At 47.4% G+C, this 221,750-nt stretch overlaps 4 protein-coding genes, 3 long non-coding RNA genes, 1 other non-coding gene and 2 pseudogenes across 23 annotated transcripts, besides 22 other annotated features; 6 read left to right on the forward strand and 4 right to left on the reverse strand.

Moving 5' to 3' along the window:
• B4GALNT2P1 (B4GALNT2 pseudogene 1) lies at window positions 20,383–21,574 on the forward strand (annotated as a pseudogene).
• Window positions 21,508–22,033: an enhancer, noted in NCBI's record as "NANOG hESC enhancer chr17:47163998-47164523 (GRCh37/hg19 assembly coordinates)". NCBI's record gives its function as "activates a minimal SCP1, AML or CMV promoter by ChIP-STARR-seq in naive H9 embryonic stem cells {active_cell/tissue: H9 hESC(naive)}" and the evidence as "EXISTENCE:reporter gene assay evidence [ECO:0000049][PMID:30033119]".
• Window positions 55,216–111,712, forward strand: B4GALNT2 (beta-1,4-N-acetyl-galactosaminyltransferase 2 (SID blood group)). Of its 5 annotated transcripts, none has more exons than XM_017024173.2 (11): window positions 55,216–55,318; window positions 76,119–76,319; window positions 76,907–77,044; window positions 87,672–87,778; window positions 91,438–91,475; window positions 93,909–94,089; window positions 95,427–95,513; window positions 98,960–99,147; window positions 100,986–101,126; window positions 103,553–103,772; window positions 104,395–111,712. In XM_017024173.2, the coding sequence occupies exons 2-11, from the start codon at window positions 76,183–76,185 to the stop codon at window positions 104,598–104,600; spliced, it is 1,443 nt and encodes a 480-aa protein (XP_016879662.1). In that variant the 5' UTR covers window positions 55,216–55,318; window positions 76,119–76,182; the 3' UTR covers window positions 104,601–111,712. The 5 variants fall into 5 exon arrangements, with proteins under 5 accessions (XP_016879662.1, NP_001152860.1, NP_703147.2 ...); NM_001159388.2 differs by lacking the exon at window positions 55,216–55,318 and adding an exon at window positions 67,332–67,382; NM_153446.3 differs by lacking the exon at window positions 55,216–55,318 and adding an exon at window positions 67,641–68,091.
• On the reverse strand, window positions 56,777–58,751 carry LOC124904021 (uncharacterized). Its single transcript, XR_007065835.1, has 2 exons — window positions 58,650–58,751; window positions 56,777–57,334 (listed from the first exon to the last, which is right to left on the reverse strand). It is a non-coding gene; the product is annotated as an uncharacterized LOC124904021 (long non-coding RNA).
• Window positions 60,024–60,529: an enhancer, noted in NCBI's record as "H3K27ac hESC enhancer chr17:47202514-47203019 (GRCh37/hg19 assembly coordinates)". NCBI's record gives its function as "activates a minimal SCP1, AML or CMV promoter by ChIP-STARR-seq in primed H9 embryonic stem cells {active_cell/tissue: H9 hESC(primed)}" and the evidence as "EXISTENCE:reporter gene assay evidence [ECO:0000049][PMID:30033119]".
• On the reverse strand, window positions 83,188–83,646 carry RPS10P25 (ribosomal protein S10 pseudogene 25; annotated as a pseudogene).
• Window positions 83,908–84,898: an enhancer, noted in NCBI's record as "H3K27ac-H3K4me1 hESC enhancer chr17:47226398-47227388 (GRCh37/hg19 assembly coordinates)". NCBI's record gives its function as "activates a minimal SCP1, AML or CMV promoter by ChIP-STARR-seq in primed H9 embryonic stem cells {active_cell/tissue: H9 hESC(primed)}" and the evidence as "EXISTENCE:reporter gene assay evidence [ECO:0000049][PMID:30033119]".
• Window positions 84,899–85,889: an enhancer, noted in NCBI's record as "NANOG-H3K27ac-H3K4me1 hESC enhancer chr17:47227389-47228379 (GRCh37/hg19 assembly coordinates)". NCBI's record gives its function as "activates a minimal SCP1, AML or CMV promoter by ChIP-STARR-seq in naive H9 embryonic stem cells {active_cell/tissue: H9 hESC(naive)}" and the evidence as "EXISTENCE:reporter gene assay evidence [ECO:0000049][PMID:30033119]".
• Window positions 118,216–118,716: an enhancer, noted in NCBI's record as "H3K4me1 hESC enhancer chr17:47260706-47261206 (GRCh37/hg19 assembly coordinates)". NCBI's record gives its function as "activates a minimal SCP1, AML or CMV promoter by ChIP-STARR-seq in primed H9 embryonic stem cells {active_cell/tissue: H9 hESC(primed)}" and the evidence as "EXISTENCE:reporter gene assay evidence [ECO:0000049][PMID:30033119]".
• Window positions 127,147–127,196: an enhancer, noted in NCBI's record as "active region_12349". NCBI's record gives its function as "activates an Ori minimal core promoter by ATAC-STARR-seq in GM12878 lymphoblastoid cells {active_cell/tissue: GM12878}" and the evidence as "EXISTENCE:reporter gene assay evidence [ECO:0000049][PMID:35858748]".
• On the forward strand, window positions 127,400–127,471 carry TRQ-TTG1-1 (tRNA-Gln (anticodon TTG) 1-1). Its single transcript has one exon. It is a non-coding gene; the product is annotated as a tRNA-Gln (tRNA).
• Window positions 127,517–127,766: an enhancer, noted in NCBI's record as "active region_12350". NCBI's record gives its function as "activates an Ori minimal core promoter by ATAC-STARR-seq in GM12878 lymphoblastoid cells {active_cell/tissue: GM12878}" and the evidence as "EXISTENCE:reporter gene assay evidence [ECO:0000049][PMID:35858748]".
• Window positions 128,580–128,699: an enhancer, noted in NCBI's record as "active region_12351". NCBI's record gives its function as "activates an Ori minimal core promoter by ATAC-STARR-seq in GM12878 lymphoblastoid cells {active_cell/tissue: GM12878}" and the evidence as "EXISTENCE:reporter gene assay evidence [ECO:0000049][PMID:35858748]".
• Window positions 132,699–133,198: an enhancer, noted in NCBI's record as "H3K27ac hESC enhancer chr17:47275189-47275688 (GRCh37/hg19 assembly coordinates)". NCBI's record gives its function as "activates a minimal SCP1, AML or CMV promoter by ChIP-STARR-seq in naive H9 embryonic stem cells {active_cell/tissue: H9 hESC(naive)}" and the evidence as "EXISTENCE:reporter gene assay evidence [ECO:0000049][PMID:30033119]".
• Window positions 141,106–145,446, reverse strand: GNGT2 (G protein subunit gamma transducin 2). Of its 4 annotated transcripts, none has more exons than NM_001198756.1 (4): window positions 144,225–144,272; window positions 143,717–143,826; window positions 142,211–142,316; window positions 141,106–141,754 (listed from the first exon to the last, which is right to left on the reverse strand). In NM_001198756.1, the coding sequence occupies exons 3-4, from the start codon at window positions 142,292–142,294 to the stop codon at window positions 141,629–141,631; spliced, it is 210 nt and encodes a 69-aa protein (NP_001185685.1). In that variant the 5' UTR covers window positions 142,295–142,316; window positions 143,717–143,826; window positions 144,225–144,272; the 3' UTR covers window positions 141,106–141,628. The 4 variants fall into 4 exon arrangements, with proteins under 4 accessions (NP_001185685.1, NP_001185684.1, NP_113686.1 ...); NM_001198755.1 differs by having other exon boundaries at window positions 144,115–144,272; NM_031498.2 differs by having other exon boundaries at window positions 144,079–144,253.
• Window positions 144,711–144,800: an enhancer, noted in NCBI's record as "active region_12352". NCBI's record gives its function as "activates an Ori minimal core promoter by ATAC-STARR-seq in GM12878 lymphoblastoid cells {active_cell/tissue: GM12878}" and the evidence as "EXISTENCE:reporter gene assay evidence [ECO:0000049][PMID:35858748]".
• Window positions 144,811–144,920: an enhancer, noted in NCBI's record as "active region_12353". NCBI's record gives its function as "activates an Ori minimal core promoter by ATAC-STARR-seq in GM12878 lymphoblastoid cells {active_cell/tissue: GM12878}" and the evidence as "EXISTENCE:reporter gene assay evidence [ECO:0000049][PMID:35858748]".
• Window positions 144,811–145,498: a biological region, named in NCBI's record as "H3K27ac-H3K4me1 hESC enhancer GRCh37_chr17:47287312-47287988".
• Window positions 144,822–145,498: an enhancer, noted in NCBI's record as "H3K27ac-H3K4me1 hESC enhancer chr17:47287312-47287988 (GRCh37/hg19 assembly coordinates)". NCBI's record gives its function as "activates a minimal SCP1, AML or CMV promoter by ChIP-STARR-seq in naive H9 embryonic stem cells {active_cell/tissue: H9 hESC(naive)}" and the evidence as "EXISTENCE:reporter gene assay evidence [ECO:0000049][PMID:30033119]".
• Window positions 145,579–158,097, forward strand: ABI3 (ABI family member 3). Of its 5 annotated transcripts, none has more exons than XM_005257429.3 (8): window positions 145,579–145,713; window positions 151,403–151,570; window positions 152,611–152,787; window positions 154,412–154,497; window positions 154,730–154,825; window positions 155,041–155,198; window positions 156,942–157,097; window positions 157,424–158,097. In XM_005257429.3, the coding sequence occupies exons 1-8, from the start codon at window positions 145,597–145,599 to the stop codon at window positions 157,585–157,587; spliced, it is 1,122 nt and encodes a 373-aa protein (XP_005257486.1). In that variant the 5' UTR covers window positions 145,579–145,596; the 3' UTR covers window positions 157,588–158,097. The 5 variants fall into 5 exon arrangements, with proteins under 5 accessions (XP_005257486.1, NP_057512.2, XP_011523175.1 ...); NM_016428.3 differs by having other exon boundaries at window positions 156,963–157,097; XM_011524873.2 differs by having other exon boundaries at window positions 155,044–155,198.
• Window positions 145,591–145,760: an enhancer, noted in NCBI's record as "active region_12354". NCBI's record gives its function as "activates an Ori minimal core promoter by ATAC-STARR-seq in GM12878 lymphoblastoid cells {active_cell/tissue: GM12878}" and the evidence as "EXISTENCE:reporter gene assay evidence [ECO:0000049][PMID:35858748]".
• Window positions 148,705–148,774: an enhancer, noted in NCBI's record as "active region_12355". NCBI's record gives its function as "activates an Ori minimal core promoter by ATAC-STARR-seq in GM12878 lymphoblastoid cells {active_cell/tissue: GM12878}" and the evidence as "EXISTENCE:reporter gene assay evidence [ECO:0000049][PMID:35858748]".
• Window positions 148,795–148,894: an enhancer, noted in NCBI's record as "active region_12356". NCBI's record gives its function as "activates an Ori minimal core promoter by ATAC-STARR-seq in GM12878 lymphoblastoid cells {active_cell/tissue: GM12878}" and the evidence as "EXISTENCE:reporter gene assay evidence [ECO:0000049][PMID:35858748]".
• Window positions 148,915–149,074: an enhancer, noted in NCBI's record as "active region_12357". NCBI's record gives its function as "activates an Ori minimal core promoter by ATAC-STARR-seq in GM12878 lymphoblastoid cells {active_cell/tissue: GM12878}" and the evidence as "EXISTENCE:reporter gene assay evidence [ECO:0000049][PMID:35858748]".
• Window positions 158,146–159,054: an enhancer, noted in NCBI's record as "H3K27ac-H3K4me1 hESC enhancer chr17:47300636-47301544 (GRCh37/hg19 assembly coordinates)". NCBI's record gives its function as "activates a minimal SCP1, AML or CMV promoter by ChIP-STARR-seq in primed H9 embryonic stem cells {active_cell/tissue: H9 hESC(primed)}" and the evidence as "EXISTENCE:reporter gene assay evidence [ECO:0000049][PMID:30033119]".
• Window positions 158,238–165,659, reverse strand: PHOSPHO1 (phosphoethanolamine/phosphocholine phosphatase 1). 5 transcript variants are annotated; one of them, XM_047435505.1, is made up of 4 exons: window positions 165,449–165,659; window positions 161,519–161,630; window positions 160,528–160,649; window positions 158,238–160,003 (listed from the first exon to the last, which is right to left on the reverse strand). In XM_047435505.1, exons 2-4 carry the CDS (start codon window positions 161,561–161,563, stop codon window positions 159,118–159,120), a joined length of 1,053 nt encoding a protein of 350 aa, XP_047291461.1. In that variant the 5' UTR covers window positions 161,564–161,630; window positions 165,449–165,659; the 3' UTR covers window positions 158,238–159,117. The 5 variants fall into 5 exon arrangements, with proteins under 5 accessions (XP_047291461.1, XP_047291460.1, XP_047291462.1 ...); XM_047435504.1 differs by having other exon boundaries at window positions 165,340–165,659; XM_047435506.1 differs by lacking the exon at window positions 160,528–160,649 and having other exon boundaries at window positions 158,238–159,876.
• Window positions 158,551–158,620: an enhancer, noted in NCBI's record as "active region_12358". NCBI's record gives its function as "activates an Ori minimal core promoter by ATAC-STARR-seq in GM12878 lymphoblastoid cells {active_cell/tissue: GM12878}" and the evidence as "EXISTENCE:reporter gene assay evidence [ECO:0000049][PMID:35858748]".
• Window positions 159,055–159,962: an enhancer, noted in NCBI's record as "H3K27ac-H3K4me1 hESC enhancer chr17:47301545-47302452 (GRCh37/hg19 assembly coordinates)". NCBI's record gives its function as "activates a minimal SCP1, AML or CMV promoter by ChIP-STARR-seq in naive and primed H9 embryonic stem cells {active_cell/tissue: H9 hESC(naive and primed)}" and the evidence as "EXISTENCE:reporter gene assay evidence [ECO:0000049][PMID:30033119]".
• A 7,489-nt stretch (window positions 165,660–173,148) lies between the features above and the next one.
• On the forward strand, window positions 173,149–174,143 carry LOC124904022 (uncharacterized). The gene is made up of 2 exons (XR_007065836.1): window positions 173,149–173,186; window positions 173,922–174,143. It is a non-coding gene; the product is annotated as an uncharacterized LOC124904022 (long non-coding RNA).
• An 8,971-nt stretch (window positions 174,144–183,114) lies between these two features.
• FLJ40194 (uncharacterized) lies at window positions 183,115–193,537 on the forward strand. The gene is made up of 3 exons (NR_034161.1): window positions 183,115–183,174; window positions 187,118–187,546; window positions 193,305–193,537. It is a non-coding gene; the product is annotated as an uncharacterized FLJ40194 (long non-coding RNA).
• Window positions 195,094–195,493: a silencer, noted in NCBI's record as "silent region_8666". NCBI's record gives its function as "represses an Ori minimal core promoter by ATAC-STARR-seq in GM12878 lymphoblastoid cells {active_cell/tissue: GM12878}" and the evidence as "EXISTENCE:reporter gene assay evidence [ECO:0000049][PMID:35858748]".
• Window positions 195,652–196,464: an enhancer, noted in NCBI's record as "H3K27ac-H3K4me1 hESC enhancer chr17:47338142-47338954 (GRCh37/hg19 assembly coordinates)". NCBI's record gives its function as "activates a minimal SCP1, AML or CMV promoter by ChIP-STARR-seq in primed H9 embryonic stem cells {active_cell/tissue: H9 hESC(primed)}" and the evidence as "EXISTENCE:reporter gene assay evidence [ECO:0000049][PMID:30033119]".

A 221,750-nucleotide genomic window follows, 5' to 3' on the forward strand; every position in this document is an offset into this window, starting at 1 on the left:
TTTCTTGCCTTTTCAGATTTCTAGAGGCGGCTCACATTCCTTGGTGCCTGGTCCCCTTCTATCTCCAAAGCCAGCCGTGGTCAGTCCAGCCCTTCTTTTGTTTGTTTGTTTGTTTGTTTTGAGATGGAGTCTTGCTCTGACGCCTAGGCTAGAGTACAGTGGCATGATCTCGATCTCAGCTCACTGCAACCCTGCCCCCCAGGCTTCAGTGATTCTCCTGCCTCAGCCTCCCGAGTAGCTGGGATTACAGGTGCCCACCACCATGCCCAGCTAATTTTTATATTTTTAGTAGAGACAGGGTTTCGCCATTTGGCCAGGCTGGTCTCAAACTCCTGACCTCAAGTGATCTGCCCTCCTCAACCTCCCAAAGTGCTGGGATTACAGGCGTGAGCCACTGAGCCAGGCTGATCCAGCCTTTCTTCACTCTCTCCGATGCTGATTCTTCTGTCTCCTTCTTTCACTTATAAGAACCCTTGTGATCACATTGGGCCCAGCCAGGAAATCCAGGATAATTTCCTTGTCTCAAATTCAGCTGATTAGCAACCTTAACTACATCTATATCTCTAATGTCCCTTGCTATGTAACACAATATATTCACAGGTTCCAGGGTTTAGTACCTGGACACCTTTGGGGGTCCATTATTTTGCCTACTCTAGATATCTCTTCAGGATCTGACACTACCATATCCATCTGCACAGTAGATGAGTGCCATACTATGCAAGGACTCTTAGATGGACTGTGTTACATTTTTGATCCCTTGAACATAGCCAATCAAACAATGGTGTCATCAGAGCAAAAAGTACCCAGCAGTGAGCAGCACCTGGGACATTCACTGGACCTTTCAGGCCCCATATCGTCCCCAGGCAGCAGGTGCCATTAAAAGATGGTATGGATTCTTGAAAAAGGAAAAACTGGAATGGATGATTGGATAACCAAACTTCAGCTCCCAGCAGCACATACACTTAAGACCAACAGTTTAGGCCGGGTGTGGTGGCTCACACCTGTAATCCCAGCACTTTGGGAGGCCGAGGTGGGTGGATCACCTGAGGTCAGGAGTTCAAGACCAGCCTGGCCAACATGGTGCAACCCCATTTCTACTAAAAATACAAAAATTAGCCAGGTGTGGTGGTCCACACCTGTAATCCCAGCTACTCAGGAGGCTGAGGCAGGAGAATCGCTGGAACCTGGAAGGCAGAGATTGCAGTGAGCCGAGATTGCACCATTGCACTCCAGCCTGGGTGACAAGAGTGAAACTCCACCCCCCACCCCCCAAAAAAGACCCACAGTTTGTTTCTGAATGTGGCAGTTCCCAAAAAGATACCTCCTATCTAAATAAAATGTTGAGAAGGAGGGGACAAGGCCCAGAATGGCTGTAAGAGATTTGAAGCACACAATCCATTTTCACTCTACCTTTTCCCATCCACATCTACCCATGGGAGACTGGGCTCCTGGAATTTGCAAGTAACAAAGAAGATCTGGAGAGGGAGGTTGGCTACTCTAACCTCATGGTCCTTTTGTCGTACTCCCCTTCCCAGCTATGCTTCCTGGATTTGGGAAGCTATGAACATTGATGATAATAATCAATGAATACAAAGTGACAACTCCTAAGGTGGTCCTAGCATAGTCCTGTGTGACCAGGGTTCTCTTTCTCTATTCCCCAAGCACCCCCATGGTAGACTGAGCCACTCCCATCTTCCTCTGACTCCACTCAAATTTGATGTTGCATCCTGTCCTGGGCTGGACCAAACCTAATGGGATACAGTGGTCTAGCAATGGTATTTTCCTTTATGCAAAGCTAACTGATTTATATTAGATTAGGTTAAACCTAACAATCTTGGCCACCTGGGTGGTTCTCTGGATTCAATTAACTCAAAGGAATGCAGCCCTAATGAGGCTAAGCCAGGCAACTTGACAAAGCAGAGGGATTCAAGTGCTGTGGGCAGAGATTTGTGGGGCTAGATAGGCCTTCCTATTATTTCTAAACCCCACCAAGTGGGTCTTCTTCTGTTGCAACAAGGTATAAGGCCAGCCCCTGATAAAGTTGTAGAGAAGGCTCCCTTTGGGGTTCCCCTCGGTAAACCTAGCCCAGGGCTGAGTCATCACTCTCTTGGTAATGAGAGGCAAGGCCTCAGGTGTACAGATTTTACCACTAACCTTTCCACCTGGAAGCCTGACCCATGCTGGAATGCGAACTGATTCTAGGTTCTGCACTACTCATTCCAATTGGCTGAACCGTGTGTCTATCTTTTCCTGACCAAGGCACAGACTACGTCTGTCCCACCCCGAAGGGAGAATGCAGGATAAGAGGGGCTCCACAGCAGAGTCCTGGCATCTCAGCAGTGGCAGGGGCAGACACGGCAGGGGGGTTTGAACAGATGCTCTTGCAGGAGGCTGGGAAGAACCAGGAGGTCGCAAATTCCCAGCAGCGATAGTTACCAGGGCAGGGTAAATCTACCTATGCCATCAAGGGCAAAGTTGAGCCTCAGAAAGGAAAAAGAATGCAATACAGCAGATTTCAGGGGAGTTGGGGTTGAGAGACAAACAAGAAAACTGGTCAAAGCTGGAACCCAGAGCATTTTTTTTTGTTTTGTTTTTTTAGACAGAATTTTGCGTTTCACTCTTTCTGCCCAGGCCGGAGTGCAGTGACGCAATCTCGGCTCACTGCAACCTCCGCCTCTGGGTTCAAGTGATTCTCCTGCCTCAGCCTCCTGAGTAGCTGGGATTACAGGAGCGTACCACCAAGCGTAGCTAAGTTTATATTTTTAGTAGAGATGGGGTTTCACCATGTTGGCCAGGCTGGTCTCAAACTGCTGACCTCAAGTGATCCACCTCTCTTGGCCTCCCAAAGTGTTGGGATTAGAGGCTTAAGCCACTGCACCTGGCTGAGCTCTTTTTCCTAACCCAGAGAAGTCAGGAAAGAGAGGGGACTCAGAATGGCTTATTTATTTATTTTGAGACAGAGTTGTGTTATCTCGCCCGGGCTGGAGTACAGTGGTGCAATCCTAGGTCCTTGCAGCCTCGAACTCCTGGGCTCAGGCTATCCTACCATCTCAGCCTCCTGAGTAGCGGGGACTACAGGCTTGTGCCACCATGTCCGCTTACTTAAAAAAAATTGTTTGTAGAGATGGGTCTCACTATGTTGACCAGACTGCTCTTGAACTCCTGGGCTCAAGTGACCTTCCCGCTTCAGCCTCCCAAAGTGCTGGGATTACAGGCATGAGCCACCGTGCCTGGCCGTTGGAATGGCTTTAGATACTACTTTTACCCTCCAGGAATCATGGCCTTGCTCAGAGGATCCTTGTTTTCTGGATATCACCTGGGGGTGAAATTATACCTCCTTAAGCAAACACCTACTTATCTGCCTTTTCTTCCCCCGCCCCCCTTGCTCAGATGGCTTTTGTGGCTGGTTTGCTACTTGTCTGAAGCCAAAATTCTAACCCAGTTCCAAGCCATCACTTGAAATGAGGTTCCAGAAACTCTCCAAACAGCTGTCTGCTGTGCACTAAGGATGGGCTGGAGGGGGAAGCCTCTGACAAGAGCATTTAGTTAAATACTAAGCCCCCTAGCCTGTGAGAGCATCTGCAGGCTTCTCCTAAGCCAGAGCCCAGGCCATGCCCAAGGGGATAGGCCCCTCACGGGGAGGAGAGAAGTTTTCTGGTTGTAATGTTTCTTTTTCTTTTTGTTTTTTTTCTGAGACAGAGTCTCGCTCCGCTCTGTCGCCCAGGCTGGAGTGCAGTGGTGCGACCTCAGCTCCCTGCAAGCTCCACCTCCCGGGTTCACGCCATTCTCCTGCCTCAGCCTCCTGAGTAGCTGGGACTACAGGCGCCCGCCACCACGCCAGGCTAATTTTTTGTCACGCCACCGTGACTGGCTGGTTGTAATGTTTCAACAGAACAGAGTGAAACGTTCTGAGGGAGAATTGGCTGGTGGTGTTACCCCCAGGATGGGGGAGAACAGAGAAGGTCTATGATGACTCAGAATGGCTTATTTGTTTATTTTGAGAAAGGGTTTTGTTCTGTCACCAGGGCTGGAGTACAGTGGTGCAATCCTAGCTCACTGTGGCCTTGAACTCCTGGGCTCAAATTATTCTCCTGCTTCTGCCTCCCTAGTAGCTGGGACTACAGGTTTGTGCCACCATGCCCATCCAATTAAAAAAAAAAATTCACCGGGCATGGTGGATCATGCCTGTAATCCTAGCACCTTGGGAGGCTGAGGCGGGTGGATCACGAGGTCAGGAGTTCGAGACCAGCCTGGCCAACATAGTGAAACCCCCATCTCTACTAAAATTACAAAAAGTTAGCGGCATCTGTGGTGGGCATCTGTGGCAGGCATCTGTAATCCTAGCTACTTGGGATGCTGAGGCAGGAGAATAGCTTGAAATCGGAAGGCAGAGATTGTAATGAGCTGAGATCATGCCACTGCACTCCAGCCTGGGTGACAGTGTGAGACTCCGTCTCAAAAAAAAAAAAAAGAATTAATAGAGTTGGGGTCTCACTATGTTGACCAGGCTGGTCTTAAACTCCTGGGCCTCTCATGGGGAAGAGAGAAAAAGTTTTCTGGTTGTAATGTTCCAGTAGAACAGGGTGAAACCTTCTGAGGGAGAGTCAGAGCTGGTGATGTTGCCCTTAGGATGGGGGAAAACAGAGAAGGCCTATGATGACTCCATCCTTGACATTGGGGTTTGAGGGTTGAGAGTGGGTCCCATAACCAGCACCAGGCAGGTTCCTGGGGAACTACTGAGCTTAGATAATGATACTCTGTTTCCAGCTCCATTTTTCCCCTTTTCTGGTTCTGGATGAAATTGACAACTGTCTAATTCTCCTCCACTTGGATTCCTGGAGTCCAAAGCAGTTCTGTGAGACCCCTAGGTTTGGGCTTGATCTTGCTCCTTCATATTACAGCTGGCTTCCTGCCTAACTCTGCACTAACCTGGGTTTGCAATTACTCAGACTTTCCCTGGGCAGAATGTAGGAGTCATACAGGAAAATGGCTGTTCACTTTACAAGATACAGATATTAATACTGAAGTCCCAGAATTGTTTTGACAATTAGGAAAACAAACACCACTCACACCTGTAATCCCAGCACTTTGGGAGTCCAAGGCGGGTGGATCACCTGAGGTCAAGAGTTCGATACCAGCCTGGCCAACGTGGTGAAACCCCGTCTCTACAAAAATACACAAAAATTAGCTGGGCATGGTGGTGGATGCCTGTAATCCCAGCTACTCAGGAGGCTGAGGCAGGAGAATCGCTTGAACCCGGGAGGCAGAGGTTGCCTTGAGCCAAGATCACACCATTGCACTCCAGCCTGGGCAACAGAGCAAGACTCCGTCTCAAAAAAAAAAAAAAGAAAAAAAGAAAAGAGAAGAAAAAAGAAAACAAACAACCATACTTAATGCTAAGATGTCATCAATTGTAAGATGCAGCATGCAGCATTATTTTATACATCATCATGAAAGGAAAATGTTGTCCTCACTGATTCTCTCTCTCTCTCTCTTATCTTTTTTTTAGACAGCAAGTCTTGCTCTGTTGTCCAGGCTGGAATGCAGTGGTATGATCTTGGCTCACTGCAGCCTTGACCTTCTGGGCTCAAGCAATCCTCCCACCTCAGCCTCCTGAATAGGTGGGACTATAGGCATGCGACACCATGCCCAGGTAGTTTTTAAAATAAATTTTTTTTTTTTAGATGGAGTCTCACTCTGTCTCCCAGGCTGGGGTGCAGTGGCTCAATCTTGGCTCACCACAATCTGTGCATCCCAGGTTCAAGCGATTCTCCTGTCTCAGCCTCCCCAGTAGCTGGGATTACAGGTGTGTGCCACCACACCCAGTTAATTTTTTTTGTTGTTGTTGTATTTTTAGCAGAGACAAGGTTTCGCCATATTGGCCAGGCTGGTCTCCAACTCCTGACCTCAAGTGACCCACCCACCTTGGCCTCCAAAGTGCTGGGATTACAGGCATGAGCCATAGTGCCTGGACTAAAACACATTTTGTAGAGACAGAGTCCCACTATGTTGCCCAGGCTGGTCTTGAACCCCTGGGATCAAGTGATCCTCCTGCTTCAGCCTCTCAAAGAGCTGGGATTACAGGAGTGAGCCACCGTGCCCAGCTCATAGTTTTTATATATTCTGAGTTGAGCAACTATCACCAAGATCTAATTTTAGAACAGTTGCATTCTCCCCTCCTCAAAGAAATCCTATTAGTGGTCACTTCCTTTTCCTCCCTTCCCTTGATCCCTAGCAACAACTAACCTACTTTCTTTTTTTCCTTTCCTTTTCTTTTTTCTTTCTCTTCTGATACCCTTGGTAATTAATCTACTTTCTGTCTCTCTGTATAGATTTACCTATCTTGGACATTTCATATAAATGGAATCATAATGTAAGTGGCTTTTTATGACTAGCTTCTTTCATTTAGCATAATGTTTTCAAGGTTCATTCTTGTTATAGATATATCAGCTTCTCATTTCATTACCAAATAATATTTCATTGTATGGATATACCACATATTGTGTGTTCATTTATCAGTTGATGGATATTTTAGGGTTGTTTCCATTTGTTGGCTACTATAAATGATGCTGCTATAAACATTCCTGTACCAGTTTTTGCATGGACATATATTTTTGTTTCTGTGGGTATACACCTATGCATGGAATTGCTGGGTTATATGGTAGCTCTATGTTTAACTTTCTGAAGAACGGACAAAATGTTTTGCAAAGTAGTGGTACCATTTTACTTTCCTACCAGCAATGCGTGAGGTTTCAATTTCTGCACATTCTCATCAACACTTATTTACGTCTGTCTTTTTTTTTTTTTTTTTTTTTTTGAGACGGAGTCTCGCACTGTCACCCAGGCTGGAGTGCAGTGGCGTGAACTTGGCTCACTGCAAGCTCTGCCTCCTGGGTTCATGCCATTCTCCTGCCTCAGCCTCTCGATTAGCTGGGACTACAGGTGCCCCCCACCATGCCTGGCTAATTTTTTGTACTTTTAGTAGAGACGGGGTTTCACCGTGTTAGCCAGGATGGTCTCGATCTCCTGACCTCATGATCCACCTGCCTTGGCCTCCCAAAGTCCTGGGATTCCAGGCGTGAGCCACTGCACCCGGCCCTGTCTTTTTGATTGTAGCCATCCTAGTGAGTGTGGAGTGGTACCTCATTTTGCTTTGATTTGCATTTCTCTGATGGCTCATGATGGGGAGAATTTTGCCATTGCTTCCAGTCACTTAGACATTTTATTTTATTGAAAGAGCCTTTTTAGATTTATTTAGACATTGTTTTATCCGTTATATGTTACTCTTATGCATACGTAACAATGAAAATACATGCAACTTTTCACCTAATGCTTTTATTGATTGATTGATTGATTGAGACAGTTTCCCTCTGTCACCCAGGCTGGAGTGCAGTGACACCATCTCAGCTTACTGCAACCTCACCTCCTGGGTTCAAGTGATTCTCCTGCCTCAACCTCCCGAGTAACTGGGATTATAGGCACCTGCCACCATGCTTGGCTAATTTTTGTATTTGTAGTAGAGACAGGGTTTCACTATGTTGACCAGGCTGGTCTCAAACTCCTGACCTCAAGTGATCCGCCCACCTCAGCCTCTCAAAGTGCTGGGATTATGGGCGTGAACCACTGTGCCTGGCCTGTTTATTTATTTTAATTAAAACATTAAAAATTATTTTGTAGAGTCAGGGGTCTCCTTATGTTGGCCAAGTGGGTCTTGAATTCCTGGCCTCAAGCAATCCTCCTGCCTCAGCCTCCCAAAGTGCTGAGGTTACAGGCATTAGCCACCCTGTCCACTCATCAGTAGCTGCTTTTTTTTTTTCTTTTTTTTTTTTGAGGTGGAGTCTCACTCTTGTCACCCAGTCTGGAGTGCAGTGGTGCAATCTCGGCTCACTGCAACCTCTGCCTCCCAGGTTCAAGTGATTCTCCTGCCTCAGCCTCCCGAGTAACTGGGATTACAGGTGCCTGCCACCACACTTGGCTAATTTTTGTATTTTTATTAGAGATGGGGTTTCACCATGTTGGCCAGGCTAGTCTCAAACTCCTGATCTCAGGTGATCCTCCCACTTCAGCCTCCCAAAGTGCTGGGATTACAGGTGTGACGTAAGCCACCTCGCACGGCTAGCAGCTGCTTTTAATCACTGCCTAGATTCATTATTTCATTAGAGAATGCAATATTGTGATATTCTAATTCCACCATTCCTTCTTTATTTGTGGATGTATTTATTTATTTTTAGAGATGAGGTCTTACTATGTTGTCCAGGCTGGACTCAAACTCTTGGGTGCAGGGGATCCTTCCACCTCAGCCTCCTGAGTAGTTAGGACTACAGGTGTGCACCAGCATGTTTGGTTTCTTCTTTATTAGCGGGAATATTTTTTTTTCTTTTTTGTATTAGCAGAAGTATTTCTATAATAAAAACTTTTCCTGGCCGGGCACAGTGGCTCATGCCTGTAATCCTAGTGCTTTGGGAGGCCAAGGCAGGAGGATCACTTGGGGCCTGGAGTTTGAGAGCAGCCTGGGCAACACAGTAAGACCTTGTCTCTACAGAAAGCTTTTAAAAATTATCCACGTGTGGTGGCACATGCCTATAGTCCTAGCTACTTGGGAGGTGGAGAGGGGAGGATCCCTTGAGCCCAGGAGTTGGGGGGTGCAGTGAGCTATGACTGCACCGCTGCACTCCAGACTGGGTGACAGAGCAAAACCCTGTCTCTAAAACACACACACACACACACACATGCACATGCACACATGCACCCCTTTTCCTCACTGATAAATAGTTTGGATATACCCTTCAAATCTCATGTTGAAATGAAATCCTTACTGTTGCAGGTGGGGCTATTGGAAGGTGTTTGGATCATGGGGGCGTATCTCTCATGAATGGTTTAGCGCCATCCCATTGGTGCTCCTGAGTAGCTGGCATTACAGGTGTGCGCCACCACGCCCAGCTAATTTTTGTATTTTTAGTAGAGATGGGGTTTTGTCATATCGGCCAGGCTGGTCTCGAACTCCTGACCTCAGGTGATCCACCCACCTTGGCCTTCCAAAGTGCTGAGACTACAGGCATGAGCTGCCGTTCCCGGCCTGAATTAAGCTGAGTGTGTTAGCCATAATACTAAAAAAATCCTTTAAAATCTCTTATTGCCCAACTTTAGCCATACCAAATGGCCAATATTTCTGGCTTTTTGAACTTTACCAAAGGTAACCTCCCAGGTGCTCAGAGAAAAAAAAATTCAAGACAGTTTATGGAGGGGAAGAGAATCAACAAATGGTCAAGGTCGTGCAGATATTAAGCCAGAAAAGACTCATTCCTTAAGCCAGGAATTGAACCCCGGATGCCATTGTGAAAAGAGAAAGCTGTAGCTACTGAGCTACAGCACTGGGCAGTCTCCACTGCTCTTCCCACAAGGATCCTAGAGGCAGCCAATTTTGAGCTTGCAATGGCTTTTAAATGCTCAAGACAAGTTTTAGGGGTAACTGTGACATGAAACCCAAAATTCCTGTCTTCCGAATGGTGAAGACCAAGAGAAAGTATTGCCACATGGTTACAAGGTCAAGCTCCCAAAGACATAAAACAAGATGGAGTCCTCATCCAGTTTTTTGTTTTGTTTTTTAATTTCAGGGACCTGCAGCAAAGTTTGTTACTGGCCAGTTTGCTGGGCTGGCTTGGGGTACTAAGCCCATGTTCTATCCTAAAGTACTCCTCTTTATGACCGAATGATACAGAAAGATATATTTATAGCACAAAGTATACCAGATTTGCTATGGCTTAAGACCAGCCTCAAAAATCCTTTTTCCCATTAATTAAAACTTTACAGAGGAGATAAACAGTGATTTTGACCATTCATTCAACAAGTTTGCATAGCAAGAGAGAGACCAAAAGCCTGACTGGTAGGAAATTCTTACCCTTTGGGCACATGCCAGGCATCTGGGTTCCCTTTCCCTGAGCAGTTCCCTGCTCGCCACACCATAGCCCTGGAGGCCAAGCCACAACACAAAAGAAAATCATCTTTTTCTGTTTCATGGAACCATAGGCAAAATCCTCTCAATTTTGTAAGATGCTGCCCAAGAGATTACATGGGGTAACCAAATTAACATTTTCCATTCTGGACAGAGCAAAATGCATGTGATAAAACATAGATATTAGCCACTCCACTTAGCATGCGATATCGACCTGGCAAGTCTCAAACTTACCCCTGGTTGGGCCCTGTCAACTTTAATCCATTCAGGGTTGGGTGGAATGATCTTCTGACCAGGAGATTTAACATGTGGTCTCTGGGCAAGATAAAAAAGCAGAGAGCTGCCCTGAGTAACAGAAAAGATAGGAAAGAGAAAGGGAGAAAAACATTACCTGTGGCAGGGTGGTTGGCAGGGTGGGGAAGGCAAGGAGCTCAGGGAGGCCAGAGAAAGACCTACCCATTGCAGCCACACTGAATAAAAGTTCAGGCAGCTACTTGACAGTAGTGAAGGGATCTTTTCCAGCAGTCCCATCGGCTCTCAAGTTTCCCCCTTTAGGGAGAAAAAAGCTCTCCATGTCCAGTGATCCTGTACTTGCCTAATCCTGTCACTCATAGCCATTAGCAAACAGCGCAAGATAGAGTAATCCAAAGAGATTAATGGTTAACATTCCATAATGCCAAATCCTTTTTTTTTTTTTTTTTTTTTTGAGATGGAGTCTTGCTTTGTCACCAGTCTGGGGTGCAGTGGCGTGATATCGGCTCACTGCAACCTCTACCTTCCGGGTTCAAGCAATTCTCCTGCCTCAGCCTCCCGAGTAGCTGGGACTACAGGCGTGAGCCACCACATCCAGCTAATTTTTTGTATTTTTAGTAGAGACAGGGTTTCACCATGTTGGCCAGGATGATCTCGATCTCTTGACCTGGTGATCCACCTGCCTCAGCCTCCCAAACTGCTGGGATTACAGGTGTGAGCCACCGTGCCTGGCTGCCAAATCCATTTTTAACCAAGAGGGACTTTGCTGAAAGGGGCCTCTAACCCCCTAAATCTTAGGAAGGACTCTAACCTTCCTAAGTTGGGCTTCAAACCCAAGTTTGGTCAAGCATCCTTGCCTTATTATTAAGAGGGACCTTCACCCTCTCTGTTTTAGGAAGGACTCTAACCCAATACCATTCTTTACCTGGGTAAAATGTATCCCACCACTCACCCAAGGTCGGCCAATTGGTGCTGCAGTCTATTCCCTTTGGGTCGGGGGTCTCCTCATTATAGTGCCTTTGTGATTCCACAGGAAGATGTTATCGGAAAGGGATCCTGATCCAGACCCCAAGAGAGAGTTCTTGGATCTTGTGCAAGAAAGAATTTGGGGCAAGTCCATAGAGTAAAATGAAAGAAAGTTTATTAAGAAAGTAAAGGAATAGGCTGGTCTGCCTATGGAGTAGCCAGTCTTTATTCCTTTACTTTCTTAATAAACTTGCTTTCACTTAAAAAAAAAAAAAGCAAGTAAAGGAATAAAGAATAGCCACTCCATAGGCAGAGCAGCAGCTTGGGCTGCTTGACTGATAATACTTATAGTTACTTTTTGATTATATGCTAAACAAGGGGCAGATTATTCATGAGTTTTCCAGGAGAGAGGTGGACAGTTCCTGGAACTGAGGGTTCCTCCCTCTTTTAGACCATATAGGGTAACTTCCTGATGTTGCCATGGCATCTGTAAACTGTCATGGCACTGGTGGGAGTGTCTTTTAGCATGCTAATACATTATAATTAGTGTATAATGAGCAATGAAGACAACCAAAAGTCACTTTTGTTGCCATCTTGGTTTCGGCTGGCTTTTTTACTGCATCCTGTTTTATCAGCAATGTCTTCGTGACCTGTTCCTTGTGCTGACCTCCTACCTCATCCTGTGACTAAGAATGCCCTAACCTCCTGGGAATGCAACCCAGTCGGTCTCAGCCTTATTTTACCCAGCACTTATTCAAGATGGAGTCGCTCTGGTTCAAACAACTCTGACAGTTAGATGGAGGAAAGGATTCATGAGACTCCATGCAGTACACTTATGTTAGCAGTAATAATGCCAAAGGATGCAATATAGCAGCAGAAAGAGCCAAGGCAAACATCAAGGGAGTCCATGACATCCAGGCACGGCTTCCGCATCCTTTCTGAGTCACCAGATGTGTTTTCTTTTGGGATCAGAAACCACTAAGATATGTGCAAGATATCTTGGTTTTGCAGACAAACATGATGACAGTAAACTCCGACTGTGCTGTTCCAAGACAAAAAGGCCAGGGGATGCAGGGCAATGAAGACAAACTGAGACCTCAGCCTTTGGCTGGGCAAGAATAGTTCATTTAATTTCTTCATTCACTGAATGCCTACTATGTTCCAGGCCTGGTGTTGGTATGGGGGAAATAGAATGAACAAAATAAGTGAGATCTCTACTCTCATGATGCTTACATTCTTCAGGGAGTAGGAGGTGGTGATGATAGTGGCAGGAGGCAGGCAAATACCAAGCAGATAGAGGAGGGTCCCCAGTGAAACCCCACCTTCAAGCTGAAGACAGTTTAAAATCTAGCTATAAGTCTCAGGTAAATCCACGGACTAAATTGAGAACCTGTCTTCCCATTTGGTGCACTTTCCTCTGATTGATCCCCACACTTCACCAGTTTTACATATGCCAACCCTTTCCTAATTGGTTTTCTACACTGCCGTGCCCACCTCTGAGTGATGCCTTTGCTTTAGCTTTTCTTTACATACTCAGAAACCAATCAGCACACACTCCCCTATTCTGAGCCATAAAAGCCCCAAACTCAGCCACACTGACAGAAAGAAACTACCGCACTGCGAGAGTGGAAGACCACTCTCCACATCCCCTCTTCCCTGAGAGCTGTTCCATTGCTCAATAAAATTGTTCTCTGCCCATCCTCATCCTTCAATTGTCAGCATATCCTCATTCTTCCTGGATGCAGGACAAGAGCTCAAGAACCACCGAATGCGGGTACAAACTATAGCACAGGTGGGCTGAGTTGGTGAGGCACCTCCAGCGGCAGTCCTGGGACTGAGCGAGGCCTGGGCATGTGGGTGTCCCCAGCCACGGAGGACCCCTGTTGGCAAAGTGGCTGAGAAAAATCCTGCATCAGTGAGGCAACTGTAGGGGTCAAGAGAAACTTCCCATTGCCTTCTGAAGGTTTGCTGAAAAAGAAACTCACAAAAGGCAGATTAATGGGAGACAAAGGCATACAAATTTTATTAACACGTACATGGGGAGAACCACAGAGTGATTATCTACCCTGCAACGGGATTCAGAAGCTTATACACCATGCTGGCAAAACAGGTTAGGGGGTCAGGGGAGAGGAATTCTGTTGAGGGACAGTAAAGGATAGGGAGAATGAATGGGTTCGGGAACAGAGATTCACTTGTAAACAGTTCTCTTTGTCAGCGAAAGGATCTGTTCAGGTATGGTTACATTCTTGGTCTTACAGGGAGGGGAAATAAAAACAATTGTTCTTTTCGGTGGGTCTGGATCTTAGGCAGATAAACGAGATAGTGTCGGTGGGGAGAGATTGTCAGACAATGAGGCTTCTTCAGTTCAGTATGTCAAAGTACCATATTTTGGGGTATCAGCTTCTGAGCCTCAACAACCTGAAGTCAAACCACCTTTGCAAAATTATGACAGTGTGAGAAATCTGACGTGGCTGACTCCATCTTACCTCTAGCCTCCCAGGTTGGCTGTCTGCTCATTCCTGGGCGCGGGCCATGCTAACTTTGGGAGAAATTTAGTTTATAGTCTAAATGATAATAACCCTCCCCCAAAACTAAACTCTTCTTGTAAAACTAATGAAAGACAGGCTGGGCGCGGTGGCTCACGCCTTTAATCCCAGCACTTTGGGAGGCCGAGACAGGCGGATCATGAGGTCAGGAGATCGAGACCATACTGGCTAACACGGTGAAACCCCGTCTCTACTAAAAATACAGAAAAAAAAATTAGCCGGGCCTGTTGGCGGGCGTCTGTAGTCCCAGCTACTCAGGAGGCTGAGGCAGGAGAATGGCATGAACCCAGGAGGCAGAGCTTGCAGTGAGCGGAGATCCCACCACTGCACTCCAGCCTGTGCGACAGAGCAAGACTCCGTCTCAAAAAAAAAAAAAAAACTAATGAAAGGCCATCAAGTTAGGAGTGTAAGAGGGGCTTGAATTCAAAATAATTACCAGCCATGATTCCGGAGGTCATAAGATTTGCAACTTTCCCAATTACTCTTGCAGATAACCTTGCTATCGTAGAACCTAAGATTGGCCTCTTTTGAGATGTCTTTTCAGGTTTTTGCATTTCTGACAACTGGATGGCCCCATTTGGACCTGCCAACCAATCCTGTGGACCCCACCCAGGAACTGACTCAGCACGAGAAGACAGCTTCAATTCCTTATGATTTCATCTCTGACCCAATCAATCAGCATTTCCCCTACTGTAGCCCCCTGCCCATTAAACTATCTTTGTAAAACTCCTAAGCTCTAAGCCTTCAGGGAGATTGATTTGAGTAATAACTATCTCCAGTGTGGCATGGCTGGCCTTGGGTCAATTAAACTCTTTCTTTACTGCAATGCCATGGTCCCCATGAATTGATTTTGTTTGTACAGTGGGCAGGAGGAATCTGTCAGGTGGTTACAGAAGGATGTGGTGGAGTGGAAGCCAAAAGAAGAACTGGTTCCTAGAAGGAGGATGCGTTAGTCTGTTTTGTGTCACTATAGAGGAATACCTGAGGCTGGGTAATTTATAAAGAAAAGAGGTTTAATTGGCTCACGGTTCTGCAGGCCATAGAGGAAGCATGATGCTGGCATCTGCTCAGTCTCTGGTGAGGTCTCAGGGAGCTTTTACTCATGGCGAAAGGCAAAGCAGGAGCAAGCCTGTCACACGGCGAGACAGAAAGCAAGGGCAGGGTGGTCTATCCTTTCAAACAACCAGATGTCACGTGGACTCAGAGAACCCATTCATTACCGAGAGGAGGGTGCCAAGCCATTCATGAGGGATCCGCCCAATGACCCAAACACCTCCCACAAGGCCCCACCTCCACCACTGAGGATTACATTTCAACATGAGATTTGGAGGGAACAAAACATTCAAACCAAATCAGAGAGAGAAGTCAACTGTGCTAAAATCTTCCAAGAAAGCAAATAGTATGAACACAGAGAGGTGACTGAAGCCAGCCTCATAGGGGTAACAAGAATTCTGGACAGAAATATAATTATCATTAATCATTAAACAGGCTGCACTTTGGTCCCCTTCCTTGTAACTGAAAGTCATGTAGCAGCACTTGATACTGGCTGTTTGTATCCTCATGGTTCCTATAGATAGGATTTCTGATGTTGGAATCATAAGAGTTTGGGCCAGGCATGATGGCTCACACCTGTAATCCCAGCACTTTGGGAAGCCGAGGTGGGCAGATCACTTGAGCCCAGGAGTTCAAGACCAGCCTGGGATACATGGTGAAACCCAATCTCTACAAATAATACAAAACTTAGCTGGGCATGGTTGTGCATGCCTGTAGTCCCAGTTACTCGAGAGGCTGAGGTAAGAGTAGTCCCAGTTACTCGGGAGGCTTGAGCCTGGGAGGCTGAGGCTGCAGTGAGCCCCATTGTGCCACTGCACTCCCCTGGTGTGGCAACAGAATGAAACCATGTCTCAAAAAAAAAAAAAAAAAAAAAAAAATCAGAGGCCGGGCGAGGTGGCTCACACCTGTAATCCCAGCACTTTGGGAGGCTGAGGCGGGTGGATCACCTGAGGTTGGGAGTTCTAAACCAGCTTGGCCAACATGGTGAAACCCTGTCTCTACTAAAAATACAAAAATTAGCCAGGCTTGGTGGCAGGCGCCTATAATCCCAGCTACCCGGGAGGCTGAGGCAGGAGAATCACTTGAACCCAGGAGGCGGAGGTTGCAGTGAGCCGAGATCGCGCCATTGCACTCCAGCCTGGATGACAAGAGTGAAACTGTCTCAAAAAAAAAAAATGCATAAGGCTTTTAAGATAGATAGAGTCTCTGGTTTGGAATCATAAGGCTTTTGTTTAAAGATTGCTTAAGCAGATCCTGAATTCCAGTGAAACAGCTGATGCCAATCAGTTTGAAGCCCTCCCCAGTGGAATAGAATCAGCATGAGAATACAGTTTCTTTATCTCCCTGTCCCATAACTTCATCCTTCACTCTTTGACCAACCAATGATCATACTTCAGCCTGCTCCAAAACCCTTAAAACCCTAGTCCAAAATTCCTTGGGGAGACAGATTTGAGGTTTCCCCCTCTCTCCTCATTCAGCAGCCCTACGATTAAACCTCTTTCTCTGCTGTAGCCCAGTATCTTAGTCTATTGATTTGCTGTGTGCATCGGGAAACAAACCTATTACAGTTACATGAACATTGCATTTAGCAACACGAAGTTCTCAGTGGAGTATTTATCCCTGAGTGTTCTTCTTGTCACCTTCCTCGATATTCACAAAGTCCTTCCTTTTTCATCCTCCTCCTTGGGCACTGTGGAAGAGGACACTGGAACATGTGCCCTCTGTGTTGGCTGAGAAGCATTTTTAGCCTCTTTCTGTCCATAGAAAGTTGGGGACATAGAAATTATTTTACATCTTGTCTCCTTCAGTCTAAGTTGGGGGCACTTTGCCAAAATAGCTTTCTTGAACTGAGTATTTTCTTTTCTTTCTTTCTTTCTTTCTTTCTTTTCTTTTTTTTTTTTTTTGAGACGGAGTTTTGCTCTTGTTGCCCAGGCTGGAGTGCAATGGCACGATCTTGGCTTGACACAACCTCCGCCTCCCGGGTTCAAGCGATTCTTCTGCCTCAGCCTCCCAAGTGGCTGGGATTACAGGCATGCGCCACTATGACCGGCTAATTTTTGTATTTTTAGTAGAGATGGGGTTTCTCCATGTTGGTCAGGCTGATCTCAAACTCCCAATCTCAGATGATCCACCCACTTCGGCCTCCCAAAGTGCTGGAATTACAGGCGTGAGCCACCGCGCCTGGCTGAACTGAATATTTTCTGTGTATTTGATTTCAGACAACTTCATGGGCCAAAAGCCATGTCCACAATTCTCTCATGGTTTCCTCTCTAGACTTAATATCAGATACTAAATAATAGGCATATCAGGCTTCTGTGGGACCACACAGTTCATTCTAGGAACGCTTTTGTCTAGCTGAATGGCACCACCTTAATCCTTACATAGATCTTCAAAATGGGATGCAATAATCACACCCTGATTTAGTCTTTGCCTAAAGCCATGTGGTAGATTGCAAAAATGGCCACAAATTCCTCCAGTTGCTGTATGCACACCCCTTTGCATTGTGATTCTGCCAATCCTCACAATAACGGGTGGATTCGATTTCTCACGCTTTTAATCTGGGTTTAGCCAGGTGGCTTGCTCTACATGAGCAAAACAATGAAAGGAGAGACTTGAAAAAGCTTTGCCCTCGCTTGCTCATTTTAGAACCCTTCTGCCACTTGTGAAGGAGGCTTCTGGAAGATGACAGACCAGATGAAGCAGAGATCAGCAGTTCCAGCTGAGGCTTCTTTAGACTACTCAGTCTGCCAACAATCAGACACATGGGTGAGACTGTTTGATCATCCAGCCTCAGCCCAAGCCAAGCTGGTCTAGATGTGAAGAGTTGCCCAGTCAACCTGTATAGAATTGTGAGAAAAATGCATATTTTATGCCATTAGGATTTGGGGTAGTTTGTCATGTAGCAAAATCTAACGAATACAGGCTGTGTCTTAATGGCAGCATCTGGGTGTTTTTCTTTTCTTTTCTTTTCTTTTTTTTTGAGACAGAGTCTTGCTCTGTTGCCAGGCTGGAGTCTAGTGGCGCCGTCTCAGCTCACTGCAACCTCCACTTCCCGGGTTCAAGGGATTCTCCTGCCTCAGCCTCCTGAGTAGCTGGGACTACAGGCATGCACCACCACCCCCAACTAATTTTTGTATTTTTAGTAGAGATGGGGTTTCATCATGTTGGCCAGGATGATCTCGATCTCTTTACCTCGTGATCCACCCACCTCGGCCTCCCAAAATGCTGGGATTACAGGCTTGAGCCACCGAACCCAGCTGCATCTGGGTGTTTTTTGAGGCTATAGTTTGATGGCCATGCCTTTCATATGCTAGGAAACAGTTGTACTTTTAATTTAATTTCAATTTTAATTTCAAATTAAACAATTTTAATTTCTGCACTGTCCATATTTCCTCTTGATTGTTTGCAAACTGGCCAGTTATTTTATAAGCTCATCTCTTTCTTGAGATGTGAGTCTGCAATTTTACCAAAGGTTTTGCCAGGCAGCAGTTAGACCAAGTGTCTTGCTATATAGTAGTTCACCATTTTCCCACCACTCTCTATATCTTTGCTACTTATTGCCTGCTTGTTCTCAAGGGCATTATTGTGTATTTTAGGTTTTCATTTGTTGACCTAAAAGGAAGAAGCTCAGGTAAAATTAATATAAGTAGAGAGTGTATTTGGGCCAAGACTGAGGATTGCAACCTGGGAGCATAAATTCAAGTTGTCCTGAATATATATGCTCCATCTAGCAACAGTTACAAGTAGCGTTTTTTGGTTTGTTTGTTTGTTTGTTTGTTTGTTTGTTTTTTTTTTGAGAGGGGGTCTTGCTCTGTCACCCAGGCTGGAGTGCAATGGCATCATGATCTTGGCTCACTGCAGCCTCTGCCTCCCGGGTTCAAGCGATTCTCCTGCCTCAGCCTTCCGAGTAGTTGGGATTACAGGCACCCACCACCACATCTGGATTTTTGTATTTTTAGTAGAAATGGGGTTTCACCATATTGGTCAGGCTGGTCTTGAACTCCTGACCTCAGGTGATCCACTTGCCTTGGCCTCCCAAAATCCTGGGATTACAGGTGTGAGCCACTGAGCCTGGCCACAAGTAGGTTTTTAAAGGAAAAAAAAACAAAAAACAAAAAAAGTCAGTTCCTATATTATTTACCAAAAATTTACATTAAAATAACATGAGCTGTTGGCTGGGTGTGGTGGCTCAGACTTGTAATCTCAGCACTTTGGGATTATAGGCAACATCGGGAGACTCCACCTCTATAAAAAATTTAAAAATTAGCCTAGTGTGGTGGTGCATGCTTGTAGTCCCAGCTACTCAGGAGGCTGAGGTTGCAGGGCCTCTTGGAGGTGGGAGGATCTCTTGAGGCCAGGAATTTGAGACCAGCCTGGGCAACATAGGGAGACCAAAAAAAAAAAAAAAAAAAAAATTAGCCAGACATGCACCTGTGGTCCCAGCTACTTGGGAGGCTGAGGTGGGAGGATCGCTTGAGCCCAGGAGTTCCAGGCTGCAATGAGCCATGATAGCACCACTGCACTCCAGCCTGGGTGACAAAGCGAGACACTGTCTAAAAAAAAAAGAAAAAAGAAAAAATATCTGACAATTTTCTGCAGGTAAAATATGTTTTTGCCTAAAATGAAGCTGAAGATATATGCACATATTTATTGTTATTTTATACAATTTGTACTTCTATGAATAAAGTCAGACATTCACTTGCAATGATTGAGTGTGCTGTATCCTTATACATAGCACAGCTACAGCCCATGGTTTAGAAAGGCCTTTCTTTCTTTTTTTTTTTTTTTTGAGACGGAGTCTCGCTCTGTGGCCCCGGCTGGAGTGCAGTGGCGTGATCTCAGCTCATTGCAAGCTCCGCCTCCCGGGTTCACGCCATTCTCCTGCCTCAGCCTCCAGAGTAGCTGGGACTACAGGTGCCCGCCACCACGCCCGGCTAATTTTTTGTATTTTTAGTAGAGACGGGGTTTCATCATGTTAGCCAGGATGGTCTCGATCTCCTGACCTCAGGATCCACCCACCTCGGCCTCCCAAAGTGCTGGGATTACAGGCGTGAGCCACTGCGCCCGGCCAGAAGGGCCTTTCAACAAGCCCAGATTTGGCATGTGCCTGGGGTCTAGTGTAACTTCAGCTTGAGTTCGTGTAGACTCTGCCCTTCCAGCAACATCCTCAATGCCTGATATGGTTTGGCTGTGTCCCCACCCAAATCTCATCTTGAATTGTAATCCATAATCCCCCCATGTTGTGGGAGGGACCTGGTGGGAGATAATTGAATCATGGGGATGGTTTCCCCATGCTGTTTTCGTGATAGTGAGTAAGTCTCAGGGGATCTGATGTTTTTATAAGTGCCTGGCATTTCCCCTGCTGGCACTCATTCTATTTCTTGCTCCTTGTAAGTTTTTTGAGGACTCCCCAGCCATGTGGAACTGTGAGTCAATTAAACCTCTTTTCTTTATAAATTATCCAGTCTCAGGTATTTCTTCATAGCAGTGTGAGAACGGACTAATACAATGCCTTCTTCTCTCACCCTTATATTCTCTGCTGGGTCATCCTGGGTATATGCATTTCACAAAGGGTGAGGATTTTAAAAAACCCATTTTAACGTATTTCCATGTCATCCTGATAGCTTCTCTAGGGTCACTGAAAATCTTTGCTGACATTCTAGAACATATGATACAGGGCAGAAGCCAGAAGCCACTGATCATTTTGACCAGCGACCAAAAACTTTTGGCTTTTATCCTTCAGCATCTGACATATACCAACACAGTCCACATGGATCATAGGGTGATTATGGGTGAGATCTTGTCCTTGGATTGCAAAATGCTTAGGGCATCAGAAAACACTTCTGGTGTTCTCTCAAAGTCCTCCTCCTCCAGGAAGCCTACCTGCATTTAAGTGGGATGAGGGAAGGTTCTCCATGTTACCTTGTTTCTTTTCTGAAATACTGTACCTGATACTACTCCACCTTGCAGCTGGCACCTATCAGTGAAAGAATGAAAAGTATGATTGGAGAGGACAGAGATAGTTTAGGATTATCTCTGTGGTGGGAGGATCACTTGAGCCCAGGAGTTCGAGACCATCCCGGGTGTGGTGATGCACGCCTGTAGTCCCAGATACTCAGGAGGCTGACCTAAGAGGACTGCTTGAGCCTGGGAGGTTGAGGCAGCAGTGAGCCCCATTTGTGCCACTGCACTCCAGCCGGAGCAACAGAGCAAGACCCTGTCTCAAAACAAATAGGCAAAAAGGTTTTTTTGATCATTCACTGTGAAAGAGCATAATGGGAGACAGGCTGAGATTCACAGAGACTTTGTCCTTTGTGTCAATAAACCCCAGATCAATTATAAATGATCCTAGGCTAATAAAGAACTTCCTCTAATCTCTTTGACTCCCTGTTTAATCAGTGAGTTTTTCAAGTCTCTATTCACTCTCCCAGGGTTTTTTTTTTTTTTTTTTTAAATAGATCTCCCTATGTTGCCCAGGCTGGTCTCAAACTCCTGGGCTCAAGCAGTTGTCCTGACTCAGCCCCGCAAAGTGCAGGGATTACAAGTGTGAGCCATCACACCCAGACTCTACCAGGGTGTGTTTGTTTGTTGGTTGGTCTGACCTCTATAAAAGTGACATTTTCTCCCTGTATTTTGTTCCTATCTGCAGGGCTGATTTGTAGCTAGGAACCTGGTCATATCTCAAGTCACAGTCAAATATGTATGGGGGTAACTAATAACTCTCTTCATTAGAGAGAACAACACTGAGGTGCTGGGGGGTGTCCTGGAGAACACAGAACTGAGAAGGGTGAAGGACTCTCATCACTTTTCTCCAGTTGCCAGCAAGGGTGGAGGGAAGCAGAGGTGGGAGGAGAGTTAGGTCACTTGATCTAGAGGTGAGAGTATTTGCCAGGCATCAGAAGGTCTGAGTGTGAATTCTACTAGACCAGACTTCACAGGAGGTCCTTCATCTTCATTTACAACCCTCTGCTATGTAAGAGAAAACAGAAAGGCAGGTATGAGGCATCATCATGACAATGTTGCCTGTCCCTCATTGACTTTGAGTGGCAAGCTGTGCTTCTTGCTGGAAATGCTTTATTCTTCCAATTCTCATGGCTTAAACACAAACCAAGGCAGAAGGGACTCCCATGAGTACATGCCAGGCAGTGGAGGGAGGTGAGGCAGGCCTGGGAGTAAGTGCACCCTCCCAATGGAAGGATAGCTGCTGCCTAGATCTTACATGCTCTCAAATGGGTTTTTCTTTCTTGCAGGAGGGAAAACATGCTGTGGGCTAAGCAGGATGTGGAATCATGAAACCTATCTTCCTTCCTCACTCTAGGTGTTGTTCTCACCAGGATGGTGAGAAAGTCTCTGGCCAGGCATGGTGGCTACCACCTATAATCCTAGCACTTTGGGGGGCTGAGGTAGGAGGATCACTAGAAGCTAGGAGTTCAAGACTAGCCTGGGAAAAAAATGCAAGACCCCCATCTCTAAAAAAAAAAAAAAAAAAAAAAAAAATTAGCCTGGTATGATGGTGTCTGTAGTCCCAGGTACTTGGGAGGCTGAGGCAGGAGGATTGCTTGAGCCCAGGGAGTTGAGGTTGCAGTGAGCCATGATCGTACCACCGCACTCCCCTGTGGGTGATAGAGCAAGACCCTGTCTCTAAATAAAAATAAAAAATAAAGTTTCTGTGGAAATCAGAACCTGGCTCTGTAAGGGACCTGCAATTATTTGGCTCAGGTTGCAGCAGCAAAGGTAAAAACCTGCAGATGCTGCTCGATGGTGCCTCACCCATTACCTTCGCCTACTCCAGAGCACAGTCCCTGTACGCGCTGTTGGTTTTCTGCATCTCTTTGCTCAAGAATGTTCTCTTGTCAAGGAAGCATGGTCTCTCTGCCTGCATGCAGGGCAGGCCTAGAGTGCAAGAGGCAACGCTCCCAACCAATGAGGGAAGGCAGTTGGGTGGGGACAAATATCCCAAATTTCTTGCTCTTCAGCGCAATTCTGAAGCTTGTTCCACACTTTTCCTCAAAGGATCCCCAGTGGGATTGGGCCCCACATATTAACACATACCTTCATGAGCTCTCCTCCCTTCCTTGTTTCCCCTCCCTATTTCCTCACAGTTTTATATGACTGCTTCCCAAATAAAGAGCATGCACTCAAATCCTTATCTGAGGGTCTGCACTGCAGGGAACCCAGCGTAGGAGAGCTGGGAGCAGAAGCAGCTGTAAGAAAGCATAGCCTCAGGATGGAATTCTGGACTTGGACTAGTTCGTTCTCACACTGCTATAAAGAACTATCTCAGATTGGGTAATTTATAAAGAAAAGAGGTTTAATTGACTCACAGTTCCACAGGCTCAACAGGAAGCATGGCTGGAAGGCCTCAGAAAACTTACAATCATGGTGGAAGGCAAAGGGAAAGCAGGTGTGTCTTACCATGGCAGAGCAGGAGAGAGGGAGAGGGAGGGAGGGAGGGAGAGGGACAGAGAGGGAGAGAGAGAGAGAGAGAGTGAGCGAGCAAAGGGGGAAGTGCCAGACACTTTTAAACCATCAGATCTCGTGAGAACTCATTCACTATCATGAGAACAGTAAGGGAGAAGTCAGCCCAATGATTTAATCACCTCCCACCAGGCCCCTCCTCCAAAACGTGGGGACTGCAATTCGGCATGAGATTTGGGTGGGGACACAGAGCCAAACCATATTAGACCTCATTGCTTGTGGTAGGCAGGACAGCAAAGCTCCTGAGTGCCACAGCAGCACAACTGCAAACCCTCACCTGTGGTAGATGGGATGAGAAACAGGTGGAAGGAGAAACTGGGTCATGCAATATCTCCAGCACTGGAAAGATACAGGGGCAAAGTAAAATTTTTTTTTCTTTTTTTTCTTTTTTTTTTGAGATGGAGTCTTGCTCCGTAGCCCATGCTGGAGTGCAGTGGCACAATCTCGGCTCACTGCAACCTCCACCTCCTGGGTTCAAGCAATTCTCTGCCTCAGCCTCCCGAGTAGCTGGGATTACAGGCGCCCACCACCATGCCCGGCTAATTTTTGTATTTTTAATAGAGACGGGGTTTCACCGTCTTGGCCAGGCTGGTCTTGAACTCCTGACCTCGTGATCTGCCCGCCTCAGCCTCCAAAAGTGCTGGGATTACAGGTGTGAGCCACTCCGCCCAGCTTTTTTTTTTTTTTAAGACAGCATCTCACTTTGTAGCCCAGACAGCAGTGCAGTGGCGTGATCACGGCTCATTGCAGCCTTGATCTCGCAGGCTCAAACAATTCCCCCTGCCTCATATTTTCAATTTTTTGTAGAGAAGAGTTCTCATTATGTTGCCCAGGCTGGTCTCGAACTCCTGGGCTCAAATGATCCTCCCACTTCATCTTCCCAAAGTGCTGGGATTACAGGCATGAGTCACTGCACCTGGCCTGGGCAAAGTAAATTATAAGGGTAGTGGAATTAGTTGGCTTTAGTTAATAGTCATAAAAACCTTGAAAAAACAGAATGACAGGCTGACGTCAGCCTATTATCAACTTAGAGCACACTGTGAAAGCCAGAATGCCACCATTTAGATAGACCCTCCACTCCTGCAGATAGAACGCAGGCTCTGCAGAGGGTACGATGAAGTTACAGAAATGGGTTGGCCAGGCCCCTTTGTCACGTCCTGTGCCAATGCCTCTTCATTAGCTCACACCTGTGGCCTTACGAGAGTTCCCCTATGACCAGCAAATAGAGAAGGAAAAAAGCTAGGCTACAGAAGGATCACCTTGGTATATTGGTACAAGCTGAATAGGGACAACTGTAGCCCTATTTAGAGGTGGCCCTGAAAGAAAGTCATCAGGGAAAACCCTCCCAGTGGGCAGAGCTTAGAGCATGCATTACATTTGGTCATCAAATTTGTATGGATGGCAAAGTGGTCAGAGGTGAAGATATATATGGACTCCTGGACCATGAAGAATAGCTTGGCTGGCTGGTCTGGGGCCTGGAAGGAAGAAGATTGAAAGACTGGAGAAAGGAGGTCTGGAGAAGACATATGTGGATGGACCCATGGGAAAAGGCATTAGTGTGCATATATTTATGTTTTCTTTTTTCTTTTCTTTCTTTTGAGACGGAGACTCTCTTTTCACCCAGGCTGGAGTGCAGTGGCACAATCTCAGCTCACTGGAACCTCCACCTTCTGGGTTCAAGTGATTCTCACGCCTCAGCCTCCCAAGTTGCTGGGATTACAGGCATGCACCATCATGCCTGGCTAATTTTTGTATTTTTAGTAGAGACGGGGTTTTACCATGTTGGCCAGGCTGGTCTTAAACTCCTGATCTCAAGTGATCTGCCCACCTCGGCCTCCCAAAGTGCTGAGATTACAGGCGTGAGCCGCCACGCCTGGCCTATTTTTTTAAAAATGATATATATCCTATTTTTTAAAAATTATATATATATATATATATATATATAATTTTTTAATTTTTTAATTGCCTATTTTTAAGAACCAGCATTGGAGATATTTATGTTTTCTGTCAATAATTATCAGAGGGCATTGCACTAGTCTGTTCTCTCACTGCTATAAATAAATACCTGAGACTGGGTAATTTATAAAGAAAAGAGGTTTAATTGGCTCACAGTTCCCCAGGCTGTACAGGAAACATGGCAGCATCTGCTCCTAGGGAGGCCTCAGGGAGCTGTTACTCATGGTGGAAGGCAAAACGAGAGCAGGCATCTTACATGGAAGGAGCAGGGGCAGGAGCAAAAGATAAAGTTGGGAGGGCCCACACACTTTTAAACAAGCAGATCTTGTGAGAACTCACTCATCATCACGAGAATAGCACTGAGGGGATGGTGCTAAACCATTCATGAAAGATCTATCCCGATGATCCAATCACCTCCCACCAGGCCCCACCTCCAACACTGGGGATTACAACTGGACATGAGATTTGGGTGGGGACACACAGCCAAATAATATCAGGCATCATCAACCTCAGAAATCTCAATAGCCAGGTGGATACACTAACTCACTTAGTGGATGTGAGCCATTCTCTGTTGCTCCTCCATGCCCCAGTGCTGACCAACAAATGGCTCTGTGAGCGGAGTATCCCTAGTGGCAGGGGTGCAGGCTATGCATGGGCCTATGCTTGGGCTCCCTTGAACAAGCCTGATCTAGCTTCTGCTGCTGCTCCTGAATGTCTGACGTGTCAGCACCATGGCTAAGCCACTGATATGGTACAGTCTCTTGAGGAGATTAATCTACCACTCAGAGGCAGGTTGATTACATCAGAGCCTTTCTGCCCTGGAGTGGGTGGTGATCTGCCCTAACTGGAATTGCCAGGCACGTTAGTTCGTTCTTACAGTGCTTTAAAGATACTATCCAAGACTAGGTAATTTATAAAGAAAAGAGGTTTGATTGACTCACAGTTCCGCATGGCTGGGGGGGCTTCAGGAAACTTACAATCATGTCGGAAGGTGAAGCAGGCACGTCTTACATGGCAGCAGGTGAGAGTGTGCGAAAGGAGGAGAGTCCCTTATAAAACCACCGGATCTCATGAGAACTCACTCTGTATAATGAGAACAGCATGGGGAAAACCACTCCCATGATCCAGTCACCTCTCACTAGGTCCTTCCCTTGACACATGGGGATTACAATTCGAGATGAGATTTGGGTGGGGACACAAGGCCAAACCATATCAGCATGTATTCCAGGCATGGGTTTTCTTTTCCTGCTCAGCCATCCCAGTGTTTGCTCAATGGGTCCAGGTATAAAGAGGCCATAGTGGAGACACATTATTCTCTTCCCAAGGTGGATTTGGCTATTGCTACCTCTGAGTGCCCAACCTGCCAACAGCAGAGATCAACACTAAGCTCCTGAAATTCCTTGGGGGACCAGCTGGCTAACCAGGGGCAAGTGGATTTCACTGGGCCCTTTCCCATCATGGGGGTGGGGAGAAGCACTTTGTCCACTTGGGGATAGACATGTATCCCGGCTATGGATTTGCATGCCCTACTTTCAGCACTTCACCGGCATCCTGTTTCATGGTCTTATAGAATGCTTCGTCTCTCACCCTGGTGTCCTTCACAGCATGTAAAATGCCAACCAGGGGACACATTTTATGGCAAAGGAAGTGTGATAATGGGCCAATGCTCACAGAATTCCTTGTCTTGGCAAGTGGCCCCTCAGCAGGAAGCAGCAGCGTGACAGAACAGAGTAAGGGTCTGCTGAAGGCTCAGTGGCCTGCCAGCAGGGAGCCCATACCTTGTGCCTTTGGGCTTGCCCTGCAGCACACCGGCCATCCCCTAACATTGCAGGGCTAAGGCAAGAATAGGGAACAGAGGCAGACACACCATATGTCTAAATATTTTAAAGTTACAAATGAGGCTCACCTTCTGCCTTCCTGTCTTAACAATCACATCTTCATAAGGAACTGGAAACCCCGATTTGAACTGAGAGTTTTTGTCTTTGTAGTGCAAGGCAAGTCAGCTTCCTACAGCAGCCTGTGGACCACTCCCTTCCCTCTCCAATCACTGGCTTTGTCCTTCCATAATATGGTATGAACACCCAAGCCTCTGTCCACATGTCCTGCATGTGAACATCCCAAGCTCTGTCCACATGTCCTGCAAACAGTTGACTCGGGGCCACCCCTTGGGCCCAGGGGTGTGCACACTGCTGGCAGTGGCACAGATCTCAGGAAGAGCACTGCACAGACTTTGGAAGTGGGCAGGGAATTGTAGGGTCCTGGGCACTGGAGGTGCCTGGGCTGGGGCGGGGGTGGGGGGCACATGGGCTCTAAGGAAGTACAACCCCTTGACATAGACTCCTCATCCTGTGAGGTCAGTGTCACAAGAGAAACAGCAGGTCCTCTGAAACACAGGCCTAAGTCAGGGCCCCTTTTGCCATACATCGTAAACCAGTGGCTGGAACATGTCTTCTTTGCCTTAGCCCGGGTGCATGGTTTGGGGAACAAAGAGTGAAAGTTGAGTATCTCCCTCACTATTACACCTCGTAGACTGCTTGAATAATTTCTGCTTCCCATCCCCATGATCCTGAATTTGGGGGATGTGAAGGTTCTAGTGCACAGTGGAGTGTTCTTGTTGGAATGCACGGTCATGGTTTCACTGAATTAGGAGCTGAAACTGCCTTCCGGGAGTTTGGAAAGAGAGATGCGGAATGTGGTAGAGAGGTAATATTCAAGTTAGTCGGCCTCCTTGTTTTTCTTTGTCTCCCCCTTGCACCTGCTCTGCCCTGATTTTACTGCTGAGGACACCTGGACCAAACAGAGGAAAGGTGAATTGGTCTCTCTCTGTCCTGGAGCCGGGATACAAGCTTCTTCTCCCGCCCTTGGAAATCAGAACTTCAGGTTCTCCGGTGTGGCCACAGATGTGAGGCAGATAGTATTTTCCCCAAGGTAATGGTGGGGGAGAAGCAAAAGCACAACTCCGGCGGCTACTCCCCTACTTTAAACACCCACAGGCGTCTGGCCGCCAGCCAAAGCTCCTGCCCTACGCTTGGCACAGACCCCTCCGCCTCTGGGGCTTTTCACAAACTTCCCATTGCATGGTGTCTTTCCTTTATGGTTAGTTCAGCATATTGGTAAAAACCAGAAGCACATCACAGTTCATTTCTAAATAGCAACCTCAACTGAGATTTTTCTCTTTAATTCGTTCATTTTTTAGGATTATGTGTCTTAATTTCCTGGCCTGTGCGCGTGCGCGTGCGGATTCTAACCGCACTGCATTGTGGTTATGAATATGATCTGTAACTTATCCATTTTTGGGGAAACCCTTTTGCTCATAGTAAATGGTCCATTTACTATGGTCCATTTTGTAAATATTCATATGTGTGCTTAAAAAGAATGTATATTCCCGGCCGGGCACGGGGGCTCACGCCTGTAATCCCAGCACTTTGGGAGGCCGAGGCTGGCAGATCACCTGAGGTCAGGAGTTCAAGACCAGTCTGACTAACATGGTGAAACCCCCGTCTCTACTAAAAAAAATTACAAAATTAGCCGGGCATGGTGGTGTGCACTTGTAATCCCAGCTACTTGGGAGGCTGAGGCAGGAGAATCGGTTGAATCTGGGAGGCAGAGTTTTCAGTGAGCTGAGATCTCGCCACCACACGCCAGCCTGGACAACAGAGTGAGACTGTCGCAAAAAATAAAATAAAAAAATAATAATAATAAAATAAAGTAGGCCGGGCGCAGTGGCTCACGCCTGTAATCCCAGCACTTTGGGAGGCCAAGATGGGTGGATCACGAGGTCAGGAGAACCACCGTGCCCAGCCCCCGCACCCCCCTTTTTTTTTTTTTGAGATGGAGTCTCGCTCTGTGACCCAGGCTGGAGTGCAGTGGTGTGATCTCGGCTCACGACAACCTCCGCCTCCCGGGTTCAAGTGATTCTCCTGCCTCAGCCTCCTGAATAGCTGGGACTACAGGCACCTGCCACCACGCCTGGCTAATTTTTTTGTATTTTTAGTAGAGACGAGGTTTCACCATATTGGCCAGGCCGGTCTTGAATGATTGACCTTGTGATCTGCTTGCATTGGCCTCCCAAAGTGCTGGGATTACTGGCATGAGCCACCACACCCAGCCTAATTGCTATATATTCTTGTAAGAGTGTTCCTTTTATCTTTACAAAATGCTACTCTTTATTTCTGTCAATAGACATTGTTTAAAATTTTATTTTTCTGATTTTAGTATTGTTTTACCAGCTTCCTTTTAGTTACTTGCCTAGTAAATATCTTCCCATTCTTTCCTATTTAATCTTGCTGTATGGTTTTTCTTTTGTTTTTAGATATGCCTTACAAACAAGACTTTTACATGAGTTAAGTCCATTCATATTGATCACAATTTCTCATACAGTTGGATATATTTCTAACATCTTATTTGGAGTTTTTGGATACCCATGCTTTTTTACTTTCATACTCCCTAGTATTCTTCTGCTTTCTGTTGGATTAAGACTTTTTTCTTTTTCATTTTTTCCCCTTCTCTATTGGTTTGGAAGATATGCATTTATTTCTATACTTTTAACTATTACTCTTACATTTTTAACATAATGTGCTTGTCCTTATAGTTTTCCATCAAAATCTCATGCTGATTAGAACACCTTTTTTCTTTCTAAACAAGACAAGAATTTTACTCCCTTTGTTGCTTCACTCCAAACGTTCCTTTTCCATGTTTTATGCTCTTGTTTTCTAATACTCACATTTACAAATATTTAATATTTTAGGTTTAGAGTTTTAGGCACTGTGATGGTTAATTTTAGGTGTCAGCTTGATTGGATTAATGAATACTTGGAAAACTGGTAAAGCATTATTTTTGGGTGTATCTGGGAAGTGTTTCCAGAGGAGACTGGTGTGTGAGTCTAAGTGGACTAAGTGGAGAAGACACACCCTTGATGTGGGCAGGCACCATCCAATTGGTTGGGGGCCCTGATAGAACAAAAACAGAGGACAGGTGAACCGGTCTCTCTCTCTGTCCTGGAGCTGGGGTACACTCTTCTCCTGCCCTTGGAAATCAGAACTCTAGCTTCCCTGGCCTATGGACTCCAGGACATAGACCAGTGGCACCCCAGGTTCTCAGTCCTTCAGACTTGAACTGAGCCATGCTGCCAGCATCCCAGGGCCTCCAGCTTGCAGACGGCCTGTTGTGTGACTTCGCAGCTCCTAAATTCGTGTAAGTCAATTCTCCTAATGAATCCCCTCTCCCCTCTCATCTCTCTCTCTCTCTCTCTCTCTCTCTCTCTATATATATATATATATATCCTATTTGTCTCTCTGGAGAACTTTGATGGATACAGGCACACACAACATAGTCATTATTTATAATCATGTAATTATTGTTAGTATTATTTATTGAGATAGGGTCTTGCTGTGTGGCCCAGGCTGGAGTGCAATGGTGCAGTCATGGCTCACTGCAGCCTCAGCCTCCTGGACTCAAGCAATTCTCCCACCTCAGCCTCCCAAATAGCTGAGACTACAGGCGTGCACCACCATGCCCAGCTATTTTTTAAAAAAATTTTTTGTAGAGACAGGGTCTCACTATGTTGCCTATGCTGGTCTCAAACTCCTGGAATCAAGCAATCCTCCCACTTTAGCCTCCCAAAGTTCTGGGATTATAGGTGTGTGCCACCATGCCTGGCCGTAATCTTGAAATTATTAATATTTAGATAAACCCATTTGTTTTATTAGCTTCTATGCTTAGTATTTCTCGTTGCATCCCACTAACTTCTTTCTGGGTTTATTTTCTTTCACTCATGTACGTCCTTTAGTAGGTATTTCAGAAGGAATATTGGCGTCAAAAAAACACTCTTAGTCTTTGTTAAGTCCGAATATGTCTAATTCACCTCACCCTTGAAGTTGAGTATAAGATTCTAAACTGACAGTTATTTCTCCCCAGAACTTTGAGGGTATAATTCAATTGTCTTCTGACATCTGTTGTTACTAATGAAAAGGCTGCTGCCACTCTGAGTATCATTTTCTTGTTAGAAACCTATTTGGGGCGGCTGTGATGGCTCACACCCATAGTCCCAGCTCTTTGGGAGGCTGAGGAGAGAGGATCACTTGAGCCCAGGAGACCAGCCTGGGCAACATGGCAAAGCCCCGAGTGTACCAAAAAAAACCCCCCCAAATTAGTTGGGCGTTGTGGTGCGCACTTGTAGAGGCTGAGGTGGGAGGATCACTTGAGCCTGGGCCACTGCACTCCAGGCCGGTTAACAGTGCAAGACTCTGTCTCCAAAAAATTTAAAAAATAAAAAATAAAAATAATAAAAAGGAAACCTATTAGCATTTGCCTCTTTTTCTGGTAGTTTTAAGTTTTTCCTTTTAATCATTGGTCTTCTGCAGTTTACCACAATCTGTGGATTTATTTTTATTTATCCTGCTCAGAACTTGGCATGTGTTTTTCAGACAGGATGCATACTCCTTACTTCAGTTCTGGACAATTCTTAGCTATTCACTTTTTTTTTCGTATTTTTAGTAGAGACGGGGTTTCACCGTGTTAGCCAGGATGGTCTCGATCTTCTGACCTCGTGATCCGCTCGACTTGGCCTCCCAAAGTGCTGGGATTACAGGCATGAGCCACCACGCCCGGCCACCTTTTTTTTTTTTTTTTTTTTTTGAATTTTTTGTTTGTTTTGAGATGGAGTCTCACTCTGTCACCCAGGCTGGAGTGCAGTGGCACGATCTTGGCTCACTGCAACCTCTGCCTCCTGGGTTCAAGCGATTCTCCTGCCTCAGCCTCCCGAGTAGCTGGGATTATAGGCACGTGCCACCACGCCCAGCTAATTTTTGTATTTTTAGTAGAGATGGGATTTCACCATGTTGGCCAGGCTGGTCTTGAACTCCTGACCTCAGGTGATCCACCCGCCTCCCAAAGTGCTGGGATTATAGGCGTGAGCCACTGTGCCCGGTGCTATTCACTTTTTTTAATGTTGTGCCTTTCCATTATTGCTATTCTTTTTTTTTCTTTTTTCTTTTCTTTTTTTTTTTTTGAGATGGAGTCTTGCTCTGTCACCCAGGCTGGAGTGCAATGGCACGATCTTGGCTCACTACAACCTCCGCCTCCTGGGTTCAAGTGATTCTCCTGCCTCAGTCTCCCGAGTAGCTGGGATTACAGGTGTGCGCCACCATGCCCGGCTAATTTTTGTATTTGTAGTAGAGATGGGCTTTCACCATACTGGCCAGACTGGTCTGGAACTCTTGACGTCCTGATCCACCGAACTCGGCTTCCCAAAGTGCTGGGATTACAGGCATGAGCCACCGCACCCGACCTATTCTTTTCTTATTTTTAATTTTAATTTTTTTTTTTTTGAGACAGAATCTTGCTCTATTGCCCAGGTTGGAATGCAGTGGTGCAATCTCGGCTCACTGCAACCTCCACCTCCTGCGTTCAAGCAATTATCGTGCCTCAGCCTCCCGAGTAGCTGGGATTACAGGCATGCACCAACACACCTGGCTAATTTTTGTGTTTTTAGTAGAGACGGGGTTTCGCCATGTTGGCCAGGTTGGTCTTGAACTCCTGGCCTCAAGTGATCTGCCCGCCTTGGCCTCCCAAAGTGCTGGAATTACAGGTATGAGCCACCACGCCTGGCCAATTATTGCTATTTTTTTCTACTAGAACTTCTGTCAGATGTTTTCTGGACTGCTTCATTTAACCTTCATGCCTCTTACCCTATTTTCCATTTTTTTCCAGATATTTAACTCTCTTTTTAGTTTTTTTTATTTTTAATTTTAAAACTATTTATTTACTTGAGACTGGGTCTCACTCTTCACCCAGGCTGGCATGCAGTGGCGCAATCTCAGCTCACTGCCGCCTTAACTTCCCGGGCTCCAGCAATCCTCCTGCCTCAGCCTCCAGAGTAGCTGGGACCACAGGTACATGCCGCCACGCCTGGCTAATTTTTGTTTTTTTGGTAGAGACAGGGTTTCACCATGTTGCCCAGTTTGGTCTCGAACTCCTGGGCCCAGGCAATTCTCCTGCTCCAGCCTCTGAAAGTGCTGGCATTAGACGTGTGAGCCACTGGGCCTAGCCCCGTTGTTTAACTCTCTATGTATTATTCTGGGGAATTTCTTCAAATCTGTCTTCTGGTTTATGTAATATCTTTTCAGCTAATTCCAAATTGCTTTTATCCATTCACTATTTTTCATTTTAATTATTTCATTTAATTAATTAATTTATTTTTATTTATTTATTTATTTTGAGACGGAGTCCCACTCTGTCGTCCATGCTGGAGTGCAGTGGTGCAATCTCGGTTCACTGCAACCTCTGCCTCCTGAGTTCAAGTGATTCTCATGCCTCAGCCTCCCGAGTAGCTGAGATTATGGGCATGGGCCACCATGCCCCGCTAATTTTTGTATTTTTAGTAGAAACAGATTTCGTTGTGATGGCCAGGCTGGTCTCAAATGCCTGACCTCATGTGACCTATCTGCCTCGGCCTCCCACAGTGCTGGGATTACAGGCATGAGCCACCGCGCCCAGACAATTTTAATTATTAAAAAAAAACTTTATAGACTTTCTATTTGAATCTTTCTCATATCTGCCTGCTGGTTTTTGCATAATGCCCTGGCTTTGTTTTATGGATTTAATTTATTCTTTATTCTCCTTGAAAAATGCAAACACACTTATTTTAAAGTGGATTCCAAATTGTCTTCTTATTTCTAGTTCACAATTTGTTGCATTTGCTAACTATTTCTCATGGTACTGGATTACCTCTATATTGTATAATTTTTATTTCTGAGTTTATCTTTGGGGGGTGTCTCTGAGGGTATTCTCTCTTGTAGGAGTCTCATGAATATCCCGAATTATAGAAATGTTCTTATGGTATCTTTTTATGGTCACCTCTTTTGGGGTCATACGGATTCTGTTTGGATTCAGTTTATTTTATTTTATTTTTATTTTTTTGAGACAATATCTTGCTCCATTGCCCAGGCTGGAGTTCAGTGGTGTGATCTCGGCTCACTGCAAGCTCCACCTCCCAGGTTCAAGTGATTCTCCTGCCTCAGCCTCCCGAGTAGCTGGAATTACAGGCATGTGCCACCACGCCTGGCTAATTTTCGTATTTTTAGTAAAGATGGGTTTTACCATGTTGGCCAGGCTGGTTTCAAACTCCTGACCTCAAATGATCCACCTGCCTCAGCTTCCCAAAGTGCTAGGATTATAGGTGTGAGCCACCGCGCCTGGGCCTGATTCAGTTTTTAATTTAGTTTGACAGCTGAGGGTTTCCACAGGTAAGCAGTGCAAACTCAGTTTAATCAAAGATGTTTACATAGTTGCTGTATTTTTAAAAGAGTGAGGATCAATAAAGGGCTCAAATTCATTCCTGCCTTGGGCAAAAGTAAACACCACCCATTAGGGGTGTTACAGTAGCTTCCTCCCCATAGGTGTTGTATGTGTCCCCAAGTCCAGTGGCAAAGCCTTTGCCTAGTATGGCAGGGACTGCTGTACCTGCCAATATCCATTTTCCCCTTCTTTCTTAGTAACAGAATCTCAATTTTATTCAGGGTGTCAAAAAGTCCAACTAAAAAAATACATTTCCCAGCTTATCTTGAAGCTGGAGGTGGTCATGATACAATTCTGACAATTCTGACAATGAGATAGCAGAGGAAATCACAGGCTTGCTAAAAAGAGGTAGACTCGGCCGGGCGCGGTGGCTCACGCCTGTAATCCCAGCACTTTGGGAGGCCGAGGCGGGCGGATCACGAGGTCAGGAGATCGAGACCATCCTGGCTAACACGGTGAAACCCCGTCTCTACTAAAAATACAAAAAAAAAATTAGCCGGGCGTGGTAGCGGGCGCCTGTAGTCCCAGCTACTCGGGAGGCTGAGGCAGGAGAATGGCGTGAACCCGGGAGGCGGAGCTTGCAGTGAGCCGAGATCGCGCCACTGCACTCCAGCCTGGGCGACAGAGCGAGACTCCGTCTCAAAAAAAAAAAAAAAAAAAAAAAAGAGGTAGACTCAACGGGCAATCCCAGCCTTTTGTACTTAGCTGTTTCTTCCCTCCCCCTCCCCACCAGTAGGTGTGTGGAATTGCTTCCATCTTAGCAGCCATCATGAATGAGGTTGAAAGCTCACCCTAGGAATAAGAGTGGGGAGCTCAGGCCGGGCGCAGTGGCTCACGCCTGTAACCCCAGTACTTTGGGAGGCCAAGGAGGGTGGATCATTTGAGCCCAGGAGTTTGAGACCAGCTTGGGCAAAATGGCGAAACCCCGCCTCTATTAAAAATACAAAAATTAGCTAGGTGTGATGGCTTGTGCCTGTAGTCCCAGATAGTTGGGAAGCTGGGGTGGGAGGATCACCTGTGCCTGGGGAGGTAGAAGTTGCAGTGAGCCATGATGGCACCACTGTACTCCAGCCTGGGTGACAGGGTGAGACACTCTCAAAAAAATAAAAAAAGTGGGGAGCTTGAGGACCCTAGGTCCCTGGTGATGTAAAACTGCCTTATCAGCTCTGAATTACCTTCCTCTGAATGTCTTGTTATATGAGATAAACAAAGCTGCCACATTTTTCAGAGTTATGTGAGACAAATAAAACTGCCACTTTCAAGCCACATTTTTGAGAGTCTCTTTTTTGTGTGTGAATTTTTTTTTTTTTTTTAAGAGGCAGGGTCTCACTAGGTTGCCCAGGCTGGTTTCAAACTCCTGGGCTCAAGTAATCCTCCTACCTTGGCTTCCTAAAGCACTGGGATTACAGGTATGAGCCACCATGCCAGCCCCCTAGCAGTCTTTAAGTGCTCAAAGCTAAAAAGAGTTTACAATCCTGAGGGTGTGTGCATAAACGGAGACAGGATATAAACAAGACTGAATAATGGGACAGATAAGCCCTGGCTTGCTAATCTATCACAGATAAAGCGATGTGGTTAGAAGCTCCTGGAACTTTTTCTATGGTTAAATCCGAAGCAATGCAGAATTCCACTCCAGCTCACCACCTCTCTTTAGTCATCCTGCGGTTCCTAGGCCTGGGACCTTACAGCACTGCCATCAGGCACCCAACCAAACCTTGTGATGTCAGGTACCCTGAGGCTTACACAGTGCCACCTGTGTAAGTGGCACCTGTGATTGGATGAGTCACCTTTGTAAACAGTGCAGGTAGAAAATATGGTTACAAATAACTGCAAACAAAATCTGCACACTCATCACTTGACTACCTAGGTTCTCAATGGAGCCTCTGAACTAACCATGGAATAAATGCAACTGTGTGGTATTCCCAGGGGAGTCAGATAACAGGCAGACAATGCCACTAGATGCCCTTTAGAGTGGAAGGTCATTTTGTTCCTCAGCAAAATGGCCCTAGAGAAGTTGGGAGCTGATGGGGGTGTCACTGAGTAATGGATGAATGACTCCAAGCATGGACAAAAGCTGCCTGTGTAGCTTTGGTGGTAACTGTGGCTGGCTCTCCTACTAGTACTATGTTCTCTTTATTTACTTGAGAACAAGTTTGCCAGGTCCAGGTGATGAAAAGCAGTGCCCCTAGATCATCTCTGTCCCTGCTTTCCTGTCTGGGCCTGTGCATGGGCAGAACAGATCCCCTTAAGAGAGTCACAGCTCTGACAAACCAAGAAACTTTCTTAACGTGTTTGAGTAGAACAGGGAGTCAGTGGTACATGGAGAGCTGAGGATTTACAGATGGAATGGATATTTATTAAGTATTCCAAATCCAGCCAGGGCCTGAAATTCATGGGCATGATGGCATAAAGACTGTGTGGCTCTGTAACACAGGATGAGAGATGTGAGAGAGCTGTGGCCACTGGTTGGGACATTATAAATTAGTCAGAATGAGTCACAACTAGAGCTAAACAGAAGAGGGCACAAGGATAATTCTCTTAAAATTTGTGTGGGCTGGGCATGGTGGCTCATGCCTGTAATCCCAGCACTTTGGGAGGCCGAGGCGGGACAATTGCTTGAGCCCAGGAGTTCAAAACCAGCCTGGGTAACATGGTGAAACCTCATCTCTACACACACACAGACACACACACACACACGAACAAAAAAACAAACAAAAAACCTACTGGGTGTGATGGTGCATGCCTGTAGTCTCAGCTATTTGGGAGGCTGAGGTAGGAGGATCACTTGAGCCTAAGAAGCAAGTGAAGCCTGCAGTGAGCCATGATCATGCCACTGCACTCCAGCCTGGGTGACAGAGTGAGATCTCATCTGAAAAAAAAAAATTCTGTGGCTTCCTGAAGCACAGGCTGGAGGATACTGAGCTGTGTGTTGAAGAGGAAAATACTGGTATCAGTTAACACTTGGTCTTTGACATGAGGATTCTAGCTTATAGCCTGATGTGGTATTTAACATCCTCATCCAGCCATGGAAATATCCCCTTTAGAGCCAGGTACTGAATATATGGAAAAAAATGTGTGTGTGTGTGTGTGTGTGTGTATTATATATAAGATACATATATAAGTTATTATGTTATTATATATTATATATAATATATATAATATTATTATATATCATATATAAGATATATAAGATAGATATATGATATATATAAGTGAGATATATATAAGATATATCTCATCTTATATATAAGATAGATATATAAGATAGATATCTATCTTATATATATCATATATATCTTATGTATAAGATAGATATATAGGATAGATATCTATCTTATATATATCTTATATATCTATCTTATATATCTTATATATCTATCATATATATCTATCATATATATCTATCTTATATCTATCTTATATATATCTTACATATATCTTATATATCTTATATATCATATATCTATCTTATATATATCTTATATATATCTATCTTTTATATATATCTTATATATCTATCTTATATCTATCTTATATATATCTATCATATATAAGATATACATATCTATCTTATATATAAGATAGATCCATCTTATATATAATATATACATACATAATACATACGTGTGTGTGTGCGTGTATATATATATATACACACATATATACAAAGGGTACTTCCTTTTTTTTTTTTTTTTTTGAGATATAGTCTTGCTCTGCCAGGCTGGAGTACAGTGGCGCCATCTCAGCTCACTGCAACCTCTGCCTCCCGGGTTCAAGCAATTCTCCTGCCTCAGACTCCCCAGTAGCTGGGACTACAGGCACGTGCCACCACGCCCAGCTAATTTTTGTATTTTTAAGTAGAGACGGGGTTTCACCATGTTGGTCTACTGACCTCGTGATCCGCCCGCCTCGGCCTCCGTAAGTGCTGGGATTATAGGCGTAAGCCACGGTGCATGGCCCCACGAAGGGTACTTCTTTACGGAGCCAGCTCAATTCTCCCTCACAATTTTCATACATAGGCCACAAATATTAGAAAAAGATCACCAAGAAATGTAGTAGCTTGGCAGTGCAAGGATAGAATCATTTTAAAATAACAGCTTTATGCCTTAGCCATAAAATACAGCTGAAATCACTGCTGCCGATGAAACTCTGTGGCTGGTGCCAGAACGGTACATAACTTGGAAACAGAAATTGTGGGAAGTGGCTTCAGAATTTAATAACGAACATTTTATTATTTTCAGAAGTATAGGAAACTGTGTTAATGTTTATAAATATCAAACACTGGGAATTTATGGTCATAAATGCCAACCAAGAAAAAAAAAGGACACCCGTTTGTAGAAAAGTGAAAGTTCAGCTACCTTATGTCCTGGTTGGTGCTTTTTGGATAAGAAAGCTGTGATGTTAATACTTAAAATCACCTCCCATGTGGTCCAAACCCACAGATCCTAGATCTCAAATTCTTATGTGGAAATTTGGGATTCTCGTAAATTTCAAAAGCCAACATATCTTCTTGGAACCTTCCATTTTCTTCCAATACTCAGATATAGAAAGAGAAAAAATGGAGTCTTAAGAAAGCTATTGGCTGGGTGCAGTGGCTTACACTGTAATCCCAGCACTGTGTGAGGCCAAGGCGGGAGGATCACTTGAGCCCAGGAGTTCAGAGACCAGCCTGGCCAACCTGATGAAACCCTGTCTCTACAAAAAATACAAAAATTAGCTGAGCGTGTGGCATGTGCCTATAGTCCCAGCTTCTTGGGAGGCGGAGGTGGGAGGATTGCCTAAGCCTGGGAGGTGGAGTTTGCAGTGAGCTGTGATGGTGCCACTGCACTCCAGCCTGGGTGACAGAGTGAGACCCTGTCTCAAAATAAGTAAATAAAATTAAAAAAGCAAACCATTGGTGAACAGCTTTGATTTCTAGACCAGTTTTTGAGGCCGATGGCTATTTTAAGGAGGTGTATAAAGCTACTGTTTACCATAACAGTGTTGTGTAACAAACCACCCCAAAGTTAGTGGGATCCAACAGTAAGCAGTAACTATCACACTCATGCTCACAGGTCAGTCAGTGGGTCAGCCAGAGCAGCTCTGCTTCACGATCTCTCATTCCTCAGGAGCCACAACATTTTCTTCCCATGACAATGGCAGTGGCATAAGCAAAGTTAATAGAAACATGCAACGCCCCTGAAGTCCTGGGCTCGTTCTGGCACACTGTCACTTCGTCCCATACCCCATTGGCTAATGCAAGTCACACGGCCAATCCCAACACTAGTGGAGTGGGAAAGTATACTTAACCTCTGATGGGAGGAACTACTAATCTAATACCAAGTCACATCACAGAGGGCACAGATACAACTGGGAACTATAATATCATCTACTTGGCCGGGTGCTGTGGCTCATGCCTGTAATTCCAGAACTTTGGGAGGCCGAGGCAGGGGATCACCTGAGATCAGGAGTTCGAGACTAGCCTGGCCAACATGGCAAAACCCCATCTCTACTAAAAATCCAAGAATTAGCAGGGCACGGTGGCATGTGCCTGTAATCCCAGCTACTCAGGAGGCTGAGGCAGGAGAATTGCTAGAACCCAGGAGGTGGAGGTTGCAGTGAGCTGAGATGGCGTCACTGCACTCCAGCTTGGATGACAGAATGACACTCTGACTCAAAAAAAAAAAAAAAAATCTACTCTAGGTGGTACGTTCACCAGCAGTTTAGCGCGAGGAGGTGTATATGACCCGGGATTGTGATGACAACGTCGAGAGGTTGAGAAAGATGAAAACATATCTAACGTGTACAGGCATACATTAGACTTAGCAACATGATGATCATTGGTGACCTTAGCAAAAGCAATGCTGGTGACACAGTGGCATGGAGTCCTGGTGGGGAGATTAAGAACCGTGGCAGATGGGGGAATGGTGGCATCAAAGATACACAACTCTTTAGGAAAATCTGGAGGAAGGGAGGAATAAAGGAAGGAGAACAGCAGCTGAAGAGAAAAACAGAGCAGACTTTTTTGTTTTTAGTAAGAGAAATGTGAGCATGTTTAAATATTGCCTGTAAGGGTCCAGTAGAGAGGGAGAAGTTGAAGATACAGGAGATTGAGAGGCTATTGAAAGGGTGAGGCTCTGAGAAGGGGGCAGGGAGGGACCCAGGGAACAAGTAGGACTTGCACTGTGACTAGGAGAGGGACCTCACCAGGTCCTACTCGACTTACAATGAACTTAGAGGTGACATCAATTCCCTCATCCTTTTCACAAGCGGTGTGGTTATTCCCTGAGTCCATTTTCCAGTAACAGACCAACAGCACAAATCTGAATATCCCTCTGACCGTTTCACTACTAGATAGAACCAACATTGGTTTTGTTTCTGTCATCTAGTATATTAGTCACACCTCTCATCTTTGAATCATCTACCAAGTGCCATCGATATACAAATTAATATTTATTCTTCTTATCTTTATTCTAAGAGTGTTGGTGTGAGAAGGTGGAGATTATTATAGGGAAAGGATGGGCCAAAAGGAGAGAGTAGAAGTTGAGGCCCAGGGAGGTGAAGCTCAAGGACACACAGAGCTGGGCACAGTTGGAGCTGGGATCATGGTTGGGTCTCTTGCATCTTGGCTTAGGGCTCCGCCACAATTAGATAGCCCAGTGAGAAATGCGGAGCCTCATAAATCCCGCTTTGTCCTTTATTCCATGTTTAGTATGTTATCTGTAGATACGAATTTAAGAGCTGGGCAAACTCCAGTGTCATGCTAATGAATTTTTTTTCAGCTATAATTAACACCTGGCTAAAACAGCTAAAGCAGCCAGGCCATTGATCACCACTTTGCCTGGAGCCAGGAGAGCCTGCTCCAGGGAGGTTTCAGTGACTCACTGAGGACCTAAGCTCATCCTCTTTTCCTGCTCTGCCATTCTCACTAGTGTTTCTCTTCATGGTGGAGATGAAGATGGCATCTCCCCAAATGGAGTGAGTGGGTCGGGGGCTCTCTTTCTTGGGGGAATCTTTCCCTGAGGTTCCTGGCATGCTTCCCCGAAGCTTCTTCCCAGCCCCAGCCCTAGCCCCTGGCTGAGCCGCGTAGAAAAGTCTGGCACAACAAGAAGAGCACTGCTGGAATCCTGATGTTTCAAACTCCTTTCCTAAGTGTGGAAGTTCCAGGCTAGGAATTCCAACAATTTCAGAACTGGTGGTGTTTGCTTCAAAAGGAGAAATGTTGCTGGAATCCCAGAAGCCACCTTCCTATCCCTGGGTCATTCCTTGTCTCTGAGGAAGATCTCACTCCTTGTTTACTCTAGAAATGAGTGTTAGTGGGAAAGTCTGCAACAATGTTAGTGAGATCAAGGCCACTCAGCTCTTGTACTCTGTGACTCAAGCCATTTATCTTATCTTGCTCTTTCCATGTGTTGTGTAATGCCAAGCAAAGCCTTGGAGAGGGGCAGGTTCATTCAGGTGCATTTAGGCCTATAGAGAAAGGAATAATGTGCTCAGGATACAGAATTTGAAGACATTATGGTGGAATTACATAAGGATGTGAAGGAGTGAATGAAATAGCATTAAAAGAACCTTTGGAGTCTTAAAAATGTTAGCAAATGAGTATATATAACTATTTAGTATTTACTCCTTTGCCAAACACTGTTCTAAATGCTTTACTTGTATTAACTCTCAATATACTTGATAGCCCTTTAAGTTAAGTACTATTATCATTATCATTTTACAGATAAAGCAACTAAAGCACAGAGAGGTTAAGGGACTTGCCCATGGTCACACAGCTACAAAGTAGAACAGAAATTTACCCAGACAGTCTGCCTCCAGAGTCTATACTCTTACCCACCTTATTACGCTAACTTACTGCTCCTTAAGAAAATGAAAGAAATGCAAAATCCATCCAAGCAATGAAGAAATTAGATGCAATCTTTGTGAGGGTTGATCTTGTCAACTGAATTGAGGATGTCGAGGCAGAAATGTATTTTTATACACACACACACACACACACACACACACACACACACACACATTTTTGTTTTTAGACACAAGGTCTCACTATGTTGCCCAGGCTGAATTTGACTCCTAGGCTCAAGCAACTCTCTGCCTTCAGTCTCCTGAGTAGCTGGGACTATGGGTATGTGCCGCTGTGCCAAGAAATAATTTTACAAACGTTTATTGAAAGCAAAATGTGAGAATTGACCTGGAAGACACACCAACAAAGTCAGAGGTGTTCTGGAGTCTGTCACATAGTGAAAGATTTTTATAGAAAAGTTTAAAAGAAGGGAGGGAGGCTCCTCACACCAGAGTTGTCCCCTCTTCATTGGAGGGTACAATATAGCAGTTATGATCATTAGATAAAAATTATATCATATAGGCTAAAAAAAATGTCTACATGAAAGACACTCAGTAGAACTTCATACTTCAGCTAATCCTAAATCAGCCTCCTAGTCAATGTCAACAGGCCATACAATGATTGGTACATCAACAGTCTGAGGAACTTACAATAAGATTCCTTACTCAGTGGCAGAATGTCTCCAAGTCACAAGACCTCTCCAAAGTGGATTGATTTGGAAGCCTGCTTAACATAATGTGACTTGTAGGTTATCAGTTCCCCCCTTTTGATCAGACTCTTTCCACGGGAAGTGGAGACTGCAGTGAGCCGAGAGTGCGCCACTGCACTCCAGTGTGGGCCACAGAGCGAGATTTTATCTCAAAAAAACAAAAACAAAACAAAACAAAACAAACACCAAAACTCTTCCCGTGGAAACATTGGTGATCAGTCTCTGCTTAGGTTGGAGTGGCACAAACCTGTGGTACTGGCTAGGTTGGAGTGAAAGTTCTTCATTCCTTGGCACTGGGAAGTCTCATTGGCAGGAAGTCATGTTTCTCAGCAGGGGAGAAAGAGCCTTGTTATTGCATGTGGGCCAGGTTGCTAGCAAAGTGGGGCAGTCGTGATTTGAAGCTATTCTCATGCTATTCTCTTGAATAATGAATCACCCCCAGCACTAGGAGAGCATTATTCTGGCCTTAGTCTTTGACCTAAAGCAAACAAAAATGTAATTCGTAAGTAACTTAATATTCAGGAAAATAACAGTTATGCTAATGATTATAGTAATAACAACTTGAAGACCAGAATGGAATAAAAACTTAGTCCCGAGGGTAACCAACGAAAAAAGTCATTTAGAGGATCAGTTTTTATTATGCCTGTAACCAATTAGCCTTTTAAATTACCATTTCTCAAGTTTCCACTTCTATAGAGGTGTTAATATAGGTACAACAAGTAGTACGAGCTACTGTGCAGACACCTCCTTGTTTAGCCAATAAATAGTCCAAGGCAATTCTGTTATTTAGTACTACCTGGGCTAAAGAATTTAAAGATTTTTTGTTGAGCTGCAATGCTTTTTGCAGTGTCTCCAGCTATCTGATCAATGGTAGCTGATGATAGGTTTCTAATTATATGCAGATCCTCTTAGCTTGATGTAGTCCTCTTACCTCTGTAAGATAGAGAAAAAAGGGATCTTTTTGTTGATTTTTATGCAATGACAAAGGATTTAGAAAATGTCCTAACAAGTATACACCTTCTGTCTGCCAGCTATTAAAGCAATGGGCCCATCCTTATGTAGGCAAATCAGTCCCAATGCCACATACAAACACAGAACCCATGGGAGGCAGGTGATTCCCCTCAAGGTATTTTTGTTAATAGACTCATTCATGGGGAGTAACAATACCAAATTAAATCAGGGATTTCCTCCTTTGCATGCCTTCTGGAATCCATTTACATGGTAGCCTATTGATTTATATTGTTGGCATAGTAGAGGCTCATTTTTATCTTCTTTAACACATTTGTTTATCCAATAACACATGGATCAAGGAGGTCCTGGAGTATAGTCTGGGTTAAAACTCAGGCCAACCTTAACAACCAGAGACAAATTTAAACAGGGGGTGATAGTATTGGGGTTATGAAGTTAGACCTAGAAAGTTAATCCCCAAAGGATTGTTCTAAATAAGTGGTGACACCAGGGACATCTGAAAAGTCAGCGACAGGTGTTACTAATGGCATATATTGGTAATGAATAGATCTAGGAATCATATTGCAGATCCAAAAATCAGCTATGTTTCCCCCAGTGGCAATACTTTGGGATAGTTTAATCGAAGTGCTAGCCGGGCATGGTGGCTCATGCCTGCAATCCCAGCACTTTGGGAGGCCTAGGCGGGTGGATCACTTGAGCTCAGGAGTTTGGGACCAGCCTGGGCAACATAGCAAGACCTCATCTCTACTAAAAAATAATAAAAATAAAAAATTATCCAGGCATGGTGGCACACACCTGTGGTGCCCAGGCTAAGGCAGGAGGAGTGCCTGGCTAATTACGTTTTTCTAAAAAATTGAGACAGAGTCTCACTGTGTTGCCCAGGCTGGTCTTGAACTCCTGGGCTCAAGTGATCCTCCTGCCTTGGCCTCCCAAAGTGCTGGGATTACAGGCTTGAGCCACTGTGCCTGACCTGGAGGTCACTCTCTGATTAAACAATCCACTCAGAAGATTTAGTATTTTTTAAAATGAGAAAAATGGACTTCTTTTAATTTTGCAGTGCAGGGGTGTGAGGAGTACCTGATAAGGACCTCTCCAACGAAGCTGGAGAGAATCTTTAAAAAGGTCTTTTCCAGGATACTAAATCACCTGGTTTTAAGTTATGAAATTTTTTGTCTTCACCTCTTGGGAGTGCACTATGGAAAGTCCCTTACCAGCCAGCTGTTATTAAGAAACTTAACAAAGTTTTTACAATAGCGTAGAATTTCACCTTTTAGTCCTGTTGAATTAAAACTAGGGTCCTGTGATGATGAAGGCTAATCAGTAATGATTGCATATGGAGACAATTTATGTTTTCCAAAAGGAGTGGATCTCATGTTAAGCAAGACCAGTGGAAGAGCCTTAGGCCATATAAGGTTAAAAGCTTCTGTTAACTTAGCCAGTTGGGTTTTTATAGTCCCATTAGTGCGCTTAACCAACCCAGAAGACTGAGGGTGAGAGGCACAATGGAAGTGTTGTATAATAGGCAAGATTTCACAAATTGATTTCATGACCAGTCCTGTAAAATGGATTCCTCATCACTGTGGAGTCCCAAGGGGATTCCCCAATATGGGATAATGCATTCTCATAGCATTCCTCCTACTGTTAAGGTGGTGGCTCTTCTGCATAGAAAGGCTTCCACCCAATAAGAAAACATGCAAATCATAACCAGGACATATTTGTAGCCTTGGGAGGGTGGTGTCTGGATAAAATCCAATTGCTACACCTCAGAAGGTCCAAGGGATAAGGGAAAGTGCCCAGGAGTGCTATGGAAAGACTTGCCCATGTGATACATCCTTTGCAACCAGGGGCACTGGTTGATATATCTAGATGCCACCTTCTCTGCTACAGTAAATGATGGTTTTCAATCCCCACTCAGTCATCTTTTTGGGACCCCAGTGGGTCCCCAACTTGTATACACACTCCAAAAATGGAAACTGCAATCCAGTGGGCATTATGGGTTTGTTATCTGGATCTGGGCCATACCATATACGAGTCTGAGAAGAATATTGTCTCCATTTTCCTTCCCAAACCTTATTTTCTGTATCTGGGGCAGCCTGTTGAGCCTCCCTCAATATTGAGGGGTTTAATTTGAATATTTGTATGAAATAAGAGTTAGGGGAACCAAATTTCTTAGTTAAGGCAACTTCTTTAGCTACCTGATTTGCAAAATAGTTGCCTCTAGCTTCAGGCTCATTTCCTTTAGAGCGGGGTATCCAGTCTTTTGGCTTCCCTGGCCCACATTGGAAGAAGAAGAATTGTCTTGGGCCACACATAAAATATGCTAATGCTAACAATAGCTGATGAGCTAAAAAAAGAAATCACAAAAAAACCTCATAATATTTTAAGAAAGTTTATGAATTTATGAATTTGTGTTGGGCTGCATTCAAAGCCGTCCTGGGCCTCATGTGGCCTGCAGGTTGTGGGTTGGACAAGCTTGCTTTAGAGTGTCTCAGGCCTTTTTTTTTTTTTTGAGACAGGGTCTCACTCTGTTGCCCAGAGTAGAGCGAGTACAGTGGTGCAATCATGGCTCACTGCAGCCTCGACCTCCTAGGCTCAAGTGATCCTCCTATCCCAGCCTCCTGAATAGCTGGGACTATAGGTGTGTGCCACCACACCTGGCTAAATTTTTGTATTTTTTGTAGAGAGGGGTTTCACCATGTTGCCCAGGCAGGTCTCAAACTCCTGGGCTCAAGCAATCTGCCTGCCTTTGTCTCCCAAAGTGTTGGGATTACATGCGTGATTACAGGTGTGAGCCACCACACCTGGCGCTAGGACTTTGATAATGGCCAAAGCTTTAGGTTTTTTGAACTGCACCTAAGAGCTCTGAAACTTGTTTTTCATTTTTAGTGCTCTGCCCAGCAGAGGTAAGGAATACTCTTTGTTTTCATAGCATACCAAAATCATGAGCCACACCAATGGCATACCTGCTGTCAGTATAAACATTTGCAGTTTTTCCTTCAACTAAGAAACAAACACGAGTTGAAGTTGCTAATTCTGCCTTCTGGGCTGATGAAACATTAGGTAATCATCCATCCTCGATAACATCCTTGATCACGTACTTGAAACTACTGTATAACCTGCAGAAAATTTCCTATCTTTACTTCTCAAGTAGGATCCATCTGTGAACCAAATAAAATCTGGATTGTACAAGGTTCTTTCCTGTAACTCAGCTCTTGGGAGAAGGAGTTGAGCAGTTAAGTGTCAAACAGTTATGGTGAGATGCGTTGAATGGAAGGGGCAAAAGCGTAGCAGAGTTCAACTATTGCATTGAGTAATAGTTACGTTAGGAGATGAAAGTAAAAGGATCTCATAAGAAGCCAGTGGACTCATTGATTAACATTGGGTGTGATATGAATTTAAGAGTGCTTCAATGGAATGAATGGAGCATATATAGTTATGGGGGACCCATTGTTATTTCTTCTATAGACCTAAATAGCAGGGCAATAGCTGAAATAGCACTTAGACATGGGGGCAGGCCTTGAGCCACTGAGTCCACCCTCTGGTTGTAATACCCTGTGGGTCTGTTATGATTCCCATGTTTTTGTATAAGAACTCTCAAGGCATTCCCATGTGTTTAATGCACAAATAAAGAGAAAGGCATTTTGTAATTTGGGTGTCCTAAAGCTGGAGTTCCATTAGGGCTTGTTTAGTTTGATTTATGGCTTTCTGGCTTTTTTCTGTCCATATTAATAGCTCTGGCTGGTCAATTTTTAGTAATTCACAAAGAGGTTGGGTCATTGGAGAAAAATCAGGATTACAGTTTTGACGATATCCTGCCAATCAGAGGAAGCCTCATAGCTATTTCTTAGTGTTTGGTTTTAGAAAGGCAATTATGCCTTTAACTCTATCAGAGTTGATGGAAAACCCCTCCTTAGATATTGAATGACCCAAACATTTAACTTGTTCTTGGCATAACTGGAGTTTTTCTTTAGAGAGTTTGTGACATTTGCCTGTGAGTTGCCTTAGAAGATGCAGGCACCCCCATATGAGTGAGCATATGTGATATTTGTCTTTCTGTGCCTGGCTTAAATAAGCTACTTAATATAATGTCCTCCAGTTCCATCTGCATTGTTGCAAATGATAGGATTTCAATCTTTTTTATGGCTGAATAATATTCCATTGCATGTATGTGCCACATTTTCTTTATCTATTCATCTATGGATGGACACCTAGGTTGATTCCATATCTTGGCTATTGTAAATAGTGCTGCAGTAAACATGGGAGTGTGGATGTTCTTTTGATAAACTTGTTACCAGAAGCTGGGAAGGGTAGTGGGGAGAGGGATAAAAAGGGGGTGGTTAATGAGTAAAAAAATACAGTTAGATAGAAGAAATAAGATCTAGTATTTGGTAGCACAATAGGGTTACTATTTTTTTTTTTTTTTTGAGACAAAATCTCACTCTGTTGCCCAAGCTGGAGTGCACTGGCATGATCTTGGCTCACTGCAACCTCCACCTCCCGGGTTCAAGCAGTTCTCCCACCTCAGCTTCCTGAGTAGCTGGGACTACAAGCACGTGCCACCATGCTCAGCTAATTTTTGTATTTTTTGGTAGAGACGGGGTTTCACTATGTTGGCCCAGCTGGTCTTGAACTCCTGACCTTGTGATCCACCCGCCTTGGCCTCCCAAAGTGCTGGGATTACAGGCATGAGCCACCGTGCCCAGCTGGGAGACTATTGTTAACAATAATTTATTGTATATTTTAAATGTTTGAGGTAGTAGATAACTCTAATTACCCTGATTTGATCATTACACATTGTATGCTTGTATCAAAACCTCACATGTACCCCATAAATATGTACAACTATTATATATCCATAATAATTAAAAATAAAACATCTTTAGAAAGATGCAGGCTATCCTGCTGAAAAGTAAACAAGTTAGGTGAACAAAGAAGTAAATCATCTATGTACTAAAGTAAAGTAGAAACATTTCAAGTGAGACATCATTTAGATAAACTTTCAGGATCAGTGAAAAATAAATGGGGCTTTCAATATACCCTTGAGGTATAACAGTCCAAGTATACTGTCAATTATTCTGAGTAAGGCAAACAGATACTGGCTATTAGGATCCACAATAATTCTAATAGACACTACATAAGTGTACTACTGTAAAAATGGTGCTATTCTTGGGAATGTTAGCTAACAAAGTGTGTGGATTGGGAACCACAGGGTGCTGTGGCACTACAGTGTTGTTGATAGCCGTTAAGTCCTGTACAAATCCCCATCCTTCACCATTAGGCTTTTGAACAGGCAGAATAGGGGTGCTGCATGGACTGGTGCAGAGAAGGATAAATCCCTTCTTGATATACTCTTTAATTATGGGTTTAATTCTTTGGAGTGCCTCTGGTCACAAAAGATACTACTTGACGTTTGATTTTTAAGGGTTTACTTCCATTTTAATGGTAGTAGCTGAAAGAATTTCCCCAATTTCAGTGAAAGACTGGGACCACAGTGGGCTAGCAAGGTATCAAGCAAATTGTTTGATAGACTCAGAAGACTTTTCTGAGGGGCCAGAGGTTGCTGAACAAATTTAAATAGAACAAGCAGGGGAAGAAAAATTTAAGTGACATGTCAGTTGGTTCTGCTTCAGTTGGTTCTACTGACAGGTTCAAATACATTATCCCCTTTGGAAAAAAAGAAATATGTGCATTGTGTAATTCTAGGAAATCTCTCCCAAGAAGGTGAGTCAGGGCTGAAGGTACAAGTAAAAATTCATGATAATGGACTAAGGTATCTAATTGGAAAGGCAACAGTAAGGTTTTGTGCACAGTCATGGGTCGGTTAGAGATTTCCACCATGTTTAAGGTTTCTGCACTCCAAGGAAGGGGCCCTTTAAGGAGGTGGAATTTAAAACAGATAAAGTTGCTCCAGTATCAATTAAAGCCTTGGTCTTTTCACCATTAGTAGTTAAATTCATTTCACCAAGGGCATTAGAAGGAAAGGAAAGGACCCTGGAATTTCCTCAAAGCAGTCTTACTCTGATGGTTCTGTCATGGCCTTTTCTTCCAGTTGCCACTTGAGCTTTCTGGAATCCTTTTTGATGTGACCAGGATTCTTACAATAAAAACGTACATTTCTCTGATCTGGTGAGGGCTGAAACTGCTGTTTTTGAAATCCCTGTTGTGGATTGGCCAACTGTTGCTACTTGAAAGCTTATAATCCTAGCAGATTTAGACTTTTCTTTTTTGTGGAGAAGGCCACAATATTAACTAGATCACATATCTGAGTGGTTGCTCAATTTATCTGATGTCACTTAACGAGGGTAACAAACTCTTAGTCAAGGCCGTTAAGAAAAGCTGAGCTTAACATAGATTCATTTTTTTCTATTATTAACACTGTTATCAGACACACCAAAGTATTGTTTAAATGTCTTTTTGAATCATTCAAAATTATCTAAATCTGTTATGTTAGGACCTTGGCAGCATTGCCAAATTTTACCCAATCTATATGTTTTGGAAAGACTTTTGGGATGGCATCTAAAAGCTCTCTGGCTAAAGCGCTAGCTTCTATTCTGTTGTATACCTTCATTTGCTCTATTAAAGTTTTCCAGAGGATTTTGCCAATTAGCATTTTTAATCCATTTGGTGTCCCTCTCTTCTGAAATCAATAGTCCCCCTAGTAGCTGGGACCACAGGCACGTGCCAATATGCCTGTCAAATTTTTGTATTTTTTGAAGAGATGGGCTCAAGCAATCCACCTGCCTTGGCCTCCCAAAATATTGGAATTACAGGCGTGAACCACTGCACCTGACTATGACCCAATTTTTATGTTCTGTTTTATCCCAGGGAGTATAAACAAGAGCAGGTGTGCCTCAGTTAGTAGATTTTGTCTGGAATGGACAGGGAGCTTCTCAGGAGGATCCAAAAGCAAGGGAGGAGAAAGAGGAGAATTGAGAGTTCAGAGCAAGGAAGTTCAGAAAGGGTAGGGTCTAGTGGCATGGAAAACATATCAACAAAGTTGGAGGTGCTCTGGAATTTGTCACAGGTAGATTTTTATAGAAAAATTTAAAAGAAGGGAGGGGGTAACTCCTTATACCTGAGTTGTCCTCTTTTCATTGGAGGGGACAATACAGAAGTTACAATCATTTGCTACAGATTACATCATACAGATTAATTAGTCATTAATTAGTTTGGAAGCCTGCTTAACATAATGTGAAGTTATCAGCTTCAGTATACTCAAATTTAATGAAAGAATTGATGATGGTGTAGCATGGACTCAAATGGATAGGTCCCATGAGAACTCCTCTGTTACTGGATATAGATTTGCAATTCCAGCTGGCTGAGCTTTTGTTTAAAAAGGGCTCAGCACATCTGTAAGGGAGAATCAAGTTTTGCATCCCAGTCAAAACTTTCCATGTAATAAACAACTCAGCCTACTGAGATGGTAATCCTAGTTATTGCTGGGTAGAGTGAAATTGTCCTCTTAGTAACTAAGTTTATGGACAGTTCAGAGTTCATATATAGAGATGATAAAATAAATCCATTGTATTAGTACTTTTCTGTTATCTTCAGGAATAACATGTATTAATAAGCAGTTAAGTAATTGATTCTAAACACATGATTTTTAAGAGAAATATGTGAGAATATATGAAGTTTATAAACAGTGATGGAATGTTCAAAGATAACTTGAGATTTACTATATGTTATCAGTTTATTAGGGTTTTCTGATTAGATGCTTAGAGAAGTTGTACTTAGCTGATGAAACAAGTGAAATGCTTAAAAAAGAAAAATGACTATGTTATCTTTAACAATGCAAGTTAAAATGTTTAGGGAATTTAATTAACTAAGATTGTCATGGAAAAGAAGGCTATCTGACCACCAAATAAGCTGGGCTCCCTTTCCACAGAAGTCCACTGTAGTTTGTTGTTGATAGGAACTGGCTGCCTGACGTGGGACTCCATTCTCAACCTCTTGTGGTTAAGTGGACCAGGTGACCAGCTATAGTCAGTGGGAGGGAGTAGAAGTTAAGTGTATCCCCTCTGGGCCATCAGGTTTGGGTATGTGGCTTGCTTTTCCCATGACCTTCTTTCCATTGTGTGTTGACTTCAGAGGCCACACATCAAGGATGAAGACTTTACCAGATGGAAAGAGCCTGAGTCCCTGAATCACTTTTTCTTTTATCTGAGACAGAGTCTCTCTCTGTTGCCCAGGCTGCAGTGCAGTGGTGCAATCTCAGCTCACTGCAACCTCCACCTCCTGGGTTCAAGCCATTCTCTTGCCTCAGCCTCCAGAGTAGCTGGGATTACAGGTGCCCGCCACCACTCCTGGCTAATTTTTGTATTTTTAGTAGAGACAGGGGTTTCACCATGTTGGCCAGGCTGGTTTTGAACTCCTGACCTCGGGTGATCTGCCTGCCTTGGCCTCCCAAAGTGCTGGGATTACAGACGTGAGCCACCGTGCCTGGCCCCTGAATCACTCTTTGTTGGAAAGCCACCCAACAGAGTGACCCAAACAGGAGCATCCAGGAACCACGAACAATGGTCTTTACATGAGCAAGAAATAAACTTTTATTGTATGTTAGGCCACTAAGATTTCTTAGTAGCTATTATCCTGTGCCGACTGTTTCAGCTGTGAGAGGGGACTGTGTGCTATTTAGTCTCTGTTCCTCCAGCTCTGTCCTCCTCCCTACTCCACCCTGTTCTGTGATCCAGGAGGACATCCATTGTCTGTGTGACCCATGCTCCCTTCTCCTCTTGTTTCCAGCTGGGTTCAGTCAATGGGAAGAACCAGCAAGAGATGAGAAAGTAGGAAAGGAAAGAGGGCAGAGTATTTATTCCTTCAGCTCCCACCTGGCCAGGCTGAAGTTGAGCAAGCAACAGCTGTGGTTCCTTCACCTAAGGCTGCAGCTGTTTCTGGGTTCAGCTATCACTGTTGCCACACCTTGTTCACTCAAGCCTAAGGCAATAACAGCTTCCTGCTCTTGCTAGTCCCTGAGTGCTTCCCCAACCCTTGTTGGTTTCCTTAACCCTATGCACATCTCTGTAAAAAGGCCCTTGTTCAAACTCCCTGCAGTTACCCCCTTTTGAGTGTGCCAGGTTTTCTCTCATGAAACTGACATTGACTGATGTCAGTTTAAACTTATTTAAGGAAGTTTAAATATTCATCAAAGGTCCCTTGAAACTTCTTCTTCTTATTATTTTGAGACAGGGTCTTGCACTGTTCTCTAGGCTGAAGTGCAGTGGTATGATCACGGCTCACTGCAGGCTTGACCTCCCGGGTTCAAGTGATCCTCCCACTTCAGCCTCTCAAGTAGCTGGGACCAGAGGTGTGTGCCACCATGCCCAGCTAATTTTTGTATTTTTTGTAGAGATAGGATTTTGCCATGTTGCCAAGGCTGAATTATTTTTAAAATTTATTAGATTTATTGATAGAAATATGTCTTAGGTGACTTTTGCAATAATGATGCTATATAACAAACCACCCCAACCATGCTTACAATAAATTTTATTCTCATGCTTATGGGTATGAATATCAACTATAGTTCAGTTGATCTAGGCTGGGCTTAGCTGGGTGACTCTGCCACAGACTGCTGGCCAGCTGCGCTTGGCTCCCCCTGGCCATGGGTTCAGTTTGGATCTGATTCCTGGGTTTTCTCCTGGGGCCAAGGCTGAACAGACAATAGGTCCCTGGGGCATGTTCTTCTAATAGTGGATCACTGGAACTCAGGAGAGAAAGCTGATCCATACAAATGTATTTCAGCCTCTGCTTGAGTCCTCATCTGCTAACATCCCTTTGGCTATAGTAAATATTTTGGTCAAGCCCAAGGTTGAGGGGCATTGTCCATTCTGAGGCTATGGCAATGTGTGATATTCAACTCTTTTATAAGGAAGCAAGGAATTAGAACTAATAATTCATCCCATCACAAATTAAAAGGTCTGTTTATTGAATATGGAGCTTGTACTTGTGACTTCACTACATTTATTTATTTATTTATTTTGAAACAGAATCTCGCTCTGTCACCCAGGCTGGAGTGTAGTGGCATGATCTCAGCTCACTGCAACCTCCGCCTCCTGGGTTCAAGCGATTCTCCTACCTCAGCCTCCCAAGTAGCTGGGATTACATGTGTGTGCCACCATGCCCAGCTAATTTTTGTATTTTTAGTAGAGACAGGGTCTCATCATGTTGGCCAAGCTGGTCTCAACCTCCTGACCTCAAATGATCTACCTACTTTGGCCTCCAAAAGTGCTGAGATTACAGGCATGAGCCACCATGGCCTGCCTACATTTAATATTAATTTAAACCATAATAACCACAGGAGACTTTTCAATGCACAAAAGATGCCCTTCAAATAATAATTGCTAATACTGTGGCAAATGTTACTTCCCAAGCACTGTTTTAAGGACTTTACATTTATTAACTCATTTAATTCTTAAAACAACCTCATGAGGTAGGTGCTGTTATCATCCACATTTTACAACTGAAGATGCTGAGGCACAGAGATGTTTAATCACTTGTTTAAGTTCACACAGCAGGTTGAGAGCAGAAGCAGAGCCAGCCTCTGGAATTCATCTTTTAACTAGGATTGCACTGCCTCTTGAAGACATCAAGATAATTCAGAAGATAATTGAGAAGAAATCCACAGCCCGTCGAGTCTGCACCCCCTTTGCCCTGCTCCACGTCAATGACATACACCCATTCACCCATCCTTCTTGACTCCCAGGGTCAGGCTGAAGTCAGCTGGGCAGCATCCTGGACTTCTTTCCCTTCCTCACTGTTCCGGACTTGGCCCTGGCCCTTCCTGACTGTCTTCCTGTCTCCCCTGCATCTCTCCCATTCTCACTAACCTGGACCCTCCGCTTCACCCAGGCAGCAGGGCAGATGTGGGCTGTTGATCCAGTAGAACTGATTCCAGTCCCCTCTGTGTCCCCCTAGAGTTCTAATTTTCACTTTCCTCATGTGAAAGGGAGACAAATACAACACTGAAGACCCAAGATTGTTCTGAGCATTAAATGATAGAATACAATTCATTCATTCCTTTCTCCATCAGATGGTTTTTGAATATCAACTATGAGCCAGCCCCTGTGCTGGGGATACAATGGAGAGCAAAACAGGAGTGGCACTGCCTTTCAGGGAACAGGGGAAACAGACAGCAAACAAACATACACAGAGTAATATGCAGTTACAAACTCTGATCAGCGTTGTGACTGGAAGGTACTGGATGCTGGCTGTCAGGGCACGAAAAGAGGACTCTGACCTAGTCTGGTGGCTAGGAAAGGTCTCCTTGAGGAACTAACATTTAACCAGAGGCGGAAGGGTAAAAGAGAAAAGAAGCACAGGTGAGTGGAGGAGTCTTTTGTGTGTGTGTGTGTGTGTCTGTGTGTGTGTGTGTGTGTGTGTGTGTGTGTGTGTATGTGTGAAACAGTCTTGCCCTATTGCCCAGGCTGGAGTGCAGAGGTGTGATCTTGGCTCACTGCAATCTCTGCCTCCTGAGTTCAAGAGATTCTCCTTCCTCAGCCTCCTGAGTAGCTGGGACTACAGGCATGCACCACCATGCCTGGCTAATTTTTTTTTGTATTTTTAGTAGAGACAGGGTTTCTCCATGTCGGCCAGGCTGGTCTCAAATTCCTGGGTTCAAGTGATCCATCCACCTCGGCTTCCCAAAGTGCTGGGAATACGGGTGTGAGCCACTGTGCCCAGCCTAGAGGAGTGTTTTGAAGACAGGGAAAATAGCAGGTGAGAACTTGAATAAGCTTCACGCCTCACTGAGATCCTAGGGCAATCTGTTTAGAACCTTCCCCACGATTGAGGACCCAACTCCACACACCTATTGCTTAATCCTCATCCTTGAGCAAGTGACACCACTTGCTTTTTCCTTGAGATTATGACAAGCCTGGATATTTTGTTCTCACTTCTTCAGTCCTCTGAAGAGCTGACCCCTCATCTTTTTCCTTTCAACATACATTTATTGAGCAACAGCAAAGGCTGAATTTGAAGAAGAGGAAGGGTTACTGATCATTTGGGTGGGAAAACACTCCCAGCACTCATGGGAATAGTTCATTCAGTCAATGAATGGTGCCTACTCTGAGCCAGGCCTGCGCAAGGCTCTGGGAGCAGAGCAAGGAATAAGACATGGTCTCATTTCTCTAGAGTCAAGCAGTTGCTAACTGGCATCACCACCTTTTTGGGGTGGCTCAAATTGTTCTACTTTCTTCTTACCTGAGCACTCCTCTTGGTAGGAATTGCTGTTTTAACTGGGCCAAGATGCAAAGGTAGCTTAATCAGTCTTTCAGGAACAACTTTCAGAAAACTCAGTTATGGCACTAGAATCTGTTGGCTGAATCTGGTCCCATGTGGACCACTTGAAGCTTCTCCCATAAGGGACGAGTAGACAGGGGCTTGATGGTGAAAGGTAAAAAGAGTTTGTCCTTTGGCCCCGCAAGACCAGTGCCAGAGGTGGGTATACTGGGCACTGGGAGTAGCTGGAATGACCAAATACAGAGGAGATTCAGGTTACTTAAGAATTTGCCAATTTGTCAAAGGTGATAGCTGGAAATGGGTCCACAGCCAGGGAGAAGAGGAAGTCCTGTAACAGTAGTAAAATGGACCCACCACAGTGAAAAAGCCTGGGGTCACCATTGGGGGAAGCTATCCTCAGACTGACCCCAGACAGGGCCTGCAGTGTGATGCACACAGGCTGGACAGCTATCAGGGCTCCAGGTGGACTTGGACAGCCATCTCTTCTTTAGTCCTCAGTGTAAGAATTAAAGAAAGAGGAAAGAAACACGAAAAATGGCTCAACAGTTAAAGTCAGGTTTATTTTGGAGAATAAACCTGAGAGGGGCTTCTGGCCAATTTCTGTCAGGAGTGCTCTCTCTTACAGACTAAGAGTATTGGTTTTAGGGTGAGAAAGCTTATCACAGGCTTGGAATGTTTCTGTGTGTGGGGGAGAAATTTATTGCGGGTTGGAGTGTCTCTGGTCGGAGGAGAGGTTATCTCAGGGCTGGCATGTCTCTGGTCGGGGAGGGATTTATCTTATGGTTGGAATGTTTCTGGTCGGAGATGTCATTTGTGGTTTATGGTCATGCTGACCTTAGCCATTAGGCTGATGCCCTTTGGATTTAGGCGGCTTTTGATCAAGGTGAACTTAAAAATGGTGGTGCTTGTCCAAGATGGTGATGCTCCTGCTCTGTCAATCCAGACCCTATAGTTATAAAAAGGAAGAGAGGTGGCATGTTCTTTCTAGCTACTTCCTGCTGATGGGAGGACAGAGAGTTTTCTGGTCTCAGATTGACTGTAGGAGTAATGTCGTCTGTAGATGTTTTTGGGTAGTTGTCTGTGAAATGGCCATGATCCTGTCAGTTAAAAATATTTGAAAAAGGTTAATTAGGCAGGGTAAGAACATTAGTCCTAGGCATATTATTAGAAGAGAAGGCCCAGAAATGGGATGACCCATGCTATGATTTTGTTCCCAAACCAATAATCTATTTGGTTGTTTTGGTATTCCCTTACCTTTTCAGCCCTTTCTTTAAATTTTTCAGCAGTGTCTCTTACTAGGCCCAACTGGTTGAGATAGAAACAACATTCCTTACCTAATGAGATGCAGAGGCACATGTTTGGAAAGGCCCGTGTGTTACTTTTTGTTAGTAACCATTTTTCCTGCTATGAGGATAATAATTAAGCAAAATGCTACAGTAACTGAGATTCTCTGTCTGATATTCCACCCCGAGGCTGCTACAGCATATAGTCCTACTGCAAATAGTAGAGTGAGTAAAGCAGTTCCCACAGGGTGGCATAGTCGAAAATTTCCATTAAAAGGTTTTAATATTTGGCTGAGAAGGAGAGGTAGGAACGACAAAAAGTATTTGGTGAAGTAGGGGTGAGACTGAGTAAGATGACTAGTTCTCACTTAGTTACTTATTTTTTATGATTTTCAGCTTAAGATTTCCTATTTCTTTACATTGATATTTAGGATGTTCCTTTGGGCTGTCAGGGGTTGCTTCCTCAGCTTTCCAGGCTTTGACTTGAGTGTGATGTATCCAGGAGTTGATTCCTGTAACAGATACTGTCTCAATTGCCCTGGATTCCCTGGACTCACTAGACGTGGGGGCAAAGGATTCTGGGCACCCTCAGTTATTAGTTGTCAGTGCCAGCAGTGAAGAGATTTCCTCCTGTCATGGTTGGAGGCTTATAGGCAGCACCTGCTCAAACAGCTAGTTTTCAGTTCATAGGGCTTTAAGAAAGCACAGCTTATTTGGAAACTTGTAGCCAGAAAAGTTAGAATTTAATTTAAACTGTAGAAAATAATAAAAATTGAAAAACATTTGGCAACACTAGAATTTAATAACAGGTGTGCTATAGTTTTTGAAACATAATTTCCTTTCTCCAATTTCCCATTTTTATTAAAAGACAAATCATGGTAGGAATGGCTTGTTTTATTATACTTGGCTTAATTATTTGCATACAGTGCAGCAAGAATAATTATTTGTTACATAGGCCTTTTAAATTGGCATTGATGGAACTTTGTTCCATAGAAGGAATCTCAGATAAGACTTTTTAAAGCTGAGCCCAGCCATGGAATTATACCATTAAATACCTATGAGTTTCCCCTTGAGATTCCAAAATAACTTGGGGTTCCTGGCCTATCAGAAAGTGACATTCTTTACTTACCACAGATCAGAAACCCTGTACAGGGACTGTGTACACAAAACGTGAGGCCAATTTCCCAAGAGCTTTCTTGGCTTCATAAGTCAGGTTTGATTCCTTAAAGGAAAGCACACCATTCCAGCCAAAGCCTTGGTAAAATAACCAGTTTTTCCAATTGTGTCCTGTTACAAAAGAAAACAGATTCTTATTGCACTTATGCAAATAACTATATTGCCACAACTTAAGAATACTCACAGTTTCCAAATTCTGGAGAAAATCAGGTAGAGAGAAACAAGTATGCTCCAAATTTTGTTCATGGGAGTATACTAAATTGTTAAAAGCTGTCAATAGCTCAAAAGAAAAGTTTCTTTGACTTTGAAAAGCAAAACAAAGGATTAGCAATATTTTCAGCAAAACGTCAAAAAGATCACTTCAGTCTCCTATTAGTTCAGTTAATGCAGTTAATTTCTGTCCTGCTTGATATTAATGAACGTTTTAGCTCTTCGAGAGTCCTGAACGTTTTTCCTCTATTCTGATGTCACAATCTCCAAAGTTATCAAAAAGCTGCATTCAAGAGCACCTGTTAGAGCTTTATAGCTGATTATAAGACTACCTTCTAAAGAGGACCAAAACAAGACAACAATTGTTTATGGATGACAAAAAGTTTTAGGGTAGCCATAGTTAAAGTCACAATTGACAAGGATATCTGTTACCTTTGTGGCACACAATAGTTTTAACATAACAATTATAATTACTACTGATAACATACACTAAGATATATCAGAATTATAGGAGTCTCCCATAACTTTGGAACACATACCAATAACATATTTATACAAATATAGTCCAAAGAAAGCCAAACACCATTTTCTATTTGACATTGCTTCCTGTATGATTTTATACCAAATTTTACCATTATATTAGTGCTATTAATGTTAAGCTCAATTTTTAATAAAACCTTGTAGACAAATTTACCGAATTTTAATGTTTGACCATAAAGTAAAGATTTTTATAAAAATCTTTAAAAATAGTCTATAGACCCATTATAATTTTTGCTAAGAGCAGGTTAGTGCTTTAAGAGAAACCTGTTGTGCTTTTATTTTAATGCTCAATTTACAGAAAAACTGGATGATACCCCTTCAACTTTAGCCAATATGTTTACACACAGAATTTCCTTTACAATTAACCTTCCAAAAATTGCTTAAACCTTCATTTTTATTTTATTCAACTAAAAACAATTCTTTAACCTTTTAATCTAGGTAAAAAACCACATTACATTTTCATGCCTCCTTATAATCTTTTTACCAAAACTATATGTAAACTTTTTTTAATAGTCTTAAATACATGTTACACTTAACTTTTAGCAACCTTTACTTTTGTTGGTGAGTTTGGGATTTTATTTTATTTTTATTTATTTATTTTTGAGATGGAGTTTCACTCTTGCCACCTAGGCTGGAGTGCAATGGTGCAATCTTGACTCACTGCAACCTCCACTTCCTGGGTTCAAGCGATTCTCCTGCCTCAGCCTCCCGAGTAGCTGGGATTACAGGCGAGCGCCACCATTCCTGGCTAATTTTTGTATTTTTAATAGAGACGGGGTTTCACCATGTTGGCCAGGCTGATCTCGAACTCCTGACCTCAGGTGATCCTCCCGACTTGGCCTCCCAAAGTGCTGGGATTACAGACATGAGCCACTGTTCCTGGCCAAGCTTGGGATTTTAATTATGCACTAGGTGTAGAGCCTAGGACCTAGACAGAAGTGCAGATAAGGTCTGACTTATCCCAGCATTTAACTCCGTGTGTCGCCGCCATCCGGTCTGGGAGGTGAGGAGCATCTCTGCCCGGCTGCCCGTCGTCTGGGATGTGGGGAGCGCCTCTGCCCGGCCGCGGCCCCGTCTGGGGGGTGAGGAGCGTCTCCGCCCTGTGGCCGCCCCGTCTGGGAGGGAGGTGGGGGTCGGCCCCCGCCGGGCCGGCCGCCCCGTCCCGGAGGGAGGTGGGGGGGTCAGCCCCCCGCCCGTCCGGCCGCCCCGTCCGGGAGGTGAGGGGCACCTCTGCCCGGCCGCCCCTACTGGGAAGTGAGGAGCCCCTCTGCCCGGCCAGCCACCCCGTCCGGGAGGGAGGTGGGGGGGTCGGCCCCCTGCCCGACCAGCCGCACCGTCTGGGAGGTGAGGGGTGCCTCTGCCCGACCGCCCCTACTGGGAAGTGAGGAGCCCCTCTGCCCGGCCGCCACCCCGTCTGGGAGGTGTGCCCAGCAGCTCATTGAGAGTGGGCCATGATGACAATGGCGGTTTTGTGGAATAGAAAGGGGGGAAAGGTGGGGAAAAGATTGAGAAATCGGATGGTTGCCGTGTCTGTGTAGAAAGAAGTAGACATGGGAAACTTTTCATTTTGTTCTGTACTAAGAAAAATTCTTCGGCCTTGGGATCCTGTTGATCTATGACCTTACCCCCAACCCTGTGCTCTCTGAAACATGTGCTGTGTCCACTCAGGGTTAAATGGATTAAGGGCGGTGCAAGATGTGCTTTGTTAAACAGATGCTTGACGGCAGCATGCTCGTTAAGAGTCACCACCACTCCCTAATCTCAAGTACCCAGGGACACAAACACTGCGGAAGGCTGCAGGGTGCTCTGCCTAGGAAAACCAGAGACCTTTGTTCACTTGTTTATCTGCTGACCTTCCCTCCACTATTGTCCTATGACCCTGCCAAATCCCCCTCTGTGAGAAACACCCAAGAATGATCAATAAAAAAAAAAAAAAAACAAACTCCGTGTGTCCTAGGACTTACCTAGCTTCAGTGAAGGCCAGTTGTACAGCTAAGAGTTATAGTGGCATTGTATAAAGCATTCAGGAGGCCTAATCACTTTTAAATCGTACATTTCTTTTTTTTTCTTTCTTTCTTTTTTTTTTTTTTTTTTGAGATGCAGTCTTGCTCTGTCACCCCAGGCTGGAGTACGTTGGTTATATTGGTGCAATCTCGGCTCATTGCAGTCTCCACCTCCTGGGTTCAAGCAATTCTCACTGCAGTCTCCACCTCCTGGGTTCAAGCAATTCTCAAGCTACTCAACCTCCTGAATAGCTGGGACTATAGGTACGTGCCACTACGCCCAGCTAAATTAACTTTTGTGTTTTCAGTAGAGACAGAGTTTCACCATATTAGTCAGGCTGGTCTCGAGCTCCTGACCTCAGGTGAACCACCCGCCTTGGCCTCCCAAAGTGCTGGGATTACAGGCATGAGCCACTGTGTCCGGCCTAAATTGTACCTTTCTTGCATAAATTCCCTTTTATAAAATTTTTTATGACTTACACAGACAATTTCTGATGTGCCTCAACTTGCTGACTTGTTGTAAACATTCCTTTCTTTAAACAACCAGTTAATTTACTTCAGGACAAGAATTTACCATATAAGATTCTTTTTTATATAAATTACCTTTTCTTTAATTTCAAGATTAGAAGTTAGGTATTTCACTAAACAGTTCAAGGTGTAGCTATCTTTATTAAACCAATATTAATGTTCCTTTATCAAAAAATTACACAAGCAAAGATTATTCTGTTTGGGCTGAGTTACAGTTTTATAGCCTCTATGCCAAATTTTGACACCTTATAGCATTTGGCAGAGATAAGTATGAAATTGCTTGATTAATAAATGCAAACAAAAATGTATCCTGGCAACTCTTAAGACATTTCTAATCTTACTGTACCAGTAAGTTTTAAAGATTAAAGTCATGTGAACTGAAGGTCCCACAACTTTTACTTTGTCCTTAAAAATGTTTAAGTGCTTATTTTTCTTAGGCCAATTAATTAGAGCTTTTAAAATAGATATTGCACACATAACACATATATAGCCACACAGACAACCAGAAGAAGATCCAGTAATTATAAGATTTAAAAAAAAAAATTTCCCTATTGGATTAATGGCCTTCTGGTGAGGCCCTTTAAAAACAGGACTAGGAAAACAGTTTCCAGGGCCTAATAAACAAGCATAGCTGGAAGACAAAGACAGATTTTGAGAAGCACTTATTCACCTCTAATTCTAGGGGTTCCATAAGGAAAACAGATTTTTCCCAAAACGGGATTCATGGTGCCTTTTTGTTTTCCCAAGGAGTCCCAGGCCACCAGAAGTCATTTTAGGGTCTTTCATATATGCACCAAGAATGGCAAGACAGAGTGGAGAAAAGTAATTCAGTTGATTGGGAGAAAACCTTTCCTAGGAAAATAAGATTTATGAAGAGACAAAACATAAAGGCCTTTTGAATATACTCATAGCTTGGATATCCATTTTAATTAAGCTGAGCACTCTTTTTTTTATCAGGGGTGAGGGTGAAGGTTAGAATTATATAAATGTCAGGCCAGGTTAAAGGATTGGGTTATGTGCGGGAATTCCCTGCGGTAATGAGAGGGATTTTCATAGAAAGATCCTAGGTATGTTTGATTTGCAACAAATCAGACATGGAGAAAGGGCATAAACACAAGCAATGCCTTCACCCCCAGCCACTTTCCAGAGAGGGAGAATGGCAGAGATGATTTGACTGGATGGAGCAGTTTTTGAACGGGTCACAGGTGGAGAAGGAGGGGAAGCGGGGTTTGGGGCTGAAGGCTTGCGGGCAGGAGGGGCTGCCAGGGCAGAGGGTTCAGATGGGTGAGGAGCAGATGCAGAGGGATGAGAATGCAGAGGGGGTTCATCTGCAGGGTCAAAAGGAGTTTTGGAGGAAGGAGTTTTGAAGGAAGGAGTTTCAGGGGAAGGAGAGACCTGGGGAAGGTTTTCATTAAGAAGGATTTCATGAAGGGTGCAAGCTTGAGACAGAGAGGGTCGGGATCTAAAGTAGAAGAAAGCCTGGCCTGAATAGAGAGAACCTCTTGGCGTTTGCCATTCCTGGTTATAAAGTTGTCATTGTCCCTGAGAATTTGAAAGTAAAAGGTGCCATATTTGGGCCTTCGGCTCGAAATTTTAACTTGCCATTATTTAATTTGTACCCGGGCCAGGCCATGTTGCAATAAAAATCTGAACACTTTGGCTTTATATTTCCTGTAAGCCAAGTTGGTGAGGTTGTGAAGGAGACAGCCCAGTGGAGAGGATGTGGGAATGCAGGATTGTTTGGTACCCATGTGGACTGGTAAGAGGAAGCCAAGGGTGTCTGTTTTAGTTCTAGGCATCCCCAGTCAAAAGGCAGAGACCCAGAATCCTCTTTATAAAGAGGATGGTCAAGTTGAGAAGAAACTGGGCATCCCCAAGATTTCTTCTAGCTTAGTCCCACTGGTTCTCTGAAGACCGGGATGGCAGACCTGACTGTCCCGAGTACCATGAGAAAGAAAGGGGAAGGCAGATCTTACCAGTTAGCTGGATTAGTGTCTGATGTTGGATGTTCCAGCTGGAATTGGCAAAGGGCCTCTTGGACTGGAGCCACAAGAAGTGGGGTGGTGGGGAGAGAAAGAGAGAGACAGAGAGAGAGAGAGAGAGATAGAGAGGAGGATGAGGGAGGAGGAGGGGAGAAAGCGAAATACCTGATACCCATTGCAGGCAGTCAGAGGTGGATTCCTGAGACCTGAGGGTTTTGAGGGCTCACTGGAGAGTAGCCCCAGCCCGAGCCTTGCAGGCCCTTTCAGGTTAGTTGTCCTCCTCATGCAAATTGCTCAAAAAGTAAAGTGAGAGACAAGATGGGATGGGTGGCCAGAGACTCTCAGGATCCAGTGGGATGAGCAGCTGCTGTCCACTGCTTCCTTGGTTGCAAGAGAGCCTCTATCCCCAACACCCATCCTGGCTTTCAGCACCAAATGTAAGAGTTAAAGAAAGAGGAAAGAAACACAAAAAGTGGCTCAACAGTCAAAGGTTTATTTTGGAGAATAAACCTGAGAGGGGCTTCTGGCCGATTTTTTGGTCAGAAGCATTCTGTCTTACAGACTAGGAGTATTTATTGGTTTTAGGGTGAGACAGCTTATCACAAGCTTGGAATATTTCTGTGTGGGGGGGGAAGTTTATTGCAGGGTTGGAATGTCTCTGGTCAGAGGAGAGGTTATCTCAGGGCTGGCATGTCTCTGGTTGGGGAGGGATTTATCTTATGGTTGGAATGTTTCTGGTCCGAGATGTCATTTGTGGTTTATGGTCATGCTAACCTTAGCCATTAGGCTGATGCCCTTTGGATTTAGGTGGTTTTTGATCAAGGTGAACTTTAAAATGGTGGTGCTTGTCCAAGATGGTGATGCTCCTGTCTGTCACTCAGGGTAGCAGCAGGGCAGCTGCTTGGCTGTGGTCTAGACAGTCAGGGACCACAGCTAGCTCTGCCAGGCAGAAACCCTGATCAAGCTGAAAAAGAGTAAATATTCTCCTTTAATCCACTCTGCCTTCCTGCAGTCATCCCTAGAGCAGGGAGAGAGGATCTACAACCATAGAGGGTTCACCTTGGAACCACAATCACCAATCACAACACTAATGTGAAGCAAGAGTTATGCCTGAACTATCCTCTTCCCTGCTTCCAAACCACAGATCTGATGGAAAAGAGCTTTCCTACTTAAATAGAGCTGGTGTGGGGAAAAGAGCCACTTTATTTCGAATGCGAATCTGCCTGGTTAACCCCAAGTCCCAGGAGTGCCTCTAAAATGTCTAGTTGGGCCAGGCCCAGTGGCTAATGCCTGTAATCCCAGCACTTTGGGAGGCTGAGGTGGGTGGATCACCTGAGGTCAGGAGTTCAAGACCAGCCTGACCAACATGGTGAAACCCTCGTCTCTACTAAAAATACAAAATTAGCCAGGTGTGGTGGTGCATGCCTATAATCCCAGCTACTTAGGAGGCAGGGGCAGGAGAATTGCTTGAACCCGGGAGGCAGAGGTTGCAGTGAGCCAAGATCACACCACTGCACTCCAGCTTGGGCAATAGAGTGAGACTCCATCTTCAAAGAAAAAAATGTCTAGTTGTGTATTACTCTTTATGTATGAACACTTATTCATTGTAAGTTTTCTTCTTATTGTTGCAGAAACCATAGTTTCTGCCTGTAGCCCCTATGTATTCCTTCTAGGGTACATATGCTTTTTGCCCAAGATATATGCTCTGGGTTGAGGGGTTGTAGTATAGAGATCTACCTGCCTTGTGGTGTCCAGGACCACACTTCTAAGTTCCCTTAATAAATCACCCAATACCAACAAACTGGATTTGTCTACCTCCTCCTTTGGTTTCTCATCTTCTTCAGCATTTGGGGGTCTCTTTGTGTATACAACCCTTTCACAGAACAGCTGGTGATACAGGGGGTTTGAGGGAGCCAGCACTGGCTTTAGAGACACAACTCCTAGGTGAAAATCCTAGCCCCATTACTGGCCACATAAGCTTGAATGAGTCATGAAAGATCTCATAGGCTCAGTCTTCACATCTGAGAAGTGCCTGACAGTGTTATTACAAGAGCTGAATGAAGGACGGGAATGAATATGGAAGCTCTTTGTAAGCAAGGAGGTGTTATACAAATGTCTTTTTTTACCCCCCTACATGCACGTAGTCGGTACAACACTTTTCTGATTGGTCTTGTCAAAGAGGATCTCTTTTCCAGTCTGGAGCTAGAAAATAGTTATCTACATTTGTTACATTAAAACTCCCTTCTGAGAGACTCCCTTTCTCTGCTGGCTGCCAAGGAGCTCAGACCTGAACTTGGGACTCACCTGCATCAAAGTTGTAGATCACGCTGGCATTTCCTTCTACTCTTTTCCAAGACTCACTTTCCCAGACTCCGAAAAAAAAAAAAAAAAAAAAAAAAAGCACTGGCCATTTTTCTTTTTTTCCCTTTTTTTGAGATGGAGTCACTCTCTGTCACCTAGACTGGAGTGCAGTGCCATGATCCCGGCTCACTGCAACCTCTGCCACCTGGGTTCAAGAGATTCTCGTGTTCTCGTGCCTTAGCCTCCCAAGTAGCTGGGATTACAGGTGTGTGCAATCACCCCGGGCTAATTTTTGTATTTTTAGTAGAGATGGGGTTTCACTATGTTGCCCAGGCTGGTCTCAAACTCCTGGCCTCAAGTGATCCACTTGCCTCAGTTTCCCAAAGTGCTGGGATTACACACATGAGACACCGCACCCGGCCCCATTTTGCATGCATTTTGCACGCCATATTTAAAGATTCTTGCCGGTCGTGGTGGCTCACACCCGTAATCCTAGCACTTTGGGAGGCCGAGACAGGACGATTGCTTGAGCTTAGGAGTTCAAGGCCAGCCTGGGCAACAGAGTGAGACCTCCTCTCTACAAATTATTATTATTATTTTTTAATTAGCCAGGTGCGGTCGTGGGTGCCTGTAGTCCTAGCTACTCGGATGGCTGAGGTGGGAGAATCATTTGAGCGCTGGAGGTCGAGGCTATGAGCTATGATTACACTATTGCACTCCAGGCTGGGTGACAGTTTCAAAAAATAAATTCTTGTATTTGTGGCAGCTGGGTCATTAGAATACAATATAATCATGCGTGAGAGGAGCCATGGGAAACACTGAGCCTGGCTTATGAAAAAGGTCCTGCAAATCTAATTTCATCTGAAGTTCAACAGACTCTTTCTTCCAGGCACACAGGCGTTATGTGGCCGCACGGGTCCCTGCCCGTTAGAAGGATTCAGCCACACCCCAGCTTTCCAGTTCCTGGGGTCTTTTGCCAGGACAGTAGGTGTGGAGTGCGTGGTGAAGTGGAGGGTGGAGGTGGGACCAAGGCCGAATTTAGGGACCCCCAGCATGAGCTGCGGGTGGGTCAAGGCCGCGAGGTTGGAGGGCACGGGGACACAGCATAGCGAGGAAGGAACGGTAGGGACCGTGGTGATAGACTAGGGGTGGACGCGGGGATTGTGTTTTTCTTTAAGCGGGAGAGAGAAGCCCGATCACCGGCAGCGGAGGAGAAAAGTCCAGGGTAGAGATGGGGGCGCTGGTGTGGGGGCGGTCAGGAGAGAAGGGCGGGGGCCGTCCCAAGCGTCCTGCACCTGCCCTACTCGCCGAGAATTTGCCCGGGTCGGTGCCAGGGCGGGGCAGTCGGCGGCCTGGCTGCTAGGCTCCGTGACATCCGGCAGTCTGAGGGCGGCGGGATTCGGGATGACTTCGGGCGGGTGAGTGTCCCCGGGGCAGAGCAGAGCGAGAGGTGAAACTTCGGGAGCAGGGAGCGCCGCGGGTCCTTTCTGGCGTCTGCAGAGCGGGCAGGTGCTGGGGACGCAGACGCCGGAGCCAGGGAGCGGGCGGTTGGAGTCTTAAGTCCAACCGGTTCCCCGCATAGGTGGCTGCAGAGGCGAGGTGACGGCGCGTGCGGAACGAACTCTGCACCCCCAGGAATGGGGAGCGCTGGCTTTTCCGTGGGAAAATTCCACGTGGAAGTGGCCTCTCGCGGCCGGGAATGTGTCTCGGGGACGCCCGAGTGTGGGAATCGGCTCGGGAGTGCGGGCTTCGGGGCTCTCTGCTTGGAACTCAGAGGCGCTGACCCAGCCTGGGGCCCGTTTGCTGCCCACGGGAGGAGCCGCCGTCAGGGGTATGTGAGTGCCCGGGCGCGGGGACTGCGGGCTGTGGACAGTCGGGGAGCCCGGCGGCTTGGTCTCCTCCACAGTCCGCGCGGAGTCAGGGAAAAGTCGGTTTTCAAATCCAGGCGCCCACCGCAGGGCAGAGTGAGCTGCGGTTGTGTGGCCCCGCGTGCTAAAGAGCCTCTACGGAGTGATATAATAATTAACGGGGTAAAGTACATTTGAAAGTCTAAATTAATTTTTATAAGCTACGAAGAAGGATCAGACATACATTTGGTATTCTTTTATCCGCAAAGTTTATTTTGTTTGTATTTTCCAAAACTCTAAAACAATCGCTAAACATTGACAAAGAAGTCATCTCACAAAAATGCAATAACATGTTTGTGACATGACATCTTGTAAGCATGAAAAAGAACACGTTTGGCCGGGCGCAGTGGCTCTCATCTGTAATCCCAGCACTTTGGGAGGCCGAGGTGGGCGGATCACTTGAGGTCAGGAGTTCAAGACCAGCCTGGCCAACATGGTGAAACCCCGTCTCTACTAAAAATACAAAAATTAGCCGGGTGTGGTGGCAAGTGCCTGTAATCCCAGCTACTTGGGAGGCCGAAGCAGGAGAATGACTTGAACCTGGAAGCAGAGGTTGCAGTGAGCCGAGATTGCTCCATTGCACTCCAGCCTGGGCGACAGAGGGAGACTCTGTCTCAAAAACAAACAAACAAACAAAACAAACAAACAAACAAACAAAAAGCAGCAACACACGTTGAATAGAGGATTGGCGGAATGGGGGAAAGGAAGGCGGCTTTGCATCCATCCACGTCCTTGGCTAAGGCTTTCATTCCAGCGTTCCCCTTCCCCAACTTCCCCCACTCCACAATCCTTCATGGGTGACTGAAAAGGAGGAAGCTGGGAGGCCTGATACTGATGCGGATAAATTTAAAGCTGGCAAATCCTCGGCAAATTTGACTTTTCCTCCACCTGTGGAATCATGCATAAAAGGTCTGCAGTTTCTTTTTAATTGACAAATAATAATCGTACATATTCATGAGGTACATAGTGATATTTTGATACATGTAGTGATAAACACATACCATAGTGATAAGATCAGGATAATTAGCATATACGTCTTCTCAAACGTTTATCATTTCTTTGTGTTGGGAGCAAACATTCAATATCTTCCTCCTAGCTATTTGAAACTATATTATTATCATTATTTTGAGATGCAGTCTTGCTCCATCACCCAGGCTGGAGTGCAGTGATGCGATCTCGGCTCACTGCAATCTTTCCCTCCCGAGCTCAAGTGATTCTTCCACCTCAGCCTCCCGAATAGCTGGGATTACAGGCGTGCGCACGCGCGCCACCATGCCCAACTAATTTTTGTTATTTTATTTTATTTTTTTTAGACAGAGTCTAGCTCTGTGGCCCAGGCTGGAGTGCAGTGGCGCAATCTCGGCTCACTGCAACCTCCACCTCCATGGTTCAAGCAATTCCCCTGCCTCAGCCTCCAGAGTAGCCGAAATTACAGGCGCACGCCACCACGCCCTGCTAATTTCTTTTGTATTTTTAGTAGAGACAGGGTCTCATCATGTTGGCCAAGCTAGTCCCGAACTCCTGACCTCAAATGATCCACCCGCCTCAGCCTCCCAAAGTGCTGGGAGTACAGACATGAGCCACAGTGCCCAGCCTGATACTATATATTATTGTAACTATGTTCATCCTACAATGTTACAAAACACTGAAAGGCATTTCTGCTATCTAGCTGAAACTGTGTAACCATGCCCTTGGACTTCCTAGTGTTCAGGACCGTGAGCCAAATAAATTTTTCTGTATAAATTACTCTGTGGTATACCTGTGGTATTTTGTAATGGCAGCACAAAATGGATTAAGACAGTTTCTATAACTCGAATAGTTTAAATGTATTTATTTTTCTGGGTACCATTTTAGAAAATTTAGAAGTTAAGATGTTACAGAAATATGTGACAAAGATAGTGCAAACTCAAATTACACATACACACACAGAGTATTTCTGAGCTTCGGTTTGTTCCATTCACTTATTTGCTTATTCCTGAATTGGTAACATGCTTTTAATAACTGTGGCCTTATCATAACTTTGCTCTTTAGTAGTAATATAGCTATCCTTCTTTTTTTTTTTTTTGACGGAGTTTCACTTTGCAACCTCCGCCTCCCAGGTTCAAGCGATTCTCCTGCCTCTACAGGTGCGTGCCACCATGCCCGCCTAAGATGGAGTTTCACCATGTTAGCTAGGATGGTCTTGATCTCCTGATCTCATGATCCACCCGCCTCGGCCTCCCAAAGTGCTGGGATTACAGGCGTGAGCCACCGCGCCCGGCCCATCCTTCTTATTTTTAATATCTTCCTTGCTATTCTTATGTGTTACTTCTAATAAATTTTAGAGTCATTTTGACCAATAAAAAATCTGTTCTGTTAGCCTCTGTGGTGTGTGCCTATAGTCCCAGCTACTCAGAAAGCTGAGGCAGGAGGATTACCTGAGCCCAGGAGTTTGGGACCAGCCAGGGCAACATAGTGAGAGCCTGGCTCTAAAAAAGGAAAATCCTGGCCCGGCATGGTGGCTCACGCCTGTAATCCCAGCATTTTGGGAGGCCGAGGCGGGCGGATCACGAGGTCAGAAGATCTAGACCATCCTGGCTAACACGGCGAAACTCCGTCTCTACTAAAAATACAAAAATAAAATAAAATAAAATAAAAATTAGCCAGGTGTGGAGGTGCGTGCCTGTAGTCCCAGCTACTTGGGAGGCTGAGGCAGGAGAATGGCGTGAACCTGGGAGGTGGAGCTCGCAGTGAGCTGAGATCACGCCACTGCACTCCAGCCTGGGCAACAGAGCGAGACTCTGGATCAAAAAAAAAAAAAAAGAAAATCCTGTTTTGCTTTTATTCATGTGGTTATTATATTAAATTTATAAATTACTATAGAGCAAAGTTACATCTCTACAAAATTGAGCTATTCTAGTCAAGAATAAAAAGAAGGTATCTCAATCTATTCATATATATATTTCCCTAATACAGTGGTAATTTGCTTAATTCTTTATTTGTTCAGTGACAAAATTAATTCTTGATCATTACTAAAAAAGAAAGAAAAAAGAGACTATAGAAACATGTTCATTTAATAGTGCAGATCACAATTAAGAACTTGATGTGTGTCATTTCAGGCATACAATCGAATAAAGTTTTAATTTTTTAAGGGCGCAGATTTTATATTTTATGTATATTCAGTAATTTGATTTTTTTAAAAGGTGCCTTTATTTACTTAGATGTTTAAGCTCTCACATTAGAGTTTATTTATTTATTTATTTATTTATTTATTTATTTATTTATTTTTGAGATGGAGTTTCCCTCTTGTCACCCAGGCTGGAGCACAGTGGCGCGATCTCAGCCCACTGCAACCTCCACCTCCTGGGTTCAAGTGATTCTTATATCTCAGCCTTCCAAGTAGCTGGGATTACAGGTGCCTGCCACTACACTCAGCTAATTTTTGTATTTTTAGTGGAGACGGGGTTTCACCATGTTGGCCAGGCTGGTCTCGAATTCCTGACCTCAGGTGATCTGCCTGTCTCGGCCTCCCAAAGTGCTGGGATTACAGGCGTGAACCACCGGGCCCAGCCTCACATTAGAGTTTTACAAGCTGGTGAACACTTGGCAAATTGTTTCTCCCAGAGAACTACAAGCATACATTCTTACACATTAAACTAATATCAATACACATCACAATTTTATCAATTACATAGTAAAACAAATTATCAAGTATACAAATATTAAGTTACACAGCTTAAAAGGCATGTAATATATCAGATGTCTGCTCAGTTCATTACCAGAAACCCACTTTTTTTTTTCCCCAAAGAGAGATTGACAAGAAAAGGAAAAAATTCACACTTAAACAAAATAACTGTAAACAACTTCCAATAGGTATTTTAAAAATTACAAGCTGTTCAGAAATTTTATGATTAAAAATTGCTTTAGTTATATAATATGGTTTGAATGTGCCCCTCAGAGTTCATGTGTTGGAAACTTCATCCCCAATTAGACAATGTTAAGAAATGGGGCCTTATAAGAGGTGATGAGGCCGGAAGGGCTCTGCGCTCATGAATGGATTAATGCCATTATCATGGGAGTGGGTTCGTTATAGTAGGAGTGGATTCCTCATAAAAGGACAAATTCAGCCCCCTCTTGCTGTGTCTCTCACATGCACTCACTTGTTTTTCCACCTTCCACCATGGGATGATGCAGCAAGAAGGTCCCCAGATGTGGCCCCTGGATCTTGGATTTGCCAGCCTCCAGAACATAAACTTCTGTTCCCTGTAAATTACCCAGTCTCAGGTATTCTGTTATAGCAGCACAAAACCGTACAAACCAGACCAAGGCAGTGTGATAACAGAGCATTGTTTCCTTTTAAAATGTATTTACTAAATTAAAATGTATGTTCTACATATTCTGCACAAGAAAAAAACACATTTTACCAAAAATATTTAATTGTTCCCTCCCATTCTTTTTCAGAACTTAACAGGGAGGCCCCTGTTAAGTTACCCACTAAAATTTAAGCATTCGATGAAATGTAATGTCTGGAGATATTAAAGACATGTGCTTCCATACAGTGTAGATTTTCAAAATGAAAATCCATAACAGCACAAGATGAGACTTAGAGGAAGATGTTAAATGATCACTGTGAGACCTGATTAAAATCCAACAAAAATCAGTGGTTGCACAAACCTGATGTATATTGGTACAAATGCAGTAGATATAAACATAAAGTGAGCAGGCAAATAATCAGATAGGCCCCACTTTCAATGTTTGAAATGACAGGAGGAATAAACCATGTAAGGTCTAGAGTGTTCCTAGTTCCGGGGATTTTAGTTCTGTGTGATACTAAAAATATACAAGTATTGGGCAGGCCATTTAGGCACTTAATCTCTCTAAATTTCCTATATATTAATAAGATTCTAGCATGGCAATAGACTTAAAGATTTATAACTCAAGACTGCATGATTTCAGGAAATGTCGGTTGGTACCAACCATAGGCACATCTTAAATGCTAAAAACCAAGAATCTTTTGCTAAGCGCCCAAGAGATCAAGATCATATGGGCCACCTAAGAGTCTGCCACATAAGTCCCACATGTTTCTTCTTAAGTATCTGCCTGCCTGGGTCATTTTGTGTTATGTTGTTAATTTGAAGCAGATTTCTGCTTTCATTATGTTTTCTGACTTGTTGGCTTATAGAAACCTTTGTAGGGTAGTGGTTAAAAGTGTGGTCTGCTTTTGAATTCTGCATCTGTCATAACCGAGAAAGCAGGTTACTTTTCCTATTTAGCTTCAGCTATCTCATCTGATCATTGCGTGGAGTAATCAAACTTCTCTCAGCCAGCCTTGGTGGCTCATGCGTGTAATCCCATCAGTTTGGGAGGCCGAGGCAGGCAGATCACCTGAGGTCAGTATTTGAGACCAGCCTGGCCAACATGGTGAAACCCCGTCTCCACTAAAAATACAAAGAATAGCCGGGTGTGGTGGTGGGCGCCTGTAATCCCAGCTATTCAGGAGGCTGAGGCAGGAGAATCATTTGAACCCAGGAGGTGGAGGTTGCAGTGAGCTGAGATTGTGCCACTGCACTCCAGCCTGGGTGACAAAGCGAGACTCTGTCTCAAACAAAACAAAACAAACAACAACAAAAGAAAAACAAAAAATAAAACTTCTCTTGTTATGCTGTTGTGAGGATTAAATGAGATAATGCACACAAAGCTCTTGGCAGGGGGTCTAGAACATACTAAGTGGTCATTAGACAATTATTATTATTAATTTTTTTACTATATTTTGTCACCAGGTACCCTATTAAAATCTTACTAATAGCTTCTCACCTCATACATTTTAGTTTTCTGAATATGTAATCATTTCACCTGTAAATAATACTTTTTATTTCCCTTTTCGTTATTTATGTTTTATTCTATAAGCTAATCTTACTGCATTGATTAGCACTTCCATGACAATGTTAGATAATAGCAGTGGGCGTTTTTGTTTTTTTTTTGGAGACAGAGTCTCCCTCTGACACCGAGGCTGGAGTGCAGTGGTGCAGTTTTGACTCACTATATCCTTCGCCCTCCGGGCTCAAGTGATCGTCCCACCTCAGCCTCCCAAGTAGCTGGGACCACAGGCCTGGGCCACCATGCCCAGCTATTTTTTTTTTCAGTAGAGACATTCACCATGTTGCTGGTCTCAAACTCCTGAGCTCAAGCGATCCGCCTGCCTCGGCCCCCCAAAGTGCTGGGATTACAGGCGTGAGACACCATGCCCAGCCTATTATGTTTTTAGAGATGGGGTCTCAGTTGCCCAGGCTGTAATGCAGTAGTGCGATCATAGCTCACTACAGCCTTGAACTCCTGGGCTCAAGGGATTCTCCTGACTTAGCCTCCTCAGTAGTTAGGACTATAGGCACATGCCACGGTGCTTGGCTATTTTTCAATTTTTTGTAGATACAGGGTCTTGTTTTGTTGCCCAGGACGGTCCTGAACTCCTGGCTTCAAGTGATCCTCCTGCCTAGGTCTCCCAAAGTGCTCAGATTATGGGCATGAGCCACTATGCCCGGCGAGGTTACATTTGAATTGCATTGTCAGAACGTATGATCTGAACGATTTCTACTTTATTACAGTTTTCTTTGTGTCCTAATACGTGGCCAACTTTTTTTTTTTTGAGACAGAGTCTCAAATTACCACTGTATTAGGGAAATATATATGAATAGATTGAGATACCTTCTTTTTATTCTTGACTAGAATAGCTCAATTTTGTAGAGATGTAACTTTGCCCTATATTAATTTATAAATATAATATAATATAATTTATAATAACCACGTGAATAAAAGCAAAACAGGATTTTCTTTCTTTTTTTTTTTTGAGACAGAATCTCTCTCTCTTGCCCAGGCTGGAGTGCAGTGGCGTGATCTCAGCTCACTGCGACCTCCGCCTCCCAGGTTCACACCATTCTCCTGCCTCAGCCTCCCGAGTAGCTGGGACTACAGGCGTCCGCCACAACACCCGACTAATTTTTTGTATTTTTAGTAGAGATGGGGTTTCACCATGTTAGCCAGGATGGTCTCGATCTCCTGACCTCGTGATCCACCCGCCTTGGCCTCCCGAAGTGCTGGGATTACAGGCATGAGCCACCACACCCGGCATATGTGGCCAATTTTTATAAATGTTTTAAGAGCTCTTTAACAGAATACAAATTATATCATTTTGTTGTTCTGCTGCTTTAAAATATTTTTGAGACTTGATCAAGTGAGACATGTCAGCATCTCTAACTATCTTTGTATTTCTAATCCTTCTTTCATATCCTGCCATTTTTTACTTTGTATACTTTAATGCTATTATTAGTGGATAAAAGTTCACGGCTATCTGTTTTGGTATCATGCATTGATCACTATAAGTGGTCTTTCTGTCCTATTTAATACTCTTTTTTATTGCCTTGAATTTAGCTATGCTGACATTAACATTACTAACCTTTTTTTTTTTTTTTGAGGAGTCTCGCTCTGTCGCCAGGCTGGAGTGCAGTGGCGTGATCTTGGCTCACTGCAACCTCCGCCTCCCGGGTTCAAGCGATTCTCCTGTCTCAGCCTCCCAAGTAGCTGGCACTACAGGCACACGCCACCATGCCCAGCTAATTTTTGTATTTTTAGTAGAGGCTGGGTTTCACCATGTTGGCCAGGATGGTCTTGATTTCTTGACCGCGTGATCCGCCTGCCTCGGCCTCCCAAAATGCTGGGATTACAGGTGTGAGCCACCGTGCCCAGCCTCTAACCTTTTTTTTTTTCTGGATTTTTTTGCCATCCTTTTATTTGTAATTTTTCTAAGTCCCTTTGTTGCAACTTGATTCTTTCCTCCTCTGTTTATCAGAAATCGATTTTAGTGACCAATATAAGCTATGTGCTTAGCTTACATTTTTCCTGAAATTATCAGTCTCATATACATTACATAATCAAGAAAAAAGATTTTAACATAATCTGTTCTTTTGTGTCCCAACAGCTCGAGATTTCTGTGGCTCCTCAAGATATTGGTCATAATCCTGGTACTTGGCATTGTTGGATTTATGTTCGGAAGCATGTTCCTTCAAGCAGTGTTCAGCAGCCCCAAGCCAGAACTCCCAAGTCCTGCCCCGGGTGTCCAGAAGCTGAAGCTTCTGCCTGAGGAACGTCTCAGGAACCTCTTTTCCTACGATGGAATCTGGTGAGAGACTGCGTGTTCTTTCTTTCACCTTAATGCACACATCTTCCTTGCTCCTCCTCAAGTACCATGCCCTACTGTGCCCATTGTACAGATGGTTCCCTTGCTTTCCTAAGCCTGTGCTGAATGCACAAGTGACTGCAAGCCAGGATGGGGCTTGGTCTGTACGATCCAGTCTATGTTCTCTATAGCATCCAGCAAAATCCCTTAAAACTTTCGAGAGCATGTAGTTTTTTTTTATCAAAACTGCAGAAAAGATGCTGCTTCTCTGTCTCTCTGCCCTCCTTTTATGGTGGGGTGAGATACAACTGACAGTCACGTGGCTCTCAGATTTAAAGAAGTTAGGTGCAGGGGACAATTCAAGAGAGGAAAAGTCTTCAGCCTTCCTCTGTCCCTGCTTCCCTCCCTTTGTCCCCTTGTCTCTGTGAGGGGCCAGTGCAGGGGACTCCAGGGTCTCATCATCTCAGAACAGTTGGGTGTAGGAAAGAAGATTTTCAGGGTAAACTACACACTGGATTAGGACTCCGGTTTCCTCTCACCCACCAGCCTACCCACCCAATCCATGTTTACAGTCCTCTTGCTTGTTTCAGGCTGTTCCCGAAAAATCAGTGCAAATGTGAAGCCAACAAAGAGCAGGGAGGTTACAACTTTCAGGATGCCTATGGCCAGAGCGACCTCCCAGCGGTGAAAGCGAGGAGACAGGCTGAATTTGAACACTTTCAGAGGAGGTAATGCGGGTCATGAAGGCCCTTGGGTTCTGAGATGGAACAAAAGCCCTCCCTATGTCCTGAGGTTGTGAATCTTAAGAGAAAAAGCAGGAAGGAATTCTCTCTCTTGCAAGGGTCCCTGGGAGGAACTATTAGGAATGAAACAAAGAAGGAATCGAGGAAATCATCCTTAAATGAAGATTTACAAAACTTTGTATGTACAAAACATTTCATAACAACAACAACAACAACAAAAAGCTGGGATTGGTGACACATGTCTGTCATTCTAGCACTTTGGGAGGTCAAGATGGGAGGATAGCTTGAGCCCAGGAGTTTGAGACCAGCTTGGGCAATATAGTGAGACCCCCATCTCTACAAAACATTTTTAAAATTAGCCAGGCATGATGGTACATGCCTGTAGTCCCAGCTACTCAGTAGGCTGAAGTGAGAGGATCACTTGAGCCCAGGAAGTTGAAGCTGCAATGAGCCAGGATCACACCACTGCACTCCAGCTTGGGCAACAGATTGAAACTGTGTCTCCAACAAAAGCAAAAACAAAAACAAAAACAAAAACAAAAAAAACAAAAGGAATGGAGATAGTTTGAAACATCTGGTGGTACATCCTCCATGCACCCAGGCCATCATAGCAGGTGATTTTGTAGTCATCACCAAGGTGCCCTATTTTATTCATTTATATGTTGAGAGCATACTACCCTGTGCTATATGCAAGGAGTGTATCCCTTTGTTTTAAATTACAAGGGGTGTCAACACTCAGGTGTATCAACCAGGGTTGTTGGTTGAAAAAGGCAGAATTTGGCTGGGCGCGGTGGCTCACGCCTGTAATCCCAACACTTTGGGAGACTGAGGTGGGCGGATCACTTGAGGTCAGGAGTTCGAGACCAGCCTGGCCAACATGGTGAAACCCCATCTCTACTAAAAATACAAAAATTAGCTAGGCATGGTGACGCACGCTTGTAATCCCAGCTACTTGGGAGGCTGAGGCAGGAGAATCACTTGAACCCAGGAGGTGGAGGTTGTAGTGAGCTGAGATTGTGCCACTGCCCTCCAACCTGAGCAACAGAGCAAGACTCCATCTCAAAAAAAAGAAAAGAGAAAAAACAAACAAACAAACAACAACAACAACAAAAACAAAAAAACAAAAAACAAGAAAAGGGCTGAACTTGATTCTGCCTGGCTTGTATCAAAAGGGAACTTGTTAGAAGGATGCTGGGGCCTTACCAAATCCATAGGTGGTAGGATGTCCAGGCTAGGAAATCAGGTAAGAACTAACGGAGCACTGAAGAACTGGTCAGGCTCCAGGGCCATCTGGTCCCCATATTGTTGTTGCTTCTGCAATGAACTGTCCCCAGGTTACTGCCTTAGTGCTCAATTAACTGAGCCTAACTCATGAATCAAAAGGAAGGGAAAGGGTGCATCAGACCCCTCCAGGTTTGACTTTTGAAGCTAGCCACTGTCTTAGTCCGTTTTCTGTTACTATAGCAGAATACTGCAGACTGGGTAATTTATAAAGAAAAGGTAAGTTTATTTAGCTTACGATTCTGGAGGCTGAGAAGTCTAACAGCACGGTGCTGGCATCTGGTGAAGGCTTCTTGCTACATCATAACATGGTGGAGGGTACCACATATTGACAGGGCAAGAGCACATGCATCAGCTGAGGTCTCTCTTCCTCTTCTTATAAAACTACCAGTCCCTTGGTTGGGCATGGTGGCTCACGCCTGTAATTTCAGCACTTTGGGAGGCCAAGACAGGTGAACCACCTGAGGTCAGGAGTTCGAGGCCAGCCTGGGCAACATGGCGAAACTCCATCTCTACTAAAAATATAAAAATTAGCCAGGCTGTGGTGGTGAGTGCCTGTAGTCCCAGCTACTCAGGAGGCTGAGGCAGGAGACTCACTTGAACCTGGGAGGTGGAGGTTGCAGTGAGCTGAGATCAGACCGCTGCACTCACTCCAGTCTGGGTGACAGAGTGAGACTCCATCTCAAAACAACAACAACAATAACAAAAACCACCAGTCCCATCATGGGGTCCCTACCTGATGACCTTATCCTAATTACTTCCTAAAGGCCCCTACCTCCAAACAACATATGAATTTGGGAATTAAGTTTCTAACACATGAAATTTGGGGAACACATTCAAACCATAGTAGCCACTACCCTCCAAATTACATGCAAGTGGAAGGCTCCCCAGAAGACAGATGGAGGCACCGTCTCCATCAGGAGGTGTTGAAAGCTGGACAGCCAGTGGAATACACAGGTGATGCTGGCATGGATTTCAACCCTGGTGCACCTAGCTATGTGAGGAGCAACTGGTCTTGGTAGTTAACAGTGCTGCCGCGGGAAGCTGACTGGCTGCATTCAGGTCCTGCATCCTCTATCTGCCAGCTAGGTGATCTTGGGCAAGCTGCTTAATCTCTGTAAAATGAGGATGCTAATAACACCTAGCTCCAGTTGGGCATGGTGGCTCACGCCTGTAATACCAGCACTTTGGGAGGCCAAGACAGGCAGATCACCTGAGGTCAGGAGTTTGAGACCAGCCTAGCCAACATGGTGAAACCCCATGTATTAGTCAGGGTTTTCTTAGAGGGACAGAACTAACAGGGGGGAGAGAGAGAGAAAGCGAGAGAGAGAATTTATTAAGTATTAACTTACATGATCACAAGGTCCCACAACAGGCTGTCTGCAAGCTGAGGAGCAAAGAGAGCCAGTCCAAGTTCCAAAACTGAAGAAGCTGGAGTCCAATGTTCGAGGGCAGGAAGCACCCAGCACTGGAGAAAGATGTAGGCTGGGAGGCTAGGCTCATCTCATTGCTTCACGTTTTTCTGTCTGCTTTATATTCGATGGCGTCTGATTAGATGGTGCCCACCCAATTAAGGGTGGGTCTGCCTTCCCCAGCCCACTGACTCAAATATCAGTCTCCTTTGGCAACACCCTCACAGACACACCCTGGATCAATATTGCATCCTTCAATCCAATCGAATTGACATTTAGTATTAACCAGCACAAGTCCACCCCTTGTCAACTTGAACCCATACACATCTCCTGAGATCATACATAATCTTCAAATAAAGACAATAATAAGGTTATAATTATGCCTAACATAATACAACTATCTTTTGTACGACCAGAAACGCACCAATCCCCAACCCAAATACTATTACATAAAGTTAACAATACTTAGATGCTGATATGAAGTCAATAAATCTTACGTCACATGATAAAGGAAAAGGAAATAAAATGAAGATATTTTCTTAGTACAAGTGTGTATATGCACAAACATGTTTTTAACAAAAGAAAGAGGAAATACTCATGACAATTACAGTCCTCATTTCTGCAGCTGGTCACATGGTCGTAGCTGGTATTGATTATCTTCTTTTACTACCCATTCTGTATTCCCCTTGCCTTCAGCAAGCACCTCAGCAGGTAATGTTTTTTTTCCTGGTGGAGTGACCCAAACCTTCATTCCTGAAGGGTCTGGGTCATTTGTAGCCCTGCCTGGATTGGGCTATTGTAGTTTCCCATTGACCTTAATCACAGGGCATGGTAATACTAAGAGACACCCTAATGGATCTCCTGTATTCCATGTGCACTCTTCCTTACCTCCATTGTGGAGTAGTAGACTGATTTTATCTTGATAGCCCGGGTCAATCACCCCAGCTAACACAGTAACTTCCTTCTTAGCCTGTTGACATAAAGGTAGGAGGAGTCCAAAGTGTCCAGGTGGCAATATTAACTTCCACTTTAATGGAATTGTTGTTGTGTACACTGGTGGCAGCGTTCCTCCCTCTGGAACTAAGACCTCTAGGCCAGCAGAACATAATGTTGCGGGAACAGGAAGCAAAAATTTTGCTAGTGGATCACTAGGGGTGATGGTGAGTAGTGCTACTTCCCCTCTTTGATTCCTGGACCCGTGAATCCTGGCCATGGGAGAATCAGTACCATATATTGGACACTGATTCAGAGCATACATGGCCTTCTGGAGAACTTTGCCTCAGCCCTGCAAAGTATTGTCACCTAGTTGGCATTATAATTGTGACTTCAAAAGGCCATTCCACCGTTCTATCAATCCAGCTGCTTCAGGATGATGGGGAACATGGTAAGACCAGTGAATTCCATGAGCATGAATCCATTGCCGCACTTCTTCTTCTTCTTTTTTTTCAAGATGGAGTTTTGTTCTTGTTGCCCAGGCTGGAGCGCAATGGCACGATCTCAGCTAACTGCAACCTCCACCTCCCAGGCTCAAGCAATTCTTCTGGCTTAGCCACCCGAGTAGTTGGGATTAAAGGTGCACGCCACCACTCCCTGTTAATTTTTGTATTTTTTATGGAGATGGGGTTTCCCCATGTTGCCGAGGCTGGTTTTGAACTCCTAGCCTCAAGTGATCCACCCACCTTGGCCTCCCAAAGTGCTGGGATTACAGGCGTGAGCCACCATGCCTGGCCCAACACTGTCTTTTCTTAATTTCCATTGCTGACTACTCCATAGGGATCCTCAAATTCTAGCTAAGCCATGTGTCTAAACATTCCTGTCTGATTGAGGGCTCCTTAAGGTGGGAATGTAGTTTTCCCATCAGTCCAAGGCCTCTATGAGAGCTAAACTGTCCTCCATCAGACTGGAAGGTTCATGATTACAAGGGCTATGTCTCCTCCCTTAGACTGGTACTTCTAAGATTGGGCTCTCTCTCCTTCCTTAGATTAGGGATTCCCTGAAGGTTGGCACTGCTCTTGCAGGATGTCTTCAGCTAATGAAATTACATATGATAAATAACCCAGAATCATTTGCTCCCTGGCCAATGTCACATAAGCTATATAAATCTCTGGAGTATATACAGGAGATGTTTCTTAATTTACATTCTTCGTTACATGTTGGATGAGGTAATCTGGCAAAATTGCATTTAGAGACCACATCTGTTATCCTCCGGAGAATGCATGACTGATGTGGAAGGAATGACCCGGGGATCCATATAGGATGACTAATTAAGAGGATGTTTGTGCCTCTTGTCTGTATCCTTGAAATTACAAATAGAGCTTGATACTGGATGAGATCTCTGACTCAGTTGAGGCTGATTGGTCAATCTGATCCTGTGTGTTAGTGCTACATTATACTTCCATTAAAAAGCAGCATGTGTAATGCTCCTCTAAGAAAAAGTTCATTTTTTTCCTCTTCTTTTCTTGTTTTCTTTTTCTTTATTCTTTTCTTTTCTTTCTTTCTTTTTTTTTTTTTTGAGACAAGGTCTGGCTCTGCTGCCCAGGCTGGAGTGCAGTGGTGCAATCTCTACCCACTGCAACCTCCACTTTCTGGGCTCAAGGGATCCTCCCACCTCAGCCTCCCAAATAGCTGGGACTACAGGTGCATGCTACCATGCCTGGCTAATTTTTGTGTTTTTTTGTAGATATGGGGTTTTGCCATGTTGCCCAGGCTTGTCTCAAACTCCTGAGCTCAAGCAATCCAGCTGTCTCAGCCTCCCAAAGTGCTGGGAATACAGGCGTGAGCCACCATGCCTGGCCAGAAAAAGTCCATTTTAACCCACTCCCCTGACCACTACCACTGCTATTCTCGTCCCTTTCTTAAATGATAGGTTCCCTTGTAAACCTAGCTAAGGAGTCTGCCATTATGAATTTGGTATGTATTATTCCACACTATTTTTAAATACTGTTATATACATGTATGTTATATATATATGTGTGTGTGTGTGTGTATATATATCCATATAAACATATACTGTTGGTTTTTTGTGTATTTTAGTGTACTTGGTACCATAAAAACAAATCACTCTGAAATTTGTTTTTTTATTCAATTATATATATATATATATATTTCAGATTATAAGTTTATTCAATGCAAAATAATCCTCTGGGTGGGTGTGGTGGCTCATGCCAGTAATCCTAGCACTTTGGGAGGCTGAGGCAGGTGGATCACCTGAGGTCAGAAGCCCAGCCTGGCCAACATGGTGAAACCCTGTCTCTACTAAAAATACAAAAATTAGTCGAGCGTGATGGTGGGCGCCTGTAATCCCAGCTACCCAGGAGGCTGAGGCAGGACAATCACTTGAACCTGGGAGGTGGCAGTGGCAGTGAGCTAAGATCGTGCCGCTGCACTCCAGCCTGGGCGACAGAGTGAGATCCTGTCTCGAAAAAAAAATAAAAACAAAACAAAAGTCCTCTCCAATTTTACTGAGGTGGCTGACCACATCCACAACCAAATCTGCCTCTTACTGGAATTTGGTTGTTGACACAGCCTCAGCCTCGGCATTCTTGTTGGCAGCAGGCTGTGGGCTTCCCCACTTGTGGGTCTTGCAGGTGGCTCACCCTCCAGACCTTCAGGCAGAGACCTGCCAGTCTCTGGACAGCTGTGGCATAAGGTGGCAAGCACAATCTCTGGGGGCAGATGGAGGTCATCATGGAGATACTGGATACCCTTGTTGGTAAGGTACGCGTAGAAATGTCTCCAGGCAAACCGTTCCTGCACAAAGCCTCCGGACTTGAGAGACTGCACAACCTTCATGACATGAAGGTCGGGCACCTTCTTGTCTGCCAGCTCCAGGTGCTTAGGCATGTGGACATCCTTCTTGGCCACCGTGACTCCCTCCTTTAAAAGGAGTTCATAGGGCTGGGTGCGGTAGCTCACACCTGTAATCCCGGCACTTTGGGAGGCCGAGGCAGGCGGATCACGAGGTCAAGAGATCAAGACCATCCTGGCCAACATGGAGAAACCCCGTCTCTATTAAAAATACAAAAATTAGCTGGGCGTGGTGGCATGTGCCTGTAGTCCCAGCTACTTGGGAGGCTGAGGCAGGAGAATCGTCTGAACCTGGGCGGTGGAGGTTGCAATAAGCCGAGATCGTGCCACTGAATTCCAGTCTGGCGACAGAGCGAGACCTTGTCTCAAAAAAAAAAAAAAAGGAGTTGATAAATGCATTCCCGTTCTTCTTAGGCATCAACATCTCGGTGGCTGCAGGGTCTGGGGCCAGAACTGGAAAGGAGTATGAAATGTTTTTAAGAGCTATGTGTATATCTAGTTCATCCCTCTGAATTGCAATATAGCTATGAATATGAATATGCTGCATTTTACTAAGCCACTTCCCTATTGAAAGGTATTTAGATTGTTGAAAAACCTTCATGTTTACATTTACATTATTTACAATAATATTACATTATATTTACATTATTTCCTTTTTCATTAAGACATGTATAAGGGCCAGGCGCGGTGGCTCACACCTGTAATCCCAACACTTTGGGAGGCTGAGGTGGGCGGATCACTTGAGGCCAGGAGTTCGATACCAGCCTGGCCAACATGGTGAAACCCCATCTCTACAAAAAAATACAAAAATTAGCTGGACATGGTGGTGTATGCCTGTAATCCCAGCTAGTCAGGAGGCTGAGGCAGGAAAATCGCTTGAACCCGGGAGGTGGAGTTTGCAGTGAGCCGAGATCACACCACTGCATCTTGCCTGGGTGACAGAGTGAGTGAGACTTCGTCTCAGAAAAAAGAAAAATACACGTATAAGGATGTTCATTTCAAACAATGCTGAAATGAACATTCTTGTGCTTGTCTTATTGCTTACACATGCAAGCATTTCTCCTTTCACCTAGCATCTTACTTGCTAGATCCCAGGGTGTGCCTTTTTTATTTTTGATAGATATTGCCAAATTTCCCTCAAGAGGGCTTGTGTGAACTCACACTTTCATGAAGAGTGGGTAAGTGTTGCACCTTACATACACCTAACTAACGTTTGCTATCATCACATTTTCAAACTTTAATGAAAAAGGTATTCCATGTTTTTTTTAATTCACATTTCCCTGATTGAAGCTGAGTATGTTCCATATGTTCATTGCCATTTGTATTTCCTCTTCCGTTAATTACCTGTTTATGTTCTTTACCATTTAAAAATTTTGGAGGTCGGGGGGGGTCAGCCCCCCACCTGGCCAGCCGCCCCGTCCAGGAGGTGAGGGGCGCCTCTGCCCGGCCGCCCCTACTGGGAAGTGAGGAGCCCCTCTGTCCGGCCAGCCGCCCCGTCCGGGAGGGAGGTGGGGGGGTCAGCCCCCCGCCCGGCCAGCCGCCCCGTCCGGGAGGGAGGTGGGGGGGTCAGCCCCCCGCCCGGCCAGCCGCCCCGTCTGGGAGGGAGGTGGGGGGGGTCAGCCCCCCCCGCCTGGCCAGCAGCCCCGTCCGGGAGGTGAGGGGCGCCTCTGCCTGGCCACCCCTACTGGGAAGTGAGGAGCCCCTCTGCCTGGCCACCACCCCGTCTGGGAGGTGTACCCAACAGCTCATTGAGAACGGGCCATGATGACAATGGCGGTTTTGTGGAATAGAAAGCGGGGAAGGGTGGGGAAAAGATTGAGAAATCGGATGGTTGCCGTGTCTGTGTAGAAAGAGGTAGACGTGGGAGACTTTTCATTTTGTTCTGTACTAAGAAAAATTCTTCTGCCTTGGGATCCTGTTGATCTGTGACCTTACCCCCAACCCTGTGCTCTCTGAAACATGTGCTGTGTCCACTCAGGGTTAAATGGATTAAGGGCGGTGCAAGATGTGCTTTGTTAAACAGATGCTTGACGGCAGCATGCTCGTTAAGAGTCATCACCACTCCCTAATCTCAAGTACCCAGGGACACAAACACTGCGGAAGGCCGCAGGGTCCTCTGCCTAGGAAAACCAGAGACCTTTGTTCACTTGTTTATCCGCTGACCTTCCCTCCACTATTGTCCTGTGAACCTGCCAAATCCCCCTCTGCGAGAAACACCCAAGAATGATCAATTAAAAAAATAATAATAAAAAATAAAAATTTTGCCTTTTTCATATTACCGTAAGTATTCACTATGATGATCTAATCTTTTTTTTCAAGGTAATTAAATGATCTCCTGCTTAAACTGGGTCCCGAAGGCTAACATTTCAACCATTGTACCGTAGTTCCTCAAAAAGCTAATCTTAGGCCGGGCGCGGTGGCTCACGCCTGTAATCCCAGCACTTTGGGAGGCCGAGGCGGGCGGATCACGAGGTCAGGAGATCGAGACCATCCCGGCTAAAACGGTGAAACCCCGTCTCTACTAAAAATACAAAAAATTAGCCGGGCGTAGTGGCGGGCGCCTGTAGTCCCAGCTACTTGGGAGGCTGAGGCAGGAGAATGGCGTGAACCCGGGAGGCGGAGCTTGCAGTGAGCCGAGATCCCGCCACTGCACTCCAGCCTGGGCGACAGAGCGAGACTCCGTCTCAAAAAAAAAAAAAAAAAAAAAAAAAAAAAAAAAAAAAAAGCTAATCTTGCTGGATGGTGCTATGTGCTTGCTTTTGACTAAAGATTGTTATTGGCCGGGTGTGGTGGCTAACATTTGTAATCCCAGCACTTTGGGAGGCCAAGGCATGCGGATCATAAGATCAAGAGATCAAGACCATCCTGGCCAACATGGTGAAACCCCGTCTCTACTAAAAATACAAAAATTAGCCGGGCATGGTGGTGTGTGCTTGTAGTCCCAGCTACTAAGGAGGCTGAGGCAGGAGAATCACTTGAACCCAGGAGGCAGAGGTTGCAGTGAGCTGAGATCGCACCACTGAACTCCAGCCTGGCAACCTAGCGAGACTCTGTCACAAAAAAAAAAAAAAAATCGTTATCAACAACCAAAAAAACCATAAAAATAGTTACTCTGTTTCCTCTAAAAATATTGTGACAACAATTACTCCCATATACACTTTCTTGTGATTTAGTTTATTTATTATTTCAGCGGTAGGAGAAGTTCCACCTCCCTTCAGGAATTGGTCTACTTCTTCCTTTGGATATTAAGGACCATGTGATGATTGTCAATCGCTTTTATCCTGGTTCCCACGAAGTTCAGATGTGACTTTGGTGTTTAGCTGCTGCAGCTGGGTGGGCCCCTACCGTCTGATAATTTCCTTCTTCTATGCTGGTCATGGTTTTTTTTAAAAAAAATATGCTTTGTTAGCCAGGCATGGTGGCTCTCTCCTATAGTCCTGGCTTCTCTGACAGCTGAGGCAGGAGGATTGCTTGAGCCCAGCGGTTGGAGACCAGCCTGGGCAACATAGTGAGACCCTATCTCTACAAAAAAATTTTAAAAATTAGCTGGGCTTGGTGGCATGTACCTGTAGTCCCAGCTATGAAAAGGCTGAGATGGGAGGACTGCCTGAGCCAGGGAGGTCAAGACTGCTGCGAGCCGTGATTGTGCCACTGTACTCCAGCCAGGGTGACAAAGTGAAACCCTGTCTCAAAAACAAAAATGCAGCCAGGTGCGGTGGCTCACGCCTGTAATCCCAGCACTTTGGGAGGCCAAGGCAGGTGGATCACTTGAGGTCAGGAGTTCAAGACCAGCCTAGCTAACATGGTGAAACCCTGTCTCTACTAAAAATACAACAAAATTAGCCGGGCGTGGAGGCGCACTCCTATAATCCCAGCTACTAGGTAGGCTGAGGCAGGAGAATCGCTTGAGCCCGGGAGGCGGAGCTTGCAGTGAGCCGAGATCGCACTATTGCACTCCAGCCTGGGTGACGAGAATGGAGGGAGACAGGGACAACCCAATTTTGATTTCTCCATATTGTCAGGGCAAGGCTCTGTGCACAGGCACCACTTTGAGAACGAACCAGGGACCAGCATCAGGGCAGCTGCTGACGTTTCTGTTCTCCTTCCTGCAGAGAAGGGCTGCCCCGCCCACTGCCCCTGCTGGTCCAGCCCAACCTCCCCTTTGGGTACCCAGTCCACGGAGTGGAGGTGATGCCCCTGCACACGGTTCCCATCCCAGGTAAGTACATCCACATACCAAGAGACCCCAGACAACATTCTCACTCTTCTAAGGCAAAAGGAGGGAGAGGTCGGGTGCAGTGGCTCATGCCTGTAATTCCAGCACTTTGGGAGTCCAAAGCAGGAGTTCAAGACTGCAGTGAGCTATCATCTTGCCAATACACTCCAGCCTGGGTGACAGAGTGAGACCCCGCTGTCTCTTAAAAAAACAACAACATAAAAGGGGCCGGGTGCTGTGCTCACGCCTGCCTATAATCCCAGCACTTTGGGAGGCTGAGGTGGGTGGACTGCTTGAGCTCAGGAGTTTGAGACCAGCCTGGGCAATATGGCAAAACCCTGTCTCTACAAAAAATAGAAAAATTAGCTGGATGTGGCGGTGGGCAACTGTAGTCCCAACTACTTGTGGGGTTGAAGCAGAAGGGTTGCTTGAACCTGGGAGGCCGAGGCTGCAGTGAGCAGAGATTGTGCCACTGCACTTCAGCCTGGGTGACAAAGTGAGATCCTGTCTCAAAAATAGATAAAAAATAAATAAATAAAAGTATGGAGCAGACATTCATTGGTACCTGCTGTGTACTCAGCACAAGGCAAGAAGCTTGATGTGATTTTTTTTTTTTTTATTGCGACGGAGTCTTGCTCCATCTCTCAGGCTAGAGTGCAGTAGCATGATCTCGGGTCACTGCAACCTCCACCTCCCGGGTTCAAATGATCCTCCTGCCTCAGCCTCCCAAGTAGCTGAGATGACAGGCATCTGCCACCATGCCTGGCTAATTTTTTGTATTTTTAGTAGAGACGGGTTTTCACCATGTTGGCCAGGCTAGTCTCGAATTCCTGACCTCAAGTGATCTCCTCACCTCGGCCTCCCAAAGTGCTGGGACTACAGGCATGAGCCACCGCGCCTGGCTTGATGTGATTTCATTTCATGTTAGCCTTATTGTATCCACAACTGGGAATCTCCTTTAGTAGCCATGACCTCCTGGGGCTCCAAGATAACACAGGAGAGGACAGAAATCTGTGTGCCTCAAAGAATCTTAGGACATAATTGGCTTTTCAATGTCCTCCATCATCATGGGAACAGGCAAAACATAAGCCACTCTGTAAAAAGTGCTTTTTTTTTTTTGGGGACGGAGTCTTGCTGTCACCCAGGTTAGAGTGCAATGGCATGATCTCGGCTCACTGCAACCTCCTCCTCCTGGGTTCAAGCCATTCTCCTGCCTCAGCCTCCCAAGTAGTTGGGATTACAAGTGCCCACCACACCTGGCTAATTTTTGTATTTTTAGTAGAGATGGGGTTTCACCATGTTGGCCAAACTGGTCTCGAACTCCTGACCTCAGGTGATCCACCTGCGTTGGCCTCCCAAAGTGCTAGGATTACAGGCATGAGCCACTGAGCCTGGCCGGGAGTGCATTGTGAAAAGAATATTTATGTTGGTTAAAACTGCCCTCCATGATGGATTTTTACACACCCCTCTAGTTCAGCATCACATTCCTCATCAGAATAAAGTTGAATATTATCAGAGGGACCAGAAGGATGAGCCTGCAGGCACAGATGTCCCCTCCCAGTGCAGAGATGTTGGATTCTGTGGGTCTGTCCAGTGAAGTCTTCTTCTGCTTGTGGGCTCATGGCTTCTGGAGGCAAACAGCCCCCCGAAACCTGCAAGCCCCAGAAAAGACCTCCAAGTAAGGTCTCGGTGTGGTGACACCTGGGGATCTGACATATCTCATGGACCCAGCCGAGCTCTCTCCAGGTCCAGCACTGAGGAGCATGACAGATACCTGAATTTCACAAACCACATCTCAAACAGGTGAGATGAGAATGACTGCCTGAGACAGAGGGGGATGCAGGACATCAACAGATGGCATGTCCCACACAGAAGGAAGGGCAAGGTCCCAGACAGGGGACAAAGGGGACAGGGAAGCAGAGATGAGAGTTTAGTAAGTTATCAAAGGCCACATAGAGAGGATGTACTTGAATTCAAATTTGAATTAGTCCTACTATGAGAACAGAGATAGATTCTAAAGTAAATGCATTTGGGGTCAAGCACTAGTGTTCTTGAATAGCCATCTTAAAAACTGTTTTTCATTTTGGATGATTCATTTCTTATTGTGATAAAATATATATAATGGGCTGGGTGCAGTGGCTCTTGCCTGTAATCCCACCACTTTGGGGGCTGAGGCGGATGGATCACTTGAGGTCAGGAGTTTGAAACCAGCCTGGCCAACATAGTGAAACCTTGTCTCTACTAAAAATACAAAAATTAGCCAGGCATGGTGGTACATGCCTGTGGTCCCAGTACTCGTGAGGAGAATTGCTTGATCCTGGGAGGCGGAGTTTGCAGTGAGCTGAGATCACACCACTGCACTCCAGCCTGGATGACAGAGTGAGATTCAGTCTCAAAAAAAAAAAAAAAAAAAAAAAGGACTGGTGCAGTGGCTCACACCTGTAATCCCAGCACTTTGGGAGGCTGAGGCTGTTGGATCATTTGAGGTCAGGAGTTTGAAACCAGCCTGACCAACATGGTGAAACCCCATCTCCACTAAAAATCGAAAATTTGTCGAATGTGGTGGCTCACACCTGTAGTCCCAGCTACTCGGGAGGCTGAGGCAGGAGAATCACTTGAACTTGGGAGGTAGAGGTTACAGAGAGTTGAGATTGCGCCACTGCACTCCAGCCTGAGCGACAGAGTGAGACCCCATCTCAAAAAAAAATGTATATATATAAAATATAGAAACATATATATTATATTAATGTTATATAAAAACATATATATTATTATTTATAATATATAATATTTAAACATAAAATCAACAACTTTTTTTTGTTTTTGTTTTTGTTTTTTGAGACGCAGTCTTGCTCTGTCGCCCAGGCTGGAGTGCAGTGTCGAGATCTCGGCTCACTGCAAGCTCCGCCTCCCGGGTTCACGCCATTCTCCCGCTCAGCCTCCTGAGTAGCCGGGACTACAGGCACCCGCCACCATGCCCGGCCAATTTTTTTTTGTGTGTTTTTAGTAGAGACGAGGTTTCACCGTGTTAGCCAGGATGATCTCGATCTCCTGACCTCGTGATCCGCCCGCCTCGGCCTCCCAAAGCACTGAGATTACAGGCTTGAGCCACCGCGCCCAGCCAAAATTAACTATTTTAACCATTTTAAAGTGTATACTTCAGTGACATGAAGTATATTCATGTTGTTGTGCAACCATCAGTCACCACCAGAACTTTTCCATCATTCCCAACTGAAACTCTGTACCCATCCAACTGAATTCCCCACTGTCCCTCTCCCTGGCCCCTGGCAACCACCGTTCTGCTTTCTGTCTCTATGGGTTTGGCTACTCCAGGTGCCTTATACAAGATGATTCATTATTCATCCATTGCTTCCTCCCCTTCAGTGACAGAGATTCCCTGAAGGAACTGAATTAATTCACAGCCTCCAAAACTGAGGACGGGCATCAGAGGTTTTAGAACCGTTGGGGTTTGAGAAAGACCACGAAACACCACTTAACAGAGCCCTGGGGAGAGGCGCACGTGTCAGCAAACACTCTGGGCGGGAGGTGACACTTGAAGGAGCTCTCAAGGATGTGCAGGAGTCCATGAGGTTGGCGAGAGCAGCGGGGAGCTGCGATGTCTTTCATGAGCAGTTTTCTTTCCTTTTCCCTGTGTCCTCCAGGCCTCCAGTTTGAAGGACCCGATGCCCCCGTCTATGAGGTGAGTCCTTCTCCCAGCCCCTCTTTGCACTTGGTGTCCTGTCCTCATTCCCTCAACTGTGGCTGCTCTCAGCCTTTGACGGAGCCCCTGTCCAGATTCAAGGTCAGACATGAGCCCAAGGAGGGAGGGGATGGAAGGGTGTGTAGAAAACTTAACTTCTAGCCTTGGGAGTGGCTGGAGTTCCAGAGAGGACTTCCCAGACCACACTGAAGAATGGGACCCACTGGCTGCTGCTGCTTCTGGTGCAAGAGGAAGCGGCCACTACAGCCATGGGCTCTGGCACTGCGTGGCCTCTGTCAGGGTTAGGGCTGGCAGGACAGACGGTGCTTGTGCCCTGCCTTCCTTTCCCCACTTTATGCAGCTCCACATCAAGATCTTATGGTGCTATATCTGATCAGTGGGATGCAAATTGTGCCCAGAACCCTAACCAAGAGGAATCTGGGAAGTGTGGTTTTAGTTTTCCCACCTTTACATGTTGGTCAGAGGTTGGAATGGGTGATGAGTGAGCAGATCGGCAAGGCCTCCACCACCTGTCACCATGGAGTTCTTGTTTCTCTATGTTGTCTTCTTTTTTTGAGACAGGGTCTCACTCTGTCACCCAGTCTGGAGTGCAGTGCCGCAATCATGGCTCACTGCAGGCTTGACCTCCTGGGCTCAAGCAATCCTCCCGCATCAGCCTGTGAGTAGCTGGGACTGCAGGCACGCACCAACAAACCTGGTTAATTTTTTTTTTTTGAGATGGAGTCTCACTCTGTCACCTAGCCTGGAGTGCAGTGGTGCAATCTCTGCTCACTGCAACCTCCACCTCCCGAGTTCAATCGAGTCTCCTGCCTCAGCCTCCCAAGTAGCTGGGACTACAGGCATGCACCACTACACCCAGCTAATTTTTTGTATTTTTAGTAGAGACAGGGTTTCACCATGTTGGCCAGGCTGGTCTCGAACTCCTGACCTTAAGTGATCCATCTTGACCTCCCAAAGTGCTGGGATTACAGGCATGAGCCACCGTGTCTGGCCCCTGGTTACTTATTTTTTATTTTTAGTAGAGTTGTGGTCTTGCCATGTTGCCCAGGCTGGTTTTGAACTCCTGCGCTCAAATGATCCTCCCACCTCGGTCTCCCAAAGCAGTGGGATTACAGGCGTGAGCCATCGTGCCTGGCTATATTGTCTTCTTCGTAGTCCTGCTCTGGACCTGAATTCCCTGCTGCGCGTAGTTCCATGCTTATCATCTCTCTTCCACGCTGGAATACAAGCTTCACGAAGGAATTTACTGCTGTTTTCCCAGTGCCTGTAACTCGGTTTTTAGAAAGTGTCTGTTGACTGACTAGTATCAACAGTGTCGGGAGTGACACTATTCAATTTCCTTTAATAGATAACTGCGATGACTCACAGAAGGCAAGAGAAGAGAGTGGCTGTGGGGGTAGCAATGGGGTGGAGAGGAGTAAGCCAGTTCTAGCTGCATTTTGGAGGCAGAGCTGAGAGGACTTGCCGCCAGATGGGCTGTCTGTGTGCAGAAAAGGGTAGAGCAAGGAGGACTTCCCTTGGGGCCTGGAACAACTGAGTGGATGGAGGTGCCATCCACAAGGCAGAGGGAATGGAGGTGAGGGTGGGAGGAAACAGGTTTTTAGAGGAAAATCAGTAGTTCCATTTTGAAGACAACAAGTTTGAGTTGCTTGTGAAAGGTCCCAGCAGTTGGATCTCAGAAAGGTGAGCTGAGACTTACTACAATGTGACCCCATCTGCAAAAGAACGGGTTTTAAACCATGGAAACAGATGAAATCTAGCAGGAAGGTGTGGAGTAAGAAGGGAAAAGAGTCTAGGATTGGAGTTTGAGACCAGCCTGGCAAACACGGCGAAAGCCCGTCTCTACTAAACATACAAAAACAAATTAGCCACGTGTGGTGGCTCATGCCTGTAATCCCAGCTACTCAGGAGGCTGAGGCAGGATAATTGCTTTAACCTGGGAGGTGGAGGTTGCAGTGAGCTGAGATCATGCACTGCACTCCAGCCTGGGTGACAGAGCAAGACTCCATCTCAAAAAAAAAAAAAAAAAAAAAGGAATCCAGATCAAGGTCTGAAAAACTCCATTTGGAGATATATAGAGAGAGGAAGAGGAGTTGTCAAAGAGAGGTCAAAAAAGGCTGTGGGTGGAATAAGAAGCCAAGAAGAACGGAACCCTGCGAGCTGAGAGATGGGAATGTTTCCAGAAATGGGTCCTTTCATCCTTGGGGCCCTAGGACTTGGGGGATTGGGGGCGGGGGCGCTAGCACAGTGACTCCCTGCAGAGCCAGCCCTACACTGTCAAGGGCACCCTGGTGCTTCTCCCCTCACCCTTATGTGCTCTGCCCTGGCTCCTGGCCTGGGTATGTATGTATCTTTCCAGGGAGATATTTTCCAATCCCTGCATTGAGCATCATTCTACCTCACCCACCCTAGGTCACCCTGACAGCTTCTCTGGGGACACTGAACACCCTTGCTGATGTCCCAGACAGTGTGGTGCAGGGCAGAGGCCAGAAGCAGCTGATCATTTCTACCAGTGACCGGAAGCTGTTGAAGTTCATTCTTCAGCACGTGACATACACCAGCACGGGGTACCAGCACCAGAAGGTAGACATAGGTGAGAGCCTGTCCTTGGAGTGCAAAATGCTTAGGGATCCAGAAGATACCTCTGGGCCCTTTCAAAGTCTTCCTCCTTCAGGAAGCCTTCCTGTTTTTTGTGTTTTGTGTGTGTTTGTTTGTTTTGTTTTGTTTTGTTTTTTGAGACGGAGTCTCACTCTGTCACCCAGGCTGGAGTGCAGTTCTGTGATCTCTGCTCACTGCAACCTCCGCCTCCCAGGTTCAAGTTATTCTCCTGCCTCAACCTCCCAAGTAGCTGGGATTACAGGCACCTGCCACCATGCCCGGCTAATTTTTGTATTTTGAATAGAGACAGGGTTTCACCATCTTGGCCAGGCTGGTCTTGAACTCCTGACCTCGTGATCCACCTGCCTCAGCCTCCCAAAGTGCTGGGATTACAGGCGTGAGCTACAGCGTCTGGCCTGCCTGCCTGCTTTTAAGATTCCTTCCCTCTTTCCTCTTTCTAATCCCAGACACATAATTTCATAATTACTGTACCCAGTACTATCCCCACATTGCCATTGACCCCATAGAGCCACTCGAGGAGAGAACAAATCATGCTGTGCGCTTTGCACCTGGTGAGAACCATTCAGTTCTTTTCCCAGTCCTCTGCAGCTCTCAAAGCTGAAGATTTCCACTGCAGTAGAGGAGGGAGCCAGCCTGTGCCTCAGCATCTTGTCTTGGGCACTAATAGGAAAGAACTGGGAGAACTCCCCATTCCAAGGGCTTTGTCTCTCCCCTCCTTCCCTCCCACCAAGAAATTCTAGGGAGAACAATCCCTGCCACTCTCAGGGCAGCCTGAGTTTCCTTCTGGATGAGTTAAAAGCACCCTTTTCTCTTTTGACCGGATACACAGGATGCATTCCCAGGACATCAACAGAAAAAAATGTAACACGGTTACAGATGATATTCATGACCACTAGCTAAAGAGATAGTTCTCCCTACCTTCAGATTTTCAAACATTCCTCTTCATAAGATTACCCTGTGAGATAAAATAGGGTGGGTATTTTTATCCTGGTTTTGCAGACAGATAAAAAAATCAGATAGTAAATGGTAAAGTCAAACTTAGCCCAGACCCTCTGGTTTCAAGCCCACTCCACCCTAACACATTCTCACAGGGGAAGAAATGTGAACTTAGGAGTCATTCAGCACGTTGCCCCAGGGACACAGCAAGGCAGAAGCCTGAATGCCAGAGACTCTATGGGGTCCTTGATCTCATCCCAACCAGGACTCTCCCCACCAAACCTGTACTCGCCTGTCATGGTGGCTTCCCGGGGTGGCATGGAGTTTAATCCAGACATGATACTCCCTGTGCCATTATCTTATTTCTCCCTCCAGTGAGTCTGGAGTCCAGGTCCTCAGTGGCCAAGTTTCCAGTGACCATCCGCCATCCTGTCATACCCAAGCTATACGACCCTGGACCAGGTAAGGCCCTTGTCCTTGGGGCTCCGTGGTGGCAACCCTGTGAAGCTATTGGTGAAATTCAGAAGGGATCACCTCTGAGACGGAGGAGAATTGATCAAAATGACAGCTCTGATATGCTCCCTGACAAGCTTCGTTTGGAGGAAAAAAACTCTAAGACACAATCCCCTAAAATTGCTTAATTATATTTAACTTATTATGTGGTTGTGTGCTAATTTTGGGGAAAAAAGCTAAAAAATTATAACATTTTAGTAAGTAATAATAATAAAAAGAATGGTATTGAATCAAATTGGAAATCCTGATATAAACCCAATACATGTTGGAATTTCACTGTGTGATAAAGACATCTTGTCTGGCCGGGCGCAGTGACTCATGCCTGTAATCTCAACACTTTGGGAGGCCTAGGTGGGCAGATCACCTGAGGTCAGGAGTTCAAGACTAGTCTAGCCAATATGGTGAAACCCCATCTCTACTAAAAATACACAAATTAGCTGGGCGTGGTGGCAGGCACCTGTAATCCCTGCTACTCTGGAGGCTGAGGCAGGAGAATCACTTGAACCCAGGAGGTGGAGGTTTCAGTGAGCCAAGATTGCGCCACTGCACTCCAGCCTGGGCAACAGAGCAAGACTCTGTCTTGAAAAAAAAAAAAAGAGAGAGACAGCTTGTCAAATTAAAGGAGGACAAATGAACAAATTAAAAATTGGCTTTTCAAAAAATCACGTGAGATAATGGTGTAGCTATATGAAAGATAAAAAGTTGGATCCAAGTGTGATGGCCTGCACCTGTAATCCAGCTCACACCTCTAATCTCAGCTACTCAGGAGGCGGAGATGGGAGGATCGCTTGAGCCTGGGAGGTCAAAGCTGCAGTGAGCCAGGATCACCACTATACTCCAGCCTGTGCAACAGAGCAAGACCCTGTCTCAAAAAAAATTAACAATGAAAAATAACTTTTAAATTAGAAGTAAAACTTGAATATATGCCACAGTTCATACCAAGATAAATTCAAATTGATCAGATATCTAAATACATTTTAAAGTACTAGAAAAAAAACCTGTAGTTAATTTTTAATTAGCTGGGTATGGTGGCATGCACCTGTAATCCCAGCTACTGGGGAGGCTGAGGCAGGAGTATCATTTGAACCCTGAAGGCGGAGGTTGCAGTGAGCCGAGATCCTGCCACTGCACTCCAGCCTGAGCAACAGGGCAAGACTCCGTCTCAAAAACAAAAAAACAAAAAAACTTGTAGTTTCAAAAAACATTCTTAGGGTATAAGGCATGACACAAAACTCAGAGACCATAAAGAAAAAATTAAAAATATAAAATATATAAAATTTTATATATTAAAATTAGCAAATTTTTTTCTTTTTGAGACGGAGTCTTGCTCTGTTGCCCAGGCTGGAGTGCAGTGGCACGATCTCCGCTCACTGCAAGCTCCACCTCCCGGGCTCACACCATTCTCCTGCGTCAGCCTCCCAAGTAGCTGGGACTACAGGCGCCCGCCACCATGCCCGGCTAATCAAATTAGCAAATTTTAATAAGTAAAGTCAAATAACAAAGGACAAATTGGGAAAAAAATCTTCGATTCACATTAAAGACAAAGGTCTAATTTTACTTAAGAGCATCTATGACTCAATAAGAAAAGAACACCCAATAATGGAAAAATGCACAGTTCAGAAAAAATTAAATTCAGTAACACTTTTAGCCATTAAAATATATGCCCACTCTCACACTGAGAAAAGTGCATATGAAAACTACTTTCACATCAAAAGGTTTTGGACAGGGCTGGAAAAACAGCATATCAACTGTGGTTAGGAATGTAAATTGGCACCTCTCGGGAGGCAATTTGGCAGTTCCTATCAACATTTTAAATGTGTATATCCTTTAGGCCAGCAATTCCACTTCTAGAAATTATCCTACAGATATTTATATCTGTGTGAAATGACATTTGTTCGATTGCAGCGCTGTTTGCAATGACAAAAAACAGAATGGGCTGGGCTCAGTGGCTCACACCTGTAATCCCAGCACTTTGGGAGGCCGAGGTGAGCAGATCACTTGAGGTCAGGAGTTCAAGATCAGCCTGGCCAACATGGTGAAAACCCATCTCTACTAAAAATCCAAAAAATCCAAAATCAGGCATGGTGGTGCACGTCTGTAGTCCCTGCTACTTGGGAGGCTGAGGCAGGAGAATCGCTTGAACCTGGGAGGTGGAGGTTGCAGTGAGCCGAGATCATGCCATTGCACTCCAGTCTGGGTGACAGAGCCAGAAACTGTCTCAAAAAAAAAAAAAAAAAAAAAAAGGGCAAGAGGGTGGCACAGGGGGAGGGTTCTGGAACAACTTCTGTCCAAACGACTTCTGATTTTTGTCATTCTGGGAAAGTGGCTCTGTGCACTCACCCACAAACAGGTAGGGTTGTGGCTTCCAGCATGCATTAACTCCAGCTGGCCCCATGCCATGCAGACATGGCAACTGCACAGTCAGATGCCAGTTCTCCGTTTAGTGGCTGAATCCCAAACACATCTGCAGCTCCAGTTGTGGCATCACGGGGTCTTTTCCTTAGGAAAGCTGTCCCCTCTCCAGTCTCTTATACGTCACATGCCTTAAGATGGACAATTCTGTCCAGGCCTTGTGATCTCCAAGTATTTGGAGACATTTCTAACCATGTCTTCCTGAGGATAGAGATCAGGTAAGCTTTTCTCTAGGAGTTGCAGATGATGGTAGAAGCAAGTCTCAAGATTTGTAGATATTTTCTCCTCTTCCTGGGCTTCATGACCCTCCATATTGAACCCTTAGATGGGCAAAGCTCTGTGCATTTCAACTCCTAATATTAAGATGAAGGCCAGAAGCAGTGGCTCATGCCCATAATCCCAGCACTTTAGGAGGCCGAGGCAGGTGGATCACCTGAGGTCAGGAGTTTGAGACCAGCCTGGCCAACATAGTGAAACCCCATCTCTACTAAAAATACAAAAATTAGCTGGGTGTGATGGTGCATGCCTATAATCCCAGCTACTTGGGAGGCTGAGGCAGGAGAATCACTTGAACCTGGGAGGCGGAGGTTGCAGTGAGCCGACATTGCACCATTGCACTCCAGCCTGGGCAACAGAGGCAAAACTCCGTATCAAAAAAAAAAAAAAAAAAAAAAGGAAGAAAGCAGGACATAAGCAAAGTGCTAACAGGCAGGAGGTGTAAAATGAAGCATTCAGACAGACAGTTGGGAAATGACATAGTGGAGCCAACAGAACCAGGAAATGCAACAAATTGGGTATGTTGTAAATGTCTTTATTTTCTAATGCAACTAACAAACTCTTATTAAGCACCTCCTGGGTACAAGAGGCATGAGACCCACAGACACTGACAGGTTATGGCAGAAAGAAGCCATCAGATCAAAGCAGGAAAAGACAGTGAAGCTTCCTACAGGACAGAGCTCTGACACCCACTGTTTTCTGCCCAGAGAGGAAGCTCAGAAACCTGGTTACCATTGCTACCAAGACTTTCCTCCGCCCCCACAAGCTCATGATCATGCTCCGGAGTATTCGAGAGTATTACCCAGACTTGACCGTAATAGTGGCTGATGACAGCCAGAAGCCCCTGGAAATTAAAGACAATCACGTGGAGTATTACACTATGCCCTTTGGGAAGGTATGTCCCTCTCAGATTGGGTGGCACCTGCATTCCAGGACAAGAGGGCCCCAGGGTCAGGTTCTACCCTGGATGGGGCCGCTTCCTCAAGGGTCTTCCCAAGAAAGCAGAGTCCAGGAGTGGGAGTGGGTGAGGGCTGTCCTCTGAGTCCCATTGCTGATTCACAGAGAAATTGGTCACCCTCACTTCTCTGCATTCATGAGGTGGTTATTCCACCTTTCCTCATTTTTTTTTTTTTTTTTTTGAGATGGAGTCTTGCTCTGTCGCTCAGGCTGGAGTGCCGTGGCATGATCTCAGCTCACTGCAACCTCCACCTCCTGGGTTCAAGTGATTCTCCTGCCTTAGCCTCCTGAGTAGGTGGGATTACCAGCATGCACCACCACACCCGGCTATTTTTTGTATTTTTAGTAGAGGCAGGGTTCACCGTGTTGGGCAGGTTGGTCTCAAACTCTTGTCCTTAGGTGATCCGCCTATCTTGGCCTCCCAAAGTTTACAGATGTGAGCCATCACACCCAGCCTCTCATTTCTATTTTTTTATTTTTCATTTTTTTTGAGATGGAGTCTTGCTCTGTCACCTAGGCTGGAGTGCAGTGGTGCAATCACAGTGATCATGGCAGCCTCAACCTTAAAGGCTCAAGTGATTCTCTCACCTCTGCCTCCCTAGTAGCTGGGACTACAGGCATGCACCATAATGCCAGGCTAATTTTTTAAATTTTTTTGTAGAGATGGGGTCTCACTGTGTTGGCCAGGTTGGTCTCGAACTCCTGGGCTCAAGAGATCCTTTCACCTAGGCTTCCCAAAGTGCTGGGATTACAGGCGTGAGCCACTGTACACTGCTCCCATCTTTCCTCATTTCCGATGTGGAAATCGATTGGGGTCCTTATAAGCGACTTGAGGTCTCTGACATCTCAAAGATTCCTGACATGTAGAGAAATCTGTCATCTCCATGATTCTACCAGAGCTAGGGTCTTGGTCTCTCTCTCCTCTTTCCCTCTCTCCCTCTTTCTCCTTGACTCTCTCTCCCTCCCCACTCTCTCTTTCTCTCTCCTTCTCCCTCTCTTCTTCCCACCTTCCCTCTCTCCCCTACCTTTCTTCCTCTCCACTCTCTCTTTCTCTCTTCTTCCCACCCTCCCTCTCTCCCCCACCTCTCTCTCTCCTCCCACCTCTCTCTCACTCCCCACTCTCTCTTTCTCTCCCTCTCTTCTTCCCACCCTCCCTCTTCCCCCCACTGTCTCTCTCACTCCCCACTCTCTCCTTCTCTCTCCCTCTCTTCTTCCCACCCTCCTTCTCTCCCCTCACCTTTCTCTCTCCCTCCCCACTCTCTCTTTCTCTCTCCCTCTCTTCTTCCCACCCTTCCTCTCTCTTTCCCCCCACCTCTCTCTCTCCTTGCTACTCTTTCCCTCTCTCATTTTCTTCCTCCCTCTCTCTCCCCCTTCCTTCCTCCAAGGACAAAGGAGGAAACGAATATTATACATACCAGATGTCCTTCAAACTTGACATCTTACAGGAGACAAAAGGAGAGCCATAGAAACTGTCAGGTGAAAAGGGACTTCAGCCAATTTATATAGGCCACAGAGCCAAGGAATGACTTTCTAGCCTTTCTTTGTCTCAGTCTTTGATCCACACAGTCACTGTCCCTTCCAGACTTTCTCTGAGACATGGACTTCCTTCAACCCTGTGGTTCACAGCCTTGGCTGCACACTGGATTCGCTCGCACCAATTCTAATGGAATTTGTCTGGAGTGCATGCAGCCTGGCTGTTGGGAATTTAGAAAGCTCCCCAGGTGATTCTAATATGTAATATGGGCAACCACTCCTTTAACCTCATTTCATCTACAGGGTTGGTTTGCTGGTAGGAACCTGGCCATATCTCAGGTCACCACCAAATACGTTCTCTGGGTGGACGATGATTTTCTCTTCAACGAGGAGACCAAGATTGAGGTGCTGGTGGATGTCCTGGAGAAAACAGAACTGGACGTGGTAAGGGACAGTTGCCAGTTTCACCCAGCCACAATCTGTAGAGATGGAGAAGAGGGGAGAAGAGAGCGGGAAGAAATATATAAGAGAAGAGGAGGGGGAGGGAGGGGAGGGAGGGGAGGGAGAGGGGCTGGTGCAGGAGGTGAATAGGCCAGTGCAACCCAGGTGGAGAGTGCTGCACCAGCTCACGCCTCCATACTGACTTTTCTTTGAGTAAATTACACCTCCTCCCTCATTTGCAATTGTTTTCTTTTAAAATTGTGTGTTTATGCAGCATTTCTAACTCCCTCCGTTGACTAGTATGAGATTAAAGACAGGAGCATTCTGGTTCTATCACACAACATTAAAAACAGTATAAATGGTACAAAGCTTTAAAAGCACACACGGCACTAATGACATTCTAAAAAAGAATAAGAAGAGAATAATAAAAACAGCCTAGGTGTGATGGCTTACACCTGTAGTCCCAGCACTTTGGGAGGCTGAAGCAGGAGGATCGCTTGAGCCCAGGAGTTCAAGACCAGCCTGGGCAACATGGCAAAACCTCATCTGTATAAAGAAATACAAAAAATTAGCCAGGGATGGTGGTGTGCATCTGTAGTCCAAGCTACTCAGGAGGCTGAGGTGGGAGGATCACCTGAGCCCAGGAGGTCAAGGATGCAGTGAGCTGAGATTATGTCACTGCACTCCAGCCTGGACGACAGAGTGACACCTGTCTCAAAAAAAGAAAATAATAAAAACATCAAAAGTAAATTCACTGTAGAAAAGAAAAAGGGGCATGGATGAGAAGGTAAGTGGTGTCGTGATCACAGTTAACTCTACTGCAAGTGGACAATCCCCAAAACACCTAGATCAGCAAAGACATCTCTTGGCAACTCTTACAGAGACCAGATCACGATAACTTAAGAGAGAAGATGTTCCAGCTCATGTAACAACCACACTGGCAGCTGAGTTGGCTCCAGGATTATCCTGGATCAGCTTCTTTTTCTTGTTGCTCCTCAATCCTTTGGTCCCTGGCTGCATGGCCAGGAGGAAGAGGGGAAGAGGAAGTGAAGGGAGAGCAGGTTTCTTTTAAGGATGTGATGTAAACGTTTCTCGCATCGGTTCTAAATCATACCCCTTCAGCCAAAACTTTGTCACACAGTGAAACGTTGCTGCAAGGGAGGTGGGGAAATGCAATCTTTTTTTTCTTTAAATAATAAATGGGCTTTGTTTTTTATTTTTATAGATTGAGGGGGCCCAAGTGCAGATAGCTTATACACATGTATTACGTAGTGGTGAAGTCTGGGCTTTTAGTGTACCCATTACCTGCATAACGAACATTGTACCCCACAGGTAATTTTTCAACCCTCACCTACTCTTTTTTTTTTTTTTTTTTTGAGACAGAGTCTCGCTCTGTCACTTAGGCTGGAGTGCAGTGGCGCAATCCTGGCTCACTGCAGCCTCTGTCTCCCAGGTTCAAGGGATTCTCTTGCCTCAGCCTCCTGAGTAACTGGGACCATAGGCACATGCCACCATGCCCGGCTGATTTTTGTATTTTTAGTAGAGACAGGGTCTCACCATATTGGCCAGGCTGCTCTCGAACTCCTGACCTCAGGTGATCCACCCACCTCAGCCTCCCAAAGTGCTGGGATTACTGGTGTGAGCCACCACGCCCAGCCTAACCCTCAACCACTCTTAACCTCCTACCTTTTGTATTCTCCAGTGTCTATTATTCCACACCGTATGCCTGCATGTACCCATTGTTTAGCTCCCAGAAATGCAGTCTTTAGCTGACTAGTTGACTATGTCGTGAAACTCAGAAGGGTCATTTATTAAAAGGAAGAGGGAAAGAACGGGTGATGGGGGACAATGAGCAGACTTTACCACATCACCCTTAGAGGATTATGATTCTTTCAGAAATAGATGTACTTGCTCATCTGTTGTGCTCAGGCTCAAACATGAAAATGCACATCTCTTCCATGAGTGCATGGATAGGCAGCTCCAAGAGGTAAGCCAGGAGCAGAAAATACTAGGAAGACAGCTCGAGACAAACAGCTCCCTGCAAGAAATCTAGCAAGTGGAAACTCCGCAAATGGACCAGTGCACACAGGCTGCCTCTTACCTGTACTGCAGTACTCCTCTCCCAGTGGAAGGGAGTGAGTTATCTTCTTCTGGAAAGATAACCTTCTTTGGTCTTGGGTAAGGGTTACTCATGCCAAGGAGATTTTCTGGGGTAGGCAGGAAATGAAAGAGCCCAGGGACCCAACAGTGGTATAGTGAAAGCCATGGCCACAGCAGCAACGAGGGAGTAACTGAGGGATAATTTGAAGGATAGACAGAGAAATAACAATTCTTGTTATAACCGAGGTGCAGTCCAGCGAGTCTTCCTGGAAGAGGCAGGATGAATATTGATCTGCACTCTAACATGGATTTCTCTGCCTGCTGGCTAGGTAGGCGGCAGTGTGCTGGGAAATGTGTTCCAGTTTAAGTTGTTGCTGGAACAGAGTGAGAATGGGGCCTGCCTTCACAAGAGGATGGGATTTTTCCAACCCCTGGATGGCTTCCCCAGCTGCGTGGTGACCAGTGGCGTGGTCAACTTCTTCCTGGCCCACACGGAGCGACTCCAAAGAGTTGGCTTTGATCCCCGCCTGCAACGAGTGGCTCACTCAGGTGGGAAGGCTGAAAGAGTGAGGGAGGGAGCTGGGCTGGGAATTAGCTGCAGAAGTTTGTTCTTTCCAAGGGCTGTACCCGGCTGGCTGATCATAGTCGCTTGCCCAGTAGCAGTACATCCCTTTCCCCTTTCCCCTTTCTCCCCAGACTAGGGAGCTCTTGATCTCTCTTACCTCCCTCCTCACGTCTCTTTGACTTCTGTGTCTCCTGTAGGCTGCCCTTCTTTTCCTTCCCCTTCCTTTCCCTACAGCTCTGTCTTCTTCCTCCTTTCCCATGCTGCTTCATATTCTATTTTTTCAGAAATCCTTTCCTATTAACTGCTCTCTCTTTCCCTCTTACTCCATCAGCCCTGGAGTCCGCAGTTCTGTCCAGTTTGAAAGCCAATCTGTGCCACTCTGCCTCTGTGCCCATATCTCTGCCTGAGAAATGAGCTTATTTATTTCCTTCCAACTCATCAGCAGGGACAGGCTCCTAGAGTTAAGGGTGTGGCTTCACGTGGGGCTGAACCTCCCCAGTGTATGAACTGTGTCCTCTCCCTGGGACTCTCCCCCACCAGACCTAGAATAGTGCCCACTTTTCTGACCGCAGCTCCCACTTCCTTCTGCTCTCCCTCTCTTTGCAGAATTCTTCATTGATGGGCTAGGGACCCTACTCGTGGGGTCATGCCCAGAAGTGATTATAGGTCACCAGTCTCGGTCTCCAGTGGTGGACTCAGAACTGGCTGCCCTAGAGAAGACCTACAATACATACCGGTCCAACACCCTCACCCGGGTCCAGTTCAAGCTGGCCCTCCACTACTTCAAGAACCATCTCCAATGTGCCGCATAAAGGTGTGAGGGCATAGGAGAAACACTAGGCTGGCTGGTTATGGTATCTATAGCAGGCCACCAAAAACTGGACTCCTGATAGGTGAACGTTGTACCAAACCAGCTGGTGGGTAGGGAAAAGGGAAATGGCTCAGTTACTGGAAGTACCAATCAAAGGTGAAGGGTCACTGGAAATGAACCAGTCACTGACCAGGGCAATGGAGACTGTATTAATAGCAATGATGATTTGTACAATGCCCTGCCTTTTTTGAAGCATTTGCATGGGCAGTATCTCACATCATCTCATCTGATATCACACAAAGATGACATTGGTTGGTGTCCTCAGTCAAAAGAACAGCTGCCTGGTCCTTGATAGTTGTTTGGTGGAAATTCTGTCACAGTCAGAAGCATCGGATCCAGCATCACTGTCATCCCTATATTTTTATTAGGTTCTATCTTGTAGACTCAAAAAATGTGAACATTCCAGGGTCCTTGCCTTGAGGAGGTTTGCAGCCTGGTTCAGTTCAGTCCAATCACAGAATTAGGCAGCCGGGGTCAGAGGATCAGAGAAGGGAAGGGGTCACCAGGTCCCAGGTGGTGGAGGAAGACTCCGTGGAGTGAACTTGTTAGGAGCCTGAAAGCAGACATTCAGGCATCAGAGAGGGTAGGAGGGCCCTGGGGCCATCCCACTGTCCACCAGAACAAAGGCTGCCCTGGCATCAGACTCACTCCAGACCTGTTCCAGAATGCCAGGGATTGAACTCAGAGCCCATGCCAAGGCATGATGGTGAACAGACAGTGTGAGTGTGGTGACAAGCCACTAAACTCCAGGGACCTGAGGCCAGTTGCTGGTCACTCAAAACTCATGTCATTTACAGAGTGGTTCCATCACTCTGTTGTTGGATAAGCCTCTTTCTGTTGCCTGGGGGTTGGCAGATTGCCGAGACCAGCTTGGTCATGGAGACCCTAACCCAGTGGTGCTAGAGGAATTAAAGACACACACATAGAAATATAGAGTGTGGAGTGGGAAATCAGGGGACTCACAGACTTCAGAGCTGAGAGCCCTGAACGGAGTTTGACCCACATATTTATTGACAGCAAGCCAGTGATAAGCATTGTTTCTATAGATTATAGATAAACTAAAAGTATTCCTTACAGGAAACAAAGGGATGGGCCGAAACAAAGGGATGGGCTCTGGCTAGTTATCTGCAGCAGGAACATGTCCTTAAAGCACAGATAGCTCATACTATTATTTGTGGCTTAGGAATGCTTTAAGCGGTTTTCCACCCTGGGTGGGCCAGGTGTTCCTTGCCCTTATTCTGATAAACCCACAACCTTCAGTTTGGGCATCATGGCCATCATGAACATGTCACAGTACTGCAGAGATTTTGTTTATGGCCAGTTTTGGGGCCAGTTTATGGCCAGATTTGGGGGCCTGTTCCCAACACGTTCCCCTTTTTGTTTTCCAAAGTGATAAAAGCAAAGGCAGCTTTGTCATGGTGAGCTAATTCTCACAGGAGTCAGGATCCGCACCTGCAGACTATACAAAGACAAACAACACAGATTAAAAGCACAATCATCATTGAAATCACAGAGCTTCCAAGTGTCTTTATCCACTTTAATGGGTTAATATCTGCTAATCTGTCTGCAGCTCCTTCAAGCACTCCAGTTCCTGGCATTAAGGTCAAGTGTGCCTGGGATGCTTTAAATATTTGTTCTTTTAATTTTGCAATATGCAAAGACAAGTTTGTAGAGTGTCCTTCTAGATGCTTTTTTATTCTTTCCCAAATTTTGATCTTATTAACAGACATTAATAGTTTCCACAAATCCTTATGTTTAGCTTCTACAGTGGACCATATCATTTGAGGTTGAGGTGCCACTATACCGCCACGTTTCCAGATAATGGGAACTCTTGCTGTATTTCTTACCATTTCTACCATCTGACTGTTTTGTTTAGACCAGCTGAACATAGTGTGGCTGTGGCACACAGACTGAGAGGTGTAATTTAAGCTAAACATCCCCTTAGGGGACCAATCAATAATGATTCCATAGGAATCGTTGTGCAGCACCTCTACCTGTTCTGCAATGCAATCTTCCCAAACAAGTACATTCATTATTTCTGGCCAGGTCTAATTCTATTTACAAATAGGTTTTGAGCTGCCTTTGCTTTGCCTCAATTATAGGAGCAGATTTATTATGGTAAATATTAAGAGCAGAAAGCATGTGTAACTGTGTCACACAGTGATTACATCCAGGCATTATTGCCAGCCAAGATTGATAAATATGCCCAATAAGTATAACTGTTCTCTGTGTTGTTCCTTGTTGAAGGAATACTCATGGCAATGGTGATCACCACTATCATATCTATCATTAAATTACTCATTGTGACTGGTTGTCCCACTTTCCTCAGGTTTTCTTCCACCATCTGTGACAGCTTCTTGATCTGTCCCCAGGTAGGTGGCTGTGTTCGACAGCTGTTGCTCATGATAGTTGGGGTCCTCCTCAGCATCAGTCTTGACATGGCTGCAACCAGGGGATCCTCGGGATCCTCCTGGAATCTCTTCCTCAGCATCTGGCTCGTGGCAAGGTTTCAGGTGTCTTGATGGCACCCAAATTGGCTATTGATTCGGTCCTGGAGAAACACAAGCATAACCTCTACCCCAAGTTATTATTTTACCTATTTCCCAACTTTTTGTTATTGTATCTCTCCACCAAACCAGTTGTTCTGCTTCTGTCTTTGCAGCTGGTTTCTGTAGATGCTGTTCAGCTGCTGGCCTTTAAGCAGGCTCAAAAAATTTAAAGTCAATAATGCTAGAATCAATTGCATATGGGGTGTCCCGTAGTCCCTGCTTCTCCCCTTTTGCTTTTGCAACTGCTGTTTCAGGGAGAGATTCATTCTTTCTACTATGGCTTGTCCTTGAGAATTATATGGGATGCCAGTAATGTGTTTAATATTCCATATAGAGAAAAATGTAGCTAGAGCTTGGCTAGTACAGCCTGGGGCATTATCTGTTTTAATAGAAGCTGGAATGCCCATCACCGCAAAACACTGCAAAAGGTGACGTTTAACACAGGCAGAAGACTCTCCTGATTGGCATGTAGCCCAGACAAAGTGAGAAAAGGTGTCCACACATACATGTACATAAGCTAGTCTCCCAAACGAGGGAACATGTGTGACATCCATTTGCCAAAGAGAATTAGGTTCCAATCCTTGAGGATTAACTCCTCCTGTAAAAGATGAGGAATGCACCATTTGGCAAGTTGGGCATCGCTGGATAATAGCTTTAGCTTCTTTCCAGGTAATGCCGTATCTGTGTTTGAGACCAGAGGCATTAACATAGGTTAAATTGTGAAAGTGTCTAGCGTTAGATATTGCATTAGCAACTAGGTGATCAGCCATTTGATTCCCTTCAGTTAAAGGTCCTGGAAGAGGTGTATGAGCCCTAATGTGAGTGATGTAAAAAGGATGCATTCTACTCCTGACTGCTGTTTGCAATTGGGTAAATAAAGCCATCAGTTGCTCATCTGTGTGGAATCGTAGTTGAGCATTTTCAATTAATTGTGTGGAATGAATCATGTATGAAGAATCAGAAATCACATTGATAGGCCTATTAAAAGCAGTCAATACCTCAATTACAGCTATAAGCTCTGCTTTTTGAACTGAAGTATAGGGCATCTGAAGCCCTTACTTTTCAAGCCAGAGTTAGAAGCTTTACCATTACTAGACCCATCTGTGAAGACATTTTCAGCACCTTCAAGTGGTTTGAATTTAGTTATTTTAGGGAGAATCCAATTAGTTAATTTCAAAAATTGAAACAATTTTGTTTTGGGAAAATGATTATCAAGAATACCCACAAAGTCAGCTAAATGGGTTTGCCAGGTAAGACTATTTATAAAAGCTTGCTCTATTTGTGCCTTCATGAGAAGGACAATAATTTTTCCAGGACCATATCCATGTAATTTAACAATCTGAGTTCTCCCATTTCCTATCATAGTAGCGATTTGATCCAAATAAGGAGTTAGAGTCCGTGAATTAGTATGTGGAAGAAAAAGCCGCTCTACAAGATCTTGCTCTTGAACAATAACACCAGTAGGTGAATGCCGAGTTGAAAAAATTAGCAAATCTAGAGTCTTTTCTGGATCTATTATATTTATTTGAGCTTTATGGACTTGCTTTTTGATGAGCTGCAGCTCTGCATCAGCTTCTTTTGTTAATTGCCGAGGGCTATGAGACTAGCATCTCCTCTAAGGTTAGAAAATGGCATAGGTAGGAATGCCTAGAGTAGGTCATATCCAATTAATGTCCCCTGGTAATTTTTGAAAGTCATTTAATGTTTTCAGTTGATCCCTACATATGGTTACTTTCTGTGGCACAATGATAGTGTCATTTACTGAAGTCTCCAAGTAGGAGTAAGGAGTAGCAGTCTGAATTTTGTCAGGAGCTATAATTAAACCAGCATGAGAAATCAAATTTTGCAAGTGATCATAACATTGGAGTAATATTTCTCGAGTGGGGGGCAGCACAAAGTATATCGTCCATATAATGAATAATGTAACACTGTGAAAATTTTTTATGAGTAGGTTCAATTGTTTGCCCTACATAAGTCTGGCAAATTGTTGGACTGTTTAACATGCCTTGTGGCAACAGTTTCCAGTGAAAATGCTTAGCAGGCTGCAGGTTGTTTACTGCAGGAATTGTAAATGCAAACCATTCACAGTCCTGCTCAGCTAAGGGGATAGTAAAGAAACAGTCTTTTAAATCTATGACTATTAAAGGCCAATTCTTTGGAATCATAGCAGGAGAAGGCAGTCCTGGCTGCAATGTCCCCATAGGTTGTATAACTGAATTAATGGCTCTTAAGTCAGTTAACAGTCTCCATGTACCTGATTTTTTCTTAATTATAAAAACTGGAGAGTTCCAAGGGGAAAATGTTGGAGCTATGTGTCCTTTTTCTAATTGTTCAGTAACTAAGTCCTCTGAGCCTCCAGTTTCTCTTTACTTAGCAGTCATTGTTCTATCCAAATTGGCTCATCTGTTAACCATTTTAAAGGTATAGGTTCTGGAAGCTTAACAATGGCTGCCATCAAAAATGATATCCTAAACCTTGGCAGGAACTTTGTCTTTCCGCTTGAAGTGGTTCCTTCAAATCTTGCAAATTTTTTCCTAGTCCCATACCAGGGACATACCCCATTTCATGCACCATACGTTGACTTTGAGGGCTATACAATTGCTCTAGAATTAGAACTTGTGCTATCCATTGTTGTAACAAATCTCTTTCCCATAAATGTATAGGTACAGAAGTTATAATTGGTTGAATAGTCCCATGTTGTCCATCGGGCCCCTCACAATGCAAAATATAATTACTTTGATATACTTCAGGGGCTTTACCAACTCCAACTATGTTAAATTGAGTGGGTTGAATTTGCCACGTGGACAGCCAGTGCTGTAGAGAAATGATTGAAATGTCTGCTCCTGTATCTACCAAACCTTTAAATTTCTTTCCCTGAATAGTTATTTCACAGGTAGGATGTTTATCAGTAATTTGATTCACCCAATAAGCTGCTTTGTCTTGTTTATTTGTGCTTCCAAATTCTCCTATTCGTTTAATTTCACTTTTCCCCATTTCCACATACGGCACAATCAGAAGTTGTGCTATACGCTTTCCTGGCTCTGCTTTCCAAGGAAAAGAAGTAAATATAACAATTTGAATTTCCCCATTGTAATCTGAATCAATGACTCCTGTATGTACTTGCACTCCTTTTAAATTTAAACTAGATCTACCTAGAAGTAATCCTATCATCCCCCCGGCAAGCATCCACAGACCCCTATTGGAACTTTTTGTGGGGATTCCCCAAGCATAAGGCTCACAGCTTTTGTGCAGTATAAATCTACTGTGGCACTACTGGCTGTCGTGGGGGACAGACATTGTACAGGGGTGAGGGAGTGAGCTATAATATTTCCCTGTTGATCTGGGGGGTATATCCTAACAGGGAACTGCCAAGCCTCTATATCACCCTCTCGTCTAGCTGGCTCAATTCCTGCCTGAATAGAACTGAGAGCAGTCACTCGAGGCACTGCTAGAACAGTCACTGGGGCAACTACTTTTCACCCAGTGTCCTCTGGAAAAGAAAGATCTGTAGGGTCAGGTCACTCTTTTTCTTCAAAATAATGAGGGGGTGAAGAAGAGTAGGGACAAACCTCTTCCTCATTTGCCGCTTTAGCTTCAGCCAGCAAACAAACCTGCTGTGTCATCTCTTCTGTTACTTTGTTATACTTTCCTTCCTTCTCATCATTAGTGTGAAAAGGTTCTAAGGTGGAACGCACCAGAGCCCACACTTGTCCCATTGTTACCCTGATGTTTCCGAGCTCCCCTTCTTACTCACCATGGGGATTGCTTAAGGGTACTCGGGTGTCCTCCAGCTTAGTTCCACATTCTCCAACCATCACTCCAGCGACCCTTCAACTGGGGTTCAAGCCCCACGTTGGGCGCCACTTGCCGACACCAGCTCGGTCTTGGAGACCCTAACCCAGCGGCGCTAGAGGAATTAAAGACACACACACAGAAATATAGAGTGTGGAGTGGGAAATCAGGGGACTCACAGCCTTCAGAGCTGAAAGCCCCGAACAGAGTTTGACTCACATGTTTATTGACAGCAAGCCAGTGATAAGCATTGTTTCTAAAGATTATAGATTAACTAAAAGTATTCCTTATGGGAAACAAAGGGATGGACTGAAACAAAGGGATGGGCTCTGGCTAGTTATCTGCCACGTCCTTAAGGCACAGCTCGCTCATGCTATTGTTTGTGGCTTAGGAACACCTTAAGAGGTTTTCCCCCCTGGGTGGGACAGGTGTTCCTTGCCCTCATTCCAGTAAATCCACAACCTTCAGTGTGTGCATCATGGCCATCATGAACATGTCACAGTGCTGCAGAGATTTTATTTATGGCCAGTTTATGGCCAGATTTGGGGGCCTGTTCCCAACAGCAGATTCTATGACCACTTCAGCCCTGCCTTTACAGTTTCTGTTTACCTGTAAACTTTTTCTTCCTGTGGCCTAGGGTAGTTCAGGATCACTAAAAATGTGTTCTGTGATATATTAATAAAAATTCCTGAAAAATGGACTTACAGCAAAATTGATTTTGGTACTCAAATAATTTTGAAAAATATTGCATGCTATGTCTCCTTCTTGTAAGGTTGCAGTTCACATTAGTGTAGTAAAGCCTCTGAGAAGACCTGAAGTAAGGAAATCTCTTTAACTTTGTTTAATTCAGCATTTCTGAAGTACAGTTAGAGACAAGCAGTCATTTTTTATTCTCCCAAAACAGAACTGAGCACACACCTCATTCATTGTATGTCATAAAGATTATATTGCTATAACTTTTTTTGTATAGTAACATAGCTATAGGCCAGGCATGGCGGTTCACACCTGTAATCCCAGCACTTTTGGAAGCCATGGCAGGAAACTTGCTTGAGCCTCAGGAGTTTGAGGCCAGCCCAGGCAACATAGCAAGACCCCATCTCTAGTAAAAAAAAAAAAAAAAGACGAACATAGGCAGCCTTTGATTGGAAGAAAAAAATAAGATAAACAAGCATAGATATATAGGAAAACAACATTGCATTGTCCCATCCCAATGCAGTCCCATATGACTCCCCTTAGTTCCAAGCAAGAAGAGCACCTACCTGGACCTTGTGCTCTAGAGTACCTTGCATGTCACAAACGTGCACTTACTGACAAAGCCCAGGGCATCTCTGTCACTTAGGATCCAGTGCTTGGCACTAGTACAGCGTGACTGGTAACCCTAAACATCCGTTCTTGGGACTAATGCTATTCAGGCCCCAGGAAAATACTTCTATACTTCTCCACATCTCTTGCCTTGTGTCATCAAAAGACAATTGCATCCAAATGCAACGAAAGTTTGTGGACAGCGCTTTGGAGTACTGATAGGATTTTGGCTGCAACGTGCTTAGGTAAAAGGAAAAGACAAATTTTAAAATTTGCCAGATTCTGCCGGGCACAGTGGCTCAAGCCTGTAATCCCAGCACTTTGGGAGGCTGAGGTGGGTGGATCATTTGAATTCAGGAGTTTGAGACCAGGCTGGCCAACATGGTTAAAACCCTGTCTCTACTAAAAATACAAAAATTAGTCGGGTGTGGTAGCACATGCTTGTAATCCCCAGCGACTTGGGAGGCTGAGACAGGAGAATTGCTTGAACCCAGAGGCGGAGGTTGCAGTGAGCTGTGATCATGCCACGGCTCTCCAGCAGCCTGGGCAACAGAGTGAGACCCTGTCTCAGAAAAAAAGAAAGAAAAGAAAGTGTTGGTCAGGCACAGTGGGTCATGCCTATAATCCCAGCACTTTGGGAGGCAGAGGCGGGAGGATCACTTAAACCCAGGAGTTCAAGACCAGCATTGGCAACATAGTGAGACCCTGTCTCTATATTTAAAACTTTTTTTAAGTAAAAAAAAAAAAAAAAATTAAAGTCTTGCCATGAAAAAACGTCAGCTCAACTAAAACCTTGTGCTTAGGAATTCTGACACAAGCCCTTATCTCATTGCAGGCTGACAACAAAGAGCTCCCAGACCAGGCCTCAGAGCACACTTTGAATAGAATTGCTTTAGATTAGTGATCAGCAAACATTTTTGTAAAGGACTAGATAGTAAATATCTTAAGTTTTGTAATCCACATAAGGTCTCTGTTACATATTCTTTTAAAAAGATAACTCTTTAAAACTGTAAAAGCCATACTGAGGGCTTAAGGGGCCATTCAAAAACAAGCCATAGGCTGCATTTAGCCCTTGGCTGTAGTTTGCTGCTTTACTTAAAACTGTTCTTAGAGTACAAATTATGTGAACAATCTTGATTATAAAAGCATAATTAGTGATTTTGTTGAAATAAAAGCAAGAAAATTAAATTATGTGGGATAAATATACGATAATTTACAAATTATATATATGTGTATGTGTCTTTGTTTTTTTGTTTGTTTTTGAGACAGAGTCTCACTCTGTTGCCCAGGCTGGAGTGCAGTGTTGTGATCTTGGCTCACTGCAACATCCGCCTCCCAAGTTCAAGCAATTCTCATGCCTCAGTCTCTCTAGTAGCTGAGATTACAGGCACCCACTACCATGCCCAGCCAATTTTTGTATTTTTTGTAGAAAGGAAGTTTCACCATGTTGACCAGGCTCATCTTGAACTCCTGATCTCAAGTGATCTGCCCACCTTGGCCTCCCAAAGTGCTGGAATTATAGCCGTGAGCCACTGCACCCAGTCAAGTGGTGGTTTTTTTGAACAACTAAGAGTAGGCAACATATCAAAGCAATGGAATTTATTTATTTGTTTATTATTATTATTATTATTTTGAGACAGAGTTTTGCTCTTGTCACCCAGACTGGAGTGCAATGGCGCGATCTCGACTCACTACAACCTCCGCCTCCGACATTCAAGCGATTCTCTTGCCTCAGCCTCCTGAGTAGCTGGGATTACAGGCATGTGCCACCACACCCGGCTAATTTTGTATTTTTAGTAGAGACAGGGTTTCTCCATGTTGGTCTCAAACTCCCGACCTCAGGTGATCCGCCCACCTCAGCCTCTCAAAGTGCTGGGATTACAGGAATGAGCCACCATGCCCAGCCAATTTAATTATTATTATTATACATACCTTGGTGTTCAGTTGATGGATTGTTGATGTTTGGACGAGTAAGAACAAATGGCTCAGTGCGGTGGCTCACACCTGTAATCCCAGCAGTTTGGGAGGCTGAGGCGGGCTGATCACCTGAGGTCAGGAGTTGGAAACCAGCCTGGCCAACATGGTGAAACTCTATCTCTACTAAAAATACAAAAAATTAGCTCAGCATGTGGCATGTGCCTGTAATCCCAGCTACTCGGGAAGCTGAGGCACGAGAATCGCTTGAACATGGGAGGCAGAGGTTGCAGTGAGGTGAGATCATGCCACTGCACTCCAGCCTGGTCAACAGAGCAAAACATATTTAAAAAAAAAAAACCCCAAACAAACAAAACCACCACCACTTTACAATTCTTTTTAATTTTGCCACTATAATGACATCTTTGTCAAGGTAAGAGGATAGAACATTAAACACTTTGCTAGCTTCATTTTTTATAGCTTTAAATATTTACACATAAGGATGTTGGTTTTCATATGTACTCTTTTTTTTAATCTTTAGAGACAGAGTCTCACTCTGTTGCCCAGGTTGGAGTGCAATGGCGCGATCTCGGATTCAAGTGATTCTTGTACTTCAGCCACCCAAGTAGCTGGGACTACAGGCATGCATCACCATGCCCAGCTAATTTTAGTATTTTTTGTAGAGATGGGGTTTCACCATGTTGGCAGGCTGGTCTCAAATACCTGGGCTCAAGCAATCCTCCCACCTCAGCCTCCCAAAATGCTGGGATTACAGGCTTCAGCCACCACGCCTGGCTTGCTTAACCTAATTTGAGTTGGTTCCTGTTACTTATAAACAAAGTGTCCTAAATAATACAACCATGCTGTACAACTGCCTGTTTCCAAAACAGAAAGGCATACATAAATAAAAAGTTTTCTCCTTCGGGCAGTTTGGAAGCAAAAACCAGGTCACAGACAATACCAGCCACATAGGCTTTCCTCCAGCCTTGAGTTTCAGACACAACCAAAGAGCCTGGACCAAACCAATGACAAAGCTATCCTTCCAGGACACTGAGTATCCCCCTGATATTTTCTGCTAAACTCCAAATTTCAGGAAAGCTGGGTACAAATAGCCAAATAATTGCATGGGCCTCCAGGGGGCGCTCAAGCCTGCCCTCTCTGTTTCCTTTACTTCTTCCCCACCCGCTTAACCCAGGAAAGGAAAACTGCGGCTGTGCTTTTGGAGAGGACGGATCTTATTGGCTACTGGGCTACTGGTCTTTTTCTTGCCTGCATAGGTGTGTCTATTTCCTGCGGCTGAAGTAGAAATTGGGTCTGAGGTCAGCTGGCTTCTTCTCCACTCTTAGGAAGGTTTTTGATTTTTTTTTTTTTTTTTTTTTTTTGAGATGGAGTCTTGTTCTGTCGCTCAGGGTGGAGTGCGGTGGTGTGATCTTGGCTCACTGCAACCTCTGCCTCCCGGGTTCCAGCAATTCTCCTGCTTCAGCATCCCGAGTAGCTGGGACTACAGGCGTGTGCCACCATGCCCAGCTAATTTTTTTTTTATTTTTGTATTTTTAGTAGAGACGGGGTTTCACCATGTTGGCCAGGATGGTCTTGATCTCTTGACCTTGTGATCCGCCCGCCTCGGCCTCCCAAAATGCTGGGATTACAGGCGTGTGCCACCACACCTGGCCAAAAATCTCATAATGGTTTAAGAAGGTTTACAAATTTGTGTTGGCCCGCATTAAAAGCCGTCCTGGGCCACAGATTGGACCAGCCTGCTCTAGGAGAAGCACCCCTGTCCTTTACCTTCCAGATCTACATCTGGTGGGCAGTGGGCAGGTTGACCTTTCTGAAACCTACACACAGCTTTAACTGCTCACTTCCTGTTAGTGGTGTTCACAGGTGTGGGCATGGCCTTAGGAGTAAAAACTCATTAGCTGTTAACAGTCAGGGTTTTAAGGAAACTGAATTGCCAATGAAATCTGATTGGCAGTTCCTTAAAACTTACAGGTTTCCTGTCACTTCCAGTCACTTCCAGACATCTCGTCTAGACATATCTTTGAGACTGGGGAACCTATTCTTGTAACCACAGGCCACCACCCAGGCCTCTGGCGCTCAGTTAAATGGCTTCTGCCTTGAGGCTATTCACAATAGTCGTCTCTAGTACAGAGGGACCATCTATAATCTGCTCTTTGCCCCAGTTTTTCCTCTTCGTGGGCAGAAAATGTTTAAAGCACTGTGATGCAGCAAGCTGGTCTCTTGCCCAAATCAGTGTCCTGCTAAGTCCCCTGTCTCTGTGGATGCTAACTTTCACTTGGGGTACAGAATTCAGCTTTTCCAGTCCTGTAACACTCCAAGTTGTAGGATTTCCGGTAAACTTGGATTGCAAGCCACTCTAAGCAAAACTGAAAACTTAAAACAGGGCACCTTCAGCCTAAAAGATGTCTCTTATAGGACCTGAAGACTGCATGAAATCACTAACTCCTGCCAGCATTCCAATTTTTTCCTACCATTTCCCCTAATTCTACAGTCCTGATAGGCACATAGTCTGTGTTCCAGACACCAGCACCAATTTCAGGATCATTAAATTTTGAAGAGGTGCCTGCTCTCCACCCTACCTCTTCCACTCAACCCTGCATCTGTCTTGACAGAGGGTTCAAGTTAACACACAGCTTTTCTTTTTCTTATTCCTTTGCTTGGATGCTCCTGCTTCCTTTATGCCCTTCAGTTTCAAACAAGTTCAATTCAAGTTATATTCAAATTAGAATATAAATTCTAATTCCCTCATCTTTAAATTTTACCAAGGGATTATCAAGATGTTCCTCATGTAACTGAGTAATCTATATAACTGTATATGCCTCTCTCCTATACCATTGTGCTTGTAAAGATCCCAGCTCTCCACATGCAAAGGACACAAAACGCATTCATCATAAAAGAAAAAAAAAGATACATTTGACTTTATCCATCAAAATTTAAACCTTCTGCTCATCAAAAGACATTGACATGGTTTGGCTGTGTCCCCACCCAAATCTCATCTTGATTTCCACGTCTTGTGGGAGGGACCTGGTGGGAGGTAATTGAATCATGGGGGCAGGTCTTTCCCATGCTGTTCTGTGACAGTGAATAAGTCTCACAAGATCTGATGGTTTTAAAAAGGGGAGTTTCAGCCGAGTATGGTGGCTCATGCCTGTAATCCCAGCAATTTGGAGGCCGAGGCAGGCTGATAACCTGAGGTCAGGAGTTCAAGACCAGCCTGGCCAACATGGTGAAACCCTGTCTCTACTAAAAATACAAAAATGAGCCGGGTGTGATGGTGCATGCCTGTAATCCCAGCTACTTGGGAGACTGAGGCAGGAGAATCGCTTGAACCCAGGAGGTGGAGGCTGCAGTGAGCTGAGATCATGCCACTTCACTCCAGCCTGGGTGACAAAGCAAGACTCTATCTCAAATAAATAAATAAGTAAATAAATAAATAAAAGGGGAGTTTCCCTGCACAAGCTCTCTTCTTGTCTGCCACCATGTGAGACATGCCTTTTGCCTTCTGCCATGATTGTGAGGCCTCCCCAGCCACATGGAACTGTAAGTCCATTAAACCTCTTTTTCTTCCCAGTCTCAGGTACATCGTTATCAGCAGCATGAAAACGGACTAATACAGAAAGTTGGTGTTACTGGGGGTCAATTTTTCTGGCTGGAAATCTCTGTAGCCACAGTGCCTTTGCCTGAGTTCTTGTCCTGCATCCGGAAGAATGAGGTATGCAGACAAGTAAAAGGTGATGAAGAGTTTTATTTAGTGTTAGGACAGCTCAGAGGAGTGGGTACCTCCTCTCTGCAGGCAGGTCGTCCAGTCAAGTGTTTAGCTCTTAGCAGAGAGGAGGCCCTGGAGAGGATAGTTCCTCTCCTCAGCCAAGTCATTCAGATGTCTCGGTAGGTCTCTGAAGCTCTCAGCAGAGAGAAGTACCCTCTCTGCTGGTCCCTCATCTCTGCAGTTCTCAGCAGAGAGGGTATTCCTCTCTGCAGCTGGTTGCCCTGTCCCATAGATGGTACTCCTCTCCAGAGCTGGAGTAGATGGTACTCCTCCTCTCTGCAGCTGTTCGTCCTGTCCTGTCCTGTCTCCCTGCCCTCTTTGTCCTCTGGCCATCCTCTGCCTGCTCTGGCTGAGCCCAGGGCTTTTATGGACCTCAAAGAGGAGGAAGTGCATGCCGATTGGTCCATGAGCAGCCATGGGCAGGCCGGAAGAGGTACCACGAGTCTGCACTCCAGTCTGTGGGACTGGCAGCCCAGCCCCCAGCCCCCAGCCCTCAGGCCCTCCTTGGCCTGACGGTGGGGCCTTACTAGGGACCCCACCCACTTCTGCCCAGGACTGTCTGCCTCCTGCTACTATTCATGGCTCTGGGGCTTGGCCTTAACCCTGCTCTGAGATGGGAGTGTGTGCCAGGAGTGCAGAGAGGCCAGGCAGTGGGAGCAGACACCTCTGAGCTTGCAGGGATGGGGTGGGGGAGGGGGTCCTTTCTGGGGCACCCGAGGGTGCAGGGTGCAGAGACGCCTAGGTCCTGCACCTGGGAGGGCAGCCGCAGCTGCACCTGGGAGCTCCTACCCCGCTAACTTGGAAGAGGCAGGCCTCCTTCTTGTCCCTGGCTCCTGCTTGCTTCATGGAGTGCGAGGCCCAGGTCTGCAGTTGCGGGTCTGGCAGCTGCCGCTGCACCCAGGAGGACAATCCTGCCTGCACCTAGCTCCCCCAAGAGCACAGGGAGGCTCAGATCCATAGCTGCAGTTTGCATAGCCCCAGGAGGGTGAGGCTTCTGCCTGCTCTGTAGAGCAGGAGGGCTGGGTCTGCAGCTACAGTTTGGGCAGCTACAGTGGCATGGGGCACCCCCGTCCCAACTCAGAAAGGGCAGGTCTCCCACTGGCTCCATGGAGTGTGCAGCCCTAGCCATGCCTCCCTGATGCAGCTGGCAGGATGGCAGCAGCCACTGCCATCATTGGTATTGAGAGTGAGGTGCTGCTGAAAAGATACTCAAAAATGTGGCAGTGACTTTGGAACGGGGTAACAGGCAAAGGGTTGAACAGTTTGGAGGGCTCAGAAGCAAACGGGAAAATGTGTTAAAGTTTGGAACTCCCTAGAGACTTGTTGAATGGATTCAACCAAAATGCTGATAATGATATGGACAATGAAATCCAGGCTGAGGTGGTCTCAGATGGGGATGAGGTACTTGTTGGGAACTGGAGCAAAGGTGACTCTTGTTACATTTTAGCAAAGAGACTGGCAGCATTTTGCCCCTGCCCTAGAGATTTGTGGAACTTTGAACTTGAGAGATGATTTAGGATATCTGGTGGAAGAAATTTCTAAGCCTTAAAGCATTCAAGAGGTGACTTGGGTGCTGTTAAAGGCATTCAGTTTTAAAAGGGAAACAGCACAAAAGTTTGGAAAATTCACAGCCTGACAACACAATAGAAAAGAAAATCCTGGCTGGGCATGGTGGCTTTCAGTCTTCAAAACTTTCTCAAATCTGTCTGGTCTCATACCTGTAATCCCAACACTTTGGGAGGCTGAGGCAGGCAGATCACTTGAGGTCAGGAGTTTGAGACCAGCCTGTCCAACATGATGAAACCCTGTCTCTACTAAAAATACAAAAATCAGCCAGGCATGGTGTTGTGTGCCTGTAATCCCAGCTACTCGGGAGGCTGAGGCAGGAGAATCACTTGAACCCAGAAGGTGGAGGTTGCAGTAAGCCAAGATTGCACCACTGCATTACAGCCTGGGTGACTGAGCAAAACACCATCTCAAAAAAAAAGAAAAGAAAAGAAAAGAAAATCCCATTTTCTGAGGAGAAATTCAAGCCAGCTGCAGAAATTTGCATAAGTAATGAGGAGCCAATGTTAATCGCCAAGACAATGGGGAAAATGTCTCCAGGGCATGTCAGAGGTCTTCACGGCAGCCCCTCCCATCACAGGCCTGGAGGCCTAGAAGGAAAATATGGTTTCATTGGCCTGGTCCAGGGTCCTTGTGCTGAGTCCACCCTAGGGATTTGGTGCTCTGCATCCCAGCTGCTCCAGCTGAGGCTGAAAGGAGCCAACATAGAGCTTGGGCTGTAGCTTCAGAGGGTGTAAGCCCCAAGCCTTGGCAGCTTCTACATGGTGTTGAGCCTGCAGGTTCACAGAAGTCAAGAATTGAGATTTGGGAACCTCCACCTAGATTTCAGAGGATGTATGGAAATGTCTGGATGCCCAGGCAGAAGTTTGCTCCAGGGGTGGGGCCCTCATGGATAACCTCTGCGAGGGGAGTGAGGAAGGTAAATGTGGGGTCAGAGCCCCCACACAGAGTCCCTACTAGGGCAATACCTAGTGGAGCTGTGAGAAGAGGGCCACCATTCTCCAGAGCCCAGAAAGGTAGATCCACCAACAGCTTGCACTGTGCACTCAATGCCAGCCTGTGAAAGCAGCCAGGAGGGAGGCTGTACCCTGCAAAGCCACAGGGGGGTGCTGCCCAAGACCACAGGAACCCACCTTTTACATCAGCGTGATCTGGATGTGAGACACAGGGTCAAAGGAGATTATTTTGGAGCTTTAAGATTTGACTGCCTCACTGAATTTCGGACTTGCATGGGGCCTGTAGCCCCTTTGTTTTGGCCATTTTTTTCCCATTTGAAACAGCTGTATTTACCCAATGCCTGTACCCCCATTGTATTTGCTTTTGATTTTACAGGCTCATAGGCAGAAGGGACTTGCCTTGTCTCGGATGAGACATTGGACTGTTGACTTTTGAGTTAATGCTGAAATGAGTTAAGACTTTGGGGGACTGTTGGGAAGGCATGAATGGTTTTGAAATGTGAGGACATGAGATTTGGGAGGGACTGGGGCAGAACGACATGGTTTGGCTGTGTCCCCACCCAAATCTCATCTTGAATTTCCATGTGTTGTGGGAGGGACCCAGTGGGAGGTAACTGAATCATGAAGGCAGGTCTTTCCCATGCTGTTCTCATGATAGTGAATAAGTCTCACGAGATCTGATGGTTTTAAAAAGGGGAGTTCCCTGCACAAGCACTCTTCTCTTGTCTGCCGCCATGTGAGACATGCCTTTCACCTTCCATCATGATTGTGAGATCTCCACAGCCACGTGGAACTGTAAGTCCATTAAACCTCTTTTTCTTCCCAGTCTCAGCTATGTCTTTATCAGCAGTGTGCAAACGGGCTAATATAGACACTATTAAGAAAGTGAAAAGGCAGCTGGCCACAGTGGCTTGCACCTATAATCCCAGCACTTTGGGAGGCTGAGGTGGGCAGATCACTTGAGGTTAGGAGTTCAAGACCAAACTGGCCAACATGGTGAAACCCCGTCTCTACTAAAAATACAAACATTAGCCAGGCATGCTGGTAAGCACCTGTAATCCCAGCTACTCAGGAGGCTGAGGCACAAGACTTACTTGAACCCAGGAGTCAGAGGTTGCAGAGATTGTGCCACTGCACTCCAGCCTGGGTGACAGAGTGAGACTCTGTCTTAAAAAAGAAAAAAAAAAAGAAAAAAAAAAGAAAGTGAAAAGGCAAGCCACAGACTGGGAGAAAATGTTCAACATACATATATTTGATAAAGGATTCATATCAGGATATATAAAGAATTCCTGTAAATTAATAAGAAATTTTTTTGTGTGAGACAGGGTCTTGCTCTGTTGCCCAGGCTGGAGTGCAGTGGCACAACCAGCCCAGCTAATTTTTTAATTTTTTGTAGAGATGGGGTCTTGCCATGTTGCCCAGGCCAGGAAAAACATTTTCTTAATGAATAAAATACTTGAAACAGCACTTAGAAAAGAACATATCTAAACAGCTAGTAAGCATGTAAAATAGATGTTCAACATCATAACCATCAGGGAAATACAAATTAAAACCATAAAGAGATCATTATACACCCACCAGAATGGCTAAAATTTAAGAGACTAACAATGCCACCTACTAACAAAGATGTAGAACTGGAACTCTCCCAAACACTGCTGGTGGGAGTATAAAATAGTACAAGAACCTTGGAAAACTGTTTGGCAGTTCCTAATAAACTTAAGTATACACATAGCCTATAGCCCAGCAATTCTATTCTTAGGTTTATACCCAAGAACAAAAAAGAGTTGTACAAGAGTGGTCATAGCAGATTTATTTATACTAGCCCCAAACTGTAAACAACCCAAATGTCCATCAACTGGAGAATGGATCAACAAATCGTGGTATAGTCATACAATGCAATATTACTCAGCAATGAAAGAATGTACTACCGATATATAAAATGACAAGGATGAGTCTCAAAATTGTTATTTATTTATTTATTTGTTTATTTATCTGAGAGGGAGTCTCACTCTCTCTCCCAGGCTGGAGGGCAGTGGCGCTATCTTGGCTCACTGCAACCTCTGCCTCCCAGGTTCAAGCAATTCTCCTGCCTCAGCCTCCCGAGTAGCTGGGATTATAGGCATGCACCACCACGCCCAGCTAATTTTTTTGCATTTTTACTAGAGACTGGGTTTCACCATATTGGCTAGGCTGGTCTCAAACTCCTGATCTTGTGATCTGCCTGCCTCGGCCTCCCAAAGTGCTGGGATTACAGGCGTGAGCCACCCTGCCCGGCCTTCAAAATTATTGATTTAATTTTGTTGATTGATTTTGTGTCTGGCAAAAGAAACCAGACACAAAATACACTACAGATAAGTGAGTTTCATATATGTAAAATTTAAGAGCAGCCAAAAGTAATTTATGGTGATAGAAACCAGTACAGTGATTCCAGGGAGGTAGGAGGTAATGGCTTGAAAAGAGTACCAGAGAACTTTCTGGGGTGATGGAAATGCTTTATATCTTGATCTAGGTGATGGTGACACAGGCGTATACATTTGTGTAAAAAAAAAGTATTGGTTTCTCCAGTTACGATTTGTGCATTTTCCATTATATAAATAACAATTCAATTACATGTCATTTAAAGGGATAAGGCTGGGGGCAGTGGCTCATTCCTGTAATCCAGCAATTTGGGAAGCCAAGGCAGGAGGATCACTTAAGGCCAGGGATGCAAGACCAGCCTGGGCAACACAGCAAGATTCCTGTCTCTATTTTAAAAAATGAGATAAATTTTATATATTCTGTTATTGAACAATCTTCAACATATGCAACATATGGTGCTAATAAAACAAGGTGCAGAACAGTGTTTTGATTTTTTCTAAGAAAAAGAATATGTGCTGGGTTCAGTTGCTCACATCTGTAATCTTGTCACTTTGGTAGGCCAAGGCAGGAGGATCACTTGAGCCCAGGAGTTTGAGACTAGCCTGGGCAACATAGCAAGACTCTGTCTCTACACAAGAAAAGAGAAAAGGAATATTCATATTCATATACATGTATATTTGTTGGGTTTTATTTATTTATTTTTTAGACGGAGTTTTGCTCTTTTTGCTCAGGCTGGAGTGCAATGGCACAATCTTGGCTCATGGCAACCTCTGCCTCCCGGGTTCAAGCGATTCTCCTCCCTCAGCCTTCCAAGTAGCTGGTATTACAGGCATGCGCCACCATGCCCGGCTAATTTTATATTTTTAGTGGAGAAGGGGCTTCTCCATGTTGGTCAGGCTGGTCTGGAACTCCTGACCTCAGGTGATCCACCAGCCTCGGCCTCCCAAAGTGCTGGGATTACAGGCATGAGCCACCGCACCCAGCCTCATTTTGTATTTTGTTCAGGAATGCCAGATCCTTCTGGGCAATAGGGCTTGGGGCAGAAGGGGCAAGCCCAGAGACTCAGGGCATCCCTCCTCACACTGCACAAGGAGGTGCTGGCAGCTTGTCTGGCTCAGCCGGGGATCCCAAGGTAAAGTAGGGGATTCGTGGCAGGTATCACCTAAGCTGGGTGATGAGGACACAGAGCAAGACAGATTCTATCCCAGCTAACTGTGAGAAGCTTCAGAATGGACAAAGGAAATGGACTGAATATGGCTATGACAGTGAACAGGAATACTTTCCATTTAACTACTCAAAGCACCTGTTATTCCATCCACTACATATTTACAGGCTTACAAAAAACTTGAAGTCCCTAATCCTTGCCTTCAAGTTTTTTTTTTGAGACAGAGTTTCGCTCTCGTTGCCCAGGCTGGAGTGCAGTGGCACAATCTCAGCTCACCACAACCTCCGCCTCCTGGTTTCAAGCGATTCTCCTTCCTCAGCCTCCTGAGTAGCTGGGATTACAGGCACGCGCCAATACACCTGGCTAATTTTGTATTTTTAGTAGAGACGGGGTTTCTCCATGTTGGTCAGGCTGGTCTGGAACTCCCGACCTCAGGTGATCCACTCACCTGGACCTCCCAAAGTGCTGGGATTACAGGTGTGAGCCACCGTGCCCAGCCTTCCTTCAGGTCCTTCCTAACCCCTGGCCTCACTGTTCTCCCCCTCTGCCTGATTCAGCCCTCAGTCTCAGTGCCAGGGCTGAAGCCACACTGACCCCACCTCTAGCAGAACCTAGGACTCTCCCATGCTTCAGGAGCCACTTGAGGAGGCTGGGTCTGTTCTCAAAGATGCCATGGGTTGCCATCTTTACAATGTCATGAACTGTGGCTTTATGTTAATAGAAACTAGTTATTCTGGGGAAGGAAGATTACATCCTGTCTCCCTTTTCTCTCTTATCATTAAAAAATTAGTAAATGTGGCCAGGCACAGTGGCTCAGGCCTGTAATCCCAGCACTTTGAGAGGCAGAGGCAGGTGGATTACTTGAGGCCAGGAGTTTGAGACCAGCCTGGCCAACATGGCGAAACTCCGTCTCTACTAAAAACACAAAAATTAGCTGGGCGTGATGGTGGTGCACTGTAGTTCCAATTACTCGGGAGGCTGAGGCAGGAGAATCGCTTGAACCTGGGAGGAAGAGGTTGCAGTGAGCGGAGATCACGCCACTACACTCTAGCCTGGGCAAAAAAGCCAGACTCCATCTCCAAAAAGAAAGAAGAAAGAAAAGAAAAGAAAAGAAAAAGCTAGAGAATGGGAGTAGGGAGAAGTGGAAGTAGGAAGGTGGAGTCACCTTTACCCTCACACTGGACAGAAGGAACTATCTCCTATGCATTGTCAAAGAATATCATCATGGCCCTTTAGGGTTTCTAAAGTAGCTTTTGAGAAATTAATTTCAATGCACTCTCACTGGTGCTCACAGAACCCGCGTAAGGAAGAAATAAACAGGAAAGCTGAGGTCCAAAGATGCTGAAGTCATTCAACTTCAGCTTTAATAGCTCACCCTTAAGTCATAGGAGCTTAAGGGGAGATTGGCTTGTTTCCCAAAATGGAAAATCTTTACTGTTTCTTCTGACAATATACAAGAGTTATTCTTTTGTCAAGCCATATGGAAAAACAGAAAAGTCCTTATAAATTTACTCCCCAGAGATAAATCATCAACAGAGCATTTCAGATTTGGGCTACCACGCTCTTGACTGCATGCAACGGAAAAGGACTGGGTACATTAAGCAAGAAAAGAGACTTATTGGAGGGATGTGAGATAGCTCAGAGCACCAGAGAGAGGCTGGAAAAGCAAACTTCGGAAGGTGGGCAGAGCCAAAGGGGAACTGGGCAGCCAGGACCTCAGGCAAGGTCAGGATCCTGGGCCGTGTGGTTAGGATGCCAGTTCTGCTGCCAGTGGGCATGGCCTGGCTGCCCCCACTGCCCCTGGGACACTGGGTGTCACAGCCACCACTAGTAGCAGAACGAGTTCTAAAATGCCCGTTTCTGGGCATCAGTCTCTGGATTTTAAGTCTAATTGGCCAAGCTACATCTCATTCTGACTGCTGGAGAGTGAGTATATCCACCTTGGAGCACAGCTGCTGTCACTCAGATCCACACAGTGTTGGCGCCCTCAAGAAAGGAAGTCAGATGTCACACGTCAAATAAATGGTAAATGTTCATTACACACATGTAGAACTTTTCTGTTTGTTTATAAGTCATGGGGTATTATACATATTACTATATATTGTTAGTACATAGTATATATGAATTAGATATTATTAGTATATATTATTAAATGATGTATTTTATTTATATATAATTAATGTTATATATAATTAATATATATTATTATACACACTAATTGGTACAACACTATTATACATACAAATTGGTAAGTAGATTTTACCTACTATTATCATATTGTTATACATACTAATTGGTATGTATACATACTAATTGGTAAGTCGATTTTATTATTATCATACATAATAATTGGCAAGTGGCTTTTTTGTTTTGGCTTTTTATATTATTACAATAAGTTATTCCCTAAATTCTTGCACAATATTTATTGTGTAGATATTGTTATTACCAATTTTCACTTGGACGTTTATTTTCTGTTTTTTACTATTATAAACCACACAGCTGAGAACATCCTGGAACATACGTCTTGGCACTTGCCTTGGTGTTTCCGTAGGTTAAAGTCTCAAAGATGAAACTGCTGAGTCAAATGGCGTGTAAAAATTTAATGTAGCCAGATTGACCTGCAGAAACTTCCGTTTACATACACGCTCACTAAAATGGGGGAGAGAGCCCAGAGGGGAGTGTCTTTTCCACTGATCTGATTTAATCCTAAAGTTAAGGATAATCGCCCAGCAAGGAAGGGTATCTGAGTGTTATCTCAGCAGTCCCACCTGGTGGTTTTTAATTAGGCACACACGCATGTGGAGGCGAAACTTTAGAACGGTTTTCTCGTGAGCTCCAGCCACGTGAAACAGTAGGACTCGCACCGACGCAGTCAGGCTGGGGGCGCAATTTCAAAGTCTCCGTTACGCGCGTCCCTGGGGCGCCTGGGGTTTGAACCGTTGTTCCCCACATGCTAGTCCGCTTCCCTTCCCGCTTGGCCAAAATACCTTTTCTAAGGCACTCCCCACGTAAATAAATAAATAAACAACCCAGGCTCCGTGCGCCGCGCCTCCTGCCCTGGAGCTGGGGTTGGAGCAGGCTTTCCCTGGACCCAGTCCGGCCCCACATCGCCAACCCCGCCAGCCTGCTGCCTTTCCGACCTCCCAGCCCCCGGAGGAGCGCAGGAAGACATGATATCCCCGGGACCAGAAACGCCGGGAACACGAAGGACGCAGAAGCCCTCGCCACGCCGCCCGTGGGGCCCCGGTCCAGGGCCCAGTCCCTCAAACACGGACACCGCTGCCGCTCTGGAAAGGCCGCCCAGAGCCCTCCTAGCTTGAGGAGACTCGCGGCCGCCTTAAGAAGCCAGCAGGTCCCATGGTGTAATGGTTAGCACTCTGGACTTTGAATCCAGCGATCCGAGTTCAAATCTCGGTGGGACCTCACGAGACTTTTTGGTCCTACAATTCCTGTTTTGGAGACCGCTTCCGGCAGCAGCCACCTCGGGCTGTGTGGGTAGCCTCACTGACCTGGCCTACAGCGGCTTGGGGTCCCTCCCCCTCTCTCAAGATGTTTTCATTTCAGGGCCGTTCTGGGGGTGTCAGTGCGCACGCGCGAGAGTCGGGCAGAAAAATAAATGTGTTGATGGGAGAGCGAACGCGACTTCACCCTGGAGGGCAGCTTCCGAAAGAACCCGAAGGATCAGGAGGATGCTGCTTCGGGCGGGGCATAGCTAGGTCGGCCGGTCTAGGAGGTCCCAGGTTGCCGAGGGTGCCGTCATGCTTCTTATTGGCTACTGAGCAAGCGCGATACGTTACTGCTGCCTGAGCCGCCAATGAAGTGGCGCGACAGAACCAAGGGGCGGGGAAACGGCGCCTGCGGGACTCCAATTGGTCACGAACAATAACGAGGCTGCGCTCCCCAGAGGGGTGTGTTTTTGGGGTCTGGAACGCACCCTAGTGTGTTTGTCTTGGTTGTCCGGTGCTCAGTGAGGTTGTCTGTGTCTGTCAGTCAGAAAACAGGCCCTTAGGCTGTATGCGGTGGCTCACGCCTGTAATCCCAGCACTTTGGGAGGCCGAGGCGGGCGGATCACCTGAAGTCAGGAGTTCGAGACCAGCCTGGCCAACATGGTGAACCCTCGTCTCAACTAAGAATACAAGAATTAGCCGGGCGTGGTGACGCGCCCCTGTAATCTCAGCTACTGGGGAGGCTGAGGCAGGAGAATGGCTTGAACCCGGGAAGTGGAGGTTGCAGTGAGCCGAGATCGTGCCTGTGTACTCCAGCCTGGGAGACAGAGAAAGACGTCATCTCAAAAAAAAAAAAAAACAAAAAAACAAAAAAACAAAAAACAAACAAAAAAACAGTCCCTAGATGCTGTAGTTGGTGAAAGAGAGAAGAGATTAAAAGAAAGAAAGAAAGAAAGAAAACAGTCCCTTAGATGCTGTAGCTGGTGAAAGAGGAAAGGAGAGGGAGAGAGACAGAGAGAGAAGAGGGGAGAAAGAGAGAGAGAGAGAGGGTGAGGGGGGGGAGGGGAAGAGAAGAGAAAGAAAGAAGAAAAAGAAAAACAGTCCCTTGGCTAAGGGACCGGTTCTTCAGCCCGCCAGGGCGTCTTAAGCGAGTCTTCAGACGGATTGAGCGCGTCTCTCTGGGCGAATCTGTCCAGGATCCGTGTTTAGGGTGCCGAGCAGGGGCACGTGCTTTGCAGGAAAGGGCGTACCTTTAGGATTGTATGGGAGAGACCTGCGTGAAGCAGCTTCTTTGGATCAGCATCTCGGTTTTGAGAGGTGCCTGTCCCTCTAGGATAAGTAACAAGGGAGTCCGCTGACGCATTTATGATCTCCCCACAGGGTGATTGGCACTGTGGTTATATGTTCCCGCCCCTTGGGAGGATGCCATGGAAACACAGAGGATCCTCCCGCTGCTCTCCCACCTCTCCCCTGAGCACCCGTTCTCCCCACCCCACCCCACAGTCTCCCTAAATGGTTGAATGGATCTGTGTGTATGAGCAATCCCAGCCTCAAAAATACCTAGCCATGAGACGTGGGAGGATTTGCTCCACCAGAGCGTAAAGCTTATTATCAACTGCAAGCTATAGAAATTGAGGTAGTTCAGTACTGGTGCAAGGATGGGAAAACATGCCAACGCAACAGAATAGGGAACCCAGATTCAGCCCCACAAGTATCTGGACAATTGATTTATGACAAAGGTGGCACAACAGAGGAGTGGGTAAAAGAACTTTCTTTTCCTTTTATTCTTTCTCTCTTTTTTCTCCTCCTCTTTCTCCTCCTCCCCCTCCTACTCCCCATTCCTCCTCTCCCCCTCCTCCTTCTCTTTTTTTCTTCTTTTTGACAGGGTGTTGCTCTGTCGCCCAGGCTGGAGTGCAGTGGCACAATCACAACTTACTGCAACCTCGAACTCCTGGACTCAAATGATCCTCCCCCCTCAGCCTCCTAAGTAGCTGGGATGGCAGGCACGTGCCACCATGCCCAGCTAGGGCCTACTTTTCGATAAATTGTTCTGGGACAATTGAGTGTCCATATGGAAAAATACGAAATCGAATTCCTCCCTAACTTATATTAAACAGAGAAATAAATTCCATGTGAATTGTAGACTTCAATGTGAAGAAAAAACAATAAAGCTTCTGGAAGACAACATAGGAGACTATCTTCATGACCTCAAGGTAAGGAAAGTCTTCCCAAAAAAGACAAAAAACGTTCTAAAATGTTGATATACTTCACCATATTAATGTGATACTATATGTTCTCCTTGTCAAAAGACCCCAATAATAAAATGACAAGGTCAGCCACAGAATAGGAAAAGATAATTGGGTTTTTTTGTTTGTTTGTTTTGTGTTTTGAGATAGAATCTCACTTTATCCCCCAGGCTTGAATGCAGTGGTGTAATCTCAGCTCACTGCAGCCTCAACCTCCCAGGTTCAAGCGATTATCCTGCCTCAAGCCTCCTGAGTAGCTGGGATTAGAGGCCTCCAGCTAATTTTTGTACTTTTAGTAGAGACGGGGCTTTGGCATGTTGGCCAGGCTGGTCTCGAACTCCTGACCTCAAGTGATCCACCCGCCTCAGCCTCCCAAAGTGTTAGGATTACAGGTATGAGTCACTGCGCCCGGCCTAATTTTTGTATCTTTAGTAGAGACAGGGTTTCACCATGTTGCCCAGACTGGTCTCGAACTCCTGAGCTCAAGCGATCTGTCCACCTCCACCTCCCAAAGTGCTGGGATTACAGGTGTTAGCCACCTTGCCCAGCCAGGAAAAGACATTTGTAATGCATAACTGACAAATAACTTAAATATAGATTACAATAGAAAAATCCAGCCAGGAGTGGTGGCTCACACCTGTTATCCTAACACTTTGGGAGGCTGAGGCAGGCATTACTTCAGCCCAGGAGTTGGAGACCAGCCTGAGCAATATGGCAAATACCCATCTCTACTAAAAATACACAAATTGGCTGAGTATGGTGGCACAGACCTGTGGTCCCAGCTACTCAGGAGGCTGAGGCAGGAGGATGGCTTGAGCCCTTGGGGTCAAAGCTTTAGTGAGCCATGATTGCACCACTGCACTCCAGCCTTGGTGACAGAGCAAGATCCTGTGTCAAAAATAAAATAAAGTAGGGAAAATACATAGTCAGTTTGGGTTTAAAAAAAAAATCCTAAAAATCAATAAGAAAAGACAATCTAATAGAAAAATAACAAAAGGCTTGAACGGGCACTTCACTGAAAAAGGAAACTGAAAATAACTGATATACATATGAAAAGATGCAAGAGATCATTAGTCATCACGCGAACGCAAATTAAAAACTCAATCAGATACCACTACACACTCACCAGAATGCCAGTGCTGATGTTAAGAATATGGAATAATGTGAACCTTTGTAGAAGTGTAAATTGGTGGAAAACAGTTTGACATTACTATAGTTGGAAATGCTAGACCCTATGATATAGCAATTTCACTCTTGCCCATATATTCACAGAAATGTGTGCATATGTGCACCTAGAGACATACATAAGAATGTTAGGCTGGGCAAGGTGGCACATGCCTGCAATTCTAGCACTTTGGGAGGCCGAGGCAGGAGGATCACTTGAGGCCAGGAGTTTGAGACCAGCTTGGGCAACATAGTGAGACCCCATCTCTATTTTAAATAAAAGAAAACTTTGTCCACCAACGGGAAGTCAGGATAAAGATTTTCTACTTTGGGCCAGTCAAACCACATCTGGAGGATTGAGATCAATTCTGGGTATCACACAAAGACATTGGTAAATTTCATCCTGCCACTAACTGGCTGGGTAATTTGGGTAAGCAATTTAAGTATTCTGAGCCTCATATGCAAAAGGATAATAGTAGTACCTTTTGCATAGCAGTGTTGTGAGAATTAGTAAAATAGAAATGTAAAGTCTTTATATCTATATCTGATCCGTAATATAGTCAAGAATGGTAGCTGCTAGAGAAACAACTAGAATAGTGAAGTCTATGGAAGCTCAGATACTTGAGAAACACAAATACTTACACCAGGAGGAAGACGAAACTTAGAGGTCACAAGATAGCTTTCTTAGTTTATTTGCTTATTTGTTCCTAGTCTGGATTACAACAGAGGCAGAGAATTAGAAGTCATGGGTGGAAGTTAGAGGGGCAAAGAGGATGAACTTTCTAACAACTTGAGCAGTCCATTGGCAGAACAGTGTATTCACCCAGGGGGTTCTTCCTGCCGGCTGCACAAACCAAATCAATTCACCAAGACCTCAGCATTGCATTAAAGAAAGAGTTCAATTGACACTAGGTCTGCCACATGGGAGATGGAGTTATTTTATTTTATTTTTTTAGACAGAGTCTCGTTTTGTCATCCAGGCTGGAGTGCAGTGGTATGATCTTGGCTCACTGCAATCTCTGCCTCCTGGGTTCAAGCATTTCTCCTGGCTTAGCCTCCCAAGTAGCTGGGACTACAGGCATGCACCACCACACCCGGCTAATTTTTGTATTTTTAGTAGAGATGGGGTTTTGCCATGTTGGCCAGGCTGGTCTTGAACTCCTGACCTCAGGTGATCTGCCCGCCTCAGCCTCCCAATGTGCTGGGATTACAGGTGTGAGCCACCGCGCCCAGCCTGGAGATGGAATTATTACTCAAATCAGTCTCCCTGAAGGCTCAGAAGTTGGGGTTTTTATGAACAATTTGATGAGCAGGGGGCTAGGGAATGGACACTGCTGACTGATTAGGGATTAAATCATAGGGGTGTGGAAAACAGTCTTTCTGTGCTGAATCTGCCTCTGGGTGGGGCCGCAGGCCCGGTTGAGTCATGAATCACTGATCTAGGTGGGGTCTGTCAGTTGCCAGAATGCATCTCAAAAGACCAAGCCTAGGTTTTACAATAGTGATGTTATCTACAGGGGGCACAAATCACAAATCTTGTGACCTCTGGCCACATGACCTCGGAACAGTAAAGGATTATAGAAATTATGCCTACATTTTTGGTCCCTGAGCAAGGAGGAGGTTGGTTTTAGGGAGGGACTATTATCATCCTTGCTTTCAAGTTAAACTATAAACCAGATTCCTCCCATGTTTAGCTTGGCCTCCGTAGGTGCAGGAGTGAGCTGAAGACAGCCAGTCTGTGAGGCTAGAAGCAAGATGGAGTCAGCCATGTCAGATTTCTCTCACTGTCAGAATCTTTATAAAGGTGGTTTCAACAGGCTTGAGAAATACTGAGCTGCTGGTGCCTGAAGTCTTCCAGGGAGGCTCAAAGCTCTTTGTCAGTTGTGAGTGTAGGAAGATTTCTGCACTCAGATGGAGACTGGGCTCCACAAAATGTACCCTGCCTTCCTCTCTGAGGTTTGGTTCGTCTGTGAATCCTCATTCCCAGTTTAGGACTTTACTCACCATGAGCTTTTTCATTATTTCTCCTATGGCTTTCACCATTTTTTGTTTGTACTAAGACCCTCAGTAAGATATCTGTTTTTCATCAGAAACCAGTGTACACATACACACATGCACAAAACTGAAATAAAGGTTTAAGAAATAACATGTACTCCACTCCCATTGCTTCACTTGACTAACCTTTTAAAAACAAACCAAAAAAAAAAATAAATTAAACAAAAATAATATTTGGCTTGGCGTGATGGCTCATATCTATAATCCCAGCACTTTGGGGGAGCTGAGGTGGGAGGATACTTGAGCCCAGGAATTTGAGACCAGTCTGTGCAATGTAGTGAGATCTCATCTTTACAAAAAATTTAAAAATTAGCCAAGCTTGGTGGCACATGCTCCTCTAGTCACGGTGACTCAGGAGGCTGAGGGAAGAGGATCACTTGGGCCCCATAGGTTGAAGCTGCAGTAAGCTGTGATCAGGCCACTGCACTCCAACCTGGGTGACACAGCAAGACCCTGTCTCAATTAAATATAAAGAAATAATATTCACATGTAAAAGTATACTCTGATATTTTTTCTTTTCTTTCCTTTTTTTTTTTTCTTTTGAGACAAGGTCTCACTCTGTTGCCCAGGCTGGAGTGCAGTGTCATGATCAAATGATCCTCTCACCTCAGCCTCTCCAGGAGCTGGGACTACAGGTGTGGGTCACCACACCTGGCTAATTTTTGTATTTTTAGTAGAGGCAGGGTTTCACCATGTTGGCCAGTCTGGTCTTGAACTCCTGACCTCAGGTGATCCGCCGGTCTCGGCCTCCCAAAGTGCTGGGATTGCAGGCATGAGCCACCACACCCAGCCTCTGATATTTTCTATGTATTTTATTTTTGTTAAACTGGTCACAATCTACTAACTTGATTCTAGAACCTGTAATTGATAAAACACTTAGACACTCACTACCATCCCAGCTGGCCTTCTTCTCCTAGCTCCAGTTTCTCTAAGACCTCCTCTACATGTCCGTCTCTTTCTATGCCCAGTAGCTTAGGAAGAACATCTCTTTCTCCTCACAGCAGTCTGAAAGCCTCTCCAATGGTTTTATTCTGGTGAAGGGGCCCGGGGCATAGCACACTGTAGCCCCACATTTCTGGGTTCACGTGATCCTCCTGCCTCAGCCTCCTGAGCAGCTAGGACTACAGGTACAGACCACTGTGTCCTGTGTAAGCCTGTAAGTTATAAAATACGTACAGTCTTTTTTTTTTTTTTTTTTTTTTGAGACAGGATCTCACTCCAATGCCCAAGCTGGAGTACAGTGATGCGATCACAGCTCACTGCAGCCTTGACCTCCTGGGTTCAATCGACCCTCCCACCTCAGCCTCCCAAGTAGCTGGGACCACAGGCATGCGCCACCACATCCGGCTAAGTTTTATATTTTTTGTAGAGATGGGATTTCGCTATGTTGCCCAGGCTGGTCTTGAGCTCCTGGGCTCAAGCGATCTGCCAGCCTTGGCCTCCGAAAGTGCTGGGATTACAGGCATGAGCCACTGCGCCTGGCCCACACATAGTCTTTTAATACGTACCATGTTCTTGGTGCTAGAAATACAAAATTTAAAAAAGACTTAGCAGGGTGCGGTGGCTCACACCTGTTATCCCAGCTCTTTGGGAGGCCGAGGTTGGCAGGTCACTTGAGGTCAGGGGTTCAAGACCAGCCTGGCCAACATGTTGAAACCCCATCACTATTAAAAATACAAAAATTAGCCGGGTGTGGTGGCGCATGCCAGTAATCCCAGCTACTCAGGAGGCTGAGGCAGGAGAATCGCTTGAACCTGGGAGGCGGAGGTTGCAGTGAGCCAAGATCTTGCCATTGCACCCCAGCCTGGGCGACAGAGTGAGACTGTCTCAAAAAAAAAATAATAATAATAAAAAAAAAGACTTGCTCCCTGCCCTCAAGTAGCTTGAAATCTTGACCAATAAATCAAAGGCTAAAGTACGTTGTAAAATGAAAAGCAAGGCTCGGGAGTATATGTGGATGAAATGTAAGTAAAATATAGGTGTAGGTAAGGTAAAAAAAGAAATCCAGACGAAAACTCGGAATAGCATGGGAGTGCTACCGTTCGTGTAAAAAGGGGAGAACATTTATATGGCTTGTGTGTGCATAAAATATCTCTGCAAGGCTGCATGAGAAACTGGAACATTGATTTCTCCAGGAATGAAACCAGGGAGAGAAAAGGAGGAAGAGACTGTTCACTGTATACCCTTTTACACCTCTTGAATTTTGAACCCCCTAATTTTTCATTACTTCTTCATTCAGTCACAAAGTCTCTAGGAACTCAAGAAGCCAGAGAAAGCTTGAAGTAATGTTTAAACCTAGTTGTGACTTACTATCCAGATTAGCTAGATGAAGAAGCGGCAGCAGGCTAGGGGTGTTTCAAGCCCTGCATGAACTAGTCAAGGAATAAAAGAAGCTCCATATTGATGCGTGGAGCCTAGGGGGCCAGGGTAGGGGTTGGGGGTGAATAGGAGGCAGAGCTGAGGCCCCAGAGGTAATAAGGGCCCCTCATGCGGAAGGGCCTTGGTGGCTTTGGTGCCCAGGAGTCTAGATTTGGTCTCACAGGAAGTGGCCAGTGAAGAAGGGTATTAAGCAAGGGAGCTACAGAGAACCCACTAGCAGCCGAGAGCAGAGTGGGCTGCAGCCGGGCTAGGAAGGTGGGGAGTTCTGCAGGAGACTGTGGAATCATCAGGGTAAAAGGTGACCAAGCTTTAACTGAGGACTAGGCAGAGGGAGTAAAGCGATAAACAGATGAACATGTGAGAGCTTTAGAGGGTGGCTCCATCAGGAATTAGCTTGCTTAGGAATTAGCGTGATTAGATGGGCTGCTGCGGGGGAGCAGGGGAGCGGCAAGGCCGTGTGTGCATGGTTCTTCTTCCTTCTCTATCCTCTCCCGGCTTCCCTGGTCCCTGCTTCCTCAGCTCTGATACTACAGGCGATGAGTCCCCCACCTCTCCCATTTCTGTGGTCTGGTAGAGAATAAGAAAATCAGAGGGGCCAAGGGGACGTTGAGTAACTACTCCAAAGTCACCTCTCTGCCCCTCTCCTACCTCAGCTTCTGTGGGAAATGAGGGAGAAGGGAGAGGAGGGCAGGGAGCGAGATCCTTTTGGTGCTTAATTCAAACCCTGCCTGCAACTCTGCGCCTGCATGAATATCCTGCCTCCTCCATCAGACCAGGGCCTCTGTCTCCCTACACAGGATCAGCCATGGAATGCGTGGAGCGCAGTGTAAAATGAAAATGTGTAGGTCTTGTTCAAAAATTATTAAGAATTTCAAGATGAGGACAGCAGAGTGTTAAACCTAGCATGCACCCTTCTAAGCAGGGGACCCTGTGTGACAGCAGAGGTCGAAGGCCCATAAAGCTGGTTCTGTCCCCAGGCCTTAAGGTCAAGTAGGTAATTGGGTGGGGTTGGGAGGCAAGAGGCTGTGACTTACTTTTCCAGAGGTGCTGAGGTCATGGTGGGGTAATCCCTGTCCCCATCTCACTCCTTGCTGGCTTCATGGGTAAGATCCGGAAGGCCCAAGGGTGGGCGGGGCTGGGCTGTCTAACCTACTAGGAAGGATTTCTAGCTGCTACCAGCTCCAGGAGCTGAGGCCACATTAGCCAGTCAGCTGTTCCCCCTCCCTGCCTTCTAAGGCCGAGGAATCCCGTCCTGGAAGTCTCTGGTGCAGTGTGGAAGGAGAGTGATACAGAACTGGACACTTAGAATGATTCAGTTCCATGTTACTTGACCAGGAAATCAAGGCGTTCAAGAGCATTCCCTTCCGCTTACTCCCTTTTCCTGGCTTGGCATCCTTTTACTGCTCAGGACCATTAGAATCTCACTTATGTGGTTTCTACCGGCAGTCTCACACGTCTGACCCTCTGTGCTTGGTCTTCTTCACACTCCTCTTCCCCCACCCCAGCCTGAGTTTCTGGAGTTACTCCAAACTCTATTCTTGGCCCTCCTTTCAATCCACACAGTCCTCTTGGTCAATCTCACCCACTTTTGTTGTATCAGCTACTACCTCTCAGTGATCCTCAACAGGTGTGCAAAGGGAGGAGGAAAAGCCTGTGGAGTCACGTGGGATCACCTGGTGGGGAAGGCTTTCCAACTGGTGACACCGCCATTCACCTAGTCATCCATGGAGGAAACCAGAAGTCATCCTTGATAATTTCTTCTCCATCCTTCCAACATTCAATCAATCTCTAGGCCCTGAAAATTCTACTTCTTCACTACCTCTCCAGTTCATCTGCTCTCCATTCTTACCCTTCCTCCCCAATTCAGTTCCTAATCACGTTGGGTGGCTGGATCATAGTGATTCTCCTTTCTCTGGAAACTGACCTTCTGAGGGTGGCCCTGAAAGTCAGCAGAGAAAGGAATTTCTTCCTCTCTGATTCTTGGGAAGCAATTAAGGTTTGAGTCAGGTGATCAAGGTCTTGAAGCATAAGTGAATTGAAAACAAGGAGATCTGGGGAGAGCTTTGTGGCTGGACCTCTTTGGGTGAGCCTGGAAACTGAAAATACATGTCACAAACAGGTTTACCAGAAGGCTCCCTGCAAAAGAGGCTTTTCACAAGCCATAGACAGGATGACCAAGGGGCTGTCTAGAGCTCATGAAACAAAGCAAACAGAGAAGCAGGAATAGAGGCTATGCCTGGATGGAACAGCATGGACTTCTCTTCATCAAGGCCAGTGTAGGTCCACTACTGCCCAATGAGCTTGCAATGGTGAAACCCTGAGCCCCTCATACAGTACCAGACCTCAAGGCAACCATCCAGTTCTCTGGTGGCAGGTCAATGGAAGGGACACAGAATTGTCCTCACTGGAATAGGCACTTATTCAGGAATTGAGTTTGTATTCCCTGCCAACACCACCATCTATGGATTCATGTGATGTCTTCTAGGCAGCTACGGTGTCCTAGACCAGGTTAGCTCCAACCAAGAAGCTCTTCCCAGCAAAAGAAGTAAGGCGTTAAATGTGGGTCCTGGAACAGAAAAATGGCATTAGTGAAAAAGCTAGGAAAATCCAAATAAAGTCTGGAGTTCCGTTAACAGTGTTATACAAATGTTAATTTTTTAATTTTAAAAGTACCATGGTTATGAAGATGTTAACATTAGGGGAAGCCAGGTTAAGGGTATATGGGAACTCTCTGTACTAACTTTGCAATGCCTCTGTAAATCTAAAATTCTTCAAAATAAAACTACCAAAGAAACACAAAGAAATAAGGTTGGGGCTACTGTCCACAGGATTTGCTGATCTCACCATGTGTCTGTTATCTAGAAGCAAGTGGCTGAGTGATAGGCTGTCCTAGTAAAGACCCAGGGTGGTGCCAGGTAGGTGGACACCACTTTGCAAAGACTAAGTGATGTCAGGAAGGTTGCTGGCTGTGCTATGAATGGAACCAGAAACAACTTACAGTGTTTTCCCTTCATGGCTAAAAAACTCAAGGATCTATAGGCTAGAGGAGGGAAAGGATGGCTCAGATGGCATCAATGACCCACTCTTAGAATTATCATTCTTGTCCTCCTAATCAACAGTGTGAAGGTCTGGGCATGCAAGAAAGGAATGCTGCCCGCTGGGCACGGTGGCTCACACCTGTAATCCCAGCAATTTGGGAGGCCAAGGCAGTCGGATCACCTGAAGTCGGGAGTTCGAGACTAGCCTGACCAACATGCAGAAACCCCATCTTTACTAAAAATATAAAATTAGCTGGGCGTGATGGTGCATGCCTGTTATCCCAGCTACTTGGGAAGACTGAGGCAGGAGAATCACTTGAACCCAGGAGGCAGAGGTTGCAGTGAGCCAAGATCAGGCCATTGTACACCAGCCTGGGCAACAAGAGCAAAACTGTGTCTCAGAAAAAAAGAAGAAAGAAAGGAAGGAAAGAAGGAAGGAAGGAAGGAAGGAAGGAAGGAAGGAAGGAAGGAAGGAAAGAAGGAAAGAAAGGAGGGAAGGAAGCCACAGGGCACAATGTCATAATCCCTTTAGAAGCTGAGATTTCTACCGTGCCATTTGAGGCTCCCTGTGGCATTAGGAAGAGACAGAAAAGGGGGTCAGAATGTCAGGCTGATGACCGACCCTGAGACTCAGGGTGTCCTGTGATTGTTACCACACCCTGGTGTGGCCAGGAAAGGTACAGGAGGAACCAGAGAACACCTGGGGCACAATGCCCCGCGGAACGGTGGGCTGAAGAAGCTGCTACTCTAATCAGAGTCCCACCAAGGGTTGAAGAGCCTCAGGAACAGAGGTTAGAGTTGCCGCTCTGGATCCAGAACCCCAACCAGTGAGAGCCTGCCTGAAGACAGGAGAATAAGGACTGGGCAGGTGGAAGAAGGAAGCTGTAGCCACATGGCCGATGGCTGCATGACTGGCCTCCCATCTTTTTTCCCTTCCTTACTGCCAGAGCCCTATGGAATATTTACCTTTCCCCATTTTTTGAAGGAAGAATTACTGTCTTTAATGTTTTTCCTTTCTCATTCCTCATCTTTTCCTTCTCTTGAGCAGAGTATATGGAGGGTGGTTGAATTGACACCAGCTTGCAGAATGGTGAGATGGAGTCAGGATGGAATTGGGAAGTGGAGATCCTGGATTTTGACCACAGAGGCCCTGTGACCTCACCCTTGGCATTTGGGCTGTGACCAGCTGGGGAAGGGAGGCTGCAGCTGTAGTATGTAGGATGACTATTAGATTAGGTTTGTTTTCAGAGACTTGCTTTCATTTCTATCTAGTAAACCCTACAAGCCAGAAACTTGGATGCCATCCTTGACAACTCATTCTCCCTCACTCATAACTCAAAGAAGTGTCAAGATCTGAAAACTTTATTTCCCAAAGAACTCATCAGCTTACCTACCGCCCCCGAGACTTATGGCCACTGCCCTAATTCAGGCCTTCCTCACCTAACCCCTGATGGAAAAATCACCTCCTTAACTGCCACTCTGCCTTTACTCTTTCCCTGTTCAATCTTGTAAAAAGCAAATTTCCAGCCAGGCTTGGTAGCTCATGCCTATAATCCCAGCAATTTGGGAGACCGAGGCAGGAGGATTGCTTGAGGCCAGGAGTTCGAGATCAGCCTGTGCAATGTAGTGAGACCCTGTCTCTACAAAAAAATTTAAAAATTAGCTAAGCATGGTGGCACACACCTGTAGTTCCAGCTACTTGGGAGGCTGAGGTGGGAGGATTGCTTGAGCCCAGGAGGCAGAGGGTGCAGTGAGCCATGATTGCACCCCTGCACTCCAACCTGGGCGACAGAGCAAGACTTTGTCACCCTCTCCCCCAAAAAAGCAAATTTCCTTCTAACATTACCAAGTCATTCCCAGCAAATAAGTTTGTTTAGTTCAGCAAACAAGACCCCTCTAATCACCTCCAAGCCCTCTCTAGCAGCAGATCCTAAGGATCTAGAGCTTTTGACATTCCCACTCCAACCTGATTGGTGCTCCCATTCAAACCATGGTCCTTTCTCATATCATGCCTTTGTTTATACTGGCCCACCAGAAGTGCCATCCATCCACCCACTGACAACTTAACCCTTTAGAACTCAGCTCTGGATATCACCTCCTTCTAAAGGCCTTTCCTGTCTTCCTTCCCAGGACTCAACGCACCCCTTCAGCAAGATTAGGTAGCCCTCCTATGGGATTCCATCATAGCCCTCGCAGACCTCTCCGCTGTTGCACTGAGTGTATTGTATTGTGAGTGCTGGTTTGTCTGCGGCTCTTTCAGTCCTTTCCTTGCTGACAAGGCCCAGGAATTGGTCTGATCCATCACTACATTCCCAGTCCTTAGCAGGATCCAGCCTCCCTTCTGCTAACCAGAATCTGCTTAAATACCGTCCTAGGCTTCCTATTGCCCTTAGGATAAAGAAGAAAGTTCCTAACTGAGTTCACCGAAAGGTCCTTCAAGACTTGACCCCAATCTCCCTCTCTAGCCTCATGCTTTTCCAGCCCCCATTCTGCACCCCTCGACGGCATTTACATTGACATTGTTCATTGCCCTGAATGTCTCTCGGCTGTGTGTTCCTACACTGCCCTTGACTCTCCCCATTGTAGCATTTATGGACTTAATTGTAAATTGTTTCATGTCTTCTCCACTAAATTCCATGAAAATAGGAGCCATGTTCGTCTTGCACACTCTTCCATCCATAGTGCCCAGCACTAACAGACTACTTGACAATATTAAAGAAATCATGAAATCATAACTTCACAAACTCTTGTTGTCATCAGGCCATCTGGGGTGATCTAAATGACTAGGAACAGGACCATAGGGTAGGACATGATATGGAGGGACAGGACCACCCAACCCTGGCCCCCAGCCCAAACTACTCTGGCGTGGAAATGCTTTATTCCTAGGATGAGAGTAGAGGGAAAAGACGGAGGGGTTCCCAGGTGGTGTAAGTGCTTCCTAAGGACTGCCCTCTGGGGTCTTGGGGTATTGCAGGCTTCTCACACCCCACCACCCATGGGGCCAACCGCTCGGCCAGCCACACTGTCCTCAGAGTGTTCCCAGCAAGGTCAGCAGAGACCCAGCAGGTGGAGGAAATAATGGGAGAAAAGAGTTGAAGGTGGGAGTGGGGAATGGGTTCACAATGCATTTGTTCAGGGATCTTTACTCATTCTGTGATGAAGAGAAGGTGACAGTTCACTGGCTCCCTGGGGGTCTAGGAGACTTGGGCTTGGCTGAAGAGGGACAGACACTCAGGGCAGGGCTCCATGCCATCAGCTTATCAGACAGCCACCTTTCTCCTTGAAGGGATTCTTGTCCTCAGGGATGCCTTTGAGAAAAGGATCGTTTCCTGCTTGGGCCTCCACGTACTCCTTGATTTCCTTTCCCGCTTTGGAAATCTGCGAGAACACAAAAAATGTTTTAGGTCCTTGTTACTGTCTCTGGGTCCATGATTTGGTCAGTGCCAGAAAAACAGGCTTCTGGGCAGGGCAGAGACAGGGGCCAAAGAGGAGAAAGACACAGAGGACAGACAGGTGTTCGGGGGTGTGAGTTCCTTGATCTGACCCACAACACTGACCCTGACCTTCATGGGCTGCTTGGCCAGAGCCAGCCCAGACACAGGGCTGGACACGCTGAGCTCTCCAAGGCCCTGAAGCTCTCTCCTGTGCTCAGGGAGGCTGGCACCTTCACAGGGTCAACCCCAGCCTTTCTCTGCATCCTACCCCATCCCAGAGGTACCTCCTGCTGCTTCTGCAGCCCTGGAACAGTCCCACCACCCTTTCTGGTCACTTCCTCCTTCCCGGGGCTCATCAGGAACAGGAAGGGAAGAGCAGGGACGGGGCGAGGAGGCTCACCGGAATTCTTGTGTTTTTCACTTCTTTCTTCAGCTGCTCCACCTCCATCTTCAACAGGTCCTTCTCGCTGAGATCCTGGGCCATCCTGCCCTAGACAGACCTGATCCTGGAAAGGATTCAGCAGCCAGGATCATAAATCTCATCAGCTCTTCCAGCTCCCTCCACACCTCGACTTCTAGCATCTTCCCTGCCATATCCCTCAGTTCAGGCCCCTCATCATTCAACAGATATTCACTCCATCCTTGCATGCCCTGCTTCTTCAAGAGTCTGGGCTCAGGAGGGGAGGAAGCTCCCAGTCTGATGGGGGAGGCACCATTTTTGCCTTTGGATTGTCTGTCTATGGAGGAAATTTGGATTGTCTGTCTATAGAGGCATCTGTCTGTCTGTCTACAGAGGAAACAGAGAAGAAAGAAAAAGGAGTTTCTTTCAGAGAGGAAGATCTGGGAAGCAACGTTATTGTTTCATATAGTGACTCAGAGTTTTCCTCTTTCTCTCCAGGTCCAGCAAGGGAGAGTATACAATAATGGTCAAGAGAAGGGGGTCTTGGCTGGGCGCGGTGGCTCACCCCTATAATCCCAGCACTTTGGGAGGCCAAAGTGGGAGGATCGCTTGAGCCCAGGAGTTCAAGATCAGCCTGGCCAACATGGCGAAACCTCGTCTCTACAAAAGATAGAAAAATTAGCCGGGGTGATGGTGAGTGCCTATAATCCCAGCTACTCGGGAGGCTGAGATATGAGAATTGCTTGAACCTGGGAGGCGAAGGTTGCAGTGAGCTGAGATCATGCCACTGCACTCCAGCCTGGGTAACAGAGAACAACTGTTTCAAAAAATAAAAAAAGATCCCAGGCACTGTGGCTCATGCCTGTAATCCCAGCACTTTGGGAGGCTGAGACAGGCAGATCACCTGAGGTTGAGGGTTCGAGACTAGCCTCGCCAACATGGTGAAACCCCATCTCTACTAAAAATACAAAAATTAGGCAGGCGTGGTGGCGGGCACCTGTAATCCCAGCTACTCAGCGGGCTGAGGCAGGAGAATCACTTGAACCCAGAAGACGGAGGTTGCAGTGAGCCGAGATCACACCACTGCACTCCAGCTTAGGCGACAAGAGTGAGACTCCATCTCAAAAAAAAAAAAAAGAGAGAGAGAGAGACAAGGGGGTCTGGAGCTTACCAGACTCCAACTCTGATCTGCTGCTTCCTTACTGCTTTCTCAGTGTGGCCTTAGGGAAGTCACTCAACCTCTTTGAGTATTAGTTTCCCCAGCTGCAAATGGGTATTAAAAAAACCTACCACATGCAATTATTGTGGGTACTAAGAAAATAATGTCTATAAAATATTATAATATACTACCTGGCACATAATGAACACTTAATACACTTATTATTATCACTAATAATGCTATTGTTATTATTATCACTGCAGGGTTATCAGGAAGGCCTTCCTGGTGCCTAGCCCCAGTGATACTAAGAGTAGATCCCAGCCCAGTGCAACCTCAGCCCCTCTCACCTGCCACAGAAGAGCACACTCTCCAAGTCACTTGTCCTGGACTCAGGTAAGATAGTGTTTGAGCCTCCTAGTTCTTCATCAGCTGAAAATCTTCAGATAAAGCAGATGGCCTGGAAACCAAAATCTCTGATGCCTAAGCTGATCATAGGCTCAAAGTTCTAAGCCCATCACCCGCTTGAGCCTTCAAGCCCTCACTACAGCAGAGCAGAGAGACAGACATTCTCCCCACAAAAACAAACGCGAAAACAGAAGCCACCTTTTCACCACCTTGCCTTGCGTTAGCCTCACACTTTTGGTGACCTCACTAGCTTAGAGCCCGCAGCGCTTCTATTTCTCCACCTCCACCCTGCAGCCCCACTTACCCCGCTTCGCCTGCTTTCTCCTCCTTCCCTTCCCACCTCTGAGCATGCTCTGAGGCTGTCCTTCCTCCTGAGGCAAGTCCTAGACCGGCCCCTAACCTCCTTAACCAAGATGCTTTGTGTTGCCCATTGGATCCCCACAGTTTCACCTTACGAAGTTCTCCTAGCTCACTCTTCATCCACTCATTCAATAAAAATGTCCTTGCTCACCAAGCTGTGCCACTTAGTACTTGGGGCGTGGCCACCTCTAATGCCTCTGTTCAAGCTTCTTTGCTGCCATGCCTCCCTCTGAGCCCTGAATGTGGGTTCCTGAGCACAGAACCCACATCCTGGTTTTTTTCTTGCTGTCCCCCCAGGACCACCCAAGGGCTATGCCATTTAACAGACATTGAGCTCCTGCTCTGGTTGACACCCATCCAATGACAAGGGACCCGCTGGAGGAGCAAAAGTTAAGGGACCAATATGGTCAATGGGAGGTCCTCTTATTCTCCTGTCTCTAGGATGACAGGCTTGGTGGTGGGAGGGGCAGAGAGGAGGCCCGCCGTCCATCCTAACTTCCGTGCTCCAGGACCCAGTCCAACTCTCAGCTGGGAGCTCTAAGAATTTGAAATCAGAACAGGATCCTGGAGGTTGTCTGGTACAACTGTCCTGTTAATGCGTGAACCACAGCCCATACCTCCTAGGCAGGCTCAGTGCTCTGTCCACCGCTGCTTCCTAAAACCGCAAGTTGATCTGAAATTTGAACCTGGTGCTTCTCAAATCCAAGTCCTTCCTGTTGTCTAATCTGAGTCCCTCACATTACGCTTGGTCAATTTCATCTTGTCCTGCCTTCATCTGCACAGAGCGTGTAGGGCAGATCTTCATCACACACAACCCTTCGCAGGCTTGCTAACACCCCTCTGGCAACCTCTCTGGTCATGTCTTCCCGGTGTCCAACCCTGACCCCTCTTGCTGCCGCATCGGCTGTTTTCTATTTTTGCTGTGCTGCTGCCCCACAGTCCTCTGGTATGACGGATCTCCATATCCTATCCACCCTCCACTCCCCTGTCCCTTGGTGACTCATCCCTGAGCTTCCCAAGGAAGCCCCCACCCTCTGCCCTTTCCTCCCGCCTTCCATGAGTGGAAAATCCACCTCCGCCCCCTATAGCAGGCCAGCCCCCTTCCTCCCCAGTCTCCGACCCCATCCCCCAGCCGACCAGTTTCCTCTCCAGGACCAGGGAGCAATCACAGCTGCCCCGACCTTGGCTTCCTCTGCTGGGTGGGATTGGGGGCTGGGCCCCCAAATGGGCCCCTGGCTTCCCCCTTCCTCTGGGCAGGGGACAGAGAGACACAGGCTCGGGGAGCAGGACTGACTTCCTCTTGTCCCGGAATGAGCATGCCTGCCCTTTGCAAGCAGGTTTGGGTCTCACGCAGAGGAAACCAAAAGCAATAAGAGGGAGGGAAGGCAGAGCAACCAATCAAGGGCAGGGTGAGACTCAAAACGAGCGGGCTCCCTGGGGAGCCAGACAGAGGCTGGGGGTGATGGCGGAGCTACAGCAGCTGCAGGAGTTTGAGATCCCCACTGGCCGGGAGGCTCTGAGGGGCAACCACAGTGCCCTGCTGCGGGTCGCTGACTACTGCGAGGACAACTATGTGCAGGTAGGTAGAGCGGGCGGAAGCCTGACACCCCAGCCCCCGGAGGGGGGACCCTGAGCCCTGCCCCAAGTGGGGCCCTGGGACCCATCCTGACAGTGCTTGTCCTGGGCCTTGGCTGAGAAATCCTCCCATTCCAGGCTTCGGCTTCATCCCAGACCCCAATACTTAACCCTGACCCCATACTACCCAAGCCCCCACTGTGCCCCTTCTGTCTCTCAGAGCCTCAGAGATGCCTGGGACAGACAGTGCGATTCCATCCTGTTCTCAGGTGTCACCTCAGGTTCATCCTTCTGAGTTCCCACGGGTCAATCCAGAGACCCAAAGCCTCCGTCCTCACACAGATGCTGGCGATCATTCTATTTCCAGGCCGGCTCTGGGTGAGGCTTCAGAAGAACTTCCCAAACAGCACAGTGAACCTGAGATGGACAAGGGAAAGGGGCTCTTTCCCTGAGTTTGGGAAAGGGAGAGTGGGGATAAGGCAGAGTAGGCTGGGCTAAAGAGAGGGGATCTCATGCAGAGGCAGGGGGATGGCCCACATAACTGCTGGGAGCAGGCTTCTAGCAACAGATAGGGAGGTGGCATTGTAGAACAGGTTTTAAATTGTGTGGTTGTCCTGGGGCTGAGAACATAGATTCCTGGATTCAGGGAGGAGAGGCAAGGCAACTGAGCCATGATGGAAATCACTTCTGTTATTTCATTAATCTGTACAACTACCTTGTGAGACATGTATTATAATTCCTATTTTACAGATGTGGAAACAGTAGCTCAGGGAGGTGAGGTGACTTGTCTAAGGCCACACAGCTCCAAACAGCAGAGCCAGGCATTCCTTTTTTTTCGCTCTTGTTGTCCAGGCTGGAGTGCAATGGCTCGATCTTGGCTCACTACAACCTCCGCCTTCCGGGTTCAAGAAATTCTCCTGCCTCAGCCTCCTGAGTAGCTGGAATTACAGGCATGCACCACCATGCCCGACTAATTTTATATTTTTAGTAGAGACAGGGTTTCGCCATGTTGGTAAGGCTGGTCTCGAACTCCTGACACCTCAGGTGATCCACCCGCCTTGGCCTCCCAAAGTTCTGGGATTACAGGAGTGAGCCACTGTGCCCAGCCAGCCTTTTTTTTTTTTTGACGGGGTCTCCTCTGTCACCCAGGCTGGAGTGCTGTGGCATGATCATAGCTCACGTAGCTTCACTGAAGCCTTGAACTCCTAGGTTCAAGCAATCCTCCCACCTCAGCCTTCTGAGTAGCTGGGGCTACAGGTGCATGCCACCATGCCTGGCTAATTTTTTAAATTTTTTTGTAAAGACAGGGTCTCCATATGTAGCCCAGGCTGGTCTTGAACTCCTGGCCTCAAGTGATCTGCCCACCTTGGCCTCCCAAAGTGCTGGGATTACAGGCATAAGCCACCACATTTGGGCTTCCCTGAATCCTGATGCCAAGCTCTTTCCTCTCCATCTTTCTGCCTCCCTACACGCTATGTGACTTTACGACAGTTTATTAGCACTCTCTGTCCCCGGTTTCCTCTGCTCCCTGAAGAGCTGCAGACTAACCTTGTTACCCCTTGGGCAAAACTTTATTTTTCTAACCTGTACTAACCAAACTATGAGAACAGGCACAGGGACCTTGTAGCATAGTAAGAATGTTGAAAAAAGAAGTAAATGAGTAACAAGTGCTCATGGGAAATGGCAGATTAAAGACAGTCAGTAATGACAGCAGTTAAAATGCTCTGGACCCTTCTTTTGGGCCAGGCATGTTACCAGCATGGCCTCCCTTCATCCTCATCTGAAGTCCGGTGAGGCGAGTCCCATGCCCACTTCACAGTGAGGAAGCTGAGGTTTGGAAAGGTTAAGTCACTTTCCCAGAAGTCTCCTAGCTAGTGTCAGAGCCTGAATTCAAACGCAGAAATCTGATTCCAGAGCCCACTCCCTATGCCACTAACTGAAAATGCTACTCTGGGTATCATTTCGGTCTGTGTAGATGTTGAGTGACCACCTGCAGATGAGACAGAATGAGGCTTGCAAACCAGCTCATTCTCCTAGCATGGAAAGGCATGTTTCCTCTATGGACAAGGATCCAAGCAGTCCTTTCCATTCCTTCCATAACTTCTGCACACCTCAAAGAGCTTCCACAGGGCTCTCATTTGCACACACAGTGTGCACACACAATTTGGGGTCGCAAAGACCTAAGTCAAATTTCCAGTTCTGCCACCTACCAACTACAGGAACTGTGGCAAGTTTCTCCTCTGATTCTCATGCCTGCCTTCAGTGGTGGCTCCATGGATTCAATATAAAAATGTATCAAAGCATTCAGCCTAGTGCCAGCCCCTTCAGAAGAGCAGGATAAATGGCAGCTCTTACAATGACCATCACTACCATTCATTGGAAGGATGGATAATAAGAATCAGTTCTAGGGAGGAGAAGCTGTCCTTGCAAAAATATGCAGGGCATGAGAAGCCCTGACCCAAGTTGGAATCCTTGGACTCCTGCTTCCTTCGTGCAGAGTACTAACTACTAGAACACACAACTTGTTACCTTTCCTGGCCTTTCTGAGGATCTTTATCTAGGCAAATGCCTAGGAAGGTTCTGGATCTCAGAACTTCTGTTACCTAAGGCCTGATTCCCCTACCCTCCAACCCCACCTGCAGCCCCTCTCTCCCCACACCACCCAGATGCTAGGAAACCCATGGGGAATTAGGGAAGGCAGACCAGGGTCACCTGCAGAGTTCTCAGCCAGGGTTGACTGAGTTTACAGACACGGTAATTTGCATGATGAACAAGCACTCAGCCGCAGAGATGGATCTCAGACACCTGTCCCTGCGGACCTAACTTTGGGCTAAGAGCAAAGCCAGGGGTCGGTAGGTGTTCAGGCTGCAGATGCCCAGAGCTGGGCCCAAGCAGACACTTTTCCTGTTTGGGCCAACAATTCCACATGTTCGTTTGGGGAGGAAACTGTACAGAAGAAGGCAGGCAAGCTAAGAAATCTGGGTGGAGATGAAGGAGCAGTCACTGCTCAGTTCTGGGCCTGTTTCCTCATTTAGTAAAGGAAGGTCCTGAACTAAATCAAAATCTGCTCTCCTGTCTGGTGTTAATATCCTGGGTTGATTTCTTTGCCTATTCAATCTTCTTGGTGACCTATGCTGAGGAGATGTAAGTTTTGGTGCATATGCTAATGAGATGTAAATGACATGCAAATGAGCATCTCTTTCCTGCTGTTGGAAAAGAAAGACAAGGAGGAGAGAGCCATCGCATGGGCTGCCCAGAAGGTTCTGGCTCAGGCTCCATTAGAGGCTCCCAGGTGTCTCAGACCTTGCTCTGAGAGTTTGTAGGTCTGTTCTCCATTGACAGGCCCTGAGGGGCACCCGAGGGCTCAAGCAAGGGGACCCCAGTGTGCAGCCTTGCCTGTTGGCCCACTGGCCCTACTCCACATTCACCCTGGACTTGCCCCCTACCTGCCTTAGAAAGGTACAGGCTAGAGTATGGCAACTCCATGACCCGACCAGAGATGAGGAAGCTGCCCGGGGAACCAAAAGACCGGAGAAGTTTTGCCCTAGCCCCCACTGCCTGATCTGGGACCAACAAAAAAAAATTTCTTGGCCAGGCGCAGTGGCTCACGCCTGTAATCCCAGCACTTTGGGAGGCCAAGGCAGGCAGATCACCTGAGGTCAGGAGTTGAAGATCAGCCTGACCAGCATGGAGAAACCGCATCTCTACTAAAAATACAAAAAATTAGCTGGGCGTGGCGGTGCATGCCTGTAATCCCAGCTACTCGGAAGGCTGAGGCAGGAGAATCGCTTGAACCCAGGAGGCGGAGGTTGGGGTGAGCTGAGATTGTGCCATTGCACTCCAGCCTGGGCAACAAGAGCAAAACTCTGTCTCGAAAAACAAACAAAAAAAACTTCTTGCCTTCAGCCACTGCCTGCTTACTCCTCCTGCACTGACTGGCAGTGTGACCCTGGCCAGTGCCTGGCACAGTGCCTAGAATACAGTGGGAATGTGCCCAGAGAATGTTTGGGTTCCCATTCGACCTGCTAATTAACTCACGAGTGCATATTTATGAAGAATCTTTTGCGTGTTGGGTGTGATTCCATGACGGGATACAGGATGAAACAGACAAGCTCCCTGCTCTCATGACACTTCCGTTTAAGGCAAGGGGGCGTAGATAACGAAAAAAATACATAGAGAATGTTTGATACTGCTAAATACCATGAAGAAAAGAGAACAAGGTAAATATGATAAAGAGGCAGTGAAGGCGTGGGCTGGGGGAAATCTTAGTGTGGTGAAGGAAGGTGTCTCTGAGAAGCTGAGGCCTGCTAATAAGGATTCTGAAAATAAGTACAGCACATGCCAAGGCCCCGAGGCAGAAACAGTTCAGCTTGTTCAGGAACAGAAGCCCAATGGCCAATGTGGCTGAAGGGGAGTGTGTGAGAGGGGGAGTGGTGAAGTTGGATTAAAGGGGATGAAGGTGAAGAGAAAGGCAGGAGCCAGACCTGGAGGGGCTGTACGTAGGCCACGGTTAGAAGCTTGAATTTTATCCTCAGGGTATTGGAAAGCTATTAGAGGGAATGAATGAATAAAGTCCCTCTGTTCTGGGCCTCAGTTTCCTTATTTGAGTTCCCAGACACCAATCTGCAGACTGGAGCTAAACAGTCACATGGAAAGCTTTTTTTTTTGGTTTGATTTTGAGACAGGGTCTCACTCTGTCACGCAGGCTGGAGTGCAGTGATGTGATTTTGGCTCACTGCAACCTCCGCCTCCCGGGTTCAAGTGATTCTCATGCCTCAGCCTCCTGAGTAGCTGGGATTACAGGCAGGCACCACCATGCCTGGCTAATTTTTGTATTTTTAGTAGAGACGAGGTTTTGCCATTGTAGCCAGGCTGGTCTCAAACTCCCGACCTCAAGTGATTTGCCCGCCTGGGCCTCCCAAAGTAGTGGGATTACAGGTGTAAGCCACCGTGCCTGACATGGTTTGTTGTGTTTAAAAATGTCGGCTGGGCACGGTGGCTCACGCCTGTAATCCCAGCAGTTTGGGAGGCTGAGGCAGGCAAATCACCTGAGGTCGGGAGTTTGAGACCAGCCTGACTAACATGGAGAAACCCTGTCTCTACTAAAAAAAAAAAATTACAAAATAAGCTGGGCGTGGTGGCACATGCTTGTAATCCCAACTACTTGGGAGGCTGAGGCAGGAGAATCGCTTGAACTCGGAAGGCGGAGGTTGTGGTGAGCCGAGATCGCACCACTGCACTCCAGCCTGGGCAACAAGAGTGAAACTCCATCTCAGAAAAAAAAAAAAAAAAAGAATGTCTGCTCTAGCCAGTGTTGCCTTCCTCTTTCCTTTCTACTATTCACCCCCACTCCAACCCCTAAAAGGACAGCCTGTTACTGAAGTCTTCAGGAGGGTTGTACTATCATCTGTACTCAGTCCTCAGCTTAACTATTTGAGAATGGGTATCTTTCCCTCCCTTTGCATCCATTCCCCAAGGCTGCAGATTCACTTTTTTAAAGTGAATTTAAAGTGATGTTGTAGCAAGTTCCTCTTGCTACATCATTCTGCTGGGAGCCACCTCAAACATCTAAGGGTTGCTGCTCTCTCCCAATCCAGCCCCTACTTTCCCTATATCCTCTCCCATCCCACCCCAGCCAGCCAAGGACCCAGTGGAAGATGCTGGCCCTTAGGCCAGGGCTGTGTGTATTTCAGGCCACAGACAAGCGGAAGGCGCTGGAGGAGACCATGGCCTTCACTACCCAGGCACTGGCCAGCGTGGCCTACCAGGTGGGCAACCTGGCCGGGCACACTCTGCGCATGTTGGACCTGCAGGGGGCCGCCCTGCGGCAGGTGGAAGCCCGTGTAAGCACGCTGGGCCAGGTAAGGGGCGTGGGGCGTGGGAAGGCATCTTGTGTCAGGCCTCAACTCTTCAGCCCGACTCAGACATTTTCTACATCAAAAGTTCCTTCCTGCTTTCCTCCATGTCCAAATGCCCAACTCTACAGCAGAAGGTTGGCACTTCCCAAGCTTTTTGGACCTCCTTATCTCTGTGGCTACGCTACAAATTCCCCGAAGGCAGAGCTTTTTCTTTCTCGGAATTATATCCTGGACATGAGAAAGTGTTATCTACCAATCACAGCAGCGCCCTATACAGGAAAGAAGCAAATGAACCCTGTTTGCATCTAAATACAAGCAGTGCCCTCATAAATATCCCAGACCCAGGGTGCTAGCTTGACAAGGTCATCTTCAGCCCTGGAAGCACAGCCACCACTATACAGTATACACCCTCCACCCCGCCACAGTGTTCTAGCGCACACACCCTCCTCCTTCCTTCCTGGATCCTTGACCGAGGAATTGCCCCATAAAGCACATGCACAGACCCAGCCACACATTTGGCCTGGCCTGTACATCACCCACATGTTCAGTGGGTGGGGTGTGTCTTTTCCTCCCCCGCCGCAGACCAGAGTTCCCACCCTTTCGAACTGTAGGCTTTCTCCATGGAACATTCTGAGAGGAAGTCAATTTACTTATTTGTCCCCCAAAGGGGAGAGCTGATCCAGCCACCATTCTCTGCCACCTCCATATTCTCCCCCTCTGCTCCGAAGTCAGCCGGGTGCTTGTCTCCTCCCAGCATCCCTAGGGATGTTGTGTTTTCTCTTTTCCTCCTGTTCCTGCACAGCTAATAATAACCCATACTCTCTTTCCACCAGGAAGTTGCTCCAAAGTGGCTCCATCCTTTCCTGCTACTTTTCCCAATTGCTATGTAGCCTGGTGGGGGGCGGGGGGCGGGGGGCAGGGCCCTCTTTTTCTAGACCTGGCTGCCTCCCCCCCCCAGCCCAGTCTTTATCTTCTTCCTCCTTAGGGGGAAGGGTGCTGGACACAGACCACCCCTCTCTGTCACCTTGAACCCTGTCATGCAGATGGTGAACATGCATATGGAGAAGGTGGCCCGAAGGGAGATCGGCACCTTAGCCACTGTCCAGCGGCTGCCCCCCGGCCAGAAGGTCATCGCCCCAGAGAACCTACCCCCTCTCACGCCCTACTGCAGGAGACCCCTCAACTTTGGCTGCCTGGACGACATTGGCCATGGGATCAAGGTAGAGAGAGGGGCCCTCCTCTTTCCCTCCAACCCACCCTCTCGTGCCTTGTGGCCCCTTTCCCTCCAGAACCCCAGTTCTGCAAGTTTTGTCCCCACTTGCCACTCCTTTCTTTCCCCGCTCCCTGAAACCACCACTCTGAGCTCTTCTCCCTCTCCCTAGATTTTGTAATCCCTCCCTCCAAAACTGGTCTGTACCATCCTCGGAGGATCTGCTGAGTGTGAGATCCTGAGCACCCCTCGCCCCCCCGCCCTGCCCCTGTGGGCACCGGGCGTGTGGGAAGGGGAAGAGGGGGAAGGGAGGATGTCAGGGTGTGCATGAGAATGGCTCCCAGCCACATGAGAACAGCAACTTCCTCTGTCTGGGGGTTTGAGGTCACTGCACTGAGCAGTCACCCCAGAGCTGCTGTTGGTGAGAAGAAGCGGGGATACAGCCACACAAAGGGGACTTGGTGAAGGGAGGGGAGCATGGCGCTGGCGTCTTCTCAGCCTATGTCCTTCTGCGAGGTCAGAAAGGGCACGCACTCACACCCGTCCCACCTTCAATTCCTGTCTCCACACCTTAACATTTCTGTATCAAAATGAGCCCCTTGATATCCTTAACTTATCAGCCCCCCTTAAAGGGGAAACGACATTCTCCCCTTCAACCACCAGGCCTCCTTCCCACCAGTAGTTCTCTGTTGTCCAACTTATATTTTTTTTTTTTGAGATGGAGTTTCGCTCTTGTTGTCCAGGTTGGAGTGCAATGGCACGATCTTGGCTCACTGCAACTTCCGCCTCCCAGGTTCAAGTGATTCTCCTGCCTCAGCCTCCCAAGTAGCTGGGATTACAGGCGCCCGCCACCATGCCCGGCTAATTTTTTTTTTTTTTTTTTGTATTTTTAGTAGAGATAGGGTTTCTCCATGGTGGCCAGGCTGGTCTTGAACTCCTGAACTCAGGTGATCCTCTTGCCTGAGCCACCCAAAGTTCTGGGATTACAGGTGTGAGCCACCACTCGCGGCCCAACTTATATTCTTTGTGCTTCAGCTCAAATCTCTTTTGTCTTGCCCCTGGTGAAGCCCATGGGGTAACACTGTACCCACCCCTTGGGGAAGTCCCATTGGTAACAGCAGTTCCCTCTTTCATGTAGGCGTGCACCCTGTCATTTGCGCATCCCCTCTAAGTGGCCTGGGTCTTGCTCCTCTCTGCCCTAACTCCCCAAAGCCAGTTCCACAAATCTTCGAAAATGAAAGGTGGGACACTTCTAAGTGTGATGTGTCCTCTCCTTTCTCCGCCCCCTCCTCAGCCCGATCAAAGTTAGGGACCACCAAGCCAGGGCCCCAGCTTCCTGGGCTCTGAGATGGTCTGGGGGAGGGACAGGGGTGCTGGGCCCACTCAACCCGCTGTGGCTGTGCAGAGGAAGTGGCTGTGGGCTTTGGTAGAACTGAGTCCCAGAACCCAGGCAATGACAAGGGGGTGGGGTGGGGGAAGTGTAGGAGAGGGGCCTGAGAAGTGGAAGTGGGAACTGGCTATGCCGGGCTCTCCCTCCCGGTTCCCGTCCGCCCCTCCTCCATTTCCTCTTGGGGATGAGGGTGGAGGGAGGCCCCTCACCCCAAATGTAAGCCCTACCTCCCGCTCCCTCGCAGGACCTCAGCACGCAGCTGTCAAGAACAGGCACCCTGTCTCGAAAGAGCATCAAGGCCCCTGCCACACCCGCCTCCGCCACCTTGGGGTGAGGCCTCGCCGCGACGCCAACTAGCCTAGCCCTGCCCCGCGCGACCCTGAAACTCTCCTCCCCCAGCCTCGCCACCCACCCCTGGCGCCCCCGGGTGCTCAGGCCGTCATGCTGGATGCCTGGCGCCAAACCTCCCCCTCGGCCACCTGCCCTTCCTGCTCGCACCCGACCCCTGCTGGCCAGAAGCCTTCCTCCTTCCTCCTAATACCCACTCCCTGCCCCCCGCCAGGAGACCACCCCGGATTCCCGAGCCAGTGCACCTGCCGGTGGTGCCCGACGGCAGACTCTCCGCCGCCTCCTCTGCGTTTTCCCTGGCCTCGGCCGGGTGAGACCTACAAGCCCACGTGGGTGGGTGGGGGGTGGGAAGTGGCTTTTGAGAGGGGCCACCTGCCAGTGGTCATAGTGACTCCTGGGCTTGAAAGGACCCAGTTACTCCTGGGTCACACGTGCAGGGCTGGGGTCAGGATTGGAGGGGTGGGGCCAGTTGGGGATGCTGCATTAGGGAAGGCGTGTCCGCCAACCGGGCTCTCTGGTGTTCAGCAGCGCCGAAGGTGTCGGTGGGGCCCCCACGCCCAAGGGGCAGGCAGCACCTCCAGCCCCACCTCTCCCCAGCTCCTTGGACCCACCTCCTCCACCAGCAGCCGTCGAGGTGTTCCAGCGGCCTCCCACGCTGGAGGAGTTGTCCCCACCCCCACCGGGTAAGGAGGTCCACCCTCTTCTTCCCAACCGTGGGGTCGCTTTTCTGCCTCCTGCCACTCCCCAGCCCACCTCTCTTGGATCTGCCCCGGCCAGCCTCAGTGAATGCCTCCTCCAAGGAGCGCAGCACAGGGGCGAAAGGAGACAGAGGAAGTGAACTAACATAACTTAGCGCCTGCTGTATACCAGACCCTGTGTTCGAAGATTCTCATCCATTTTCTCATTTGAACTTAATCCTGGCCGGGCGCGGTGGCTCACCCCTGTAATCCCAGCAGTTTGGGTGGCCGAGGCGCGCGGATCACCTGAGGTCGGGAGTTCGAGACCAGCCTGACCAAAATGGAGAAATCCGGTCTCTACTAAAAATACAAAATTGACCGGGCGTGGTGGCGCAAGCCTGTAATACCAGCTACTCGGGAGGCTGAGGCAGGAGAATCGCTTGAACCTGGGAGGCGGAGTTTGCAGTGAGCCGAGATCGCGCCATTGCACTCCAGCCTGGGCAACAAGAGCGAAACTCCATCTCAAAATAATAATAATAATAATAATAATAATAATAATAATAATAATAATAAACTTAATCCTAAGGGCCAGGCGGGGTGGCTCACGGCCGTAATCCCGGCACTTTGGGGGGCTGTGGAGGGCGGATCACTTGAGGTCAGGAGTTTGAGACCAACCTGGCCAACATGACTAAAAATACAAAAATTAGCCTGGCGTGGTGGTGCGTGCCTGTAATTCCAGCTACTCAGGAGGCTGAGGCAGGAGGATCACTTGAACCCAGGAGGCAGAGGCTGCAGTGAGCCGAGATCACCACACTGCACTCCAGCCTGGGTGACAGAGGGAGATTCCCTCTCAAAAAAATAAAATAAAGGCCGGGTGTGGTGGCTCACGCCTGTAATCCCAGCACTTTGGGAGGCTGAGGTGGGCGGATCACGAGGTCAGGAGATCGAGACCATCCTGGCTAACATGGTGAAACCCTGTCTCTACTAAAAATACAAAAAAATTAGCCGGGCGTGGTGGCGGGCGCCTGTAGTCCCAGCTACTCGGGAGGCTGAGGCAGGAGAATGGCGTGAACCCGGGAGGTGGGGCTTGCAGTGAGCCGAGATCGTGCCACTGCAATCCAGCCTGGGCGACACAGCGAGACTCGGTCTCAAAAAAAAATAAAACAAAATAAACTTAATCCTGAGAGGGTCTTTACCACTCTCCGTTAACAGATGAAGCCACTGACGCTGAGGTTCAGTGACTTGCCCAAGAGCCACCCAGCTAATAAGAGGCAGAGTCTGACCGTCCTCTACTGCTGGATCTTTCAGGGTTTACTGAGCACTTAACTATGTGCTAGCAGCACTGTGGGAAGACCAGGACAGGAGAGGGCTGGAGGAAGATTGCATGAAATGGGTGCATTCTTTTTTTCTTTTGAGATGGAGTCTCACTCTGTCATCCAGGCTGGATGGAGTGTGTTGGCAAGATCTCAGCTCACTGCAACCTCCACCTCCTGGGTTAAGCCATTCTCCTGCCTCAGTCTCCCGAGTAGCTGGAATTACAGGCGTGTGCCACCATGCCCGGCTAATTTTTGTATTTTTAGTAGAGACAGGGTTTCACCATGTTGGCCAGGCTGGTCTCGAACTCCTGGCCTCAGGTGATCTGCCCGCCTTGGCCTCCCAACGTGCCTCGCTGAGATGGGTGGATTCTGGGGTCCAGCTCTTGAGCAGTTCCCTGACACACTGAAGGAGCTTCCTGTGCCACACTTACAGCCTTTCTGCTTTTCCCCCAAGACGAAGAGCTGCCCCTGCCACTGGACCTGCCTCCTCCTCCACCCCTGGATGGAGATGAATTGGGGCTGCCTCCACCCCCACCAGGATTTGGGCCTGATGAGCCCAGCTGGGTGCCTGCCTCATACTTGGAGAAAGGTACCTGACTTCTGGGACTGAGGGGCACCGGATCCCACTTCCTCTGTTGCCCTGATCCCCATTCTCCTCCCTCTGCAAAGGTGTGAATCTATCCCCCGGGCCCCCCACACAATTTTTCTGACGAACTGACAGAACTGGGGAGAGGGCAGCTGGCCTGGTATTAAATATTAACTAAGCTGGGGAGGGGTCCTGAAGGCTTGCAAGAAGGCCCCCAAGATGGCCCCTAGAGTCTAGTACTTGAGACCGTGCATCCCCATGGTGGTGGGGGGTGAGGGGGAGAGGGCAAGAGGCATTATCTCACGGCACCCTCTTCTCTTGCCCTGCAGTGGTGACACTGTACCCATACACCAGCCAGAAGGACAATGAGCTCTCCTTCTCTGAGGGCACTGTCATCTGTGTCACTCGCCGCTACTCCGATGGCTGGTGCGAGGGCGTCAGCTCAGAGGGGACTGGATTCTTCCCTGGGAACTATGTGGAGCCCAGCTGCTGACAGCCCAGGGCTCTCTGGGCAGCTGATGTCTGCACTGAGTGGGTTTCATGAGCCCCAAGCCAAAACCAGCTCCAGTCACAGCTGGACTGGGTCTGCCCACCTCTTGGGCTGTGAGCTGTGTTCTGTCCTTCCTCCCATCGGAGGGAGAAGGGGTCCTGGGGAGAGAGAATTTATCCAGAGGCCTGCTGCAGATGGGGAAGAGCTGGAAACCAAGAAGTTTGTCAACAGAGGACCCCTACTCCATGCAGGACAGGGTCTCCTGCTGCAAGTCCCAACTTTGAATAAAACAGATGATGTCCTGTGACTGCCCCACAGAGATAAGGGGCCAGGAGGGATTGAAAGGCATCCCAGTTCTAAGGCTGCTGCTAATTACAGCCCCCAACCTCCAACCCACCAGCTGACCTAGAAGCAGCATCTTCCCATTTCCTCAGTACCCACAAAGTGCAGCCCACATTGGACCCCAGACACCCCTCTGCAGCCATTGACTGCAACTTGTTCTTTTGCCCATTGCTTGCTGTGTGTGTGGTGTGTTCATATGTGGCTGGGCACTTGCCCAAGAGTGGGAACGATCTCCATGACTTAAGCGGGGCTCTCCGAGAGCACCTCACTGTCAACTCTGAGACTGTCGCGAGAGAGATCTCAGTCATTTCTTCCCCCTTCACCTCCTTTATAGTTGTAAAACACCAGAGGAAGGAGGGGCTTGGGTTTCGCTGGTTCTGCTTAAAAACATGGCTTTCTGTTCCATGGGGGGTGGGGGGGATGCGTGGAAGGCCCAGCCCGCGAGGGTGACTTTGGTGAAGTCCCTGGTCTCTTGCTGCATAGACGAGGCTGGGATGCAAGGAGACACCGTCACTCTCTGCGAGGTTACTGGCTGTCCGGACCCGAGCCGGACGGTGCGCTACCTCGTACCACCACCAGGAGGCGATTGTTCCTCTGGCTTTTCCTTTGGGGGTGCTAGAAGGGAGTGCGGGGGTCGGGAGGCAAGAGAGTGTGGACAGCACAGAAATAGTGTGGGGTCGCGGTGGGTGAAGCAAGATCGCAAAGGCCTGGGGCCATAGGTGGAGACCCTCTTCTGCCTCTGTGGGGAGTTCTTGCGGCCAGGAGAATTTCAGGATCCTGGGTTCCCTCCACAGTAGACTGGAGGAGGGGCGGTCACGCAGCCCGAGGCAACAAGTTACAGCGGCGGGAGATGTTCCTTCTCTCACCTGCCGGGGGGGCCCCTTCCTCCCAGTTGGGAGGACCAGGAAATACTGCTGCCTTCCAAGGTTTGCGCGCCACCCCGCGATGGGTCAGACTCCAGAACTCAACCGTGCACAGTGGAGTGGGGGAGGCAGCCGAGGTGGGTTAACTGAATAGATAGGGACGGCTCTGAGCCCCCTTCCCCAAGCCCCCAAATACGAGATTCCAGAAATTCCCAGAGGGACATAACAAAGCCAAAGGGAAAAGGGAGTAGTAAAGCTGTCTTTGCCGAATCTCCCTTCCCCGCCCCCTCCGCCGTTGGCCCGGGTACCCCCCTGCAGGCGGCCAGACTCAGCACGACTTCAGCACCTGTTGCAGGTGGAGGCGCACATCTGCAGCCGTTTCCCAGGGCACCACGCTGGCGCGGAACGAGCTGGGCTCGGCCTTCTGGGCCTCCTGAATGAGGCGGTGCATGGGGTAGCCGCGGCGCGGGAAGGCCACGTCGCCGCCCGCCAGCAGCCCCATGGGGCAGAAGTCGTTGGCGCCGTCGCCCACGTAGAAGAGGCGCTCGAAGTGCACGCCGTCGTGGGCCCGCTCGCGCAGGTAGTCGCTGAGCACCTTGTGCTTGCACATGTTGGCGGGGCAGCGCGCGCAGCTGTGTGTGTGGAACGGCCGCAGAGCCAGCAGTCCCCGCGCATCCGGCCCCGACGGGTTGCTGAGGATGCGGCGGAACAGGCTGTGGTGGCCGGCGGCGCGCAGCGAGCTCTCCACGCCAAAGGTGTTGGCATCGGAGATGAGAATCACCTCGAAGCAGGCGCCCTGTTTTGCCACAAACTGCAGCAGGTCGCTCATGCCTGGCGACAAAGGGATGGCTTCGTAGATGGCGCTCAGGTCCCGCGGCCGCACGCCCTGCTCGCCCAGGTACTTGAAGACGCGCTGCATGTACTCGTTGTAGAAGCCCTCGCGGTAGGTGGCTCGCAGGCTCTCCGGGAGCCGCTGGCCCGGCGCGGCGCGCACGATCGAATCGTCGCTGTTTTCGTCCACGATAGTCTCGTCGAAGTCGAAGGTCAGGAGGAAGCGCGGCGCGCCCTGCGCGGCCATCCTGCCGTCCTGGGAGCAGGGGGGAGAGCAGCAGGAGGAGGAGGAGGAGGGGGCAAGCGAGAGGGGGCGCGGCAGGAGCCCGCCCGGGAGAGGCTGGTTAGCGGGCCACGGCCAGAGGCGCTGGCACATCCAACACCTGAGGAGGACCCAAGTCTGGTTAAGCTGGGAGGAGTACCCAATGCCACCACCTCTATCCCCAGCCTTCCCTGACTACTCCAGTGGCACCTCTTAGTTAACTGCAGTGGGGTTTATGCCCAGAGGGCTTCTCGGCACCTGTTTCCCCTACTCTCATCGAGGGCCAATGGGGCTTAACAAGGGTCAAAAGAAGGGAAGAGCAGCTTCCAAGGATCACCACTTTGGGGAGGTTTCTGGACTGGACTGTTTTGGAGACTTCCAGTGGCCCCTGTTGTTGGTGTGGATCAAGAAAGGGTGGTGGGAACTCTCCCCTCCCTCATTCCCTGAGGTAGAGTCAAGGGAAACCAACCACCCATCCACCCAACTGGACCAGTTTCCTCATTCTCCTTTTGGGCCATGGGGAATCTATGGCTCTCTGGGAGCTGCTTCTAGCCCAATGGCACTGAACAGGGGTCTAGGGATGGGGCACAGCTTCTTCGGGGAGTTTTAGGGCCCTGTGCTGACAGCTCATCACTAATCACTTGCCAATTCCCCAGGAGGAACGTGTCAGCAGGTGGGGTTTCTGCCAGAGTCCGAAGCAAGCGGGCAGCAGGAGAAGCAGTGGGGCTTGGGGAGGTAAGAGCCTCCCGCACCAGGCCATGACACACCTGGGAGACAGGTAAGGGAGAAGAGAAGAGAGCAGCAGTGGCTGAAAAGGCAGAGGAGTGGGAGGGGCCAGGTAGTGGGGACTTGGGGGGTGTGGAGGAGAGGGCTGAGAGGAGGTCATTCTAGGGGATCTTGGAGACAGACTGCTGGACAGGAAGACAGAGTAGGGGTAGGGATAAGGGAGTTCCAGGAAGCGGAGACCTTGGGCCAGATTCTTGTTGGAGGGGAGGGTGGTAGGCAGCATGGGAGAGGACAGAGGACAAGAGGGGACATGTCTGGGCACAAGGAAAGGCAAGCAATGGAGGCAGCAAGAGCCCTTGGCAGCAAGTTTCCATCACCTTTGCCTGCCAGTGTGTGAGAGGCGCAGAGGGGCAGTGAGCAGGTGACATGCAGCTTCCAGATACCCACACACTGCTTTTCTCCCGCCCAGCTCCCACCCCAGTTAATTGAGATGGGATTGTTTCTCTTTCTGGTTTCTTCCTAAGCCCCTCTCTCATATTCCTGGTGTGCTTATGGCCTGGCACACCTTGTGAAACAGAAACCCAAGCTCCTCATTTCGGAGCTGGGATTTCGATTGGCTATCTGCCTCCCTAACCAAGCTGTCCCTTCCACCTCATCCCTAGAGTCACCCTCTGGTCTCATCAACATCCAGTGGGCATTTCAGTGGCCCAGGATCCTTCAAATTGCAGATATAAAGCATCAGGACCCCACACCTGGGATGGAAGCTTCTAGGAATTAATGAAGCCCCAGTAGAGGTGAGGGTAAACCTAAAACGGGCTGGATAGGGCCTCTCCCAAGGCCCTATGGAAAGGTGATGGGAAACTGGGGGCTGAGGCCTCATCCTAGGAGACCCCTGGAGGGACCCACTTACCCTAGATAGGCAGCGGAGGCCAGAAACTGGAAAACAGCCACTCATTGTCGGTGCATTACCGTGAGCACCACCTGTAGGGACTCTGTTGGCCTCCAGCCGTCGTCACACGTTCCTGACAACCACAAAAGTTCATTTGAGGGTGCCCAGTCAGCTGACTTTGCTTCCACCAGGAATACCCACCTGGCCCTGGTCCTTCTGCTGAGCTACAGGAGGCATTCCCAGGGTCTTAGCAAAAACAACCCCTCAAATAGGCCCAGTGCCTACAACTCTAGAGAGGTTTCAGATGGTATTGGAGACCCAGAGAAGTTAACTGACTTTCCCAAAAGTCACCCACTGTAAATGGCAGACAGATCTCAAACCCACATCTGAGCCTGAGTCCAGTGTTTTTTCTCTAGTATCATCATTGTCCCTTAAATGTGTTTGACACATCATAGTTTACAAATCACCTTCACTCATATTCTCTCACTACTCATCAGTCATGAATTCAGCCAATGAGAAGGGCTCAGAGAGGTTAACTAACCAGCCACGCTGTTTACATGGGGCATAGACTGCTTCATGAACGCTTGACTGCAGCTTTGCCTTCCTCATGCCCTCAAAAAGGAAGGAGCTGACCAAAGCTTACTATACCATAGCTGGGGTCTGGGACCCCCAGCCAGGTCTCACAGATGATCTGGGAATGGCCTCCCTGTTGCTCTCAGGGGTCCGGCAGTCACACAGAAGAGTCAGGTTGAAATCTTGGCAAGACTTTGGTGTGGCTTTGGGAACTGGGTTTAACCTCTTGGGGACTTCACCAAGACAGTGGCAAAGGACACCACCTACAGCTTCCAGTGCCTCTCTACTCTCCCACCTGTGCTCCTGGGGTTGAATGAGACCAGAAGCAGCTGGGACAAGATTTGGAAAGATAAAGAGAGCCAGGAGACAAGACCTTGAGAGAAGCAGAGGTCTGGCTGGCTGCTGCCCTCTGGTGGTGACAATGGTGACACTGTAAACCCCTCTGTCAAGGTGACACTCTCCCCTGACTATTCAGGAGGGAGAAGCAATCGCCCCAGGACAGAGACGGGGACATCCCAGGAGCAGGGTACAGGCTCTAGCAATATCCATCTTGCGGTACTCCCTCCCTCACAACAACCAGACCACACATGTGTTAAATCCTTCTGCAGGGATGGAATGCGGCTCTCAGTTTTTTCCAAGAACTTCTAATCTAGGAATTAGGAGAGGTGGTCAAAGCTGAATGAAGCAGTGGGCAAAGAGAGGGTGAGGGATGGGAGAGAAGACAGGTCAAGGAGGAGGTGGGAGAGAAGGGGAGGGTTGCATGAGGGACAAGGAAATGGCATGGGTTGGAGCTGTCCCCAGTCCCTATCTGGAGGGACTTCCAACCTTCCAGATTCCCAGCTGATATCACATGTCCAACCTCAGCCAGGCGATTTATAAGAGAAAGGTCAGGGATGCCACTCCCCTTGTAAAAGCAAACATGCAGCATCTGGAGAAGCAAGGGGTAGATACAAAGATTCCAAGGGGTCACCAACAGCTACCCAGAGACCAGCTTTCATCCTATAGAGAAGGGTCTCATTACTTTGCCCTTCCTTCCTTCCTGTCTCTCTCCTTCCTTCCTTCCTTCCTTCCTTCCTTCCTTCCTTCCTTCCTTCCTTCCTCCTTCCTTCCTTCCTTCCTTCCTTCCTTTTTTCTATTCTATTGATCATTAATTATGGTCAAAACTTCTCATTTTTTCAGCCAGGCAGGGTGGCTTAAGCCTGTAATCCCAACACTTTGGGAGGCGAGGCAGGCAGATCACTTAAGTCTAGGAGTTTGAGACCAGACTGGGTGACATGGCAAAACCCTGTCTCTTTAAAAACAAAAATTAAGGCCGGGCGTGGTGGCTCATGCCTGTAATCCCAGCACTTTGGGAGGCCGAGGCAGGCGAATCACGAGGTCAGAAGATCGAGACCATCCTGGCTAACATGGTGAAACCCTGTCTCTACTAAAAATACAAAAAATTAGCTGGGTGTGGTGGCGGGCGCCTGTAGTCCCAGCTACTCGGGAGGCTGAGGCAGGAGAATGGCGTGAACCCGGGAGGCGGAACTTGCAGTGAGCCGAGATTGCGCCATTGCATTCCAGCCTGGGCGACAGCGAGACTCCGTCTCAAAAAAAAAAAAAAAAAAAAAAATTAGCTGGGTATGGTAGCTTGTGCCCATAGTCCCAGCTACTTGGGAGGCTGAGGCACGAGGATCACTTAAACCCAGGAGACAGAGGTTGCAGTGAGCTGTAATGGTACCACTGCACTCCAGCCTGGGTGACAGAGGGAGTAACCCCATCCCCAACACACACACACACACACACACACACACAAAACTCCTCATTTCTCATCATAAAATACAGTTACATTTTTCTGCTAATAATAGTATCTAGGGGATTCAGTTAAACACTTATTGTTTGGTGAGTTGCCCTTGTTTCTTTCAGTCTCCAAGGCAGAAAGTCAGGCATCTTGGGTTTCTTCCCCAGAAAACTGAGAAGGCCATGCTGTGACACCTCGTCCCCACCCCACAGGAGTCAGAGGAACCCCTTCCCCAGTTGGAATTTGGCTCCTGTGATGCTCCAAAAGGTCTCTCACCTCTGACACCTTTGTTCTGAGTCATCAAATCCTTTTGTGGTCACCAAACAGAGTCCCTCAGAGTAGGGGGCAGGATCTGAGCTTCTCTCACAGGCCAGAGCAGGGAGAAGGGCTTCTGGGGGGTTGCAGGGAGTCCATATTCTAGTCCCACCTAAAAGCAGTGCCTGCCTCCTTAATTCTGCACCGGGTCACAGATCCCTGCCTGCTTCTCCCGCCTTTCACACAAATGCTCTTAGATTAAATCTGTGGGAAGGGGGTGGGAGGGAAACAGGCCCCTCTCTGATACAGGCCCTAAGTTTCAAATTCCCCTCTTACTGGGCAGATGGAGTTCCTAGAAAAGTTTTGGGATAGTTTTCCAAAGGAAATGTGCAGAATGAGGATGGGGAGGCGAGGACTCCAGAAAGACCACAGTAACAAGCCCTCTCTGTCCAAAAACAAGTCTCCTTGTATCAATCACTAGAAATCAGATCCAACAACTAAGCTAGAATTCCCTCCCTTTCCCAGACAGTGCTCCCAAACATGACCATCTTCCTTGCTCACCACGCCCGAGCAGCAGATAGGAAAAACAGAGGCCCAGAGAGGTCAGGCTAACATCCTAGGGGTCACACAGCATCGGAACCGCGATTAGAACTCAGGAGTCTCTGGCGCCTCTTGGGAGAATTGCAGCTGGAGCTCCCCCCTTGGCCCTGGAGACTCCAGTGGGCAGGGAGCTTGCGGTCCTGACCAGCTGGCGGTGGTGGCCCTGCGCCCTGGTGCCAGTGAGGCGTCTGGGTCTAGCAGTCACCTCTGGGCACTCCCTGGGTGGGAGGACAAGCTGGGAGGGGATCCTAGGGGCAGGGGCAGGGGCAGGGAGGTGGCAGCTGCCGGTAGGGTTGGGGGAGAGATATTTTTAGAGGTGACTAGGAAGCCAGCACTCTGGCGCACCCCCGGCTGGCGGGCGCTGGGCTCCAATGCGGGCGGGGGGTGCGCGGCTCGGGGAGGGGTATTGTGGGTGGCAGGGAGCAAGGGGACACCAATTCCTTGGCTTTGTCAGAGTCGGGGACGGAGGGATACCCCAGCACTATGTTCCTGGGTAGGAGAGAGAAGGGGACTCACTCCTGAGCTCCAGAACTCCCCCAGTGCCACGCGCGTGAAGGAGCGCCTTCAAACTCCACAGCCCCCACCCCGCGCCGGGACCCCAGCCCTCCCCTATCTCCCGGAGCCCAGGACTCACGTGGGGGCGGCGGCAGCAGAGGTCTGTCCCGGCTGAGTTTGGAGTGTAAGAAGTGGGGAAGGGGGCTAGCTGAGGTATTGGGGCGCAGGATGGAGCAAGGGGTGCTTACGGGAATTGGAGGGGACGCGGTGTCTTATCCACCCCCGGATTTCTGGGCTCCGGCTCACGAGTCCCTCCAGTCCCGAGGGACTGAGGATGATGTGCGTCTGAGCCGTCCCCTCCACTTGCCCCTCATCCCCCCCGGGCAGCCGCCGCGTCCCCTTTAAATGCCCGGGAGCCGGAGCCGGAGCCGGAGCCGCGGCCGGCGCTGCGGCTGCTGCAGCAGCGGAGCCCACCGCAGTCCCCAACGTCACAAGCGACTGTCCAATCGCAGCGGTGCCGGCGCACATCAAAGGGGCGGGCCGCCCGAGGCCACGCCTCCCTCCTGCCCCGGAGGCTCCGGGAGCGCCAGCTAAGGTGGGATTAGGCTCTCGGGGAAAGGGTAGCAGGGTGGGGATGGAGCGCTGCCCTTCCGAGGAACGTGGGTGGGGGCACCCTCACTAGAGCGGCTGTGGACATACGCTAAATCCCTGCCTACACACCCAAAATTGCTAGGGCTGTGGACTTTCTCATCCGCCGCCTCCAGGGCTTCGGTTCTTGAGATTTGCAGAAGTGCACCTCCACCTCCTGCCCATTCCGCTGTCGCGTCCTAAACCCAGTGGGAGGCACGGGATGACCCAGCCCTCGGGACCCTTTTCCCCAGATTATAGGTTACTGAGGATTGCGGGGGTTGGCGGGAGGAATGACTCCCTACCCCCACCCCCGCCCGTAAAGTTGGTGGAGCGGGTGGTGACAGACAGTTTGCCCCTTTTGCAGATGGCCCTATAAATAAAAAACGCACTTTCTCCCCTGCTTCCTAAGAGTGTGTTTCTCCCCCACCCTAATCTCCTCCTTTTGGCCCTCAAAGCCTGCTAGTGAAGAGAAGGAGAGAAGATAGTGTTTCGAGAGGAAAGACGTGAAACTAGTATTTACTGAGAACATACTATGAACCGGGCATTCGAGCTAGGTCGCTGCGTTTATGGCTGAATGTTCACAACACTCGAGAAATTATTTGCCTAGCCGTTCAAACCCGGACACACCTGACTCCATTGGGTCACAAAGGGGTGTGTAGGTGGGGAGAATGCACTTTGGGAGGCCAAGGTGGGAGGATCGCTTGAGCCCCGGAGTTCGAGACCAGCCTGGACAACATAGGGAGACCCCATCTCTACAAAAAATTAAGAAATTAGCTAGGCATTGTGGCATGTACCTGTAGTCCCAGCTCTACTCGGGAGGCTGAGGTGGGAGGATAGCTTGAGCCTGGGAGGTGAAGGCTGCAGTAAACTGTGATCACACCACCACACTCTAGCCTAGGCGAAAGAGTGAGACCCTGTCTCAAAACAAAACAAAATAAAACAACAACAAAAAAGAGTGAGCTTGTCTGGGGTCACCCAGCTGGTAGGGCTGGGGTATCATACTGTCCCTCTCATTGTCTGTCATCCCTCCTCTCCTGTAAGCAACATGAGGACCATGTTTGTCTTATTGATGTACCCCCATCCCCTAGCATAGGCAGCCTGGCTGGTGCACAGTGGGCCTTATAGATGTTTGTTGAGTGAGGCCAGGTGCAGTGGCTCATGCCTGTAATCTCAGCACTTTGGGAGGCTGAGGCGGGTGGATCATTAGAGGTCAGGAGTTTGAGACCAGCCTGGCCAACATGGTGAAACCCCATCACTACTAAAAATAGAAAAAAAAAAAAAATAGCCAGGCATGGTGGCATGCACTGGTAATCCCAGCTACTCGGGAGGCTGAGGCAGGAGAATCACTTGAACCCGGGAGGCAGAGGTTGCAGTGAGCCAAGATCATGCTGCACTCCAGCCTGGGCGACAGAGCAACACTCCATCTCAAAAAAAAAAAAAAAAAAAAAAAAAAAGATGTTGAATGAAACAAGTCCCCTGCTGTGTTTAGCTCTAGGTTAGTGCTCCATTTGTGTTCCTTCACTTTGTCTTCACAATAACAGATTGTTCCAGTGTTATCCCCATGTTATTTTATTTTATTTATTTTTGAGACAGAGTCTCGCTGTGTCTCCCAGGCTGGAGTGCAGTGGCGTGATCTCGGCTCACTGCAACCTCTGCCTCTTGGGTTCAAGCGATTCTCCTGCCTCAGTCTCCCAAGTAGCTGGGATTACGGGCACCTGCTCCCATGCCCAGCTAATTTTTGTGTTTTTAGTAGAGACGGGGTTTTACCATGTTGGCCAGGCTGGTCTTGAACTCCTGACCTCAGGTGTTCAACACTCCTTGGCCTACCAAAATGTTGGGATGTTGGGATTACAGGTGTGAGCCACTGTGTCCAGCCTATCCATCCCCTCCCCCTCCTCTTTTTTTTTTTTTTTTTTTTTGAGATGGAGTTTTGCTCTTGTTGCCCAGGCTGGAGTGCAATGGCGCGATCTCCGGCTCACCACAACCTCGGCCTCCCTGGTTCAAATGATTCTCCTGCCTCGGCCTCCGGAATAGCTGGGATTACAGGCATGTGCCACCACACCCAGTTAATTTTGTATTTTTAGTACATGTTGGTCAGGTTGGTTTCAAACTCACAGCCTCAGGTGATCCACCCACCTTGGCCTCCCAAAGTGCTGGGATTACAGGCGTGAGCCACCACACCCAGTTTATCCATCCCCATTTTATAAAGAAATTGAGACTCAGAGATAAAAGGACTTGTTCAAGGTCACACAAGTGCCCTGGAGGCAACTGATTCAAATCCTAACCTTTTGAGGCAATTAGCAGCAGTTTCAGCCTGGTTTCCTAATTCACTGATGGGGTTAGGGAGGGTAGGCAGATAACTTCCTTTGGCCACTGGTGGCTTCAAGTTTTTACTGCGGAGTTCTGCCTTCAGCCAGGTGGTGGGAGTGCCAAAGCTCGTGGGTGCTACCTAGAAACCGCCTTTGTGAAAAAGCTGTAGAAACTCCTAAAAGCCAGCTGGGCGTGGTGGCTCACGCCTGTAATCCCAGCACTTTGGGAGGCCAAGGTGGGCGGATCTTGAGGTCAGGAGTTCAAGACCAGCCTGGCCAACATGGTGAAACCTCGTCTCTACTAAAAATACAAAAATTAGCTGGGCATAGTGTCATGCACCTATAATCCCAGCTATTTGGGAGGCTGAGGCAGGAGAATTGCTTGAACCTGGGAGGCGGAGGTTGCAGTGAGCAGAGATCATGCCACTGCACTCCAGTCTGGGCAACAGAGCAAGACTCCGTCTCAGGGGGGAAAAAAACCCAAAAAAACTCCTAAATGCCAAAAGCATCAGGACACAATTCTACCTCTCTTTCAGCTTTCTTTACTTTCCCTTTTCCTTGTACCAGTGAGTTGGATGATCAGTCAGGTACCTAAACATGGGGATAGAAAGGGAATGGGAAACCCATCCCCCATTCGGTTAAGACCTCTGCCCAGCACATGGGCTGTAGATCCTCTTCTCCTCATGTGAGTTTCACCTTAGGACTCAAGTCAGCCAACCTGGCAGAGATCTTGTGAACAGGAGTCATCTTAGGTGACAGTGTAACCGCCCAAGGGGTTCGCCTTGTCTGCTGCCTAGGATAGCCGATTTATCAAGACAGGGTAATTGTAATAGAGAAAGAATAATTCATGCAGAGCCAGCTGTGCTGGAGACTGGAGTTTTATTATTACTCAAATCAGTCTCCCTCAAAACTCTTTTATTATTACTCAAATCTGTCTCCCCAAAAACTCGGGGATCCGAGTTTTTAAGGATAATTTGGTGGGTAGTGGCCAGTGAATCGGGAGTGCTGATTGGTTGGCTCAGGGATGAAATCATAGGGAGTGGAAGCTGTTCTCTTCTGCTGAGTCAGTTCCTGGGTGGGGGGCCACAGAACTGGTTGGCAGGTCCAGGTGGGGCCCTCTGGTTGTTAGAAATGGAAAAACCTGAAAAGACATCTCGAAAGGCCGATCTTAGGTTCACAATAGTGATGTTACCTTCAAGAGTAATTTAGGGAAGTTGCAAATCTTATAACCTCCGGAATAATGGCTGGTAATATTTAGAATTCCAGCCCCTTTCATCTTGACTTGGTGGCTGGTGGCCTTTCATTAGTTTTACCAGAACAGTTTAGCCATTTGGGAAGGGCTATTATATAAACTATACACTAAATTTCTTTCCAAAGCTAGTTCGGCCTACGCTTAGGAATGAACAAGGACAGTTGAGAAGTTAGAAACAAGATGGGGTCAGTTAGGTCTGATATCTTTTACTATCATAATTTTCTCAGTTATGATTTTTGCAAAGGTGGTTTCAATAGGGCTCACTTGAGTTCCTGGTGAACCCTGACTCAGGCTGCCAGGGACAGCTCAATCCACCTGGTCTTCAAAAGAGGGTGTGTCACTTGCCCAAGGTTTCAGTGTTAGAGCCAAAGAGGCCAAGAGTCCAAGAATGTGGCCTCGTGCTCTCCAGCTGGCCTCCTTCCTGGTGGTGGGAGATGCAAAGGTGGGAGGGAGGGGCAGATGGGCATGAGTTCAACCCGCACACTCCACCTGGGAAGGATGAACGAGTTTTGGGAATCAACTAGGTACCAGGCACATGATCCCCCCACCACCCTGGAAATAGGGTTTAAGCGCAGCATTCCCATTTTCTTTTTTCTTTTTTTTGAGACGGAGTCTCTTTCTGTCGCCCAGGCTGGAGTGCAGTGGCACGATCTCCGCTCACTGCAAGCTCCGCCTCCCGGGTTCACGCCATTCTCCTGCCTCAGCCTCCCAAGTAGCTGGGACTACAGGCGGCCGCCACCACGCCCGGCTAATTTTTTGTATTTTTTAGTAGAGACGGGGTTTCACCGTGTTAGCCAGGATGGTCTCGGTCTCCTGACCTCGTGATTCGCCCGCCTCGGCCTCCCAAAGTGCTGAGATTACAGGCGTGAGCCACCGCGCCCGGCCAGCATTCCCATTTTCACACATGAAAAAAGCAGAAGCTCTGGGACATTAAGAAAGCGCCTTGCGGGGAGCAGGGAGGAGGGGCCAAGGTTGAAAACCCATGTATTGGGTACTGTGTGCTCACTTCCTGAGTGACAGGTTTAGTCATACTCCAGACCTCAGCATAACACAATATAGCTATGTGTTGTTGTTGTTTGTTGTTGTTGTTGCTGTTTTTGAGACAGAGTCTCGCTCAGTTCCCAGGCTGGAGTGCAGTGGGGTGATCTCAGCTCCCTATATACCTTTATAATCTGCATGTGTATCCCTGGAATCTAAAATAAAAGCTGAAAGACAAAAACAAACAAACAAAAAACAAAGAAAGCGTCTTGCCCAAGGGCTCCGTGTGGCAAGTGGTGGTCAGGCTGGATGGTGGGTGCAGGTCTGCACTGCTCTATCTGCCCCCCAAAAGCAGAAGGACAGGGCCCTCAGTGATCTGAGGACTGATGAGGGTGGGCTCAGGAGGAAGAGGCCACCGAGGGTGTCCTCGTGCTGGCAATTCTGCAAGATGTGTTGCAGGGCATTCTGCGACTAAAACCTTGTGCTGGGGGTTAGTGACCAGGGCTGACTAGACCCCTTTCTTGGCTTCACAGTTCCCTTCCAAGACAACGAAAAGCACATACTGCATGCTCAGCACTAAGAGGCTCCACTTACTTCATTCTCACATCAGCCCTGTAATCTACTCATTCTCCCATTTTACAGATGAGAAACAGGAGGAACAGGATGTATGTAACTTGCCCAAGGTCACAGAGCCAAGAGGTGGCTGAAGCCAGACTTGAACCCAGGCATTCAGCTAAGAAACTGCATTCTTAAGCAAAACATCACAAGACCTGCTCTAGAGAAAGTGTTCCTGCCTCCTGCTAGGCAAGGTGATGCCCTAGGGGAAAGGAAGGAGGAGAAAGGTTTGTGTTCTTAAATTAAGTATTTTCTTTAGGGATCGCACCTTTTGACCTACTAAGGTTGAGAATTCCTTGAGTTTTGGCTTAGAGAACAGTCTGACTTGCAATCAGGGTAGCTGAGTTTGAACTTGTGTGACTTGAAACAAGATGCTCTTGTTTGTGTTATTTGTTTATTTAGACAGAGTCTCACTCTGTCACCCAGGCTGGAGTGCAGTGGCGTGATCCTGGCTCATTGCAACCTCCGCCTCCCAGGTTCAAGCCATTCTCATGTCTCAGCCTCCTGAGTAGCTGGGATTACAGGGGTGCACCACCACACCCAGCTAATTTTTGTATATATATATATATATATATATATATATATATATATATATATATTTTAGTAGAGATGAGGTTTCATGTGTTGGCCAGGCTGGTCTTGAACCCCTGAACTCAGGTGACCCGCTTGACTCGGCCTCCCAAAGTGCTGGGATTACAGGTGTGAGCCACCACACCCAGCCATAGACAAGTTGCTCCCCTTTGGACCTCATCTCCCTACTTGGGCAGAAGCTTGTCAAGATCTGACTGGTTTTGAGGATCCTTTGTTATTTAAAGAGACTAGAGAGGGAGTCTTGGTTGGCTCCCCCTGCTCCACAGCATAGTAGAAGCAAAACTGCCTCCAAGAACCCTCATTTCCAAACCAGAGCTAGCCTGAGCGTTTCCTCTCCTCAGAGCCCCAGAAGAGGTCCAAAGGGCAAGGCTAGAGCAGGGACAGGGGCTAGAGGGATCTCAGGAAGTACAGGAGGAGCTGGGGGCAGAAACATCTCTGCTCCCTTCTCTGCACAGGCAGCAGCCTGCCTGGTCACCTGGGTCCCCAGCCCAAGGACGGCTCTGTAATAAACACTTTTGAAATATTCTGGCCTGTGTCCTAGAGTTCACTCAAACGCGCAGAAACCTGTCTGCTTCCCCTGTGGCACTCGGGCATTCACCAAATCTGCCTCCCATCCACTTCCCCCTAGAGTAAGGCTTAGTTTTATTTTCCAACCCTGGGCTGTGAATTGGTCCTCCAAAGTCTAGTAACTGGCTCACGTATCACCCTGTGGCTCTGGCTAGCCTGCTAAACCTGAGTTTTGAATTGACCTTTAATTGCTCTAAATGTGCTACCCCACCCCACCCCATCCTGGGAAGATTCGGGCAATGATATAGATCAAGGCTTAGATCTTTTTTTTCTTTTTTCTTTTTTTTTGAGATGGAGTCTCGCTCTTGTCCCTCAGGCTGGAGTGCAGTGGTGCAATCTTGGCTCACTGCAACCTCTGCCTCCTGGGTTCAAGTGATTCTCCTGCCTCAGCCTCCTGAGTAGCTGGGATTACAGGTGCCTGCCACCAGGCCTGGCTAATTTTTTTTATTTTTAGTAGAGATGGGGTTTTGCCATGTTGGCCAGGCTTGTCTTGAACTCCTGACCTCAAGTGATCTGCCCACCTTGGCCTCCCAAAGTGCTGGGATTATAGGTGTGAGCCATCCACCCAGCCAAGGCTCAGATCTTTGGAGCCAGATCCTGCAGGTAGTGGTGGACAGTCTATATTCTCCTGCCCTCCCAGGCATCCCTGCAACATGGCATTCATTTGCTTGTGCTCTCATTCATTCAATGAATATAATGAAATTAACTGCATCCGGCCCTGGGAAATATGATATTGAACAAGACATAGATCCTGCCCTCTAGGAGCCTTTTTTTTTTTTCTTTTTTTTTTTCTGACAGGATCTCACTCTGTTGCCCAGGCTGGAGTTCAGAGGCGCGTGCAGTCATGGCTCACTGCAGCCTCGAAAGACTCAAGCTATTCTCATACCTCGGCCTCCCGAGTAGCTGGGACTACAGATGTGCATCACTATGTCTGATAAAAATTTGTTTGTATTTTTTGTAGATGGGGTTTCGCCATGTTGCCCAGGATGATCTTGAACTCCCAGGCTCCTCCTACCTTGGCCTCCCAAAGTGCTGAGATTACAGGTGTGAGCCACCTTGCCTGGCCTCAGAAGTTTATAGTCTAGAGAAGAGACCTGGCAAGCAAACAGCCCTTTCCAAACAAGCGTGAGGGGCTTCCAAACAAGCCCTTTCCAAACAACTGGCAGATCTGCTGTGCCCACCAGGGGAATTCTGTCCTGTCTCATCTTTTTTTTTTTTTTTTTTGAGACAGAATCTCACTCCGTCGCCCAGGCTGGAGTGCAGTGGCGCAATCTTGGCTCACTGCAATCTCCGCCTCCTGGGTTCAAGCAATTCTCATGCCTCACCTTCCCGAGTAGCTGGGATTACAGGTGCCCACCATCATGCCCAGCTAATTTTTGTATTTTTAGTAGAGACAGGGTTTCACCATGTTGGCCAGGCTGGTCTCTAACTCCTGACCTTAGGTGATCTGCCTGCCTTGGCCTCCCAAAGTGCTGGGATTACAGGCGTGAGCCACCGCACCTGGATTGTCCCATCCACTTCTTGTTATTGGTTGCTGTGGGCGGTCCCCTCCTCTCACCCCTCCACCTGCCCTTGGCAGCTTAGAGATGATACCCCATCTACATCCCTCCTTCCCTGCCTTCCCCAATCCCAGGCCCCTCTCCCTACAACAGACTCACCCTGACAGAGCTGTCCACTGTCCTCCTCACTTAGCAGCAATAATGGGGGGACCATGGCAGGGGAAACAGGACAGAGAAGTGAGTGAACAAACAAACGAACCCATTTTCTGTCATCCAGCAGATACCCACAACAGGTGAAGGAGAGAAAGCAGTCCCACAGACACCCTTCTCTGCTGGAAAGTCCTTCCTATCTGACTCCAGTCCCACTTGCTGGAGGAGTTCCCCTCATTTTGTTTCTGAGACAGCCTTCTTCTGTGTAACAACTATTCAGAGACTTGAAATCTGCCTCTCTGGTTTCTTCTGTCTTTGCAAATGTCACATTAAAGAGAACAAGGTAACTTGGTCTCTGCCTGCCTTGTGTTAATTCTCTAACCATGTCTGTGTCCCAGTCCCCCTCACTCTGCCCTTTAACCACACACGCCTTCTTTCCAATTTTATTTTATTTTTTTTTTTGAGACTGAGTCTCACTCTATTGCCCAGGCTGGAGTGCAGCGGCGCGATCTCGGCTCACTGCAACCTCCACCTCCCAAGTTCAAGCGATTCTCCTGCCTCAGCCTCTCGTGTAGCTGGGATTACAGGTGCCCATGACCATGCCTGGCTAATTTCTGTATTTTTAGTAGAGACAGGGTTTTATCATGTTGGCCAGGTGGGTCTCAAACTCCTGACCTCAAGTGATCCACCCGCCTCGGCCTCCCAAAGTGCTGGGATTAAAGGCGTGAGCCACCATGCCCAGCCTCTTTCCTAGTTTCAAAAGAAAACCACAGGCCCTTTGCACTTGCTATAGCCTCTGCCCAGGGTATTTCCCAACCCATCCATGGCTCCTCACTGAGCTCAGGGCTGAGCTACAAGGAAGCTTGTCCTGCTCTCCCTGTCCCTCCCCACCCCAGGATCAGGAGCTCCCACATTACACAGCTCCACAGCACCTTTACACTTCTCCTGGGTGATTAATTAATGTCTTCCTCCTGTCAGCTTTGAGAGGACAGCGATCGCAGTAGCTTTGTTCTCATAGAATCCCCGGTGCCTAGCACAGGCCTTGGCCCATAGTAGCTGCACAGATAAATATTTGTTGCTTGAATGTCTGTAGGATTCTCAATCTAGTCAACTTGTATAGGCTGTTGTCTTAGACCTGGAACCAGACCAAAGCAAGCTGGCCCAACCTTGGTTGTGTCCTAATTTGGCCATCTGACTATGAATATGCTAACAAATGACAGGCTTAGCCTCCAGCATTTCTTCCATTCCTTCCCTGGAGCAAGCTCCCCCACCAGCAATCTTCCCAGCCCTAAGGCAGGTCTGTGTTGATGGGGCTAGAGGCCAGAGGACTGGTTGATCTGATCACTCAATTCCTTCTGCCTAACTTCAGAAGCTTCTTCCAAAATAAGAGACCTTTTTTTTTGGATTTTTTTTTTTTTAAGATGGAGTCTTATTCTGTCGCCCAGGCTGGAGTATAGTGGCACGATCTCCGCTCACTGCAACTTTTGCCTCCTGGGCTCAAGTTATTCTCCTGCCTCAGCCTCCTAAGTAGCTGGGACTACAGGTGCGTGACACCACACCTGTCTATATATATATATATATATATATATATATATATATATATATATTTTTTTTTTTTTTTTGTATTTTTAGTAGAGACAGGGTTTCACCATGTTGGCCATGGCTGGTCTCGAACTCCTGACCTCAACTGATCTGCCCACCTCAGCCTTCCAAAATGCTGGGATTATAGGCATGAGCCACGGCTCCCAGTGGAGACCTTTATGTTTTTAATGGGTTGTGTAGCCCACAAAACACCCTTTGTCATTCTCACTATTTTTCTGATAAGGAAAATGAGACTTAGGGAGATGAGGTGACAAGTCCAAGGTCATACAGTTAGGAAGGTGGCTAAGGCAACACTTGAAGTCTTGTGAAACCAGCTGGTTTTCTGCAGGGGATGTGCCAACCAGCAAAGATTCTCAGATTCTGGGCTTTTTGGCAGTTGTTTGATTCTTTTTTTTCATTCATTCATTCATTCATTCATTCACTAATTTGTTTAGGAGATATAAGCTCCAGTCATTGCCTTCAAGGAGGCCAAAGTCTCAGTTTGGCATTTTGAATCTAAGGTCTGGTAATGGTCTGAAATGATTGTGTGTGTATATATATATATATATATATATATTTATTTATTTTAGTGGAGACGGGGTTTCGCCATGTTGGCCAGGCTTGTCTTGAACTCCTGACCTCAAGCTATAAAATGTATATACTATATTTTATAAACTATATATATAAATATAAACTATAAAATATATGTTTATGTTTTATTATTTTTTATTTTATTATTTTTTATTATAGTATTATATTTATATTATTTTTATATATTTATATTATTATATCTGTATTTTACTATTATGATTATTTTTGAGACGGAGTCCCACTCTATCGCCCCGGCTGCAGTGCAGTGGCACAATCTCGGCTCACTGCAACCTATGCCTCCCGGTTTCAAGCAATTCTTCTGCCTCAGCCTCCCGAGTAGCTGGGATTACAGGCACCTACCTGTAAAAAGTAGCCCGGCTAATTTTTGTATTTTTAGTAGAGATGGGTTTTACCACCTTGGCCAGGCTGGTCTTGAACTCCTGACCTCTTGATCCACCCGCCTAGGCCTCCCCAAGTGCTGGCATTACAGGCATGAGCCACCACGCCCAGCTGATTTTATATATATTTTAGTGTTTATGTACATATGTGCATTTTTCTTGCAAACTTTCTTTTTTTCTTTTTTAATTGCTTGGCAGAGCATTGAACTTGCAAACTTTCAGAGGGTTCCATGACACCCTGTCCCCTGACCTCCCTTCATTGCAAAAAGGTTAAGAACTGCTGGTATAACGAATGCTATGCAGTGTAAACAGATGGCAGCCCATGTACTCATCAGTATCTCCTGCCTGTTTGGGTGACTGAGGCCCCAGCATGTGACCATCTCTGGCCCAAGTGATAACCTGGGTGTCCGCACCTCATGACCCATCCACGGCACTGCTGACCTGTGACAGCTCCTCTCAGAAGATCAAACACATAGAAATACACACACACACACACACACACACACACACGCACATGCACTGACTCCAACACCCCCAGATTCACAACTGCTCTTGAATCCAGAGAGATCCTGTAACCATCTAATGGGTTCGCCTTGCCCATTGCCTAGACAGAGCCGATTCCTCAAAACAGGGAAATTGCAATAAGGAAAGAGTAATCCACACAGAGACAGTTATGCAGGAGACCGGAGTTTCATTATTACTCAAATCAGTCTCCTTGAGCATTTGGGGAGCAGAGTTTTTAAGGACAACTTTTGAGGGGGGGTTGCGGGGGTGAAGCCAGTGAGCCAGGAGTGCTGATTGGTCAGGGATGAAATCATAGGCAGTCGAAGCTGTCTTCTTGCTCTTAGTCAGTTCCCCAATGGGGGCCACAAGATCAGATGAGCTCATTTATCTACCTGGGTGGTGCCAGCTGATCCATCAAGTGCAGGGTCTGCAAAGTATCTCAAGCACTGATCTTAGGAGCAGTTTAGGGAGGGTCAGAACTTTGTAGCCTCCAGCGGCATGACTCCTGAACCATAATTTCTAATCTCGTGGCTAATGTTAGTCCTACAAAGGCAATCTAGTCCCCAAGCAAGAAGGAGATCTGCTTTGGGAAAGGGCTGTTATCATCTTTGTTTTCAACTATAAACTATGAACTGAGTTTCTCCCAAAGTTAGTTCAGCCTATGCCCAGGAATGAACAAGGACAGCTTGGAGGTTAGAAGCAAGATGGAGTTGGCCGGGCGCGGTGGCTCACGCCTGTAATCCCAGCACTTTGGGAGGCCGAGGCGGGTGGATCACCTGAGGTGGGGAGTTCGAGACCAGCTTGACCAACATGGAGAAACCCCATCTCTACTAAAAATACAAAATTAGCCGAGATCGCACCATTGCACTCCAATCTGGACAAAACAAGAGCGAAACTCCATCTCAAAAAAAAAAAAAAAAAAAAGAGCAAGGTAGAGTTGAGTAATTTAGATCTCTTTTACTGTTTCAGTCATAATTTTGCAAATGCTCTTCCATTCCCTTGATCTTTCTCTTTCTCTGCAGTGTTAGTGACACATAGCACTGCCCATGATGGCTATATATATATATATATATATTTTTTTTTTTTTTTTGAGTCGGAGTCTTGCTGTGTTACCCAGGCTGGAGTGCAGTGGCATGATCTCGGCTCACTGCAACCTCCCTTCTGGGTCAAGGGATTCTCTTGTCTCAGCCTTCTGAGTAGCTGGGACTACAGGTTCATCCCACCATGCCTGGCTAGTTTTTGTATTTTTAGTAGAGATTAGAGATGAGGTTTCACCATTTTGGCCAGGCTGGTTTTGAACTCCTGACCTCAAGTGATCTGCCTGCCTTGGCCTCCCAAAGTGCTCGGAATACAGGCATGAGCCACTGTGCCCAGCCCGTGATGGCTACATATTGAAGGCTTGTGTGTGTCAGATCCTATGATCCTTACACCTTCATGTCTTATTTTTTCTATTTCTTTTTTTTTTTAAATTAAGAGTGTCCATACTAGTACTAACTTGCTCTCAAGTTTCTAAATGTTTTTTTGTTTGTTTTTCTTTTGAGACAGAGTCTCACTCTGTCGCCCAGGTTGGAGTGCAGTGGTGCGTTGGTGGCTCACTGCAACCTCTGCCTCCTGGGTTGAAGCAATTCTCCCATTTCAGCCTTTGAGTAGCTAGGACTACAGGTGAACGCCACCATGCCCAGCTAATTTTTTTGAATTTTTAGTAGAGACAGGTTTCCCCATGTTAGCCAGGCTGGTCTCTAACTCCTGGCCTCAAGTAATTCACCTGTCTTGGCCTCCCAAAGTGCTGGGATTACCTGTATGAACCACCAAGCCTGGGCTCTCGTGTCTTTTATATATATATATTTTTTGAGATGGAGTTTTGCTCTTGTTGCCTAGGCTGGAGTGCAATGGCACAATCTCAGCTCACTGCAATCTCCACCTCCCGGGTTCAAGCTATTCTCCCGCCTCAGCCTCTCAAGTAGCTGGCGATTACAGGCATGCACCACCATGCCTGGCTATTTTTGTATTTTTGGTGGAGACGGGGTTTCACCATGTTGGTTAGACTGGTCTTGAACTCCTGACCTCAGGTGATGTGCCCGCCTCGGCCTCCTAAAGTGCTGGGATTACAGCCCTGAGCCACAACGACCAGCCCCCTCATGTCTTTTAATCCCCACAACAGGCCTGTGAGGTTTGGAACTTGCCCCATTCACATGGCTGGGAAGAGATGGAGGTGAATAAGAGAGCATTGTGGGGGTCAGTGGGGGGTGTGAAGAAACCTGAATGTGTTTAAGATCCTTCAGGGATGGACCCGACTATTCACTGTGCCAAAATCATTCTTGTCTTCATTCTTTCATTCTACCGCTATTTCTTGTTTTTGTTTTTGTTTTGTTTTGTTTTGTTTTTGAGACAGAGTCTTGCTCTGTTGCCCAGGCTGGAGTGCAATGGCACGATCTCGGCTCACTGCAACCTCTGCCTCCCGGGTTCAAATGATTCTCCTGCCTCAGCCTCCCGAGTAGCTAGGATTACAGGCGCATGCCACCATGCCTGGCTAATTTTTTTGCATTTTTAGTAGAGATGGGGTTTCACCATGTTGGCCAGGCTGGTCTCAAACTTCTGACCCCAAGTGATCCGCCCGCCTTGGCCTCCCAAAGTGCTGGGATTACAGGTGTGAGCCACCGTACCTGGCAATATTTCTTGAGAATCTTCTAAGTGCCAGGTATGTGTTGGGGACTGTGGTGACCAGCTTCCAAGATAGCCTGATGTTGCCCACCTCCTGATGTCTGCACCCTTGGGTAGTCCCCTGCCAGCAGGACCAGGAAGCAAAGGACCATCACTTCCAACATTAGGTTATGAGAGACTGCGGCTCCTGCCTTGGATGCTCTCTCACTCTCTTGCCCTCCCTCTTCTTTGCTTGCCCGCTCTGGGGCAAACAAGCTGCCACAGTGTAAGCAGCCCTATAGAGAGACCCACATGGGAAGGAGCCAAAGCCCCTGCCAATAGCCAGTGAGGAACTTGGGTCTGCCAAGCACCACATGGGTGACCCTGGACACAGCCTGGTCAGGCTCCAGCCCTGGTCAGGTCAACGTGTGAGCCTGGACACAGCCAGGTCAACCCTCCAGCCCTGGTCAGGCCTTGAGATGACTGCAACCTCATGAGGACCCTGCTTGCAGAAACTGGGAGACAATAAATGCTTAGTGTTGTAGGCTGCTAAGTTATGAGGGTAATTCGTTACACAGAAATAGAAAACTAGCCAGGTGTGGTCGCTCGTGCCTGTGAGTTCCCAAATCCCAGCACTTTGAGAGACTGAGGCTAGAGGATCACTTAAGCCCAGGAGCTTGAGACCAGGTTGGGCAACATAGTGAGACCCTCCATCTCTGTAAAAAAATTTTTTTAAAATTAGGAGGGCAGACCGGACACAGTGGCTCACGCCTGTAACCCCAGCACTTTGGGAGGCCGAGGCGAGTGGATCACCTGAGGTCAGGAGGTTGAGACCAGCCTGGCCAACATGGTGAAACCTCGTCTTTACTGAAAATACAAAATTTAGCTGGGTGTGGTGGCAGGCTACCCAGGAGGCTGAGGCAGGAGAATCACTTGAACCCAGGAGGTGGAGCTCACGCCACTGCACTCCAGCCTGGGCGACAAGAGCAAAACTCTGTCTCAAAAAGAAAAAAAAGAAAAGAAAAAGAAAAAGAACTAAATCAGGGATATATCAGTAAACAAAATTGACAGGGCTCTTACATTCTATGGAGGACGCAGACAGTAAACACAAGAATTAAGTTTAAAAAAAAACCTGGCCGGGTGCGGTGGCTCACGCCTGTAATCCCAGCACTTTGGGAGGCCGAGGTGGGCAGATCACCTGAGGTCAGGAGTTTGAGACCAACCTGACCCAACGTGGAGAAACCCCATCTCTACTAAAAATACAAAATTAGCCAGGCATGGTGGTGCATGCCTGTAATCCGGGAAACTGAGGCAGGAGAATCACTTGAACCCGGGAGGCAGAGGTTGCGGTGAGCCAAGATTACGCCATTGCACTCCAGCCTGGGCAACAAGAGCAAAACTCCATCTCAAAAAATCAAAACAAAACCCTTGACCAGGCACAGTGGCTCACGCCTGTAATCCCAACACTTTGGGAGGCTGAGGCAGGAAGATCAGGTCAGGAGTTTAAGACCAGCCTGGCCAACATGGTGAAATCCAATCTCTACTAAAAATACGAAAATTAGCATACAAAAATTAGCTGGGCGTTGTGGCAGGCATCTGTAATCCCAGCTACTTAGGAGGCTGAGGTAGGAGAATTGCTTCAACCTGGGAGGCGGAGGTTGCAGTGAGCCGAGATCACGCCACTTCACTCCAGCCTGGGTGACACAGCAAGACTCCATCTTGGAAAAAAAAAAACAAACAAACCCCACAAAAATCCCAGTGTATTAGAGAGCAGTAAGTGCTTTGGAGAAAATTAAAGCAGGGAAATGGGGTAGACATGAGAGAGGCTTTATTTATTTATTTATTGTTTTTTTTGAGACAGGGTCTTACTTTGTCACCCAGGCTGAAGTGCAGTGGCTGAATCTTGGCTCACTGCACCCTCCACCTCCCAGGCTTAAGCCATCCTCTCCTGCCTCAGCTCCCCAAATATCTGGGACTGCAGGCACACGCCACCATGCGGAGCGAATTTTTTATTTATTTTTATCTTTATTTTTTGAGATGGAATCTTACTCAGTTGCCCAGGCTGGAGTGCAGTGGTGCAATCTTGGCTCACTGCAACCTCTGCCTCCCAGGTTCAAGTGATTCTCCTGCCTCAGCCTCCTGAGTAGCTGGCACCACAGGAATTGCAATTTGCATGCAGGAATACTGACATTTCAGAGGTCTTCCAATAGTTATTGGGATAACCGGTAAACAATCTAACTCCAGCTTAGTGGCTGTAGTTGTAGGTTGTTATTTCTGGTTTCCCTCTTTGGAGCAAGCAACATACAAAGTGTGTCTCCATAGCACAGCAGAAAATGCCAAAATAAGGACTTGACCTGTCCATTTGGCTTGTCTTTCCTCCTGGTAACAGACTTGTTGCTCATAAGTGACCCACGGCCTGAGGACGCCCTCCTCCTATGCCCTTCTCCCCCTCAACCCAAGGATGCCTGCTTTGTCCTAGAGTGCATCCTTAGAGCCTGCTGGGGCTCCCCGCCAGCAGACCCATGGCCATAGCTACCATATTGACCAAATCAAGATGGACAGACAGTGCAGCAAGCCTGAAGTTATACTTAGAGGATGAAGGGACATCTGGGCTTTCCTAGAAAATGGAAGGCATGGCCGGGCGTGGTGGCTCACGCCTGTAATCCCAGCACTTTGGGAGGCTGAGGTGGTGGATCACTTGAGGTCAGGAGTTCAAGACCAGCCTGACCAATATGGTGAAATCCTGTCTCTACTAAAAATACAAAAATTAGCCAGGCGTGGTGGTGCATGCCTGTAATCCCAGCCACTAGGGAGGCTGAGGCAGGAGAATTGCATGAACCCAGGAGATGGAGGTTGCAGTGAGCCAAGATCACACCACTGCACTCCAACCTGGGTGACAAAGCAAGACTCCATCTCAAAAAAAAGAAAAAAAAAGAAAATGGAAGGCATGGCCGGGTTCTGTGGCTCACACCTGTAAGCCCAGCACTTTGGGAGGCTGAGGCGGGCAGATCACTTGGGGTCAAGACCAGCCTGGCTAACATGGCGAGACCCCGTCTCTACTAAAAATACAAAAATTAGCCGGGCGGGGTGGCGCATGTCTGTAGTCCCAGCTACTCAGGAGGCTGAGTCAGGAGAGTCACTTGAACCCAGGAGGCAGAGGTTGCAGTGAGCCGAGATTGTGTCACTATACTCCAGCCTGAGTGACAGAGGGAGACTCTGCCTCAAAAAACAAACAAACAAAAAAGAAAATGGAAGGCACAAAGTAGTCAAATACCTCTCAAGACACCCATACATCCTGGAGGGCCAGAGGAGTCATTCATGTATTCATTTGCACATTCTTCCAACAAATATATTTGGAAAACCTACTGTGTGCCAGGACCAGGCTAGCGACTAAAAAATAACGATAAGAGGAAGCTTCGGCCCTGGGAGCACTTATAGCTGGCAGCAAGTAGACCAGTGCACAGACAAGGGCGTGGTGCTTCTGGTGAACTCAGGAGGGACACCCATCCCAGTCCAAAGGGAGGACCAGGGAGGGAGTGTCTGTGATGTCACAGGAGGGTTCCATGAGCAATAACTTATAAGCTGAGACCTGCAGGATGAACAGGAGTTAGGTGAAGAGGAGAACGATGTCCAGGCAGGGGCCGGGGAAGCTCGTGCCAAGGCACTGAGGTGAGAGAAGTGGTAGAAAAGGCAGAGCTTGGAGGGTCTTTTGAGCTTCATCTGTAAGGGCTGTGGGGAAACACTGAAGGTTTGGAGTCAGGGAGTGACACAATCTCATTTGCATTTTATTTTATTTTGATTTTGATTTTTTTGAGTCGGAGTCTCCCTCTGTCACCCAAGCTGGAGTGCAGTAGAAGCAGGATCTCAGCTCACTGCAGCCTCCGCCTCCTGGGTTCAAGTGATCCTCCTGCCTCAGCCTCCCAAGTAGCTGAGATTACAGGTGCCTGCCACCACGCCAGGCTAATTTGTTTGTATTTTTAGTAGAGATGGGATTTCACCACATTGCCCAGGCTGCTCTTGAACTCCTGACCTCAAGTGATCCACCCACCTCGGCCTCCCAAAGTGCTAGGATTACAGGTGTGAGCCACCGCACCTGGCCTATGTTTTATTTTATTTTATTTTGGAGACAGGGTCTGGCTCTGTTGCCCAAGTTGGAGTGCGGTGGCATGATCTCAGCTCACTGCAGCCTTGACCTCCCTGGCTCAAGCAGTCTTCTCACCTCAGCCTCCCAAGTAGCTAGGTCTAATTGGTCACCATACCCAGCTAATTTTTAATTTTTTTTTGTAGAGATGGAGTCTTGCTATGTTGCCCAGGCTGGTCTTGAACTCCTGGTCCCAAGAGATGCTCTCCCCTTAGCCTCCCCAGGCACATTTGCATTTTAGAAACATTGGCATATTTGCATTTTAGAAACATCGGCACATTTGCATTTTAGAAACATCACTTTTGTTGCTATTATTGATACCCTCAACACACAGACACACACACACATTTTGTGGCCTGTGGCTGAACATGCATGGCTGAGGCAGGGGCCTTTAGGGAGACCATAGCCCCGGCTGACCCAGTCCCCAGGGTGTTGGGGGAATAATGACAGCCTATCCTCTTCTCTGCACCCCACCCCATCCAGCAGACTTCAGGGTCAGGTTCTGAGGGCTGCTATATTGGGCTTTGGTGGGTGAGGGCTTTATCCCACCTCTGTCTGCATTGGGTCAGCTTCTCCCTGGGATGGAGGGATTCGTTGTATCTTCAGGGTGGCAGGGCCTCCTCCCCAGAGCCACAGTGCCCAAGATAACAGGGCAGCCCGGGAGCTGTTTATGAAAAGGCAGGCAAGGAGGGGTGGGCAGGGCCCTGGGGAACAGGGACTGCTGTCACAGATAGCAATTGGGGCGGAGAAGGCTGTCTAAATTACAGCTCCCAGAATAGAGGGGCCCAGAGGGAGTGGCGGGGCGTCCTACCAAAGAAGCCCTGGAAGCCTGCCAGGCATGTCCGGGCTCCAGGCCCTGCCGCAGGCAGAGGCAGGATGACCACATGCCGGGTGCGGCCCCAGGAGATGCAATTCATCTGCCAGGGCCACCGGGCAGCTTCAAGGTGGGGCCAGGCAGTGGCAGGGAGTTTCTTGGGGGCTGGGAGAGAACCAGCCTAGTGTGACCTTCAAGAAAGGTTGAGGGTGGTGAGGGGAGGGAAGGGCTAGGATGAGGGTTGGCTGACATCTTGCCTGCCCCCAGAGGAGACTCTCCATTACACGCCTCTGTGGATATTTCATAGAAGTGTGAAATACTCTGAAAATAACAAGAATGACAGGCATACAAAATAACAAGAATGACAAGCAGCCGTGTGTCAGGCAGCACTCTCAACAATAACATACATCACTTCAGTTCACCCTCCCAGCTCCCACGAGTTAGTTATTATCATCCCCATTTTATAGATGTAGAAACCGAGGCACCAAGAGGTCAAGTACTTGCCAAGGAGAATTGGTGAGTGGTAGACCTAGGACTTGAACCTGGGTGTGTCTGACTCTAGAGCCTAGACTCAGTCAGGGAATCTATTTGGAGCCCTTCTCCTCCCTGGGGCTCAGTTTTCTCATCTCTCACATGGGATCATAGTCTGTTGCTCTGTACCAGCCTCCCAAGAGCTGTGTCAGAATCACATGGGGACAGGTGTGATGTGCTGGGAAGAGCGTCAAGCACGAAGGCCTGCCTGAACTATGTGACTTATCCGCTCTAAGCCTGTTTCCTCGCTCGCAAAATGGAGATAATTGGTCAGGTGTGGTGGCTCACGCCTGTCATCCCAGCACTTTGGGAGGCCGAGGCAGGAGAATTGCTTGAGCCCAGGAGTTGGAGACCAGCCTGGGCAACGTGGCGAGACCCCATCTCTACCAAAAATTAAAAAAATTAGCCAGGTGTGGTGGTGCGCACCTGTAGTCCCAGGAGGCTGAGGCAGGAGGATCTCTTGAGGTCTAGGCTGCAATGAGTGAAGGTTGCACCACTGCACTCCGGCCCAGGCAACAGAGCAAGACCCTGTCTCTAAAATAAACAAAAAGCTCCAGCCTGGGCAACAGAGCAAGACCCTGTCTCTAAAAAAAAAAAAAAAAAAAAAAGCCGGGGAGGGGGTATAATGATAGATACCTCATAGGTTCCTCTGATAATCTGATGAGATGATCAGCTGGGTTTGGTGACTCACGCCTGTAATCCCAGCACTTTGGGAGGCTGAGGTGGGTGGATCACTTGAGGTCAGGAGTTCCAGACCAGCCGGACCAACATGGTAAAATCTCATCTCTACTAAAAATACAAAAATTAGCAGGGTGTGGTGGTCACGCCTTTAATCCCAGCTACTTGGGAGGCTGAGGCAGGAGAATTGCTTGAAACTGGGGAGGTGGAGGTTGCAGTGAGCCAAGATTGTGCCACTGCATTCCAGCCTGAGCGACAGAGTGAGACTCAAAAAAAAAAAAAAAAATCTGATGAGATTTTATATGTGTGAAAGTATTCCTGTATTTGAAGGTAGTTTTATAAATCAGAAAGTGTAACATTTCAAGTTATGAGGAAACTGAATATTTATAAAGGCAATGATTCCAGTTCACAAGGGAAACTCACCTGTGTCTCCAAGGAGCATCCCTCTTTCTAATGAAGAATTACCCCCTTTATTGTTTATTCTTGGGAGAGATTCAGTTTTTCTATAAGGAATGGCTTAAAGCAAGGCACGCCTACATTCATTTTCTGTGAGGATTTGCTGCTTTGAAACTGTCTTTTATCACCTGCTTGTAGCTAAAATGCTGATTTCCTTTTTTTTTTTTTTTTTTGAGACGGAGTCTTGCTCTGTCGCCCAGGCTGGAGTGCAGTGGCACCATCTTGGCTCACTGCCAGCTCCGCCTCCCGGGTTCACGCCATTCTCCTGCCTCAGGCTCCCGAGTAGCTGGGACTACAGGCACCCGCCACCAGGCCCGGCTAATTTTTTGTATTTTTTGTATTTTTAGTAGAGATGGAGTTTCACCGTGTTAGCCAGGATGGTCTCGGTCTCCTGACCTTGTGATCCGCCCACCTCGGCCTCCCAAAGTGCTGGGATTACAGGCATGAGCCACCGCGCCCGGCTAAAATGCTGATTTTCAGCTGAGGCTAGGGAAGCCCCACCTCAGTTCCCAGCCCCATCTGTTTCCTGGACTGTAGGGTTCCATACAGAGACAAGTTCAGTCCAGATGACCCTTATCCCCAGGCTGCAAGCTGGCTTTCCCAGCCTCCTTCCCTACCAGATGTATTATTTATTTATTTATTTGTTTGTTTGTTTATTTATTTGAGACAGAGCCTGGCTGTGTCGCCCAGGCTGGAGTGTTGTGGCGCAATCTCGGCTCACTGCAAACTTTGCCTCCCAGGTTCAAGAGCTTCTCCTGCCTCAGCCTCCTGAGTAGCTGGGATTACAGGCGTGCACCACCACGCCTGGCTAATTTTTGTATTTTTAGTAGAGACAGAGTTTCAGCATGTTGGCCAGGCTGGTCTCAAACTCCTGACCTCAGGTGATCCGCCCGCCTTGACCTCCCAAAGTGCTGGGATTATAGGCTTGAGCCACCGCGCCTGCTCCAGATGTATTACTTAATGTCCTGCAACATCCTCTAATCTGCCTCCAGGGGAAGTGCTGCAATGAACCTCAGAGGCTGGATCTTGCTGACTCATCTGGGGTACCAAGGACAGACAAAGGACATGGAGTCCAGGCCCAGGAGGCGATACCAGGCCAGCAGTTTCACTGATGCTCCTGTCATGACGATGACTGCCTCCCTCCTCCCCTTGGTCCCTGACTCAGTGTCTGCAGTGACCAGGCACCAGGCAGGGAGCAAGGAACCAAGCCTTTCACCTGCTCCCACCAACTCCTATGGTGCTCCCTTTCCAAGGCTAGGTCTCCTCTCCACCCAGTTCCTTATCACGTACCATGAGAAGCTGTCACCTTGGCAACTGTCACCTTCTGGTGAGATTTACAATTGCACTGCTACAACTGCTTGTGGCATGGTAAAGTTGCACCAGGACCTCTGCTGTCCATGAGATCAAAGTTCCAGGCCAAGGTGAGCACCCGCCTCCATCCTAGAGAGGATTCTGTGAGAATCATTGAGAGGGAGCTACTCTCTCCAGGCAATCACGGGGGTGAGAAAGAAAAAAAAAAAGAGAGGGAGTTACTCATGTACTGACTTATTCAATGAATGCTTATGTTGTAATACCTACTATGTGTCTGGTGCTGTTCTAGGCACCAGGGGCACGAACAGTGTTGCCCGCATGGAACTCACACTTAATGGGAGCGGCAGCCAACAGGTAAATATATAGAATGCCATATGATGATAGATGCTATGAAGAACATAAAGAAGGGAAGGTGTGTTGAGAGCGGAAAGGGTGCTGTTTAACAAAGGGCAGTTGGAGAATGCCTCCCTGATCAGGTGTTGAGCCCAGTGAAGGAAAGAAATGAGGGATCCAGCCATACAAGTGCCTGGGGGAAGAGCCTTCCAGCAGAGAGACCAGCAAGTACTCAGGTGAGAGTGATCTTGGTGTGTTCAAACAGCAGTTAGGAGGCCAGCGTGAGGCTGCAGTGGCGTGAGCCAGGTGGAGCCACTCAAAGGATAGAGTTGTGATTTATGGTGAAGCGGGTTTGAAGGATGGAAGTCTGCTGTTAGAATCTTCTTTAACTTTGGCCGGACGCAGTGGCTCATGCCTGTAATCCCAGGACTTTGGGAGGCCGAGGTGGCTGGATCACCTGAGGTCAGGAGTTCGTGACCAGCCTGGTCAGCCTGGTGAAAGCCCGTCTCTACCAAAAATACAAAAATTAGCCAGATGTGGTGGCATGCTTGTAATCCCAGCTACTCAGGTTGCTGAGGCAGGAGAATCACTTGAGCACGGGAGGTGGAGTTTACAGTGAGCTGAGATCGCACCATTGCACTCCAGCCGGGGCAACAAGAGTGAAACTCGGTCTCAAAAAAACAAAACAAAACAAAAAAAAACCTTTCTCAACTCCAACCCAAGTCCCTCAAGCCAGTTAAGCTAGGATTAGAGTTCAGGGCCTGACTGGGCGTGGTGGCTCATGCCTGTAATCCTAGCACTTTGGGAGGCCAAGGCAGGTGAATTACTTGAGCCCAAGAGTTCAAGACCAGCCTGGGCAATACAGCAATACCCCATTTCTACAAAAAAATACAAAAATTAGTCAGGCGTGGTGGCATACACCTGTAATCCCAGCTACTCAGGAGGCTAAGGTAGAAAGATCACTTGAGTCCATCCATTTGAGGTTGCAGTGAGCTGTGATCCTGCCACTACGCAACAGAGTAAGACCCTGTCTTAAAAAAAAAAAAAAAAGTTCGGGGCTTCAGGGCCCAATTTGCTGCTTCTTCAGCTCTGACTGCATCTCACAGTGGCCAGGCTTCCCCTGGAAGGCAGTGTTGCCTGCAATTTCTTTCTGCCCAGCTCTGGCCTTTCCCCCTAAACTGATCTCCCACTTCCTCACATCCCTGGAGACACCTGCCTGCCCATCTGCCCACTTGCCTGTGCCCCTCACTTGGCAGTCAGCACACCCCTGCTTAATGTCGTTATCACTTCACTTCCTATTTATTTATTTATTTTTGAGATGGAGTTTTGCTCTTCTTGCCCAGGCTGGAGTGCAATGGCGCCACCTCAGCTCACTGCAGCCTCGACCACCTGGGCTCCAGCAGTCTTCCCATCTCAGCCTTCCAAGTAGCTGGAACCACGGGCAGGCACTACCATGCCAGGCTAATTCTTTTACTTTTTTCAGAGATGGGGTCTCACTAGGTTGCCAGAGCTGGTCTCAAACTTCTGGGCTCAAGAGATCCTCCTGCCTTGGCCTCTCAAAGTGCTGGGATTACAGGCGTGAGCCACCGCGCCTGGCCATTATCACTTCTTTTTATATCTTCTCTCTCCAGCTAAACTGAGAGTAACTGGCGAGTGAGGACTAGTTTTAGATTTCTTGGAGTTTATAGTGCTTGGCACATTAGAAGTCTTGATAAATACACTTAAAGCGGTCAGGAATGTGAATGTTCAAACGAGGCCAACTCTTTTTTTTTTTTTTTTTTTTTTTGAGACAGAGTCTTGCTGTGTCACCCAGGCCGGAGTGCACTAGCACAATCTCAGCTCATTGCAACCTCCATCTCCCAGGTTCAAGTGATTCTCCTGCCTCAGCCTCCCGAGTAGCTGGGATTACAGGCCTGTGCCACTATGCTAATTTTTTTTTTTTGTATTATTAGTAGAGACAGGGTTTCACCATGTTAGCCAGGCCGGTCTTGAACTTCTGACCTCAAGTGATCTGCCCACCTCGGCCTCCCAAAGTGCTGGGATTACAGGTGTGAGCCACCGCTCCTGGCTGAGGCCACCTCTTTTCTTGGGGACACTTGGGCTCCAGCTTTCTCCATTCATCAGCTTAGCATGAGCTTGAGGAACGCAGAGGGGGGCTGACTGAGAGGAGCAGGCACTGGGGACAATGGGGACATCCACGGTTCCTAGCAATGGATTTGAGGTGGGATTTCCAATTCCTCTTCTCCCACCTTGGATTTGACCATCTGAATACCAAATTCCTGTCACTTCTAGGATGTCACCTAAGATGAGACTGTGGTCTTTCCACTCTTGGGTCCCAAGGAGGTGCCACAGGGCCTACAATAAGGCAAGGAAGGCTCAGTGAGGTCCGTGTTCACCCCACCCCCACTTCAACACGAGGAGTTCTGCTTTTATTTTGCCTCTGTGTGTGTGTGTGTGTGTGTGTGTTTCTAGGTATTATTTTATTTGGAGAAAGGATTTGCTCCTAAGGACACACACACGCACACACACATGCACACTCACGCACACGTACTCACAGGTTCTGCAAAACACTAGTGTGGCAGAAAGTGTTGAAAACTAGTTCTAGACCTGGCATGAATTTGACCAGGTTCAGCCTTAGTCTCCTCTCTTAGAAATAAGGTCATCTGGGCCAGGTGCGGTGGCTCAAGCCTGTAATCCCAGCACTTTGGGAGGCCGAGGTGGGCGGATCACGAGATCAGGACCTCAAGACCAGCCTGACCAACATGGTGAAACCCCGTCTCTACTAAAAATACAAAAATTAGCCAGGCATGGTGGCACGTGCCTATAATCCCAGCTAGTCTGGAGGGTGAGGCAGGAGAATCGCTGGAACCTGGGAGGCAGAGGTTGCGGCGAGCCGAGATCATGTGAGGAAATAAGGCCATCTGGAAATATCCTTCCCATCACAGGATGATACCCGGCAAATTCTTCAAAGCAGTGTTCTCCAACTTGAATGTTTGTGATGTGGGCGATTCTGACTGAGGGGGTCTGTAGACCACATCTTGATAAACAATGCTTTTTAAAAAATTCCTAGAAGAGAATATTTGATTTCTGGAAGGATAGAGAAGAAACTAATAAGAGTGTTTACCTCCGAGGAGGAGGAGAATTGGGAAGCTGAGAGCAGAGGAGGGAGGAAGACTTACTTTTCACCGTGTTCTTTTTTGTACCTTTTGAGTTTTGTACGACATACTGAATCTTTGACCCATTTGCAATTATAAATAAAGGCACATTTATTTGGCCGGGCGCGGTGGCTCATGCCTGTAATCCCAGCACTTTGGGAGGACGAGGTGGGTGGATCACCTAAGGTCAGGAGTTAGTGACCAGCCTGGCCAACATGGTGAAACCTCGCTCTACTAAAACACAAAAATTAGCCAGATGTGGTGGCAGGCACCTGTAATCCCAGCTACTCAGAAGGCTGAGGCAGGAGAATCGCTTGAACCTGGGAGGCAGAGGTTGCAGTGAGCTGAGATCGCACGACTGCACTCCAGCCTGGGCAACAGAGTGAGACTCTGTCTCAAAAAAAAAAAAAAAAAAAAGAAAAAGAAAATAATTAGCCAGGCATGGTGGCAGGCGCCTATAATCCCAGATAGGAGGCTGAGGCAGAAGAACTGTTTGAACCTGGGAGGCGGAGGTTGCAGTGAGCCAAGATCACACCACTGCATTCCAGCCTGAGCAACAGAGCAAGACTGTCTCAAAAAAAAAAAAAAAAGTACATTTACTTGAAAAAAAATAAATAACTAAAAACATTTGGCACATTATTCAAATCCAAGGTGTAAAAAAACGCCACAGGGCATGGTGGCTCACGCCTGTAATCCTCGCACTTTGGGAGGCTGAGGCGGGTGGGTCACCTGAGGTCTGGAGTTTGAGACCAGCCTGGCCAACATGGTGAAACCCCATCTCTACTAAAAATACAAAAAAATTAGCCAGGCATGGTGGCAGGCACCTGTAATCCCAGCTACTCGGGAGGCTGAGGCAGGAGAATCATTTGAACCTGGGAGGCAGACGTTGCAGTGAGCCGAGATCACACCATTGCCCTCCAGCCTGGGCAACAAGTGAAACTCCATCTCAAAAAAAAAAAAAAAAAAACCCACAAAAAACAAAAAACAACAACAACAAAAAAACAAACACCACAAACATGACCACCTGCCATGACCTCCCTGGACTGATTGACCCACAGGAAAGCCAGCAAGCTTGTTCCTGAGGCCTTTGGGAATTGCATGCACTGCTGCCCAGCTCTGGTCACACAGGGTCACCCAGAGACTCAAGGAAAAAGGGGAGGCGTCACCCAATCAGTCTCTCCCTCAGGTGTGGCATCCAAGCTGGCTAAAGGGTGGCAGGTCCCAAACTGTCCATGTTTCTCTTACGGGAGCTGCCGAAGATGGCAGAGATGTTAAAACAAAACACAAACAAACAAACCCAATACACCCAGGAGGCCACCTGAGCTCCCACAACGCTGGCTGTATACCTTATAAAAACTGCCTGGATATGTTGTGCTACCTGTGTATTCGTCTGTGCCCTACCCCCACAGTGTCAATTCCACCAAGGCAGGGACCGTGTCTTGTTCATCCTTGTGCGTCCAGTGCCTAAGCCCAGCCCTGTTTATGAACTGGAGGCAAACACCTTTGGAAGGAAGGCTACTCCCAGCCCCTCGCCAGGCATCTGTGTTACTGTGGCTTCTGCTCCACCAACGACTAGCAGTTCGCAGCTTCTAAACGGTGTTCCCTCTGTTGCAGCTGAGCTTCCTGCAATCCTGTAAAACAGGCTCTATTGCTATTATCACCATCTTCATTGAACCAATGAAGAAAGCAGTCTTGTGTCTACCATCTTACCATCTTGTATTTTGTGGTGTGCCATTGGCCACTTCACTTTTTTCCTTTGGTTTTGCACCTGTAAAATGGGTGCCATTATTTCTGACATACCCATGAGCCAGAGGACATGTCAGAATCAAGGGGTCAAAGTGGCTATGAGGCCAGAAGCTGTAAAGAAGGAGCAGAGATCAAATTTAAACCTAGCATCTTTCCTTTTTTTTTTTTTGAGATGGAGTCTTGCTCTGTCGCTCAGGCTGGAGTGCAGTGGCACAATCTTGGCTCACTGCAACTTCTGCTTCCCGGGTTCAAGTGATTCTCCTGCCTCAGCCTCCTGAGTAGCTGGGATTACAGGCGTGTGCCACCACACCCAGCTGATTTTTGTATTTTTAGTAGAGATGGGGTTTCACCATGTTGGCCAGGCTGGTCTCAAACTCCTGACCTCAGGTGATCCACCCACCTCGGCCTCCGAAAGTGCTGGGATTACAGGCATGAGCCACCATGCCTGGCCTTTTTTTTTTTTTGAGTCAGGGTCTCACTCTTGTCACCCAGGCTGAGTGCAATGGCATGATCACAACTCACTGCAGCCTCGATCTCACAGGCTCAAGCGATTCTCCCACCTTAGCCTCCCCAGTAGCTGGTACCACAGGCAGGCACCACCACGCCCAGCTAATTTTTTATTTTTATTTCTTAGAGACGGGTCTCACTATGTTGCCCAGGCTGGTCTCAAGTTCCTGGATTCAATGTTCTTGCCTTGGCTTCTCAAAGTACCAGGATTATAGGCATGAGCCACTGTGCCAGGCCCAAACCTAGCTTCTGAGTGGAAAAATTTCTGCTGCCCCACCAGCTTCAGGAAGTGGGAGTCAACTCTAGTCACTGTGGTGATGCAGAGATAATACGGCTGATAAACCCCTTATTTTTCTCTCCTTGTTTTTGGTCATCATTAGGAATTTGTTGACAGAGAGGGGACAGGTAAAGATACCATTATACTTATTATTATTATTATCTTGAGACAGAGTCTCATTCTGTCTCCCAGGCTGGAGTGCAGTGATGTGATCTCATCTCACTGCAACCTCCGCCCTCCGGGTTCAAGCAGTTCTCCTGCCTCAGCCTCCTGAGTAGCTGGGACTGTAGAGGCACATGCCACCATGCCTGGCTAATTTTTTTGTATTTTTAGTAGAGATGGGGTTTGACTATGTTGGCCAAGCTGGTCTCGAACTCCTGACCTCAGGTGACCCACCCACCTCGGCCTCCCAAAGTGCTGGGATTACGAGTGTGAGCCACGGTGCCAGGCCCTATTATACTTTGCTAACCTTTTATTGTGTACCTACTATGTACACAGGTGCTGGGGAGGTGAGTAATACAGCAAAAGAAAAAGGTTAACTCCCTATGGGAGGCTGTTGCCTGCAGAGGATGTATTTGAATGGGAATCCCAGAATATTCGTGATATAGATGGGGAAACTGAGGCCCAGAATGGGGAAGGGGCTTGCCCAAGGTACACAAATTGGAACACTCAGTGGCCTTTAGTTAGATTTCTTTATTACTTATTTATTTTTTTGAGAGGGAGTTTTGCTCTATCACCCAGGCTGGAGGCAGTGGCCTTCTTGGCTCACCGCAACTTCTGCCTCCCAGGTTCAAGCGATCCTCCTGCCTCAGCCTCCCAAGTAGTGGTAACTACAGGTGTGCACCACCATGCCCAGCTAATTTTTGTATTTTCAGTAAAGACAGCGTTCACCATGTTGGCCAGGCTGGTCTTGAACTCCTGACCTCAGGTGATCACCCACCTCAGTTTCCCAAACTGCTGGGATTATAGGCGTGAGCCACTGCGTCCGGCCTTAGTTAGCTTTATTAATGAGAAAACAGGAGTGCTGGTCCTTAGCCTCCAGTCCTGATGGGGTGCAGCGAGGAAATGGAGCTCTCACTGGAAGCTGTGGCCCTGCCAGGACTACAGCCCTCGGTTTTTTGTGTTTTTTATGTTTTTTTTTTTTTTTTTTTTTTTTCACCCAGGCCTGTGCACTGAGGGGTAGGGGAAAAAGGCAGGAAGGGGAGGGTGGAGTCACCTCGCAAAAGGAAGCCAGGGGAGCCCAGAACAGGATCCAGGGTCTCCCTCCCCCGTGGTCTGGAGATCCTTGACATCTGCCATCCCCTTAGCAGAAGCTGCAGCCAGAGAAAGAGGGCGACGGTCCCGTCACATTCTGAGCCCAGCAACGGAGGGCTTTCCAGGCCGGGACTGCGGGCAGATGGGAATTCTCCTCTCCTTTCTGCTGGACGTATCTCCCCTCAGTTTCGCTATCTGTAAGATGGGGCATTGTCCCTGCCAAACCCGCAGGCCAGGACGGCCTAAGAGGATCAAACGAGGAGAGGCAACGAGGATTGGTGCCTGGCTTTTCCTGAAAACAGATTCCTCCCCCGCCCCCGGGACCTGTCCCACAGGGGCGTCTGGAAATTCCACAGAGCCAGCCAGTCTCAGAGTGAAACAATCGGATCCGCCGCGACACAGCAGCTATTCAGACGTCGGGGGCGGGGGCCGGGCCGCTGAGCGAGCAGAGCAATGCCGCCCTCGCGTCCCCTCCCGGCCCACGCGGCTGCCCCGGCCGCCCTCCCCGCGGAGCCCCGGCCTCGCACGGGCCTCGGCGCCCGCCGGGCGTCCCCCAAGCTTCCTTGTTTGTGGCCGAGCGACCGCGGAGCGTGGCACGTTCAGGAAGGACGAGTCGCCCCACGGCGGGGAACCGGCGACCGGCGGCAGCCCCAGCCCAACCCCGGCCACGCCTCGTTAGGCGCCACGTCCCGTCCCCGGGCGCCCGGAGCACTGTGCCCCGCCGGCCCCTGCCCGCCGCTCGCTGTAGGAGGGAGCCTTCTGCGTCGGCTCCCGACACTCGCTCACTGGGGCGCGGGCACTTGAGAGTAGGCAACCTGGGGGCCCCAGAAGGGGATGGGGCTCCGACAGCTTCAGCCGGGCGTCCCCTCAGCTGCCTTAGCTGGCGTCTGAGAGCGACTCCTCCGTCCAGGGCTGACAGTTCCCTTGCCCCTTAAGAGCCAATCGGAGAATCATAGGATCTGACATCCTGTGGCTCAGCCGGGTCTAAGAGCTCATGAGTCACCCTGTGTGCTTTGCTGATGAGGAAACCGAGGCCCAGAGACGGGGGCTGACTTATTCGAGCCACGTTTGTGTCTCCTAGCCCTGTGCCCTTTCTCCAACACTCTACTATCCTACCTCAAATCAAATCCACTCTGGGGCTAAGGACATCTAGAAGTGTGCGTGTGTGTGTGTGTGTGTGTGTGCGCGCGCGCCAAGAGTGGCTTGGCTACATTAGGGAAATGCCAGAAAAATGGAAGGTTTCTAATAAAAGCTGCTCTCCACGGGCCCAGAGTGTGGGGCTCCCACCCATTGGCTCCACAAATCACCTGTACAACCTTGCCAGACATTGGCCGCCTGGCAGCTCCAGACTTCACTCCACCCACACTCCCCACACACATACAGACAATGGCATTTTTTTCTATGGCATCTGGAAGGGGCAGAAATGCCCAGAGACCTGGTTTGATCCCACTTCTCTTGGGCCCTTCTCTATGTTTCTAAAATTGCTTTACTGCAGGCGCTTGGGTGGCTCTTGTGGTCTCTACACAGATTTGTTTTCTCCAGTGAGACTCAGTCCTGTGGGTCACCCATCAGGACTACATTTCCAAGGGTCCTTCAGGTGGCTCCATGCTCCTGGGTCAAACTGTTACCAGAAAGGGGTCTTGATCCAAACCTCAAGAGAGTATTCTTGGATCTCGTGTAAGAAGGAATTCGGGGCGAGACTGTAAAGTGAAAGCAAATTTATTAGGAAAATAAAGAAATAAAAGAATGGCTACTCTATAGACAGAGCAGCCCCGAGCACTGCTGGTTACCCATTTTTATGGTTATTTCTTGATGCTGTGCTAAACAAGGGGTAGATTATTCGTGCCTCCCCTTTTTAGACCATAGAGGGTAACTTCCTGACGTTGCCATGGTATTTGTAAACTGTCATGGCGCTGGTGGGAGTATAGCAGTGAGGACCACCAGAGGTCACTCTCGTGGCCATCTTGGTTTTGGTGGGTTTTGGCCGGCTTCTTTACCGCAACCTGTTTTATCAGCAAGGTCTTTTTTTTTTTTTGAGATGGAGTCCCGCTCTGTCACCCAGGCTGGAGTGCAGTGGTGCCATCTCGGCTCACTGCAACCTCTGCCTACTGGGTTCAAGTGATTCTCCTGCCTCCCAAGTAGCTGGGATTACAGGTGTCTGCCACCACGCCTGGCTACTTTTTGTATTTTCAGTAGAGACAGGGTTTCACCATGTTGGCCAAGCTGGTCTCAAACTCCTGACCTCAGGTAATCTGCCTGCCTTGGCCTCCCAAAGTGCTGGGATTACAGGCATGAACCAACGTGCCCAGCCAGCAAGGTCTTTGTGACCCACATCTTGTGCCAACCTCCTATCTCATCCTGTGACTTAGAATCTTAGAATGCCTTAGCCATCTGGGAATGCAGCCCAGTAGGTCTCAGCCTCATTCTACCCAGCCCCTATTCAAGATGGAGTCACCAATCTCGGCTCACTGCAATCTCCGCCTTCTGGGTTCACGCCATTCTCCTGCCTCAGCCTCCCGAGTAGCTGGGACTACAGGCGCCCGCCACCATGCCCGGCTAGTTTTTTGTATTTTTTTAGTAGAGATGGGGTTTCACTGTGTTAGCCAGGCTGGTTTCGATCTCCTGACCTCGTGATCCGCCTGCCTTGGCCTCCCAAAGTGCTGGGATTACAGGCGTGAGCCACCACGCCTGGCCAGGATCATTTTTTACATTCGTGGAGCACTTTGTGTCTTAAGATGTGCTTTCTGGTTCATTATCTTCTCATTCTCACAATTCTGTAATGCAGGAAGAGACTGCTATCTTTGTACTGGGAGGCACAATGAGGCCTCTGCCCTGCCACTTATCAGCTGTGTGACTTTGGGCCAGCACAGTGATCTTTTTGGGCCCCTATTTGCAAACGGTATTCTCTCCCTGTAAGGTGGTAGAGGACACTGAGATGAGCTACGTCTAACCCTCGGCCCCAGTAGCAGGCATTCAAAAAACATTAACTTATTTTTTACAGATGAATTAGGTAAGGCCTAAAAATACCTCATCTACCGCAGCCAATGAGAATAATAAACCCCAACCTACTGCTGTGTTTTTTCTCTGTCTTTAAAAAACACCCCAAGCTGGGGCCGGCCACTGTGGCTCACGCCTGTAATCCCAGCACTTTGGGAGGCCAAGGCAGGTGGATCACTTGAGGTTAGGGATTCAAGACAAGCCTGGCCAACATAGTGAAACCCCGTCTCTATTGAAAACACAAAAATCAGCCAGGTGTGATGGCAGGCGCCTGTAATCCCAGCTACTCAGGAGGCTGAGGCAGGAGAATTGCTTGAACCTGGGCAGTGGAGGTTGCAGTGAGCTGAGGTCACGCCACTGCACTCCAGCTTGGGCGACAGAGCAAGACTCTGTCTCAAAAAAAAAAAAAAAAAAAAAAAAAGTACCCTAAGCTGGAAAGTGGCGAAGAGCGTTTGATTTGATTTTCTACTGTCTTATACCTTGGGCTGGGTTCTTCCACTCTACCCACAGGCTTTTCTCAGTCTGTGTCCCTCAAGTTATATTTAGACATCTCTTCATTCCCAGTCTTTATGGAGGGCTAATTTAGCCATTATCCAAACACACAGTGGCAATGTTTCAAACCACATCAAGGAGGATCCTTTACTTGAAAGTCCCTCAAAACTAGCTCTTCCTAGATTCCTGCTCTGCCCTCAAATAAAAGAGAGAGGAAATGACCAGTTGCCCCCATTGTGGCAGATTGTAAACCTTAGCCTAGTCAAGACCTTCTTGGGTCAGAATGACTAAGGGGGGGATTTGAGAATACTAGCTGAGAACCTCCATCACTCCTCAACGTATGCGTGGTTTAGCAAATCACTCACCCCCTCAAGATATGTTTTGCCTCCATCCCCATTCCTTTGGAGAATCCCTCCATCATCTTACCTATCAGAGAAACACCAACTTATAGGGACACTGTCATGACAGACCCCAAAATGCTTTTAGATGACTGATACATGCTCATAGAAGGAAGAGAGGCACCTCTAACCCCCCGCCCCATCCTTTCTACTGGACACTCACATACCCGTGTACAAAATGTATAGACATAATTTCTTTATGTCCCAGAGCCAAACTAGGTTGGGACATGTGGATCAAACACACTTGATATGAGGGTTTGGGAATCTTGGGTCTTTCATTTCTCTGTGACTGAAAGTGAGATTTGGGTCATCAATACTGGAAATGAGATTGGGGTCATCATAGACTCTTAGGTGAGGAAGGCGACCTTTAAGATCACCCAGCCCCACCGGGCGCAGTGGCTTACACCTGTAATCGCTGCACTTTGGGAGGCCAAAGTGGGTGAATCGCCTGAGGTGAGGAGTTCGAGACCAGCCTGACCAACATGGAGAAACCCTGTCTCTACTAAAAATACAAAATTAGCTGGGCGTGGTGGCACATGCTTGCAATCCCAGCTACTTGGGAGGCTGAGGCAGGAGAATCGCTTGAACCCAGGAGGCGGAGGTTGCGGTGAGCCGAGATTGTGCCATTGTACTCCAGCCTGGGCAACAAGAGAGAAACTGTCTCAAAAAACAAAAAAAGTCCAGGCGCCATGGCTCATGCCTGTAATCCCAGCACTTTGGGAGGCCGAGATGGGTGGATTACCTCAGGTCAGGAGTTTGCAACCAGCCTGGCCAACATGGTGAAATCCCGTCTCTGCTAAAATACAAAAATTAGCTGGGTGTGGTCACAGGCGCCTGTAATCCCAGCTACTCGGGAGGCTGAGGAAAGAGAATCGCTTGAACCCGGGAGGCGGAGGTTGCAGTGAGCTGAGACCGTGCCATTGCACTGTAGCCTGGGCAACCAGAGTGAAACTCTATCTCAAAGAAAAAAAAAAAAAAAAGGAAAGAAAAAAAAAATCACCCTGCCCCACCCTCTTGTTTTGGAGAGATTCCATAATTATTTGTTTATATATTGAATACCTGCCATGCGCCATAAATAGAAAAATGAGATGGCCAAGACAATTTTCTTCCCTTGAGAAGCTCACAGGTCTAGGAGACAAACAAGTCTGCCACTAGTTATATACAATGGGATAAGTAAGTACTATAATGTCAGTTTTGTGCAGAGTGCAGGAGTGACAGGGAGAAGAGGAGGGGCCATCTCTGCCTGGGGAAGAATTGAATACACAGAGGTGATGTGTGAGCTGGGTTTTGAAGGGATGCTGCATGGTTGGCCTAGAAAGGTGGGTTGGGATAAAGGTTGAGTTAGGACAAGAACCCAGTTTTCTAGGCAGTGCTCTCCCCATACATGGCCGCTATTTATTTCCTTCCTTCCTTCCTTCCTTCCTTCTTTCCTTCTTTCTTTTCTCTTTCTTTCTTTCTTTCTCTTTCTTTCTTTTTTCTTTCTTTCTTTCCTTCTTCTTTCTTTCTTTCTTTCTCTTTCTTTCTTCTTTCTTTCTTTCTTTCCTTCCTTCCTTCCTTCCTTCCTTCCTTTCTTTCTTTTTCTTTCGTCTTTCTCTCTCTCTCTTTTTCTCTTTCTTTCTTTCTTTCCTTTCTTTCTTTTTTTTCACGGAGTCTCGCTCTGTCGCCCAGGCTGGAGTGCAGTGGCGCCGCGCCATCTCGGCTCACTGCAAGCTCCACCTCCGGGGTTCACGCCATTCTCCTGCCTCAGCCTCCCAAGTAGCTGGGACTACAGATGCTGCCACCACGCCCGGCTAATTTTTTGTATTTTTAGTAGAGACGGGGTTTCACCGTGTTAGCCAGGATGGTCTCTATCTCCTGATCTCGTGATCTGCCCATCTCGGCCTCCCAAAGTGCTGGGATTTGGGGTTACAGGTGTGAGCCACTGTGCCTGGCTCTTTCTTTCTTTCTTTTTTTTTTTTTGAGACGGAGTTTCACTTTTGTCACCCAGGCTGGAGTGCAATGGCGTGATCTTGGCTCCCTGCAACCTCCGCCTCCCGGGTTCAAGCAATTCTCCTGTCTCAGCCTCCCAAGTAACTGGGATTACAGGCATCTGCCACCACACCTGGCTAATTTTTGTATTTTTAGTAGAGATGGGGTTTCACCATGTTGGCCAGGCTGGTTTTGAACTCCTGACCTCAGGTGATCTGCCCGCTTCGGCCTCCCGAAGTGCTGGGATTACAGGTGTGAGCCACTGTGCCCAGCCCCCTATTTCTTTTTTGTTTTTGGAGATGGAGTCTTGCTCTGTCGCCCAGGCTGGAGTGCAGTGGCGTGATCTCGGCTCACTCCAACCGCCTCCCAGTTTCAAGTGATCCTCCTGCCTCAGCCTCCTAAGTAGCTGGGACTATGGGCACATGTCACCATGCCCGGCTAATTTTTGTATTTTTAGTAGAGACAGGGTTTCATCATGTTGGCCAGTCTGGTCTCGAATTCCTGACCTCAGACCTCAGATGATCCACCCACCTCAGCCTTCCAAAGTGCTGGGATTACAGGCATAAGCCACCATGCCCAGCCAATACATGGCCCCTATTTCTATCACCTTGAGATGACTTGCTGGGGAAGCTGAAGACCTGATTTTCCAGCTGCCTGAAGGTAGTGGGCTGGGAGTTGTGTCCCTATGCAGCAGTCTAGGAAGGGCCATTATTATGTTCAGACTTGACGGAGCATCCATCAGCAGGACCAGACCTGCCTGGGCAGTAGAGGGAGGAAATGAGAGACAACCTCTCAGGCAGATACACCGTGCTAGACAGCAGCAGTGAAGATGTGAATCCTTCAAATCTTGGCATAGCCTGGAGGGAAACCAGGGTCTAATTGGTCTAGTTGTTCCATTTATCTGGGCAAGGAGAGGAGAGGTACTTTCCACTTCTCACTCTGTTTGTAGGCACCATAAGTATTTAGCCTGATGAGTCTGAACATTTGCTTCTTGATTATGTGTGTGTGGCCTACCCACTAGTGAAGAAACTGCTTCCCAGACTTCCTGGTCTCTGCCATCTGGCATGGGGTGCTCAGAGGAAGCCAGTGTCTCAGCACAAGACAAACCCAACTTAGGATGGAAACTTGCTACATTCAACATGCAATTAAAGAACAAATATCCCACAAAAATGAATGTGGGGCCAGGCACGGTGGCTCACGCCTGTAATCCCAGCACTTCAGGAGGCCGAGGCGGGCGGATCACCTGAGGTCAGGAGTTGGAGAACAGCCTGGCCAACATGGCAAAACCCCGTCTCTTACTAAAAAAAAAAAAAAAAAAAAAAAAAAGAAAAGAAAAAAAAATTAGCTGTGCATGTGCCTGTAATCCCAGCTACTTGGGAGGCTGAGGCAGGAGAATGGCTTGAACCCGGGAAGCAGAGGTTGAAGTGAGCTGACATTGCGCCACTGCACTCCAGTCTGGGCGACAGAGAAAGGCTCTATCTCAAGGAAAAAAAAAAAAAAAAAAGAACAATTTGGAATCTGTTGCTGTCTTCTGGATCAGTCTCTATATTGATGGCATATCTCCTTTAACGTGTGAAGAAATAAGAATTTCTGGGCCGGGCGCGGTGGCTCATGCCTATAATCCCAGCACTTTGGGAAGTCGAGATGGGCAGATCACCTGAGGTTGGGAGTTCAAGACCAGCCTGACCAACATGGAGAAACCCCGTCTCTACTGAAAATACAAAGTTAGCTGGGGGTGGTGGCGCATGCCTGTAATCCCAGTTACTTGGGAGGCTGAGGCACGAGAATCATTTGAACCAGGGAGGCAGAGGTTGCAGTGAGCCGAGATCACGCCACTGCACTCCAGCCTGGGCAACACAGCGAGACTCCGTGGAGTAAGATAAATACCAATATGCAAGAGGAAGGATGAGGAAGGGGTGCTCTGGTGAGGGCCTGGGCTGACTTGCTCAGGTATGTCACCTCGGCTCTACCAAGAATTTTCAGTGTGGCCTTGGGTGGCCGTTGCTCTCCTGGAGTCAGTTTCTTCAGCTATAAATGAGGAGGGGGAAGACTCCAGTGTATGTGTAGCACAAAATTTTGACTCAGGGTTCTCTCCTAAGGCCTGCTGCCTAATTTTAAAAACAATGGGAAACGGTGTCCCCAGGTAATTGTCCTACACATCAGTTTAGAGCACAGAAGTGAGGAGCAAGGCCAGGACAGGGGAGGAGAAGCCTGCACCTGAGGCCCAGGTACAGCTGAGCACATGTAGAGGGAGGTCAGGGAGCCATGGGCTTAGGGCAGGCAGAGGGACCATCTGGTAATGAAAGGGCTGGTCTGGGGGAATGCAGAGAAGGCAGAAGGTGCTGCAGACAGTTCTGCCAGGTCCTGGGCTTGAAGCCTACTCTCCCCTGCTCTCCCCCGACTCTCCCCTGCTGTCCCCTGCTCTCCTGCCATCCCACCACCGGTGCTTCAACTGATGGGGTAGCTCCTGTCACTAGAGTGCGTACCTGAGTTTTGTGGAGCTTTCAGACTCTCTGCAATTGGTCTCCTGAGCTGAAGTCCCCACTTCTCCCCTTCACCCTTCCCTAGGGTCTGGAAACTTGGATCACAAAAAGGTGGAAAAAACCAATTCCTTTGAAAAGGCCCTTGTTCTTTCACTCAAGACACTGGGTGTGGTTCTTAATAGACTCAACCCAAACATGTCACATCATCTCTCAATACATAATTCTATTCATGCTCCTTGCGGAAGCCACCTGGGCAGAAAGATGTGGCCTCTTGAGGGTGAGAAAGGTAAATAAGGGAGTCTTAATTTGTCACTAGCTGAGGTTGGAAGCTCTAATTTTGTAGTTTTCCAGGGTGAACACTGTTTTGTGGTCTAGGATTGTCTGGGACGTTATTTGCTAACCCAAGCCACCAGCGCTCACCACGGCCTACCGACATTCCTGTTCTATAAAAGTTCCACTTGGCAGGGCACGGTGGCTCATGCCTGTAATCCCAGCACTTTGGGAGGCCGAGGCAAGCAGATCACCTGAGGTCGGGAGTTCGAGACCAGCCTGACCAACATGGAGAAACCCCATCTTTACTAAAAATACAAAATTAGCCGGGCATGGTGGCACATGCCTGTAATCCCAGCTACTCGGGAGGCCTAGGCAGGAGAATCGCTTGAACCTGGAAGGTGGAGTTTGTGGTGAGCTGAGATTGCACCCGGGCACTCCAATCGGCAACAAGAGCAACACTCCATCTCAAAAAAAAAAGTTCCACCTGCCCAGGTCTGCATTGGGCTGGCATTCTCCCAAGGACTTAATCCACCATCGGGCTGGCCTACACTAATGAATATACTCTCACCTGGGCCCAGCATGAGGCAAAGAAAAACCCCAGCTGTGAGATCAGTGCATCAGTCAAAGCAACTCAGTGGCTTCCTAAACTGATTTCCACAAAGTCACAACCGGAAAGCAAGAAAAGTAATTTCCACAACTGTCCTTATTTTTCAGTTCCACATTTCTGACTCCAGGGGAGCATCCCTCATTACTCTGGTCCATCTATCATTCCTCAGCTTCTGACCCCTTTCAGAACGTGACCTGGTCACTTCACACATGTGGGAGGCTGGGCGTCTGTACTCATCTTACAGGGACCCCCTGACCCCCACCCCAAACATCAACATCTGTCCATTTACTCAAGGTGTCACTTCTCAGCAAAAGTCTTCTTTGGATTAATCTGTGCCCACCACCCAGGCCGGCCACATTCTGTGGTTACCATCCTGCCATCAATGGACAGCATCACAAAATGTGATTTACCACCATTTGTGCTTGTTAACACTTACTGGGTGTCAGCGGGCAGAATGGATTACCAGCCCAGGGCGTTCTGGCCCCAAATGCAGTTTTCTTCTCCAGTCAAGTCTAGACTAACAAATACCCCACGATAGGCACTCAGTGCTGAAGTCAGTTCCTGGAAACAGGTGATTTGGGCATGGGAGGTTCAGTGCCTGTGGCCCGTCCTTCTTTGTTTAGCCCTCAGATAGTGTCTCAGTCAGTTCAAGATGTTACAACAAAATGCCTAAGAATGAGTAATTTATAAAAAACAGAAATTCAAGGCCAAGTGCGGTGGCTCACGCCTGTAATCCTTGGCACTTTGGGGAAGCCGAGGAAGACAGATCATGAGGTCAGGAGATTGAGACCATCCTGGCCAACATGGTGAAACCTCGTCTTTACTAAAATACAAAAAAAAAAAAAAAATTAGCCAGATGTGGTGGCGCGTGCCTGTAGTCCCAGCTACTCAAGAGGCTGAGGCTGGGGAATCTCTTGAACCCGGGAGGCAGAGGTTGCAGTGAGCCGAGATCGCACCACAGCACTCCAGCCTGGGTGACAGAGCGAGACTCCGTCTCAAAAACAAACAAACAAACAAAAAAACCCCAGAAATTTCTTTCTTTCTTTTTCTTTTCTTTTCTTTCTTTCTTTTTTTTTTTTTTTTTGAGACAGAGTCTTGCTCTGTCGCCAGGCTGGAGTGCTGTGGCGCTATCTCGGCTCACTGCAACCTCTGCCTCCTGGGTTCAAGCGATTCCCCTGCCTCCGCCTCCCGAGTAGCTGGGACTACAGGCGTGTGCCACCACGCCAGGCTAATTTTTGTATTTTTAGTAGCAACGGGGTTTCACCATGTTGTTAGGCTGGTCTCAAACTCCTGACCTTGTGATCTGCCCATCTTGGCCTTCCAAAGTGCTGGGATTACCAGTGTGAGCCACCATGCCCAGCAGAAATTTATTTTTCACAGTTTTGGAGGCTGGGAAGTCCAAGATCAAGGTGTCAGCAGATGTGGTGGCTGGCAAGGACTGTCTCTGCTTCTAAGATGGCTCCTGTTGCTGCATCCTTTGGAGTGTATGAATGTTGTGTCTTCCCAGGGGGTAAGGCATGGGAGGGAAGAGGCATGAGGGAGATTCCTTCGGCCTCTTTTATTTATTTATTTATTTATTTTGAGACAGAGTCTCGCTCTGTCTCCCAGGCTGAAGTGCAGTGGCGCGATCTCGGCTCACTGCAAGCTCCGCCTCCTGGGTTCACGCCATTCTCCTGCCTCAACCTCCCCAGTAGCAGGGACTACAGGTACCCGCCACCATGCCTGGCTAATTTTTTAAAAATATTTTTAGTAGAGACAGGGTTTCACCATGTTAGCCAGGATGGTCTCCATCCCCTGACCTCGTGATCCACCCGCCTTGGCCTCCCAAAGTGCTGGGACTACAGGCGTGAGCCACCATACCCGGCCCAGCCTCTTTTAAAAAGGCACTAATTGGCCGGGCATGGTGGCTCACGCCTGTAATCCCAGCATTTTGGGAGGCTGAGGTGGGCGGATCATGAGGTCAGGAGATCGAGATCATCCTGGCTAACATGGCGAAAGCCCGTCTCTACTTAAAAAAAATATAAAAAATCAGCCAGGCGTGGTGGCAGGAGCCTGTAGTCCCAGCTACTTGGGAGGCTGAGGCAGGAGAATGGCACGAACCCGGGAGGCAGAGCAGTGAGCAAGATCATGCCACTGCACTCCAGCCTGGGCGACAGAGCGAGACTCTGTCTCAAAAATAAAAATAAAAATAAAAAAGCGCTAATCCTGGCTGGGTGTGGCGACTCACGCCTATAATCCCAGCACTTTAGGAGTCCGAGCTGGGCAGATCACCTGAGGTCAGGTGTTTGAGACCAGCCTGGCCAATATGACAAAACTCTGTCTTTACTAAAAATACAAAAATTAGCCTGGCATGGTGGCGGGCACCTGTAGTCTTAGCTACTCAGGAGGCTGAGGCAGGAGAATCACTTGAACCTGGGAGGCTGAGGTTGCAGTGAACTGAGATCACACCACTAGACTCCAGTCTGGGCAACAGAGCGAAATTCCATCTCAAAATAAATAAATAAACAGCCGGGCACGGTGGCTCATGCCAGCAATTTGGGAGGCTGAGGCAGGCAGATCACCTGAGGTTGGGAGTTCAAGACCAGCCTGACCAACATGGAGAAATCCCGTCTCTACTAAAAATACAAAATTAGCCAGGGTGGTGGCGTATGCCTGTAATCCCAGCTACTTGGGAGGCTGAGGCAGAAGAATCGCTTGAACTGGGAGGCGGAGGTTGCGGTGAGCCCAGATCGCGCCATTGCACTCCAGCCTGGGTAACAAGAGAGAAGCTATGTCTCAAAAAAAAAAAATAGTAAATAAAATAAATAAATAAAGAATAAATAAAGAGCACTAATCCATTTGTGAGGGTGGTGGAACCCTCTTGACTTTCATGTCCACAAAGTCCCCGCCTCTTAGTACCATCACCTTGGGGTTTAAGTTACAACATGAATTTTGGAGGGACACATACATTCAAACCACAGTGATGCTGGTACAGGTCCTGTATCAGTCAGGGCTCTCCCAGAGAAACAGAACCAGTAGGGGTGTGTGTGTGTGTGTGTGTGTGTGTGTGTAAAGAGAAAGATTTGGCCGGGCTCGGTGGCTCAAGCCTGTAATCCCAGCCTTTGGGAGGCAGAGGTAGGCGGATCACGAGGTCAGGAGATTGACACAGTCCTGGCTAACAGGGTGAAACCCTGTCTCTACTAAAAATACAAAAAATTAGCCGGGTGTTGTGGCGCGCACCTATAATCCCAGCTACTCGGGAGAAGAATCTCTTGAACCCAGGAGGCGGAGGTTGCAGTGAGCCAAGATTACGCCACTGCACTCCAGGCTGGGTGACAGAGCGAGACTCTGCCTCAAAAAAAAAAAAAAAAATGGAGAGAGAGAGACCACAAGGAACTGATTTACACAGTTGTGGGGGCTGGATAGGCAAATTCAAAATCCCTAAGACAGCCTGGAGCTCTCAGGTAGGAGCTGATGCTGCAGTGCCCAAGGAGAATTTCTTCTTCCTCAAGGGAACCTTAGGAGTTGAGAGTTGATTTTTTTTTTTGAGACGGGGTCTTTCTCTGTCACCCAGGCTGGAGTGCAGTGGCGTGATCTCGGCTCATTGCAACCTCTGCCTCCTGGGTTCAAGCGATTCTCCTGCCTCAGCCTCCCCAGTAGCTGGGATTACAGGCATGTGCCGCCAGGCCACTGATTGTGTATTTTTAGTAGAGACAGGGTTTCACCATGTTGGTCAGGCTGGTCTCAAATTCCCAGTCTCAGTTGATCCGCTTGCCTCGACCTCCCAAAATGCTGGGATTACAGGCGTGAGAAACCGCGCCTGGCCTAATTTTTGTATTTTTAGTAGAGACAGGTTTTCACCATGTTGGCCAGGCTGGTCTCAAACTCCTGACCTCAGGTGATGCACCCTCCTCGGCCTCCCAAAGTGGTGGAATTACAGGCATGAGCCACCGTGCCCGTCCGGGAGTTGATCTTTTTTTTTTTGTTTCTGAGACGGAGTCTCCCTCTGTTGCCCAGGCTGGAGTGCTGTGGCGCTATCTCGGCTCACTGCAACCTCTGCCTCCTGGGTTCAAGCGATTCTCCTGCCTCCGTCTCCTGAGTAGCTGGAATTATAGGCATGAGCCGCCATTCTCCTGCCTCAGCCTCCCGAGTAGCTGGGACTACAGGCGCCCACCACCACGCCAGACTATTTTTTTGTATTTTTAGTAGAGACGAGGTTTCACCGTGTTAGCCAGGCTGGTCTCGATCTCCTGACCTCGTGATTTGCCTGCCTCGGCCTCCCAAAGTGCTGGGATTACAGGCGTGAGCCACCACGCCCGGCCTTTTTTTTTTTTTTTTTTTTTTTTTTGGAGATGGGGTCTCGCTCTGTCACCCAGGCTGGAGTGCAGTGGTCTGATCTTGGCTCACTGCAACCTCCACCTCCCTGGTTCAAGCAATTCTCCTGCTTCAGTCTCCTGAGTAGCTGGGATTACAGGCACACGCCACCACACCTAGCTAATTTTTGTATTTTTAGTAGAGACGGGGTTTCACCACATTGGTCAGGCTGGCCTGGAACTCCTGACCTCATGATCCGACCGCCTCGACCTCCCAAAGTGCTGGGATTACAGGCGTGAGCCACTGCGCCCGGCGGTAGTTGATCTTAAGGCCTTTCAACTTGATGGATAAGGCCCACAGAAATTATCAAAGATAATCTGTTTTACTTAAAGTCAACTGACATCTACAAAATACCATTGCAGTGCCTCCTAGATTAGCATCTGACTGAACAAGGATACTACATAACCTAGGCAAGTTGAAATAAAAAGCTAACCATCACAGGTCCTGTGGCTGGAAAGACAAATTCATACCCAGAATTAATGTCAATTCCAGTCAAGATGGATTGTTGCCTCATCCAGAGTGGAAGGGATCCAATGTAATCAACTTGTCATCATGTGTCTAGTTGATCTCTGAGGAAGAATGGTGCCGTATGGGGTGTGGCATTGGTCTGTTACTGGCAGGTTGGTTGGCAGTATTAAAATGAGTCTTGGTGAGTGGGACCCCATGCTCTGGGGCCCAGTTATAGCTTTCATTCTCTACCACCATGGATCTTCATTCATGCACCAACTGGGGAAGCACTAAGTTGACCAATGACAGAGACTGGCTCATGTCAGCTGGCCTAGTTATTCTGTCTACTTAGTTGTATAGTACATCTTCCATGGCGGATGCTCTCTGATGGGTATCAGTGCAAAGATCTTTGTACTTTACGCCCATGCCCGCTCCCACAGGTCCATCCATATGTCTTTTTTTTTTTTCTCTGTCACCCAGGCTGGAGTGCAATGGTGTGATCTTGCCTCACTGCAACCTCCGCCTCCTGGGTTCAAGCAATTCTCCTGCCTCATCCTCCCAAGTAGCTGGGATTACAGGTATGTGCCACCACACCTGTCTAAGTTTTTTGTATTTTTAGTAGAGACGGGGTTTCATCATGTTGGCTAGGCTGGTCTCGAACTCCTGCCCTCGTGATCTGCCCGCCTCCGTCTCCTAAAGTGCTGGGATTACAGACGTGAGCCACCGTGCCTAGCCACATGTCCCTTTACTATGTCTCTTTGTCTCTGATCTTCCCATCTTTCTCTCTCAAACCCCTAGCAAACCAGTCAAGCCATTTGCCATTGCACATGACTCCGGTATATTCTTACCTTGGGCTCCTTCTCTTTCCATATATAGTGGATGTCCAGGTGTGCTGCCAAAGCTCTGCCCACTGAGAGGATTTTCCCTCACTGCCGTCTTCAGGACAATCCAGAGTAGGACTGTAGTGCAGCGGGAGCCCATTCCCAGCTTGCATCCACTGAGCCAATCCATCTGTGAGCCAAGCTCTGCTTTTATTCCTTTTCCTTAGTTAATCATAAAGGATTCCCACTTCCCCATGTGGCCACCGTACATGCAAGCTAAAGGAGAGGTAGCAGTGCAACAGTGGTGGACAACATGGGGGTCTGCGTGCAGCTGTGGTGGATGACAATAGTGCGGGGCTGGGCCACATGCTCATGCAGCTTACTCGCACCTCCTACTTGTGTTCTCTGTTCTTGCTCAAGTTCAATCCTGGATACTCTTTGCATCCATGAGTGCTCTTGGGTCTACCTAACTGGATGAATGGGTGGGTCTGACAGGATCGAGTTATGATGGGCAGTTCTGGCTACATGAACACTGGTGCACATGCCCGGCTAATTTTTTTTTTTTTGTATTTTTAGTAGAGATGGGGTTTCACCATGTTGGTCAGGCTAGTCTCGAACTCCTGACCTCAGGCGGTCCACCCGCCTTGGCCTCCCAAACTGTTAGGATTACAGGCGTGAGCCACTGCGCTGGGCCTGGAGTACATGTTTCTTAGCAAAAACTCCAACATACTCCAACTGCAACTGCCACTTCTTTCCCATCCAGTCTGATTAACATCAGTGTTGTGGATCAAAATGCTGTTCTTCAGGATGTCCAGTAAGGTCCACTTGGACTACATTATATGAGAGGGTGAGAGAGATCACATAGGCAGGGTGTGTGTGTGGTGGGGTGGGGGATGGAATAAGACCATAAACGCAAATTTTTTTAAAAAATTTTTTGAGATGGAGTCTCGCTCTGTCACCAGGCTGGAGTGCAGTGGCACCATCTCAGCTCACTGCAACCTCTGCCTCCTGGGTTCAAGCGATTCTCCTGCCTCAGCCTCCTGAGTAGCTGGGAATACAGGCACACACCACCACTCCTGGCTTTTTTTTATTTTTAGTAGAACAGAGTTTCACCATGTTAGCCAAGGATGGTCTCAATCTCTTGACCTCGGGATCCGCCTGCCTCGGCCTCCCAAAGTGCTAGGATTAGAGGCATGAGCCACCACGCCCAGCCCTATAAACGTAACTTTTAGCCATCTAAAGTGAATGGAAATTTTTCTGATCCTCCTCTTGATAGAGATGAAAAATAAAGCATTATTAGAGCAATGGGCATAAACCATGTAGTTGAGGCTGTGTTGATCAGCGTTAGCGGCTATCCACCTCTGGCACAGCAGTTTCAAGTGAGGCTTACCTCTTGCTGAGTTTGCAGTAGTCCATTTTAGTCCTTTAGGATCTGTCTGGTGAATTTAAGAAAGATATCATGGGAGGCCAGGTGCAGTGGCTCACGCTTGTAATCCCACCACTTTGGGAGGCCGAGGCGGGCGGATTACCTGAGGTCAGGAGCTCGAGACCAACCTGGCCAACATGGTGAGACCCCCATCTCTACTAAAAATACAAAAATTAGCTGTCCGTGGTGGCGTGCGCCTGTAATCCCAGCTACTCAGGAGGCTGAGGCACAAGAATCGCTTGAATCCGGGAGGCAGAGGCTGCTGTGGGCCAAGATCATGCCACTGCACTCCCAGCCTGGGTGACAGACCAAGACTCCATCTCAAAGGAAAAAAAAAAAAGGGCTAGGCGTGGTAGCTCATGTCTATAATCCCAGCACTTTGGGAGACTGAGGTCTGAGGTGGGTGGGTCACTTGAGGTCAGGAGTTCGTGACCAGCCTGGCCAACATGGTGAAACTCCATCTCTACTAAAAATACAAAAAATTAGCCAGGCATGGTGGTGGGCGCCTGTAATCCTAGCTACTCAGAAGGCTGAGGGAGGAGAATCACTTGAAATGGGGAGGTGGAGGTTGCAGTGAGCCAAGATTGTGCCACTGCACTCCAGCCTGGGCGACAGAGCGAAACTCTGTCTCAAAAAAAAAAAAAAAAAAAAAAGATATAATGGAGACCAGCACTCCTGCTGCACCCTAATCACCTCCATAGCTCTCTGCAGACGAGCCACCCCACCCCACAGTCCCCTGACATGGCCATTTGTTATGATAATTCAACCCACCTGGCTTCTGATGTTTCAGTGCTGCCACCTGGCCTCTGTTAGGTAAGGACATGACCATTCTCACTGTTTTTAGGAGTCTAGTTCTGTAACTTCTCAGTGATGATGGTGTCCCTTTCACCAGAAATTTCTCACCCATTTGATAGAAGGGATGTCCGCCAGACCCTCCCATGGAGCATAGTTAGCTGGTAGATTTTCCAGCTTTTTTTCCAGTATATACACTCTGGCGTGCCCAATTCTCTTTTTATTTTTATTTTTGAGGCAGGTGACAGACTCCCTCTGTCACCTAGGCTGGAGTGCAGTGGTGCAATCTCGGCTCACTGCAACCTCCGCCTTCTGGGCTCAAGTGAGCCTGCCACCTCAGGCCTCCAAGTAGCTGGGCCCACAGGTGCGTGCTACCACTCCTGCTAATATTTTTTGTAGTTTTAGTAGAGATGGAGTTTCACCATGTTGCCAAGGATGCCCAATACTCTGTTTTCCACAGCAGTTTCAGTTTTTCTACTTCACTCAGTGTGGGCCATTGCTTTCTCCCGGCTTCCAAGAGCCACCCGGGAAGTATATTAGTACCATCTCCTGGGATCTTTGCTAGAGTCTATTATCAGGACGCTCCCAAGATGCTCCAATCAATAAAATTTTTTTTTTTTTTGAGATGGAGTTTCGCTCTTTGTTGCCCAGGCTGGAGCGTAATGGCACACTCTCGGCTCACTGCAACCTCCGCCTCCCGGGTTCAAGTGATTCTCCTGCCTCAGTCTCCCGAGTAGCTGGGATTATAGGCATGCGCCACCATGCCCGGCTATTTTTGTATTTTTAGTGGAGTCGGGGTTTCTCCATGTTGGTCAGGCTGGTCTTGACCTCCCGACCTCAGGTGATCCGCACACCTCGGCCTCCCCAAAGCGCTGGGATTACAGGCGTGAGCCACCGCGTCCGGCCTCCAATCAATAAACTTTCACTTCTCCAACCTTACGCAATGCCCTTCTCACCCCCGTCAAGTCCTGTAATACTGCCCCAGCTTCTGTGAGTACATGTTGGCTAGGTCCTGCAACTTCTTCAGGATACAGAGCCTGAATGAGTCACAGTCCAATCAGAAGACAAAAAAACACCTAGTAATTTGAACAGGGAGAAAGTTGGATACATAGACTAAGTATACCAGGGAATTGGAGTAATGAAGGATTAGCTAGTAAAAAGGAAACTTTCAAGAGCACAGGAATAGCAGACATAAGGAACAGTCACTACCCCTAATGTTGAGATAGAGCACCCAAGGAAGGGGCCATCCCAGGGCTGAGATCCCAATCTTGTTGGCAGGAAAGGGTCATGGCTCCTTGGAGGTCAAAAACATCACTGTGGGGCTAAAGCCCATCTGCCTGCCGAACTCACTGGCAATCTGACCTCTAGGGTGCCTGGGGAAGTCGTGCACACACAGGTGTGTTATCAGAAGTGCTCCCTAAGCAACTCCTCAGGGGAATGCTGGGGGTGGCTGCTAGCTGCTGGGGGCTGCTATTTGCATGCAGTAGAGCTGGGCAGTGGAGAAGCTGCTCACACTGCAGGAGCTGGGAGCTAGAGGAGCCATAGGAGGCTGCCGAGAACAGCACAATTGCACTAGGGAGGAAAACACTTTCCTCCTGCAAAGTTTCTCCAGCAGCCTCTAATGACAAAGTTTGACATAGTGCCAACTGGCAGAGGAGAAATATTTGAGGGGCTCCGATCCATTTTCATAGAGAAGGCAATGAAGGATTTATTTGGAGTGAAGTGGCAAAAAAATGACAACTGGCATAGTCCTTTTCCTTTAGCGAGGCCAGCACTTACATAGCTAGGGTATGTTGTGACTTGACTGTAGTAATTGGCCTAGTGGCAAGGAAAAGAGATGGGGGATACATCCAGAGAAGTGTGCATTACTACAAGGCACAAGCCTCTGAATTCAAGCAAGAGGGGAACATTAGCCTCTTACAGAGAGGAGTGGACCATGTCTGCAGTCCCAGAGAATTCAGGGAGATCTGGGATTTCATGGACCCAGATGTCTCCATCCCAAATCTCAGGATCCCATCCCATCCCAACCAGGACCTTCAACTCATTATAGTAGGCTTGCAGTGGATGAGAAAATAACTTTTCTTTTTCTTTTTTCTTTTTTTTTTTTTTTTTTTGAGACGGAGTCTCGCTTTGTCACCAGGCTGGAGTGCAGTGGCGTGATCTTGGCTTACTGCAACCTCCACCTCCCAGGTTCAAGCGATTCTCCTGCCTCAGCCTCCCAAGTAGCTGGGACTACAGGAGTGCACCACCACGCCCAGCTAATTTTTGTATTTTTTTGTAGAGATGGGGTTTCACCACGTTGGCCAGGATGATCTCGATCTCTTGACCTCGTGATCTGCCCACCTCGGCCTCCCAAAGTGCTGGGATTACAGGCATGAGCCACCGAGCCCGGCTGAGAATTCAACTTTTTATGGAGTTCTGCTCTACTTATAATTACGTCCTGGGCATGATCCTCAGCTTTCTGCCTTTTGGCTACAGGAGTTGAGTTTCTCCTCATTGGCTGCCAAGGGAGCTGTGTTAGTTTTCTATTGCTGTGTAACAAATTACCACAAACAGTGGCTTAAAACAACATCTGTTTGTTATCATGCAATTCTGTGGGTCAGGAGTCTGGACATGCTTGACTGGCTTATGTTTGTTTGTTTGTTTTTCTGAGACGGAGTCTCACTCTGTTGCCCAGGCTGGAGTGCAGTGGTACGATCTCAGCTCACTGCAAGCTCCGCCTCCTGGGTTCAAGTGATTATTGTGCCTCAGCCTCCTGAGTAGCTGGAACTACAGGTGCACACCACCACACCCGGCTAATTTTTGTATTTTTAGTAGAGACAAGGTTTTACCATGTTGGCCAGGCTGGTCTTGAAATGACCTCAAGTGATCCACCCGCCTCAACCTCCCAAAGTGCTGAGAGACAGGTATGAGCCACCGCACCCGGCCCATGCTTGACTGGCTTCTGCTCAGAGTTCAGGTCAACTGTGCCATATAACATGGCATAATCACAGGAGTAATATCTCATCACATTAACAGATTCCAGGGTTCAGGGTATGGAATCTTTGTCGGGGGGGTGCTATTTTTATTTCTTTTCTTTTTTCTTTTTTTTTTTTTTGAGATGGAGGTTTTACTTTGTCACCCAGGCTGATGTGCAGCGGTGTGATCACAGCTCACTGCAGTCATCATCTCCCTGGCTCAAGTGAACCTCCCACGTCAGCCTCCTAAGTAACTGGGACCACAGACAAGGGCCACCATGGCTGGCTAGTTTTTTTTTGTTTTGTTTTCATAGAGACAAGGTCTCACTCTGTTGCCCAAGGCTGGTCTCAAACTCCTGGGCTCAAGCGATCCTCCTGCCCTGGCCTCCCAAAGGCTTGGATTACAAGGATGAGCCATACTGCCCGGCCCAAGGCGGGGTTGTTTTTAGAACTTTGCCTACTACAGTCTGCCTTCTGGCTCCCAAAGATTCACATCCTCCTTGCCCCCATTGCAAAATACATTTACCTCCTCTGAAGCATCCCAAAGGTCTCATCCTACTACAACATAAATTCAAAGTCTCAAATGTTATCTAAATATCGTCAGCTCAAAAGCCCAAAATTATATCATCTACATCAAGTACAGATGAATTCACTGCATATGATCCACTAAGTATAGCTCCTGGACAAAGTTCCTCACCATCTATGGACCTAGGAAATTAAACAAATTGAAGCTGGGTACAATGAGAGGCCGATGTGAGAGGACCACTTGAGGCCAGGAGGTTCAAGACCAGCAGCCTGGGCAACCAGCAAGACCCTGCCTCTAAAAAAAAAAAAAAAGAAGAAGAAGAAGAAGGAGAAAAAGAAAGAAGGAAGGAAAGGAAAAAAAAAAAAAACTGAAGTTGTGGCTGGGCACGGTGGCTCATACCTGTAATCCCAGCACTTTGGGAGGCCAAGGTGGGAGGATCACTTGAGGCCAGGAGTTCGAGACCAGCCTGGGCAACATAGTAAGACCTCGTCTCTTTATTAAAAAAATAAGGCAGGAGGATCTCTTGAGCCCAGGAGGTCGAGGCTGCGGTGAGCTGTGATCACGTCACCGCACTCCAGCTTGGGTGACAGAGTGAGACCCTGTCTCAAAAACAAACACAAAAAACCCAAGTTGTATGCTCCCGACACTCCCAACATACAATAGTGGACAGGCAAAGGATAATAGTTATATTCTGGTCCAACAAGGGGGAAAGGTCACTGGTCCAAAGCAATTTTTAAATCCAGTTGAGCAAACTCCATTAGGTTTCAAGGCCTGGAAATAATCCTTCATGGCCCTTGACTCTATCCTCTGTGCTCTTGGGTGCAACTCCTGAGTCATCTTTACTTTTTCATGAAACATAGCACATGTTTGCCACTAAGTTTTTTTTTGTTTTTTGTTTTTTTTCTGAGACAGAGTTTCACTCTTGTCACTCAGGCTAGAGTGCAGTGGCGCAATCTCGGCTCACCGCAACCTCTGCCTCCCGGTTCAGGCAATTCTCCTAACTCAGCCTCCCAAGTAGCTGGGACTATAGGCATCTGCCACCATACCTTACTAATTTTTTGTATTTTGGGTAGAGACGACGTTTCACTATGTTGGCCAGGCTGCTGGTCTCGAACTCCTGACCTCGTGATCCATCTATCTCGGCCTCCCAACGTTCTGGGATTACAGGCGTGAACTACTGTGCCTGGCCTGCAGCTAAGTTTTATCAACCTGCTTTCTGCCACTAAAATTTTGGGGACTCAAAGACTTTCTTTTTTTTTTTTTTTTTTTTTTTTTTGAGACAGAGTTTCACTCTTGTTGCCCAGGCTGGAGTGCAATGGCTCACCACAACCTCCGCCTCCTGGGTTCAAGCGATTCTCCTGCCTCAGCCTCCCAAGTAGCTGGGATTACAGGCATATGCCACCATGCCCGGCTAATTTTTTTTTTTTTTTTTTTTTTGACAGAATCTTGCTCTGTCACCCAGGCTGGAATGCAGTGGCACGATCTCGGCTCACTGTAGCCTCTGCCTCCTGGGTTCAAGTGATTCTCCTGCCTCAGCCTCCTGAGTAGCTGGGACTACAGACGTGTGCCACCACGTCCAGCTAATTTTTGTATTTTTAGTAGAGATGGGGCTTCACCATGTTGGCCAGGCTGGTCTCAAACTCCTGACCTAGTGATTCGCCCACTTTGGCCTCCCAAAGTGCTGGGATTACAGGCGTGAGCCACCGCGTTCAGCCTAATTTTGTATTTTTAATAGAGACAGGGTTTCTCTGTGTTGGCCAGGCTGGTCTCGAACTCCCAACCTCAGGTGATCCACCTACCTCGGCCTCCCAAAGTGCTGGGATTACAGGCGTGAGCCACTGCGCCTGGCCTAGACTTTCTTTTATTTTGTACTCTGTCCCTCTCAGTCCAAGCTCACAGTGTTTCTGCTGGTATAAACTTCTCTAGAACCTTGTGGGCTTTGCATAGATTTTGTAGGGATTCACTCCATCAGACAAATGCTCTTCCACGGATCTTTCTAAAATAGTCCCTTCTTGATATTCGGCTTCTGCTGAGAAGCCTAAGGGATAATACCTCGTAAGCTTCCTAGAGACACCCTGGTTTAAGTGAGATCTATGAAGACAGCCTTAGTACAGGTTGAATTGTGTCCTGCCCACCCCCTCCTCCAATTGCTAAGTTTAAGTCCTAACCACCCACATCCCACCTTGGAATGTAACCTTATTTGGAAATGGGGTAGTTGCAGAGGTAATTAGTTAAGATGGGGTCAACCTGGAGTCAGGTGGGCCCCTAATGCAATATGACTGGTGTTCTTATAAAAAGGGGAGATTTGGACACAGACATGCACACAGGGAGAATGCCACATGAAAGTGAAGATCAAGGATGATGCTTCTACAAGCCTAGGAACACTAAAGATTGCCAGCAAACCAAACCCCAGAATCTAGGGAAGAGGCATGGGACAGATTGTCCAACTCCAACAAGAACCAACCCTGCAGACACCTTGATCTTGTATTTGTAGCCTTTAGAATTGTGAGACAGTTTTTTTTTTTTTTTTTTTTTTTTTTGAGACAGAGTCTCATTCTGTCACCCAGGCTGGAGTGCAGTGGCTCAATCTTGGCTCACTATAACATCTGCCTCCTGGGTTCAACTGATTCTCGGGCCTCAGCCTCCCAAGTAGCTCGGATTATAGGTATCCACCACCACACCTGGCTAATTTTTTTGTATTTTTAGTAGAGACGGGGTTTCACCATGTTGGTCAGGCTGGCCTTGAACTCTGAACTCAAGTGATCTGCCCACCTCGGCCTCCCAAAGTGCTGGGATTACAAGCATGAGCTACCGTTCCCAGCCAGAGACAATACATTTTTGTTGTTTAAGCCACCCAGTTTGAGGTACTGAACTACAGCAGGCTTAGGAAACTAACACAACCTTTAATCGCTTATGATTGACATTTTGATCTTTCTGAGATGTCAGCAAAAGTTTGTGTAGTCCCATACTTGGACTTTTATCTATGTTAGTTTTGGGCAGGCACTTCTGAATTTTAGCCTCTTTTGCAACCTGGATGGGCTGAGAATTTTCCAAATTATCAAGTCCTGATTCCTTTTTTTTTTTTTTTTTTTTGAGACAGAGTCTTGCTTTGTTGTCCAAGCTAGAGTGCAGTGGTGCAATCACAGCTTACCATAGCCTTGACCTCCTGGGCTCAAGCGATCCTCCCACCTCAGCCTCCCAAGTAGCTGGGACTACAGGTGCATGGCCACCACATCTGGCTAGTTTTATTTTTCATTTTTTGTAGGAACAGGGTCTCACCATGTTGTCCAAGCTGGTCTCAAACTCCTCAACTCAAGCAATCCTTCCTCCTGAGCCTCCTAAAGTGCTGGGATTACAGGTGTGAGCCACGGTGTCCATCCCTGGTTCTTTTAACAGTTCTTCTTTCATTTATTCCTTTATTTATTTATTTATTGAGAGACAGAGTTTCACTCTGTTGCCCAGGCTGGAGTAGAATGGCGTGCTCTTGGCTCACTGCAACCTCTGCCTCCTGGGTTCAAGCAGTTCTCTTGCTTCAGCTTCCCAAGTAGCTGGGACTACAGGTGTGTGTCACCACACCCAGCTAATTTTTGCATTTTTTAGTGAAGACGGGGTTTCTCCATGTTGGCCAGGCTGGTCTCAAACTCCTGACCTCAAGTGATCCGCCCGCCTCTGCCTCCCAAAGTGCTGGGATTACAGGTGTGAGCCACCATGCCCAGCCTCTTCAATTTATTTCTATCCTCTTGCATTTTACTATGAGCAGCAAAAAGAAAGTAGGCTTTGCCTAGAAAAATGTCATTGGCTAAATATGTACATTCATTGATTACAAGTTCTGTTTTTCCATAGAACTGCTAGACACAATTCCACTAAGCTTTCTGCCACTACATGATAAGAATCTCCCATCCCCAGCCTCCAACAACATGCTCCTCATTTCCTCCTGAGCTCCCACTGTCAGCGTCAAGTCAGGTTTCTACTAATGGTCTGTTCGTGGAGACTGAACCTTTATCTAAGATATTGAGAATTTCTATACATTCTTTAGAATTTAGGATTCTCCTTTCTTCTGACCAGCAACGTCTTTAGCATCCATATTTCTTTTTTTTTTTTTTTTGAGATGCTCTGTCACCCAGGCTGGAGTGCAGTGGCGTGATCGTGGCTCACTGCAACCTCCGCCTCCTGGGTTCAAGCAATTCTCCTACCTCAGCCTCCCAAGTAGCTGGGATTACTGGTGTGCACCATGCCCAGCTAATTTTTGTATTTTTAGTAGAGACAGGGTTTCACCATTTTGCCCAGGCTAGTCTTGAATTCCTGATCTCAGGTGATCCACCCGCCTCAGCCTCCCAAAGTGCTGGGATTACAGGCATGAGCCGCCGTGCCCAGCCAGTATCCATATTTCTAAGAAAGGTCTGCTTAAGGAAATCTAGGCTTTTTCTATCAAGCTCCTCAAAATTCTTCCAGCCTTCACTCACTGTGCAATTCCAAAGTCATTCCCACATTTTTAGATATTTGTTATAGCATCCCACTTCTGGGTAGCCACATCTCTCTTAGTTTTCTAGTGCTGCATAACAGATACCACAAATGTGGTGGCTTTAAACAGCACAAGGCCTTCTGATTTTCACACATGACCTCAATTGGTGGCTAAACGCCTCCAGCCTTTCATTAGCTTTCTTGAATGCATCAGTGGTGTTCACCAAAAGCCTTCAGATTCTTCGGAATCTGAAGCCTTCACCATCTGTAGAATCAGTACTCCCTCCAACCTCTCAAAAGCCTATGATAACCGGGCATGGTGGCTCATGCCTGCAATCTCAGCACTTTGGGAGACTGAAATGGGAGGATCATTTGAGGCCAGGAGTTCAAGTCCGGCATGGGCAACAAAGTGAGACTGTCTCTAAAAGAAAAGTCTATGATACTGCACGCACCACCATGCATTCCCTTCCACAGGTTCACCACTAGTGAAAGTTTGAGCAATTCCACCACTTCGGCACACTTAGGATATCAGTTCCACCTGCCACTAGTGATGGCTGGCAAGTGATCCAGGTCCAAAACCCTATTTTATTATTTTATTTTATTTTTGAGATGGAGTTCAAGCGATTCTCCTGCCTCAGCCTCCCAAGTAGCTGGGATTACTGGTGTGTGCCACTACCCCTGGCTAATTTTTGTATTTTTAGTAGAGACAGGGTTTCACCATGTTGTAGTCTTGAACTCCTGGCCTCAGGTGATCCACCCGCCTCGGCCTCCCAAAGTGCTGGGATTACAGGCGTGAGCCACCGCACCTGGCCCCCGAACTCCTTTTTAGAGTTGGCTTTCCCACACCACTCCTGGTGCTAACTGTATTAGATCAGGTTCCCCAGGAACCCACACGACGACTGAGAACCAAAACCTGAGGACTGAAGGAAGCAGGATTGGACAAAAGGCCATGTGGGGTGCAGAGGTGAGCTGTCATGCAGTCACAAGGGCCTCAGGTGATCTTGCGGAAGTTTGGGAGAGGGTGGCTCTTTGGAATTGTCCCACCCAAGGCACAGATAAGGGTCTTTATGCCTCTTCATCAACCAGCCATTGTATGTGAACTGCCCGGGGGAGGGGAGGTGGCTTTCCTCAGCTTAGCGCAATTCCAGGAGAGGGACACAGCTGAGAGCTATTGGCACAAACAGCCGGGAGGATGAGTGCCTCAGTCCCTGAAGGGAGGGGACCTGGGTGGCCCCCCTGCCCCATCCACTGCCATTATTATTTTCTGCATCTCCCAATAGTTAATATTTGTACTTTGTATTAATTGTCTATTGCTGCATAGCAAATTACCCCCTGAACTTAGAGGCTTAAAACAACAAATATTTGTAACCTCGCAGTTTCCGCTGGTCAAGAATCTGAGGCTGTGTGTCTGGCTCAGGGGCTCTCAGGAGACAGTCATCAAGCTACTGGCTTAGAAGCACCTCAAAACTCTGCTGTGGCTGGAGGGAACCATTTCCAGGCTCACTCATGTGACTGTCGGCAGGCCTCAGAAGACCCACTGCAAGCCCACTCACTGGGTGCTGGCAGGCTTGCGATCCATGGCACGACTTCCGTAGGCTGCCTAAGTAACCTCGTGACATGGCGGCTGGTGAATGGAGAGCAAGAGACCACACCAAGTCTGTTTGTATAATAACTTAATCTTGGAAGTGACATCTCATCATTTCTGCCATATTGTATTTGTTTGAAGTCACTCAGTTGGCCCGGCGGGGTGGCTCACATCTGTAATCCCAACCTCACTTTGGGAGGCCGAGGCGGGTGGATCACCTGAGGTCAGGAGTTCAAGACCAGCCTGGCCAACATGGCGAAACCCGATCTCTACTAAAAAAAAAAAAAAAAAAAAAAAAAAAAAACATTAGCCGGGGTGGTGGCGCGTGCCTGTAATCCCAGCTACCCGGGAGGCTGAGGCAGGAGAATTGCTTGAACCCAGGAGGCAGAGGTTGCAGTGAGCCAAGATTGCGCCACTGCACTCTAGACTGGGTGACAGAGTGGGATTCGGTCTCAA

The sequence above is a fragment of the Homo sapiens genome, chromosome 17, assembly GCF_000001405.40.
Source record: "Homo sapiens chromosome 17, GRCh38.p14 Primary Assembly".
Taxonomy (NCBI): domain Eukaryota; kingdom Metazoa; phylum Chordata; class Mammalia; order Primates; family Hominidae; genus Homo; species Homo sapiens.

Coding starts and splice junctions, on each gene's coding strand:
- B4GALNT2 (NM_153446.3), top strand. CDS start 67,898: ATGGGGAGCGCTGGCTTTTCCGTGGGAAAATTCCACGTGGAAGTGGCC. Junction 94,090..95,426: donor GCACCAGAAGGTAGACATAG/GTGAGAGCCTGT, acceptor TTCTCCCTCCAG/TGAGTCTGGAGTCCAGGTCC. Junction 95,514..98,959: donor GCTATACGACCCTGGACCAG/GTAAGGCCCTTG, acceptor TTTTCTGCCCAG/AGAGGAAGCTCAGAAACCTG.
- GNGT2 (NM_001198756.1), bottom strand. CDS start 142,294: ATGGCCCAGGATCTCAGCGAGAAGGACCTGTTGAAGATGGAGGTGGAG. Junction 141,755..142,210: donor TGAAAAACACAAGAATTCCG/GTGAGCCTCCTC, acceptor GTGTTCTCGCAG/ATTTCCAAAGCGGGAAAGGA.
- ABI3 (XM_005257429.3), top strand. CDS start 145,597: ATGGCGGAGCTACAGCAGCTGCAGGAGTTTGAGATCCCCACTGGCCGG. Junction 145,714..151,402: donor GCGAGGACAACTATGTGCAG/GTAGGTAGAGCG, acceptor TGTGTATTTCAG/GCCACAGACAAGCGGAAGGC. Junction 154,826..155,040: donor TTTTCCCTGGCCTCGGCCGG/GTGAGACCTACA, acceptor TCTGGTGTTCAG/CAGCGCCGAAGGTGTCGGTG.
- PHOSPHO1 (XM_047435505.1), bottom strand. CDS start 161,563: ATGAGTGGCTGTTTTCCAGTTTCTGGCCTCCGCTGCCTATCTAGG. Junction 160,650..161,518: donor GCCTCCGCTGCCTATCTAGG/GTAAGTGGGTCC, acceptor CCTGTCTCCCAG/GTGTGTCATGGCCTGGTGCG. Junction 160,004..160,527: donor ACGTTCCTCCTGGGGAATTG/GCAAGTGATTAG, acceptor GGTCCTCCTCAG/GTGTTGGATGTGCCAGCGCC.